The following is a 216,625-nucleotide window of genomic DNA, read 5'->3' on the forward strand; positions in this document are numbered from 1 at the left end:
TGAGATTTAGGACAGGATAGCAGTAGCTAGCCAAAGGTGTGTAGCAGCTTCAGTGGCTCCCGCCTTCACTTACAATACTTGGATGAGTCCAAAAATATGTCTATTGTAGATAATTAAATGCACTCTTAACAACTCAAGTACTTCTCAAGGTCAGTCCTGAGATGTGGAAGATCAGTGGCTTTGCTTGAAAAACCTATTGCTCTGTTGCTAAGAAAAACAGCTCGTTACATCACTGTGACTTGTTCTTAACTGCTTTGTTCCCAATTGTAGCCTTTCAGTTTGCCAGCAATCTCTTCTGGAAGAGGAGAGAGCATTTTGTCTGTGAGAAGCTCACCCTGGTACTTCTGTCCTTTGCTTAAAATCTGTAAAGAGCACGTTGCTACTCTACAGAGCTGGGCAGGAGGAGGAGAGAAGGAGCCTTCAAAGACTCGGATGAGCGTGCTTTCAATTTATCAGTGAGGAGTGAAAGCACTTTCCCTCACTTCTTGGGTTTGCTTTGCTCTTTTGCTGTATGTTTTTTTTGGTCAGTCTGCAGTTTCCTTTACAGAAAGGCAGGGGTAGGTAATGTGGACCAGCTCTTTTGGGTTTTCCCCACTCATCCTCTGTAACTGCAGCTGTTCGTAGAGCTCACTTCTCTGAGATACTTTTTGTTTGCTCCTATTTGGACTAAGCCAAGCTGGTGTTGATGCATTAGGGAAGTTGGTGTGGGGTGATGCTGGCTGCATCACCTTCCCCTCCCAAAGGAACCAAGAGATTTGGGCGGTGTCTGATCCCATCTAAGTGTGTGCACAGAATTCTGTACTGTTTTATACAGATCCTGCATGTTTACCACATGTGCATTGGTCCATCATTTTGGTTTCACATGAAACAACTGTTTCTTTGACACAGCATTCAGTACAAGTGCATTTTCTAATAAAGCACGTGCATCCAATCCCTCTGTGATGTCTGCCTTCTTGCTTCGTACAGACACGGTGAGAATATGTGCGTGTGCTTGCCTGCTTAGCTTTGAATATCACAGTATTGTCCACAGTATTTCATTTACTTACAGGTAATAAAACAGAGCTGTGAGCCCTTCCTCTGGAGGTGAAGCTGATTTTCTTCCCGTACTCACAGGCCTGCACGCAGTCCCTGGGCTCCCACAAGTGCTGCAAGCAGTGCTGTATCGATCGGTGCTGTTGGGTAACACTAGAAGCCTCTGTTCCCAAAATCGCAGTTCCTGTCAAGAAAACCCAATTTTCTGTTGCCAGGAATTCTTACACTTCTCATTCTAAACAGATCTTTTTGCTGAAATAGCTATCAGGTGGTGGGTGAGGACTGATTCATGTGCTTATGATGGTTCATGATCCAGACTTTCCATCAAAACCACAAAACAAAGTCTATCCCAAGGCTCAGCATCACAGTGAGGTGCGGATTCAGCCTTAGCAGGGGCAGGCTGGATGCTCCAGCTGGCTTTTCCCAAGGGAAACCAGGGGTGCTAGTGCCTGGTTCACACTGACTTTTACAGGATGTTAGAGGCTAAACTTTGGTGTTGTGATGCAAAAAGTGCTCTGAGCTAGCTCAGATGGGATTGCTTCATGTCAACTCTTGTCCCATAGACACCTTTGTTATGATTTAAACCCTATATCACAACCGCACCAACACAAAGGCACTCTCTTCTACAACTTGTCTGGTCAGCCAGCTTGGCACAGCACATGTAGAAAAACAAATACATTGCTGTGTGTTTGTGGAGTTGGTAAAATGCCAGTCAGCTCTGGTTGGGTTTCTTCACGGAAGTTGTGGCCCAGGATGCTTCAGAGGTAAGGTAAGGCTGAAGGAAAACATGGGAAAATGAAAAATGATGCACAAGAGTTACATCTTCAGTAAGCATTAAAATAGGATCTGGAGTTAATGAAGTGGGGTTGAACTTAAATACCATATTCTTTAGCTGTAGTTACTTAAACTACTAAAAGTGTTTATCTGATAAACTTTGTCTAAGCATTTTGGTTGGTTTGTGGGGATGTTTCTTTTTCCAGCAGGCAGAATTGCTCCTCTTCATGAGCTGGGAAGGCTTTCCGCTTGGCCTAGTGGTAAAGGTGAGCTGGAGTCTGCTGATGAGGTTGTGTACTGCGCCGTAAAGTAGTGTTATGACAACTTTAATTCTGGATCAGACTTTTATGCTTTAATTTAACCTTTTCTCTTGCATACTCTATCTTCTTCCCCTTTAAATGCTGTTAGTTAGTTACTTATTTTAAAGTATTGGTATTGCGATTTTGGAAGCTGGTTTTAAATGTCTTAGTATTTCAAACCTACATCACAGATTCACATTAGTGCTTAACTTCTGTTCCATTATTAGTATCTTTCAGAGAGGTGTTTATTTTAAATACCAGTCTCTCTGCATGATTATGAACGTGCAGTCCAATCAAGAAAGTAATCAAAACAGCCTGAATCATCACTACTGTGCCTTTGCACCTCAGTTGGTCTCTCTTGGAAACCTGAACCCCTGAAATACCACGGTTTTATTCCCATCCAGCTCTGTTGGCCCCCAGAGGACAAGGCAGTCACTGAGGACCTGTGTAGTTTTGTGTTTTTTCCCAGGATTTGTCAAAGGATGGAAAGGGAAGGGAGAGAGATGGGTGAGCTCAGTTTGGGTGAGTTGCAGGAAGAACTGGCCGGGGCAGGGGGGGGTGCGGGGCTGTTTGCTGCTCTTGGAGGGACTCAAATGCACTCATACTTTGGGTTTTAGTTTCCCCTCTCATTTCTCAGTCTGGTTTCCATACTGACTGTAAGCCTGGAAAAATCTTGGCAAGTTGAATTTTGAAGTGTTACTGGTTCTGACAAACCTCAGTGAAGTTAGCAGCATCATTAGGGAAATGTGTCGGGCTGATTTTCAGGGCTGCTGAGACCTCCAGCTCTATCGGGAGCTCAACAGTTCTTCAAACCAGGTCAGGCCTGAGCTCAGACTCTCCTCACTGGGTCTGTTGGGGTCTCAGCACTCTGGGGAATGTACTTGGCTCTCATATTTAGCAAGGGTTCTCCAAGACGTTCGATTACTTTCTGCTGTTTGATTTCTGCAGTCGGAGCTTGCTTCCGAGAACCCACTGTAAAAGATGAATAATTAAACTGCAGACAGGAAGCACAGTATTTTAACACTCCGTAACTTCAGAGCTGTCTTGGCTTTCTTTTTTATGGTGTCTAAGTCAGCAGTGGCCTGACCTAATGAGAGATCTTGGCATTTGCTAGCGGTTTATAAGTTCGGAGATGCATTCAGAGGTGCTGAATGTGAGGTTCAGGCCAGCTCAGCTCGTTATAATGACCACATCTGGCTACTTACATACAGTAGGGAACAAACTGCCTGTGTGTGGATCCTTGGGATTCAATAAAACCTACTATGCTCTGTTAGCTTCGGATATTTATGTCTGTCTTGAGGGAGTCTGCTTGCAACTGGTGGTACCCACACAGGACGTTTTTGTTTTTTCTCATCATGGTTTATAGTAATAAACATGTAAAAAATATAGTAATAAACGAAATTACCAAGCAAAGTGTTGTAGCAAAGCCCCACCTGGTGTGTTGGATTAGCCAGTTAATAAAAGCTGCCCAGAATTTCCTTCTGAAATGGGTGTTTTGAGTGTTCTGGGAGGCATTGTGAGGCCTTACAAAATTTGAGTAGATTATGTTTAATCTGTGGATTTTGTTGTGCTTACAGAGGTAAAGTGGAGTGGCTGGTATCTGCTTTTCACATGCTTAATTCATAAGTTAATGTGCTTCTGTGCTCTCTTCCTTGCAGGGAACACAAATTCATGTGGGAAATAAGGCCCTTCATAGGAAATGCATAGTTGGTTCCATTGCCACACCTGAAATTAGGTACTGAAGTCCACGTCTGAGCATCTGAAGCAAACAGCTTCATTTCAGAGTGACATTTCAGGCATTTCAGTGTTCTGTCAGTGGTCTCTGCTGCTGAAAATGGAGCCAAATGTAAGCTTTTAAATATGACTTTGCCTGTGATGTATATTTTTAGCATTATAGTTTCTCTAGGTATCCAGTTTTCCCTTCCTCCTTGATGTGTAAGGTGAATAGCAATGCTTTTTTTCCACATCTTGCAATCTCTGCAATCATTACCATAACTGATCTATCTCTATAAAATAATCTGCATGCTTTTCATTTCCCTAACAAGCTGTACCAGAGCGTTCAGAGCTGAGCTGGATCCACATCTAGCAGTTCGCTTCAGAAGGAGGTCAGTAGAGGGTCTTTCCTACTCATTCTATTGAGCACCTAGGATTTTAGGATTTTCTGGGGGGGAAAAAAAACACGCATTTTTTAGTAAATAGTCTTCAGTCAAAGACTTTTTGCCTGCTGTAGCAGTAAGAGATCAATAAACTGCAGTGGGTACAGCTCTGCCCTCCAGTGTTTTTGCAGTACGTTATGCTGTCATTTGGGGTCTGCAAACTTCCAGTTCAACTGCAGAAACAAATGGAAACTTTTAAAAACAGATGAAACAGGCCGCATAGCAAATACTGACAAATAAAAGCAGATGTATCTTTCATTAATAGATGTTAGATTTATATTAATTGGACAGAGAAATGAGCTATTCCACAGACTAAGGCAGTGGAGTTAACAGTTTGCCCTAGTTCTGTTTCTGCCAGCCACCGGGATGTGTGCTGGCACAGGAGGATGTTGAACTGCTACTTTGATCTGGGATAAAATGTACTTGTTAATGCTGTGTTGTGGGTAGGTTGCAGATCTGAAGATGTTACAGAGGAAGGAGCCAAACCTTAATGCATCTCCAAACGTAAAAGGAAGATCTTAATAAAGGCTGCTGAACCTGACCGGCTGCTTTGTAAGAAATCGTTAGGTAAGCTGTGTTTGTTTTTCTGTTGTTACCATTAAATTAAGTCCAGCATAAGGAAAGACTTACCAAGTTATCCAGAACAATGAATAATGCATCTTCAAGATGCTGTCTTCATGAAAAATACATGTGGTGTTAGTCTTGTGTGTATGCAGATGCATTCAACAGACTCACTCTGACAACTGGAGGCATACCTGCATGCTATCTTTTAATTATGGTATAAATAACTTCCCAAACTGTAAACTAATCTCAGGTAATACGTTTCTGTACAAACTCATAAATACACACATATCACACACTTTAGCAGATGGGCACAGCTTTCTCCCACCACTGAGCTCTGGCTTATTCCCACACCTTGCAGAGCTCCTTGTGAAGCTTGCATGAGAATTTTGGATTTCAGGCTGTCATCCTGAAAATATCCCAAATCAGCTGATGGTTCTTTGATTTCTACATGGCCAGCCTTTCCATGGAAATACGTTAAGGCTTAAACTCTGAAGATTATGATAACATGTAAGGCTCTTTTCAATAGTCTGTTGATAGATATTACCAGTATATTTTCCTTCACGTTGTGTGCATAGTTAATACAAGACCTAAGTCCAGCCTGCAGCTGGATGGGAGGAAGGATACACCCAGGTCTGAAGTGCAGCTGTGCTGCAGGCTCTGTTTAAGCAGCTTCCTGGAGGTTCATGACTCTGTGATTGCCTTTGAAGCTGTGTGGATGTGTCCTCCTGAAGGGGGATGGCATCTGGGATACTCTGATGAATAAGATGTTTTGTTGAGGGGGGAAAAATTGCAAAAGGATTAGCAAATACAGTATCAAAAGCGAATCCAGGCTCTTTGCCTCAAGTATACCATAGCTTTTTAACCCTGATTTGGAAGGATTTGCTTCCCCTTTGATATCCAAGAAAAGGATGTTCTGTTATGGTAACCTGCTGCTGGAAAAACAAAATGCTCTGAAGTGCTCTGAAGTATTGACAGTTCTTTGAAAAACGAAGCAGTCCAGTGTTCTTGTTGAATGTTTAAAATATTTATGAAGTTACAGACTAACTGAAACACGGAAAGTCATCTACCAACAGAAAAATTGCTGTGCTGCTGCTTTTTTTGCAATAAGTTTAGAAAGGCTTTTATTCTGAAGCCCTTTTGTCTGAAGACTGCTTTCTTCCTTCACATGACACCCGTGGCAATGTTGAAAGTCTTGGCTGCTCTTTGCAGCTGACTGTGTGCCAGGAAGAGCACTGAGGTCTGAAGGAACCAGCCCAGTCCATTGACAAGTTTTCCTTTGGTCTGAAGGAGCTCTCAAAAGTGATGCAAGCAGCAGCTCTGTGCTTTCACTCTCACAAGCAAAAGGCCAAAAGGATCTCTCCAGATAGCTTTCTGAAGATCTGGATTACGTGGTAAGAGAGGTTGGATGCTGTTGGACAGCTCTGAGTCTTCACTGAGCACCAGTCAGCGTAATGTGGAGTCTGAACTCGCTGAAGTGCCATAAACTGCTCTCCTGCGTCCTGACAGCATGTCAGTGGGGCATGTCTTTGAACTCTTGTGTTGCTACAATTAATGAAAAATCAAGATGTGAAAAGGGATCAACTGAAAGTTCTTCTTTTCCTTTTTTAAAGGCCCTTCAATGGTCTTAACTGGGAAGGGGTACCTACTCATATGGCTTCTGCTCAGCCAGCTGTGTCAGCCCTAGCCCCCAAGCTTGTTTTCTTGTAGTTCTGCAACATATGGGACTCCAATTCAGTAGCTGTTCTTTTCTTCTCCTCTGAGGCTCACAGAAAGCAAACCAGGCAGTGATTTCATTTGAGCACCCACTGAGGACACCTGATTTCCTTTGCTCTAGTTAACTGTGTAGTTTGCTTGTTTCTCATTGAGTCTGAGTAATTCCAGCCATAATCAAAGGAACAAGCTGACAGCGATCCCTGTGCTTCTTGGCCTCGTCTCTTCTTTCTCCTTCCATTTTGCACATGTCTAACAACGCTGAAACATCTCCCCAGACTGCATTTTGCAATGTGTCTGTACACATTGGCCTGCTAAGCACTAGTGTTACTCTAATAAATAATAATAAATTAAAGATACTGTTAGGATTATTTGGGCACATTACTGGAGTAGGACCTACGTGGTATGTGTGTGCAAATGTGGAATTTTGGCACATTTCTGCAATAGTTTTTGTTGTTTGCTCATTGTAAATAGACCGTGCTAAAGCCCTCTACTTCTAAAGTCTGTTCATTTGGTTGCAAAAATTCCAGGTTCCCTTTCTCAGCTGTTTTTCCTTGTGTTTTTGTTGCAGTCTGCCTGCATTATCTGAGGGGTGATGCCTGTGTTGCTGTTTGAGCTTTCCTCTTCCATTGGAAAGGCTTCTTCACTTGCTTCTTCTGAGTACAGGAAAGCCTCGGGCTGTGCAGCAGGTTCCACATCAGCCAGATCTCAGCAACTTTCAGACTGTGAACTACCATGAGATCTTTGTAAAAACAGGGCTCAAACGTCTGTAGGTGCGGGGCAGCAGAAGGCTTGACAATCCCAAAGGTCTTGAAACCTTCATGCAGAATGGGTTTGAGGTTAATTCTCTGTAAGCACATGCCCAAGAAGACATCATCGATGGGGAAGAGTTCCACCTCTCTGCAAGCCCTGGATAGCTTCCTCATGGTACAGCTGGAGAGCAGAAAACCTCCTCCTCCTGCGTAGGCTGGGTAGATGCTGAGCCCGTACATGGTCTCTGGGATATAATATTTACTCTTCTGAACGCGGATGGGCCGGGCGTTGTAGATGATGTCCCCAACAAAGAGGTCCTCAGCAGGGTTGTGTCTCTCGAGGAAGTCAACAATGTTCTCGATGTTAACAAAAACGTCAGCATCGCCTTTAAAAATAAATTTCACGTTGTGGCAGAATTCAGCAGCCCAGTTCAAGAAGTGGATCTCCTTCAGGGTCAGGTTGAAGAAAGTGTCCATGAAGTCCCAAAGTAAAATGTCGCGGTATGTCTGACTTTCCTGGTGCATCAGGGTCTCCCATGTGGCCAGTGCTGTCCTATTCCTTGGTGTTCCCAGGAGGAACACTCGCTGAATCTGCTCCCCGTTCACCAAACCCTCCCTGCCCCAAGTTTTCCGGACGATCTCCCGTCTGTCAAAGTCTTCAACTACCGATTTGATAGCGATGAGCAGAAAGGGACCTCCGGGTGTTCTCCTGCATTTCTTGGGCTGGTTGATGAGGAGGTTGAAGTTCCTGTTGTCCTTGTTTAGGAGATAGCGCTTGAAGTTGAACGCAGAATCGGCTGCTGGGGCTGGGGTTGTAGTTTGGACCCTGGTGTTAGCTGCTTCTGTTCGTCTAACAGTGGGAATTAACTGGGGTCTGAGTGCTGTTGCCTCTGCTGGTGTGGGTCTCCCAGGTGCTCTGGGGTTGGAGAGTATTTGCTGTGTTACTGAAGGCTGCTTCTGGGTCGGCTCCTTGTGCCCTTTTGGGACGAAATGCTCCAGCTGGGTGTAGAGTAAAGAGCAAAGTGCGACCACCAGGAGAAGGGTACAGATCGCATCCCCTTTGAGACGAACTCTCATTGTCCCCGCGGTCTTCCTGGGACTGCTAAAAGCTGTGTCTGAGCTGCCTGGCACCAATGTCCATCTGTAAATAAAGGCGTGGCATGTCACCAAGGAGGATTTAGAAAACTAGCCAGCAAATACGTTTTACTCATGGAAACACCAAGACATGTTAAGGAACTCACCAAGAGATGCGCAGGTCCTAAACCTAACTCAGATCCCAGTGCTCTGTCTGTGACTTGCTTAGGTGTAAGTCACCAAGAAGTCATCCAACATCCTGAAAACCACTCCCAAAATACACCACAAATCTCTCTTTCCTCCCATGTCCCTCCCTCTGGAATGCATTTACCATTTCAGAGGCTTTTTGACCTTGCTCTTCCCAAAGCAGGGAATGATGGACAGTGCCATACTTCCATAAATCATTGGGTTTTAGTTCCTTCTGACTTGGTAACTGGCTGCTGACGGGCAGGTTTTCAGTAGCTGGGCAATCACTGGAGTTTTGCCAAAACGCAAAGTGAACTCTCAAACCAACTATGATTTATGCCTTCAAAATGAATACATTAGGCACACTCTTGAATGCACATAGGGCCCTTTTGCTATCGGTAATCTTTATAAAATATTAAATTGTTATAAGTAACTTCTCTTCCATTAACAAGGTTAGAAAGGGTACAGGCGCATTGCCTCTGCCAACTTGCTCCTAACCACTAAGCAAGAGATGCACAAATAAATCCCAAAACACAGAAGCAAGGCAGAGACTAGCATTAGGAGTGTTTTATTCACATATGAGAGGTGAAGCTGCCTTTTGAAATACAGGATTTGATTCTCCACTTACACTTTTCCCAAAGATGATCTGTCTCATTCCATCAGTTCTTCAGCTGCAAACAAAAAAAAAAAAAGGAGAGTTACAAGAAGACAGAAAGCAGGATGTAAATCTAGTTCAGGGAGAGAGCTGGCTGTAGCCACACCAGCAATCTTTTACACTCCTATGTGATTTACAAATCTGTCTTGCCTGTTCTGTATTGGTAGAAGATATGTTTGAAGATATTACAGTTTGCTGTCATTGTCTTTGAACGAGCTGAGAAGATGTTATCCAAAAACTTCTTGAGCCAAAGCTGTCTGCTTGCACTGCAGTCTGTCTTCGCTTAAAGGACTGAAGCATTGAGGCAGGACAGAAGAGGGTGGAGGAGCCAGGACTTGTGGTTTTCTACACAATTTTTCCTGTACTTAACTGTTTTCAGCATTGTTAAACTTGAGAGCACGCGGGTGGATTCTCAGCCTCCAGTCGAGCCCCGTTGCCATCAGGCTGACTCACGGCTCCCAGGCAGCTACGGACTTGTCAGAATCGTGTATTCTGACCTAAACCAAGATTCTCTTTAGCTCAGTGGCACCCATTTTCAGCAAATCTTTCTTCATTGTCATGGATTGTGTCCCCTGCTAATTGTTTTTTAACCACAATTTCTGTATCAGTCATAAGATAAGCTTTTTGTAGCTCAAAATGAGATTGATGAGCCTGTAATCATGAAGCATTAAACAGTGGCACAGCCTTAGCCCCAGGATGGACACAGCATTTCAAGATTTATGAAAAATTAAAACTAATAAAAAAGTTGATTTCTTGGCCAGCACATTTAAAATTGTTAGATGCACATTTCTTGGATCTTCGTATTTGAAAATATTTTGGTTTTTTTCATCGCTATTTAACCCCCTCTCCAAGTTGCTGTTGAAATGGAGAGCAGTGTGCCATCGCATGGTACCAGCTCTCTCTTTTCCAAGCATAACTTTGCTGTGCCTTCTGCTTCCCTCCTAGGCCAGGCAGATGTTTTAACCAGTCCAGCTTTCAAGTTATAATTATCTTCAGCCTGGTGAAAGAGTCCCTTCGAATGCCTACAGGCTGTTTGCATTTTACATCTGTCTTGTGCATGTTACCCTTGGCAAGTCCTGATTGTGGTCTCTGCAGCAACCTGCTGTGTGTCTCGTGTGCTAAATCGTCCTTTATCTGTCACGACACAGTTCCCAGCAGGCTTTCCTTCAAATTACCTTCAATAATTTTCCAGAAGCTGCAGGAAATAAAAGGCAAGTCCCACTACGCCCAGATCATGCCACTGAATTGGACCCACTAAGGAGACAAAAAGCCATGCTGTCCCTCTTATGTGGGCACACATCAGAAGCAACAAGTTTTGCTGGGTGATATTCAGATACCTGAAAGAGGGACCCTTTCTCAAAAAAACTCCTGGCAACTAAAATTGAGGAATTTTTCCTACTTCTGCTGTAACGGGATAGGCAACCACAGCACTCTATAGCGAGCAGGAGATGCACAGCCCCTGGCAGGATGGATCCTGGCAGTGTTGGGATGTCTGGGTGTCTCTGCTCAAGCTCTTTGTAAAGTCTTGTTTCTTTCCCCATTTTAACAGCAATTTTTCTTCCCTTTTCTATGCAAAAGTTTGATCTTATTTCAGCTGCCAGGCTCCAGATGGTAATTAAGGAGCTGGATAAAAGTCCTGGCTCTTTGCTGTGTTTAATTTTATCAGCTAGGGTTTGGAATAAAACGTGTGTGTCATGAAACTCATGATTTCCATGACTTACAGCTTTATCCTGCCAGCATCTCAGGATCTGGCAATAAGGGCCCTCAAAAAAGCCAAGAAAAGCCCTAAATTGTTACAAGCCTGGGCTGATAGCCCAGATTTTCTTCTGTGTTTTCATTTATTGAAAGAAAAGAATCTGAAATAGCAACTTTCATGCTGAAATGAAGCAGTTCAGCGCTGAATATAGACATCGAGTTTTCAAAAGGAGTTGCCAGCCTTTGATGTGAATCCTTGATTAAATTATATGGGTTTTCCCATCAAGGTTATGTATTTCCTTCTTCTGGAGGAAATGTCCTTAATTCTTATGCAGGTGTCAGCTCTAACCATGGATGTCAGTGTGGGAAAAGCTGTACTGTCCCTCGCTCGAGAGCAATTGATGACTCTGGCATGTCCTTGAGCCAAAAAGATTATTCATCCTCCTTGACACTGGGGAGAAAAAAAAACAAATTTATGGGGCTTTCAGCAAATATTTGACGCCAGATAAAAGAGCACAGCAGAGTGTTTCTCAGCACAGCATCTTGCCACCCATCTACATCCAATGTGGATGCCCCTGTGCTGGGATGTTCTGGGGGTCTCTGTCCAGCTTGTGAAGCATTGCTGAGGTTATAAAGCTGCTGCATCAAACGGTGCCTCAGGGAGGCTGGTGTGACGGTGGGAAGAGGTGGAGGAGCCCTAGGTGACCCAGAGCACTTTGTTCCACAGGTAGTGCAAAGCAGAGGTGAGCAGCCTTGAGTCCAAAGCCATCCCTCCTCGTCTGGTCAAGCCAAGAGCAATCTGCTAGGGCCACCAGCCTCCTGGCTTTCATTTATTTAAGAGAAGGATTCTGAACGATGGCCAAGCAGTGCTGCTATAAAAGCAGTTAAATGATGATTTAAAAAAAAATGAATAAAAAACTGCTAATACTTCATTCTCAGTTGAATGACATGAAGCTTTGGGCTCATCCTGGAAATTTCCTTCTCTTGCAGCAGCTGTCATGTCTCCGTTACTTGGCGTTTCTGCTCACACGTGGGGAAAAGCCTCTGGATCCTGTTCCTGGATTTCGGTCAAGACGTCTTGGTGATTCTGGCACGTTGCTTTGTGCCTGGGAGCGTGGTGACTCAACCTGCTCAGCCTCGGGAAAAGCAGCTGTGGTATCAAAGCAAACTGAAAATGTCAAGGAAGAGGGTCCAAAACAGCAAAACGAGGCTGTGTTGGCCCCAGAGCAGTTTGCTGCCCTGCCAAGTGTTCCCACCCAGGTCCTCTTCTCCTTCCTGAAGCTAGAGTGGCTGCTGGTAGGTTTGGGTTGTGCACCAAAGGGGCCGTGGTTGCTGACGGAGGTGTTTTACCCATTTCTCTGGTAGATGAGCTAAAGAAAGCGTTGGGGATCCACCACCACTGGCTTCTATGAGTTTCTGCAGTCCTCAGGGGAACCTGGAAAATTGGGGGTGTCGGGGGTGCTTTGAGACAGCACTTGAGGTTTTGGCTACTTCTGCTTTGTGTTTGTTGAACCTGTTTCATGTGAACAAGGCTCAAAACCCAACACTGGGGCCCTGCAGGCGGCAAGAGGGCTGTGTGCATGTCCCAATCCCAGCTTGTTTCCAGCAGTTTTTCCATCCCGGCTGTGCCTGCTAGCTGCCAGCAGAAGCTAGAACGGGCCTCCAGCAGAAGAGGAGAGTTGTGATGCTCTCTCTGCATCCCTGTTCCGTCTCCTCCATCAGCTCTGCTCTCAGCAGAAGCGGAATCATTTCTATGCAGCATCTCCCCATGTTAAATCCATGTGCCGCCGCTCACCTCCCTGCACAAGGTGTTACTGCTTCACTCAGCCCTGCTGCTCCTGTCCTGCTGTGTGAGCTCCCAGGGCAGGTCCTGGAGGACCTCACAGCAAAACCGGTGGCAAGTGCTCAGCTGTTTTGCAGCCCTGCCTTCTCTGCCAAAGTGACACCAACAGGCTTTTGTGCTGGGAAACCACATGTCCTCATGACCACGTCACCAACTGCCATGTGCATCAGGTCCTGTGAGCGCTGGGGACCTCCTGGTCCCCCATAAGAAATCTGCTCCTTGCTGCAAACAGGTTTCTGCAATTTCCAGGCTGTCTGACAGCTACTGGGACTTCAGCAGCAGGTTATTAGATTTCCTTTTTTCTTTAAGCCTCGCCCTCCGTGCTGTCCCTCCCCTTGGCGCAGCTGCTGCCCACCTCTGGGACCAGGCTCCCCCTCTGCAGGCTCCGTGCTGGGCAGAGAAACAGAGCTGCCATTCACCAGCGCTGCTCCCAGGTGACGCTGGGTTTCCTCCAGACCTTCCCCTCCTGCTGGCAACTACTCTGGCCTCCGACAGCCCCTCAGGGTGCCAGGAGCATCCCAGGCTCCTTCAGACTCCTGTTGCTCCAGCTTATGCTCCTATTAGAAATCCACACCAGCGGATTAAATTAGATACATTGCTGAACAGGCAAATGCAACGAGCGTGTGTTTTTGCACAACAGTTAGTTGTTTTGTTCCCTTTGAGTTGTGCCAGGCTGCCGTCCTCCTCTTGTAAAGTAATCAGAAGTGAAGTGCTAATGCAAAGGTTTCAAAATCTCAGCTGAGTTATCTCGGTGCAGGGCTTGCCTGCATTTTTCATCCCATGGGTGCCAGGGCTTTTTAGGGTGCCTGCAAGAAAATGTCAGCATCCAGTCCATGAAAACATGCATGAAACAACTCAGGTTTAACAGTTTGAGCTGGTTTCGTAGCCTTCAAAGTGAAAAAAAAATACGGCTCTGTGTTAGTTTGCAGTCTACAGTTCAGTTTCTATGTCTGGGTGTCACGTAACGAGCTTTTGTCTTGCATGGGTTCTTTTTTGATCTTGTTTGTTTTCCACAGGCAAAAGAAAACAACAACAAAATCCTCAATGTTGGTGTTTTATGTGGGTTTGATGCTGGACACATCCCTTGCCTGTGCGTTGCTGGGTATTTGTGAAGAGGCCTCAGCTGGAGCCCTAGACTCACAGAAGGGATGCTGAATGATTCGGTCATGCCTAGAAGACGGGGCAGGCTGAAAGGCAAGAGCTGCCCTTTGGCATGTCGATTAGTGCAAAGCCCCAGAAAAATGAAGTAAGAAAAACAATCGCTAAGCTGCCTAACCAGAAAAAAGAGCCTGTCTCATTCAATTTTAAAGGCTATAAACAAACCAAGACCAGGCTGGAGGATTTAATTAGCTGAATGTCTTAGCGGAGCTTTCCCAGGGCTCAGGAGCGAGAGCCAGAGCCGGGCGAAGGCAGTGCAGGGCCGCCCATTGCTCTGCAGCCCCCGGAGCAGGCACCAGCCCCCCTGGAGCCCGGCACTGGGTCTCCGGGTGTCCGGCCACATGCTGGAGCTGCTCAGAGGTTTTTGGCCAGTGCCACAGCTGCTCCTGCCCCGTGCAGTGTCACCACTGCCATCGCAGCACCTGGAGGCAGAAGCTGCGCTGGTCGCAGAAGCGCAGGTCTCACTCCAAAGGCCTCTTCCAACTTTCTTGGCAGAGCTGCAAATGAACAGATGGGCTCCCTGCTGTTGCAAGACAGGAGCCCTTATTTATCTCCCTGCTTTGCCCCAGTCCTGAAACATGTGGTTTCATCAGCTTCCCAGCTGGCCGGCGCCGTTTTATCGCAGCCCCTCCTGCCAGCCTCGCTTTGCAACACCCGTCACGCGTTGGCCTTGCAGACAGCTGCTCAGTTCCCTTCTCTTAGCTTCCACCTGCGTGGGGGAAGCTTTTTGTCAGGTATTTAAACTGAAACAGCGGAGAAACATCAGAGCTCCTGCTCGGTGCTTGAAGGCTGGCATTGGAAGCTGAGGGTTCCCAGCGAGGGACCTGCAGCATCCCCGTGGGGGACGGCACGATCCCATGGCCTTAAATCACTCAGGTCCACGTGGCATGGTTTGAGAACAGCACCTCTGCTCATTTAAGCAGCGCAGGAGGAGAATAACACCTTGCAGGCTCATGGTGGGGTAAGGAAGAGCCACATCAAAGCAACCGCCCTCCTCTCCCCGCCCTTTGCCTCTGACAGATCCTTTCCCTGATGTGGCACCACGAAACAACGATGACAACACCTTGGCATGGCCCTACTGTTACACCTGGGCACAGCTGTGAGAGGGACTTCACGCTGACCTGCTCCACGAATTTAAAACCGATTCCCAAGGCTTGAGCTTATCACAATCTGCCAAAAGCTGTTACAAGTCCTGATCGGTGACTTCCTGCCTCACTGGGACTGAACTTTGTTTTTCTGTCTCTTTTTACTTAAACATTCCCATGTTTCGCTCTGAGCACACAACAGCATAACCCCAGGGAAAGCTTCGTGTCCCCTTGCTGGAAGGAGATGATTTGCAAACGTAACGTGCTGCTCGGGGCTGGGAGAAAGCCCTGCCTCGCAGCACTGCAGCCATTCTCTAAAGAAGCCCCAAACTTTCTCCTGTAAAAGCAACTGAAAACATGCAAAGAAAGTTCTTAAAGTAAAGCTCAACCCTTGCAGTATGGGGGAGTGCATGTTCGGAGCTGCAGCAGCTCTGCTGCGTGTTAGCGATTTTAATTGGGGTTTCTGCACTTAAAAACATCTCCAGACCCGCGATGCAAAAGGAAAAGCTGGAGGCAGAGGGCAGCGTGGCAAGGAGGAGATAGGAGAATCCCCCCCGCTCGCAGCCCAGCTCCCCCCAGCCCCTAACAGATACTTACATTCCCCGCGATCGCGCCGATCCTGCGTCCCCCCAGTAGTGTCCCAGCAGTGGGCTGCCAAGCAGGCACATCTGGATGCCGTTAGCGGGAGACATTCCTCAGACTTCAAGCGAAACCGAGGAAATCCTCGCCGAGCAAAGCGGGGCTGGGGCTCTGTTTTCACCCGAAAAGCCCCTACGGCTCCCCACGCGTGTGTGGGGCCAGCGGGGGCTCAGCCCACGGGGCTCCCTCCCCACTGGCACCGGCTGAGCGTCGCGGGGCGATGGAGCGAGAGCGCCGGGGAAGGAGCTGGGGCTGGTTCCAGCGCCGACACGTGACGTGGCCTGGGGAGCATGGATGTCCTCCAGCCCCACGGCACGGACGGAGAGGGATCGGACGTGGTGCCGGGCTGGGGGCTCCCAGTAATTCCTCTCTTTTACTCCTTAAAACAACCAGAAAAATGGGTAGGTTTTTTATTCTAATAATAGTTTTGTTGTCATTTTTTTTCTTTTGTAATTTGGCGTTTTAAAATTTTTAATCCCATTGTGATTATTTACTTGGTAAAGGCTCAAAATTAGAAATTGAGGTTTGGTTCAGGTCAGAAGGAAAATCCACGTTGGGGTTGTTTCTTCCTTCTAGTAGGAAAGCAACGGGAGGTGTGGAGGCTGAAGAGAGATGTGAGGGTTGCTCCCAAAACACTGAACGAAAAACCCCACTTTCTTTTTTTTTTTTTTTTTTCAATTAATTTGAATTACTTCAATACAAAATTTTATTTGGAGCCAAATGTAAATGGCCGTCGCTACCAATCTGACTACATTTGCACTATTCCCTATCTCTTGGTTTCTCTGCAATGGAAGCACCAGCCCTTCTTCCTCTTCCAGATAACAGCCCCTTTAGTATGCTAAGTTTTTCATTTACACCAAACTTGTCATAAAAACGGGTTTTGATCTACTTGGTTGTTTTCACAGTTACCTGACGGTTTTTCAAACTTAATGTAATAATGTTTTTTTTATAAGTGTCTGAATTTTTTTTAATTCCAGCTCACATGTTTTGCTTTATTGAACACGATGTCACTGGGAAAAGCCACGATGTGAACAAGTTTCCGGAGAGCAAACCTCAGACCCTGCATGTGGGTGCTCCAGGCTGGGAAAGCTATTTCCTCCTGATCTGCAGCTGTTTGACACGTAGCTGCTCCTTGCTGAGTAACGCAGCTGATGAGAAACCTCGGCCATAAATGTTACACACGTTTGCACTTTCCCTGCGCCAGCTCAAGGTAGATTTCTCAGTCTCCTCTGTAGCAGCAGCCCTGGGCTGTTTTCCATCCCTCCCCTTTGTGACAGTCACAGAGGTAAGGGCTGTCCTCCTTTGCTCAGAGCTGTGGAGCCAGGGGAACCGTTCCTTCAAACCATCGGGCTCTCACAGCCTGTTTCCACCGCGTTCCCCCCCCCAGGTTTTGGGACTTCCTGCCCTTTTCACGTGGTGTTGTGTTCATTAAGTGCACCACGTACCAGATGTCTTCCCACCCCCTATAGTGTCATATTCCCGGAGGTGCCAAGCCATGCAGTTGGGGTACAGCGTTGTAATTAAAGAAGGGCTGATCTCATGATTAAAATACTGCCTTAAGTGTTTTAGGGTGAAATAGTGCTCTGTTCGAGTTTGTAGCAGAAGGAATTTCCCTGAGTTCAGCTGTCGGGTCAGCCAGCAGCTTCCTGTGCAAACCCACTGGAGAACACGTGAAGTCCAAGTTCGTTGCCTCCCCACCCACAGGGCTGGCAACTTGTGAGAAAGCTCACTAAGAGCGAGGATTACAGTGGGATTACAGTGATGGTGTGGGCTTGGAGGAGCCCCAGGGACATAATGGCACTGAAAGAAACACGGGGACTTCCGCCGCACGTCAGGTTTGGGACAGAACTCCCCTCCTGGCTGTATTTGCTGAAAAGCTTCATCTAAGCACTAGCTGGAAACTGAAAAAACACGGTGGATTAGCTTGGTTTTGACTTGAAATCGGAGCCATGAACTTGTAGGTGGGCCACCAGCCTTGGGGTGTCCCTAGAAACGTGTGACTTTAGGCAGGACCCTATTGTGCACCCAGCAGCTTCAGCTGGATGCTCCTCAGACAGCTGATGATACCTGACGTGGTCAGAACTTTAGCGACCCCCTTTCTTTTTATGACTCCATTAAGTGTTAGAAAAGAAAGTTTCCAAGGCTCTTTTCATCAAAACTATATGTTTATTTATAAAAGAGAATGGAAAAAAATAGACCAAAGTGCTTTCTTCTATAAAAGACAATACCGTGGAGGTCGAATGCTTTAGACCTGAGTATACATGGCATCACAGCCCAGAGCTGGAGATGGCTGATCCAGATCTGATGCTGAATATCACGGAAATTTGGAATTAGAAGGTCAGCAAAGGATTTTTCCGCTGATGACTAAGGGACTTAACCACGCATCTCCTACTGATTTCAGAGATGTATGGCCAAATCCCTTCACTGGCTTTAAAAGTTCAAGCCCAGTTAAATCCAGAGAAGAAAAATATATAATTTTTTGACTCCAGGCCTTAAATTGCCTCACCAATTGGGCCCATCTCTGTGCAAAAGACAAACGGCCAGACCCTCAGCCAGCAAAAAGCAGCGTACTTCACCAGTTCCATTTATCCACTCCAATGTGGGTCAGACTGAAGAAATCCATTCTAGTATTCCCTTGGTTTTGGGTGTACAATAGCAGAAGTTCACAGCTATACCAAAATTTTGAGTTTAAGTAATTGAATTTGGAGCTCCATGATGCTGCATGAGCTACTTTAGGTTCTGAGTCGGTGGGGAGCTGCTGTGGTGCAACTCAGGGGTGGCACTAAGGTACCTGTGGAAATGGCAGAGGTGAGACAACACGGTCACCCAGGCAGCAGGATGTCTTCTCAGTGCTGAAGAGGATTTTGAAGTGAATGGCAAAATTAACCAGTAAGGAAAAAAGCACAATTTCCTCACACTGGGAAAAAAATCTTTGCCTGGAGCATCTTCAACACCAAGCACCTATGACTTCTCTGAACAAGTATTATTTTCCCTCAGCCTACACACTCTTTGGCCTTAATGGTTTCTATATCTTGACAGTGGTGCAAAGTTTTCTGCCTCAGTTTCCCCCAAATCTTGAAACAGAGACAGTTCTGAGACTTCCTAGCTATGAAACTCCAGCAAATTCTGTTTTACTTGAAGAGTCACATTTTTTCATAAAGCTCAGTAACCTGCAGTGCTCTGACATCAGCATCCCATTCTGCATTAAAAATAATCCATGTATCTCTCTTCGACTGTAGGGCTGAAACTGAAAACAGAAACCTGGAAAGCATTGCTACAAGCTGTCACTTGACATTCATTTTTAATTTGACTTGCTGCGAAAATCTGGAAGTAAATTTTATGATTTCTTTAAGTTCTGGCTCATGATTTTTAAGTGCTTCCGATCAATAATGCTGAAACCCTTTCCTTGTTTTCGAGTCAACTCGTCCGCTGCAAGCAGTTGTGGCATATGAGAACTGAAACTGCTAGGAGTGAGCACCTTCTCTACCCCTCTTGATTAATCTGCTGTGATTGTGCATCGTCATCCTCAGCAGGTAAATGAAAATCCATGGTGTTTTTAACAGGCATCTAAGAGGGCTAATGTTTTACTGACTCTGCCCTCCAGTGCACTCTGATGTTGTTTTTTTTTTTTGTGACAATTTTGGATCAAGGTGTTCTCTGAGTTTTCTTTATCAGAAACCTCATATCAAAGTCTATGCGGTGAGCACTTTGACTTTCACTCTCCTTCCTGTCCAGTTGAACGCTAGCTCAGCTATGCCAAAACAAGTCATTCAAATTCTCCTTTGGATGCATCTTTTATTCCTTCTGGCAGACTGAAAGGAGCCTCCTTCAAATGTGAAACACTGCTAAAGCTACAAAAACAATCTCTACCACAAAAAAGCCCTCTTGGATTCCTTCCTGTGAGCGTGTTTTGGCCTGGTTTCTGCTGTTTGTTTTACATTTTGTCTATTTCATTTTTTTTATGTAGAACCGATTAATATCTTTATTTGCTTTTAATGTTGTGTGCTGGTTTGATGCATGTTCAATTCTGCTTCCTCCCCACCACCTAATATTTTTTTCAGGCACATCTCAATACATAGAGAAGAGCTGTTATGGGATGAGGTCAAATTCAGCTGCAGCACTGCTCATAGCTTATCTCACACAGTAGACAAGAAGGAAAATAATCGAGATGGGAAATGTGGTCTGCACGAGTGCGCTCCTCTTTCAACAGCCTGGCAGCCAGGTAGCCACCTGGGATGCTTATTAGAGCCCTTGGGTCCAGCATTAAGCACTGAGTTTCCTGGTGTAGTAGCCAGTAATCCTCAGCATTTAACTCTTTCTCCAGTTCTGCACATTGCTTTGCTATCAGAGGTAAAGAAGACGTGCTTCTAATTTCTTCGACAAATCTCTGCTAATCTTTTTTTGTTTGTGAGTGCTTCTTCCTATCCTGCGTGGTGTAAGATCCTTTGTGCAGGCACTGTGGTGTAAAGCAGTCCAGTCTTCTGGATTAAACAGACGTTAAGTTCAGAGTCAAGCCATAACAAAATGTCAAATCAATGCAAACAACACTAGGTATTTGCGATCAAATTTATCCATTTCATCAGAAGGCACTTGTGAAAATTGTATTTATCTATGCTTGTGCCGAATAATACTGAATAAAAACCATCTCTTTTAGCAGGAAGGACTCTGCCTGAGACCAGAATCAAGCTTACGTAGCATCTAACGTATGGCTGATAATGATGACTGCTCACTGAAAAGAAAGTATGAAACAGCCCCTGCTAAGGGTCCTAAACCATGCCACGTGCTCAGCACAATTCCACTATGGAATATCAGTGGAAAACTCTTTTCCTTTGCATCTCTGCAATGAAGGTACCTGTGAATGCTGTTAGAGATGATGATATTCCAGAAAGGTTGCCAGGAGCTCCAGCACTTAATGGCACTTTTGGGAGGGAATCTGTGAGTAAGAGGAAACGCATATGCCAAGTGCTTGCAGAGTAATAAAATGCACAAGGTTTGCATTAAGAAGAAAAAAAGAGCATTCATGCTTAGTCCTCTGTAATACAGCAATAGCAGCAAAGCAAGTTTTTGGACTTTAAATAGATGCTGAAGAATAACTCTCATTTTGAGCATTAACAGATGATATAAAAGCCAGCAGCTCACACCAGTGGGTCGCTGCCTTACAACTGTATATAAATGTGCATATGAATAGCTGTAGACTGCAAGCTTAGAAAGAGTCGTTAAAAGTGAGACAGCAGGCTGTGCATACGATCTTGTTCTCTAAAAACATTTTTTGCAAAATCAAGAGCAAATCCACTTGCCCTTTAAAGTGTTTTTCAAGTTTCTGATGTGTCTTTGTGTTAAAGTTGTTGGTTTTATTGTTGTTGTTTGGTTTGGTTTGGTTTCGGGGGGAGGAGTTCTTTTTTTGTTCATACCATTGGCTGGCTGGGTTGCTGCCAAACAGAGTTTCCCAGCCAGGGCAAGCTACCTGCTTTGAGGTAGGGTTCCATAGCAGCCTAAACTAATGAAGGTTCAGCATCACTGTGCTGGTCCCTAACTGAAACCTGGCAGCGGCACTTGCTTCCTTTTGGGGGGAGCACTGGTACTGCTGGAAGGGAGAGGACAGGACACAGCGGGAATGGGGAAGATGAGGCTGCAGCAACACTAACTTACAATGACTTAATAAAATGCCACGGGGTTACAGTCTTTGTAGAAATGGTGTCTGCATGAAGTCCTGCTTTCTTTGAAGCTAAGGGCAAGATGGAAACGGATTGACACCCTGAAAACCTTCTCCCCTTCTCTGACCCCTTCCATTTCCTTTCTACACAGTGTATGTAACCTTGGGGATCCAAAACCTGCAGACAAATGCCAGGTTCCTCAGGTTATGCTCAGGTTGTTTGAAGCATGCGGACCCAGACTGGATAGAAGCTGGTCATCTAAATCCTGCTGATGTGAGTCTTCAGTGGGCTGATGCTCTCAGCATGCATTTCGGAGAAGGTAAGGGAGCAACACCAGCCCCATGAGCTCAGATCTGAGCCCACACCTGAATCCAAGTTTGCTTTTCTCTTTACTAAATCACAGCTTTGACTCCAGCGAATGATTAAGAGGTGAGTTAGACAAGGCAGGTCTTGTCTATCTGAAAGCTGGTGCTGTCTTGACTGCCAGTGGCCTGATACTTGTGTGTATGCACAGGCTTTGCATGTGCTGGCAGAGCCACTTTCTACACCTGACATAACTTCCACTGGTTGTTCCCATGGCTGGGAAGACCAAAGAGGGAGAGAATTAACAGAAACGTATAAAAAAAAAAAAAAAAAACATATCAGGAAAGCATAAGGAATATGTCAAAGGTAGTCAGGCTGTTTGCTGTGCTTCATGGGAACCATGTCACACTAGAAACTTTTTGCTCTGTGCTTTCTTATAGGCAAAGGTAAAACTCTGCTCTGTTGCAGTCTGCATCAACACACCAGGAGAGAGCAGGCTTATCTCGCTGGAACTGAAGGCATAAGTCGGCCCTGGGTTTTGGGTGCCTTCTCTGGTAAGCAATATTTTCCCCTCAAAAGCAGGGCAGGTAAATCCAGGCCCAGGAGCTGATGCCCAATTGTCACACAGTGACAACGCGTCAGGGAAACACTCGGTGCAAATCCTGACCCTTGGGACACATGAGGAGCAAGCAATCCCCTCTGGTGAACTCAGCAGGCTGAGGGCAGGTTTTTAAGAAGTGAGTGAAGGCACTGGCAGCCAGCTGGTCAGAGGGGCTTGCTCAGCTCTGTGGGCTGGGCTCAGGGTGGTATTTGATGCTGCAACACACTGTAGAAGAGCAGTTCCAATCTGCAGCCCATAGGGAACTTGCTGACTGAAGGACTGTGTATTTTTCTTCCAACGCTGTGTTTTCCTTTTCACAGATGCAGGCTTCTTCAGATTGGTGGGAAGAGCTGAATGCGATCTAGTCAATATATTATTGTTCACCACAGTCCAGAAGGAACTGGGAATCGTTTTCTGAATTTAAGCTTATCCATATTGCTTGTTCAGTGCCAGAAATGTGTTCTACAGCAGTGATATTGTGTCCTGTGGAAGATTACAACTGTCCCAGGTAAAGGCGAATCTTCAGGTGGCGAGATGTGGGAAGGAGCTGTGCTGGGGACAGATGCACGTGCCACCGATGTTCCTTGTTTGAAGAGCAAAGAAGGAAAATGATTAAAAAAAAAGACTTTTCCTTTGTCTTTACTCAGTGTCATGCCTGAGGGCATAAATGTCTTCAATATAAAAATATATATATATTGCAGCCCTCCAGGTGATGGCCCTGGGCCACATCTGAAAAACACCAATGGTGTCTGCTTCCCATAGGAATTCTCTGAGATGCCTTCCTTGCTTTTCTCCTTTTCCTCCCCTCGGGCCCTTTAACTTGTCTGGCTGCTTCACTGTGAAGGAAGGAAGTCAGGCTGAAAGCCTCTCTCACCAGTTCATAGGAAGGTAGTTGACTTCTGGAAACAGAGTGAAATAAGGAACGTCAGAGCTTTGTGCTGGCCTCTGTGAGCACAGAACCTCTCCTCCATGGCACTGCCACCGACACAGAAACCTGTGGTGATTTTCAGGGCTTTACATTCCCAGACACTGGCAGCAGTCTCAGACACTAGCTAAAGCAAGGAAGCCCTCAACAATGCCACTGCCCTTTGGGCTCTAGGAGTCCTCATGGGAATGGAGGCCCAAGAGCTCCTCGGCCAAGCTGGTGAGACCATTTTCTTCCAGGGCTGCGATCAGTCGCGCTATTGTGGCCTTCTTCCCCTCTGACTGGATAAATCTGAGCAGCAGCTGATAGGCTTGTTCATAAAGTCCCTCTCGGTCGTACTCAAGGGCCAGGTTATCGATGACAGGATCTCGCAGGGCCCGGCAGTTCCTCTGCAAAGAGCGACCCACTTGCTTCCATTTCTTGGACACAAGCTTGGCAAATTTCTGGTGGTCGTCTGGGGTGAGTGTTCTGTTGGCTGAAAGGAACAGACGGCAGATAAAATATAAGGTTTCATGGCTGATGTGATGTAGCCAGGGCCTGCCCAAGGTTTACTCGTTTTTTGGTGGAGCAGGGAGTGTGTTAAGGATGCAGCATGTTATTAAACAGCTGTGGAGCTGCTCTGCTTGTCCACTGGTGTTTTAACACCAGGAGAGCACTGAGTTGGGAGCAGAAGTGACAGCAGGGAGGCTAAAGGGACCAGCTCACCATGGGCAGGGGCTTGTGCACTCAGACAGCAATCCTCCTCTGCTGGAAAGGGAGAATAAACCTGAGTCAGTCTCCCCACGTAGTCTCCCTGCTCAGCATGTATGAGCTGGACGTGTCCCCTCAAGGTCCCCTGGGACGCCCTGCAGTACTTGTGCAGAGAGCAGGCGGGAAGCAAGACGCTGTTCACACCGATCTCCACTTTTAGTCTGTGATCCCTAGGGACAGTGGTGTGGCGTGGGTGGCAACTTACCTGCTCCCAGCCATCTGCCCTGGCACCCCTGGGCTCCCTGCCTGGCTCAGGTCTTTCTCCTTCTGAAGTCTTTCCATGATATCAGGGCATGCGGGCTTGTCCCCACCCCACAAACTTGTCACGGTCTATTTTCTCTTTTTCTCCCCTGGAATGAAAATGCCTTGTAGTTTGCCAGAGGTCGCTCTTCTGTAATGGAAATCCTCTTTATTTGTTCATCCTCTTTATTTGTTTCAGCCTTTCAAAAACGACTCAGCCAGGCATTTCTGACCAAGGCCCCCTTCCCTACCTAAGCATCCTTAAAATACTGAAACAGAGACCAGGAGCTCAGCTGTTTAACACTGGAAGCTGTATACACAGTTGTCCTGGTTTCAGTTAGGACAGAGTTAATTTTCCTCCTAGTAGCTGGCAGGGTGCTATGTTTTGGATTAGAATGAGAAGAGCGCTGATAACATGCTGATGTTTTAATTGTTGTAGAGTGGTGCTTACACCAAGCCAAGGACTTTTCAGCCTCTCTCTGTCCTGCTAGCGAGCAGGCTAGGGGTGCAGCAGGAGCTGGGAGGGGACAGACCCAGGACAGCTGACCCAAACTGGCCAAAGGGGTATTCCATACCATCTGACGTCATGCTGAACAATATATAGGGGTAGCTAGCCGGGGTGGAGGGGGGGCCGGCTGCTCGGGGATAGGCTGGGCATCGGTCAACGGGTGCTGAGCAATTGCATTGTGCATCACTTATTTCGTACACATTATTACTATTAATACTATTATTATTATTATTGTTGTTGTTATTCTTTTCCCTGTCTTAATAAACTGTCTTTATCTCAACTCACAGACTTCACTTTCCCGTTTCTCTCCCCCATCCCGGAGAGGGAGGGGGGAGGGTGAGCGAACGGCTGTGTGGTGTTTGACTGCCAGCCGGGCTAAACCACAACAACAGTTTAAACATACTCAGAAAAAAAATAGGTGATCTCAAGCTAAAATTTCTGTGTGAGACTATCTCAAAGCTGTCTACAGTGGACAGACACCAGAGGCAGACAGACAGACGGTGTGCCTCACAGAGCCTGAGCTAAGCAGTCCCAGCTGAAAGCGGGGCTGGTGACTTCTGTAGCAGCCTTCCCAGTCTGATCCAACTCTGTGCTGTTGACTCACCTCGACCGAGTGATGTGGAGGGAAAGAAAACTACTCTGTAATTCGTGTTTCAGTATTAAGGAGCTTTAAAATGTGAGGGAGCTGGAAAGGGACACAGACTCTGAAGCATCTGGCTCTGAGTCACCCCAGGAAGAAAAGTGCTGAGGTGTATGGCAATATCTTAGTACTATTCCACCTCCTTCCTTACAGGGTGCTGCAGATCCTTGATTTACCTGAGGTAGACCCCTATATGAACATTCATCCTCCCTTTTCGCCTTGTGGCAGGGAAGACTGAGGGCTCTCTGGCTCAGTCCCAGCCACTCACCAAACTGTTGTCCCTGAAAGAGGAAGGTGACTTGTGGGGAAGGAGAGCTGCCTTGGGAAGGTAGAGACGGGGAGTTCAGAGATGCGCAGTCCTTTGCAGGCAGGTTGTTGTTGATGTTCTGGTGAAGGATCAGGCTCTTCAGATACTCCTCGAGCTCAGTGATCTCCTCATCCCGCAGGCGGTCAGGCTGTAACGCAAACAGCGTCAGTGGTTGGGGCCAGGATCGCCACCGTGCAAAGCCATCGGGGTTTGGCTGGAAGGCACCTCGTCAGCGCGGCTTAAGGTGATGGTGTTAAGAGAGGAGCAGTGAGATGGCTACAGCTTGGGTTGTAAACTGGGAATCGAGTGAGATAATCTAATGGAGTTCTGGCCATAAATGTGTGAATTTGAATCTGTAATGGGATATGAAATAGGCAATCTCCCCTGCGTTTCTCACTGCTCACAGGTTGCACTGAACTGCTCCTAGGTTGGGTTTATTTTCAGCAGCCCCCTGCAAGAAACAGAGTGTACCACAGGTGGTGGGGCTTCTCTGATTTACTTCACATGAGGGTCAGACCCTCAGAATAGGGTGGCCTGATCTAACAGCTCATGGCCACCAAAGCAGGCAGCTCCTGCTACTCCCTTTCTCTCTGCCTGCCCCTCCATTACATAAGTTTTGTTGTTCCTAGCACTTTCTACATCCTCTGCAAGCCAATTTTTCTTGCTAACCAAGACCTCCAAAATAATCTGACCTCCAAAGAGGTCAAGACAGGAGAAAGAGGACAAAGAAATAAGTCAAAGCACATGGGAAGAGTCAAAGTGGGTGAGTGCTGTGACTCGGTTCAGTGTTTAGCTCACGTACAAGAGGTTGGTTCCCAGCACTGCACCCAGCCAGTGACTGATCTTTCTCACTGCTCTGCTGTTAGGCAGTGGTCAGACAGTCAGTTGTGGGGAACAAAATAAGCCCATCTCTTTTTCCAGTCAGCTAATTCAGCAGAGGAAGGGAGCAGCAAGTAGAACTTAACAGGGTTTGTGATATGTGTTTGGTCCTGGGCTGAATGGTTTGCATTTCATCTCCGTGCCTGCAGAAAAGCACCCTGTCAAAACACCCTTTTGTGCCTAATCGTCCCAAGGAGTCGGTGACCACCTATTTCTGGGGATCATCGAGAGGGAACCAGAGCTGTCAGGTATTGCTAGTTTCAGGTGGGAAATAAAAAAGGAGAGGAGAAAGGCAAGGAGTTTAATCACATCAAGTGCCTTGGTTTTGTGGTGAAATGACAAGATCCCATTGTTCTTGCTAGCAGGATTAGCGTGCCAGTGCCAAAGCATGAGATGAGCAAGATGTTAGACGTCATCGCTGAGAGAGAGACATCGCCCTCAGAAGGGCAGCCTTCCTGCTGGCAGCAGATGCTGCCTGTCCCCGCTCTGTCACAAGCCCTTGGTGCAACGTGCAGAGCGTCTGCAATCGTGCTCATTTCTAGGAGCAGTTGCCACTGCTGCTCAGAGGAGGAGGTGTGCAAGGTGGGGGAGGAAGGTGCTGGGCAGCGATTGCTCCACACAGGACTGCTCTCCTCTCTGCCAGCCTCACAGGTGTGTCGAGACACGTTGTGCCTTCTCCAATTCCTCATCTGAGTGGTGATAACAGCCGCACTAGCTGAGCCACACAGAGACCGCAGTGGTTTAGCAGAATCACTGTTGGCCAATTTAGGTAATGCTATGGCCCTTCCAGGTAAGTGCACAGATCATTTCTGGGGAAGGGCAGAGCTGTTTCTGCATAGTACAGCTGAGAGCTGAAGGGTGGAGAATTCAACAGCCCAGCATGCTGCAGCAGAGCAGGATTTGCAACCCCCTTCTTGCATCCTGTGCTACTCATTGCTGCTTTGCTTCCCTCCCTCTCCCATTCACCTTTTCTCTGTAGATGCACTCCAGGCAGCGATCCTCATCCTTCAGCATGTTGTCGAGGTGCTCGTTGCCAGCCTTCAGCTCCATCTCTAGAGGCACCGTGGTCATGGCCAGGGAGAGCTGGAGGTGGTTCTGCAGGGACTCCTGGAGCACTCCTTCCCGGTAGCTCTGCAGGAAGCGGCGGCAGTTCTCCTGCTTGCAGAACTTGAGCTGCACTATCAGGTGCGGGTGGCTGCAGTGCACTTTGAGCATGTCCACACCATTCACGCTGCCGGTGGAGTCTGGCAGGGAGAAGCGAGCAGAGTCACTATCCAGGCATGAGACAGACAACCCAGACCCACTCCCATCCACCACCAAGCCTGCAATGGAGTAGCTTTCGAATCGTCTTCTCTCCGTGATAAAGTCCTTGGGGATGGAAAACCTGTATGCAAAACCAAGAGGAAAGGATTAAGTTTTTGCTGCTCTGCTACCACAAATCCCCTGAACTATGGTGTTCAGCTGGTGCTACAGTCCAGGTAATTATCCCAAAACAGTCTATTGGGGGAGTTTTTAAGTTCAAGTTTCCATTGCTAGGACAGAAATGGCTACACTAAACAGGTAGCACAACAGAGGTGTGCATCTTACAGATGAAAATGAACAGTTCAGCTCAGTGCTGAGCCAGATTCCAGTCCCTGTGACTGGAGTTGTGTGCAATGATGAAGGTTCTGGAAAGAGACCTAGTGTATCTTCCCCACTCCTGTAACATGAGGTAGCTTCTGTCTGGCTCGGAGCCTTCAATGCATCTCGCAAATAGCAAATGACAGACCCAGCTACACATGACAGACCCAGCCACAAGAATTTTGGCTGCTTGAGAGTGGACCTTGACTAGCTTAGCCTCTTCGCACAGAGAATTAATTCATGGTAAAATGTCAGCAAGGAAAAGGCAGGGTTGCACCCTCTAACATTAGTGCAGGGGGAGCATGAGAGACATGGATGAGAGAGAGAGGTCAGGGCTTTGTCCTTCCTTCTCCCAGCAAAGTTTAACTTTGATTAGCCTTGTACACTGACCTTGTCTCCACAGGGATTTTATATGCTGATGATGAAAGTTTAAAGTATGTGTTTTTCTCTTTTTTTTTTAGCAGAGTCCCGTGGGAGGCTGGCTGTGGCTGTACCACTTCCAGACCTGAATTAACCTCCTGTCCTGTCATTGCACAGGGCAGTATGGCTGTATCAGCGCAGACTGGCAATATGTCAGGTATTTCTAAACCACACATTAAGGCATTATTTAGATGTGCCCAGGGGAGACTTAAGGCAAAGCAGACCTGCGTGCTCTGCGTCGGCTGGGACAAGTGACCTGGCATTTAAAAGTCTGTGCTAATGGTGGCTTTACGGGGTTTACACAGGGCTGGTTGCATCAGAAGTTTTAGTTTGGGCTAGATGTGTGACTGGGACTCTGCACCTAGGAGAGAGATTTTAATTCCGATTGTAATTGCTGATCAGAAATGTCCTTTTGTTTTTATTGGTTCCTTCATGCTTTTTTTTTTTTTTGTAAGTGCTGATCAAACAAAAGCTTATGTACAGGGCAAGAGGGCTGGGGAGGGAAAAGCTGTACAGACATGGAAACCTTTATGAATGGTGTACAAGACAGCTATTTCAAAAGAGAGAGGATTTTGCACTCATTTCTTCACGAAACTTCTAACAGCTTCAGATTTCATGTCTTTTTTAGGTCTGAATGAGCATGGTAGCATTTAACATTTTTGTGGGCTTTCCTTAAAATGTATGAGCAGATTCACATTCCAGTGAAACGAAGCAGGCATAAATCGAGCCTAACTGGACAACTGTGTCGAGCTCCCTGCTGTTTGATATCTTGGGATCAAGCTGCAAGACGAGCTGGGCTGTACTGGATAAACTAGCCAACTTTGCTAGACTGATGACTGCCAGAAGAAATTACAGGATAGCTGCACAAACCCAACTAATCAATATAGGCTCAACCGTATGACAGGTAAAGAGCACTGTGAGAGCTGTTCTAGGTAAATATGATAAACTCTTCAAATTAGTCTGCAGTCAGATTGGTGCAAGGGTAGATACAGAAACATATTTTCATTGCCATCTGCATCTCAAGGCCTTTTTTGATGTAAATACTGTTAAGTACAGTTGAAGTTAATGTAATTGTGGTTGTTTATATCAGAAAAGAACTTCTGCTGGCTATCACTCATTTAAAAAGTAGGCTTCTCAAAGAAAAAATCGTGTTTCTCTAGCAGAAATTAAAGATTTTTTCATACCAATTGCGATCTTCTCCTCTCCCACATAAATGTGTTTAAATAAACATTCAGAAAGCAGGATAATTCACAGGACAGTTCAAGCTGGAAGGAAGCCCAGCAAGTCTCTAGCCCAACCTCCTTTGCGAAGCAGGGTCAGCCCTGAGGTCAGACCAAGCTGCTCAGGGCTTTATCCATTCCAGTTTTGAAACCCCCCAAGGACGGAGAATGCACAGTTGCTCAGGGGGACTTCTTAACTGTCCTTGAGGGGAAAATGTTGGTCCTTATATCGAGGGTCTGCCTTCCTTCTTTCAGTTTATGCCTGTTGTCTCTCATCTCCCATGCACCACCACAGAGAGTGTGGCACTCCCTCCCTGTAGATATGAGAAGGCTGGTGGTAGGTCCCCCTGAATCCTTCTCTTCTCCAGGCTGAACAAGTCCAGCTCCCTCAGCATCTCCTCACCTGGCAAGCACTGCAACCACCAAGCATCTTGGTGGCCTTCTGGGGAACTTGCTCCATTTTCCCAGTGTCCTTCTTGTCCTGCAGGGCCCAAAACAGTGCGGTATTCTAGATGTGGTCTAATGAGTGCTAAGTAGGGGAGATAATCACCTCCCTTATTACTGTTGGCCTTCTTTGTTGGCAGGGTTCACGTTCAGCTTGCTATCTACAGAGACCCCCAGGCCCTTTTCAGCAGAGCTGCTCTCCAGCCAGTCCGTCCCCAGCCTGTTCTGCTGCTGGGGTTCTTCCTTCTCAGGGACCAGAGTCCTTCTCAGGACCAGAGTCCTTATGAATTTCATGAGGTCCCTGGTGCCCCATTACCCCAGCCTGTCCAGGTCTCCCTGAATGGCAGCCATGTCCTTGAGCATATCATCTCGTGCCCTCAGTTTGGGGTCACCTGCAAACCAGAGTCCTGCTGTGAAGGGAGATGCCAGCCCCTCTGCGTAACTGTGTTTTCCTTCCTGACTTGGCTGCCCCCGCATGCGGCGTGGGCACCTGAGCACAGCGCTGGCAGATGTTTCTGAGCATCAAGATAGATGCTAAGCCCCGCAGTGCTGCTGATAACGAATCTCTTTCCTCTTTTTGTCAGTTCATCTCCTGCTCGCTCTCTGGCTCACCAGCAAACAGACTGTGTGAGACTGCTCTGCATGAAAGCAGAAATCTCTGAAACATAGACTGTAAATCCTCGGAGAGTCTCCTTTGTAGCCTCCTAAAGAATAAACAAGGACAGTCCATGGCTGATGCAGAATCCTGAGATAAGCTGAGGTGAGACCTACAGAATTACACCGTAGCCAAAAGAAGAAACCTTCTCCTGACTACAGCCCATCTAGACAGATTAATAACTCCAGGAAATGGGCACAGAGCTGAACACGCCCAAGTGCTACAGCAGCAATGGGTTCACCAGCTGGAGGGCAATAGCTGGCCATGCTGGTAGCCCATCTCATTTGCAAGGAAGATACGTTAGCATGAATGACAGCAAAAGTTTTATATCCCGTTGTGTGTCCAAATTCAAATCCCAGCCCAAACCTCAGTGCTCCCCTCAATCTGGCAACAGATTTCCTTACCCGTGTGTGTGAGATTAAAGAAAGGCATGGCATTGCTACGTGAAGAGACGAGATGGTCAGTCTGCCAAGGTATCAGAGAGGACGGGTACCTGCTAATGCCAGCTTCAGTGCCTTGAATACGCTGGGTTTCTTCTGGGAGCTTTCATAGAGAGATGGCAGAGCGATAGTCTTGCACGTTGACTGCAGGAAGAGGTAAGCGCTGCCAATCCAGGGAGCCGAGCTGCCTGCCATCTTCAGCACCCTACAAAATCACACAGCTGAGCTGAGAGACCATAGGGACAATGGCCTGACACCAGGTGCATACAGCAAGCAGTAAGCACAAGCATGAGGGGATTACAGGGATCTACCCTGACTTCTAGAGGAGGCAGCAATGTTGTTAAAGCAAGTGTAACCTTTAAGGAGTTTATTGCTGTTCTGTAAAGCACAGCACACTGTGACATGGTGTCATTGAGACTTGGCAACTCACAAAGCTCTGAGTTCATTCTCCACTGGATCCCATTCATTTCTAGCCCAAAGAGACTCCAAAGCAAAGAGTTTCAGTCCGCAGCTAAGGAAGGATGGTTGGGGTGCTCCAGAGGCACCCAGCAGTCCTGGTTCTGGCACGTTCACCATCAACTGAATCCCTGCTGCACTCAGAGGTTCTGGTCCCCTGGCTGTCCTCGCTGAGGGATACACTACAGTGCCCACAGCTCCCTTGCTGCCACATGCTTGTGGCTCCTCTGGAGGGAAAACTGCGTACCTGAGGGATCAGCGCACAGCCTTATTTCTCCCCAGCACAGAGCCAGGTTACAACCAAGCTGTACTCTGGGACCAAAGACTGCAGAAGGCAAACTGAAAGTTGATTTCCCTGAGAGTTTAGATCAAAAAGGTGTCTCAGATCTCTCTGCACTGGTGAGCTTTGACTCGTGGACACTCAGGCATATCCTTTCATTTTACATCCTAGCTCATTTATGATTCTTCTCCCATTATTTGCCTCTTGCAGCAACACTCCTGGACAACAGCGCATCCAGCCCTCCATCTTCATCGTGCCTGTCCCTTGCTGGCCAGCTAACGCAACGCTGCATCTGCTGCAGCTGCACCCAGCTCTGCTTCCCAAGGCAAAGATGAACCAAAACACCTCCCAAACTGCAGCTGCTCAGCGGTGCTGACACCCGGCAGTGCCAGGTTGAGGCTGTGGCTGCCAGAGAGCATGCAGGGGATGGCCACAGCACCGCTGGAGATGGGCACAGCACCACTCCTTCCTGGTGCATCCACACTGCCTGAGCATGTCCACGAGCTGGTTGCTGCAAGCCCCCAGGAGCTGCTCCCACGCAGAGTGGAGCTTGCAGCCAGCCCTTCCCGCATGTCACGGTGACAAGTAATTTGGGGACTTTCGGCTCAGCCCTGTTCCTAAGTCCTGCCCACTCTTTCTGACTAGTTGCTTACACCTCTGTCACACCATCAGCTGCTTCCCCACGGGCATCCCTTCCCTCCTGCCTTCTGCCTTCATCCCTTCCTGCCTTCTGCTGTGTTGTGGTGACCTGGCAGTGTCCCCCTCACCTGCTGTCCTTCAGATTGTGGGTGTGAAGTTGGCCCCATCTTTGGTCACTGGGACTGACCACCAGATTGACCTGCAAACCATTGCCATCCTTTGCAGCATGTCAAGTGCACCAGGATGTAAACGGGGACCCACCCCATTTCCTTACTATAACCTTGAACTGAGCCCAGCATGGAGCCTTTTACTGGTTCAGAAACTCCAGGAAATAACCAGTGAATCATGAAGTTCATACTGAAACGTCAGGAGTTCAAGAAATGCCTGTGGGATGGGGAGCGAGTATTTCTGGGTCATGGTCTCCCAGGACACACAGCCCTTTTAGAAAAGCATCTCACAGATGTGAGATGGTCTAGTCTGAACCTCGAAACAGAGGGAAGTGTGGGACTGGGGCACCCATCTCCTTCCATCTCACAGAAAGAAGGTAACAGAAAGCTAAGTAGCACCTTACAAAACTGCAGATGGGGAATATTTAAACAATTTAACCCCCAGAACAATTCATCATCTCTTCCAGTGCAGCCACCCAGGTGCCCCCTGCCAGCCCCGAGGGGCACACGAGTACAGGACCCGGCTTGGTCCCACTCCCACCACTGCAGCACGGATCCCATTTCCCTGCCCAGGGCAGGCTCTCGTCCCTCTGCAAGGACCCAGGCAGTGCCAGGAGGTCTGCAAATTATGCCCAGCATCGGGAAGGGGCCCCTGGCTGTCGTGCCCAAAGCCTGGGGGGGCAGCGGGTGGCTTGCCAAGCGCTCACCCCATAGCAGGATGCTTTGCCAAGCCCAGCCCTAAGCCCCAAGCACCATGCCTGCCCATTCCTAGCTCCCTTTTTGCCCACTTCTGGTGCATGGCCGGCTAGCCAACGGCTAGCTGCGAGGGGGCCACCTTCGTGTCAAGGCAAAAAATACCGCCACGATTTCCCCCGGTGCCCGGGCATCCCTGGGAGCTGGGACACAGGGGTCCCTGCCATGCTCGGCCCCAACCCCAGCCCCCTCTGCCCGCCTGCAGGGCAGCCCCCATCCCCTCCAGCGGCTCCGGGCGGCTTCTTTACCTCCTGCAGCCGCTGCCGCCCAGCCTCAGCGCCGCTGCTTCCGCCTCTGCGCTGCTGCAGGGCCACGGCACCGCCCGCTGCTGCAGCGCTGCCGGGATGGCGGGCGGGGGCCTGGGGCTAAGCCCTGAGGGCAGCCGGGGACCTTGGGTTAAGCCCTGAGGGCAGCCGAGGTTCCACCAGCGCTTTCCCCTTTCCTACGGCCCCTCCGCGGCCCAAGCGAGCGTTGGTGCCGCGCCAAGGCCAGCAGCAGCCTCCACCAGCAGCCGAAGGGGAAGAAGAGAGGCTCTGGGCCTCCCTCGCATTCACGCTGCTGGGCTGGATGCCACAGGGCGGCCGGGGGTTCCGGTGGCAGGAGGGTGCCCACCCTGCGGCCGCTCGTGTGCGCGAGGACGTGTAAGGCACAAACGGCTCCCTTCAGGTAGCTCGGAAAGCTGCCCGTGTCTGCGACTGGGATCCTGGTCCTGCAGGCAGTGACACGGTTGCTCGAGCCCCCAGCGTGGCTTGAGGCTCGCGGGTCCCGGCTGGCACTCCTCAGCTTTCCCCCCTGATGCTGCTGAGGAGAGGGAGTGGTAAACGGGAAAAGGAAGGTTGGCCGGGTTAGTAATTAGCGAGTGGCAGAGGAAGTTCAGCTCTCACCCCCTCCCTTCCCTAGAGCTCATTTTAATGAGATGTCCTGGGATCATTTTGCTGGGAAGGCAGCAACCCCACAGCCTGTTAGAGCTGCCCCAACAACCGCTGTTTGCTCAGGATTAACTGTGTGGGGTTTCCGCTGCAAGCAGATCCAGCGGGCTCCGTGGGTCGCTGCTGTCTGGGAGCACGGTGGGAGAAGGAGGAGAGCTGCCGAAAGAAATGAGGAGGAGCCCAGCACTGTTTGTGAGAGGAGACCTCTGGGACCCCACTTAGTAGGGGCGGAGCAGTGTGGTGCTGAGCTCGGTGAGGAGGCAGGGACACCAGCCTGGTCCTCACGTCTCCTGTGGGATGGGTCGGACAGCGGGGTCCATAGAAGTGCTGAGTTCAGCTGACGCTCTGGTTTGCTCCTTCCTGCAGGGATCTGGCTGTGGGAACTCCGCAAAGAGCAAAGCAGCTTTTGTGCAAATCCCCTGGTTCTGTGGCACGCAAAGCAAGGAGCTGGATTTGGATCCTCAGCCTCAGGTAAGAGCCTCCTAACCAGGTCTGGTGTAGGTGTCCTCCTCTGAGCGAGGGGAAAGTGTTATCATATATAAAATATGTGTATACACGTATAAAATACATACCTCTTTCATGCCATTTTACAACAACATTTCAATGCTAGGAGCTCATTTCTTAGCTAAAGGAAAAATCTACATGAAATAAATCCTAGAAGGGGTTAATCCAGGCTGACTTTCCTGGATACTCAGGTCCCCAAGGGAAGGCAGCACCCAGAGTCCCTCAGCCAGGTGTTTTCCTGCTGCCAGCTTGAGTCCAGGTACCCAAGGGTTTGCGGGGTTAAATGGCAGCGGGAGCTGATCCCAAGCTTCCCCTACAAAAGACCGTCCTGAAGGAGTTGCCTCCCAGGGCCAGGTGGGGACAACCAGGTGGCCTGCTGTGGGGGGCTGTCACCCATTTCTGTCCCCTAAACATTTCCTCTTTGAAGTTAACCTATGTGCAGCGTACCGAAGGAGTGAAAGAGGAAAGGGTCGCTGATAGTGAGTTTCTCTTCCGCCAGCCCTTGCCGAGTGGTGCTGAGTGAGCATCCCGTGTGGTGAAATCAAAGTGCTCGATAAGCACTCCGAGTCTCACCCCGCGGTTCCCTGTCTGGGGAGTGAAGCTGTCGCTGAGGGGAGAGGCTGAGGCTCGGCCAGCACAAGATTTGAGGGTTGGGATTCGGTGGGGAAGGCCAGGCTGGGGGAGGATGTCGGCTCCCACCAAGCCTGGCAGGCCCAGCAGTGCGTATTAAACCCCAGGAGGAGAGCTGGTGCTGAAATAGGAGCCAGGGAGGCCTTTTAAAGCGCGCATTCCCATAAAGCATGTCGCAGCATCCCGGCTCCCACCCTGTGGGCAGGGAAGCCGCCTCTTGGCTGTTATTTTTGGCATCTCCTCCTCTGCTCCTCCCTCTGGGGCGCAGGCTGGGGAGCTGCAGAGCATGGAGGAGGCCGGGCTCTGCTTGGAGAGGTAACACTGCTTCCCGCTCAGGCTCGCTGTGGGGCCTCCAAGGAGGCTGCCGGGGGCTTCCCCACGCTCTCCTGCTCCTGTTGGGGCCGGGGCCGCCTTGGTTGGGCCCTGCCCGCTGAGGGCTGATGAAGCTCGACGCAGCAGTGGGTAGAGCCTCTCCCTCACGCGGCCAATACCTCTGATACCCCAGTGGCTCACGTGAGCAGGCCCAAACCCAGCTGTCCTCACCAGGGCAGCTGCCCAAGGTGGACCTGGGTCAAGCCACTGTGTCCGCAGGCCGTGAACCACGCTGAAAGCCATGCAATTACTTAAAATAATGCTAATTATTTTTTGCTTTCTGTCTGCCTTCCTGCTCTCTCAGGCCGTGTTTTGAAGCTTTCCCAAACGATTGCCGTGACCAGAAATGTTTTTTCTACTTTCTCAGAGGTTCACAGTCTTTTCACATGACTCCAAGGGCTCTAGGTAAAAATACATCATGAAAATAAAAGGAGCTGGACACGTGAGATTTCAGGAGTGGTTTAGCATTCTGGAAAATGTCTATTAGAGGGATTAAAAGCAGCTAAAAGCAGGGTCCAAGCTGTCAGGCGACTGTCAGAGAAAATGACAGAAGATAGCAAGTTCCCAGGAAGGAAGCAGGACTGTATTATTTGGCCGCTGTAGCTCTCAGTGGTGGGTGGAAAGGGGGTTGTCACTGATACGATGGTAGATAAGATAAAATAGCTGCTATGCTGCTGCTGTCACACAAAATAATGAGTCACACTTCAAAGCAGTGAATTCTAGAAAAATACTTAGTTCTTTTTCTCTCTGCATTGTTTTTTGCATCGCTGCCCTGTGCTTGTTTTATGTTTTTCAACTCGTTCCCTGCCTAAAGTATCTCTACAAGTGTAGGCTTTCAGTTCAATGAAAACTGTGGTGCTGAGATAATGCTGTGACTCCTGGACCTGGGCCTTCAAAAGCAAGAGGGCATGCCCAAAATTCGTAGTGAGGTCGTGGGACCTTGCCCAATCTTCAGTGCTAGCCCAGGAAGGGGAATGTTTGCAGGCTGTAAAGCTCTGTCATTTAAAAATCCCTTGCTTCCTTATGAGAGGAGAGAAAAACTCTCATATTGGTGGTTTTATTTGAGCAGAAATGTAGAAGATGGATGAAAGAATTCTGTATTGCCATCAACCTCAGCCTTCGTCCCAGGTGTTTATTCTTTTGCCTTGTAGCTCACATGAAGGGTTAATCAAAATGTGCATTTGCGTTTCTTTGTCAGACTTGTGTAAATGCAATTTATAAGAAGTGGATTAACAGTAATAAAACATTTCTGTCAAACTGCCATGTCTTATTTCCAGCAAGGGCCACTGTAATTAAGCTACCGGGTTCTGCTATAAGCCTTTTGTTTTGCAATCAGTAAAAAATGGATGTGTGGGGCTGTTTTCTGTGCAGAACTTCTGCTTGTAAAGAGTTTTTTGTTGTTGTTGTTGTTTTTTTCTCCTACAGTTTGAGAAATCTGTCTCAGCTTTTTGAATACCAGGGCAACAGTGCTAGAAAATTCCCTTGCATTTTTATTACTTAGAGTAGCAAAACCTTGCTGCAGGAAAAATAAGCTTTTTTTTTCCAAAGGTTTGATCTTACATCTTTAATTCTTGAAAAGTATCAAGAGCTTCCTAGGCTTGGTTGAAAAAAATGTGTAAAACAATTGGCCAGTGAATTTTCCCTGGTTTTATGTTGAGTTTCAAAATATGATGAAGTTTCAAGTTTGAAAAAGTATTTACCTTCTCTGCAATCTAGTCACGTTGGTTTGATAAATCCTAACATGTCTTTCTGTTTTTGAACAGGGACATTTGAAAATTAATTGCCGTTTTGGAAGTTTCTCCAGTTTTTAAACTTGACTGACTCAGCAAAATGCTTGCTCCAGTCCCAGAACTGTGGAACTACATCCCAGAGGAAATCCTCATCCAAATTTTCTATTACCTTTCTCTTCAAGACAGATACGCAGTCTTCCAGGTGTGCAAACAGTGGGCTAGAGCTGTTTCTTCTAGCTCTGTTTGGCATTTCACAGAGATCAGGTAAGATGACCGGTTTTCTGAAGTCTGAGCATCTCTGCAGGAATAACAAGCTCATTATGTATCAGTGCATGTTGAATATTTACACCCCATATACTATGACATACACCCCTAGACTGTGACATTATTGACATTAATTTTGACTTGTGTGTGATATTATAGTTCATAACTAGCACATATTTTTATAATGGAGGAAATTGTGTTATGCTGTTGTGTTATTTTGTTTTTTTTTTTAAATGCTGCTGATGGTTTAGGTGTTGGGAGAAGTATTACATTCTCAGGTAAGTTCCTTTAAGTTGTTATTTAAAAATGGCAAGAAACAAAGTTATTTAATAATCATCCTCATCATGACAGCTACTTCTCTGATGGGTCTTTTTGGAGACTGGCTCCTCTCACCTCCTCCCTCCTTCTTCAGTGTTTGGCCTCACAGTGACTTGCTAGGCATCAAGTGAGAAGAAAGTTCTGAGGCATCCGTTGATACCTGCCAAAACACTAGTAAAGGAGAGAATCTGCTCTGTGTTTGCTCAGTTCAACTTCCACAGTGACTAACAGTTTGTTTTACCTTTTCAGATGTGATTCAGAGGATGAGGAAAGCATGCTGCAGAGCCTGGTCCAGTTCCTCAGCCAAATCAAACACCTGAAGATTGTGTTTGACCAGTCCAAAGAGGTCAACCGGCAGAATGTGAGGCACATCTTAGATCTGTTGGCAAAACAGAGTCACAAACTGCAGCAGCTGTGCATCGTGTGCCACGGGGAGAACCCCTATTTCTACTCTGGCCAGGACATCCTACAGAGCATACGGAATATATGTGATGCTAGAAACCAGATAGATCTGCAGCATATTGATTTCCGAAAAATGCCCTTTACTCTTGATGACGAGCTTGTTGAACTCATAGCTACCACCAACCCAAACTTGCACAGTTTGTTCATCAACAACCACACCCTGGTATGCAACGTGGCGCCGGACACTATTAGGAAAGTTCTCAGAGCATGTCCCAGACTCTCAGCCTTGGGGGTTTACTACGCCAGTTTGTCTGATGATGTATTTCTGGAACTGCTCAAGCCAGAAAGAGCAGCTTTCACGCATTTAGACATTTTCTGTGAGCGCCTGGACAAATATATACCTGTCATCTCAGAAGAGCTCTGGGCTGCTGTAAGTCAAAAGCATCCTCAGCTCTGCGTAGACCTGGAATTTGATCATACAGTCCCTGCCTGCAAAATACCGCGGATCCTAAAGCTGAACATACCTGTGAGCACGCTGCAACTTAACACCTATACTTACATGGTAAATCAGATTAGGTTTGTCACCCAGAGCTACAGCAGTACTTTAAAGAAGCTGACACTACAGACCACGTCCTCGGAGGAGTTAAATTCCTCGCTAATAGATCTGGCTAGGCACTGTCAGAAGCTGTTGGAGATCCACTGCTACTGTGTGGTCAGCCAGGAGGTGGTGGAAGCGTTCCTCACACACTGCCCCGGCCTGAAACAATACACTCTCAAGATCACCAAGGAGCGACACCCCTGGAAACCAGTGACAGTTCAGTGACCTCCTGCCTTCCTGGGGAAATTGTGGGGAGCTGCAGGAGTACAGTGAGAGAAGCTTTAGGGCTATGAGGAAAACACTGTAAAATGCTCCTTGTGCTTGCTGCGACCATGCTATTTCACTATCACTGACTGTTCAATATGATGCACACCCATTCAGCAGACTGAGCATTTGTACTCAAATGTGATAGAGAAAGGGTTATACAGAGAAATAGAGTTGCCTATTTTAAACTTTTCTTTATTGGAATATGGAGGACGTCTTTTTTCTTCTCTGCTTCTTTATTTAGCAATAGCAGGAATGCCAAACATCCGTCATGGAGTTTTACAGAGGAGTTTTACATGGAGTTTTACAGTGAAATTTAGTTTTGATTTTAAGTTTTAAAAGAACCTCAGTCAAGTATATTGTGTCAGGTGTCCAGCAACTACTTAGATGGACAGTTAAAGAAGTAACAGCTTCAGTACAGCCATTTTGTGCTCACTGGGGTACTTAGCCATGTGGATTCTGTGGGCTATAGCAACAAACTGTGGTCATCTGATGGAAAATCCACCCTAAATTTGATAATTCCTCTTCTGGCATTTTTGTGATCGTGAGCTCACCCAATATCCAGACGTCAGGTAACTCCAGTTTGGAAGGATTTAAATAGGATGTGAATTATGTTAGAAGATGCAAGCAGGAAAAAAAGCACTTAAGGAAAAACACTGGCAAGGTAGTAATAAAAGGCAAGTAGTAGTCTGCAAATATTCTTTTCCATCCTTTCTTTCTGTTTCTCAGGAATGCAGATTTCCAGGTTATAATTTGAATGCCTTTTGCAAAGACTTTTGCTTTCATTAAATTGTTAATGTGTCTTAGGAGAAGCAAGAGCATTTACAGATTTTTTGTACCACCTTGCACTCAACAACTAATGGCAAAGGTATCTTGAACCTGAATTCGGATGTGTGTGTGTTTGCCTGTTGTGCCAAAGATTTTGGTGAATTGTTATTTGAAGAGCAGTTTCTCCATTGAAATAATCCTGGCATAAAGTTACATCGCAAGCACCTATTTAGACCTAGCTAAAATATATAATAATAATAATAATAATAATAATAATAATAATAATAATAATAAACTATATTGCCTGGTGGATTATATGTGTAGCTGTTTTCATCAGCCTCTCATCTCACTGAAGAGCCAAATCGTTTCTCCTGGCAAATAACATGAGATCTGTAGCCAAGCCAACGTACGGTTAGACTTTTCAAAACCTTGCCAGCGATGTGCAGCCCTGAGGTCTGGCCAGGCCTTGTTCATCTGTGCTGGCCGGCTTTTGGGGCAAGAATATTCCAAAACAACACGTCAAGTGCTTTGACAAACCTGACGCTGCTGTGCCGGGCATCCCACAGGCTCTCAGCAGGTGGATTCACACTGGTGACTTGCAAACCTCCCAGCGCAAGGTGTGTGGCACGTGTTCCCTCTGCATGATGCTGCGTATTTATTCACAGCTCTGTGAGATCGGCTGCAGTGCATTTTCATTCTGTGTATTGTTCTCTGGGGCTGGTGATGCCATCGCATTGTGCTGAGTTTTTAAGAGTGCGAGCAGCACTGCTGATGTGACTCCCTGGGAGCCTACTTTCCACTAGCCCGGGATAAAATTCAGTGGTTTGTTCTCTGTCGGACGCACACGTGTGCAGGGAGACAGGCACGCTGACAGCGATGGGGTTAGTATAGCTGGGACACTGCAAAGCTATGCAGGATTCACCCAGCTCTCTGGTGATGGATGGGTACTCCAGCAATGTGCCAGCCTTCCTCACCAAGCTCTGGACGCTGGTGGAAGATCCCGAAACAAACCATCTCATCTGCTGGAGTACGGTAAGTGCAGCGAGTGCCGGTTGCCACTTGAAGTGCCTTAAAAGGTGTCTAGAACTGAACCCTATAAAAATCCAGGCTCCTTAAGAGTGAAAAGTTTTCCACCTTGCTTCAATCTGTGGTCCCCAAAGTTTTCTAGGAAAGATGCAGAGCCCTTAAAGAATTTAGCTGATGTTTGTGTTACTTCACCAGGGTTTCTTAGCAGCCTCTCACAAGTGCCTTGGAAGTAGGCAGCAAATTGCCACAGCCAGCCTTCAGACCGCAATCTGAAGCCTATGGCTTAACCAGATCTCAGATTGGCCCCTTAAATTATTTAGCATTTTGCAAGGGCTTTACTCAACTTTTCATCTAGCCTGTGTGATGGTTGTGGTGTGTTTTGTCTGTATGGCTCCTTAGTGATAGATTGCTTTGTTTTGGCTTCTTATTTGTCACAGAGGTTTTAATATACTGAGTGAAATCAGAGAATAAAAATGATTTATCTGTCCCCCTGGTACAGCATTTTGAAACCACACTGTATTTTTGACCTGAGTAAGACTTGCTGCAAATAATGTCATGATTTGTCTTCAGCAGGGACTTAGAGAAGTTGTGTGCATAAACTTGTTCTCCAAAAATAAGAATCTATAACAAGAGGAGATTTAAAGGGAGAAAAAAAGTCTAAAGCAGTCTTTTTGCCATGTGTTTTTGTCCAATACAGTTTTCAAACAAAACTTGGGATGGAATTTAAGCTACATTTTTATCCAAGGGAATGGTTGCTTTCTAAAGCTGGTATTGCATGTCCATACCTCCCAGAACCCCTAAGTTTTCGTACCGTGTGTTTAGAACAAGGACTTTCAAACTAGCAAAGATTATCTAACATGTATAAATAGCTCCTCTGTTACATGCACATTATTCCACATGTTGTAGTTAGGTTGAGAGTTATTTCTCACCTCCCACACTATGCTCTGCTTTCCTGCAGCCTTACAGCTACCTGCTTGGGCAAAGCTTTTAGATTCTAAGGCTCCCATGTTGCATCCTCCTCTTCTACCCATCAGTGGTGTTGGAGCTGAGGAGTTGTGTGTGTCTGAGATTTCTGGACGTAATCAGAGCTCTTGGTAAATAGGATGTGTAAAGAGCAACTGAGTAAACTGTGGGTCTTATAGCCTGAAGGAGCAGAGATGGAGAGGAAACATGGTAATGCTTTATATGTACAGTAAAGGCTGGTTTAAGGTTAAAAAGAAAAGTCTGCCTTCTGTCCGTGCCGGATGGGACAAGAAGTAATGACGTTAATTTTTGAAGTGGAAGATTCAGTTAGGAAAAACTTCTAGGAAATCCCTGGGGTAGTTTGCCTGGGCAGGGCAGAGGGTCTGTGGCCCATGGCTCTGCCAAGACCAGGTAAGATGAGCATCTGCCAAGGCTGACAGGCTGTAGAGACAGTTTTGCCTTGGGCAGAGAAGACTGTTGAAGTGTCTCCCAGCTTGTGCTCTTACGATGTAAGGCCACCAGGGCACGGCTGCTGTATGGGAACATGCTGGCACATGCACAGTGTGTCAGTGAACACGCAGCATCTCCAAAGTCTCTTTGCCTGTAGGGCCTTTCCACTCTCCTCCTCTCTCCAAAACCAGTCCGATGTGAAACAACCCCCGAGCTGACACATCACTTGGCTGCAGGTAATGACACCGGACACAGCAGGAGGGTGACGGTGGCTATGCTGGGCTCTGCCAACACCACACACACCCTGGCATCTTTAGCTAGCCGTCCCTTAAAACTCAGCTGCAGCTGAGTTGGTAAATCCAGCTCAAATATCTGTTGCTGCCTTTTCCCTGGCAGAGGTCTCTGCATCTTGCCCGTCCTTCCCTGAAGCAGTGATGGGCTTAGGCTGCACAGGCTCCCCAGGCAGCTCTTAGCAGCTCTTGCTCTCTACACAAGCAAAGCCAATGTAAGCCCCTAGAAGATATGGTTCTCTGCAAGTTTACAAAATGTTATGTGCACCCCAAACTCCACGTTTGATATCATGGTTCTTCCAAACTCCCCTGGCTGCCCCCATCCATCCAGAGCAGAGATGAGATTTAAGGAAGTCCCCCTGTCCCCATATACTGGAGACACTGATGCTGTTAAGGTCAGGGATTCAGAAAAGGCTGTTTCTAAGTGTCAATTGCAGATGAAAATTAATTGCCAATTCTTCTGTCCCTTGAAAAGGTCATGTGGATTTTTGTTTGCAAAACGTTTTGGGACAGCTTCAGTGCACTGTTTCTCACAGGCCAGCAAGGAAAGCACATGAGCTGCAGCGTGCCTGCCCCTGTCAGTGATCCCAGTCTGGTTTGTGTTGTTTTGCAATCACAACTCCTGGTGATGCAACCTAAAAGATGATCTTTTATCCAGTTAAAATGCATGTTGCTAGCTTGAGCTGTAAAGCATGACTGTTACAACTTGTATGCTACGTTCAGCCAAGTTTGGGGTTGCATTTGTGGCTGTATGTTTCAAAAATAACCAGGAGAAGGTCTGTAGAGCTTCTGCATCAGTGCAGTATCTCCAGGGATGATTTGCTGTCTTGCCTTGCTGTGTTTCTTGTGCCATGTCTCTGGGCAGTGCTCCCTCAAGGACTGTTGTGCTCTGAAGCAGATGGGTCAGACCTGTGCAAGCAGATTGAGGGATTGTGATGGTAATTTCCACTTTCCATGACCTTCTTCGGACACCAGTCTTTCTATGAGGCCCACACAAGAAGAGGCAGCAATCATGAGCTACGAGCATTTTGGATGTAAATGTCTGTAGTTTCTTTCTCTCATCTGAGGCCTTGAATCAAGCAGTGGCAAAGCTAATTCAAAAAGGATCAGAAACACAGTCATAGAGGACTGACTGTACAAGGACTGAAAGGAGCACATCATTCACTAAAAGTTGTTGTCAATCTTCACACCTTCAAGGTGACAATTCAGAGCATGACTAGTCCTGCTGTAGGACTCAAGGGAATCACCTCCTCCTGGTCTCCCCTTGTGGTCAGGGCATTCTTCTGACTTCCCCGATCCTTCTCGCCTTTGCAGAATGGCACCAGCTTCCATGTGTTTGACCAAGGACGGTTTGCCAAAGAGGTGCTGCCCAAGTATTTCAAACACAACAACATGGCCAGTTTCGTCCGGCAGCTGAACATGTGTAAGTTCAAACTCCACTTCCTAGGTGACGTGGGTCCCACAAGACACGGGGAGAGTGGTAGAAAGCTGGGGTAGTACAGGAAGCATGGAAGAGAACTGTAGACAGAAATGCTGAGAGTTCACATATACACGTATATGTTATAGATTTTGCCAAAGAGGACCTTTCACTTAGATCCCAGGAGAGCAATGTCCTTGTATATGAAATTTCTGCTAGATTCAATCATAAACTGTGGCTAAGAAATTTCAGCTACTGGGTTTTCTGCTTCCCTTCCATCAATTTGATCACCCATTATTATTTCTTTACTATTTCATGCTGTATGGGACTTTATCTAGCAGCCTGATACTGTGAAATCTCCTTCAGAAACTGCTTTTCTTGAGTGTAGTATGCCCAGAGCTTATCCGTTCTCCCGGCCCTATTGCTGAACTAAGAACAGGCAGTATTTCTCCCTGCAAACCTCGCTAATGAGGCATTTTCATCCCTTAATGGAGATTTAGGTGTAGCTGTCAGCCACATCTAGACCATATTTGTATTAAACTTGGTTCTTTTCTGATAGTTTTCAGAAGTACAGTTTTCTATTGATGACTAATTCACTAAGTTCCTTGGTAAAGTTTTCTCTTTGCTATTTAAGCATACAATAGCAGTGTTGTAAATATGAGGCCAGTTCTAAGGCAGTTTAGTGGCGTAGAAAGCCTTTTAGGACTTCAGAGAAGTATCCAAAGTAGATTTCCATCACCTTTGACGGGGCAGGAGGCAGGGAGGAGGGCCTTGGTCTATTGGCCCTTCACCCACATGCTCTCTACGCAGATGGCTTCAGGAAGGTGGTGAACATCGAGCAAGGGGGGCTCGTCAAGCCCGAGCGGGACGACACTGAGTTCCAGCACCTCTGCTTCCTGCAGGGCCACGAGCACCTCCTGGAGCACATCAAGAGGAAGGTGAGGGGATGCCGGGTGGAGGGACACGCAGGGTGGGGCCCCCTTGAGAGCCCCTCAACTGGTGCCTTAAGGGCTGAGGCGGGAAGGCTCAAGGCGGGAAAGCTGAGGCAGCAGCAGTGACCCTACCCTTCCAGAAGGTTCCAGAAAGGCTGTGTGGTAGTTTTTGAAACACCCGAACATTGGGGACATCAAAACATCCAGTGAGCCTCTCAAATGGTGCTTTAAAGGCTGTGGCAGGAAGGCTCAAGGCGGGAAGGCTGAGACAGCAGCAGTGCCCCCCAACCCCTTCCAGAAGGTTCCAGAAGAGCCATGTGGTGGTTTCTGAAACACCCAGACATTTGGGATGTCAAAACATCTCTTAACAGTATGCCCCAAAACTTAATTAACACTCTGTGTAGAGATGTAACTCCCTTGGTTCATTTTTAAATCTGTTGTCTCTTTTAATTTGGTTTTCCCTTGGCTTTCTGCTAGGAGAGAAGTAGTGAATACTTGCGTCCTGTACCTCAGATGTCTCGAGCAGAAAATGCCATGCTTCTTCCCAAGCAAGAGCCTTTTTGTGCCTGTCACTGTGGCTCTCCACCCTGCACCTAACGCTCCTACATCTGTTTTTTTGGGGAGATTGACCAGAACAGCCCTATAATTAAGACGTGGTCATTACATGGATTTCTATCACCACAACTGCTTTGTTCTCTTCATGATACCTAAAATACTTGTTTGCTCTTGGACCACGGGCTGGCATGCTGTAGACTGCTCAGCATAACTGCAAGATCACCTTGTGATCTGGTTTCTAACCTGGGATTGATTTTCATCAGTTTTTCTTTTGGTTGGTTATGGTTTTGGTTTTGGTTTGTTTGTTGGATTTTTCTCTGCATTGCTTAGTGTCATGAGATCTTTGTATAGTGCTGCACAGCCAGGCTTGCTTTGCACCACTCTCTGGTTTTGAATCATTATCCCCTTTTCTAGATAAGTACAACATATCTCCTGGGTCTCCCAACACTCATCTCTTGTTGTTTTAGAAGTGGTAACCTACTCCTGCCGTCTGCTTGCTACCTTTTAACAGGTTATTAACCTTCCCCTAAAGAATTGTTCTCTTACTGAATTAGCACATTGACTTCGGAAAGGAAATTCAGCAAAAGCATTCTGGAAATCCAAGCGTAATATATCAATTTGAAACAGTTCCTCAGGTTTATTTCTGTAAAGCACAAGACTGAATTCAGGATCTCTATAGATTAAAAGGAAATAATTAATCAAATGACCTAGTTCAATTCTTCCCTGTTCCTCACAATGCCATTTTTTCCGAGTTGACTTGAAATACATCCCTAGTGGAGAATATCCTGCTTCCAACCCTCTGTATGAAAGCATTTTTCCTGCTCTTTTCTGTATTTTATTCCGTTGGCCCATGCAGTAATACCTAGACACTTGTGAATGTATTGCCTGTCCCAGTATTTCAGCACATCAGAGCCTGGCTGGTAGAAGTCCTGCACTCAAGCCACAGCAATGACTGTGTCTGTCCACAGCCCTTCCTGTGTTGGTAAAATCCACTTTGGACTTTTTCTTCCTCAGGTGTCAGTAGTGAAAAGTGAGGAGACCAAGATGCGCCAGGAGGACCTCAGCAGGTTGCTATATGAAGTACAGATACTGAGAAGTCAGCAGGAGAACATGGAGTGTCAAGTTCAGGACATGAAGCAGTGAGTTGAATCCTACTCAGGCTGCTTCTTTTCGGGCATTTGCTTCTCGAGAGATGTTGGTCTTGGGGAATGCTTGAAAGGAGGAGCCTTACACACCTCCCTCCCAGGGAGCATATACTGAGTCAGAGCAATCTTTGACTAAGAATCTCCTCTTTGCTTAAATATTTTCGTCCTAACTTTGAAAACATGAGTTTTTGTTATTTATATATCCTCTTAGCAGTAAGCATGAACAGAGCAAATGCTGACGCAGGCATATATCTTAAGACTGTTGTGCTAGCGCCTGATGTATCTAAACAGCTGACCTTCGTTTTAGTCATAGGGACTAGATCTGTTGACACGACAACATGTAGGATTTCTGTGCAGAGTTCCCGATGAGGTACAAAATGCAAATTAATCCTCAGCCTCTCTGTCTTCTGTGGAAGGTAGACATCCATATTTTCCCTTTATAGATGAGGTGAGCACAGAGAAGGCCACACAGGAAGTATATGTATATTCTGGGGACTTAGATAACTGTGTTTCCTCCAGATAGAAATGATGGTAAAAAGAGGTATGTAACTCTTTCTCACCCCTAGGAGAGAAAGCAGTGGCAGATTTGCAGTGGTACTCTATTCAACTGTTTAAAAGTCAGAAATATATCTGTCATCCTCAACATCCAAAATATAGGCCTGACCTAAAGAATATAAGAATACTAGAGTGGCTGTAGTTTAGATCATTGGACCCCTCTCTCTCTGAAGACTGTCTTCTGACAAGGCCAAAATTGTTGTGTAAGAGCAAGACAGGCATATGCAGTACTACTTGCATGCAGTCACCTGACCCTCCAGCTGTCTGAGACTGGGATTTTCTGAGTCAGACATGGTCACTAGGAATTTAGTAAATGGATAGCATTTTATAAATCATACATCTGGAGAGGTTTTTATTTGCATCCAGAATTTTAATTCTTATAAAACACTTAGATTTTTTTTTCATTTCTTCTTTAAACAACAGGACTCAGAAGCTTTTTTTATAATGAAAGCTGAGATTCATGTATCGTTAGATGAACCTGACATCCTAGACCTTGAGAGAACATCAGATACTGAAAAACTTCATTGCAGTCCAGCACCTTAAGTGCAATAGCTAAATATTTTAATCCTTCCTCAGTTTTTAATGCTGTTGTGGTTTAACCTGGCCGGCAGCTAAGCACCACACAGCCATTTGCTCACCCTCTCCCCTCCCTCTCCGGGATGGGGGAGAGAAACGGGAAAGTGAAGCCTGTGGGTTGAGATAAAGACAGTTTATTAAGACAGGAAAATAATAATAATAATAATAATAATAATAATAATAATAATGTGTACAAAACAAGTGATGCACAATGCCATTGCTCATCACCTGCTGACCGATGCCCAGCCTATCCCTGAGCAGCTGGCCGCCCCCACCCTGGCTAGCCACCCCTATATATTGTTTAGCATGATGTCATATGGTATGGAATACCCCTTTGGCCAGTTTGGGTCAGCTGTCCTGGGTCTGTCCCCTCCCAGCTCCTGCTGCACTCCCAGCCTGCCTGTTGGCAGGACAGAGAGAGAAGCTGGAAAGTCCTTGGCTTGGTGTAAGCACTGCTCTGCAACAATTAAAACATCAGCATGTTATCAACAGTCTTCTCATCCTAATCCAAAACATAGCACCCTACCAGCTACTAGGAGGAAAATTAACTCTATCCTAGCTGAAACCAGGACAAATGCCTTCCACGCTTAGCATATGTGTGAAATCACATTGTGAAATCCAGGTACAGTGGCAATAAAGAGTATTACCACCTAAAGGATATGTAGCAAAAGGCTTTATAAATTGCACATATGTGGGAGGTTTTGCTGGCCTGTCAGTTTTGGTACATCCATACACTCTTGAGATAAATTCACTGGCAAAACCTTTTGCAGCACAGACTTGGCTGGATTCCAGATCTGGAGGCAGCACAGCAAATAAACGCTGCATCTCCCTCATCCCACCTCCTGGGGCTGAATGTTCAAGGCAGCCCATAACTCCCCTGGGTGCTGCATTTGCAGACAGAAACCTAGGCCTATATATGCTCTGTGCAATTGCAAGCTGGACGTAAAATGTGCTGGATGAAATCAGTGACTCCCACTGATAAAGTCACTACATGCATCCTAGTTCAAGGCTCTCGGATGTGAAAGCATCCCTTTAGCTACTCTGGTGACTCCCAAACATGCCTTTGTACCTCCACATGCATGAGGTCCGAGCAGGCAGAATACACAGAATACACACTCTCTATACTTAGGATCTCTTGGTCTTTGGGAGCAGTAGTAGAGAGGCTGGGCTTTCTTTGCCCCAGCAGGAAGAACAGTCTTGATGATCCAAATCTTTCAAAATCACAAATTTGACCCTGTTGAAATTCTGAGTTTGGCCTAAACGTTCCACCCAAACCAAACGTGTGTCCTCCCATTACCCTCCCCTATATATGCTGGCTTCTCTTTATTTGTTTCTCCTCCAAGCTTTGCTCTGTAGTTCTGAAATGGAGGAAAAACAAGGAAAGCAATCCTGTGACCCTGGGTGGGATATCTGGAAAGTGCCAAGTGCTGCAACGGTCCCAAAGAGAGACAAACTTTACCGGGTTGGGCCTACTGTGTATCATAGCAGCACCATGGGCTGTTGGAATATTTCTGTGCTAAAAGAAAGTTTCTGTTTCACTTTCAGGCAAAATGAAGTTCTTTGGCGGGAAGTTGTTTCTCTCCGGCAGAACCACTCACAGCAGCAGAAGGTGATCAACAAGGTAGTGATTGTATAAACTCGAAACTCACTTGTACTGCACAATGTATGTCCTCCTCTGATTTGTCTTGTCCCATAATCTTCTCCACACTGTGATACTACAGTATATGTATTTTCCCTTTCTTTCTAATTGCATGATGCTCCTGCTTGTCCTATGGGCAATGGTCATTAACAAAGCATAGATCATACCCTAGAGCAAAAGATTTTAATTTACCTGTCAGTCCATGCTGTGATGTTAGTAATCACTTTTCTGTCCAAGCCCTGAGCAAGAGAGCACAGCTTTCACTGAATGCCCTGTATGAGACCATCCTTGTTGTGGTGGTACCAATGCCTTAGGGCTTCCCTAACCTTTCCTTTTCTTCCGTACAACAGAGGAGCCTCCCCATGCTGCCAGCACGGAGGCCGCAGAACTGGCTAGCCATTTCCCCAGGGGGAACCTCCAGCAACTGTGGCATTTTAAGGGAGCCACCTCCCTTAATCTCTACCATGACCTGAACAGAAGAGGCCTCTCCAGTGATTCCCAGATGGTGCTGATGTGACTGAGCACATCACATTTCCCGGTCCCTCTGAGAGCCATGTTCTGACCATCACGTGGCATCACAGTCATAGGACTGGATAGAAGTGCATGAGGCTGTCAAAGCTTCCTCCAGCTCTGAGGCTGGACCAGCCACACCACTCATTGTAGGGGCATTTATGCAACCCCATTTTGTTACATTTAGCAATGAGTAAGAGGCAGCTGTGGTATATAATAATAATGCTCTCTTTGTTAGGAGGTCAAAGCAGAGCTCAAGCTGACCTGGGAATATGTTGCTAAATGATTCCTCTTCAAAGCCATACTGCATCGTGTTTATTGTCTGGTTTTATCAACACTGACCTTCACAGGGCTGAAAAACTCAACCAAAAGAGCTGAGACCCCCATCCAGGGTCTCCCCTAGAAAGTTTCCGTTTTAACTTGCAAAGTCTTTATTAGATTTTCTAAAGCCTCTTATAAAGGGCTCTGAAAACTTTTACGAAGGCCAAGTCTAAATCCAGGTTTGGTTGGGTACTTCACAGTCGTGTTCCCAGGTTGGATAGGGCTCGTTGGAGTTCTGCATGCACAGGAGTGGAGAGAGCAAGCACTGAGAGTGTGCATCTAGCCACCTTCACTCAATGGGCTGTACTCATTCGAGAGTCCTGTTTCAGGCTCCGGTACCTCCTGCAGTTTGGTTCCCATATTTCATGGCTGCTCCCAGCTTCGGGGTGGTGTCAGGAGGGAGGAATGTGTGAGGTGAGAGCGAGGAGTGCTGAATCACTCTGCTGATTAACACCGGATTGTGATCTCTCCTGACAGCTGATTCAGTTTCTGTTTGGCCAGCTCCAATCAAACCCCAGTGGCGCTGGGATAAAGAGGAAGCTGTAAGTACCCTTGTGTGGTGCACACACGCTCACTGACGGGTGCATAATGCTGCCCCCTCGCTAAAAGCACAAGCTCAGCTCGGCCAGGCAGGCGGTCACCGGACCAGGGCACCATGGTAATGGGGAATGAATGGGCTGAACTGCCGAGTCAGACCTGCTGACATGCCCCATTCAGTGGTCTTTAGAGAAGCACCGTGTCAGCTCGTGACCTTTATTTGGGGAATACAGTGCGGGATGGGAGATGGGAACACTCAGTGGGAGGAGAAAGGGCAGGACCCCAGTGCTGGTCCCATAGGCACCAGTTTTGCCACTTGTCATCAGCAGGAGCAGGGCTGGGGCCAGCCAGACCACAGGCACCTTTTATTTGACCCACAGTCACTGAACGAGGTGTGTATCTGACACAGGCTTGGTGACCTTCAGGAACCTGCCTCCAGTTCCACCTTTATTACTTTGTGGCCTTAGGCAAGTCAGAAACTTCTCCGTGCCTCAAAGGAGACATCCCAAGAATGGCTGCTCTAGGGGGTTGATTTTCTTTAATCAGTGTCCTCATTCTTTGCTGAAACTTCATGTCAGGATTGTAAAGGAAACAGGATTTGATGAAGGAACCTGTAGTCTGTCTGTACAAGTAAGCTGGATATGCTCACCTCTGCCTATCCCCTCTACCAAGCCTTCTGGAAGGGATATACACTGCTCAGAGAATGGTAGCAAAGAAGGAGGTTCAAGGGGAGAACATCAACTGCTCTGGCTCATTGAGGTACATGAGCGAAGAGATTTTCTTCCTGTAGAGTGGGGAAGCAGAGAAATGAGATGCTAGATTTGATCTCTGATTTCCATGGTCAGTGCCATGCCCTCCCTGCAAGGGCTTTGCAGCCCAAGAAATGTCATAGACCACTGCTGTGGGGAAAAAAAGCAAATCATTAGTGAGAGACTGGGCTGAAAGGAGCAGAAGAGCACAGAACTACTTGCACAGCAAATATATTGGCCTCCTTATAGAGAGGGATCCTGCTGATACAACCCCGCTGCAATTTGCACAGTGTTGTACCTGTTAATTGAGTTTCTGCTTCCTTGGAAGCGTGAAGGGCTGTCCTCAAGGCACCTTAGTTCTTATGTCTATATCTGCACCTTTAGTGCTTTATCTTTCACAGTCTTGCTTTCCTGCTTCCCTTTTAAATTCCACCAGAAAGTTGTATCATGCAGCCCAGAGCAGCTGGGCACAGACCAGAGGACTGCCAGCTGGTAGATTTGGACAGGATGGCTTGATCAGTAGGTCCTGCAGGCACGCCTGACCTGGGAGGCTGTTAGATGGGTTAGGCACCAAAGTATTTTGGTAACAAATGTTGGATAGGGAGATTCATTTGTTGCTCATGGAGCAGGGAGCTGGACACTTGCGAAGTAATTGTCACAGGGCCGGCTATGATACCTTGGTTTGTGCTAAAGAGTAGCTTATGCCATAACAAGGTCAGTGTCGGGATGATTCAAATATTCTTTCTCATTCTTTATCTTTTGTTAATGTCATGGGATAGAAGAAGACTGTTAATCAGCATGAGTCCTGCTGTATAATGTATAATCCCTTTGCTGTGGGATCTAATTGCAGTCTGAGCAAACCCATAATTTCTCCCAACGTACCTATTTCCAGCGTCTGTAGGATGAAGGGAGCTAGGATGTTTTTCCATCACACCTGTTAGATATGACTATAGAAAAAACCTGTTGACTTTCCCTGATGCCCTCAGCCAAAGTGCTGTCTTCTAAATGGACACTGAGGATGCTTTTCCTGACTGTGGGTCAGTGGGAGGAGGAGAGGGATGTGCTAGGCTGCTTTACAGAATCAGCACAGCAGTAACAACAGTGGGTGTGAAGCAGAATGCACCAGTTCCCAGTTTCTCTGGGACTGTATTGCAGTGTTGGTAACATCTCCATCACAAAAACAAGCATGAGGAAGGGCAGTGCCATTTTGAGGCTTCTGCTGGTTTCAGGTTTTTACTAAAACTTTTTTTTTTTGATTGTGAGTCCAGGTATTGTCACCTTATCTGGGAAACAAGTAGTGCTCGATGTATGTTATTTGACTTGCCTCTTTCAAGTAAGATCTAGAAAACCCAGATCCTCTCTTCTCTGCATGGCTGTTAAAGACCCTTTTTAATGGTGACCTCCTCCAAGACTGCTGCTTCCCTTCCTTCTGTGTAACACTGAACAAGAGCATACCTTACACCTGAGGAAAAACACAGTAACCAGGGGAAACAACCCTTGGCCGAAAGATGTTTCTTTTCTGAGCAGTCATTGACCAGTCAGTCAGTACACGCTGGGAAAACAAACCTCTTGTTTCTCTTCACAGGCCTCTGATGCTCGACAATGGGTTGGCACAAGTGTCCAAGTTCAGCCGACATTTGCCTACGGACCCCCTCCACGACCCCTATTTCATACAGTCGGTAGGTTTACTCCAGCCTCTGGGCTTTGGGGAATTTCTTTGGCCAAGGGTGGGAGGAAAATGTTTGAGGCAATAATAAGGACTTCAGAGTAAAGAGTTTGGCAAGAGTCTGGCAGTGAAGAAGAGAAGAGAAGAGGTCTGCAAAGCGGAGTGACATTTATTATTCCTTTAGCTCCTCATTTCCAGGGAGAGACGGTGCTTGCACACGCTCGTGCTGCCATAGTCTGTGGCTGGCACAGTATAAGAGCTGAGCAGTCTAGGCAAAATGTCAGGCACGGTAAAACCTCTCAGTAGGTGACACTTCAGTCACAATGCTTGTTTTACACCTGCACCTCTGTGTGGTTAGAGGAGAGACCAGAGGAACTTATAAGGTTGTACAGTAGCTAAGAGCTTTCTACTTTCCTGTACAGGGAGGACTCAAGGGCACAGTGGGTAAACTCCCTGAGATAGGGCCCTGTACTTTGCCTGTTGCCACAGAAATCAGTGATAATTTGGGCTGCTTTTTTCCAGTGAGCTGCGGCCCTGTAGCAAGTAAGGGGATAGGATGGCAGTACTTTCAGACAGGGTTCCAGGAGAGACTGCACGCTACCATCCAGAACTGTTGGGCAGGACTTTTGGAGGATGGGGCTGGGTGAAAAGTTTTCTCTTACAAATCAGTAAGCTGCCTCTCCCCCTTCTTGGGCAAGTGGAGAACCAGCTGACTTATTAGTGCTCTTTACCACCGCAGAAGGATAAATCTGTATTATTTTTGCTTTCCTCTTAGCCATCGACAGAACCTGCCTCTTGCTTAAACAGCCCTGCAATTGTTGGAGGACCCATCATATCTGATGTTACTGAAACATCACCATCTAACATAATAAATATGCAGTCCCCTTCTGATAACGACAGGTAAACATCTTTGGGTTTGAAAACGGGCAGAATTGGGCGTGGACAAGAGTAACTTCACAAGAGTGTTTCCTCGCTGTAATTCTACAAGTTTGTGTCTGAGGTGCAAAATTCTATAGACGTGATGGAATGGAATACTTTTCACAGAATCACAGAATCATCTAGGTTGGAAGAGACCTCCAAGATCACCTAGTCCAACCTGTGACCTAACACTAACAAGTCCTCCACTAAACCACTAAACCATATCACTAAGCTCTACATCTAAACGTCTTTAAAAGACCTCCAGTTTGGAATGTGAGTCAGATTTTCAGAACTAGGTAGGGTTAATAACAGCATGACTTTTAAAACAAAGTCATGGGTTTCATGCTGAGAACTTCCACTCCCTTCCTTGGGAAGTATTCCATGTTTCTTTATATTTTTGTTCTCAAGACAGTGACTGTCTGGACTTTCTCAAAGAATGAGATACCAAATTTGTTGGGTTTGTTGAGAGAAAGAGAGGAAGTTTTCTCTTTTCTTTGACAAAGAAAAAACAGAATCAAACTGTACATCTTTCTGCTAATGAGAACAGAAAGGTTGCATCACAACTTCCGATGTTTGACAACTTTTCTGTGAAAAGGTCCCAGTAACTTAAGAATTGAATGCAGAGGTATTTTAGTGCTTATCTCTTCCTGCCACGCACATTCAGTGTACTTAGGGCTAGCAGCAGAATAGCTACAACTATGTCAGTGGAAAGTAAGTAGACAGATGAATCATGGAAACAGTTTCTCAGGCGTAGAGGCAAGGCAGCTATACCCTAGAAATTGTCTGTAAATCTACCTAATAATTGAAACCACAGTCATAAAATTAGCTCGAAGCATATAAAGAGCTCCAGTTAAAAAAAAAAAGCATGCTGAAAGCCATTTCTAAAGCAGAAATTTTTTTAATATTATCTTCAATTTGCTTAATTCAGCTAATTACTGAGTGCCACCTGGTGGCCTCTGATCTGTGCTGTCTGCATGGCTCGTGAAGAGAATCTGAGCCATAATGAGTTCAGGAGTGTGGTACTTGCTAAATCAACACGAGCTTCTGGTAGGAGTTTAGGATTCATAAGATGAAAAGATGATCTAAAAAAAAACGCCCCGGAGGGCTTTGTAGTGTCGCATACCTCCCACATGTGGGACATGTCCACGTGTTGTCTTGCAGCAAAGCTAGTCCATAAGTGCTGTAAAATATTTTCTCAACGTGGCTTCCTGCGCACAGTGCCTCTTTATCTGCATGCCATTGTCATTTTGGCTCCAGTTGTGCAGATTCTCAGGGAACTGTAAAGTTTCCTATAGGTGTCACAGGGTAGATTTTTATACACAAAATTGGAATGTTCAAACCTTTGATATAACATGTCCTTCTAGGAGTAACATGGAGTGCTTCTCCCACTGAAAAAAGGCAAACCTCTGCTTCCAAAAAAGTAAAAGATCTGGCTGGGCCTGTCAAATCTTAATAGCCTCTGTCCCAAATGCTGCCAGGCCACAAGATCCTCTCCTGTGTCACTGGGATCTTTAGGGAGCTTTCTGGTCCAGTACTAACCCCAGCATGGGGAGGTCTTTCTGATCCCCTTCCTGTCTTTAGGGTGGAGGCTTCTACTTTTCTTGGGTCCCTCTCTAGCCCAGTGACCATTTACCTGTATCAAGTCTAACTTTTCTGATGAATGATGAACACAGGAAAGTGTATTTTCCATATTTGCAAGACAATCTAATGGAGTAAATTGATTATAGCCATGACGGATGAAGTGAGTGAAAGTATTCCAGCTGAGCATGTTTCTGATATGCCTCTTTACAGCTCTGCTGTAAAAGGGACCCCAGGATGGGCCCCTTCTAGCACTTCTGTGGGTGGATGCCCAGCCTTGATCTGGTAGTTTCAGTCTTCCAAGCTTGTGTTTGTCTACTGCTTCTGGCTGTGCCCCAAAAACCTGCTTCACTACAACAGAGCCCTGTGCATGCACATGCTGGAAGCTTGGTAAAATATAGCTGCTGATCCCATGCTCCTTGGAGATTTTCCACCAGCATTGACCTGCCTTGGAGATTGCAAAAGGGAAAACAGGGTTGCTGGGAGAGTTTATTTGCCTGTCTGGGGAATGGAAAGACTTCACGGGGCAGTTTGAGAAGGGGAGACAAGCCCTCATGCTATTGCCCTTCCCAGTAGATCGAGGCCTTTGTGGAGCAGACATGTGTAGTGCTAAGTCTTGTCTCTGATACAGGGAGAAGTGCCTCATGCTGATCAAGGAAGAGCCAGTGAGCCCTGGAATGAAAGCCACCACCGAGCCCGACGTGCCAGGCTGCCGGGCCTGCCCTGAGCCCCCCGTGCTCCCAGTCTCCATGGTTCAGTCTGTGCTGGAAGGCAAAGGCAGCTGTGGTGCAGTCCCACCAGGGACCTCACAGCCGCCAGAGAGAAGAGGCAGAAGAGCACTGCTGGACAGGTGAGGGGAGAAAGGGAGAGCTGTGGCCCTGGGTGTTTCATGGCCCTCTCTTTCCATTACCAGGGAGTTGGGTAATTCAACAAAAGTCGAAGGAGGTTGATTTTGTCACCTCATGCAACCTTGTGAGCTCCTTCCTGTCCCTGTGGCACCTGCTTAGGGGGCCCTTGAAGCCCAGGGGACAGTTCACAGGGTTAGGGGGCCTGTGAATGACTTGCTTGAAGGCCGCAGTAGAGCGAGAGCTGTCAGAGCATGCACATCAGCCATAGGAACAGGAAGAGGCTTTCTGTAGTGAGGGGCATTTGCCCCAGGGCCGTGTGAAAGCTGGAGCCCAGACTAGCATCAGTGTCTGCTGACTTGTAGGCCACTGGGCCCGATGACATCCCCAATAGCTCACGATGCCTCTCGTTTGCCTTGCTGAGTCTTCAGTTACAGAAACTCTCACAGAAATATTTGTGTCTGGCGTACCGATACACAGACAGCGATGTTAGAGGACAGTTCACCATCATCTGCACTATCGTAAGGCATATAAGCGATAAGGCAGCAAAGAATTTGCCCTAGATTTGGGCTTAAGAAGGAAATCCTTTGCTCCCTTGCTCCCTTTCTTTTCCTATTCTATGCTGGGCAATCAGATAGGGTCTCTTCTTTTTAGTCTGCTCTCCCTTTGCATCTCCTGTCACCTTTCCAAGGTGCCTCTCCTTAGTCAGTGCTAGATCTGCCTTCAGGGGGCAACCAGTCCCTTTGGCACCATCCCATGGGCCATGTGGTTCTGGGGAGGTACTGGGAGGCTGACACTGCAAGAAATTGCAGCTTCCCCATCTCTGACTGAGAGTAAAAACCTGTGAAACTTAGCTGGGTTTGCTGGGCTCGTCTCCTTTAAGTGGAGAGGCTCAGTAAAATGCTAGGCACTCCAAAGCATGGCTTTATGAAGGAAAAAAATAAAAATTCATAAAAATCATGGCTTGAAATCAGGAAATAGCAAGTGAGGTCACGCACAGGGATGGAGAGCTGGGAGCTTGTGTTCACTGAGTGCAGAAGTCTGTTACAAAGGAACGGAAGTTTTGTTGTTTTGAAGCCAGGTCATGTAAATATCTTGCATATGAAGGGCAGAGAGAATGATTCCCTCTTGCAAGGGGGATTAGCACAGGGTTATTAAGCATGGTGGATGAAATGGCAGTTAACTACAGAATATGTTCTTGATGGCATCTGCATATGGTGTAAGGAGGATTGGGAGGAAAAAGCAAAGCAAAACAAAACAAAAGTTATCAGAAAGGTGTGTAGTTTCCTTTGGGACCTACAGAGAACCAAATTCCTCTTTCTGAATCCTATTGGCTGCTTAAAAACATTTTGTTAGAAGAAAAATCACTTCTTTTTTATTTTAAAGAGTCTGGATTTGAAGAGAAATTTTTATACTTTTGGGGGATTAAACACAGCAGGGTCTCATGGTTGCTCCTTTAGCTGAACGTCTCAGGTACATGCCTGCTGGTAGAAGTCACTCCCTTAAGAGCCATTAGTTAACAGTAATTTAGCCATCTTGGACTCAGGATGATGGGCTTGTAGCTGGTTCTGGATCCCAACTTCCTCTCTAGAAGGATTTCCTTTAAGGAAAGCTTTAATTTTCCTAATCTTAAGGAGATTTGTGCAGACTGTCCGTCCCCAGACCACATACATCACCCAGGAGAGGAGTAGTCTCATTCATTGACCATCAGCCCAGTCTCCTGTGTGCTCTTTTGGGTTATATTTCTGAGATTAATCCAAGTGAAGTGGCATAAACCCGGGCTGACAGTGGACTCTTGTTTTTCTAATTGTGTTTTAAACATACACATTCACATAGGAAGGCTTCTCAGTCCTGCTTTCTCTATGGATCTATGCAAGACTCATGCGTGGCAATGTTTTCCCTTGTCTTTTCTCAGAACAGATATTTCAGACCCCTTGGAGGGCACCGACTGGAGTTTGGAAGGGGTGCAGCTGCTGCTGCGGAGCCAGCAGTACGGCCTGGAGCCTGCCAGCCTCCTGGACGTGAGTGCCAGCCCCTCTGCCCGGGCAGCAATGAGAAGAGTTGAGAGGGAGCCAGCGGTACCTTTGGGCTGTAAAACAGATGGACCATGAGGCTTAGTCTTATGCAGCCTTGTGTGGCACTTTAACTGTCCCAGGCTGCCAAAGAAACAGAGCTCTTCTTTGAGCTGCTCATAGGAAATGGCAGGATTTCAGGCTTTAAATGATACTTTGAAAATTTCTTGTGGAAATGCACATATTTAAACTTTTAGGAGCACAAAACGGTGCATTTGGTAAAGGTAACATCATGAGACCTAACACATCCACACACGATAGGTTTATTATGAGTCTCTAGCTGGCTTGGTAATTGTTTTGGCCGGGTTAGTTTATTTTTTGCATTTTCTGCATCTTAGATACTCTGAGATTGTGCTCATCTCTACTACCTTCCCCTTTTCCTCACATTCTGGGAAATGCAGCCAGTGCCAAATTCTCTCTGCTAAGATCTCTTTTTGTCTGCAGTTCTCAGGTCAATTTTGTCTAGAAATGGATGGTAGCTTTTTTTCTTAAGTATGTATGCAGATACATAAAGATTGAATTCTCTTTCACTCTCTCTCTTGTGCATACAGTTAGTATATGAAAGGTTTTTGCCAGTAATCAAATAACTTTGTATGTAGTGAAAGAATCTGTCAAAGATATGCTCCTTTGAGAAGACACTTCAGATGCAGGCACACGGTAAACTTGCATGGATAAACAGGGATGAAAAATCCTAAAAAATTGATCTTATTCACTTAAAGCCAGTTCCAAAGCACGTGTGATTGATTTTGACCTTACAGAAAGCTTTTCTAATGGCCTGCTCTGTCACTGGCTCCGCTGGTTTCTGTTTCTTATTTCTTATTAGGAGGTGTTTTCCTGTTACTGGCACACTTTTCTCTCTCTGTGCAACTGAACGCCACAAGAGCGAGAATGAATCATAAAACTGTACCCCAGCTCAAGAGCTGCTTTTCCCAGATTGCTCAGGCTTCTCACAAAATTGGTGCGCCTTTCAGTGCCCTAATTGTATTTTTCTCCCAACAGGTCTGTAATCCCAATTTATCTATGAGTGAGTGGAATTTGGCTGAAATGGAAGCCAGTCTGTCCCCGGTAAGAGACATGTATTTCTGAGAAAATAGTAATGTAAATATGAAGCAGCGTTTCCTGTAGGCAGAGCTTGAGCTTAACTGAAGAAAGCTCAGTTTCTTTATAGCCAGAGGGCAGAGTGTGGTAAAGCAGTGTGAGTAAAGCATCCCCTGGGGTTAGGCTGAGGGTGCTGCCTTGTACTTCTCACCTGTCTTTCCCACTCAGCCAGAGAGCTGGTTTAAGAGACGGGTTTTGATGATGTCCTGGAGTCCTTGATTGAAGCTGGCTGCTCCAGGCCCTCTCAGTCTGGGTGTTACTTCCTAATAATACCATAGATTCATAAAGTGCCTTTTGCTGAAGTTCTTTACAAACTGTGCCTTTACAAAACAAAGCCATCCCTGTACGTTTCAGGAGCAGCAAAACCACACGTCATTAGAACAGCAGCTTGTACGCACCCACACAGAAGAAACTAGGAGGAATTCAGTTTGGTGGGTTTTGTTTGGAACTGACATTGAAACAGGCATTTCTAAGGAGCATATAATGATTAGATAAAAGTGATTTCTTTCTTTTTTTTTTTCCCAGTTTGACTGGGGGTGATTTTTCAAAGCCCTCACTGCCAGCTGTGTGGGATAAAGACTTGGATGTTTCTGCCACTTTTACAGAAGTGCAAGCCAAGTGCACTCTATTCTAATGAAGTGCCAGATTTCTATAAACATTCCTCATGATAACACTATCCTTTTTAGGTTTTGATTTAATAATTTTGAATTTACTAGGCTGTTGCATTTCCTGAGGGTTAGGAAGGAGATTCTCTAAAGGGTCAGATAATATTTGCAAGTCTTGGAAGCAAGGATTGGAAGCAAGGTCTCTTTTAAAATGGATTGCATGAAAAAAAAAGGCTGAGAGGCTGCTGCAGCGTTGAATAGTTCAGTCTTTGAGTCCACTGAATTTCACAGCACGTGGTGCAGTCTGCCCCTAGGATTACATCTCCATTAGCTCTCTCCCTGTCAGATGTATCTGCCCTTGAGCACATGCTGCTGACTGTTTTTACAACGTGCAGATGAGTTTGGGAGGATAGCTGGCATTGCTGGTGGATGTAATGCAGCATTGATGAAGTGCTGATTTTCAGAAGTGGCCTAGTTCTAACAAGCTCCCCTGTCTTTGTATAATTGTACATTGTAGTTTATATTTTTGCATCAAGATGCAGCGACTCACGGTGGATCTGGAGAAGAATGCAACTGAGCTGTCATCAAAAGTGTTCAACCCTTCATTTAACAACGCCTGCCCAGGTAGGAGCACTGGCAGCTCTTGCAGAGGTGGGAATAGGGATGTAATTAGGGTGTTAAACACGTCAGCAGCTGTATGGGTCCTGTATTTCCTCTGGCTTCTGATGCAGAGATGATCTCATAGCTGCCAGCAGCCAGAGGAATGCTTATTTCTCAGTTTCACCAGACCTGAAGGGAAATGTTCAGCTGATCTTTCTCCCCCTTAGTGACTGATGAAGTGTATCAGTGACCTTAAGTATGAATCTAGAAGTGTTTGCCTGGTCTTGGAATAGTGATATATTATTATTTTCACGTGTATTTATCTGGGCTGGACCTGGAAGAGAAGCTTTTGAGAGCCTTATTCTTGTGCATAGCCACCTGATCCCACCCCAGTGTTTTAAAGTACAGTTCAAGGACTTCCAGTCTCTGCCTTGAGCTCAGCATCTTGCATGAGCAACAAAGGCTTTAAAGCCCAGCAATACTGGAGAGAATTATTCAGCAGGTTGGGGCTGAAATGCACAAGGGGAGCATCCCCTCTTTGCAAAGCCTTTCTTTTCCATGCAGTGGTACAATGCTGGAATAATGGGGCAATCAGCAGGTGTCTCCTCCTGCAAAGGTAAGGAAAAACAGACAGTTCTCGAGTGAAGGTGAAGAGAAGCTGCTCTTGCCCACTTCTCCATGCCTCCAGCTATTTGGTCATACCTCTTTCACCTCTTGTGAGGCATCTCACTATTCAGGCAGAACCCAGCTAGGCAACCCACAGAGACTCCCACTGATTTTCATGGGCTTTGGAGTGAGTCTGTGTTTGATTCAAATGTTTCCAAGCACTTTTTGCCTTGAATGAGGTCCTTCACCTCCTGTTGCAGCTGTGGTTTGCCACTTTTCAGTTCTCCTTCCATAAAGGCTGGTAATATGCCTTCCAGAAACTGAGCTTTTTGTTATCTGTTTGCATTCCTAGGGAAAGATGTCGTTCTTGAAAGCACCCAGCAGTTCCTCGCTGATCGTCAGTCCGTCTTTGGAAGTGACATCATCAGCTTGCCTGAAAATTCATCTCTTTATGTTCCCCCTGAAAATATGGCTTCCTACCTGTCCTCTGTGGGCGTCCAAGGGGATATCCCCTTAAACCTGAGCTCTTCCACTGACAACAACCAGTGATGTAGCTTCCAAGACATCACCTCCCTCCCACCCATCCAAGCATCCACAGGTTTGAATGTAAAGAAACAAAAGTGACTCAGAAACCCACAAAAGAGTTGTTGTGACCTTTCTTTTTGATTAGATGGAAATGGTCAGTAGTTGTTGCATTACCTGCTCTGCCCCTGGATTTCAGTGTTTGTCCAGGATAATGATTTTAAAACAAAATGCTGCTCCTGGTGCTTGTTCCTATTTGGGGCAAGAACTCGGTAGCTGTTTTTCTTGAAAATGCTTTTACAAATTTCAAACCTTCTAAGAAAATTTGGGTGACAAGTAGCTTAAAAGTCCATCAAGGACATCCTAAAATAAAGTAATCCCAATCAGTGTCTGCAATGGCAAACTGTTGGATTTTACTGGGGCAGCACAGATCAGCTAAGAGATTCATGACCCTTCTGAATGCGTTTTTTTTTTTTATAAGTAGGAAATTAATTCTGTGTGCCAGACCAATGCTCTAAAATTATTCTCTTATTATCCTTTTTCTGTTTTTTATGGGATGTGCTTGTGCCTCTCCCTTATCTTCCCGGGATGAGTTAGGAAAATGAAGATCCCTCAGATTGTGCAGAAGATAGTTTTCTGAGTGACCTCTCCAAGAATGTGTCTCTGGCCCCAGGGGAGCTACAGACCATTGCAGACCCCACAAACATCCCATCCTGAGTTGAGAGGGTTGTTGTTTTTTCCCCCGATTTATTTTCTCTAACGTAAAGGCAGGGCACTCCATTCTTTAGAACAGAATAAGGGATAGACTCTTCTGTACACGCAGTTTTCCATTTTCAAACAGGACTGAGAGGGCGCTGTCCTGGTTTTAATGCTGGCTGAGTATTTCATGTCCAGTCCGATTATATTTTTCCTTGGCCTTGACCTGTTCTATTTCCCCTGAAGATGTGCCTGTTGGTTTATTAATGTTTGAAATCTGATGAACCGGTTTAATTGATCGGAGCCCCTTTTTAGAAGGACTCTCAGCTGCAGGTACCTGCTCAGTGTAGGACAGAGGCAGAGGGGTTAGTCCGCCGCGTCCCACTAACTTTTCTTCTGTCCTTTGTGCATCTGAGACCAGCCTCCAAAGGTTGAATTAATCTTCCTCTTCCATGTGGTTTCTGACAACTGAGTTTCTCAACAAAGCAGAGCTTTGTTTTTTTATGCTGTAGTTCTAATGAGAACATATTATTTATCTCAGTATCCTCTAATTGAGTTGCTTTTCCTTAAGAAAGCTACCCAAATGCAGTTAGACCCAGGAAATTCACCTAACTCAGGCCTTCTAAGGGCTTGGACAGGGAAGTATAAACCATGCCAATGTTATTTGAAGAAATGCTCTGCTAACTTTCATTGCTATGATGATTCTATGTACTAAATCATATTTCTGAGCATCTAGAATGGTCAAGCAACATCCACACAAAAATGTAGGATGAATGCAAGCTCAAATTCTCATTAATAATAGATGCATTTTTAAATGGACTTCCCTGTCACAGCCCATTTCTCCATCCATTTTTCAGTGTGTGAACAGATGTGAACAGTTCAGAAACACTCACTTCTGAGCCCATTTTTTCCCAGCTAGCTACCACGTGCTGGGAGCTCTGTCACCACTATAGTGGTACAGACTTTGCAGAAGTGATGTTGTGAGAGCTTCTGAATTAATTCCATCCACTGTTTTTTGTGTTCAGGACTAAGGGAAAATTCTGGCAACCCCCACTGGCCTAGTATTTAGATGATGGTCTTGAGTGTAGCATGGACAGGGTTTCATTTTTGACAGATTTGTGCTTAGGAAGCTCATCTAGATCAGCCGATTTGCCACTGTATTTTGTCATTTCCAGCAATGGAAACCATGTTGAGTTGCAGTCTGTTTGCTTCTTTTCTCAAAGGAAATTGAAAACTCTCTGGTGTCTCTTATCACCTGATGGAGTATGTTATCCCTGTTCAGGTTTTACATCCTTCTTTGAACCTTCAGATGCTAGATTGCCTTAATGTTAACACTGAATGTATTGATTCAATAAGGTATTTTAAGCAGATGTGTAACTTCAAGCTTTTGAGCAGTTTTCCTTATTTTTATCAAGTCTATCATATGCCTGAAGTTGGATGTGTGCTTGAGTGTCTTACTGGATTGTCTAGTTGTGGTTGAAAAATGAACCATCTTAGGAGAGCTACTTGTAAGCAGACAAAGGTGAAGCTCAGTCATCGAGGGGGCCTGGCACCATCTTAGACTGCAGCATTTTTATAGGGTTAAGTGGCAGGCTGCACTCGCTGTGAGCAGCCACTCCTGAATGGTTCCTGGGTTTTTCTTTAGGCTTTTTGCTCTGCTATAAACATGAGATCGGAGATTGATGGAGTGTGGGTAACCTCCAGGAGCAGCATTTAAGAACCACTCCTGTGAAGAAGCAGGCTTATGTTCCTTGGCTTTTTACATCGTTAATTTTACTTGAAGGTGATGTGCTGAGACTGTGTTTTTGCACTATGCTGTACATTTGTAAAGTTTTACAGAAAACACTAATTAAATATGTTTCCTTTTTCTCATTTAGTCCTGTTCTGGCATTTCTTTCACTACTTTCTCTCTACCCCTTACTCCTCTCCTCCTTCCCAAGTCCTCCCTGGTAAGTGAAAGTATCTTCCAGAAATTGAAGAGATTCATTTGTGAGATAAAGTAGGGCCCACTGATGGACTGAGATCATCTATGTTAAAAAACAGGAGCTGGAGAGACCTAGCATGTCAAGCTAGCAAGCAGCTGAATTTTTTAGTCAAAAGTGCTGGTCAGTGTGGGTATATTTGACATAAGGTCAGGCTCAGAGTAAAGAAATCTATAGTTCCTGAAATCTGACCAGCAATTTTGAATCATTTTTTTCTTGCTTTCAGTGATAATAAAAGCTCAAACTTCATTCTTGGAATTACTTTTTGTAAATCCTTTGTTTATAAATGGTTTCTCTTTTTTGTTCATTTGTTTGGTTCAGTGAGATTTGATAATAGGCTCCTTCCTGCTTATTTCATCTTAGTAAAATAGGCAATGTCAGGACAGTAAAAGATGCAAACTTGATGTGATAGCTCAACAAGAAGGTGGGTTTCCTCATCTTACTGTGAGTCTGCAGTTCACTGCTCTGCTCTCTTGAGCTCAGCAATGTGGTACTGTTGGACCAGTATCTAAAAACGGGTCACCGTGCTCTTCTCCCATCCTGACCTGGCGATGAGGCTGGCTGTGACAGGTCCCCTGTGCGATGCCCAGCACAATTTTAGCCTGTGCTGACAGAGGTGTCAAAGGCATGAGCCCTGGAGCTGAGGCCCCGTGTTTGAGGGGGCTCAGCACCAGCACAGGCAGTCAGGAGCCCCGCACCAGGCTACTGCACGTGCAGGCAATGCAAAAGGTGATCATGCTTAGTGAAATTGCATCCTGCACGTGCTGACCTTGCTGTTCACGCTGTGATGTAAAATCCTCTATGCATGCACAATGTACAAATACATTTTGATAGCACTGTGGAAACAGCACAAAAATACGTGAGGCAACGGCCTCAAAGTAGAGCTTATCCATCCTTCTGTCAGAGAAGGGAAGCAGATCACAAATTTTGTTGGAATAATTTACAGCTTTATAAAGAGAAGATTCTTGTGAAGACACTTTAGCACAAACCTGTTTTCTACTACAGAAGGGGCAGAAGGAAAGAAAAAAAAGGTGGGGTGGGGGAGCAAGGAGAAGGAAGGAGAGAGAAGCCAGTTCAGGAGTCACTGCTGTCGTCTTCCATTTCAGTTTGGCACAAAACTGCCACGGGAAAATAAAAGAGAAGCTAATGAAAGAGAATTCCTTTGGTCTGCTTATTAATAGCAAAACTGTCTACTACTGACTGGCTGGCTATTTTTATATTTGAAATCCAGATCCTGAGACATGTATCACACGGAAAAATAAGGAAAATGGCAGACATAAGTAGATGTTTCACCACAGATTGCCCTAGAAGGTAAAAACATGTTTTCCATGCATGGATGCTATTTCCACATCTATTTTTGCATAAGCAATTATAATGTCTATGAATATTAGATTCTTAAAATATCATTAGAAGCAATCTTGATCTGTCATTGAGGTCTATGTGGTATGACATACTTGTGAGGTGATACAAGTTAAAAATATATCGGGTTACAAGTAGAATCTTTATTTAGTTTTAATGACAGAAACGTACTACATTATGAATTGAAACTATGTAGGTAATGAAACCATAAGATACAAACATTTCTAGAAAGATGCAAGGAAAAAGAAAGGATGCGAGAGAGTGGAATTTAACCTTAAAACACTATTGACCTCATTTTCAGTGGTAGTAAATGCTCCCAGCTGCCCTGAAGAGGTGAGGGATTTCTAGCACTTTTGTCAGTGGGAACACAAGGCACTTGTTACCTGCAGGTTACAGAGGGTTATGTGCTGCTTTCATGCTGGCATCACCGTATGTTCTGCCCTGAAGGTCATATGTTGGAGGCTGCATTGCCTCTGAGTGAAACACTGAAGTCCTCATGGTGAAGGCAGTGTTTTTTTATACCACGAAGTGTTACAGTTTTAACTGATGGTCCCAATGCTGAACTTTGCATTTGGAGAACAACTTTAAGCCGTCAGGCAGGCACAATGTTCCAGATTTGGTTTGTTTTATTCAAAGTGATTAATCTAATCCCCTGTTACTGTCCTTGTCATCTTGTGGTTCATGAGAACACTCTTTGCATTCAGCCAATTCAGCCAGGGTTTGTACTTCTCCATCCCTGCCATTCCCTGTTAAAAGGCAAGTGAAAGGCAAGTGAAACTCACTGGTAGTCTTTAATACTGGAAAAAGAAATGTAAAGCCCAATTTAAATGATACAAAGCAAGGAATTCTGTGTAAAAAAAAAAAAGAGAAACATTTTAATTCTTAATTTATTAGGCTTCCCACATAAACAAAAGGAGGAAGTGGTTGTTAACTAACACGGTGCATTTAAAGCTTTTTTGACAAGAGCTCAACAAATCCTTTATGTTAGTGTATGTACGCCACCTGCCTTTTACTCTGTGATTAATTGTATTGCTGTAATCTTACCAGGGCAAGCAACTGTAATCTTGCTGTCCCCTTCCCACAGGCTTGGGTCATCTGGTTGATTGCAGACTGATGACAAGAGTAGCTTATCAGTAGGTTCAGAGATAACCTCTTGTATCAAGGCTTTATGGGGGTTAGCTTGTTTGTCTTTGGTCTCCAAGTATCTTCCTGAATTAGAGGGCTCCATAAAGAAACATTCAACAAAGGGTCTTAGGCGCTCATTTTCTTGCGCTTTATGTGTCTTGGACATGTTCGAAAAAATTGTTGTTGGAACTTCTCCTACTGAATGCTCAAATGTGGTTTTATTGTTTTCCTCTAAGGCAGAATCGCTGTCATTTGTCATTTCAGAAATTATTTCAATATTTGGGTGACATTGCTGTAAAGGCAGAAAATGTAATTGAAAATATATCCTTCTAGATATAACAAATGAAAGATAGGTAACTATCTCCTGAATCCGTACAACAATTGTCATCCCTGATGTGCTTTTCTCCCAAAATGTATGGAAGATCTGCTTCACATCCACAGCTCTTCTCCTTTGCAGATTGATCCTGGGTTAACTGCATGGCAGACATTAGCCATGAGCTGACCATGAACTACTGACAGTTCAAAAAAGAAAAAAAGGGAATATTTCAGCAATTCAGCAATGTGTAGCCGCTAATACTTTTTTTGATCATTTTATCAAAATGAGTACAAGCATATTTAAAAAAAAGACAGCCATCATAATTGTGTAGACTAGATCAGAGTAGTCTGGCCCTTTGATTTACAACTTACTGGTTAGTTTCGATCCAACCTGAAAGCAAATTTATTTTTATGTCAGACAAAATAAAAACAAAGCCCCAGTTTCCCAAAACCACATGCTTCAAGAGCAAGCCACTGACAAGGGCAAGAGGATTCATGGGCTCAGATGTATTACTTTACCTTTGTCACAGCAGGAATTTAACCTTGGCTCTTCCACTGCTCAGGAAATGCCCTTAACTAGGAGGCTACAGGAATTCAGGGCTGGATTTCTGCTAAAGAACCAATGGTATTTCACATAAAGTGGAAGGTTTGGGCGGTGATGCAACACGACCAAGGCTGAGAGGTCGACATTTCACCACTGTGACTGACACTTATGTTCTCATCTTCCAGGATCTCTCACAATATACTGACTTACTACTGCTGTTTTTAAAATATTACTTACCAGACTCTACCCAGTGTCTAATCTAATGTCTAATCTGACTTCATTTAAGAACCAAACACTCTTAGGAATGTGAGAGTTGCTAACACACATTCCTTTATTAATCCTCTTTGTTCCCTGCCCTATTCCTTCTCTTATCTTCTGCGTGGAGGCTTTGTTGGCCAAGACATTTTGCAACATTTTTGTGAGGATGTGACCAGATGAGCAAATAAAACCCATGCCTTACACAAATGGACTGTAGGAAAACTTTACAAGTTCCTCCAAGCTGTTGCAAAAATGTGTACTGTATCAGCCTGTCTCCAGCAGGGCAAGAATGAGCCATCAGCAACATTAGAATCAAAGCTGTCCTTTTAATCTTTTTTTTTTTTCCTCTTTAGTTTCTGTTTATGGTCTTGTCTAGCAGCTTAGTCTGAGCATAGCATGATGCTATTGGGGGCATGAACCAGTGGGGCTGGAATGCATTGTATATCAGTAGTATTAAGTGAAGCAGAGGAGTTTTGGTCTCTGTATTTTCAGTTGAAAAGTCTGGTTTTATTCAGTAGTAGGCTATTGTACAATCTACTCAGCCCTTTGCAGCATATTAGTACTAGTAAAGTATATTTTATCAGTAATCTTCATTGAAAAGCTATATACCACTAAGAAGTTAATTTTATTTAACTGTTACATTATTTGACCTTAGTTTTTCATTCTCCTATTTTTACAATGCAAAAATATAAAAAAAAATCAAATTGAAAGAAGATTTACAAGTGAATATACAAGATGTGATGAAACATCCATTTTAGTTTATAAGTGCACAACTGATTGTGTCTTCCAAGACCGCATTTCGCAACTCAGATTGCCCTTATTTCGCAAAACGTTCATAAGGGAAGCTTCATCACTGGAATTAATAAGAATCTTACCTTTTGAACAAAGATTTCCTCTTCTGGGGGAAATTCATTTACATCTATATCTTCTAAATCAGGCAGTTCCTGAAGACAATCACAAAACCAGTGGGAAAACTTAGCTCTAATCAATAAAATATGTCATCCCTATCTCATTGGGGATCTTTTTCAACACTATGCTTTTCCAGATAAGAGGCCACAACTAGAAATACTGGACTGTCATCTTCTCCAGGATGACAGCTTTCTCCATTAAGCATATGTGGGAAAAGTACAATTCATCTGTCTCCAGAAATAGCAGATGGGAAGGCAATAACCTTAATGTCATTGGAATGGTCTTTTCTACTCTGCTGTGACTAGGAGGTTAAAAACAACAACAACAACAAATAAATAAAAAAAAAGGAAGGAAGGAAAATGGATAAACAAAAAGACACTACAAAGATTTTAAAAGGAGATGTGGTTTATGTCTCTTAGCTGTTTCTTACTCATTCAGTAGACTTCTCAACTGTAATCCATCTTTACGGGTAACAGCCAAAGTAAGATCTGCCATCTATTTGAAACAATTTATCAGTAAATTCTGATAATCTAAACACAACTAATAAAATAGTGTTTTACTGTGGAAGCCTTGTAATTAAGGAAGTGGAACAGTAAATTTGCTGAGAATTATTTTTCCTCAGGCAAGCCCAATAATTTCATGTCTACATTAAAAATATTATTTAAGACAAGTTACTGACATGAAAGCAAAACTAGGGGGCGGAAATACAAAATTACACGTAGAATGTAATACCTCTTTGCCAAATTTTTAATGCAGGCTAATACTGGTAAAAGCATCTCCTTAAGTAAAGTGTTTTTAGAGCTCACTGGTTTTGTGTAGCAAGTTGCTTGGCATAGCAGCATCGGGAACATCTAATCTGTATGTTTGGTGTGTGAAGACTATTACAGAATTAAAATCAACAAATAAAATGTGTTTCCTGATGTGGTTGTGGCTAGTGCAGCATGTCCTGAATTCAAATAGTTTTAGAAGAATATGATGAAAAGTGTACGAATTAAGATTTGCAGACTAACATTAATGAGTAGAATTTGATGTAAACAGGGATGCGAAATAGCTGTTAATCTTGTTGGTGAAAGTTATCCTGGTTTAGGTACATGGTGTGTAGCTCAACCACTGCCAAGGATTATGCACAAAGACCAGTTCTTGCACGTTTGGCTTGTTTCTGCTTGACAGAGGGATGTCATAACCACTGCATTACAAATCCTCCTCCACTATTCTCCCTTATATTACTACTGAGACCATCTACAGACTCCAGGATACGAACACTGACTACAGTGCTGCTTCCGAGCTTCTCACTCACAGCATCTTCTTGGTCATTCCCCACCATGTCAGTGCTAGCTGTCTCCGGAAAATCTGCAGTAGCGTAAGTATTGGAGGCTGTTGCCAGCAGCTCTTGCCATTACTAAACATCAGTTGGAGAACAGAGTAGCACAGAACACTGAAATGTGTATTAGTATGTGATTTGTTTAATTTTATCCTTAATTTTATCCTTAGAATATTCACAGAATATTCACAAGTGTTGAAAGAAACCCCATCTACATATGCTGAAGAGTTCTTTTTATACTATGTTACACAGTGGTGCCATACAGCACGAAGAAAAAAAAAATCCACTGAATCTTTGAGATCTTCACCTTGTGGGGACCTACAGTATTGCTATGTATTTAAAGCTTTTGTTTCAGCCCTGCAAGATCTTCTTTGAAAAATAATATTGTATGTACTTAGAGTTGCTGCCAGTTCTCTCCACTGTCCTTGTTAAACTGATTATTAAAAATAGCTGAACAGGAAGATGCAGCAATGCAATAAGCCCTCTACTAAAGCAGTGAGTTGGGTCCTTCAATAATAGGATGGATTTTTTTCCTGGGAAATTAAGGACATAGAAAAGATATAACTGACCTTTCTAAAGCATGCCAGAAAGAATTTAGTTAACAGTCTCTGTATAAGGGGTTAAACAGTATATTAAATGCTCTGGAAAATCATAAGCTCAAAAGTTTACTGTTGCTAATTGTGTCATAATCTGACACTGTCCGTTTAGCAGTAGGGTTGTAATTAGAACATACCAAATAGTATTCCTTTGCACTCATATTGTATTTTTCAGTGGTATTACGCATGCCTTCATGGTTAAATGTTTAAATCATCAGATAGAAATCTCAGAAAATAGATGAATATATTAAAAATGTTAATCACTTAATATATACATGGAAAATGCAAATTCAGCATTTCTTGAAAATATACCTGAAAGTTTTATCTTGAGAACTAATTATATTATCTAATATTGCTAGCAAGCACTTACAATAACTGGCTGGCTATTTCTTCATTATGGTTTTTCCACAATCATTTGCCTTTTCCAATGAATATTTCACTTGAGTTTTGCCTAACGGGACACATTTATTCACTGGATTATTTTTATTGTGATTTCTATTTTTCAAATAAAAGCCCCCATTAACTCTCTCCACAGAGAAATCACAGAGCTAAAAGGTCAGCTTCAGGTGATCTACGGCCAAAGGACAAACCAGAATTTGGTAGCAGTGGTAAATCCTTTCCACATGCTGGAAAGAATTAATACCCTACAACTTTATTGTTATTTCTCCTTTGATTCCTTCTACTTTTCCTAGTCATGGACCTTTATTATAAGTCTAGCCGTATGCTTTATTCAGCCAGGATGTTACAGGAATTAATTTGGGAGTAGACAATACCCAAATCTTAATTTCTTAAAATCTTAATCTAATACATACATCAAGACGAAGTTTCTCTGGTGTCTCTAGTTTGATCTGTTCAATTTCAGCATATTCACCCAGTTCAGGAACCATGGCCCTTCCAGTCTCTCTTGGTAAATCTGAAGAATAAAAAAATAGCTAGTTGCAGAAAACTAACTGCATAAAAGGCTTTGTATGTTGCAACACTGTAGAACCAGACTGCTGGGGATCTGACTACTGTTGCAGAATTCACTGCTGAATCCAGTGCTTTGTCTATCCATCATATTTGTCTCCCTTAAAATTTATAAATTAATATTTGTACTTTAAAATAATATATTCCATATATCTACAAAAGAAAAACATTCTTCCATGTGCGAAGGCACAGAACTGCTTCTTGAGTTACATCCAGCTTTTGCTGGCAGACAGAACACACAGTTTGTGGGAGCATGGGAAGCCTGTAAGCTCTACTGTGCTGTCACTAAACCTAGCATGTTTGAGAAGTGGAATTCCAACTTTACATATCAGAAGCTGCAAGCTGGGCACTCAGATTTTGTGTTTGTTGTATTAAAATAATATTCTACCCAGAATTACTTGCTTTTCAACTCACCGCTATGGAAATCTAATGGGACATTTTTAGCTATGAATCAGCGGTTTTGAATCACAGCAAAGGGGAGTTACACTGAGACAGAGTTTGGCTTATCGCCTGTACGTCCCCAGTTTGGTTTCATTCTTTGCTGTGTACGTTACCATCTAGCTCCTTGTTGAAGTTTAAGTGTGTGTAAGAACTTGACATATGTGAATCCTCTTGAATTCTTGGAGGAATACTTTCAGGTGGGAAGTCTGTGTTATCTCCCCTGTCTCGTACAAGTGTTATCACTTCATCATGAGCATCAAAACTTTCCTTTCTAAATTTCTCAGTCTTCTCTTGAGTTTCTTGCTCTTCTGATAGATTTGATGTCTCTGATGTATTATAATTTCCATCATTGCTATCTGAATTTGCAGATCCTCCTACAGAAGAAATGAATTCATTGAAACTGCTGAGTTAACCTGCCATCACTTATTCTAGATATCCAAACTGTACACGGTCTTAGTAGCTTAGCCCAAAATATGCATCAAAAGCTCCTACTTTGTTTGAGCAGCTATTCACGGTTCGGCAGTCCTCCTAGCACTGCAGCAATGTTTTCCCATCTCAACTCTCCAGCATCTACAGTTCCCCAGCAAAATCTCATCTAGAGAACACACTGTAGTAAATAATTGTCTGGTATCTATAGTTAACCTTGAGAGGACTCACATGTGACTACATTCAAATATATGCTTGAGTATTTTGACGGATCAACTGCCAAAGTTATCCTCTACTTTATGCAATCTACTAGGTTGCTGAAAAAGTTTTACTTGCTAGTCAACTGTTTGACTTCAGAGCCTGTGAAAGCCAAAATGCACCACACAAATACTCTTCTGCACTGTAGTACTTCTTTGTTATTGTCTTCTGTCTTGTTTATCCTGAAATATGCATACTGTTCTAGAAAAGGCTAGGCTGGGGATTACTATTGGTCATGACTTTATGCCATCTTGAATAATGTGACAGGAGAATTTCTGGCATAAAAAAGGGCAGTAAGTCAGGGCATGAATACGTGCTGGAACCACTACTGCCCTGACTAGCACCTGGTTGCTCTGGTGTAGAGAACAACAGCTTGAAAAGCTGAGACAGAAAGTGGTTTGCTATTGTTTTGTTTATTTTATCAGCAGTGAGAAAGGTGATGATTGCTTATAAGCTTGCTGGTTAATCTAAAATGTGGTAAGATTAACAAAGTAGTTAGTATGGGAAAAGAAGATTCATAAGTACATTTCAAAAATTGCTTGTTTCTGAATAGTTGGGAACTATTAATTTATTGTAAACATTCAAATAAAAGCAGACACAAACTCTTCCAAAATATTAACCACAAACCTTCTAGGGTGGCTGTTGCATCTTCGTTTCCACATTTTGCACCTGCATCTCTTTCTTCCATATACTTTTGTCTTTTCTTTTCCTCTGCTTTTTGCCTGATTGCTGCTAAAGCATCAATGCTATCTTGGATTTTTTTTCTCTCTCTGGTTTCCCATTTTTCCCTTTCTGCTTTCTCAGCTTCAAGCCCTCCAACAGCCCAGGCTTCTGCGCAGGCTCTAATGAAAACAAAAGAGCTCACTGCAATATAGTCGTAAAAGATTCTCTAACAGAAGAGAAATTTGAAATAGTTTGTAGCAGCATAAAGTATCATCAACAGAAACAAACAAAAAAACCCACAACAAACCATCAGATAGCAATACCAATCCCTTATGCAACAGGGCTGCACATCTATCTTATCTTGCATGTGGAACTGCAACAAAAGAAGCAAAGATATCCAAATGCCAGTGATTACAACACCAAAGATCCATCAGGACTGCTGATCGTGGCTCTGCTTTCCCTGACACCTGTTCAGTTTCTGTTGAAATCAGGATTTGCTTCTGTGGCCTACAGATTTTGCGTAAAACAATTCTGTTCAATAATTAGTTATCTTGTGGGAAAAAAAAAGAGCTTAGTTTCTTTTAGGTATGTAGATTTTGGTAGTATAATTCTATTGTAATGAAAGTCACCCACCCTCAATAAATTTTACCAGTCAGTCTTCCTTTCCTTGCATGACAGTATTGCTAAAAACTGGATGTAAGATCATTAGCATTTGAGCCTTACTGCTGTGTAAAGATGTCTCTGTTTCTTACCTATCCTTTGGGAAAACTGGTCTGTCATCCAGATATGTTAGCTGTTTTAGGCGAACGGTAAGTGTTTTTCTATAATTAGTGATTTTCTTGATCACTTGATTTCCCATTAAATTCAGCACACGCTAGAGAAACAAAGGAAACAAATTTCAAAGTTCAGATTCAAAAAAATAACAAAAATACACACAACTTGGATATGTACTTTCCCTATCATTTCAAAAGCAAGTGGTAAATAGAACATCTTGGTTATTACAGGTAATCTACTAAAAAACTAAACATGTTTAATAACATTTTAGACCAGGACCCATTATGCACTGGACTACCTGACAAAGCTTTTAAAAAGTATTCAACCATATACATGATACAAACCCTCAGCTGCATTCAGCTTACCAAATTAGGCATTGCCTCCAGAATAGTTATAATATTTGGATCACTTAAGTTGTTGTGGGAAAGATCAAGAACAGAAATACTTGGGCATTCTTGCAAATGCTGTATGTCTTCCACTGTTTCTAACTTGTTGTGAGCAATCTGCAGAGTGTTCAGGATTTTCAGACAAGCTGTCAGACAAGAACAGTGCAATGAAAGGAAAGGTAAGAGTCACTGCTTCACAGTGATTTTCTGGAGCAAGTAGAATACTGCACTTTCAACATAATTGTTTATATTGACTTCTGGGGAGCTTTTTTCTGTATTTGTTGTTCTGCTTATATGTACTTTTTGTCTATGCCTCCACAGATCCTTTCTTCACCTCAAGAAATAGTTGTTTGTTTTAAGGATGGTTGATTGTTTTCAATTCACCTTTTGAACTAGTCAGTTACACAAAAGCAAGAGCTTCTGTTTCAAATTACCCTTAATGTAAACAAATGATAATATAGAGCATTTTTTTCTTTAATTTTCTGCTGAAGATGGAATAAATCCTTTCAACAGACATAAAAGATCTGGTAATCATGTCTGCAACTGCCAAAGCACATCCTAACTGTAAAGTAAATGGTGAAAACTGGATCATCAGCCTCTCTGCAAAACAGCTCAGTACTGAGATGGTGTTATGAAGCGAGGAAATACTATATTGTTCTGGGTATCTGCATTTAAGTAGTTATTGTATGTTTACTCATCTATTTAAACTGCATAATACATAGGTTTGACTTCAATGGAAACCTTGTGGACTTTGGTATTGGATAGTGTGCAACATTTTAACATGATTTTAAAAAAAATCTTAAATCTACTGCCACTAACTGTCAAAGCTTAGCTCCTTATAATTTAAATATTAGCTCCTTATAAGTTAAAATATCTTGCACCAACAGTTCTTACAGAGATTCTCAATGGTCTTGACATAGTTGTTACTGATGTTGAGGGAATCCAGCTTTTCTAAGGATTCGAGATTTTCAATTCTGTTAATTAAATTGAGTTGCAAATAGAGGCAGCGCAACTCTGTCAGAGCCTCCAAATTCTCTATTTTTCTTAAGCCATTGCATTCCAGCCATAAACACCTCAATCCAGTATACTCTTCAAGGTTCTCCAGTCGGTCAAATCCTGCAGAGAAAGATATTTCAAAATGAAATTGTATTGGCTAAAAATAAGTCTTTGGAAAAATACATTTATTTAATGTATTTAAACCATTGCTGCTGAAACAGCCTCTGAGCTGTTACATTCAAATTGATGGCAATATATCTGCTGATTCAATTGGTCCATAAAGGGAGAAAATGTACCTATAAGGTACCTAGTTTGGTCTGTACCATGCGCAACCCTCTAGATTCTCAATAAATAATGAGAAAATAGCAAACACAAGGCCAAATGTAGAAGGTAGGTCTAGCATGCTGTATTTATTTAAAACATTTCTTATGCTATCATGAATAATCAGGATTTGGACTTGATGATCCTTATGGGTCCCTTCCCACTCGGGATATTCTATGATCTAGCAGTATAAAGCAAAAAACCTGCTCAAAGATCAGAACTGGATGATCCATGTTCATTCTCGCAATTGCTCTTTCTTTCAGTAGTATTTGAGAACATGCAGTGTGTTTACTGTTTGTTTTCATGTCTCAAAAGCTAATTAAAAACTTCTTTATACAAGCACCTTTAAAAAGAAAAAAATGCATATATTTTCTTCTGAATGCAACCTAGACTGGCATGTTAACATATCATTTTTTCAGAGGTAACTGTTTTGAAAAAATAGTCTTTCTTGATTCCTATTAATCCTTTGAATGAGTCCCCAAAATGAATTAGGTCTATAATCAGTTCACTTATCTACCTTCATATTGACTTATTTTGTTTCTAAATTACAATTTTTTGTCAAATTAAATTATGTTTCTAATTTAAAAGAATGTTTTATACTTTACCTCAGTTAGCCATAAACTAGATTCCCTGCTAGAATACTATTTAAGAATGATAAATCTATACACTCTTTCCACACCTTACCTTTATAATGCAAGTAAAGTATATCATTTAAGGATGGGGTCAAGTACAATTTCTGCTGCTTACAAATGTCTTGCAGAATCTTTTTTGTCATTCTAAAATAAAAATAGGAAGCAGAAACAAACAAAATGTATTTCAGTGCACATTCTGAAATCTTTGTTTTTTAAACACATTTTAATGCAACATAATTAATAGCTCTTTTACGCAAGAGAAATAGCTACAGCTTTCAAGACTATACTCAGAGCAAAAAAGCTGTTGATTTTTTTTTAGTGTCTTTCCATTTCTGCCTGTCTGAAGTGTGTTACCAGGTTCTTTCTAATATAAAAAAAGGAAAGTAGGTCGGGAATCTTCCTGAAAAAAGTAGTATGATTTTGTTAGATTCCAGTTCCTTCCTCTCCGTTTCCTTCCTCTCCTATTCTTTTCTCCACTCTTTGCTGTTATATGACCCCAAATTATTTTCCATTTCTCAATCTCATATTAATGAATTTAACCTTGCATTTGCGGCCATAAGTATTTGTCGGACTAAATCTTGCAACAGTAAGATTTTCTTGGCAAGAAGATATTTTCAAAATGGAAAAAAAAAGCATTGAAGGCATACCTTTCATAATTATTTTTTATTTAATTCTTTATTTTTTAAATATAGTTACTTACCACACTGAAAACCTCAATACCGCTAAGGAACCAAAACTCTAATACAGTCATCTAACTAGTCAATTGAGTTCCTGGGGCAATATAAAATATGATTGTCAGCCAGTTACTGCTCCATAAATCTTGGAAGAAATGAAGGATTTATAAACTTTAAGCCAAATCTCTAAATATGTACTCTTTTCTTGCATTGTGTGCCCAGGTACATTATTGAATGCTATATGGCTGCAGTGTATTACACTGACTTTCATTGTGCTATTTACAGTAGCACTTAATCAAATTATCATCATCCTCAGGCAATTATAGGATCATAAAATGTATTCCTTAAGAACACTAATTATCTTTCTTATGCAATTGTTGCTCTCTGACATCATTCTTCATAAGAATTTCATTTTGAAGTGTGCCAACCTGATTAGCCTGTAATGATGAAGTTTTCTATGTCTGCAGAGTCCGATCTACTTCCTGATAACTCAGAGAGAGTCTTTAACTTGGCCTTAAAGGACTATAACTGTCTCCTATAGAACAGGCATGTTAGAGCCAGCAGCAACATAAACTTTCTTGGGGAAGTTTCCCTAACATATAAGCAGGTACAGGAATGGACAGTTACTTTTCATTGCTCCTTATGTATCATTGCATATCTAGACCATGTCACCAGACTTTCAGCATTGTCATGAAATAGTACGAAACATGGTTTTTGATTTTATTGCAAGCAAATGTGCTTACTTGGAGAAAACAAGAGAATAATCCCATTTCACATTAATGAACAGCCATCACAGCCCATACTGGTTTAGTCTGCGTCAAAATTAGAGTGAGAGCTTACAAAGGAGTTGTACCTTACTGTTATCTGTCTGAGGTACCTCTGAATTCCCTCTGCTAAAAATTATCTTGACAAATGTAATATTTACATTGAGATGAACTTATACAATGTATTGTCTGAATTCATACTGAGAAATGATCAAATCCGACAAAAGACCCCCACAAGAGTTTGAACAATTTTGTTCAGATCCATTAAATAGACTACATCATGTATTTAAAAGGCAGTTTGCTACTGTGGCCATAAAAGAACAGTGTAAATACTAGAAATACCAACAATTCCTGATTTATTGATTAGTCTCAAGTTCATCTTCAAAATCATTCTCCTGAGGTAAGATTAATATGTAGAATCGTGAAACTCTATTGACTTCAGTGATGCCAAGATTTAAATAGAAAACATCACTAACTGATATATTACCTTACACAGCCCCCCTTTTCTTCTGTCCTTTGACTGAATGAGCTGGTTACTGACTTGTGATCACCATCTGATTTTTGTTCATTCTGTTGATCTGTTCTGGACATACAGTTGAAGGCTTTCTCTTGAGTTTTAACATCTTTATTGTAAGAAAAAAACAAATTGCAGTTCAACAATATAAGTTGGGGAAAAAGCGTCATGTTTCCAATTAATTCAGAGAAATATCAAAGAACATTTGAATATGAATTTCAAGAAAAGATATATTCCAACCAAGGCATTTGCTGATCTTTTTAATGAAAGGAAGCTTAACTTTCTTTAGAAGGAAAGTAATAAAATAGCTAGTAGCAAAATAAACTGTTGAAGTATTGCATTTGTTTAGATCCGGAAGTCAGGTAGCACCCACTAGTTTTAAGAAGGATTATTGCAATGTACAATGATAATAAAGTACTGGCACCGGTGCTCTTATGGTCTTAGACATCTACAGTACATTACATTTAATTAAAAATAATTTGAGTTTAAGAAGACTGCTAGATTTGCATGTAAGATTTGCATGAGACCGTGATAATGGGCGTAACTGAGTTGTGGCAAACACTGTTTTTTTGTCTAGCTATCAGAAAATTACCTTTTTGCACTCTTTCAAGGGTGTCTCCAGTGCTATACTCATTCAAATTGTCTTTAGACTGTGTTTGAGTAATTGCATTTTCAATAGTCTTCTCTTCAGATTCTTGCTCTGCACCTTCTAGTTGTGCTTGTAGTCCTGACACTTAAAAAGAGACAGCAAAAACAAAACGATTGTACCAGATCATTTACATATGGCTGTAATTAAAACTTCTAGAGGTCAGGCTAGATGTATGACTGCAATACAAAAGGTATACCCCGAGAAAAAGAAAAATAAAGAAACTGAAAAAAAAGAAAAAAGCACAAGAATATAGGTAACGGAGGTAAGTCTCAGTTCCAGCAAGATTTTCAGTGACTTTAGTGGGAGAAAGAATAAACTCACCTTGTATCCAGATGAGTGACAACAGACTTGATACCATTTAGGTTGACTCAGTTCTCTAAACGTTCCCTAAATTCACCCTAGCAAGCCAAGTGGAAGAGCTTACCTGTGTTGACAGAATTTCCTTCATTTTCTGTGTGGGTCGCATCGTTCCCTGTGCTGTTCGGAGGCTCTCCCGCCACCCCTTGGGCAACGACCTCCGCTCTAAGGCCTGCGTCCGAGTCTCCATTTTGCGCTTGCATTTTATGAGATGTGATTTAGACAAAATCAACTCAAGTCGGTGTTTGACTTAAAATCCAACTGCCAGACAAGCTTTCTAAAGGCTTTAGCAGGAGAACCTGTTACAGATAAAAGACAGTACAAGATTATCCAGCCTGCCCAGCAAAAACCTCTCACTGTGGAGGCCCCGAAAGGCACATGCCTCAGAGCAGTGAAGAACACAGTGAAGACCCCAAAACACAGTGAAGACCCCAAAAGCAGAGCAAGTCGCTTTTTTCCTCTCAGGGCTGGCAAGCCGAGGGGGCAGGGATGCTGCTCCTCCACCACACTGCCTTGCGCTGCCTGCCAGAGAGCTGTCACCTGGCGAGGACTGCGGGTCCTGTTACACTTCACCCCCAATGTCCCTGAGGTTAGAGAAGACCTCAAATTAAACCCCCACTTCCCTTTACCTGACCCCAAAACCCGACTTGGGGTTCCGGGCCGGGGATTCGAACCTGTGACCCTGGGGGTCCGCTGAGGAACGGGCGGCAGTGCGCTCCCCGCCCCAACCGCCGCTGTCGCCATGGCGACGCCGCGCAGGCCCACAATGCCCCGCGGCCTGGCTCCGGTAATGGTGGCGGCGTGGGCTGAGGGAGAGGCCGGGCTAGAGGCGGCCCCGGCGGGAGGCCGCCCCGGTGGGAGGTGGCCCCGGCGGGCAGGCCGCTGTCTGGGGGTTGATTTCCCTCTGGTGCAGCCCTTTAGGGTCGGGGGGGAGCGTGGGGGCCCGGGGTGCTGCGGGGGGGAGCGCGGTGCGTGTGGGGATACAGCGGTGGCAGTCTGGGGGTGCGTGTTTTAAAGTGTATTTAACCGCTAAAAGCGCTGTGAGGTGCGTGAAAGGCCGGGGAAAGACTCCTGAGGCGTTTGGGAGGCTGGAGGAGGAGGGAAGGGCCCTCAGCCTCGCTGGCTGTACTGGAGGAAGCTTGTTGCCGTGTGTTGAGCTCTTCCCCGCTGCTTATCCCCACTTTCGTAGGTGATTTTAGTCGTCCAAAGGCAGTTTTTGCACGTTGAGCTTCCCTTATCTGCCTGGGCTTGGATTGTGTCATTCACAGGATCGTAGATCCATGTCTTTACAGCCCAACGGATAAGTAAGCCCTTGAGCATAGGCTAAACAGCTCCTGTTAATGTCCTTCATGGAAACTTTGTTATATTCTCATACCTACAGGATTTTGTGTTATTTTGTTTTTAATTACGAAGATTTTTGTTTGCTTTTCTGGAATGTACTGCAGATTGATTCCTAAAGATGCACTGCTTCTATTATTTCTAGTGTTGCATCACTTTTGGTGGGAATATGTTGAAAGACATTTTTCAGTTGCCACTCCCTGATGTAGCACATAACTGAAACTGCCAAATCTCAAAGGTTTGAACAGTTTATGTGGCTGAAGAGATTATAATTGCCTGCTTTTTCTTGTTTTCCTTAGGCTTTTGATCGCCATGGCTGCAGTGGATTGTTTCTACCTCCTGTACAGAGAGATCAGTCGTTCTTGCAGCTCTTATGTAGAGGCCCTGGCTTTAATTGGAGCTTGGTACACAGTCAGGAAGTGCATGACTCTTGCCTTCAACACCTACAGCATCCTCAGGCTTCACGTTGTTCCAAAGCTGGTTGGTGAGATTGATCTTGTCAAGCGGTATGGAAGATGGGCAGTGGTCACTGGTAAGAGACTGAAGCAGCATATTTGCTTATGCTTATATAATGTGTTGTATCAGTCCTGTAAAAACTTGCTGGCGTACATCGCTGGGTGAGCCTTATGGCACAAGCTGGGGCCTGTATTGACTTGGGTTGGTGAATACAAGTTAATTTGCTTGAGCAGTGATACTGTAGTCAGTCAGGGACAGTAATACAGTGCCTTAGTAAATTCAGGTCCTCGGTGTGTTGACTGACTGCTGAAAAAGAATCCCAGAACAACTTTTCCCAGAAATTGTAAGCTCTACCCCAAGCATGTGTAAGGGAGCATGAGACTCCATAAGCAACCTCAGAGAGAGATGCAGCCAACGTATTATTTTTGCTATGGGATTTTCACGTGCTCAAGTTCTTCAGTAAGGTTTAAGTCATGCACCTCTGACATCCTCTCATAAAGGTTCTACTTGAAGCGCTCTGCTGTTGTCATAGAAATAAGAAACTTGTATGAGGTGCCATTGCAGAAGGTTGCTGCTGACATTGTTATCTTTAGTGTTATTCAGCATATTCAGTGCCACATCATCTTCAGAGAAGGGAATAAAGCTGCAATTAAAAGAACTGTCGAAGCAGAAGACTGCAGCTGTTCTGATTTTCACACTGCTGTTCTATTTTCTGTTAATAACAGGTAGCACCGATGGTATCGGGAAGGCGTATGCTGAAGAACTGGCAAAGCGTGGTGTCAACATCATCTTAATCAGCCGAAACAAGGAGAAGCTGCAGGCTGTATCTAGAAGCATATCTGAAACATACAAAGTGGAAACAGATTTCATAGTAGCTGACTTCAGTAAGGGGCGTGAGGCTTACCAAGCCATTAAGGAGGGCCTGAAAGACAGAGAAATTGGGATCTTGGTGAATAACGTAGGACTCTTCTATACCTACCCGGACTATTTCACTAACCTGTCTGAGGACATGCTGTGGGACATGATCAACATAAATATTGCTTCTGCTAACATGATGGTGCACATTGTGCTGCCAGGCATGGTGGAAAAGAAGAGAGGTGCAATTGTGAACGTCTCGTCTGCATCCTGCTGTCAGCCCACACCAATGTTAACAATCTATGGAGCTTCAAAAGTAAGTTAGGATGTGATATTTGATGATATGCACTGAAAAGTAAAAGCATTATAGGTGGTTTTTTAACGTGTTCAGCAAAGATATCAAAACACTTGAAAGTCTTCTAGGGATTTGTTCATGTTTCACATATTATGCTGCACTTTTTTTCCTCCCCATTAATGGGCTTTGAGACAAGGTCTGCTATGTGGATTATGTGTGAACTGCAGCATAAGGGTACTTCCAGGAGAAGTGTCATCTTCCTCAGAGGAATGATGTTCAAACCAATAGTGGCAATTCTATGACCCGTTGAAAGGCTGAGGAATTTCTTCTCTCTTCTGTAGCTGAAAAGTGTGCAGGGATATCTCAAGGTACTTGCAGGCTGGTTATTTGATAGCAAGAGGTATTACAGTCGCGCACAAGCTGTCACTGCAACAAGAGCTGTGGCAAAAAACAAACAAACAAACAAAAAAACCCAACACGCTGCTTCAGCAAACACCAAGGGGCTAAGTGGAGCAGAAGGCTTCTTATACCTCTGTCCTGTACCATACTTAGAAGCAAAAAGAACTTCCCCATAATTTTTCTTCCTCAGGAGATCCTGACATTGCTGAATAGGATGGGATAACTAGATGATGCTGAAGTTACCCCTGAAGTGTGCACGGATGCAGACTCGTGCTGGATAACTTGCTGCTTAATCCCCCTGAGAAGCAACTGAGAAAGTAGAAAAGATCTCTTCCAGATCCAGTTGTCTAAACCCAAAGTGATGGTTGCTTCTGGCTGTTGGTTGTTGTCCTCTGCTGGAGCCTAACCTCCACACAGCCTTGTTCCAGGATAGCTCTTGCAAGTAGTTCCTTCTGCCTGGAGCAAAACTAGCTATATTACCCCAAAGTATAACTCCGTGTGGATTGTCTTCAGTGTGGAAACTGGCTCAAGATTCCTGTTGCAGAGCACCTGTCTCTTGGTTATGCTAAGTGTATGTAGAACTGCACTCTGAACTATATCAATGAAATGGCCTGAATGAAAAAGAACAGAATGAAACCAAAGGTCTACTAAAACTTCTTGCTTTAACCAACATCGTTAATCCAGATCCTAGATCAGCAATCTGCTTTAAAGCATGGTCTCTGGTTTGGCACGAAAGTGGGAACAAGGTGCTCTGGCATCTTAAGCTTCCTTGTGCACTAACAGTGTGGGGTGTTCAGAGTGGTTGGTTTGCATGTTTTTTTTTTTTTTTTTTTTTCCTGAAAGCAGGTGTAAGAACGTCAGTAGAAGATGCTCATCCAACAGTTGGTTGGAAACCATGCTTTTGAAAGGCCGTTGAGGATTAAAAAAAAAAAAAATCATTCACAAGCAGAGTCTAAGATGTTCTTTCAGATTTAACTGGTCAGGCAGCACAACCGCAGCTTCAGTATGGCATCGGGGGTGCTCCCCTGATAAGATTAAGCCATGATCATTTTTCATTCTGATTCCTGTACCCTTAGTTTTCAGGCTTGTGCTTTCTCCTGTGATTTGGTAAAAGTAAAATGAGATAAAGGAGAGGATGCAGATGCACACGAACAAATGCATGCTTAATTTTGTGCAAGGGAGTCCCAGCAAGTAATTTACCGGGGGAAGATTGGTTGAGTGTGTAGTTCACCTGTAAATGTTTTAAAGAATGGGACTTTTTTTTTTTTTGTCCTTTTGACAGTAATTAACTTAAGAATGTCTTCTTCAATGCCCTCAGACTGAACAATATAAAAGTTATATAAAAGTTTCTGTATTGGTTTTAGGCAGAAATTCATGGGTGGTTTGTTAATTTCACATCAGAAAGCTAAGCTGTCACTTTCTCCTGCAAGGCACTGTATTGTTTTAGGTCCCAGCAAACAAACAGCAGCAAATAGAAATGTTGGTCAAGCTTTAGAAATGTATATTTTATGGTCTCATCTTTTAAAGCTAATGTTTCAAGTATGCTACAACTTTTCTGTGGTTTTACTAAAACCCTGCAGTGAGACTTGATTGTAAAAACAAACAAAATTGAATGTCTTCTGCTTTTGTCTTCCTAGACCTACTTGGACTATTTCAGTAGAGCACTATATTACGAATATGCCTCAAAAGGAATTTTTGTTCAGAGTTTAACCCCATTTGTCATCGCTACAAAAATGGTATCGTGCAGTAGTGTTACATCAAAGAGATCTTTCTTTTTTCCTTCTGCTGAAGAATATGCAAGTCATGCTATTTCTACCCTTGGGTTATCCAAAAGGACTCCTGGTTACTGGAAGCATTCAATAAAGGTAAGAAAATTCATCCAACTATTTAGTGCTTGTCAGTAGGAAAAAAAGTAAGCTGTTTACTTCCTCAAGAGTCCAAACAAAAAACATGGCAGTATTCTGAAAGAGTACAGCATATACCGTAAGACCTAAAGGCATTGTGCCATGTTATCTCACTAATTCTGCTTTAAAAAAAATAAAATGCTCAGCCATGCTTGTTTTTAGAATGAGACAGTGAATCCAATTCCTAGTTGAAATATGCAACAGAAATGGGCAAGAGACAACATTTTATTCAAAAGCAGGGTACCTCATCGCACTTGCTGCTTGGGTGTCATGTGTCAAACCTATTGGCTCTATAGCATCAAGTAGAGAAGAAGGAACTGAAGAAATGTGGATTACTCCAAAGTGAAGACCAGAAACAGGAGGGATTCTGGCGAGATGTGGGAATTAAAGGAAGTAGACAGCATTGCTGTTGAACAAACAAACCACTTCAATATTTATTTGAAGAACTTAACTATCGTGCTGTATTCACTCCTTCCAAAAGGGCTGAATAAACTTCGGGGGGGGGGCAGAATTTAAGGTTTAGTTGCTCATGTTTGAACAGGTACTGCTGTTCTTTGAGAAACACAACATTAAGAATTTGAGAAACTGTTTAATAGAATACCTTAACCAGCTCCTTCCTTTTTTTTTTTCTTGTTTCCCTGTGTCTCTTCACAGTTTGCAGTGGGTGAGCGTCTACCGGAATGGATCTGGGCGTGGTTTGCACAGTACTTCTTAAGAATTATACGCAAGGAAGCTTTAACGTGCAAACTGAAATAGGAATATCTAGATGTCCAGCATAGATGAGTACTATATTCTGATCAGAGTGCTGCAAAAATCTTAAGTGAACCATGGATTTACTGTAATTTATCAATACCTTGCTAAACAAATCGTGTGTAACCTAGCCATCAGAAGTCTGGATCCTTCCTGCACCTTGGTGTTAAATAGCTCCTCCTCTGCATTCCTCCAGGACAAAGGGCTGATCTTGTGGTGGTTAATCTCAGATCACTTTGTCTTTAAGGTAATTGTACAGGAGTGGGTACAACTGTCATTCTGACAGTAAATAACTGCTTTTTGCATAGTGCTACATAACATCAACTTGTAATGGTGATAGGATTTGAGAATTCTCCAGCTGTGGAGAAATGGGCCCAAAACAAATGATGCTGTCTAAAAAGACAATTCTAGTCAACTGAATTAAGTCTCATTAATTCACAGTTTTGTGGAACTTTTTGGGTCTTTTAATTGGAAGATATTTGTGTGTTTTAAGTGTAAATGTTGTTGGTTTTGAATTATGTTATTTGAGGTACTTCTCAAAATTGAAATGTATGGAAAGGTCATAATGAGTTGTTTAAATGACTGAGAAGGTCATACAGAGCTGTAAATGAATTGGAAAATAAGCTCAGTTTTCTTTCTTATTCTAAGCGTGAATGATCTGGATCATGCATCAACTGTTCCTTCAGCAAGCTGAAGTGTGGCTGGAGAATAAAGAACGTAAAACCATATTAGCTAAAGAAAAATAATGAAGAAATAAATGCTTTGATTTAAAAATAGTGGTTGGCTTCCTATGATAATAAAAAACACGTTTTGATGCTGTATGACTTCTTATTTATATTGAAAAAAGGTGTATATATATATTTACTACAAGTCATCTGGTGTTATACTGCTTGTATTTCTTGCAGACTAAATCTTGAGAGCTGTCCTATCTAAAAGAAGGGTATGATTTAATACAGAATAATCTAATACTTTTTCCCATCCAGTGAGATACTCTCAGTTGAGGTGACTCAGTTTCTAAATAACTAATGACTGTTTCTAAATAACTAATTCGAAGTTGTGCCATATGAAATCTTGACTAAAACTCGTAAAAACCGTGATTCTTAATACAGTGAAACTAGCCCCCCCTTTCATGACTGTGAATGCTCTGTTGAGGTACCCAGTATAACTGCTGCATTGCAAACGAAGAAAAATGATTGTTGGTTTACTGTACAACTGCAATTTTTTGTATCAAAGGAGCTCTCTCCCTTGACATTTGTTCCTGTTGTGCTCCTGCAACCCAGAGTACTCCTTTTTTTGGGGAAGAAGGGGAAGGAGCAGGAGCAGGCAGGGAGGGATCAGGGCAGGAACTCGTGAGCGTGTTTGGTCTGCGTGATCTCTGGTCAGCAGACCACACTCAGCTGGCCCTGACAGCTGTTTGTTTCAAAAGTATGTATTAGGTGTGCCTAATGATGACTTACATGTGTTCAGAAAGGGGATTTAAAAGAGGCTGGGTGAAAAACGCATTTATTTTTAGCAAAGGCTTAAATACTGTTGTGAAACTGTAAAACACTTCTATTGCTGTCTTTTGTGTTTGGCTTTGTCACTCCCTATTAACAGTATCATATCTTCACATTTCCTTACAGGAGTTAAAGTCCATTCAGTCATGTCTGAATAATCTGATTTTCAAACAACTGTTCTCCAGAGTAATGCTGAGCAGCAACTCCTTTCATTTTTTAACGTGCAAGAGAACACAGCTTGTGTATTTACAATTGCTCTTCCTCAAAGCAATCATGTTATACAGCTAAGAGCATTTAGTAAGCTACAGCGATATTAAATGTGTGCACTGTTAAATCATAGCCCAGCAGCTATTTGTAATTTAACCATTTGAAGCTCTGACCCACCAAAAAAGGGGGCAGAAGAACGGAAACGTTCTTCAGCTGGTCGAACTTCTTCGAGCTGGTCCCTCTTAAAGCGTGCTCCTGGTATTCCACGAGCAGGTGGGCGGTGGGACCCCTCTTTCCCTTACCCCCCGGCAATTTTTAACCAAAACCGACCGAAATCTCCCCAGCCCTGAAGGCGGAGCGGGATCGTCTCAGCGGCCCCGCGCCGCGCATGCGCCGGACTCTCGCGAGAGGTGGGGGTAAACAGGGCACAAAATGGCGGCGGTGGGGCCCGGGGCGGCGGTGGAGGCACGGTGAGGGCGGCGGGCGGGTGGCGGCTGGTCCCTGCGGGGCTGCCGCGTTCTCTGCGCCTCCTTTATGTGTGTGGGGAGCGCCGGGCCCTCATAGCGAGCGGTAACCGGGCCGGGGGTAGCTGTTGTTTGCGCTCCCTGATGCCTGCACCCCCCGGTGTTTGCACCCCCGCTTCGCTGCGGAGCCCGCAGCCGCGCTCCGGGGGCTGCTGCCCGGGGCTCTCCCGGGGTCTTCCCGTGCGTCATGCCGGCCTCCGCCCCCCAACAGGGGCTGGGGGCTCCCTGCTGCTCCCTGCGAGGCCTCGGGCAGGGGGTAACGGGCGGTAAATAGCGGAGAGAGCCGCGGGCAGAGCAGCCCCGGGCCCGGCCGGCCCCTACAGTCTCCGCTGGGGGTCCCAAATTTTTTTGGGGGGTTACGTGCCTGGGGGCTGCTTTTTGGGCTCCGGGGGTTGCTTTTTGGGGCACGGACAAATCCCCAGCTCTCTGTGTGTTACGAGGGAGTCACACACTCCGGGTTGTCAGCGCAGTGCTCCTTCGCTCGGGTCTCCCTCAGATGCCATAGTTTTGTTTATTTTATTTTATTCATCTCTGGAGTTGATTTTTGGTTTTATTGCCGCGTGGGTTGTTAGCCCGCAATGTGATAAGGTGTGCAGAGTGCAGCAGAGATCAGCAGTTAGAGTCCTGTGACCGCCTTCAGCTTAGGGATGAAGAGAAAACTTTGTAATTGCAGCCTGGTCTGGTGTTATCCCTCAGGTGGAAAGAGATGGAAATGCTGTTGCTGTGACAAAGAAATACTTGAGGGTCTTAAATAAGAGGGAAGCAGCAGATGTCACGTGAAAACTTGATGCATTTTGTTCAAGGATTTGCTCTGGGATTGGTCCGCTATTCTGCTAAATGGTGTGAGGTCCTTAATAAGGTTCCTGCTTTTCAGTCCTGGTTGCTGCGGGAATGTGTTGTTCTCTGTGGCTTTTCCACGTGGTCTGGCAGACTAGACAAAAATGTTTCTCTTCTTTCATATTTTAATGGCTTTTTAATTATCAGTTACTGGTTAAACATTAGGAAATCTTTTTTTTTTTTTTTTTTTTTTTCATTTTCTTGAACATTTCTTCTGCTTTGGAACACAAAGGGAGGAAGCTTCCCTTCCATGTGGAAAACACTTCCAGTGTTTAACTTCACATTACTACATTTCTGATCTCTGCCCTGATGTTCTCAGGTTGTGGTAATGCGCCTCAAGAAAACTTGAAAGGCTTCTTTCATGCTGATAATCACTTTTCAAGTATAGGGACTGCAGATTTGCTTCCTGTAACAGCATTTCTTGTCCTCACCAGCTCCTAAAATAGAATTTAAACCTGATTCTCCTTGTGTCAAATTATGTACCGTAGCAGTACTTTCATCTGTCGTGTTCCTGATGTGAAGGGAAAAAAAAGCCATGCTTTTTTGAGTGTCTGGATGCTTTTTATCGTGCTAGTACTTTATTTTGCTTTTTATTTTTTCCTTTTAATGGGCCTTGCGTGTCATTTTGTTCTTCTTACTCCACCTACGCAAAGGGTGGTAGAGTTTGGTTGTCATTGCTGTCTATTCTGTTGCCAGGTTAATACCTGTGTATTTCACAGATGCTCTGTTGCGAGCCAGGAAGAGACTCGAGCATTTTTGAAAAATTGCTAAATGAAACACACAAACAACTTTTTCCTTGCTATTTCTAATGCTGACTGCCAAATGATCTTTTGAGGTTTCCATGCTATATGTTTACACAAACTTGAAGCTATTTTCTGTTGCCTAACTATTTTGCCTTGCCTTGCAGGTTGGCTTGCAAACAACCTTGCCAGTTGTTCTAGGGAGTTAACTTTGCCATCAGCAATGGAGTACAGGACTCAGCTACCATATCCCGAGTGACCACATCTTTTAGTACAAAATGGAGAAGAAGCGTAGAAAGAAATGAGCCTGTTTATTAGGCTTTACCTCAAAAGACCATGAAATCGATACTTACTTTGGACACAGCTTTAAGAATATCCAGTTGAGCAACACAGTGAAAGCAGTGTTTACTGAAACAAAAATGAACTAGTTTATAACGAAGAAAAGTGTGATTTGATTATATGGAATTTTTGGAATGAAAGCATTTTCTTCTATGACCATGAAGTTTGCAAACATCTGGTTTGTTCTGGTTGTTGTTTTACTCTGTGGCAAACAACACTTCAGTACCAGACTAGGGAATTCCTCCCATGAGGCTCACATATGTCCTGGATGTTCTCGCCTTACTCTAAAAGTGGAATTCACTTCAACAGTCGTGGAACATGGTAATAGAGTTAAGCATTAAAAAAAATCCATGTGAAGTTCAAGTGAATGTTACTGGACTGTGTTGTTTGTGCAATTGTAATATTCAGAGACTCTGTACAAGTAGATCTGCTAAATTATCTGCATTTAAATTGAGATTTTTTTTTCAAAGGATCTTGGTTTAACCTGGCACAAAATTTGAAGAACATGAAAAGGGAGAGGGGGGAAGTAAAGAGTAGGTTAAAAGTGAAAATAGAGTGGGAAGGCTCAGGTGGGCAGTTCTGGTCTGGTCAGGTCACTTTGGTGTGCTTAGTAGCTGTTCACTTTGACCCGCTTGGTGGTGTGATTAAGGCTCTCATGTCCATAAGTGGGCTGCAAAGGAATGAGAAAGACGAGAAATGTGTGGGTTTGTCAAGAAAAAGTTCTGCAGTGATAGTACATTTGTGGAAAAATAGCAAAGATAGGTGCAAAGGGAGCCAGTGAAAGGCAAACTAAGGCTGATACCACTCCTGAAAGGGCAAAGGGAAGCAGCAGAGCAAAGGTGGGTGCTGAATCGGGGAAGGTCTGCGAGGCTGGACAAAGCTAGCCAGTGAAGAGGCAGGAGGAACAAACAATAACAGGGTGTAGAATGCAGTCTGTTGGCATGGGCAGCTCTGTGCCTGCAGAACTGCAGGATGAATTTAATGAACGTGTGGTGTATGAATGGCAGCAGGTTGTGGAGGAAGGATGTGCAATAAGCTCATATCGTTTGTAGTGCTTGCAGGGTGCACAGCTGCCATTTAGGACAACATCTCTGCTGTGTCTGAAACTGTGGGGTCACGTAACGTGCTGACTCACTTGACTCAGTATCAGAAGTCAGTATCTGAGTTGTCCTTAATTTATCCCTCGAACCTGTGTCTGGTTATTCCCTTGGGTACCCATAATGTGCCCGCAGCGAAGCTATGTACCTACACATGCACAAGATATCAGCAGTGACATCTTGTGCGTTAGTTAGCTAGGGGCTTACTGAGGTAAATGTAGCCATATGTGCTGGGGCTATGGTGCACCCACGAGTTCCTAATGCAGGTCGAGGACTGGGCTGTTGGGGACAGCTTTGTTTTTTGTGTGAGTCATAGGTGGTGCCAGTAATTTTCCCTAAAACTCAATACTGTGTGGAGGCTGGATGACTTTAATTCATGCATGTGAGGAAGCATATTGAATTGGCATATCAAATCGACGTATATATGAATAGATATGCTGATATAAATGGCATCTTGTACTGCTGGATGTGACAGTCCTTCTCCCCTGCTCACCCCACTTGTTTCACCCTTCCATGCTATTTCCAATTCTGCCTTCCTTTCAAAGGTCTTTATCATATTTTACAGATTACATCATGCAAAAGTTTTACGTAGTGCACGAATAAATTGCGGACCTGTAAAAGCAAAAAAAAAAAAAAAAAAAAGTGCCTCAAATTGTGATTATTAATTCTGGATAAAGAAATATTGAGATCTTTATGAAGTGCATGTGCAAGTAAGCTGCTTTAAACATCAGTTCTGATGATCTGTGTTCTTGTTCCAGAGTATATTGTGGCTTTTAATGGATACTTCACAGCTAAAGCTAGAAGTAAGTTTATTTCAAGCGCGCTAAAAAGCAGTGATATCGAGAACTGGAGGATTGTACCCCGCAACAACCCAGCCAGTGACTATCCCAGCGATTTTGAAGTGATCCAGATCAATGAGAAACAGAAGGATGGAGTTCTGACACTGGAAGATCATCCAAACATCAAGCGAGTAACACCTCAGCGGAAGGTCTTCCGATCGCTCAAATATTCAGACTGTAAGTAATTTTATGTGTGGTTGCATGAGATCTGCTTTGGAGAAATTTAGGACTGCTAGTTTACCGTTGCATAAATGAAAAGTGCCCTACAGTTTTTCTTTAACTTAGAGTAAGCTGTTCCTTTGCCTATGAATTATTGGGGTCTTGCCATAACTTTCCTAAAGCATGGCAGCGAATCCATCTCCAATGTAGAAAAGTTTCTTTTGCAGCAGTCAGTTAACAGACATTATGGACCAGTATATCCCTAGTGGATAAAATGGAAGCTTTCACTTTGACACCATTAATATATCTAGGAAAAAAAAAACAGTAACAATGTGATGTGGATATTTGCATAAACAGCAAATCCTGTGTTTTTCCTCATACTTTTCTGGTTTTTTTTCCTTGTCTGAATTCTATATAGCTGATCCTGTGTTGCACTGCAATGAAACCAGATGGACTCAAAAATGGCAGTCGTCTCGTCCCTTGAGAAGAGCAAGTCTTTCTTTAGGTTCTGGCTTCTGGCACGCCACAGGTCGCCATTCGAGCAGGCGTTTGTTGAGAGCTATCCCGCGCCAAGTTGCTCAGACTCTGCAGGCGGATGTCCTCTGGCAAATGGGTTATACGGGTATGCCGTCGTTTGTTGGTTTAGAATAACTTCCTTTGAGAAGCAAGTGAAGCGCAAGGAAATGCTAATTGGCTGATAAGTATTAATATCGTTGGATGCCAGTTCCGGAAAGGTTGAGCAATGCTTTGTTTTGAGGTGCCCTGTATGCTTATAGAGCGCTCGTGTGTGTGTGTGTATGTACTGTTCTTACGAGGAAGTAGTCGTGTTTTATGATCTGTGGCTCAATTTCTGCAATGGAGTAAGAGTTTTGTTTTAAATCCACAACTTAGTGAACGTGCAGATTAAACATGAAAGTATTCATTCACTTGGCAGAACACATTTGTTAGGAAGCTGAATAAAAAAAACCAATCCTTTTCTTTTATTAGGTGCTGGCGTAAGAGTAGCTGTATTTGACACTGGGCTGAGTGAGAAACATCCCCATTTCAAAAATGTAAAGGAGAGAACAAACTGGACGAATGAGAGAACGTTGGATGACGGTGAGTGACTGTGCACAGCTGGGAGACCCTTCCTGAAGGTGATGTGTGCTATTTTGTGTTGCAAAGCTGCTGTTGCTGCTGTGGTGGCAACACATCTGTTAACATCTGTTGAAACTATATATCTTGAGATTTTAAGCTTAATTTTTCAGTGTCCTGAGTGCTTTGTACTCTTGCCAAATTCAACAAATAGCATTAAGATTCCAGGAGGGTGTTGCGTGTGCCTCCTTTAATCATATGTGGTGTTTCATCATAGCTTTTGGAAAATGTCAGGGGAAGAAAACATTGTATTCTGCTGTTTCACAGTGCATATGTATTTCCATACTTAGGAGGGGGAGTATTTTCCTTCTTTACTGTGCAGTCTGAAACTAATTCAAGATTTGCGATCTGTATTTTTTTCTAGTCTATATAGTTTTCATTGACAAATGCTGTGCTGCCTCATAGCTTTTGACATTCCAAAGAACTTTTTATTTTCTGCAGTATATTTGTGTTCCTTTTTCATGTGTTGGCCCTAACTTGCTCTGACCGTGTGCTTTCACAGTTTATTCATTTCGTACGGTCTGTGTCAGTGAGTCAGCTGGCAATTTAATGCAATCAGAATTCAATGTGTGTATGTATCTTGCTCAGTGTTCTGTGCACCTCCATGGTTTTATTAAGCACAGTATTTCTTTGCATTGTGGCACCTGTTTTTGGTCACACTTCCTCATAGCGCTGTGGCCAGATGGTTGCTGTACAGGCAGCTTTTGAGCAAGTAAATATAGAGCAGGCATTCCCCTAAAGAAAAAACATGTTTATTTTTTCAGGAGAGGAAAAAATGTGTTCTTGTCACATTTTTCACCCTTAACCAAATATGATTATTACAGAGGCAGGATAAATACCTTTTAAGAAGTTTACATAAGCATATGCTAGCCTCATGACTAGCATTTGCCAAAATAATCTGTCATGATTCCCTTGTGTGGCTCTTGATGTTGTTGATAGCAATTAGGACTAGGAATAGACTGTGGAGTGTGCATTGCTCCAGGTTTCATCAGCTGGAAATCTTGGCCCCTCTGAACTCGATAGCAAAATGCAATTTAAGAAGATGAGGATTGAACCCAGTGTTAACAGTTTGTTGTGAAGTGTTGGATCAATGTGATTTATAGTATAGGTGGTGTTTAACAATGACAATCCATAAAAAGGAAATGTTTTATCTTCTAACATCTTATTTTGTTCCCTTCTGTCTGTGATAGGTTTAGGCCACGGGACTTTTGTAGCAGGTGTGATAGCCAGCATGAGAGAATGCCAGGGATTTGCTCCAAATGCAGAACTGCACATCTTTAGAGTGTTCACCAATAACCAGGTAGCTACTTTACAGGTGTTTTAATTTCTACCTTTAAAGGTAATTGCTGTTTTAATCCTTTCTTTTGGGAATACTGCAAGTACTTGTAAATATTGATAAATTTTCTTTGTTAAGTGGGAAGGATATATCTTTTTTTAAAGAAGCTTACTACAAGATGTCTTAGAGTTTCCAAGTCTGGTACGTTTTTCAGAAATAATGTGTTAAAGTCTCATCTTTATAGTGTTGAAAATATAAATATATTGAGCACTAGAAATACTAGGAAACCACTGTTAGTTTTGTGCTTTCTTTGTGTTTTTTCACTTTATCTTTCTGAAGTCTGTATCCTTATGGAATCACTGGATTTTCCAATGACAGCTTTTGTTTTCTTCTTTCTTATGCAGGTCTCATATACATCTTGGTTTCTGGATGCCTTTAATTATGCAATTTTAAAGAAGATAGATGTACTGAATCTAAGTATTGGTGGGCCAGACTTCATGGATCACCCATTTGTTGACAAGGTTAGCATGAGGAAATAAAGTCTTTTCAGTTTGTTCAAAAAGTCTTTTTGGCGGCAGAGCCTTGTAAATGCTGTTTGTTTGTAGGTATGGGAACTGACTGCCAACAACGTGATCATGGTCTCTGCTATTGGCAACGACGGCCCTCTGTATGGGTAAGTTTTAGTGATCACTTGGGTTCTGGTGGGTGAGAATCTGTTAGAGCTGGTCCAGAGGAGGGCAATGAAAATGATCAGAGGGCTGGAGCACCTGTGAAGAAAGGCAGAGAGAGATGAGGTTGTTTAGCTCAGAGAAGAGAAGGCTCTGGAGAGACCTCACTGCAGCCTTTCAGTACTTAAGGGGGCTTATAAAAAAGATGGAGAGCAACTTCTGATGTGGGTAGGACAAGGCGGAATGGTTTTAAACTAAAAGAGGGGAGAGGAATTAGGTGTTTGGAGGAAATTCTTAACCTAGAGGGTGGTGAGGCACTGAAACAGGCTGCGCAGAGGGGTTGTGGGTGCCCCATCCCTGGGAGTGTTCAAAGCCAGGTTGGGTGGGACTCTGGGCAACTTGAGTTAGTGGGTGGCATCCCTGCCCATGGCAAGAGGAAAAAAAGGCAAATATGTTCTTAAATGGTTCTGGAGGTAGTTGTGCTTGTTCTGGAGGGTTTTCTCTCCTCCTTTTTGCTGTAATCTGTTCATAGAAAGTGACCGAAGTTAGACTTCTACTTCTCTCTCTGTTATTTGCATTAGTAATACGTTTGTGAATTACTTAGGTGAATATTTTTCATTCAGACAGTGAGAAGTTAGTAAAAGAACAGCAGGGCTTCCAAGGCTTCCAACTGATACTGCTGCAGCAGTAGAAGCAGACATCTTTGAGAACAGATCTCAGGCTTAAAGAACACAGAAGGATCAAGCACGAATTATTTGTAGTGTATTTCTAAAATAGATGCCTAAAAACAGATTTTTATTTTTTTTTGTCTGGAGATATATGGTTTGGTGTAAGTTACATGTAAGTTCTTAAGTGCTTGAGAAGTTGCTTTTAGTGATAGAGCATAACTGTCTTAGGCAGGACCAAAATTTGTTTCTGTGCAGTTTAGATAGAAAGAAGGCCTGACAAAAATCTGATGGCAACGTGCCCTCTATCTGTATAAATTTATGGCTATGGTAGTGTGGTTTTTTTCTTATTATTGTCTTGCTAACTCCCAACTTGTTCTAGGACTCTGAATAACCCAGCTGACCAGATGGATGTGATTGGAGTAGGCGGCATTGACTTTGAAGACAATATAGCTCGCTTTTCATCTCGGGGAATGACTACTTGGGTAAGATACTTTGACTGTGGCCAGCCACATATGCAACCAAAATAAGCGCTTTCAAAAGGGAGCCTTTTTCAGAGGGGTAATCTCATGCAGCTGGTGTGTGTGGAGTGAACAGTGATAAAAGATTTCATGGAAGCTAGGACTTGTAAGAGAATGATGTAAGACCTGAAGCAAGAAGCTTAATACTCTGTCTGGGAGTACTCGTCATTAATGTTGGCTGCTTTTGACATTTCTGATGTATTTCTAAAATGCCCAGCGCCTTCTGAGTCACTGTGAGTACAAATCACTGCAGAAGTGAAGGCCAGCCAGCTCTTTTTCTTAAATCCTAGGCTTCCCTGGTGCTACGTGTAACATTGTGCTTATTTCATATCTTTTCCACTTGCAGTTGACAGTTGAACTGGGGTGACTGGTACCACACACATGATTTCAGATGAGGTTGCTTTGTGATCTTGATTAAGGACACTATTACGTACTATTTTCTGTTTGTACTGCTTCTCATTAGCCAGGTAGCAACGTGGTTATCGTTTAGTTGGTAGTTTCGTGCTCAGCTAAGATACTGGAGGATCTGGCAGTAATGTTGACGTCCCTTTCCTGGGTTGAGGATTTGCCGTACACAGTTTGAGCCCTTCTTTAAGTGTTAGATGACATTCTCTTATGTTGAACCATAGCTGATTTAGTAAATCATTTTACTGCTGAATTACCTCCATTAGTTAGTTTAAATGCCCAAATGAAGCAAGCAGTGTTCCTAATGTATTAGGGCACCAATCCATCTGTACTCTTTTCACAGGAGCTGCCTGGAGGTTATGGTAGAGTGAAGCCTGATATTGTTACCTATGGCTCTGGTGTGAGAGGTTCTGGTATGAAGGGCGGATGCCGCTCTCTCTCTGGGACAAGCGTAGCGTCTCCTGTAGTAGCAGGAGCTGTTACCTTGTTAGTAAGGTAAGGCTTAAGTAAGAGTCCCTTAAAAGATTCCAATACAGGAGGGTCATTTAAAAAAACAAAAAACTTAAAGAAACCCACCAAAGGAAACTAAATTGTGTTTACATTTAGAAAAAAAAAAAAAATCTCAAGGGGTAGAATTGGTGGTCTTCTCCCTGAGGCATTACCTTCTCTGAGTGGCTCTAACCTTCCTGGGCCTGTTTTGAATAATAATTACATATTTGAAAATATAATTAGGGAGAGCAGTTTTACAAAGTAAATTTGTTACGTGTTTGATCATTTTGAATTGCTTTTGTCACTTGTGTAGAAGAACAGCTACTCAAAAGAGGCACCTACAGCAGGTAGCTATCTAAATACTTGTAAATTTTATTGTACGGGCTTTTATGGTTATTTGCACATGGAAGAATAAGAGGAAGATAGGAGTTGCAAGTCTCTACTTTGTACTTGTCACTGTTACTACCTAAAGATGAGAGAAGAGTTTTTTAAATAAAGAACTCTTATGTCCAAAATTCGAAGTAATCATTGTATTTCCTCTGTAAAATGATGCATTTTTCTTTAGACGACAAAGCTATTTCTGCCTACCTCCCACCCCCGAAAGAGCTATGCGGAGGAAGATCCCAGCAAGTTGCCAGTTACAGAGACTTGGATTTTCAGAATATTGTGTTTAGCATATAAAAATACTACCCTGGTTATGAATGCTGGTTATGGAGCACATTGTAAGGAGAAAAATTGATGTAATACTGGTTTTCAAGAGAAATCTGTCAGAAAATTGTCACTTCTATTTTCATCTTCAGCAATGCCAGTGGGAAATCAATTAATAATGGACAAGTAGAAACTGTAGATGTTCACAACAACCTAATTTTTGTTTGCATTTGCTTTAAATGAAATTACAGCTTAAGGCGGAACAGTAAGCAAGACAAGCAAGAAATTAGAATAATAAAGGCCACCTAATGTGATCTGTTGTTTCCGATTTCAGCACAGTTCAGAAGCGTGAAATGGTGAATCCAGCAAGTATGAAGCAGGCACTTATTGCATCGGCACGGAGACTTCCCGGAGTCAACATGTTTGAACAAGGACATGGCAAGTTGGATCTCCTGAGAGCTTATCAGATCCTCAACAGCTATAAACCACAGGCCAGGTTAATTTTAATCCTTAATTAATCAACAATATACTATGATCTGCTATATTTCTGTTAAGAGAGCAGGTGATATGCCTGTAATTCAGTTAAGCAATCTGTGCTTATGCAACAGAGAACTTGCATAGATCTTACGTAATCCTGAAGCATGGATTTTGACAGGAGAGGGGATGAAAACAGTGACTTTTTTACTCAAGTTAGAGCAGTGTAGGGGCTTGAAGTGTCTTTGAAAGCTAAATGTACTTTCTCTTCTAGGCTCAATTTAAGCTCTCAGATGTTATGAATAATGCCATCTAGAACAAAATGGAACAGTAGTCAAATTTTAGTTTTCCAGAATGAGAACGTTCTCACTGTGCTGAACAGTTTCTTTTGCTTTGTGGAGAAAAAAACACCACCAAACTTAATAAATAAATAAATAAATAAAAATAGAGGGGAAAGGAAGATTCTGGGACGTATTTGGGAAGTGAGATGAGTGCTTGAAACAGTAACTATGACTGGCATGTTTTATCTGTAATTTTCTCATACATCAGTTTTGTATAGCAGCCTGTACCTCTTACTGTTTCTTTTAATTTTGCCTCCTCTCTCTTTGCTTTTAGTTTGAGTCCAAGCTATATCGACTTGACAGAATGTCCCTACATGTGGCCCTATTGTTCTCAGCCCATATATTACGGAGGGATGCCAACCATTGTTAATGTTACTATCCTTAATGGCATGGGAGTCACTGGGAGAATTGTGGACAAGGTAAGAGTCAACGTTGTTCCAAGTCCTGACTATTAACGTTACTAAAAGTTTCCCAGAAAGGATTATTTTAGCTATACATTTGATAGAACAAGTAACCGTTCTTACTGGTGAGAGCAAGAGATGCAGAGTGTTTGGTTTTAAAGGACGCACCCAGATTAGTAAGACTTGTCACAATGAACTATCTGCAGGTTTTCCAGCAGCGCGCTGGTTTCAGGGGTGTGTAGTGCTTTGTCTTCGTAAAACCAGTTTGGATTGATCCACTTAGAGATTTCTTTGTGTTCTGATAGCATTTAAGATCTTCTGGATATTCTTTCCTCATCTCTTTGGTCTGGAGCATAAGAAATCTCAGTAAAGGATTCTGATGTTATTAATTGTGCCTCTTATGTGGTCAAAACGACCTGAATGTGTTGGGTTATCAAGGCCTGCTGCAAGATCTGTTATTTTATACCACTATTGCTGAACATGTTGGTTGAAAAGAGAGGATTAAACTTTTTTTTGATTAAGCTTTAAGTAAGGTTAAATATAGAACAGATATGTAACTTGTCCCAAGTTACATAAGGCCCGTATCTCAAAACTCTAGCTAATATAAATGAGCTTAATTTCAACATATTAGTGTGAATCCTGAGGTCTGTTTTAGATTCGAGCTTTACACTGAAGGGTATAGAAGCTCTTATCCAACATCGTTAGCTAATTGTAATGCTCAGGCACACGCAGTGTGATCTGCTTGAATCTCTTACTCATAACCCGTTTTGTTACAGAAAGGAAAGTTCATGTCTTTGCCAATACCTTTTTGCACAGGACCTCAAAACATTAAATTGGGTGCACTTAGCATGCTGTCCATAGAGCTGCTTAGGGTCATGCCTCTGGAAGGTGTACACTCTGGATCATTAAGGCTGTCACGACTAGGTTAATTTGTTGGCACAACATGTATCTTTTTGGCTTTGTGGACTTCTTGTAGTTTGGCATTATCTTCAGAAAAGCTAAGATGGGTTATTCCTGTGGGCAGAGGAGGAGGGCTGTGTGTACAGAAATTAGTGACTTCAAATACTGTTTTACCAATGTCCTGTCTTCATTTCACAGCCAGACTGGCAGCCCTACCTCCCACAAAATGGGGATAATATTGAAGTGGCTTTCTCCTATTCCCCTGTGTTGTGGCCTTGGTCTGGATACTTAGCAATTTCTATCTCGGTAGCGAAGAAAGCAGCATCTTGGGAAGGCATCGCTCAAGGTCATGTTATGATCACAGTATCATCTCCTGCAGAAAATAAAGTGAGTTCTATGTTTTTTTGGGTGGGGGGGTGAAGTGGTGTTAATTATTAAAGCTGCTTCACAATATACAGATACCTTATTTTTATGGGATTACTCTGGTCCTGTAATTTGACGCATAAGTTAGATTGGGGTCAAGGAATTGACGAGTACAAATAATGGTGGTCTTAATGTCATTTTTTTTATTATGAATTCTTAGTAACATGTTTTGAAAAAGAGATGGCTTAAGTGTCTTTCTCACAGAATCATCCCTAAGTTCCTGAGAACTTCCTGAGAAGATTTTAAGGTTTTGAAGGTTTAAATCAAATGACAGTTGTAAGGTATTTCAAGTACTTTACATTCTGAGCAGAAATATAAGCAGTTGAGTGCAGAAAACACACAACGGTAATGCAAGGCAAACGTCAGCTCTTGGTTTCCAAAGCTGGTACTGGTTACTAAAAATAGACTTGATACTTCTGTTTTTTCAGTCTTATACACTCCACAGTTAACTGGTGAATGTTTAAGTGGGGGAAATGAATTTCACTGTGGTTTGTTCTGTCCTTCAGTCTAAGAACGGTGCAGAGCAGACTTCAACGGTGAAGCTTCCAATAAAAGTGAAGATTATTCCTACTCCGCCTCGTAGCAAGCGAGTCCTTTGGGATCAATATCATAATCTCCGTTATCCACCAGGATACTTCCCCAGGGATAATTTGAGGATGAAGAATGATCCGTTGGATTGGTATTTATCTCAGCTTCTATTAAATCAGTATTTCTTGATTGTGTATTAATGATAGAGAATAACTTCACTGAATGCCAGAGGCCCCTGGCCTTTTTCAGTGTGCCATGAAAATATCTTATATTCTGCATGCTTTTTTGTGCAGGTTTTTGTTTTTATTCTCTCTGGTTTTTGTTTCATATGAAATGAAAACCTTTTTAAATACCCATTTAAAACACTGTTTTGTTTTGTTTTCCTGTTTCTTTTTTGGTTTGTTTTCAAGGCGTAGTTCCTTCCTGTCCTGAATCCTTCAAGGCCAGGATGGATGGGGCCTTGGGCAACCTGATCTAGTGGGTGGCATCCCTGATCATGACAGGGGGTTGAAACTGGATGATCTTCAAGGTCCCTTCCAAACCGAGTCGTTCTATGATGATTCTGTGATTTCTCCCATGGAACTGAGGGAGACACTTTATTAGCTGCTTTTTTTTTTTTTCACTTATCAAAAAAAAAAAAAGAGAAATTAGAAAGACTGAGGCAAGGAATGGCTGACCTGTTGTCTAGGAACTTCTTTGCTGAGGTTCAGCAATTATTTACAGGTTGTCTTGTGTGCTTCTTCCAGTTAGTGGTTACAACTGCTCTTATTGGCTCTTCATCGAGGAGAAAGTCCTGTGAAGTGGATCTGGTTTTAATGCAGCAGTGTTCCTCTGTGACGTGCTGCAAATATACAGAACTGTGCTTTGTAAGGGATGTTCTCAGTCTCTGGCTTTGACTGTATTACCTGTCTTCATAGCACTCAGAACCAGTGTCACTTGTGGAAAAAGTTTGCAAAGAAGGGATGGTACCTGGAAAACCACTGGTTATCCTTTGAAAAAAATGGACCTTTCAGAAAGGAAACTGGGAAATAATCTGTAATTACAGGATGTAAATCAGATTCCTCTATGCCAAATTAAAATGTCTTCAACAGTCTTTTCTCTTGTCCTAAGGAATGGAGACCATATCCACACAAACTTCAGGGACATGTACCAGCACCTAAGAAGCATGGGTTACTTTGTTGAAGTTCTTGGTTCCCCATTTACATGTTTTGATGCAAGTCAGTATGGTAAGTGTGTGCTAATTGCCTTGTTCTCAGCACTGTTAACTTCTTCCTAAAATGGCCTGTGTTTTAGAAGACCAAAAATGTTGTGGGGACCTGAGATAGAATGCTAGATAGAAAAATATTACAACAGTGGGTGTATCTGTTATTTATATGCTAATACTAAATTGTGTAAAGTGTCGCTGCAGAAGCTTGCTTGGGAGTATAGTAGAATTAGTGCAGTTCTGTATCCTTATCTTGAAAAAAACGAGAAGGAAAACCCACCTCTGAGTAGGTTAAAAGCCCCTCTGTATTCAGTCCCACAGAGGTAGAACTGAATTTGCCAGAAGATCTTTGCACAGTCAGAATGAAGCACGGGTGAATGCAGACTCAAATTGAAAGTGTCCATTCTGTTTTCTCAGCAGTGGCATTTTGAAACTTTGGTCTTTGTGGATAGATAAAACAGGGGGAAGAGTATTCTCTACAACCCTGTGTACTAGCAGATCAGTGTGGTTCATTTCTTCTGTGTTTGATTTGGAGGTTTGATAGATTTGCTAGTCAGGAGACAAACTGAGCTGTCCACGGTCTTTTCTGCTTCAGCATGCCCTTCTAGTTAACCCTGACAGGCTCCGATAAGGCCCTCTTCTTTTTTTGGTCTGGGGTGTTTCTCCAGTGGATTGTAAAGTGAGGGTGCGTTTTCCTGGCAGTTTTTTAGTTCTGGAAATGTGGTCTAGTGATCTTCTGTTTTTCTTGATTCTTCAACAAATACTGTACTGTTGTTTTTTGAACTCAGCAGATGTGCAATTGGAGACAGAAGTGGTAGCCCTCAAAAGCATAATAAAATAGTTTGCTCTTAGACCTCTAAATTTATTGCTGACAGGGCACCACAAGGGCAGGTCTGCTTTGCATGCACAGATTTGTCAGCTACAGCTCATGTTTCTCCTTAGGAGATTGGAGAAGCTAGGAGACATTGGCTTTTAGATTGCCAAAATAGACTAAGGTGGGAGGTGAGTGCTTTCTGTGCCTGAAAAATGCAAGTAGGTAGAGGTGAAGGCGAAAGCACTTAAGGAGAGGAAATGGAACAGAAATATGCAAGTGGAATAAATTTGGTAAATGAAATGAGGAAATGGCTGAAATAGAAGCCTTCTAATGACAACTCTGGTGAAGCTCTGCAGTAGAAGCAGTGGGGGGTAAATAATGTGGTTCAGAAACAGTCTAAATCTGTTTATAAATAGTTACATGACAGGTGCGCTTGCAGGGGAATAGACTTGATGAAGCAGAGACATCTCTTCCAATCTTGCAACCCATATTGAATGATGCTGCTTTGGAATTGGAAGAGACAGCAGGACTTTGTGTGATCTTGGCATTTGTTGGCACCTCTGAACATGAATGTTGTTGTTAGTGTGCAATGGCAGGATAGCTGAGGTTGCAAGGGTTCAGTAGAGATATCTAGTCCAATCCCTTACTCAAAGCAGGTTTCTGAGGACCATGTCCGGCCAGGTTTTGAGCATCTCTGAGGATGGAGACCTCATGACTTCTCTGGGCAACCCATTCCAGTTTTGTCTTATGTTTAAATGGGGCTTCCTGTATTTCAGTTTGCACCCATTGCCACTTGCCTTTCACTGGCCACCACTGAGAATAGCCTGGCTTTATCTTCTTTGCTCCCTCCCATCAGACATTTATTTATACACGTCAGTAAGATTCTTCAGGAGCCTTCTCTTCTCAAGCCTAAACAATCCCAGCTCTGTCTTTGCATGTCCATGCCTGTCATACTGGATGCAGCACCCCAGAACTGTCTGACCACTGCTGGGCAGAGGGAGGAACCACCCTCAGCCTGCTGGTGGTGTTCTTCCTAATACAGCTTACAATGCTGTTGGTCTTTGCCACAAAGGTGCATCAGTGGCTCACTCTCCATTTGTTACCCAGCAGGTCTCCCAGGTCCTTCTCTGCACAGCAGCATCCCAGAGGGTCAGCCCATACAGGTACCGGTGTATGGGATCATTCCTTCCAAGGTGCAGGACTTTGCATTTCCCTACATTGAGCTGTGTGAGGTTCCTGCCATCCCACTTCTCCAGCCTGTCAAGGTCCCTCTGTGGAGCAGCTTAACACTGTGGCCCATCTATCACTTCTCTTTAATTTCTATTGTGTGCAAACTTGCTGAGGGTGCACACTGGCCTGTCGTTCCAGATCCTTAACCTGGTTTCTGCAGGACCTTTATCAGAAGGCTTTCTAAACACAGACTGCCTGGATTTACAGAATTGGGTGGGTTGCAAGGACCACGGGACTTAATCAGATCGCTCAGGGTATCGTCCTGCTGAGGTTTGTGTTGTCTCTGAGGATGGAGATTCTACCACCTCTCTGAGCAATCAGAAAGTGAAGAAGCAAAATGGGTTAATATTTAGGAGTAATGTAAAAGCACAACTATATTTTCAGGGAGTAAAGTATTTTTCCTGTTTGTGCTTTTCAGTCATGCAGAGACAGTTGTGCAAAATATCCACTTGTATTAATTTTTGCATGGGTTGTGTTAATACTGATAACGTGACAATGAACAGGCTGGTGAACTCTGCTTTTTCTTTTACACGCAGGGACTTTACTGATGGTGGACAGCGAGGAAGAGTATTTTCCTGAAGAGATCACCAAGCTGAGGAGGGATGTTGATAACGGCCTTTCGCTTATAGTGTTCAGTGACTGGTACAACACATCTGTGATGAGAAAAGTCAAGTTTTATGATGAAAACACAAGGTAGCTCTTTCTTTAATTTCTGTAGGAAATACAATGTCATAGAACTGGTGTTTTATGGACATAACTGTCCTAAAAACCCCAAATGGGATACAGTGTGCCTTAGTACCTGCAGCACTTCTTGAGCTGCCTCTAAGAAGGGACTACCTCAAGAGCAAAACTGACATTAAGCTGCAGAGCTTGAGGAGAATATATTCCTATTTTACCAGGATCCTGAAACCACCCTTGGTAACGTAATCTTATTTTAAAGCCCAGGAAAACATGTACAATAGAAAGAAGTAAAAAATTGGAGAGTGGCAAAGAAAAATTGAGACGTTTTCACTTTGGAGAGCAGAATAAAAAAGAAATGTAGCTTGCGGACTGTATCACTGGGATGTGCAGCCAATGTTGAAATTATTCCAGTGTACTTTATAAAGGGAAAATAAATTAATATCAACGGTGGTGGTAATGACCTTTCTAATTAGCGTAGTTTCAGCCTGTTTTATGTTAAGATAGAAAGATCTTTCTGCAGCTTGGGAGCAAGTAACATTGCTTCATTAGAAAAAGCTAGAAGCAAATGACATGACTGACTTCTGCCTCATCACAGCCAAACAGCAAACCTAAGACTGAATTTCTTTGTAGCAAAACAGAGTTTTCTATGGAACTGGAATGTAGTGAGAGCTTTACAACATTAATGTTACTTTACTTCTGCTCAGAATCATAGGTGTCAGAGAAACAGCTGCTCACGTGCCCCGGAGTTAAATGAGGCTTTGAGAGTTTTGAGCTCGTTATTTTAGTGACTTGAAAACGTCTGCGTGTGGAGAGACCTGATTTTTCGTAATACAGACTCTAGGAGTACCTTCTTTATACTAATTCACTGTGTTACACTTATTTTTGTAGACAGTGGTGGATGCCTGATACTGGAGGTGCTAACATACCAGCTCTCAATGACCTGCTGTCTGTCTGGAACATGGCCTTCAGCGATGGACTGTACGAAGGCGACTTTACCCTGGCAAACCATGAAAGTGAGTACTGGAGTCCCTTGCCTAAAACAGGCTGTCAACAGTACGTTGGTTGTTTGGAAAATAGTTTCTGTGAGGATCAGCTTGAGTGAGAGTCGAGGGAACTGCTCTGAAATTGAGTGAACAGAGTCTGATAAGCGTGCTTACGTGATCATTTCCTGCATCTAATGAATTTTCAGACAAGATAACAAATGTCCTGAGTTTATGGTTGAATTCCAGGTGAAGGGTATTCTTGGGGCGTCTGTATTTGTCTGTACTATAAATACTGCTTGCCAAGATGAAGCCTTTGGTTTAGTCATAGTTTGTTTTGCAGTTAAGTGGAAATCTTAGATTTTGGAGGAAGAAAATCGATTGGGAGTCTTTCCTTGGGATACTCCAATTTAGATGTGCGTCAAAGCATCCTGAGAAGCTTTGTAAATTCCTGTTCTCATGATCTTTTGAATCGATTTCCCTGAAGTAGCCCGAAATGAGTGTGTTTTACTAGTTCCAAGTTCAGACTTCGTGGTTAGGGCACAGGTCCATGACCTGATTGCTTTCAGACTTCCTAGGTCTAGCCAGTCTTTATTGTATTTTTTTTTCTGACCAAGTCACTTGATGTTTTCGTCCTTTGTTTCTAAATCTCTGCCTTCTGACCGGTTCATTTGGAATGTGTATGTGAAAAGAGAAGGCACGGGGCTCTGTACACTCCCCAGCACTGACTGAAGGAGACAGGTTCTCTCTATAAATAATGACTCTTAGTGCAAGCTACTGCGTTTGATGAAGCTTTTCAGTTTAAAAAAGGGCAGTGTCAGTCTCATAAATGGAAAAGCTTGAAAGCAGTATGTAGAGGTGAATGAACCTGGAAAACGTGCACTTAGAAGTAAATGCCTTATCTATATGTATTGGTCAAAATACACAAATTCGGATAAATGTTAAATGTTCCTGGGAATATTTTCTTCTGTGCTTGTTTAGCCAGGTCACTGAATTAGGTGGGAAGGGGGAAGCGTCACTTTTAGTCTGTAAATGCAATTTTGTGATGTCTTTCAGTGAATTATGCATCAGGATGCAGTATTGCAAAGTTTCCAGAAGATGGCATCGTAATTGCACAGACTTTTAAGGATCAAGGTATGCTTTTCCTTGTCTTTTCTCTGCATTTTAAGTAGAACTTGTTAGTCAGTGCAGAGCAAAGTTACAAAGCCTAAAGGTGTAAAAACTGTGGAGTGAAAAATGCATTGAAAGGCTGGGTATTTTTTCATTTTGTGTAAAATGTGCAGTTGGATATCTAAAGGAAGCTGCAACGTGACTGTGTATACACAGTTTTTATATAGTACAGCAGTATTCAAGTGTATATGTGCAGTCTTTTTGCTGTATGTAAACAAATCTGCACGTGTGTGTGGCTTTAGGGGAGGAGATTGTGTTCCTTGTCCATGTTTTTCACAACTTGCAAGTGATACCGAAATATATTTGTACGCAGAATTAATCTAACCATTGCCAAAATTGGTTTAAGTGTTACGGTAGCTGTGATGACCTAAGGGTATAGGTGAGGAGGATTTTGTTAGACGAAGTTTTGCCTACTAGACTCTCACAAGGGAAACATTTTAGGCACACAGAAAGCCTGTGCTTTCAGACCAGAGTGATCTGTTCCCTGTGCACATCCATTCTCTTAAGTTTTGTCGTAATACCTTTGAATTTATGAGGTACTAATTCAGAGCTGTAACAGCAGCAGGCAACAAAGACCTGTTTTTAAGAGCCTTTAGGAAATGCTGTGTAGGACTAGCTGACCAGGACTCTTAATGATATCATGGGTCAGGTTTGTGTCTACGTACGTAGAGGATTTGAGTGTGGGAGCAGAAGTGTGTGCATAGCTTCTGCTACAAGTCAGCAGCTGTCAGAGGAGATGAGGAAGTGCACTGTAGTTTTGGGTGACTTAGTGTGCAGTAGGCACATGTGATTACTTACTAGATAAATTTTCTGGAGCAGTAAGGAGCTCATCCATGTTAGCCTTTGGGAGAGCAGGTGGTACCCCTGAAATGCTCTGTGCTGATGGCTTAGGTATTTCTGTATGAGAGGGGGAGGGAGACGGCATTTGACAGGTAGCCTGCTGCACCTGCTTTCTCTGAATCCTTTTCATTTCAATTCATGAAACAAAAGAGCTCTATGTTTTGCTTCTGTTCTCTGAAGGCAGCATCTAAAGTAAAGGAGACTAAATAGTTGACTCAAGTACTTTGAGGTTGGTCGTCTTTCTTTGTTTTTTGAAATGAGTGTTAGAGGTGGGAAGCATTTCAACCTAAAAATCAGTTTTCTACAGACTTTATTTTAGTATCTTCATGAATTGGGGCACTTTCTTTCTTGCTGTTTATGGCAGCCTTCAAGTTCACTGGAGATAAAAACAATTGGATAGATTTGTAAGATGCAAAGGGCAGATTTACAGCCACGTGTCCTCTGGGTTTTGCTTCATGTACCCATTCATGCCATGATACCTTCCTTTGGTTGCTTTTTTCCGTGTTTTTCATTCACTGATTAAAATTGTAAATATTTCGCAAACGTGTTTGAAGTTGCCAGTTTATTCAGTCATGCGCAGTGCTTTTGGATGTAGGCTTTTAAATGATACTTCCAAATTGCTCTTTGTAATATTGGTGCAAGTGTTTCAGAAAAGGCTTATCTCTGAACTCTGGCGGGGCTGGATGTAACAAAACCTGGCTCTACCTGCCAATTCAAAGAGCAGCTGGGGTGAGGAGGGAGTGAAGTTTGCCAAAGGTTGCAGTAGAGGCAAGGTTGGGAAAATTCATGTTACTTTTTTTTTCTTTTGGCATATGTATCCTCACTAAACAATACTTTTATTTGTTCCTGAATTGAAAGCTGAGCAGGTGAAGTATGAGGGAAGTGGGTACTGCAGAGTTGCAGAGAGATGCAAGCCCAGCAGTCTTTAAGATGGGCTTCTCCTGAACTGCTGATTTAAATGAGTTCAGTCAAAGCCCTCGTCTTGCAGCTGCTGCTTGCAGAGACAGATGTCGCGTTTCATGGAACTTCCCTATTCTCTTTTTTTTGTTCCGTAGTAGGCTTTCTTGTAGGAGAAAGTAGGCATGACAGCAGTATGTTGGCAAAGAGCAGTATGCATTGTGACAGCTGCTTTTTAAGTTACCATGTTCTGTAGACTTCTGCAGGACTAGAACAACATAACGTGATTTTTAAGGTAGATCAGTTTGATTTAAAACTTGTTGCTGAAAATATTAGGATTTTTGATTTGAGAATGCTGAAGTTCTTCCAGGATCTGATGTCTTTTTTTTTGCTTCTGCACCAAAGAAGGAAAACATTGATATCAGTAGAAAACTTCACAATCAGGGTCTTGCAGCAGTTTGATTTTTATCTTAACACCATGTATGTTTTTTTAAAAACATTTTGCATAAATCTGTGACACGAAGACTGGCATAGCTGCATTTGTAAGTTTGCAGTGTAGACTGTGTTGATCTGTAGATAACTTGACGTTGTTTTGCAGGCTCTGAAATTTCTTTGTGCTTTGTTTTAGGTCTTGAAGTTTTAAAACAGGAGACTGCTGTAATTGAAAATGTCCCTATTTTGGGACTTTACCAAGTTCCTTCTGAAGGTGGTGGCAGAATTGTTCTGTATGGCGACTCTAATTGCTTGGATGACAGCCATCGACAGAAAGGTGTGTACATTTGACACGCAGAAAGAATTATTCTCTTAAGCTAGCAAGTGTCCTGTGGGTTTCTTACAGCTTCCCCTAGAAACAGCTGCTTTCTAGGGAATCTCTAAACATTCCTGTGTGAGATTTAACTTCATTTCTGTGGAACTCTACTGCAGTTGTAACTAGAGTGCCCCGTGTATGTATGTATGTATATATATATATATTTATTTTTAGGTCTTTGTCACTAATACTTTAAAATATTGGGCTTCCATCCCTTGCCTAATTTATTTGAGTTTAAAGTAACTTACTGCCAAAGTGAGCTTTCCATCTTTAGCTCATTCTTCTCTTTTCCAAACATTTTCTTTAAAGTTTTTCTGGTTTCTCCTTGTCTGTCTTTGGATGGCTTCCAGTGACTTGCCATAACACCAACACATCGGCGCCTCTTGTGCAGCTTTAAATTAAGTAATAGAGTAATGCTCTGTGACCACCTAATGCTGTTAAATTCAGTGTGACCTGCGAAGCAAGGAAAAAGTGGAAGGCTCTAAAGAGGCTCTAAAAAAATCCTTTAAAGTTAGCTTTTGAGTTGTGAACCAGGAGCTGTGTCTCCCGCAGAGACATCAGTAGCTTTAACTGAGGTAAATTCCAAGCATTTGTGAATATAAATCCTTAAAATCTGATTGACCTCTTTAACAATCAAAGGTGAAGGTTTAAGGGACACCAGGATTATGAAGATTAATTCCCATTCCCAGCCAACTTTTCCCTGGGTTGAGAAGTTCTGAGAAAAGTAGTTTTGCTGTATGGTGGAAATGGCTGGAAAGACATTGTCCTGCTCCTGAAAATGGAAATTTCAGGGGACCGTGGTGTTAACCAGGTGGAGTACACGTGCATTAGAGGTAGCTCTGGCTGAAGACAGCAGTAATTCAGGAGAGAATCAACACAAGGTTTCATATGTTTTTGAAGTGCAAAGGAAAACCATGATGAAGTATGCTGTGGTGTGGTCCACAACAGGCTGGGAACCAACAGCTTTTGTCAGTACTGCTTTTCCTTCAGCTGGAATGTAGCCAGAACTTCTCCCCTTCCTTTGTTTTTTTTTTTTAAGCTTGGGAAAGCAAATGAGTCAGAACTTTCCACTGGGGAGAAAAAAAAAAGCCTTTTTTTTAATTTTCTTTGCAAGGTATTTATTATGTCATCTTAAAAAAAAAAAAAAAAAATTGCTTTTCTTTCCCTTATAGAAGTAATATCAGAAGCCTAGAGCTCCCTGTGTTTCTACTGAAAAAAACTCGTAATTTTTTGTAGTGGCTTGGGTAGCTCTGTCCAAACTGGAATTCCCATATTTAAGACCTGTCATTTTACGACTTTCTCCCCAAAAGAGCCTGATTTGGTACACAAGACAAGAAGATATTTTCAGACTGAACATATTAATTTTGTGTTTGTGTAGTGGTGGAGGAGGAGGGCTTGAAAGTTGCATCTTTCCAAAATCAGGCTTAGAACTTCAAAAGGAGAATAACAAGAATGAGAAATTCCTTGTGCTTCTGAATGCCACCATATCCTGTTTAACAGAAAAGATAAGCCATTTGAAGTGTAGCGTAATGCCTATTTTGTGCTGGGGCTTGGGGCTGTGAAATCCACAGATTGCTTTTGGCTCCTGGATTCCCTCCTGCAGTACACCTCCTACGGGGTGACGCCGCCAAGTCTCAGCCATTCTGAAAACCGCCAGCGACCGCCATCAGGAGTGGGCGCCTCTCTCCCGGAGCGGATGGAAGGTGAGAGCCTTATTTACCAAGCAGAGCCAGCACCTGATGGGGTGTCAGGGTGGAATTTGAGGCAGACCAAGGCAGACCCTTGAATTTACATACCAGTAAGGCCAGCTCGGCGTGAGCTCTGTAATTCTGACTGTGAGAGTTAGCTGTGAGTCATTACCATAAAGAGTTCCTGGCTTTACAGCAGGTCTGGTTAGGCAGAGGGAAATGTTGGGAACTCTCTTATTCTCCCAGTCTCTTGGTAACCCAGTCTGTCTCTACTGTGAATTGCAGGTAACCATCTGCATCGATACTCAAAGGTGCTCGAGGCTCACTTGGGAGACCCTAAGCCCCGTTCCCTTCCTGCTTGTCCTCACCTCTCCTGGGCCAAACCACAGCCTTTGAATGAAACTGCTCCCAGGTTTGTCTTGCATTTCTGTACAAAGTCTTGCTTCCAAGTTCAGCAGAAAAGTCATTTGTTCCGTCTGCTTTTGCAATGGACAGCTGGAATTCCTTTCCTAGAGAAACACCAGATTGTAGAGAGGAAATGATGATGAATGCCTCCTCAGTGAGTAATTCTGACTCACCTGATGGTTACACTATATTGTATGAAACTGACGGATTTTAAAAATAGCTTCACAGGTCAGCACATTGTTATGATTGAGTGATCCCAACTTGAAGGGCTTGCATAAATACATCATCACCACGTGCTTTTGAAATAGTTTTCTGATGCACTTTCTTGGACAGCTAGCCGAACTCTGCCCTGTGGTGTATTTTTTGTCAGTCACTCAAAAGCAAATGTGTCAGCGTGCTTGTCTGCTGAGCTCCTAATGGTAGCTTTTGGTAGTCTGTGTGCAAGAAAGAATTGCTGGTAAGTAGTTGTTGATCTAAGCGTGTCCCTGTGATATCTGCAGTGAACTTTGGAGGCCTGCAAGCTGCAAAACCTAAAGAATGGACAGGATTATGGTTTGGGTCTGAATTAGTGAGTAACATGCAGGTTTCAGCAAGGTTTCTATACATATTTCTATAAAGTGCCTTGTGCTACTGAAGTAAGTGTGCAGACATCTGTCTTTGAATTTCTTTTAGCAACCTTTGGAAACATCAGAAGTTGCTATCAATTGACCTTGATAAAGTGGCCCTGCCCAGTTTTCGACAGAACCGACCCCAAGTGAGACCTTTGTCCCCTGGCGAAAGCGGAGCATGGGACATTCCTGGAGGTAAGGGTTGAAAAGCTGGAACGATGTTGTTTTGCTTGCTTTTTATACAGGCTTTAAAACAAACACCGAGCAGACCGAGGGAGGACACATGTTCCCCTTCAGTTGTGAAAATCATGCAAATACAAATATGGTTGTGTTGTAAGAGACTGACTGATGGAGCCAGAGAGAAATATTTTTACATACGAATAGTTTATTCGAAAGGAGTCATATGGCATACAGGGAGGAAGATTTTGCTGGGTGCTTTTTGGCCAGTCCAGGCTTATTTTGGCACTGTTCAGACCTGTGGTAGGCAGCAGCAGCTCCATCCTTGGGCGCTGTGGCCCGGTAATGCAAAACCTCCTAATTAAAATTCCTTCTGTGAGTGCACAGATGCAAAAGCAGAGTCCAGAAGGGTTTTTCCTGAACGGTGCTTTGGGGAAGGTGTTAGGCTAACAAATGATGTAGAGCACTTGAAACAGCTTTCAGTGTAATGGTGCTCTCGTTATCAGCTCAGCACCGTGAGCCCAGCTGGAAGCTGTCTGAAAGCCTCACGCATGCTCTTTTCCCAGCCTGAGCTGCATGACCAAATGGTTCTTTTAAAAAGGAAGGGCTGTATAGCTCGTCCTCGCTGCATGCACATGCTGTCTCTGGAGCAAAACAAAATCCCTTTTCTCATGGCTTGAGGCATGATGGCATTTATAGAAATAATTTAGAAAATTTATAGGCTTGATGGCATTTATAGAAAACATTTAGTGGTAAAGATCCAAGTGCTTGCATCTCTTCTCTCTTCTAATGCAGAACAGACGGTGGTTGTTGCAGGGGAAGTCTGGGTTATGCTTTGATGTTCCCAAGTAGGTCAAGGTGGAAATGTTGGTGCTTTTCTGTTAAGTTAGTTAGCATCCTGTCTTATTTTCACTAATTGGTCTGCAGTTGTTAATCTTCCTGTTTGAAATGTAATCTGATTATGGCTGTTTTGTCTTGGAGTAAGAACTGCCATCGGATCACTTTTCTAGATAGCGTTAACGCTGCTAAGAAGTTGCAGCTCCTGTGGTTGCATGTCACTTCCCAACCTCTCTGCCTTTCTAGGTATAATGCCCGGACGGTACAACCAGGACGTAGGACAGACCATTCCAGTCTTTGCTTTCCTTGGTGCCATGGTGGTTCTGGCGTTCTTTGTGGTGCAGATCAACAAAGCGAAGAGTAGGCCAAAGAGACGGAAACCGCGAGTGAAGCGACCGCAGCTTATGCAACAGGTTCATCCACCAAAGACGCCTTCTGTGTGAAAGCTCTCGCTTGCCAAAGATGACCTCCTTCTACCAGTTGCTTTCCTGTATGGTCGATTACTCCCAGCGAAGGTGCAGCGAATGCGGTGACCATGCTGGCGCTACGCATCTGACATCATCTCATAGTCTTTGGTTTCTGGAGAGAAAATAACAGGACCTCAGTTGATCATCTGTACATAAAACTGCAGCTTTAAGCAGCCGAACCCGCCAAAGACTTGAATACTGTTTAAAAGGCTGCTTAGTCACTACATAACCCACGAGGGGGAAAATGGACCTTTTTTTTGTAAGCTGACCAAACTAAAATTTATTTGTTTAGAGGCTATTTTCTATATTTATTGTTGGGGAGGGTGGGGGGAAGAGTCACTTTAAGAACCTCTGCTAAGGGAACGCAAGTGCATTTTTTGGAGGGGATGCAATTTTCTAGAATGCTCTAATGCTGAAGAGTGCAACTTACATTGGTAAAGGAGGGAGGGGGCAGGAGAGACTAGTACAAATTGGTGAGACATAGTCCTGCAGTTTATTTTTATAAAGCCAACTACCGTGATGTTTTGTAATTTTTGGTCATGATTTCACCATTGTTGGTGAAACAGATTTTCAATAAATATGTTATCTATATGAAGCTGAGACAACGTGTAATGTGGCTTTTCTTTCCACTGTCAGTCAGAGGGAGCAGGCGGGTTAGTAAAGAAAACTTTCATGTGTCCACTTCTCCCCCCGTATCTTTATCCTTAAAAGAAATGTTCACCAGGGGAAATGGGGACTTGGGCAATCCACAGTAAGGACCGTCTATTTGTACCTTCGACTGTCTTCAAACAAAGGTAGCTGCAGAAAATATATCAGCAGCCCTTGTCCCATCAAAAAAGGGGGAGGGGATGAGCTATAGGGCTCAGCAGTGGGTAAAGCAGCTAGCCCACAGGGACTTGCAGCCTGGGGGCTGAACACCTCAGTAAATGGGAGAAAGGTAGAAAAATGCCGGCAAGGAACACCCAAAGCCCACAGGGAAGCACCGTAACATGGCCTTTGATTTGCAGCTCTCCTCTTGGAGGGAGCCTAGAAAGCTTTGGTGCCTCTGCTCTGGCCAGTGCTAATGAGGAGTCTCACTCCTCTCGTCAGCACTAATGAGAGATTACAGCCCCAGTGCAGCCTTGAAACCAGAGTCAACTTGTATCAAAGCACCATTCCGAATTAAGAGCCTTTCCCAGTGGCTGGTATTTTACAGCCCAGTGGCCAATTTCTAAATCATAGAGGCCAATTATTCCCGAAGCCTTTGGTGTGCAGCTAATGAAGGCCTGGGAGGGCCCTTTTAAATGGTTATAAGCCCCGCAGGCAGCAGAGATGTAATGGAGGTGGCAGGCACAATTAGCCATCCCTAATTCCTCCGAGCAGCTGATTAAAGTCTCTTTATCTGCCTTACCGAGATCAGAAGGGCACATATTTGGGAAATCAAAAATGCATTAGGGGCTGTCAGCTGGGGCCGGGGGCCCCGCGCGTTGAGCCCACGGATGCTGACATGAGCCGGTCCCAGGGGATCATTTGTGTGGAGCCACGGCGTGTTCCCCCCTCCCCACAGGGGATGGGCCTCTTGCCCCCAGGTCCCCAGCTTCGGGGTGATGCCCATTCAGCCCTTGGGTGGGCTCAGGGGGCTCCCATGGTACCTCCCATGGGGGTGGGGACCACCAGAGGGGGACGTGCTCCCTCACCACAGCCCCAGCCCAGTCTCCTGCCAGGCCACCGGGAGATGGAGGGGGGTGAGGGGCGGCCACTGCTGGGACCACCAAGTGCAGGCAGTGCCGGACTCTCCTCTGCCGGCGCTGTCTTCATCATGCTCAAGTCGGCACTGGGCGCCGGGCTGCTCAGCTTCCCCTGGGCGTTCAGCAAGGCTGGGGGGGCTGTGCCTGCCATCCTGGTGGAGCTGGTAAGGGGGGAACAGGGTGCCCAAGGGGCAGGGATGGGGATGGGGAGGTTGAAGTGGTGGCAGAGCACCCCCAGGCATCCCCTGGCTCTGCTCCGGTTTTGGCAGCAGTTTCCCAAAAGGGAGCTGAGGCTGTGGTTGAATTGGGGGCGGGGGGTGCAGGGGCTTTACCTTTCGTGCAGCATTTGGCACCGGGGCTCCAGGACCCTTCCCAGTGCAAGACATGCAGAGCCCGTGTCCTGACCGATGCTAAAACCAGCCAGGACAAAGGCTGCAAAAATTGCCTTTAACATCCTTTAGACTTTAAGCTGACTTTTAGCTCAACCTAAAGACTGGTTTTGGCTGCTGCTCTCCTGCATGTCCCCCAAACCCAAATCTAAACCCAAAGGCTTGCATAGAAGTGTTTCTCCCCCTTCCTTTTCCCTGGGGCCACCACAAAGAGGACCTGGTGGGCTGAGCCAGTGTCCCCCAGTGGAGGGGACAGGGTGCACCTGGCCTGCTCCTGTCCCCGCAGGGTTCGCTGGTGTTCCTGGTGAGCGGGCTGGCAGTGCTGGGCTACGCGGCGGCGCTCAGTGCCCAGCCCACCTACCAGGGGGTCGTGCGGGCGGTGTGCGGGCCAGTGGCGGGAAAGCTCTGCGAGCTCTGCTTCCTCCTCAACCTCTTCATGATCTCCGTGGCCCTCCTCAGGGTGGTGGGCGACCAGCTGGAGAAACGTGAGTGTCCCCAGTGTGGAGGGTGAGGGGACGTGGGTCCCCCCAGGGAGATGATGCTCCTGGCCGGTGGGGTGCTTTTTTTTTTTTTTTTTTTTTTTGGGGGGGGGGGGGTACCTCTGACTGTCTGTCACCCAACATGCAGTGTGTGACTCCCTGTACCCTGATGGCACGCTGAGCGGGGGCCCCCCCTGGTACGCGGACCAGCGCTTCACTCTCCCAGCTCTCTGTGTCCTGGTCATCTTCCCACTCTCTGTCCCCAGGGAGATCGGCTTCCAGAAGTACTCCAGGTACCCCCATGGTCACTCTGTGTCAGCCCCAAGCCGTGGTGGGAGCCAGGCTTGTCCTGGCCACCGGTGTCCCCTTGGGGTCTATGAGACCCCACCACCCCCATCCCCTGTCTGCCCGCTCACGGCCCCCACCCCATGTCCCGGCAGCATCCTGGGCACGCTGTCCGCCTGCTACCTCACCCTGGTCATCGTCCTCAAGTACCACCTGCAGGAAGGGAGCCTCAGCTCGCCCCAGCCTCCCCGTCCCCCCAGGTAAGGCCAGCGCTGTGTCCCCTGCAGTGGCACAGGGGCAAGGTGCAGGGGGTGAGGTGGGGACAGCCCAGGATGAGGGGGTGGCAGCCTCCAGCCCAAAAAAATCATGTGGCGGGAGATCCCTGCAGTGGCATCTGTGCTTCACAGGTCCCCTTGGCCACCGGGGGCCTCGTGGCCTTTGCTCTTCCTCTCCCCCCTTCCCTTTCTAATGTCGCAGGGCCTCCTCCTGGACCTCCATGTTCAGCGTCATCCCCACCATCTGCTTCGGCTTCCAGGTATGTCCCCCATGCCGTGGCTGGCCCCACCTGGAGGCGCTGAGGGGAAGGGGCCCCGAGGTGGCTGCGGGCAGGAGACGAGGCCCTGGGGCCACAGTCGTGGGCCCTGGGCTGGAGGAGGAGGGCAGGTGGCCAGCATTGTCCCCCCTTGCAGTGCCACGAGGCCTGCGTGGCCATCTACAGCAGCATGCGCAACCAGAGCTTCTCCCACTGGGTCGCTGTCTCCGTGTTCTCCATGCTCATCTGCCTACTCATCTACTCCCTCACAGGTAATGCTGGAACCTCCTGTCCCCTCCTTTCCCTGTGGAATTTTGGGGGGGGGGGGGGGGGGGGGGGGGGGGGGGGGGGGGGTGCTCCTCCCCATCACTATCCACTGTTCCCTCCCTGGGGACAACCCATTTTCACCTCCCCACCTGCAGGGCTGTATGGCTACCTCACCTTCGGCGAGGCCGTGGCAGCTGATGTCCTGATGTCCTACCCGGGGAATGACCCCGTCGTCATCGTCGCCCGCCTGCTCTTCGGTGTCTCCATCGTCACCATCTACCCCATCGTGGTGCTGCTGGGCAGGTGAGGGGGCACCACAGCAGCGTCCTTGTCCTGTTCCTTCCCCCCAAAATCCAGGTTCCCCTCCCGTCCCTGAGCTGTCCCCGCCAGCAGGTCGGTGGTGCGGGACCTGTGGGCACACCCCAAGCGCAGGGTAGCCCCGCTGGCTGACGGCCCCGAGCGGCGGAGCCGGGTGGCACTGACCATCTCGTGGATGGCCGCCACGCTCGCCATCGCCTTGTTTGTCCCCGACATCGGCAAGGTCATTGAGCTCATCGGCGGCATCAGTGCATTCTTCATCTTCATCTTCCCAGGCAGGAGAATGAGGCGGGGGGGGGTGGGGGGGGGGTGGGGGGGGGGGGGGGGGGTGTTAATTTTGGACCTGTTCCTTGGGGTTTGGGGCCCATGGTGGTGCTGAGTATCCGTGCTGGTGGCAGGGCTGTGCCTGGTGTGCATGACAGGGAGCCAACGCATCGGGCCACGCAAAAAGTGAGTTTGTGAGGGCACCAGGTCCCCAGGGGGATGCGTAGGGAGCCCTGTGAGGTGGAGGGGGATTTTGGGGCATGGTGGGGGCTGCAAAGAATGGGATGCTGTGGCATGAGGGGGTGGATGTGGATGGGGGAGTGAGGAGTGATGCAAACAGGTATCGGGGCTCTGCTCAGGTACTATGTCCCAGGGATGTGCTCGGTATCAGGGATGTCCCAGGGATGTGTCCAGGTCCCCTATCTCAGGGATGTGCCCAGGTCCCAGTTCCCACGGATGTGCCCAGGTCCCATATCCCAGGGATGTGCCCAGGTCCCATGTCCCAGGGTTGTGCCCAGGCTCCGGGGAGGTGCCCGAGTACCAGGACCCTTCCCAGGTGGGGTGGCTGTGAGGGAAGGAAGGAGGGGACCATGGGGCTGTGACCCTAGAGCCTTGGGGTTTGGAGGTGGGGGGACTGGGTGCCATTGGGTGCTTGGTGTCCATCACTGGGGCGGTGTGTCCCCATCATTGTGCCTGGCCGGTGTCTGGGACGGTTTGGGGAGATGCTGGTGACCCCGCAATGGAGGAGCAGCGTGGTTTGGGGGTGAGTGCCACATCTGGGAGGCTCGAGGGGGTATTGGGGGGGGGGGACAGGGATGGGATAGAGTAATGGGGAATTGGGGGGGACAGTCCCATAGGTAGGAGGGATGGGGGTGGCAGAAGGGGAAGGGGTGTCGGGGGGGGGGGGGGGGGGGGGGGGGGCACCGATTCTGGGGTAAGCAGGAACAGCCATGGGGCTGTGCCCCAGTGGCAGGGCAGGGGGAATGATGGCAGTGGGGGGGGGGGGTACAACATGCCATGAGGGGTGGGGGGGTGGCTGCCAGGCTTTTTACTGGGCACCTTGTGTCATTGCCACAGGAGCTGGAAGGGGTCCCCCAGACCATGCCCAGGAGCAGCACGGAGGAGGCTGGAACCCCACAGAGGAACCCCCCCCCCTCCCCCGGCCCCCCCTTCCCCCCCCACGGCGAGGGCTGTGTCCCACCGGGCCCCCCCCCCCAAACTCGTGTCCTCGCAGAGCCGCTCTCGTTGCCTGGGGCATCCTCTCGGTGCTGGGGGGCACCTTCGTGTGCGGGCAGAGCGCTGCCCTGGCCGTGATGGGGCTGCTGCATTGAGGGGCCGTGTCCCTCCCCCAGAACACCGACCCCGGACATGGCCACACAACCGCTGGCTCCCATCACGGTTTTATTCGGTATCGTTGTCTCCATTGCTCTACTGTTAATAAACACTTGGGTGAGGAAGGGACCTGGTGAGCCCAACCTCCACCCCGCCCCGGCCCAGCCCTCCAACCCCCCCCCCCCCCTCCCCCCCCCCCCGGGCAGGCCATGGGATCGGGCAGGGTGTGCACAGAGAGACAGACAGGCACACATGGACGTACAGACCCCAGGGTTTGGGGAAGGGGAGGCATGACACAGCCACCTCCCAAGCCTGCAAGGCACCCTCTGCCACCCCGAAGGGTGAAGGAACGCCCCCCCCCCCCCCCGATTTCCATCCCTGCCACCCCACAGCCCTGCTCCCTCCCCTGTAGAACCCATCAGGGTCCTACAGGGACCCCAACATCCATTTTTTTTTTGGGGGGGGGGGTCAGCACCCGCATACCCACCCCATCCTCATCATGCCCCCACCCCCTTGGAGGTGCCCCCAGGGATGCGGTACGCAGGGTGAGATGCTGGGGGGTTTTGGGGAGGTTTTTTTTTGTTGTTTTTTTTTTTTTTTTGGGGGGGGGGGGCGGGTCACAGCGGGTTCCTTCAGCACAGGCAGGTGACACTCACACCTCCCACCCTCCCGGGGCTGTCAGGAGCGGGGGGGCACGGCCAGGCCCTCGGCGCTGTCACTCTCGGCTCAGGGTGCACCAGGCAGCTGCAGGGGAATGTCACTCGATGTCATCCCCACCACACCCCCACCCCCCCCCCGCTGTCCCCGCCCCACCCTGACGGACAACCCAGCCCCGTGACGGTGCTGGCTGTCCCAAGGGGGCACCCCCGGGGGGGGGGGGTGCCCATGTCGTACCTGGCACGGCCACACTGGAGACGGCCTCAGGCTGGCTCAGGGTGTCCACCTTGACGTGCTGGAAGCCCTTGCAGGTGGCACTCTGCAGGTGCCTGCAGCCGGGTGGGGGGTGGCAGCCTCAAATCACCCTCCTGACCCTGGCCCCCTCCCTGCCAGCCATCCCGCACACCCTCAGCCAGATTTCCCACCCATCCCCAAAAACATCACCTCCCCACCCCATCCTACCTCTTCCAGTCCTCCTCAGTCTCCCAGAATTCATAGACGATGAAGGTGACCCCGTCGGGCAGCTTGACCGCAGTGACACTGGTGGTGGTGGTGGGGAGAGGGGGGTGAGCCCCTTGGGGGGCTGCACTGGGGGCACCCCATAGACCCCGATAGGGCACCCCCAGCCCTTGTCCTCTGTGGGGTGGCCCCAGCAGCCCAGCTCCTGGCACCCAAGCCTCCTGGTGACGCCCCCTCCCGCAGCCCTGCCCCCAAATATCCCCCATGGGGCACCCACTGGAAGCAGTCCCTCTCCCCAGCCACGCTCTTCAGATACTGCTTCAGGGAGCTGCAGAACTCGCCCAGGTGCTTGTGCGACACCGTCATCTCATCCCGCACCAGGAGGAGGTACTGGAGAGGGGGCAGAGGGCATGTGAGACCCGACACACGGTGACACCCCCCCCCCCCCCCCCCCCCCCCCCCCCCCCCCCCCCCCCCCCCCCCCCCCCCTTCCCATGCAGGGCCACCCTGGGGATGATGGTGAGGGCCAGCACGGCCACACGCTCACCGTGCATGCCGTGCTCTCACTGTCTGACAGCCGCTGGTGCAGGTCGAACCAGAGGGTCTGGAAAAAAAGGAAGGGAGATAGGAAAGGGAGGCTGGGGAGCCATGTCCCTCCGAATCTGGGGACCGAGCCACCACCTGCCCTGAGGGCATCAGAAGCTTGGGGCAGCCCCAGCCTGGTGCTGGTGGCATCGGAGACACCCGGAGTGAAAGCCGGCATCCAGGGAGATGCGGAACGCTGGCGATCTTGGTGAGGCTTTGGTGCCAGGCTCCATGGTCTTGGTAGCCCCATGTTGGCCCCAAATTGCCCACGCTGTGTTTCCTCCCTGGTACATCACCACCCTGCTCCCCTCCTGCCCTGCAAACACTTTGCAAACCACAAGGATTTTGGAAACATCTCCAGCACCTAGATGTCTCTCTGTCAGTCCCTAGACGGAGTAAGGCTGCCTCTGCAAGAGGCTTTGCATTCTTCATAGGTTTATTTCTTGCTTAAGTAAGGCTCAGGGCATCCCTCACTGCCACCACTGCACTGGTGTAGGTGTGCAGAACCCCTCACCTTGTCCTCCAGCCTGCCAATGAGTGCGGCCAGCCTGCTGATCTGCCCCTCCAACCCATCCTCCTTGGGGTCAGAGGGACCTGTGGGGACATAGAGGAAAAAAAAACAACGAGAGGCACTCGTGGGAGCCTGGCCGGGAGCTGGGAACGTGCCAGGGTGGCTCTGGGCTGCTGGAGAGGATGGGACAGGCCCCCCTGCTTACCAGTCTGGCTGCCTTTCCCGCAGTCCCTGGGCACCACACGGGCAGGGGGCACGTAGCTGGGCACGGGGCTGTCGTACCAGGGCTCCACCAGCGCATGGCCAGCCTGGCCGTGGTAGTGCCTGCAGAGAGCAGAGTGTCTCAGTGCTAAGGGCTGCTTCTCCCCACCCTTTTCTTGCCCTTGGTGGGCAGGAGCCACCCCTCACGGTGAAGGTGCTGTGGGCCCTGCAGTGACCCGGTGGGCAGCGAGCAGCCCCCGTCGGCAGGTGGGAATTGGGCAGGGGCAGGCGGTCGCTGCCTTTTAATCCCAATTTAATGAGGAATCAGCTCTGACGCTGTGTTTTACAGCCCTCTATTTCTCTGCTTTTCAGGCCACCTCTTTGTATTCATGCTGATGCATGAAATAATATTTTTGTAGGGTTCTTTTTTCTATTATCACCATGAGAAAACAGCCACAATACTCTTCATTGTGAGCTGGGCCCACACACCAGCACGTAACAGAGAGGGAAGCCTTTCATGAGCTCTGCCTGAAGCTGGGCTTGTTTCCTCCTTGGCATTCCCAGCGAGCTCCTGCCTTCCCCATTCTCCCCATGCACTCGCAGACCGGTGGGAGCCTTCCAAAATGGGGTGAAGGAGCTGATGATGTGAGTGGGGGGCACCCGGTGGGATGTCACCCAGGCACCTGGGGCTTTGTGGTTTTAGATACGGTCAGAGGCAGATTCGCTTTGCGAGCATCTGATAGTGTCCCGAAATGGTTTCCATGGCAACCTGTCCTTGTTCCAGCACGCTGGGGACACGGGTGACACTGACACTGTCGCAGCTGTGCTGAGGCTTGGGCATTGCTGCAGAGACCCCCTGTGCTGTAGCCCTGACTGCACTTCAGAAAATAAACCTCAAAGCCATCTATGTTGAAGCCAACTCCTCCACCTTCCCCAGGCTCCCTGCAGTGCTGGGATGCAGGGATGGGGACGGGGACAGGGATGGGGACATGACATCCACACAAGCCATGCAATAGCATCCCCCTTCCCCTCCACCCCTCACAGTGGGGTCAGCCTTGAAGCAGACGGTAAGGAAGAAGGCTCTGAGGACCTGGCGGGGTTGGTCTGCTCATCGATGGCATCCACGGCGCTCTCCACCGAGCTGAGCAGTGACTGGGTCTGGTTGGCTGTCTCCTTCAGCAGGAAGCGGGTGACGAACTGGTCCACATTGCTGCCGCTCTCATAGACCTGCGGGTGGGGACAGCGTGGTGAGAGCCAGTGCCAGGCCCTGGGTCCCATGGTAATTGCTGATAAATTAACCCAAGCGAGGTAAGCGAGGTTAGCTTTACTCCATCCCTACTCCAAACGGAGTTTGACCTCACCTTGATCAGCCTCAAAGAAGTTTTCAAAGAGGTTTGTCCCCATCGTGTTGAATGAGCAGGTTACTTTACTGTATTTTTGTGCGTAGAAGCTCCTGAGGTAATACAAACCACTCTTGAGAGAGGAAATAATTAAAAATAATGCTTTACCAGCAGAACTGATCTGCTTAAAGCACTCGGGCCCTCTTCCCCAGGACAACCTTGCTGCTCCTTTGCCCATGGCATGTCTGGCTCCTTCCACCTCCCATGAGCCACCAGCACAACTAGACCAGCACTGGCACAACCAGACCCACACCAGTCCAACCAGACCAACACCAACACAACCAGATCAACTCCAATCCAATCAGTCCAACACCAGACCAACCAGACCAACACCAGTCCAACACCAGTCCAATCAGACCAATACCAGCACAAACAGAGCAACACCAACACAACCAGACTGACACCACTCCAACCAGAGCAAAACCAGTCCAACCAGTCCAACACCACCCTAACCAGTCCCACACCAGTCCAACTGGGCTTACCCCAGCCCAGCTGGTAACACCAGTTCAACACCACCTTGTCCAACAGTCCAACACCAACTTGGTCTGGTATGGGACCAGCAAGGATGTGGTGTGAGCACATTCACTGAACATTTTGGGTGAGGGAACACGTCTGCATTCCCAAATATGCCTGACTATCTGGACGATCTCCCGCTGGTTGCACTCTTGCTAAGGAGCGGGTATTACACCGATAAATCTCCTTGGCAAAGGCGTATAATTGCATTTGGGATCTGAACCCATTTCTTCAGCGCTTCCCCCTCGCTGCTTGCCTCCCCAGGGCCCCGTGCACCGGAGCCTGCACAAAACTGAGGCATAAATACGTTAATCAGGTGCTGGAACAGGCTCAGCTGTAATTACAGACAGGTTTTGATTAAGCCCTGGCTCCCACCCCTGCTCTGATTGCTGGTGCCAGGGCATCAGGGGAGCAGCGATGAGCCCCACTGCAGCGTTATCCAGCATGTTAGATGAGGTTGGGAGGGAATCGATGAAATGAACGGGGTCACGTGCTACTGTTTGCCCCCCATTTGCTGCTGCTCTCCAGGACTCCATCACCTGCCTCCTACCAACGTCTACACACAATTTCTGACCAGCCCAGGCACACGAGCCTGCTCCTTTTGGAAAATGAAGTGTATTTATGAAGAGGCAGGCTATGCATGCATTTTTGTTCTCTGCCCTGGGACATCAGGTGAACTTTATTGTTCAGTGTAGAAGTACAAAAGTAACGCTCAGTTCTTATTGGGACATAAATCGTCTTGCTGCATAGGTTTCGCTTGTGGCAGTGTTCATCCCAAAAAGCCTCTCGCTCCTCTCCTATAATTCTATGTGATGCTATGTGATGCTGCTGCTCCCCATGGCACAGGCACAAGCAAGAACCAAAGGGGCTTTTGTGAGGCTGGCCGTGAGAGCTAGCAGGCTCCAGCTCAGGGTCCCAACTTATTTTTATATTATTTTTTTATTTTGACCACTTTCAGGCAGCCCCTGGATACAGGCAAGCCATCAGGTTAAAACCACAGAGCTTGAAAAAGGTGATGCTTGATGCTGATGTAAACGGCTGATTGCAGAGCTATTAAAATTCCCGTGCACTGAAAGTCACTTCAAGATTACTTTCTCCAACTGTGTTTTTGAAAACCTGATATATAATTATAAAGCTCCAGTTACTGCCTGTAAAAAAAACAGCCTAAATAACTGAACATCAGCCCTCCTTCAGCTGGTGCAGTATTGCCTGCTTCCAGCCTGCCTTGATACAAGGAGTAAAGGGCTCAGAAAGCAGACCTGGAAGGTCCTAATGAGAGCTCGCACATGGTCATGTGCACAAATCTGCACAAATTCCCTCACCACCATCCTCGTTTCCTCCCCAAAAATCAATCCATCCCTTCAGATAACAGCTCAGTGCTTTTCTTTCTTCTTTTTTTTTTTTTCTTTTTTTTTTAAGGTCACCACACCTGCAAGCAGGAGCATCAGACGGGTCCGAGCCCAATAGCCCTGCAATGAAAATAAATTATTTTTTTTCTCCCCATTTAACTAAGTGTGGCTGTTTGCCAGCCAACCCGTGACATTTGCACTCAGGAGCAGCATCAGAAACGTGTGTGCTCAGATGCTTTTCAGCAATCCCCCAGGCCCTGCTGTAGCAAATGTCTCCTTTGGCGTTGCAAAAACAAGTCATTAAGAGGACCAGCTCCAGAGGAATCCTTCCCATGCTCTTATTAAAACATTTGTCAGCCTGTCCTAGGGAGATTTAATGAGGTTTGGTCTTATTAATTCCACCCCAAAGAGATATTTCCTCCTTGTTTTGCTTGAGAAGTTAAAATATTTATGGGGATAATATAATAATTGCTGCTCATTGAAGTCGCTCTGTGACAGCAGACCTTGGAGGGGTGTATCTCGAAAGGCTTCCCTTTTTCATCCAGCTAGTTCATTAGTTCAACGCTAGAAAGACTTTGAAACCGCAGCTGCTACCCTGCCACAGAGCATTTCACTAGCAAGCCTGGTTTGATCACACTAATTAACCAAAAAAAAAATCTATGTTTGTATTAGAGGAGTGAATTTAAGAGGCAAAAGACTTCCAGGAGCTCTGCTTCATGTGTTGATGGGTGTGCCACAGGTTTCGGTGTCTCCTGAGACTCACCATTAAAGCACATTTCCTCAGGAGCTTAATATTCAGGTTAAAGAAAACACTTTGCCATGCTTTGCCTGTGGAAACCGAGGCTGTGACAGGTGCTGGCGCCTAAAAGCAGGCTCTCGTCACTGCGCTCCTGTGAGTACCAAATGACTGAAAAAGGAGATTTTTCAATGCTGATCAGCATCTCGGAGCTTCTCTGCTGGCATTTTTAAAGGTCACTATTCAGCTCATTAGGACTACAGGACGTGGGATATAAATGAGGACGGGCCACCCGCAGCCCCGGCAGTGCCCACTTCCACCCCCTCAACACTTTATGGCTCAGGCATGTGTTGCCTTGGAGGGGCTGATTCAAATCCCTTGCTCATAACTGCCTGTTTTCTTCCGAGAGATATTTCCTTATAATTAGAATAGCACCCAGACCTTCCCCTTGCTCCTTCCCCGCTCCACACTCTTAAATCCCTCCAGAAGCGGAGGCCAACGACTGATTGCCTGGCACGCAATCAGCAGCCGAAACCTGAGGAGAACAGGCACTTAAATATTTGATAAATGAGAGCATTACCATATGAAAGACCCTCAGCCTTCCTGAAATGGCTCGAAAAAAAAAAAACACAAATGAGGCACCTGTTCGGATAAAAAGAAGAACTAAGGCACCACATGGATTTTAAAAATCTTTCATTATACATTCCTCCTCTATAAATCCCATCAAATGTTGCTTGGGACTGCTTTCAAACTGCACAAGTTTCTCTCCTCAGCTGCATTTCGGGGCCACCACAGTAGTCTGGGAGGGCAGGGGACACCCAGATGGAGGCAGGACCCCCATGAGGACAGCTCGGGGTCGGCCCTTCCTGACCCACATTTGCTTTATCTGGTTCCCAAGTCCTGCAGTGCCCTTCCCAGGCAAATTATTGCAGGACTTCTTTCTCATGCTGGAAAATCTTCCTGCATGCAGCATGTCCCCCTCAGTCCATGGGGTATGGAAAACTGGCATTTTTTTATGCCCTGTCCACTTGGTAGGGAAGGAACAGACTCAGAAAGCAAAATGTGGCCTCCCACTCCTGAACACCTTGACTACAATTAGTGTTTGTCTTCACACAAGTCCCTAGTTAGCATTATTTGCTACCCACAAGACAGTCAATTAATATAGGCTTTATTTCATATTTTTTTTCCTGAGTGTCCTCGTTTCAGTTAGGACAGAGTTAATTTTCCTCCTAGTAGCTGGCAGGGTGCTACGTTTTGGATTAGGATGAGAAGAGCGCTGATAACATGCTGATGTTTTAATTGTTGTAGAGCAGTGCTTACACCAAGCCAAGGACTTTTCAGCTTCTCGCTCTGTCCTGCTAGCGAGCAGGCTAGGGATGCAGCAGGAGCTGGGAGGGGACAGACCCAGGACAGCTGACCCAAACTGGCCAAAGGGGTATTCCATACCATCTGACGTCATGCTGAACAATATATAGGGGTGGCTAGCCGGGGTGGAGGGGGGGCTGGCTGCTCGGGGATAGGCTGGGCATCGGTCAATGGGTGGTGAGCAATTGCATTGTGCATCACTTATTTCGTACACATTATTACTATTAATACTATTATTATTATTATTATTATTGTTATTATTTTTCCTGTCTTAATAAACTGTCTTTATCTCAACTCACAGGCTTCACTTTCCCGTTTCTCTCCCCCATCCCGGAGAGGGAGGGGGAGGGTGAGCGAACGGCTGTGTGGTGTTTGGCTGCCAGCCGGGCTAAACCACAACACTGAGGAAAGTGCAGCTTCTGTTTTCCAAGCAGGACGTACTTGCACGGCCCCGCAGATGGAGGGATGAGGGGTGGACAGGCTCCAGCTGCTGAAGACTCAGCCCGACTGTGCCAACCCGTTCCTGCCATCTTGCCTTTCCCTTCCAAGCTGCTCTCAGCTCCATAATCCCTTCCATTTAATGCCAGGAGCAACAGCCTTGAGCTGGGAGGGGAGGAAAGGAGAAGACCCAACCCTACAGGAGGTCTGCAGGAGCTGGAGAAGAGCACCACAAGCAGGATCTCCAGGGAAGCTGCTCTTCCCTCTCACTGCAAGAGGGGGGGGGACATGAATTTTGCAGCGACAGACTGGCAGAAGAGCAGTGAATAAAAATCTCTGTCTAAAAATAAGCTCCAAGAGAGACCTTCTCAGGCTGTGCCTCCCTGCTGTGCTCCCGGCTGCCTGGCTGGATGTCATGCTCAGCCCCACGGGGCTGGCGATGAAACTTTTTAGGTTATTCCTGAAAAAATACAGTCGTGTGACTTTTACAGAAATCCACATCAGTTATTGGCCTTGCTATAAAAATTGATATTGAAATCTTTCAGTATTTCTGACTAAAAATGTTTTACGTGGACAGATGACTGGGCTTTTTTCAGCCCAAACCATTCACCAGATGTCATTGCCGGGCTGTGTTTTACACAGAACCTAAACCCAGGATTTGGCTAACATACAGCAACAGGGAAACCATCTTGTTCACCCCCTGAGAAACTACATAGGGTGAAACCTCTTCAGAAATGAGGGTGGGAGGGAAAGGATCGTTTTAAGGAGTGTCATCACTGAAAAAAAAAGAGCATGTGACAGCCCCACTCAGCGGTGTTACCCAGCGGGCAGCTGCTTGGCTTTTCCACCTCCTTTCCACCCATTTATCTCATTACCCTCACCTTTACCACCTGCTACAGAAAGCGATAGGGGTGAGCCAGGACAGCTGCTGAGCACTGTTTCTTTTCTAGGTATTGAACTCAATTTGTGAGGCAGAAGGAGGCATTAATTAGGGCTATGAGCCTGCTGGCTTTGGAGATGGGTCTTAGAGGAGGAGGTGAGAAAAACTTCTCCGTCCTAGGTGGAAGACTGCTGGAGAGCCTCTGTCTGCCAACAGACTGGTGGAAGTCAGGCAAATGTTACTACTTCTTTAACAAGGAAAATGAAGAAAAATGAAGAGTGGAAAGTCTCATTTCTTGCAGAATTACAATAAATACCACGCCGATAAATCGCAGCAATTGGGGCTGGACGCAAAATGTATTGCATTTGAATACATTAATATAATTTAATCTAAGTCCTGTTGGCCAGTCTGTCAACATTGCAATCTGCTGTTGATGAATGTTATCTGCTAGATAAAGCAGAGGTGAGAAATTGCTGTGGGAGGGACACCAGGGCAGCAAATACCACGCAGAGGTAGAGAGAAGCGAGCCTGGAAGGCATCGTTCCTCTGGACCACCTAGGTTGATGAGCACATCTCTTTGAGCACTGCTCCTGAACTTATTGACTGCATCCAACACACAGCATAAAGACCTGTCCAAGGAAAAGCTGCCCAAAAGAAGTGGGGAAACACCACCGTGACCTTCGAAGGTGGAAATATCCAGCAGAAAGGCAGCAGGGTTTGGCACGGGATGGGTGCTGTGCTGACACGTCCTAAGGCAGAGGCAAGAAGGGTGCAATAATTTAACTCATAAATAATGTATGGAAACCTCTTCACCCTCACATACATATATACCTGAGGTCCCTATAGCTGCTGGAGCATCGTCAGCTGGTACTGCAGCCAGCATGCTCAGAGCAGCTTCAGTTTTCCCTTCATGATTCACAAATTCTCCCATCTAAATAGGGATTCTTGTGGGAAAAGGTGTTTGCAGCTCATTTGGGTACAACGCCTGTCCACAAAACACGTGCCACCCTGAGAAGAGAAGTGTGTGACATATCAATGCTTGGCCATATTTCCAGCCCCTGTGCACCTCAGCTCCAGTCCTGTGCCTCATCCCACACCAAACCACCTCCTCCCCGGTCGCACTGGTTTTCCTATTTACCGACTGCACGATGAAACGTTCACCGGGGGTTATATGAGAACATATCCTGCCACCGGCTTTTTTTAGACACAGAAAGTTCATTTCCCTTCTTTCCAATTTAACTGCATTTCGCACAGTCATTTGAAGGCAGCACGGGCAGTGCTGTATTGGAAAATAATTACAATGACAGATTTTGTTTTGCCATACGAGACCTTCCACCACCGAATCTAATTACTGCTGATACTTTATGAGCTCCTCCAGCATGAGATAATTGCTGCTTTTTCTTTTTATGAACAAGAAATAATCAGTTGTCTTTTAAGGTGAGAAATACAAACAGCAATTAAATGCCACGGTTATCCGGCCCCTCCGGGGAGCACAAGGCACCTCTTGTCAGAAAGGCAACACAAAAGGCAGCCAGGTTTCATTTATCATTTGCAAAGTACTTTTTTTTTTTAAACAGGGAGAGAGAGGGAGGGAATAAGGACCATTCCCAAAAGACCAGTCATTTTCTTCAGCTGAAGAAATGTTTATTTTCATTTGGAGGAGCAGGAGCATGTTGTACCAGCTCCATCCCTCTACAGCGCCAACCTGGAGACTGCCTGACAGCATGGCGGGGATTTACAGCTGGAATTTGCTGGTCCTCAGGCTCTAAGAGCCGAGAAACCACGTATCTACAGGAACAAGCCTGCACGCTGAGCTGCATGCAGTCACCACCCGCACACAAGCACCTCTTGGGCACAGCTCCAGCAGGTGACTGCTGCTTGCAGGGGTCGGGCTGCACGCTTGTGAAAGAGTTACCCTGAGAAGTTTGCAACTAAAGGGCTTTAGAGGGAGGTGGGGGCTGTTAAAAAGTCCCTACAGTCTTGAATGTTTCTATAAATAAGCCTCCAGAATTAAGGTGATGTATGTAATTAAAGTTGTCAGGATGCAGTGATGCTGCCTGGAAGTCTATCTGATCTGAATACTGAAGGTGAGTTTCACTACCACCTAAAAGAGCTTGTTTTCCTTTTATTTTCCTTTTATTTTTATTTTTCTTCAGTTCTTTCTTCGAACAAAGCACCTGTTTTCTAAATAATTCATCGATAAACTTTGTACCACTTTGTTCACAAAAGCACAGCAGGGGCTGATCCTTTCAGTGAAATCCGTATTTGCCAGCTCCTTTTTCTGAAGGGTTCTCGCTCCATTTGCTTCCTTGCCAAAAGCCTGCTGGGCGGTGAGGAACAGCAGAACTCATGGCTTGATTAACTAAAGGTGATGAGGAGGTGAGGGGGCAGCACTCCTCTCCCCTGGCTTTAGACATTGAGAAGTGAGATGACTGCATCTGAGAGTAGCATCCTTCAGAGCCACAGGAGGAAAACACCTCCAAGGAGGCTTCACGCTAGCCTCAGGTGAGTCAGAGACCTCCCCATTTCTCTCTCCCAATCTACAAGACCATGACGGGGATGACCAGCTCAGGTTTAGACAGATAACCTCCAAACACCACGAATTAAGGCAGATGAATCCTGCCACAAGTTACTGAGTCAGGGAGGGAGAAGGATGAATCTTATGAAGGCAGTGGACTGGGATTATGAATAAGGTTCTGCTACAGATCTCTTAAGCAAATTGATACACTTATGCTCAGATCCTAATTTATAAAGAGGGAATGAGACATCCTCCTGTTGGAAAAGGCTGGGAAGAATTAGTCATATATATTAAACTCATTCAAAAGCAATGGTGGAAAGCATCATGAATTACTGAGATTTCTATTAGCATGTTAACATGTATTCAAAATAGTGTATCAGATCCGACTGCCAGAAAATTTGCTAATAATGAATATAAATGATGCGTGAGCAGAGTTAGCAACTTAATTAGGAAAAAAAAAGGGGGGAGGGGGAAACTGTTAAAGCTGTACTCTCTTTTTTTTTTAATTTTCTCATGATGTCTGATAAAAAATCACAAATATTTCGGACAGATCAGTGCTTGGTCAAAAACTTTTGCCTTCAGTTTATTATAGGAAGACATTAACAAATGAAATACGGATCTTCCTTTCCTATTCTGCCCCCCCCACAAATATTCAAATGGATGGATTTCAATAAAGCAAGGAAATCAGATTCTTTACTCCGAATGAGAAACAGCAAATTTTTCTCCCCTCTGGTTATTGACTCCTAAAACTTCTTATCATTACCACATCTTTAAAGTGGAGCAATCTGAGTTTTTCCCTGATCTTCAAAGATAAATGGAAGGGAGATTTCAATCTGGATTGCTTGGAGGAAGCCTGGAATTGAATCTGGAAGCACTGAATGGTGCTTGGAAAAAGAAAATCCTCGTCACTTGGCTCAATTCTCAGTGCGCTGAATTACCACTCATCAGTGAAGAGGAAGGCTGCTTGTCTCTGGTGGTGGCACTAATGAATGATGCAAATATGCTTGGGAGTGGAAAGAGGGGAAGAACTAATGATTCTGAGGCAGCAAAATATCACAGATACATCCCAGTTATGTTATTAAATGATAGAGAAAGCACAGGAAAATTGTTTCAAAGGAATGGGGGCTCCATAAATACGTTTCTCCTCAGGGTAAGACACCAAATGAATGGTTCACTTCTCGGTGGGGATGTTTATTTGGCACAGCAGCTCAGATAAACAAACTTCAATATGCTTCTTGGTGTGTGCTGTTTTCTAGTAGTCCATTATTTACAGTACCATTAAGGTATTTGGTGGCTTTTTTTATGAAGCCATGGTGATCAGAGTGTACACGTCATTTTGTCTCTGGTTTTGTGCTTGCATATACAAGCAGCCCTTTTTCTTTAACCCCTGGTCCTTCAAACATACAGCCTTCTAGTTTCTAATCTAAGTTATTCACATATGAATATACATGAACATTACATGCATTTGTATATGAGTATCTGAACAACCTTATTTCTGGAACTCAGGATGCCTCCTAACCCAGAAGCTCTACTTAATGGCAGCTTTATAATCCCTGACACAGCCAAGACCATTTTCCAGGCTTAGGAAGGGTGTTGAGATCCTCCAGAGCTCTGCCACAACAGCTCTCTGCCACCATCTGCTGCACATGCACTTTGCACCTTGCTTTCACAATCTGGCCAAGACTCTTAGGACTTTTCCCACAGTTAATGCAAAATTTCTACCGTCATCATGTTTCTGCAATGATCTACTTACCATGGAAATGCAACAGCACAAGGAGACTGCTGAACAGGCTGAAGACATCTGGATTTATATGCTCTGTTAGCGTAATATTTGCACTGACTGCTCTGAGCCCATGGGGCACGAGGCAGAGTTAGGACTCACCCGTTTGGTGTAGTCCATCGCCTTCAGGATGGAGAGGTTCAGGGTCTCCAGTGAGGCCAAGACATCTTCATAGTCTCCCATATGATCAGCAAAATAGTCTGGGGAAATGGAGAGGGACATGATGAGAATGGCTGATGTAACAACACTTCAGGGCTGTGTGGCATGGCAGTCTTTATTGATGGAAGGGGAAATCAAAGACTGATTTCAGGCTAAATATCAGCCAGATTCACCACAGCTCAGCCTCTAGCCTTACGTCTTCCCCTACATCCCCACCTGTGTGTATCTTAGCGCACAACCACAGGCTGCACGGTGTGTCCCCATGCAGGCAGTGGCTCCACCACGCATTTTAGCCCTGGCGTGGTTTTGTGGGCAAGCTAGGGTGCCAAAACCCAACATCTGTGATAGAAATAGTGAGCAGTGAAGCACAGTAGCGGGGTGTGCAATAAGCTGGCAGCGTGGCTGCTGAGTTAACCACTTCTGGTGTGATTGACACAAGTACTGCTAAAAGCTGTTCCTTAGAAGCCACCAGAGCTGCTCCTTGGCACCCAGACTGAAGACTCAGACTGAGGTGACATCTCTCCTGAAGGCAACAAGAAATAAACTGCAGAAAATGATCCCACTAATTAGGTTCTCTTGGCTTAGTTAGCAGTGCCTATAGCTATTTACAGCCCTAGAACATATCCAAGGGGAAGGAGATTTTGGCAGAGACAGGAATGTCACAACTTGACTGACAGCAGCTGTTTGCTGTTCCTCTACAAGCCAAACAGCTAATTCTCACTGCAGTGTGTTTATTTTTGTTGTTCCTCTTATTAGTAGTTTACTTGGGGAAAAAAAATAAATAGATCTTAGAGGCAGAGGAAAACCCTTTCCAAAAGTCCCGAAATAAAAAGCTGGGCCCATACATTTTGGGAGAAATGAGGTTCTGCTGGCAGGGCGCGGCTCTTGAGACCACCACCACTGTGGGAGGAGAAGGGTGTCGACTTTTTCAACCTTCCAATATGCAATTATACAGCTTTAGCTTTATTTATTGGCACAAACATCTGAGGTCAGATCTCTCCTTCTTCCACCTTGTTGCTCATGGCTCCTACCCATCCATGGGCAGCGAGGGGACCCCAGTTCCTCAGCCCACCTCTCCCCAGCAAAGCCCACCAGGAGCCAAGGTGTTTCTCCCCTTCCCAAATCCCAGTTCAGGTTTCTGGTCAACTTGTTGCACCCAATATCAGTGTATTTTATTTAAATTGGAGGGTGTCATGTACAATTTGGTAACTCCACTTGTGTTTTCTAGGCACGTTCAGTTCTGCAAGCTGCCCTGTGACCAAGGAGCTCTGTTGGGGTAAGGAGCTACACAACTCACAAACAAACCCAGGAGAGAGCCCACAGCTTCCGTTGTCGCCAAAAGTAGGTTTTATACTTAAAATAATTCTTAGAAGAATAGCAAGTGAATCAGAAATGGCAGGCAATGGCCCCTGAGCAATCCCTGTGGGAAACGACCCCCTTCCAATGGAGGTGTGGGACAAAATGTTATTACAGGTTTTCTTTTCAGTCTTTAATTTGCGAGCCATGGGAGGTGCACCAGAGATGCTCTATGCATTTGGCAGCCTGCTGTGAAACACAGAGGTTTGCCTAAAGATAAACACCTTATTGCTGCTACGAAGGGACTCTGGTTTATTGAAGTTTAGAGTGGAGCTGGAAGCCGTGACATTGCCAGAAATGAAACCTATCTTGTTATTGAGTGCGATCCAGGTGCTGTGCTCAGCTCTGACCCCATTCGCGCTGCAAGAAAGCGAAGGGAAGCATTCCCAACTTTCCTGCTGAATAAGGGAGGTGGCAGAAGCAGTGCTGAGTCCCAATTTCTCCATTATTTGCAACTCTCACACAAAAACATATTTATTTTTTAAACTTCTGGTCCAGACTAAGAAGCTGTTTATCCCACTGAGACAGGAGTTAATGCTGCTTTTTAAGAGTTTTCAAGCATCCTTCCAAAACACCGTGCCCACGTGAAGGGCTGTACTCACCACACAGCTCCTTGGTGTCCACGTTGCTGGAAAAGGGGAGGATGAGGCAGGGAAGGAAGCAGGAAAAAAGAGAGAGAGAAGAATTTAAGGTACAGGACAGATGAGGGATGCACTCAGGATTTCTTTCGGGTTGAGCATAGAAATGGATCAACGTAGCCTGGCCCCAGTCTGCTAAACTAAAGCCACCGGTAGCAGACTGGTCCCGCAGTCCCATGTGCTTGGAAAGAAAAATTGCCAGTTTTACTTTTCTAAATCATCAATTCTCCTGATCCTGCCCCTACAGAGCAGCGGCGGGGCCGTGCCCAGCTCCCATCCAGGGCAGTTAGTTAATATCGGAGCATTTAGCTCACCTAATGACATCTCAACAGACAGCCTCCTTGGGAAATAAAGATTAGCTGCAACCTATTTGCGCCTCCGATTCCCACACAATTATTTATGCCACTCAGGCTGCAGAGGTGCCTGGAACGATCTCGTAATAGAATTATATTTTATCAATCCATTTACATCCTGGGAAGCTAGCTCTAACTCATCCCTGCTCTGACCTGTCAACATAAGTGGATTATGGAAAGAGATGCTCTAAATCCTGCTCTCGTTAGCCACAGCCTCCCGAAATCCTCCTGGAGTGATGTGTCTGGGCTCTTCCCACCCTCCGTGGGCTCAGACTCTCCCCCAGCAAACCACATGTCCCAAACTGGAGCATGTTACTGTGAAAAAAATATCTATTATTCCATCCCCCGCTGTTTTGCATTGCAATAATTATCTCCTGCTTCCAAAAATGGCCTTTTACTTCCTTGCCTCCCGCCATTATATTATTTAACTTAATTGTGCTTGAATGTTAAGTTGGCCAAGAATCTGCTTTTAATTTTAAGCAATCTTGCATTAAGAATAAGCCTAATTAAAGAAATTACTGCAGATTTTAAAAATATGGTAATGCTTCGACGAAGGAGAAATCAATGGGTGCTTGAGCATGGCCCATGGCATTTCCCAGGGCGTTTCCATCCCCTAGGAGCGCACACACCAGGACCATCACAGCCCCATCCTGGTTGCTGTTTCGGGGGATTTATCACCAACATGAGCCCTGCACAGCTCTGCAGATTTACAAGGTGCTCCTGTAGTTTAATGCTTCAGTAACTAAAAGCCCCCCAGCTACGCCGCAAGGATGTTTTAGGATGCAAATACTCAGGATCTGGGTTTGAAGCCTGGTGAAACCCCAACAAGCTAAAAAGATAAAAAACACAACAAGTTGTTCTCTCTCTTTACAGAAGAAAAAAAAATAATCTTTCTCAGCTACCAGAACACTTGGCTGGGAATCTGTTTTGAATTTTAAGCCTTCTGACATCGATAGTATGACTAATTAAAGAACTTATTGAAGCCATAACCCAACTGACTAAGCCAAATATAATAACATTCGAGTAGAGCTTCAAATGAAATCATTAAAAACTTCTGTGTCACACAGCTTTTCCCCCACACTGTAGGCCACCTCTATCTGGTTCCTTTCCAAAACAAAAGTCTTTCTTTCATTGAAACAGAAAATCAGGAAAACCTAAGTCTGGTTTCAGGCTTTTTCCTCCATTTTCCAACCAGAGAAACTGCAGCAAGGAGCGGAACAGCCTTGCACCCCGAAGCTCAGGGGGATGTCCACCCTTTGAGGTCTGTTTCCAAAGCAGACCTGTACCTGGGAGAAGCTCCGTGTCCATGGGACCTAATTTCTCCAATAGAAATAGGAGGCAAACCTGAGAGCTCAGCTGTCAGCCTCAAGCATCTCCTGAAAAAAATCCAAGCCATAAATTAATTTGGCCACAAAAGGGAGTGTTTATTGCTCCCCACACACCTCCACTTAAATGTGCTGTGATAATTTGACCAGATGAATGTACTGGCAGTAAGGAGACAGTTTTCCCTGCTGCTATTTCAAAGAAAATGAAAAGTCCCTAAACTGTGATACTCTTCCCTTCCTCAGTTTCAGCTCAGCCAGCAGAAAGATGTGCCAGTCTCCCCGAATGGGCAGCACAATCAGAAGCAGAATGGGAATTCATAAGTTGCAAATACATCAAAGTCTCATCTTCCCAGCACATTTCTCATGCAAATAGCCACAGGGATAGGCTGCTCAGACTCCTCTCAACACCTGAGCATCTTCTGCTGAAGATAAAAACCCTTTTACTTGGGCAGATGAAAGGGTTGCATCAGCAGCCACATGGCTTAGCTGCTTCACCGGTACTGAAAATGGAGATTTTATGAAATCACGGCCTGCTTTTATTTCCATCTTCAATTCACAGCTTTGGGTGTGCTGCAAGGCTTCAAATGAGTGTGGAAACAAATTATCCTCTAGTGTTCACCACCTGCAAATCTGATTCTCATTTAGGAGAGACCAAAGAACAACATGTGCAGCAGGAAAGTATTGCTATATCCGATGATACACCTCCTAGTCCCAGCATCACTGAGTTGTCTCAACACCTCAAAATTGGAAAAGGTACATCCAGATGTGTCCTAGGAGGTCGCAGATGGCCACCCTTGGCCACGAGTTTCTGAATGCAAAGAAACGTTTTTACACAAATCCCGAAGAAATAGAAATTATTCCAGGCGGAGCAACAGAAATACCAAATCCTGGGTGCCAGCCAGGAGCTAAATAACTTCAATTCCAAGCAACTTTCCAAGCCCATCATCTGACACTTCTGGAGAACTCTGCTAAATCCTTCCCGAGACCTGTTAAAGCACCCCCTTCACCTGTCCACTCACCTTAAACAACCTAAGTCATGCTGAAAACCTCCCCTGCCGAGCAAAGATGGCTCTTGCTGCCAAAATCCGGCTGAAAACATTGCATGTACCCTGTTTCAGTACCAACAAAGATGCTCCTGGAGGGGACCTTCTGGCACGACAGAGAAGATCAGCCCACCAGCACTTCTCCTCCTGCCCACGGGTGTTGCTGTTGGGGACAGACACACAGCAAAGTGCCACCTGGCCTAGGGCCACTGGGCAGCCCAGGGGAGAGGCTGTACAAGCAGAGCTGCTCACCAGCATCTGGTGGTGAGTTCAGTTTGGGGCAGTGTTAATGCCTCAGAGCATTAAAATTTGTGTGTTATGAAGACTATTCCAGCTTTGATGGGAAAGAAGAGAGAGGAAGAAAAAGAGGGGGAAAAAATAGGGGGATGGTTAGCATTGAATACAAACCAGTAATGGACTCTTGGTGATGCTGAATCCACAGTTAGGCAGCACTCTTTGGAGAGCAACAGGTCTAAAAAGCCTGGACCTGGCCCAGAAAGCCCACTAGAGCCATGTGCAGGTGTCCCACCTCGCAGCACAGCTCCTGGAGACAGTTGCCATAGCACTCGCCACCAGCAGTAATTGCGGATGTGATGGGAAGATGTCTTCTGCAGACAATGACCTGCCATGCAATTACATTTCGCTTGTAGCAGTAATAAACCTTGTAAAAATGAAGCGAAGAGGCTATTAAACTTGTTAAAGAGGCTCTCTGAAGTTCAAAACCATCACGGTTGGGCGTGTTGTGGGTTTTTCTGGGTTCTGGAAAGGGAAAAGTCTTCTGCAACGATTGCTGGTGCCTTCCTGGGGTCCATGCAGACCACGGGCCCCATTCCCTGTCCATGGCCATGTCATTTTAAGGACTCCCACCTGCTGGTGCATTTCCAGGCTGGTTCAGCTGTGACTTATCTGACAGAACGAAACACCCAGCTCCAATCATCAAGGGCACCAAGAAAAGAGACCGAAGCATGGATGCAAATGAAACAAATGTTATGGATGCTGTCGGAAAGCATGCTTTCGAGCTCTCACTGGTTGAAAGAGAAATAAATGTCACTTTTAAAAAAAGGCAGGGGCAACAAGCTGGCACCTGCGGAGCAACAGACATTTGTTTGTTCATTCATCAGCAAGTGCAATATGGCACGTCAGGCTGCCAGCCGTACTTGGATGCACAGCTCCAGAGACAGGGGCTGGGTGCTGCTGACGAGCTGGGCTCTAAGGCTTTGCTCTTCACTCCCTGTTGCTTCTATAAATGAACATCAAGATTTTAGCCAAAAGGTGGGATGTTCTGGAAAGTGCCAATCATGAATCTGAACCCCCCAAAGTCTGTGAAGCCCAAGCAGAGACCATCCTGTACGAAACCACAGAGTGCTGCTCATCTCGGGGCTTTAATAGTTCCTTCGCAAGGTCTTTTCATGATCTCTTTAAAATAACTGGCAACTTCTGCCTCCGCTTTGCCACAGGTGGCCAGAACCTCTAACCACCCACTTGCAAAAGCAAATCTCTCAAAGAGCTCATAAAACCTCTGCGCAAGAGGAAGGCAACACAATAAAATGCCTGCTTACCGTGCAATTGATAGCCTGAAAAAACAGATCAATACCGCACGCTGATTTACTGAGCCTGATCCAACAGTTGGTTCCTGAGCACAGTCATCACCTTAAATAAAACAGACATTTAGTACAGTACTAAACCTTTCCAAGTCTCAGTGTGTGCCAAATCCCTAATAAATTGCATCTAAACCCTCAACTTTTTTTTTTTTTTGGGTGGATGACTTGATCTTGAAAATATCACTCTGCCCACCAGTAGATCAAAGCTAGGAGGAGGCAGGTTTAATCACAGCCTACAAGTACCTTCTAGTGGGGATGGCACTTCCAATTGATTAAGTCACTGATTATTCTCCATTTTTTTTGGCAGAGCGCTGGGCACAGGAGCCTGGACAGGGCAGATGTGAAGCAGGGACCCATGAGCTTCTGGGGTATTCCCTCCAGCTCTGCTTCTGGACCACAGTGTGAATTTTGTGACAGTTCCCAAATGTCTCATTGAGACATTGGATTCCTTCGTTTTGGCACCCCAGTGCCACGGAGAGCTTCAGTCTGTGTCCTGCATCTCAGCCTGCTTGTAAACGGAGCCCTTCACCTCTCAAAAAGCACCAGGAAGGAAAGGAAAGGAAAGGTCTCACCATCCCCATCACCGCCCCACCACGCACCGCTGCAGGGAACCCGAGGGCACCCACAAAGCCAGCGCTGCCCTTCAGTGCCCACCGTGACAGCGGGTTACTTATTTATGCTTTATCTTCTCATTTTTTCTTTTAGCTCAATTTTCCAACCAAGCCATTAAAAGAAAAGCAACGAAATACTCTTCACTTTTGGGGGAAAGAGGGTTTCTCTCTTTCTTCTTCTTTTTTTTTTTTTTTTTTTCATAAACCGCCAGTGGTATTAATCACTCAGAAATGGCTTATTTTGGATGAAGGAACTTATAACACTTTGCCTGTTTCTGATTGATACGTAAGCCTAGGCTCACCTGATTTGTTTTATTTGGGTGAGTAACATATAAGTCTCGTTAAGTAATTAACTTAGTGCCAGCCACCTGAGCAATCCATCACCAACACCCTACCTTCTCCTTGGCTGGGCTGTCTCCAGCCTTGTGCTCATAATAAAACACAATTGTCCTGAATCTTTCAACTCTTTCTCTCTTGCACCCAGCTCACTGTCCACGCTGGAGGAAGGTTCTGCTTTACAGCAGCTCAGGATGGATTTGGCTGCCCTGTAATCCTGGGCTGCACCAGAGACCAGAAAAACTAATTGCTGTGAGCAAAGCCGAGTGATGTGCTAATTGCCAAAAGCAGATGCTAAGGCACTGAGAGCATGAGGTACAATGAAATCATCTTCCCTCTCCTGGTAGGCTTCGTGCACATCTTGGTCCCCACCAAAAAGGAGGGGAAGGACTCAAAGCTTCAGGGTGCAGGGTCAGTGATACACTGCTGGCAGGGAGCTAGCAGAGGAACAGCAAAACAAAAATCCCTCCTCTCTTCTGCCTGCTTTTTACCCGTAGCTTTATTTCTTGTATGTTCTCCTACTGCTTATCAGTGATCTGAAACCCCTCTCCCCTAACCCAGCCTCAGGACAGACAGCTTGCGCTGCCCACCCAGCAGCAGCTGGCGCCTTCACTGCTTGATCACGGTGCCCTGGGCACATTTACTCATTCAGAAAAAGCACACGGATATGTTTGTGAGGCTGGAACTTACACCAAAAAGCTACAATCTCTTTGAATGCTTCCGTGACTCAGACACAAGCAGCTGGTTGGAATTAGGTATCTCCGTCATTTGTGTTTTTAATGCAAGATCCAGGCGGTGTTCTGTTCCCTAGGAAAGAAAACGCCCGATGCAGAGCAGCCCTGCACAATATAAAAAATAAGAAGCCAAGACCCAGCTCCAGCTGGGAACCCATGGGCTATGACAATCCTCATGGTGCTGGCTCAGAGAAACCCTCCCCAGCCCTCACCCTTTGCAGCCACATTGCTCCCACTGCGCCCAGCTCCCCCCTGCCTCGGGGATCCCGCACAAAGGCTGACAGGGAAGTACCAGGGGACAGCACCTGGGAACACCTCCTCAGATGTTTGCTTACATGAGCTTCTGTAGTTTTTTTTCCAGCTTTGCCCTTCCTCCTGATGACCTTCCCAGGGAGGTTTTTTTTTTCTAAGAGTACTTTTTCTTTGCTGGAGCTTGGAGCCAATCTGAGATGTGTGCTCATGGAGCAATAAATGAAAAGATAACACCAGAGAGCCACGGCGACAGACCGAGATGCTTTGTAGCTCCACCAGCACTGCTGCTGAGCACCAGCTTTGGCACCAAATGTTTCTTTGCTTCAAGGAAAAGTGCAGCATCACTTAGCCTAAGCAAGATGCAGTCACAGAGAAGAACGACCTGGGGCTCAGAAAACATTTTCCACAACCCTCACGAAGTGTCCGTGCTCCTGAGAGCCAGAAATTAGAGCCAGACATATAATTTTCATGTAATCATTCAGTCCCTTTCAGAAGGGACTAGAACTGTCTCTTGAATAGGTTAATCAAAATCTCAGCTGATTACATGATCCATAGTTTGTTTCCCAGAGAGCTAATTGAGAACATTCAAAATTCAGAAATTACATTGATTCCAATGGGCACATCCATCTCCGTAATGTGGGCTTCGGCTCCCAGATGAAGCCACTGCCACACTGAATCAGGTTTGCAATGCAAACAGTCAAGATTAGGGAGGGAAGAAGAAAGAAAAAAACAGGAAAAAACACTCAATCATAATCATCATTGTTCCTTGACCAAGAAGTACTTTCTGTTCAGATTTGAGAGGACTGGAGAAAACCAGCAGCAGCAGAGCACTGCTGCTAACCCCTCCCCGCCCACAACAGACTCTATTGAGTGGACACCAGACCTGATGTAGGTTTTGGGAAGGCAAAGCATCTCAGGGAGCAAGGGAGGGGACTGTGGCATCCATAACAAAGTGGTAACAACAGACCCTTTCCACCAGAGGAAAATAATTCCTGGAGCAGAAGCAATGCCGGCTGCAGGATTATCAACTGGGGTTTGTCCAGGTCTGGGCCAGGGGTGTGTGCTGGAAGGATGCGTCAGGAACCTCACATTCTCATGAGGATTGCCCCTGTCGTGATGCCAAGCTCCCTTTCTGCCCTGGTTGTCCATCAGCTGAAGCACAAGCACAGCTTTACCTTGTGCACTCCAAGCTCCCTTGCAAGCTGTTCCCTGCTTAACACTCAGGAACACATTTTGGGCTCCTTTGCCTTCATCTCTGTCCCCACCAGGACACCATATTTCTCATACACATCCCAAAGCGGAAGTTTTCAGAGCTCAGGGAGCTGCCCAGCCAGCGCCTGGCACCCCTGCTCCTCAATGTCTTGCAGCAGAGGGCTGCGGTGACCTGCTACATGCACAAAGCTGTAACCAGAAAGTCACAGGTGCATGAGGCAGCCTACTCCTGCTCATTAGCACTAACACAACGTTATCAGCTCCTGCACAATTACCTGTGAGTGAGATACAGACTTGTCCCTCCTCGTTTGCTCTGCTTCACTCAGCCTGAAATGAGCTGTGGAGCAGCTGTCCCAGCTGGGGCTGACCAGATTTCAGGTAGCTTCAGCTCTCCAGGTTCCTCCTGGTACCCTGTGGTGGGTTTTGTGGGGGTCCTGCAGGTGTGGGGTCAGTTTATGGGGCAGAGGGTGCTGCAGGAGGAAGGCGCCTCCCCATTCCCCCAAATCATGCTGCTCTATATGCAATTGCATTTTCCCATCTGTTCCACACCTGGAATTTGGTACGTGTTGGAAAACCCAACCGGTTTGGGTTCTGCATCTGTCCCAACCCTCCAGGAAAACTGACAGTCTGGGGAAGCTGCTAAGGGCTTGTGAGAAGAGACACCGCATCTGTTAATTACACTGCATGCACGCTCCCATCTTCTCTAGTGCCTGCCACTGGAGAGAAGAGCTCATTTGGGGGATGTGGGGAATAAAGCAATTAAAAGAATAGCTATAAGCCTAGCGAGGAGATAATAAATGACAGTGCAGCAGAATGCTAATGCCATGTTCTGGCTCCTTGTGAATGGATGTGTACAGCTCATCAGAGAAGTCCTGCTCCAGAGAGCAGATCTCTTCCCAAAGGATTGCCCTCTGCAGTGATGAAAAATATATGAGATACAAAAGGAATTTTTAAAACCCCCTGCCAGGACGACTAAATGAGTTTGGTCAACAACCACGTCTGACCTCCCCCTCCTTTTGCAAGGGCTGGCGGGCAGCTCCGACGGGATGCGCAGCACTTCTCCTGCTGAGGGCATCTTGCTCAGGGCCAGGTCAATGAGAGGCGTGCGACGCAGCACGGACTCACTGTTGTCCTGGAGGCTGGGCCCTACAACCACCCTGCAGCTCAGGGAGCACCAAAAGGCCTAAATAACTGCAAATCTAACAGAGTTTCCCAGGTGAGAACTAATCCAATGTTTTCTAAAGCCCTATTCTGCCACTAAATCATATATATATACACATATGTATATATATTTAAATAAGTGTGCACAAGTTTACATATTATACACATAATTTGTGCAATTCTGGTAGCATTGATATCAGCAGTACCATGTCATTACCACCCCATTAATCTTCAGGCAGCTCCCCATAAAGCACTGCTGAAACCTGGAACAGCAGCCAACACCAGCGATGAAAAAGCACTGAGCAGCATCTTGCTTTTGTTAGCCATGGAGAGGAAAATGTCACTTGATCACCACTTCTCAGCAGCAGCAGGTTTTTGAATATAATGTTGCCAAAAGAAATTGAAATACGCAACACATTTTGCTGCTGGCAGAAATAACCGGCGAGGATGGGGACAGCAGGAGGGGACGAGCATCCACCAGCTTCCCCGCACAGAAAGGGGATGTCCTGGCTTTGGGGCAGGTGTGGGACTTTTCACCCTCTGCAAACACTGAGCACCAAGGGTGCAACAGCAATATGTCAGTACTCTGAGACAAGAAATCCCACTGGAGACACCAGTAAGGTGGCTTGGAGCTTGCAGACTTCCCATAACCCCATCTGCACAAAACCACAATCCTACTCCGTGCCCATCGTGCCACACCACAGACCTCCTGGAGAGGTTTCCTAGGTAGTCAAGAAGAAAGAAACCTCATTAAAGCCCCCCCCCCTTTTTTTTTTTGGGTGTCCCATCTCAGTTCAGCCTCCTCCTAACCACACCTTGCTGCCAACCATGTCTTTTGCCGGTGGGCTGTGGTTCCCCAAACAGGAGCCCACACTCCTCCACCTTGTGGCACGATGCCACCAGCTCCCTGCAGCAGAATGGGTGCTCCAGCATCATCGACCAACCTCATCCCTCCACCCAGCTGCCCAACTTCTCTCCTTTCCATCACCTTCCCAGCTAAAGCAAGTCAAGAAACCAATACAGACATTCATTTTGTCTATGCATATGTGAGGTGGTTCCCCTGCTCCTAAAAATACTCCAGAAAATCGAATCAACATTTTCTAATTTAGCTGGTAACAGCAATTACTAATAATCAGCAGGAACATAACTTTCTTCATTTTCTACTCTAGCTGTAATGTAATTTCAATAGCAAACTTTGCTTTGCACGCTAAGCAAATTCAATGGGCGATATAAGATAAACACGGATAAAATGGAAAATTAAAAAAAAGCTTTAAAAATACATTACACTGTCCTGTCAAATAGCTAATAATTTTAATTTAAATTGCCTTTGGGAAAGATAAATTTCATATTGTCCCTACATTTCAGTGCAAAATGGAAAAATATTAAAGAAAACCCATCTGGTATTTCAGGACAATGCTCCAAAGTATTTCAGAAGAGGGGCAGGTGAGCTCCTGGCTCCCAGGGTCTACGGAGAGACCATCCATACCCCACCTGCAGCTTGATAAATATCCCCACAAAGCACGAGGCAGCACATCTCATCTGCCTTTCAGCAGCTCCTGACTCCCCTGCTATTTTTTTTATTATCAATTTTAACCCCAAGGCACCCGGCCCCTCTCGCAGCAGCTTCCCACTGAAGGGGAAGCGTGGGAGGGGATGGAGCATTCCCAGTAGATCTTGGTAACGAAGCCACTTCAGTTCCTTTGATTAATTATTGGATGAATAGTAGGTACCAAGCTAGTATCTGACATTTCTGATCTCGGGATATATGGTGGCCACTACACATATTGGAAAGGTGGGATTTTACAGCTCCGAAGGCTTTATAATTAACCAGACTATTATTATTTTTTAAGCATTTGCTGCTCAACTCCTCATTTTAAATTGGATTCTCTTTTCATCTGCTTTTTTGGCTGGATTTTTTTCTCTCTGGAGGAATAGGAGTTACACTGAAATGTGACTCAATGCTGCCTTTCATTTCGATTTCCAACAACCTCAACCAGGCAGGCTTTTGAAAACTGAAGGAGAAAAAGCCCGGTGGGGCACATCCTTTGTGCCCCAGTGAGAGCATTCGGGTGCCACATTTAGCTTCACCTTTGTTGCACCAGGAAACTGAAGCATGCCTTGATGCCTCCTCTCCCATCGTTTTCCCCTGCTGCTGTTCCAGCAGGATGCAGACATTACGGTGCTGCTTCTGGCTCCGTCCCCTTGTACAGACAGAAGTACAGCCACATCGGTCTGCTGGGGCCAGAGCAGAGGCAAAACACCCACAGTAAGGACTGCAGGGCTTAGGCTTGCCTCCAGCAGCCACGTTTCCCCTTGGAGAGAAGGGGGCTCCTTTCTAGCAAGCTCTGGAGCAATGAGTGCTTGCCAGGAGACGTTTGGGGAGGGAGGCAAAGCAAGCATCACGAAGCACAAATCCTCCCCAGGTTGCTGTGTGTGAAATAGCTGGATAGGACAACACTCACAGATTCACACAGTTACCATTTATAGCACAGTGAAGCTTTTAGGTAGAGTGGAAAAGCTAAAGAGCTATTTAAATGCCCTCATAGGTAAAACTAAGCACCGCTTCAGACATCGTAAAGATCAGGTTGCACGAAAGAAAACAGCCTGAATAAAAACCGGAGAGAGAAAAAGACTCACAGCAGCCACCACAAGAAGACATAAACCCAGCAGAGGTGGGTTGGGTTTTTTTGCAAAGTTTGGCAAAAGGAGCTGCACGGCCATGTCTTAGGGGTCTCAGATCCCCAAGCAGTACTGCCACCACACCCGAGCACTGCGGCTCCCGGCTCTGCCAAATCGGAGGAACTTACTTGGTGTTGTCCGAGTCGATGGTGTGGAAGAGCTTCTCAAGTTCTTCCTCGTTGAGTGTCCCATCTGAAAAAAAGGCCTGGAACTCCTCCAGGGACAGCTTCCCATCATCTGCAAAGAGCAACACGGCTGGTGTTAGGGCAAAGCGGGGGCAGAGCAACCAGAAAACTAGGACTCAGGTTCCCAAGGTTCGGACCAAAACCCCAAGTGCTGCTGCAGGACCAGCCCTGCAAATGACGCGGGCTACACCGGTGGGATCTGGTGGCTTGCCCGGCCAAGCATCATTGCTCCTGGGTGCAGACACACTGGCCATTAGCAACTAATTGGGTTAATTATCCCAAAGCAAGCCTGAAGCCTGAAGAGGAAAAGCCTGCAAGCTTCATCACAAAAACTAATTACTTTGAAGAAATTAAGGAGCATTTTGTCTACCGTATGCTCAAGTGATGCAGGATGCTCGTTAAGGGACGTTGAACACACAAAATGTCTCAGGGCTGGAGCTAATGGCAGACCCCGCAGTATCTTTTGCCATCTCCATCTTCTCCACCACACGTCTCCCAGTGCTGGACAGAAATGCAAGGAAGCAGCCACGAAGCAACACGCGGCACATTTTGCTTCAGCTGCCAAGCTTTTAAATGCACAAGGACTGTGTCACCTCAATGTTGTGCATCTGCTTCGAAAGGGACATGAGGAGGCACAGAGCCCATCTGCCCAGCCATACGGGACACAGCTTGCAGGGTGCCTCTTGGCAAGTCTAGCAGCACGTGGAGGGATCACAAGGCAGAGGTTTAACCACATTCTCTTTGGCACAAAGAGACAAGCTCACAGCAATTCCACCAAAAACTAACTCCATTTAATTGTTAAATTGGGAGCCTCTCATTGTGTGCTGTGGACAGGCACATAAAGCCTTCAAAGCCACAGCTGGAGGAAGCTCCTGTGAAGAATTTCAGCCATAAAGCAACAGGCGAGAGGCAAAAGAAACTTGAAAGAAATTGTAATTTACATGAAGTTTCTTGTTCAAGGCACTGCCATTGTGCTGTGGCGGACAGCAGTGCCTTGGGTGGAAATATCTGCCCCAGCCCATTGCTGCTGAGAGCCTCGCCATCCACAGCCACACAAGTTTGCAGACTGGAAACACTGCCAACTTTGCAGCAGGAGAACATATTATTTATTATTTAATCAAATCAATTATAAACCCTGGTTGCTTCTCTTTCAGGAAATGATGCTAGAGGACAAAATTAGCCAACGTACCACATGCACATCAATATTTCTTCCCTGGACTAAATCAGTCTGCTGCTCCTAAAACATATCTGCATTGCCAAATGCTAACCCAGTTTCCCCTGCCTGACAGAGATGAAGTTAGAGCAGTGATGAATGGAGTCTCAGATATCTATTTAATTGGCAATTACAAAAGGAACACAGCAGGAGAACAAAATTGCAGACAACAATGGGTGAAAAGGTTATAATTTTCAGAGCAGCACAGTGGCTGTAGAGAGCGCCCAGCTGCCCATATTGTTTTCCTGTGTTACTTCCCCCAAACAGGAGCTCTTCTCTGCAGAAAGGCTGAGGAATAACAAAGCACCGTCCTCTAACACATCCTGTGGGATCAGGGCTCACGGCTGCAGCGAAGTCGTGCCCCACAGCATTGGGTGCTCAGGCACTGCAGGCTTCACTCCAACCCTGGGATGTTCATTGTCAAGAAAAGACTCAAAATTGCGAGTGCCAGGAGAAAAGTACTTTGTTTAATGATAGCAGGTGTATGAATGCAGAAAATTAAAGCATCTGGCAGGGGAAGATCGGTAAGCAAGTACCCATTGCTTGAACCATCCCAGATGGAGCAGGCAGTGGTACTTGCATGGTAACCCAATGGTGATGCTCTTTTTGCTCTTATTTAGGCAGTGTCCTGGCCAGGATCAAGGGGGGATTTTTTCTGACCCTGGCTGGCAAAGAATACATCTGCAAGCAGGCAGTTCAAAAGGATGACAGCATTTGTCGCATTAGGTCTGAACACTTCTGTATCTCTGATGCACTTTTCCTGCAAACCTGAAGTCAGTGCTTGCTCACCTCAAGGTTGTCCTTCCACATGGAGGAATTAATTTCCTAGGGAAGTCAGTTAAATCAACTTACTGGGAAAGAGAAACTGGAAAAACAAGTGAATATTTTCAGTAAAGTACTTTAAGCTGAGTTTACAGCTCACTCTCCTCTGAAAGACACAGCAAAAGGTGTTTAGAGGATTAAGGGAAAAGCTTTTTCCTTTACCTAGTTTTCACCTTATAGCTTGCCTCTGTCACTTTACTCTTGCTTAATTTCTTTACTTATTCTGTTATTCTGTGATTCTATGCTTCATCTGGCTGCAAAAACAGATCTATGAGGAGGAAACACACAACAGCACAGACCTCCACTAGCACCAAATGGCAATATTCTGGTGACACATTATAAGAAACTCGGCACAAATTCATGTGCAGAAGGCTTGCAGGTGCACCTGGTGTAGGAATAGTCCTGTAGCATTTAAGAGCACAGAGTAATAAAGTATGAGTGAAGGATCTAGCTGAAGGAGGAGATGACAATTAATTTTATTTATTTGAGACTTCACAGAACTAGTTGGTTCCTGGCTGCAATTTGAATAGTGAGAGGTGCAATTTTTACTGGCTAGCAGTGCTCAGGACTTTTGTTCCCCACTAGATAACACCATAAAGCAGCAGTCAGCTTAAAGCTGATCACTGTTTAATACAAGCCTGACTACTTGCCTGCAAACTCATGAAGTAAAAGCGTGGCAGAGTAACGAGATAATCCTGGGGCTTCGTATCTATGATTGTACAACAGCCTGAAAGCGGCATGCTGCTGGAGCCCCGCAGGCAGGGCAGGCTTCAGGGAACTCGAGCGATAAGAGGAAGCAGACCAGGCCGGGATGTGGAAGTTAAAATTAAAATGATAGAAAAATCCTGGGTGGCGAAGAGGAGAGGATTGTCCACAGCATTACAGACACACAAGTTCTGTGGCCAGTGTGTGTCCTGATAAGAGCAGATGGAGATGCTGTGCGCCAGGAACAGCCTTATCAGCAAAGTCATAGAAAAGCAAGATTTTCCTGAAGTGTCTGCACCCACCAAGGGATGGATAAAACTTCCAGAAGCCTGCTTTTTGCTGACAGCTGCTGGGTGTGAGAGACACAAACTCTCCCAATGAAGTGCCTTATCGAGCAGCATCGCTGATCCCAGCTTAGCCTCACCCACAGCCCACCCTCCAAGGAGCTCCCTTGGAGACATTTCAGTCTTGAGTACCTGCTCCTGCTTTGGATAAGAAGGATAATAGGAAAAAAAAATGAGATTCTGTACAAAATCTCATTAAATAAAGCTTCCAGCTGTTTTAAGACCTTAGAGAAGCCACTGAAACTTTTTCATCTGGAGCAGCCTGTTAAAGGCAGGCAACTTATGCTCACCTACTCACCACCCCTTTAAATTCGATGGCTTTAAAGGGTTAAACCCAGTACTTTAAGTGAACACCTAAGCTGGCAGCCAAGACAAATGTCACCGAGTGAAACTGCCTGCACAGTCACCGATGGGCTGAAAAAGGAGATAATCAGGCTGCTGCTATCCCGCAATCATTCCTTCCTGAGAGCATCATCCTCATCTCAGTCCAGCTTTTCAAAATAATTCAATCACAGGCAAAAACCAAAGAGAATTTCCTGCCAAACAGAGCTGTCAAAGTTAAAGCTCACCAAGGAGGGGAGGATGTGATGGAGAACATCGGTCAGCCCCGACTGGGATTTTATTATTGCTCCATTCGCCACTGTAACAATCCGATGAGTCTGGAGGAGGCTTTGATGCCTCCTAACTCCTGCAATCAGGCTCTTCCCACCTGCTAATGCAGGGGGGGGACATCAAGACAGGGCCCTAAATCACCCAAAGTATAGGAAATCTGATATATCTGAAGGCTGAGTATTTGGAAATTTACTCAGAGATACAAACAGCTTAAAGCATCTACAAAATAAAGTCATTGTCCTGAGTCTGTTTGCTAAGCCCATTTTGAATTACCTCGGGTTGGGGCTGCTCATATATTACCTGGGTACATTAGGGGTATATTTTGTTACTTACTGTCATTACTGTCTGAGCTCTGAAATACTTTTAGCCCTGCCTAGTGTCCAAGCACCGACAGAGATATGGGTGAGCAAATCGGATTATTGTGGCCTATGAATAAAAATAACTGGATTTTTATTTGACTCTGGAGTGTGTGTGCAGATACAGGGGCCAGGGAGAACATGGTCTGGCTTCAGCTGCGGACTCTTGGTCCGTGTGAGGTCAGCAGGAGCGGCTTTACTCATGTAGATGAAGCTGGGTATGGACCTGAGCTTACAGACTGGGCTGTTATGAAAAACGACCTCCAAATCTGCCATGGATGAGAAAGATGTAGATAGGACACTAAATGTGGGACCCCAAATGATGCCTTTCCACAGAGTTTTTGCACTAGAAAACCTGCCTCAAGAGCCAGACGCCCTCCAGGTTCAGGCAGTTGGGCCTGATTTGAGATGTCCCCATTGGGGACATCCCAGCAAGCCCACAGGCCACATCCCCAGCATCACCCAACAGTACTGAATGACTCCAAAATCGCCTTTTTTTCATGGAAGTTAACTAACACCCAGCCCAGATGTCTTGGCAAGGGGTGGTGTGGTGCCAAGCGATCCGCCCCAAGGACCTGCAGACAAAAAGCATTTCCATCACGGCTGAGTCTGTCTGAAGCACTCATTGCATTTCCTAATGCCAGCTGTGGTTGCTGTTGGACTGACAGGTTAATGCCATACAAAATCTCTCAAATTTGGGATTTTTATCTTCCTACATCACATCTTCCCTTCCTACACTCATATCAGGCAATATAGAGATGTAAGTTGCACATAGCACATGAAAGGACATCCCCTAAATAGTCAGCCCGTACCCTCCCAGGTCATTTATCCCAACAGCAAAGATCAGCTCTTCTTCAGTAATTCAAGGTATTTCTCTCCGTATCAAAACACAGAGTTCATAAAAAAAAAAATCAAAACCCACATTCAAAATATATATATATATATATATATATATAATCATAACCCACATTCAATCAGTTTTACTTTTTCTTTCTGCCCTGCAGCCGACGATGCAGTTTTGTGCTGAGACTGGAAGAGGTGCATATACAAATTTTGTGCAAGATTTAACCCTTTCATTTTCCATTAAAAACGGAGAAAAGAGTGACCGTCACTTCAAATTGACTGCAGCAATCAGCAGAAAAGATTGAGCCACGACTTAAAGCCCAATTCTTATCCAGGATGACGAGTAATGCTGCACACACCCAACAGCCCATGTCTGGCCATTGTCCCTTTGGGACTTGGCCTGGGGAAAAAAGAGGATTGCTGCTGTAGTCAGAAACCTGCACCTTGTCCTCACCAGAAATAGTCCGGCATCCAGCAATGTCCATTAGCATGCCAGAATTGCACCAAGCTGCTCAGCTTTTGTCTTCAAATCAAGCCTTTTGTCATCCTAGAATTAGAAGTAATTCTGAAATTATTTTTAATAGCGGCTATACATAGATATCAAATGTAGGCTGGTAGGCAGGGAGACTTTTAGGAGGGATTCAGCACATTTTCTCCCACTGCCTTTTATGAAGGTTTTACTTCTTTCAGTTTTCCAGATAATCCTCGTCCTGCTGTAATGAGCTGATTTAAATGTTTTTGTTGTTGTTGTTGTTGTTGTTGTTTTGTTTGTTTTGTTTTTCTGCTCTCCCCCAGTACATTGGCTTTGGGTCTCACATCAAGGCTCTTTCTGAACGTCTTCCCCAGAAATTCCCACTCCTTCATAAATTCAATGTTGGGATCAGACTTTGCCAGGGTACAAATAGCCTGGCCAGGCTCGATGCAACTGCTGCTTACCTGAGCCCATGAGAAATGCTACCCAAGCATTTAGAAGAGGATGCAGACAAAGATGCCAGTAGTCTACAAAGCTGCCTTACTCTACCATTTTCCTATAGAGAAACAAGAGGTAACCTATTTCAGTTTCCTTCACAGTTATTCGAATGCTTTTCTTTCAATTTGAAAAAAGGAAATTAATGTCAATATTTGCCCCACACGTTGGGTGGCACGAGAAAAAGACGGCGGCAGCCCCTCCATGTGCTGCTGCTCTGTAATAATTTGGGAAAACCGTGGGTGAGCTGGCCCCCAGGGCAGCTACTGCAGACACAGCTTAGCTCCAGACACACCACTGCCTCTTTCTCTGAGTTATTTTTCATCTTATTTGTCCTCAGCCTGTCTCCTTTATATTGGGTGCTATTAGAAGGCTGAGTGACTTTGGACAAGCACAGCTTTTCATCACCTCTGATTTTATTAGTTGTCCATTCAAGCCGTTTCCCCCATGAGATACACAAGCACGAGCCACCGTGGCAAAGCAGCAGGTTTCTGTGCAGGGCTTTCAGCATTCCATCCCTCTCCCAAAGGCTTAGATTCTCCACATATTCCAAAATCTGCCTCATTTTTTCCACCCCTACCCAGCCCCAAATTTCTCTGTTGCCCCACACTCTGTTGCTCCTGCTGCACCTCAAACAGGACTGCTCTGCAAACCGTGCAAAATATACTAAAAATAAACAGTGGGAGAACAACTAATATTTGGATAAGTATATTAAAATGTTAAGTAACTAGTTTTTTACCTATTCAACAAATGGTTCATTTTTATGCCTTAGCAAATCAGGGTGTTGTAAGGAATTCTCTGCGAGGCTAAGTATTGCTTTGTATTTGTGAAGGAGGTGGTCTGGGAATCACAGGGACACTTTTAAAACTGGTCCTGAGCTCAAGGCAGAGGAGTGGGTTTATCTGGTGGGCTTTTTGGCCATTCCCCCCAGTACGTATCAAAACCTGCAGGTGCTTTCAGGCTGTCGCAGGTCCCTGGTGTAGGATGGCTGGAGGAAGGTACCCGTGATGGTGCCAGAGACCTCCAGCAGACGTGGTGTGCTGCCAACTTATTTCTGCTCAGGTCCTCAAAAAACTCTCTGCCTTCACCTCGTGGGCACATGTTGGACGTGATGGTTTGGGGAACAGGGAAGGATGAGGAGCCCTCCAGCTCTACATGTGGAGTCCAGCTGAACATCTATCTGCTCCTTGCTCTCCTGAAAGAGCAGCATAACAGGCTGGAGAGGGAGCACAGGGCACCACACTCACCATTTACCAACACCATTTCCCTGCAGTTTTCTCAGCTGCACGAGGGAGAAGAACCACCCCAGACGTGTCACCCAGCCCAGAGCAGAGGCCAACACCTCTGATCCCAGCACCTCTATATCCTTTTAAATCCAGATTTCTCGGAAAGCTCAGCACGGACACCATGCGGGCCCCCAGTGCCTCACCCTGCTCCTCATTAACTGGCTGCTCTCACGCGCTTTGTCTTCTCAAACATGTAGATGAAATGCTGGAGCTGTTGGCTGTTGACAAATTAGCAGCAAATTACTGAGGATTAGAGAGCTACAAACTCATCACTTCCCGTGGCCCCATGAAACAATATCCAGATTGCATTGGCAGCATCACCAGTTCTCTATCCAGCTAACAAGCGGTGCAGAGATGAAGACAGTGAATTAAACTAAGCCAAAAAGCAGGTATCTCGTTTGCATTCTCAGAAGGCAGAAGTTACCCTCCTGCGTTACAATTTGCGGCAAATAGGACATCCAGCTCCTTGTGCCAGTGCTGGCAAGAAGGAATTGCTCGAATAGCAAATTGCAACTTGCATAATTAATAACTTGCTTCCACCTCTTAACCCCTCAAGCACAAAGTCCAGCTGCAAGCCTCCAAATGAACACTTCATCTCTTGAAAGTCAATGGTCCCAAAATTCCCATTAAAATGGTTCCAGGCTCTAACCCAAACTACTGCTCCTGTTTGATGGTCCCTCTCCCAGAGACTCCTGTCTCAATGGTTGGGTCTTCTCCAGAAGCATCTTTGGGGGAGTTTTCTTTGCTCTAGGACTCAGCAGAGCTCCCTCCCATGGTCCCATAAGTTTCCAGGGAACTCGCTCTTAATTTTATGCTCCTGCTTAATAAAGCTTCTGCCCCTCGTTTATTTTCACAGGAAAATGTCAGCCCTATGCTCAGTGTCTCCTGCAATTCATCCAGGGCAGGGTGGGTGTCTCAGCCCTGACAGAGGTATTTAATGTCTCTGAACCAAGCAGTGCAGATCTTTGCCATTCTCTTTCATCTGTTTGCTTTGCAAAACAGCTGAGCACCACAGAAGTAGAGCATCCCTGCAGGGAAGGTGCATCTGCTGTGGAAAGATTGCAAAGAAAAAAAAATAGAAAGAAAACAAATATGTATTTCTGCTCCAGCAAATTAAACAAGCACATCTTTAATCACACACTTTTGTAACAAGCTTTTAACAAAACTGCAGCATTTGTATCTTTTCTCTTTATTTTTACTAGCTGTCCATTTCAAAGTAGGTAAAGAAAAAAAACAGGACTATTGTCAGGCTTTTCAGTTTTAAGGACATGGAAAGATGTTTTGGTGTGTTTTCCACAATTACACATAAAATGGCATGCCACACCAATGAGCAAGAGTCAACACAGCATCAAACTGTGCTAGGAAACCCCAAACCAGTGCTGGGGTAACAAGTAGGTCATGGCGCAGCTCTGCCATTGTGCTCTACTGAGGTTTAAATGCAAAAGCAACCCAAAGCCCTCAGTGCCAGCACAAAAGGCACAGGGGAGCAGCAGACCAGCTCACTGCTCTTGGTTTGAAACACACCCAGCACATGCCAGCTCACCTCCCAAGTCCCCAGCATCCAGCTTTTTAATTTGGGTAAATCTAAAATGAAGGGGAAAAAAGCATTCAAAGGACAAAGCCATTGGAAAAGTGCCCATGAGCTTTCCTTCCAGCAGCAAACGGGGTCACCTTGCTACCTTCCTTAATTAAGCAAGGCTTTGGAAAGGAATTTCTGAAAATTGCAAACCCAAAGCATTTCAGTTTTGCTCCATTTTAATCCTATCATATTCCCCTGAAGACTCACAACAGCCTCTCCACTTTTATTTTATTTTTCCACAGCAAACCCCAATAAATTTCCTGCCAGCTCCAAAGAAAATGCAAAAAAAAACAAAGTAATGTGCTTTTTCCCCAAACCTCCAGCACAACTGCTGCGCTAGCACAGGTCCCTCCCCACCCTGCTTTTTGAGCACTCGGTTATCTGCTGCTGCTTGTTAAAATGCTTCTCCTGGAGAACACGTTTCAGCGAAGCCTTTGTGAATTTTTAATGCCCCGTGCTACTTCACTTTTGCTGAATCCACATTTCCTCTGTGCCATCTCCCCGGCACCGGCAGCGTCTCCCCCATCCCCTGCGGCCACGCGCCCCGCAGCCTGTCCTGGTGTGACCGGTCACCCAAGGCCAGCTGGTCTTGCAGGAGCACACCTGGGCAGGGCAGGAGATGTACTCTATTGTACTGAATTAGGAGAAAAGGGGGAGCGTGGAACATGAAAGTCGAGGCTGGTGACTTAATTGACTGAAGGGTGAAGCATGAACCACCTCTGCTTTCAGCAGAACTGAATTATCACAGGAGTGTGGTGGCACCGAGGGCCTCCAGCACTGTGATACTGCGGAGTTTACAAGATAAAAACACTTGTTTGAGCTTTCTTCTCCTTCCTCCAGCTCTGGTAAGAAAATCATTAGGCTCTTTGTAGTTAAACAAAAGCAAACAAACAGCAAAGAAAAAGCCAGCAGCAACTCACAAAAATGTTATCCCAGGGGTTTTCAGCAGAGACCAGGAATGGCTCCACCTAAAAGCAAATAATAGCGAAGACAGGGTCTTCAGTTGCTCTTGTGTGTGTCTTATTCACATAAAAAGTAAGGAGAGTAGAATAATCCAGGCTAGAGCAAACAGAACGCTGCTTTCTCAAAAACACTGCCGTTGTGGAGGGTCACGGTGCTGCACAGACCTGCTGTAAAACTCACTCACGGGCTTCATGATATCGGGACACAAAAATCTTTGGTGATCCATGCCCTGGAGCACCACGGCTGGACTAGCTGAGATGCTGTTCACCTGGCAGTGTTATACGGGTTACCCAAGTTTCTGGGAACGCTGTATTTCTTCAAAATACTCAACACTACTAGCTAATGAAATGGGAAAAGCTAGGTTCAGCCCCTGATGACATCTGTGATGTTAGATCAAATGCTCCTCCCGTGGAGGAGGTGATTTATTAGCAAAGGTTGGACCTGCTTGAAGAAATCAGCTCCTTGGTGCAGGAGAAGGCTCAGCTACGCTTCATCAAAGGAGCAATTTGCACAGATGTTTTCTGTCCCGAGTAAAGCAGCACTAACAGCTCACATGTTGCCACGAAACCCACCATGGAAAAGCTTTTCAAAAACAAGACAGACCTCATCACAGCCTCCAGGGAGCACAGCTCTCTCCTCTGCCTGCAGGAAACCCTTTAAACTTAGACATATTTCCAAACTATTAGCAAAAATTGCATTTCTAGATTGGTTCAATGCATGGAGCTATGGGTGAAGTTAGCAGGATTTGGGAGCCAGCCCTTGTCCTTAGTTCAGGCACCCAGCTGCACACACCTGAGCTTGAAATATTTGTGTCTAATTTATACATGAAGAAAAGGATGTAAGAATACATAATCTAGGGTATAGCAAACACAACAGTTTTTACAAAATGTTGATGTTGGAGAGGGCCATGATGCTGTACAGACCCACAGCAAGACCTTAAGTATGTGGAGATACCACTGGCCAAGTAGACCACTGATGCTCCACTGCCTGCTTTGTCCCAGAAAACCCCCACCAAGGGTGTCTGAGGATGTTTTTTGATGCCTTTCCCTTTGGAGTAACCTCAACAAACCTCCCAAGGAAGAGGTGAGGTGAGCTGAGGTCTGGTGACTGCAGGGTTTGGTACCACTCCTCCAAAGGAAAACTCTGATGAGGGGCTCAGACGACATTCTGCCACAGGACACAACATATTTCCACCCTAATTAAAGAGAAGCCAATTCCAAAAGTCATCCGCCTCTCTCACGGAGCACACTGGCATTTTTCTGTAGAAAGGCACCTGCCAATGCTCAGCCCGCTGGTTTCCTGCTTGTGCTGCAGAACAGCCCCACTCCTATGTCAGGTCAGCCTGCACAAACCTGAGCTGAGCAGAGCTGCGAGAAGCACTTAATCCCCATTCTTGTCTAAAAGGATCAAAATGCTCAGCGGGTTGGTAATTCAAAGGTTTAGCCTCCAACCTCCACATATCAGAGAAAAAAAAAATACACGCTGCAGGCTTAAAACTTGAATATTAAAATTGTAGAAGGCAGGAGGTAAAAAACAAAAAAAAAAACCTGCTCATGCTATTCTACAAGGGAACAGTCCTTTTCTGTAGTGATTTACGGTATAAGAAAGCTGCTTGCTTTTATGTTGCCTTGGTTATCCAGTCACTCGCTGTATGAATAAATTTGCTTGGTTCGGTGCAGGGCTCTCAGAGAAAGCACACGGAAAGGAAGAGACCGGCTCCAGCTACCCATAATTTATGGTTTGGTGTCTTTAAACAAGTACAGATCTCTTTGCTCAGCTAATTTTTGTAGCCAGCCCCTATCTGAAGATCCCTAGCCTCCAGACAAGGGAGGACGTGGCTGCAGAGGGCTGGGACAGGACAGGGACATGTGGAGAAGCCACTGTGGGAGAAGCCACCGTGGGAGACACGGCTGCCAGCAAGGCAGGGTCAGGCCCCCAGAGCTACTGGCTGCACCCGTTTTATCTACCCAAACCCATTCTCCAGCTCCCATAGGGTCTCTCTTTGCCGGCTTCCCCCTTATCGACTCATCTAGGGGGAGAAGAAAAGGGAAAATGTCAGGTATCCAAATTCAATGGATTGTAAATCTGTCCTTTTAGGAAAAAAATACCTGCAGAAATGGTCTTCCCAAGCCAATTAGGCAGCAAGGTGCCCTGGCGTTAAGGATGCTCCAGCCTGACCAGCACAGCCTCTGAAGGTGTTTGTTTCACAGGGGACACCCTTCTCCCTGGCTGCTGACCTGTAAAATGTCAGGCTCCTCATTTAGGAAGCAACAACTGGTTCTGAAGAGCTTCAAGTGTCCGTGTCTTGCCTGAGTTATATTTGAAGGTGGTATATTGCACGAATATCCCCCCCAATCAGTTTTCCTTTCCCCTCGTTTCCCCAGGAGTCTCAGAATTCATCAACTCATCTGCTCACGGTCCTCATTATACACAATTTTAATATTCCCTGCCATGTACAGCCCTTTTATAACTTCTTTCTCTTAACTATTCTTCCGGTTAAATGCTACAAAAGCATTTCCCCCTCTGGTTTCCAACTTGGAAATTCCTCCTGCAAGATCTGCATGCTGCAGTTTTCCAAAAACTAAATGAGAAGATGCAGTGGAGAGAAAATAAGTCTGGCTCCTTTCTCTGAAAACCATAAATATTTCAGCTTGTTTTTACTGTCTTGTGCAAGTACTTCCAATTATAGTACACGCTCCTCCCCCCCCCCCCATTTAACACGTACCAAGCATATTAATTAATATCACTATCACTCCCGCTACAAAAGCACTAGAAAGACCCATTGGGCATGTGGCTGAGCTTCAACAGAGCCAAGAGCTGGACTCCACAAAGCCCAGGCACAAGGACCTGACTCATGGTCTCTGTTAAGAACAGAAAACCACAGCAAACAGGTGTTTTTTCCTAATATAAAAAGCAAAATGTGTATTATATTGAGGAGCCTTTTGGGGTAAGTACACTGATTTTGGTTAATCTGGGTCTGTTTGCTCTTATAAATTCAGCCTATAAAGGTAAGGAAGGAAAATCAGTCTTGTTTAATGAAGGGTAGCGTGTTTGAAAGCCAGCAAAGCAGTCAGCTGGAAAAGTAACATCTCCGTGATGAGCAGAAAGCCCTCTGGAAAGGAAAAAAGTCTCAGCGTACATCTGTTAGCAGGCTAGGTGCAAAGCTGCATCTGTGTGCTGAGACAACCGAGCATCACTTAACTGAGCAACCACGTGCCGAAACAACATGCAGGCGCTGTGGCCTTCTGCAGCCAATTATTTTGGCTCAAGGAAAAGAAATCCCATGTTTACAGGCCCAGCACCAGAAGTGCCCAAAAGCCACCCACTCAAATCATTACAGAGAGCAGTGCCCTAAAATCTGGCTCCTTTCACAGATGGAGGCAATGAATAACAGCAGGGCTGAAAGCATCTGCGTCTGCACTGTATCAGGCTGGGTGCCTGTGTATCAGCATCTAATTAAGGCAAAATCTTGGCAGCAGGAACCGAGCTCGGGTCCAACCCCAGAGCGCAGCCTGCACCAGCCCTCCCATGCAGCTGGGCTGCAGCCAGAGCATCTTCCCTCGCCGCTGAGCTCCAGCCCGCACCCAAAAATGCTTCCTGAGGCTGCAGCGGGGTCACAGAAGAGAAATTTCCACTCTAAAACAAATGCCCACCTGTGAAAGTCCCTGAAAGCACTGCAGGCTTTCTCCAGAGCGAAATGCTACCATCCGTATTGCCGTCACCAACCACAAAGCCAGAGGCACTTGTGCTCCTGCATTTCCACAAAAATCAGTTTTAACACTTTGTTACCACAGCCTTCCAGGGAGAAATCCAGCAATTCCTGATCCCCGTGTCTCCCTGACTGGAAATTACAGATCTAGACATATCATTGTTTTACCTTCAAAGATTCCTCTCTCCACTGCGAGCAGTAAGATAGTTATTCCCCTCTCTCTGATCTTTATTATCTAGTAACCCTAGTAATCTTAAAAGAGTCAGAAAGATAATAGGAAGAAACAGATCCCCATGATTTATAGTTGTTCCTGGCCAACTGCCTGAACGTAGGCTGCCAGAACATATTTTCTCACAATTGTCTGGCAAAAATGGCTTGGAAATTACAAGGATTGTTTGCAGCAGTGTATTTGTTCTGGATTCCATTTTTGCCTTATTTAATTCTAACAGCTATGATTGACTCGTTCGATAAACATGGTGGATCTGCAACAGAAGCTAATGAAAAGAGAAAGCAGAGCCCCCCAAAACTGGGATGAAACGGGGAGACAGGTGGAGGAAAGCCCAGCTACCAAGAGAAAGAAGAAGTGTTGGAAGCTGTAAGTGGGATTTGGGTAGGATGGCAAGAGGAACAACACAGGCTGGGGGATAATGAGGTGCCTACTGAGGTGGTGAAGGCATTTTAAGGGGTTCCTATGTGCCAGTCACCTCTACTGGGGTGTATCTTGCCATTGCCACCCTGAAGCCTGTCACTCACTCGTAATACACCAGGAGCACTCACAAACCACATCACTGAGCCTGTTAAAGGCATGTGTCCAAAGTGGTTTTGAAGCACCAGAAATCAGCAAGCTCTTTGGTTCTCCTGCGTGATGGATAAGCACATTGTTTGGCAAAGAAGACATGAGCTACATGGCAGCTAGAGCCCCCCACTTTGCAGGGTTTGACTCCAGATATTAAAAATGAGAACACACACCCTGGGAGCTTGTTCCTGCACCGAGGCCAGCCCCACTCCTGCACCTGGGCAGTACCTGCTGGGACAGACGTGTCTCAGGGCCATGCACCAGCCAGGTCCCCGAAGCCTGCACCCCCTCCATCTGCCAGACCATTATCAGCCATCCAAGTAGAAAAAGTCCTTTCTAGGCATTTTAAAATTTCATCCCTGCCAAAAAGTAATAATTAAAAAAAAATCACCACAACATGAAAATTTTAGCGGTAGAAATATTGATTTGCTGGATCTACCTTGAAAAGCTTCCTGGATACAGTGACATGAGATATTACTGAGACAGATCAAAAAGTGCCCGAGGTGTTAAGCTATTGATGTCCATCAATGCCCCCACTTTCTGCTGTAGCTGGAGCCTTTGCCCTACCTTGTGCTGCTGTTTCCAAGACAAAAAGACCTTCGTGTAGATACCCTCCCTCCTGCAGCAGGTCTGGGACTCGTGTCATAAACTCTGTAGGGGGAGATGTCAGGGCAGTTTTGCACAAAGACCGACCCATCTGAACACAGGAATATTGTGTTTCAGCTGAAATGACCAGCGAGACAGCTACAGCATCCAGGGATGTCCACAGTCCACAAAAGTCAGCACAAAACCCACCGCTTTTAAAACATTGACAATATAACTTGTGGGTTTTGGCTAGAGAGATGGCAAGGAGGTAATAGCTCTGTAAATGTTTCATAGTGCACTTTGCTGGCTGTCATCAGGCCATGTAGATATATTTGCTATGCAGTGCCCAATTAAATTTCTCAACTTTGGCTCCAGAAAAAAACATTCTTTTAAAAGTCCTCCGGACTAATTGAGCAGCTTTTCAAAGCCTGCTTCAGAAACCACAATATCTTATTCCCACCTTTCACAACCTGTAACAAGGCCATTAAATCTGTCACCATAATATATCCCATTCACTTCTTTTCAGCCTGAAGTCTCTAATGAGGGTTACAGAAGAAAACCCACAACTCCCAGCCCATGGAGAGAAGAAGAAAATAAAGCCCGTCTTCTCCGGGTTGCACGGCGTGTCAAATCTTAATTGGTGTGCTTCAAAGGAGGCCAGGAGTGCTGGAAAACACTGGCCTCCAGATGAAATATTCTGCCTCGAATTGGCAGGCTGAAATGGTAACCCCTGCTCGATGTCTTCTGTCTGCATCTGTCACGGACACCCAAACGCCACTGTTTGTATATTAAAGGAATTGAAACACCAACCAGACCAGCAGAGACTGAAACTCAGTGACGTTCAAGGCTCCTTGCCTCTCTCTGCAAGATCTTACATACTTAGTTCCTGTTCAACCCCCAAAAGACCAAAGAAATACCAGCAGGAGCCAGGAAAGGACAAAGAGGAGCCAGTCAAGGGATATGGTACCACATAACAAGTACATTGTGCACAGAAACACATCACACACACACACAAAGACCTTACAGGCTGAATACAGCTGCCTTGCCCCCCTCCCCAAAGCAATACGATTGCACAAACTGGTTGGAGCCCAAGCACGGATGCTTCTTCACAGCGTGGGGAGCAACTGAGCAGGGAGGTTTTAGACCACCCCAAACCTCTACCAGCGATAAATACCAGCAGCAAGAAGGCTCAATCGATGGGGCAGGCCAAAAATTTGCACACTGTGCAGACTGGTGAGAGGTTTCCAAGGCAGAAGCTTTTCTCCGGCCTGCTCCTCCATCCCTGGTCTGTCAGGGGCAGCTCGGCCAGGAGCAGAGAGCAGAGATGGCCCAAGGGCTGGTGCTTCTGCTCAGGCAGCGCTCTCAGGAAGATGGCTTTTTGGGTCAGCATCACCACCTGAGCCTTCAATGGACAGAGACTTAGCCTAGTAACAAAGCGTGAGGCCATGAGGTGAGATATCTGACCGTCTCTGAGGTTCTAACCCATTTGCTGTCAATACGGAAATGTCAGGAAGCCTTGAAGGTTACAACAGTTACTGGTTTTACCACAGGTTTTGCAAAACAGATGGATTTTAGAGAGGGTGGAGAGAAATGTTTGGCAGTCATGAGGAGGGAAGGTGCTTGGGCAGCCAGCACGGAGGGACATAGAGACGGCTTTCAGGCCACAGGGCAGCCTGTACTGTGGGCTGGCAGGCCTCACAGAACAGCTGAGTATGGCAGGGACCTCTGGAGGTCACATCATCCAAACCCCCTGCCCGAGCATGTCCACCCAGAGCATCAGGTGATGATGATTTTTTTTTCTTTGCATCTGGTTTGATGTTCTAGCTGCAGGCTTTACAACAAAAGGGTGATGACACAGGTGATTGCTACCAACTCCGCTATGATGCCAAACTTATCTGCCCCCTTGTTTCATGGATGTGCAGGGCAGTGGGCACCAGAAAGACACACGGACTCATTTGTGTGGCTCATTCATTTAAAAAAAAAAAAAAAAAGGTCCACCTGGCAATTAACAGAAAACATCCACGACCTCTCAGCTGATTTGTACCTTGAGTAATGAGAAAGGGCACTCTGCATGACACCAATTAGGCACCTGAGCTGTCAGATATTAACTGGAGTGCCAGCAACCCAGTTGCCTGAAAGGCCAAGTGCACTTCCTAAATAGAACAACTTTCGCTTCACAGGCTTTCATGGTACCTTCTATTTTGGTGGCCCGCTCTCTCAGCAGGGAGCAGCTTTAGGAACAGGACAGGAGGAAGAATTTAAGAGAGCGATGGGCTGTAAAATGTTGCTCTGCAGAAATAGGCAGGATACAAATGCTTCTGTTGCACAAATTAAATTTCATGTGCTGGCCACACCATTGGCTTCAGTTCATGGGGGAGTTTCTGGGCTGGATCCAAGCCTTGTCCGGCACAAACCTTTCACTAGATAAACAACACATAGGCCCAGGTTAAAGCTGGACTGCTACATAACTGGCAGCTAATAGTATAGGAGGATATAGCAGTTAATGTTCTAATCCTATGCACCCAATTCAAGGCCTGCTTTGCGAAATGAAGGTGGTCGAGCTAAAAAAGTATTAAAAACAAAACACAACATGATTCTAACATGCATTTGCTAAGGAGAGGTGATGAGAGAAGAGAAACAAGCCCCACAGATACCTACACCAACCTAATCAATAACAAAAGTCAAACCTTGATTCAGTACACTAATTTCAAGGGTATAAAGGGTAGACAGAAGAGCTAGACATATCTAATGACAGCTTGTAGGGAAGGCCAGCAACCATCTTTCACAAGTTCTGCATCATCCCAAAATTCATCTGTTGATAGGTTTGTTTATTATTTTGGGAACAGCATGTTCCAATTTAAACAGATGTCATCTCTTCAAAGCCCCGTGCTGTGAACTCAACAAGGTCTTGGAAGGATAACTGAGTATACAAGAGAGAGAACAAGGAAAAAATTATAATATACAGGAATCTGAATAACTGAAAACAGATCAAAACTTTACCCTTGGAAATAAAGGCCATCACACAGTTTTACAAGGTGCTTTTTCACTCTCACATGAAATCTAGACCATCTAAATGCAAAGTGTTGTTTTTTTTATTATTTATTTTAAACAAGATAAATAAATTTAGGCTGTTTGCTTGGTCATGGAAGAACCTACCAGATTTATCCATACTTTTAAAACCTGATTCATCATTGCATTTTTCCACTTAGATGTGGGTGGCTGCTAACACTGTTTTTGTTATGCAAGAATTATAAATATTCTCACTTCAACCTAATGATTTACTTTGGACACACCAGAGAGATATGAATAGCTGAGGTTTTCCCTGTGTGTGAGGAGCAGTAGCCAAACAGAAGGTAATTACCCTGGTCTGGAAGATAAGTGGCTTTTGATGAGTAACTCATTAGGAACATGGACCACGAGGCTCCTGGGAGCTCACAGTAAGAGCAAATTTCAAAAATAGGCATACAGTTGTGGCTGTGGAAGGAAGAGCTGGGTGTGCAACAGGAGGCTTATTAGGTGCTGGTGGTTATTTGTTCTGATATGTAACATGGAGGTATTGCAACCCTAGCCTGGCATCTTTTTAAGATCTGATAAAAGCACCCAAAGCCAAAGCCACGATGTCTTCATTTTCCTTCCTTGATGTCTCAGGTGCCATGCTACTGAAGTTCCAGCTGTTTACCACCCTGTGCAAATGCATTTTCCAAAAGGGCCTGAAGTTGATGGGGAAGGGTGGGGAGATAAGTACTCCGAGTCCTGTAACAACTCTGTGGATGATTACCATGCTAAATTCCCATCGAGTAATTTTCTAAAAGCATTTCAATAAATTAACAAGGTAATAAGTAATAGATGCCTGCTATTTTTAAACTCAGAACAGTGCCAGAAAGAAATGTTATCTAACTGCCCAGCAGTTAGATGCCATAAAAAGAGATGGGTCCAGGCAGGGCAAGCAAGCTGAAAGGTGACAGTTCCTTGGATTTCTGAAATAAAGAAAGGACTAAGGTACAACCACCACCGCAGGCAGGACATCAAGCTAGCGATACGGGACATTTGGCATGCTTCAGGGAAAATGCAGTGTTGTGCTGGGATCTCCATCCCATTTTCCTGGCCAAGAAATCCCTTCTCTAACCTGCATTTATGACATGCCTCAGTTCTTTAATATATCAGACTGTGGCTGAGAGATGAAGTTGGTGCTTTTCTTTTACCTGCTTCTCTTTCTCTGCCTTTTTCCAGCCTTTAAAGCTTGGTATCTCCATAGACCAAGGGGACACTGGTGACAAGGGGCATTACTGGCACCATCACAAAGCCATCAGGCAGAGCAACACAGCTGTTCTGCAGGTGAGAAGAGGAGCTCACTGCACCCACAAGGGCACAATTCTGCTGCCAGATAACTGGGCTCCTCAGTCAGTCCGATGTCCAAAGCAATTTACGTTCCCTGCTTGTGAGCTGTATACATGCCACCATCATTTACAGTGCAAATTTGTAACACTGGGATATTCTTTGTAAGCAAAGGTCTGTCTAACAGCATAAATCTGCTTTTATGAGCTCCAAAGTGACTCTAACAGATATCTGTGTGCAACTATTTAAAGGATGAGCCCTCCTGGGACAGGAATGGGCACAACTCCATTGCCCTCAGTGGCTCTTAACCAAGAAGCCCTTTCCAGCCACCACTCCTGGTGCAATCGTGCTTCTGCTCTTCTTTTATTAGTTTGCTACGTCCCCTTGAGGCCCCAAGCTGATCATCCAGATCAGCTCAACTCTGAACCCTTCCCCCAGCGCTTGCACGCCAGATGTCTATGTTCAACTGATAAATGAAATTATTTTAATTCACATTCAGACTTTTTTGTATTTAATTACCAACAAGAGCAGAAGCTATCCAAGAGAGCACACATTGAATGGCTTCGTTCCTATCCACACCTTCAAACACACAACCGTGCACACTCCAGCTTCACATCGTTCCTTGTTGGCCTTATCCTATTTACAGCCAAGAGCAGCTGGGTGGAGGAAGCAATCTTACCTGTCATTACAAGGAATTAATGGAGTGTTGTGGTTGTGTCCCTAGAATGTCGTCAACATCTTGAGCAACACTCGTAGTGCCATGTCCCTTATCAGGATCAATATCTGAGCCACTTTCCAAGACTGTGGTTACAGATAATTACATTGACAATGCATCCAATACAGGTGACAATGCCCCTTGGAAAATGGCTTGATGATTCACAACCGTAGCTTTGCCAAATTACATGCTGAATATGCTGTGAACATAACAGATTGCACGTTCTGAGGAAAAGGTGCTTTCCAGTAGAGCTACCGGGGACAGGATTTATTTGCTAAGGGTGACATAGCCTTGGCCTTATTTGCAGCAAAACGCCCAGTCAGCTCACTGATCGGCGGTTCTGATTACCATGGCTAATGGCAGCTTCTTGCCTTCTCAACATCTTCTCAGCCGGCTGCTACGTAGCCAGCATTTAAAACCTTGTATGGGATGCACATCACGTTTAGTTACCCCGGCCACGGGAGCTAGGTAGCTGCAGGGACTGGAGATTTCCAGATAACAAAACTCCTGTTTCCGTGGAGGAACATTTTTATAACTGATCATTAGCAATTAGGCTGGTCTGTCAAAATAAAACCATCTTAATCTTTCAAAGTGAATGCTGGGCTATTTAACTTATAATTGATTAACAGCTTTCGGAAGAGAGGATTAAAGTACACAGTAGATACCTCAGATGACGGACAGCTCAGCTTCATGAGCCTAAAAAAAGTTGCCTCCTTTTTCCCACCACATGCCAATTAAATGATTAAGTATTGTTTACTGGGACTAGAAGGATTACAAGACAGTAGGTGGATTTATTAGCAGGGAAAGGAAAAACAGTCCTACATGGAAGAAAAAAGATTATTTCGAGTGACTGACAGCCGTGCCCCTGCAAAGCACGACTGGAGATAGCTAAATTATTCACTGTCAGAAGGTTACGTCCCAGCCCTTTTCCCTTTTGTCAGGCCATTTGCCAGTTTATCCAGACATCTCCAATGTGTTCATTGTTTCAAGGTGTGCTACCCAGACTGTTTGCTCAGTTTATCACACAGATAAGCTGCAAATCCAGCTGCTTGGTATTGTTGATGGGGAAAAGGTCGGGGACAACTCGTATTCACCACAGTCTCAGTTCTCCTCTGGGGCAGGAGAACAAGATGTCCTTCAGTGAGCAAGAGCTGCTTCCTTAGAGGTATCCCAGTACATGTAGGCACTGAGTGAAATCACCTTTGTACAAGTACCTAAACACAGCAGGAACAATAATATGTTTTAGCATCTTGCACCAAGAACATCCTATTTTACACGAATTAAGAATTTATGCCAAGGAACTTTGGAAGGAAGAAGAGGGGGGAGAAGCTCTGGGTTCACATGGCCAGGCTCCATAATTCCCATGCCTGAACTATCCACGTTGCATTAACACCACACACACACCGCTTTTACCAGGCTGAAAACCATCAAGACACTGAAAAGACTTCCAAATGCAAGACCTCCTGACTATAGGAGGCTGCACATTAAATAAAACAACTCCTTAAGCCTATAACGCAAAGGAGTAGCATGGGAACTTCTATATTGCAATTTCAACCGGAGAGGCAGTTATGGAGCAAATCTTTTATGTTCTGCAGATGGGAACAAACTCAGCAGCATAGCTGGGCACCCAAAACTCATCTCACACTGCTGTCAGGACCAGCAGGCATGCACCAACAGGGCCATAGCTCTGCAAAGACTCTCACCTGAGGACACCACAGCAGCTTTGCACTCGAGCCAACCCTTTACGCACCTAATCTCTGGATGGTGAGAGTTAAATAAGCTGCAGCAGTTAAAGCAGAAGGCAAAAGCTGAGCTCTTCCCTACTATTTCTATAGGTCTTGTCTTCAAGAGCAGCTTTAGCACAACTGAGGAAAGCAAAAGCTGCTGCTTTAGGATGAAGCTGCCAGCACTGCCTACCCTGGGAGCTCCCTCCCTGGGGTGCTGCTGTCACATGGTGCTTGCTAATGATTTGTCACAGATGGTTAATTAAAGGGAGCAAAGTCCTCGCTAGACAAGAGCCTCCACAGGTGTGGAGGCAGCTGAAGCCCAGTAACAGGGTATGATATTTTGAGAACCTGGGAGCTTTTGTTTTTTGCAGCCTGTCTAGAGCTCAGAGCCCCTTCCTGGGATTCAGAGAAAAACCTAAAAGTGCAAGACTTTCATTTTTCAGCAGAAGTCTGCGTATGTCACATGGGCAGCCCGTGGTGGGACATGAAAGCAGCCAGCTGACGCTCCCATTGATCCTCAGAGCTGTAAATGGTAAAGCAATGAAGAGGCCGAGTTTCAACGAATCAATAAATTAAAGGCCAGAATGTCAGAGGAAGTCATGAAAAGGCTATCCCTAGGGATATGAAACACAAAGATATTACTGCTGCCTCTGGAAACCTCTGAGCCAGGGTTTGCAGGGAGGGAAATATCCCTGCATGTCTCGTGCAGCAGCTGCTATGAGCTGCGGGGTGCTGGAGGGGTGTCTGCAGGGAGCCGTGACACCCAAAGGCTGCTGAGGAACATGCTGGGCTAATTACGGAGTGCAGCAAGCCCCATTGCCAAGAGGTAGGCAAATGAGAGCAGCCGCCAAAGCCTGGCACCAGGAGTGGCAGGTGCTGGCCCCTCACCTCAAGGAGTCAGTGCGGGGATAGGGCTGCCACCTGAATTCAGACTACGTGGTGACAGCAGGTCATGGAAAGGAAAAGGTATATCCCGATGGCCTCTCTCCACGGGGAGGACCATGCTCTGTTGGCCAGCAGTGAAGCTGGAGGCCGACTGCACCGAAGGGAATGGGAATAGAAGCCAAGATACAGAAAACTCCTTCCTCAGAGATCACCTGGCTTTGTGAACAGAACAGGAATGTATCACGTTTAGCATCTCTCTCCTTGAAGCACCCTTGTAAGGTGGGGACATGTCACACACTAATATTACATGTTTAAATTATTCATTTTAACACCAATTTCTTCTTTCCTACTAGCTGTTTGCATGCTTTTGTCTACTAGACACTGACTCTGTGCATCCAGCTGAGATGCTGGAGTTGATGGAAAACGAGGTGGGCTCCCCAGAACCTGAGCTACCTCCCCAAACCATAATGCAATGTCTAATGCACCTCTGAGTCCATTTTTAAATATACTAAGGTGGGAGATGCCTCTGGCATCAGACAGCCCCATGGAGGCTTACACTGGTAGGAAGAGAAGGCTACAGACCACAGCAATGTGACTGTGGGTGCTGGGACATCATCCCACCCCTGTTACACACACAGCACTAACAGTGAACGGGCAGCAGATACGTCACTGGAGATCCATGTTTGTTTCAATATTTTGTGACCTAGACAAGGAACGCTCCATTTCTGAGCCACACAAGCATCCCTGTCCGATGCTCAGGCAAACAGCACCCAGGGGAGCACCCGTGGTGGGGTGAAGAGGTGCTCAGCACCCCCAAAAACACATCTACCTGCTGAGCCAGAAGCTCTCCACTACATGGTGTGCCCCATATTTCTGCAGCAGATGTTACAGCTGACAAGCAATAAGCTGGAAATCAAGGGAAGTATTAACAGTTTTTTTTTCTCCTGTTGTGTGAAACACTTATTACCAAAGCTGTCTTGCCACGTGTGCAGGCTCCATTGCTCCACACGTGGGTTTACATGGTGAAAACCTGCCGAAAAGTGGCAGTGGGTACATCTGCTGGGCAGGACAGCCCATGCATGTCACCACGGAGAGGCATTTTGGTGCTGAGGGTAGCTGATGGACTCCCCAGGTTCAGGTCTGGGGTGCTAATCTCTGCCTCTTTGCCCAAATCCAGACTCCCTCCAGTCGGATGAGCAGGACAAGAAAATGCTCTTAAGCACCAGGCTGCATCTGAGCAGCTCACTGTCTGCCTTCCCCAAACAGCCCGAGTGATCCCACCTGTTATCTGCAGTTCACTTGCTCGAACCTTACAAAGGGAGAAGCATCCAGGTACCTCGTCCTTCTTTGCCTTGGTAAAAGAGCTAAGACAAAACATTGCACTCTGAGTTCTGGTTCTCCAGTCCTATCACAGCTGTTATAAATTGAACTGTGTCTAAAATAAAAGCACAGCATCGTTTGGCTGAGTTTGAAAACTCAGTTTGAAAAAGCTCCTTTTGAGCTGTGTTCAGCAGAGTAACATTTTTATTATTTTTTATTCCAGTAATAAATCACTGCAACAGTTAAATGCTCAGGAGGCTGTGAAGTATGGCAGTGTGGGTGGCAAGAGCAGTTCATTTTTCCCTGCAAGCATCACTTAAGGTGCTCCCCCCATGCTAGCCCCCTCAGCATCTCCTTGTACTGCGTTATTGCTCAGCTTAGTCAAGTAATACATTTCAGGATCTTATTGTGGTGTCGGGGCATTGACTGCTTACAGGCCAGTGGCAGTGATAGTCCTCACCAGCTCTTTCTGAAATCAAGTGTCTCCCGTTTAAATCTGGTAGGGGAAAAACCCTGCCTCCCTCCGTGCTCCTTGCACAGCCTCCCACAAGTCCCTCTGCAAACACACACGGTCTCGATATATATTTGATTTTCTCATTGTGTAAAAGGGAAAGAATAGAGACAGGCCCTTGGGATTTAGCTAGGAGCCACGCAGGGCGGAATGGGACCCACTGCCTGTTTTTCCTGTAACCGTGTTATCTCACAGCAGACCCACTCCCTCCTTTCTCGATCCCAAACCATTTAATGAAGACATCTCTGTGCTATTCCCCATCCTAGGGCAAGACCAGGCTTCAGCTAAGTTGTTCAGGTTTCAACAGGCATAAACCAAAAATAAACATAAATGCATACTGCCCCTTGATGCGTGCGCCCAGTCCAACAGGAACCAAACTACAAATATTCACAGGTTAGGTCCATTTTACAAAGCTACTCCAAGATCACAAAGAGAAGGATCCTCACTTATCACTTAGCTGTGATTTATTTTTTAAATGTTCTTTTCAGGCTTGTAAAGCTGCCCCAAATTTGGCAGATATTGCCATGCAGACTTGCACACTAGTATCACGTCTGCTCTAAGAATACCTCAGCCAAAGAAATGCTCTTCCAAAGCTTAAACGGCATCAGTGTCAGACCCAGGAAACTGAACGGCATTTAAACAGTTGGATGTTACCATCTAGGGAAAAAAAAGTAATAATGACAGAAGTTAAGTGGAAAAAAAAAGCGAAACGTGAACGTTCAGACTTACCATTTTTGTCAGCTCTTCTGAAAATCTAGAATTGAAAGAGAGAGAGAGGGGTGTTTACTATGTGGGTCAGCTGGAAGGGTTTGGGGTTGCAGTTAAGCCCCCCCCCAAGCCATCTCAGATGCTTTTTGGAGCCCACCCCTCTCAAGACCCAGCTCCTGGCCCCATACAATAGTCAACCACCACCTGGGGACAGTATCGGCATGGTCAGCTTTGGAAATGATCAGTGAGTGCTCCAGCAGTTCATTTATTTCCCATCCCCTTTGCAGAAGAAAGCCAAAAGCACGGGTCCAACACACACACACACACACAGTGACACCAGCAGCGCAGCCAATTTCTCTAGCATCAATAATATCTCTTAAACCAAGTGTCACAGTTCTGCACTTCTCAAATTATTTACCTAGCTCTTATTTATTTTTTTTTAAGCAAGTTTCCTGCATGAGAAGGAGATTATACCTAGGCTTAAAACTACTGTGTGGAGGAACAGCCCAGAGAGAGGAACCAGATAGACTTTTCAGAAGGAAAAACTGCAAGAAGGTGTAGTACAGTGGAATTTGCCAGGGAAGAAGACAGCAAAAAAACTGCTGTGTTTCTGACTAGTCTAATCTTAGGACAAGTCCCCTGACACAATGTGATTAACAACAAAAGCCTTGTGCAAGGGCTGAGATCTTACAGGCTGCTGCTAAAAATGGCTGCTGGTGCAAGCTTGGCCGTAAATTACCGAAAAATTAAGATGCTCATAAACTGGACAGAAAAGGGAAAACTTTATCATCATCTCTTCAGACCTGACCCTATTAATTTGAGCCAGAGCAGAGATTTTTGGCTGCACAAAGAAAATTCCCTGCAGAGGGAATAAAAGCACCAGTAGGACAGATCAGAGGCAGCCGTAAAATGCAATCTCTTCTTTTCTGGGTCATAGAATCAATCCAAAAAAAAAGCCAGAGAAGAAACTGCTGTGCACAAGAAACCCAAGAGACAAATTGCATTGCAGAATGTGCTAGTTAAATGAGTATGGTTTAATTAAGCAACATTAATCATTCTTTTGCCAGAAGTCCTAGGCTGGACAGGGCAAAGTCAAAGCTGTAGTTTCTGGCACACTTGGGCAGGAGCAAATGCCTTCTGCTTGAGGCACGTGGTGGAAGCAGCTGGGTGCCAGCCTTCAGGAGAACCCTAAGAGCCCTACAAGGATTAGGGCTTGCCACCACAGCTCTTGGGCTGCCCATTTCTGAGAACAGCTAGAAGTCCAGAGGGAAAATCCTATCTGTCTCCATGCTTATGGGCCTCATTGAGATTAGATATGGGATTTGAAGGACCAGTCATGGCTTGTCTATGGGATGGAAGAATAAAGAATCCTTCCTTAGGGCTGGACAAGCAGGACCTCAAGCATTCCCAGGGTTTTGGCACACATCACTTGGCCATGAGCACTATGCCCTGCCTGGACTATGAAACATTCCTTTTCTCCAGGCGTGGACACCCTATTTCCTCACTCCCAGTGAACACCTCCAGACAAGGTACTTTGCTTTCTGGATGCTGATTATTTCAGGGTTTTCTATTTCATCGCTGCATCCTTTTGTCACTGTTCCCACTGCTTGGAGACAAAGGCATTACATAAATTCTAACACAGAAGCAGCAATGTCTATTTTAAGGTGCTGTGGGAGATCACCACCCCGCCAAGCACAACAGTCAGAGGGAGAAAAGGAAAGCAAGAACAAAAGTGAACCACAGCTTAAAGTGGGAGAACAGCTCAACCCATGGTGCTGTGTCCTGTGGAGCCACCAACCTCGCAATGAACTCTTGGAGAAAGAGGGGAAAAAAATATAGATAGATATAAATATATATAAATTGTCTACTAATAGGGAATCAGCCTGGCTGTAAGTTGATGTGCTGAACTACATCTAAGGCAAAAGCACCAAGATTTCATGGCCAAACCTGTTAAGGGAGGACCACATCAGCTACCAAGCTTTATCTACAGGACCAAGCTGTTCAGCTTTTACTGTTAATGAACAAGATTTATTCTTCCAGCTTAATTGGACTATGAAAACTTTACACACACAAAAATTAAAACAGGACACAAGGAGAGAAAGCAATTTAAGACAAAGCCATCTGTCAACACAGGCAGGCAGCATCAAGGTATGAATGAGCATTGGGAGGCCGATAGAGACATAACGCGCTCTGTGATAGCTTGCTGGTGCTGCCAAAAATGCTGCTTCTGGGAAGACACGGGATTTACACTAAGTGGCAAAGCTAAAGCAAGCAGCAGCACCCGATGACCCCATCAGTGCTGCTTTTTGACCAGCAATGAAGTTGCTCAGACTCAGTGGAGGAGCAGCAGCACCGCCGATCCTGGCCCGGGATGCTCTTTCTGCTCCATCGCCCCCGGTTCTCCCATTGCCGGGGTAATGCACTGCTTGCAGGTGGTCAACGAGAAATGATCCAGTCCCAAATCTACTACACCGGGCATCTACCCATCAGCCCTGCTTTAGACCTATTAAGCAAGGCTTCTGGAGCACAAGCCAAATGGCATGGCGATGAATCCCACAACGTGGACCGGATTAACCTGTGTTATAGGATTTACTCCTGCAATGCATGCAGTTTTGTCTGCAGCACGCTTGGTCCATTTACGAGCTGTTTAGATGGATAGAAACCCTATGTTACTCTGAGGCAGCAGCGTCTTTCAAAACTTCCTATGGCTGTCTTTATTTCTGCTGTGTTCTCAAATGGCTACCGCAGATATCTGGCAGAAGTAAGCAATTCAAACTGCTGGCGGTAATAATAAACTTGCAGTAAAATTGATGGTTTCAAATTTAAACATTCAGCTCTGCCTTCTCCGAGCTCTTGGATTAGAAAAAGCTACACTGGAGGCTACTTGAGGGAGGTTTTCTTGGCAATTTTATTAAATTCACACACAGGCACTCCCCTAACAAGCCCAGGAATTATTACAGGGTTTGTAGAGTTTATTATTCCTTCAGCAGGTTAATATGCTGTTGATTTAAAATAAAGAGTGCAGCTGAGCTAGAATTATGTTTTCCCTGATAATCTCAATGCAGAACCGAGGACAAACAGGATCCAAACCTCCCGGGTGAGGAAAGCCTACGGATGAGAGAGCATCCAGATACCAAGAGAGAAGTAAAAGCCTGATTAATTTTTTCGCCATGTTCCCACACCCCTGTTCTTCCTTTCTGTTCCCTTCCCTACAGGTCTTGATGCCTCATTCAGAGCTGAGGCAAGGTTTTATATCCTCGTGGAAGGAAATTCCTCTCCAACAGCCTCTGTGTTGCTCACAGGCTTTTTTACATCCATAAGAAGAGCAGCTAAAACCATTTCACTTCTCCCTCTTACCTCCTCCTTTGTGTTTACCACCTAGCTGCATAAATCAAGGGTGCAAGAGAGGGGCAGGAGCTGCAGCTGATGTCATCAGATATCCAGCACTGGATGTTACTTCTGCAAAAACCCAGCCCCAGGTGTGGCTCCATCTCATGCTAGGATGGCAAAGGTGAGCTTCTGTGCACGATTACAGCCCCTGCAGTGAGCTACCCCCAGGTGCAAAGCCCAGCCAGCCCTGCTCCAGGGGAGGATTTCAGAGCAAGGACCTCACGTAGGGAGGATGGAGAGGAGAAGAGGAAACAGAGCTTGTACAGCCTGCCTGCTTCACTTGTGGAAGTGAGAAGGTAAATGAGGACAGGAGAGTGAGTCAACCTTAAAAAGCCAAAACAGGAGGGGTTTAAGAAAGGATTCACATGGCTATGGTGGCTTTACTGGTTGAGGTTGCACTGCAAATGGCACCATTGACAAAACAGTTGGAAAACGGTGCCAATTTGGGGGGTCTACATCTGGAAACACACACCTGGCACAAGCTAAATTCTTGGTATGTACTATCCAAATACCTCGAATGGTGCTGAAGTGCAAATCAGCTCTGGCTATGTAAGTGAGGGCACAAGAGGAGAGCTGGGTTTGAAGTGGTCTTTATGACCTTGCTGGAGAAGGAAGGGGACAGATGAGGGTCAGAATTAGTCCTCAGTGAACCTCTCTTAGAAATAGCTTCACCTGACCTGAAAGCAATGGCATTGCTTTCCTCAGGGGCTTTTAAATTAAAACCTAAAAGTGCTGGCCACAAGACATTCAGTCACTTTTGACAAAGCCAGGGGGTACGTGAGCTCTTTCCAGCAGAAATCTGAAGGGGCAGCTCGGTGCTGCTGCCCAGCCCTGACACCCACCGTAGGTCACACTGTTACCAGCGCTGGTTTCCACATGAAAGGCAGGAAGAGATGAGTAAGAGCAGTCTGTAAATAAGAACTGAAGTACTCGCAGACAGAGCAATACCTGTCTAGACATTTCCCACACCTTGGGAGCTGAAAACCTCAGACCTATATTACATGTATACTCATTCACATACAGCAAATAAGATCTGATATAGGTTTTTCCAACCTCCAACCCATGTTTCCCATTTTATCAGTCTTAGGATATTTGCGGATTTGTTCTGGACTAGAAAAACCCACGTGTGGTCACGGTGGCACGAGTAGCGCCATGGCAATGTCAGATTCCTTTCAAAAGAGGTTTTGTCCTCATGAAGCAGGACAGAAGTTCAGAGCCCATGGAGGACATCTTCAAGCAGCCCAGAAAGCCGGTGCAGACCACAGCATTACTGTGGTCTTGTCTCAGAAGCTGGGGACAGACCCCAGTAATCCACAGCAAACTGCACGCTGCAAATCCAGAGCATTTGGTTCTTGTGGATGCGGCAGCCACATGCGATCCCGATGTGGGATGCAAACACCCAGGGACAATCACCCGTGGATGAGATTGGGATGGGGACGGACCCAGGGACACTGTACGAGCTCCCCACTAAACACAACCTCGGCTTCACCCACCACCCCCCTTGAAGAGCATCTGCGACTCCTGGTTTTCCTTGCTGCCTGCTTTAGGAAGTGCTGAGCACTTAAATTATCTTCTCCATTAGTTTGTTACCAGGCTTTTGTTAGTCTGCAGTTTTAGCTATTTTTTACACTTGGAAATCTATGACTTTGAGCTGAACTATTAAACTTTAAAAAAAAAAAAATTCACCTGAAAAGACACAAGCAAAAGAAAAATGCTGAAGTAACCCTAAGCTAGGATTCATCCTCCAAGCTGACAGCAGAAGACATCAGACCCTCTCCTTCTATCTCCTTCTTCCTCAGCCCTTGCTTTCACCCCACAACATCCCAGTTCTGCTTCTTTAGTGCAGAGGGAGCAGGAAACTTCTCACTGAGCATCAGTCTCCCCCATGGTCCAGAGGAATCAGAACAAATTCTTTGGGGATGCTCGGGCCAAAAGAAAGCTGGAACAGATGAAGAAGAAGTGACGAGTGTACCACTAGCATCAGAGCCATCTTACCCACTTCATAACCAAAACCAAGCTTAATCCACCTTCCTGATGAACCACCTGCAGAGCACCCCCAGCTGATGTGGATGCTGATTAAACACAAAATCTCCCAGGTCTTTACTCCAGCCCTTGAGGAGTGGCACAGCCCTGGAGCTGGGACCCACTGCCTCCCGAGCACATTCACACAGCACAGGAGCAGGAATGGGTTAACTGGAAAAATCTGCTCTCATCCCTGATGGTTCGGGCATGATCTTTGTTACTTTCCTGCTAATGTGTGAAAATTAACCTAAATGCACATTCCCCAGGTTGTTAACTCTATGTATTAAACCAAGCTCTCACCACAAGTTTGAAGAGCCTGTTACAATAAAGCCACAGCTTAAATTGCAGTTTCTATTGTAACAGAAGAAAAGGGAGAAACGGGATCTAAGGGAGGAGAAGGAAAAAGAAAGAAACCTCAAACCTTACACTTCCAGCAGCCATTTCTACTTTCAGCAGGTGTAAAGGGGCTGAGTCCCGCTGTGAACAGGAAAAAGGCTCAGGAGCTTATTGAACTAATATTGCCAACGGTTAAACCATCCTGAAAGTTCATGGCTCATTCTCCCAGCTCAAACCTCAAAGTGTAAAACAAGCAAAACAAACAAACAAAAATCTATTTAAAGAAAGTAAAGTTGAACAGCTAAAATACCATTTTGCTGGAAATATGTTCTAACTCGGGAGTCTCTAGGTATAAAGCTAATGTTGCTTCCCCATTGCATTCATGCTCTGAAGCCCAGACTGGTGTAAGATTTCAGCAATCTCAGGACAGGAGGGAAAAAAAAAAAGCTCCCATAGAAGACCCAAGGGTATTAGTTACATATCTCCTTTTGGCTTCTCCTTGCAGTAGCATTTCCCTCCAGCCCACAGCCACCCAGCCCCGTTTCACCGGCACGGCCATCCACCAGGCTCTGCTCTCCGAGCTGCTTTTGGCAGCTCAAGAAACACTCAAATTGGTTCATTCAGGGAACCGAAATGCCTGTCACACATGTAACGAGGTTCAGACTCGCCAGCCCATGCCAAGGATGCAGAAAAGGACTCAGCTAATTGTTGAGAAAGCGCCAAGGGCTCACCTGGCAGAGCTACACCTGCCTAAGGCTGAGGGAGAGCACGAGTTGTCCTTCACTATAGCCCATGCCTCGGCGGCTTATTTTTGCATTCACTACATTTTATTTTTAAAGCTAGGGACAGTAAAGCCAAGGGTGCCTGTGTTTAATTACTAGATGCTGCAGTCGGAAAGGCTGTGTAATTACTCCATTGCGCTCCAGTTGATTCCACCCCAGTCTCCTAATTCATTTGCTTGCAAATAACCTCCTTAGCCCCCAAATCAGAAAGCCCATAAATATCAGAGCAGAGGCACCAGGCACCCCCCTGTGTACCCCCCAGACCTGGGTAGGGGAGCCCTGGGTCTGAGTCCCTCACAGGCAGCCAGGACCATGCTGCAGCCCCACTGGGCACTGGGGTGCAGAAGCTGGGGGGCACCCCCTGCCCAGGGAGCCTGGGGGGTCCCTGCTGCAAGACCAGGGCCATTTGTAGGACCTGGAGTCCTGCATCCCCATCAGGTTGAGCTGACACCAGGATTAAGGACCCAGGGTGCATCCCCAGGTGGCCTGGGGGCTGTAGGACCGGGGAATGAGGGTGCAAGACCCAGGGTGCACCCCCATGCTCAGAGAGAACGGAGGGTGCAGGACCCAGCATGCACCCCCATACCATGTTAATGTGCGGGATGCACAGCAAGGGGTTACAGGATTCGGGCTTCACCCCCAACCTCAGCCAGCCCATGGGGTGTAGGACCCAGGGAATAATCCTGATCCCCGATCCCAAGCTGTCCACAGAGTGCAGGATCCACGGAAATGGATGCAGGACCCCACAGCCAGCCAGATCGGGGGTTCATGACCCAGGCAATGGGGTGCAGGACCCTTCGGCCAGCCGGTCCAGGAGATGCAGGACCGAGGCTCTCCCTATCCCTAATCATCCCGAGGTGTACAGGGCAAGGGGATGCGGGCTGCACTCCACATCTCCAACCAGCCGGGGATGTGGGAGCTGGGGAACGACCCTGATGCTAAATCGGTCTTTGGGGTGCAGAATCCGGCCGGGGGGGGGGGGGAATGCAGGAATCGCTGTGCACTCCCATGCCCAAGCTGAGCTTGGGGTTGCAGGATCCATGCAAAGGGGACTCCGGAGCCGGGGAGGGATGCAGCGTGACTTGGGGTAAGGGACAGTGGCGGCGATGTGGGATGCAGGTGGCTGGGCAAATACCCCCTCCCCCGAGCCGAGGGGCTGCAGGAGCACTCACATCGAGGATGACGGAGGTGCCCTTCCTCTGCGAAGCGGCTCCGGGGGTGAGCAGCTCCCTGTCGGCGACGCCCTTGTCGCTCATCCTGGCCACCACCCAGCGCAGGAGCCCGTCCAGCCCGCGCAGCGCCGGCGGAGGTTTGCGCAGCAGCCTGTGCACGCCGGCCCGGCACGACCGCGCTGCCTGCTCGCACATCGCTCAGCCCGGCCTCATGCTGGAGCCGGGACTCCCTCCTCCTCCTCCTCCTCCTCCTCCTCCTCTTCCTCCTCCTCCGCACCGCGGGCGGGGGCGGGCTCCCCGCTCTTCTCCCTGCCCTGCCCGAAGAGGGGGGGAATTTGGGGGTGGGGGAGGTCACCCCTTCCCCAACGCAAAGCATCCTTTTAGGTGGTTTATTATTATTATTATTAGGCTAAAAGGAGTGTTCTTACAGCATGGCTGTAGCCACCTAAATTTTAGCAGCTCTTTGTAAGGACAGCAGACCAAAAAAGTCTTGCTGGTAAATAAAAATGTGACCCCGACCCCATACCCCCAAAAGCCCCTATAGGATGAATCAGCTTGGCTACTGCAGCATTTATGGCTACAGAGCTACCCACGGCACTCAGCTAGACAAAGATGTTAACCCCACAACTCCATACTAGGAGGATATTCAGTGCGATAGTGATACACGTGCGTTCACCTGCACAAGTCAAGATCCCCTCTTTCAGCCAATAAACCCCCTTGCCCAAATGCCACTTGATCACTTCATCTCCCCCTCCAAACCCAGGTTCCCCCCAGTTTGAGCTGGGACCCAGCAGCAGACTGCTCTTTGCCATGAAGATTCATAACTCAGCTTGGAAGTCCAGGGCTGTTTCTCTGCTTTCACCCAAATCATTTCTCGTTAATGTCAAACCCAGCTCTACCTCATTTAAATTCTCATTTTTCTTTTTAAGTGGATCTAGACAGGAGAATTTTCAGCCACTCAGAGCAGGGGGAAGTCAGCCACACGCCTGGGCACCCAAGTGCTAGAGCTGGAGGGGCTGGCAGGGGGCAGAAGAACGGGTGGAGAGAAGCGAGGGCAGAAAGCACCAATAAATCCTGGCAGAGGGTGCTGGCAAAGCTCCAGACTAGAGGCCACCTGGCACAGGCAGGGACTCCTCTAAAAGAAGGTCCAAGGCAGACCAGAGGCCATGCCAGACCCCTGTGTGCAGGCAGCTTTCATCCCCCCTTTGAATTCTGCCTTTCGCCCTGCCCCTCTCTGCACCGCAGGGAGTTTTAGTTAATTAAAACCTTCCAGCTGGCAGGTCCCACAGCCTTGCTCGGTGCAAAATGTCGGGACTTACTAACTGGCCCTAATGACTGCTGGAGTGGGTTCGATCCAGCTGCTCAATGGAGAGAGGGGGAAGGAGTGACCCTGCTGCTCGGGGGGTGGGGAGCTCAGCAGAGCAGCACTGCCCACCCTGCAAAGGTCCAAGCATGAAGCTGGAGCCCGAGGTGCTCTTTTAGCCCCTGAACTGATTTATGGTGAGTGCAGAGCATCGAGATAAGACTACAGTGCAATGGAAAAGTGACACGGTTATGCTCATGACCAAAGAAACTAAACAACCCAATGAACTCTTCCAAAACACTGTTCTCACTCAGATACCACCTCCTGCAACAGGACCAGTGCAGCAGTTGAGATGGGAAGCAGCTGGATTTACCCCAAGAGGTGGGATAACCCCAAAGAAGGTTTTTTGAGAATTTGCTCAGCCCTCCCAAGGCACCAGGTTGCTGCAGGTGGAGCCCAAACACAGCGCAGGAGCTCAGGTTGTGCCAGTGTTATTCCTAAAGGCAACCCACAGACCTCTGGGAAGCTTCTTAAATTATATAAAATACATAGATTAGCTGGACTAACCTCATGGTTGAATAAAATTCCTGCAGCACCAGGAGATCCTACTTCTCAGATCCCAGACTCCCTCAGAGCTCTGGGGTGTTTCTCCAGAGCAGTACAAATAATTACCACCATAAGAAAAAAAAAAGTAAAAACCAATATTTTCATTTAAATTTCAAATATATTTGTATATTATATTTCAAAATACATTACTTTTTTTGTTGTTGTTGTTATTTCAAGGTGAAGGGATGCAGGCAAACAAAGAGGATTTCTAGCAGGAAGGCAAAAAGCCCGCAGCTGAGCAGTAGGGAAAACTCTCCTACTGGGGGCTGTGAAATAAATTAGTCTTTTTTTTTTTTTTTTTTTTCCCACTGCTTTGAGTATTAAGGGAGCATTACACAGCTTTGTTACTCTGGTAATTGAGAAAATTAGCATTTAACAGCAAAACTAATTGCCCTTGCTTAAAGTTGCAGGCCACTGACTTGCTAGAGCTTGTAATTGTTTCGTTGTAGGCAATAAATATTTCAGCATTATTCCTACAAGTTTATTACTTATAATAACATTCACATAAAGCAGAGCAAAATATTTTCCCATCAACGTGTAATTTATGCCAGAACTATCAAAAACCCTTGGAAAAAATGAATCCATTCTTGATGATCTTTCAAAGTTACCCCCTACTTCTCATGCCTGTTACACCTGATATGGGATCGTATATAACAGCAGAAAAAGCAGAGAAACAAGGATTGTGCACTTTAAAATTGATAGCTTTACATAAGCCTGTGTGTGATTACAAACACCAATTAAACAACCAGTTGGAGTTATTACATCCAAATAAATTATTACCTCTTTGTAACTGACCTTCTGTGTTTTCTAGCCTGTCCCAAGTGCAACATAAACCCGTTAATTTACACCATTTTAACATAATCCACGTAATTTAATGGGTTTCACCACAAGACATCAACAGGCCTGTGTGGCAGCTATGAATTTCCCACCCCAAAGGGCTGCTCTTGAAATATTTAGCAGCATCTCCACTAAGTGACCCCCAATCCGTCGATCAGGATCCCCTCTGTCACATCCTTGCATGGCACCACAAGGACATCTAGTGCTGAGCGCTGATGCTGCACAGACACACTGGGTTGGGGTGAGGCACTTTTTCTTGGATTTTTATGTCCATGCAGCAACAAAAAGTCTCCATGGGGGCAGTTTTAGGATCTTTCCCCAGCCTAAATCGCACATGGGGCAATGCATCAGGACTGCTGGCGATGAGAGATCCGTGTCCTCACTTGCTTGCAGTGCACACCTTCCTTTTCCCGGAGCTGTTTTGGGATCATCCCAAAGCTCAGCACAAATCCAGCAGCAGCTGAAAGTGACTTCTGATGGTGGAGGTGGCCAAAGAGCAGAAGAAACTCATCTCATTGCACTTCCATCCAAATTATTTGTACCCAAACTCGCATATTAAGCTGCTTGGGCAATACAGGTGGGGCTATTCCTGAGAAATAAGATATTTCTGAGGTTAATCTGAGACGCCCACAACTGGGGCAGGTGGACAATGAAAGATCTCAAAACCATCTTGCAGCGATACAAAGTCAGAGCATCGCTGGCTGACATATGGGTGTACCAGTCAACCCAGCTCACTGAAGATTTAGTATAATATTCATCGCAGTGCTGGTGTGCTTTGCAGTCATGAGAGGGAGCTGTCCTCCTGCAGAGGCCATGTGTCCATCCCTGCGGTGCTGGGCTGGTCAGGACGGACACAGACAGGAACGCACCAAGCTGGGCAGCAATGAAACTTTCCTCTGTGGCTCTCCGTGTTTCAGGAGCCCGCTTTGGCTGCATGGGATTTGGGCAAAGAACCCACTTTTTGGCTTGGGGACGGGAGAGGAGGGCAGAAATCAGTATCATCAACAACAAAAAATTGGATGGGCTTAAAACCAAGATAAAAATGTGGGTAGGTGTGGGTTGGGGTGACCCAGTGCTGCCAGCTCTTCTGGGCTGGCCCCAGGCACTTCGTGCAACCCGCAGCCAAAACCTTCACTTCTCTTTGCAGATTGTTTATGCTTTCAGAGCTTGTGTTGTTTTTATTTGAGGGCAGGTCCAACTTTTCAAAAGGAAAAGTAAAATACTTTTTTTTATTAAAAAAAAAAAAGAAGGAAAAATATGCTCATGTTTCAAAAACCAAATGAGTTTTTAATTAAATAAAACAATATTTTTAATGTCATCTTCCCTTCTCTTTTTGGAAATTTATTAAAAACATAGGTATTGACAAAATTGGTACAAGTTTACAAATAACTTCAGGCCCCTGAAAAATGACATTTTCTGCTGTCACCTGCCCACACTCCCTTCCCACTGCTGCCACCCTCTGTTGGCCAAAACATGGGATCCCAGCTCTGACCCCACTGCCAGCTCCACCCTGTCTCATGCACACAGGTTTTTATGCTTTTAATTAGGGTTTGAGTCACACCTTCAGAAGCCCCAAACTATTTCCTGGCAAAAACCTGCCCTGACAGCTTTCCCACCCTGTGCAAGTCTAGATCAGTGCTTTGGTTTTTGCAAGACATCTGGTAATCTCCTTGAAGACGTGTCTGCACAGCCCGTGCCCAGGTAATTACATAACATGATGCCCAAAAATCCTCGCGGTGAACATCTCCGCATCACCTCCCTGCAAACACTGGGTGCATCTCGGCAAAGCCCAGCTGGCTGCTCCTGCTGCTGAATCAATGTGTGCAGCCATCAGCTCTGCAAAGCTTCTGAAAGATCATGGAAAAAAGACACAAAACAAACCACAAAAATAAATAAATAAATAAATAAATAAATATTTTTATAACTCCAAAGGGATAAAGGGATTCCCTTCATCTCTGGGGAATTTTAGAGGGAATTCCCCAATGCACAGAAGATGTAATATTTCACCTTTGTCTCTAGGTTTATAGCAAGCTACTCCAGAAGCTCATCATAACCTTAAAACCCATTTGACCTCCAGCACACAGATTCTCAGTGCAATGCTCCCCATCTCACCATGTATCCTTCATGCCTGTGAAGCATTTCTAGCTATTTGTCTCAAACTTGTAAGAACAAAATGAGACAGACTTGATGCTTTCATGGGAGATGACTGCCTTTTGTACCAGCAACTTGGTCATTTCTTTTGAGCCTTTTTTTTTTTTTTTTTTTTGGATAACCATAGGGGTGGTGCTGTCCTACTAAACCATTCCCTTATTCCCTTTTCCAGCCCTCGTTTATGGCTCTTATTCATGTTCTTTGGTGCTGGCAACCTCCACGCTGGCAATCACAACAACCCTGATAGCAAAACTGTCTCCTACAACCCCTGCTGGAGACACCAGTGCTCTAGCAGGCTGCAGAAAGTACTGAATCATCCATTTTTAAAACAAAATACAAAAACCTGGGTTAACAGAATAGCCTGGTGCTTTTCTGGGTCCACCTGCCAAGAGGAGGTTCTCTGGATGACTTTTAGGGTTACAACAGCATAAAGTCATCATGTGTCCATCCTCCTTCTGAAAGACTGGCTACCTGTGCTTGGTCTCCTGTGGAGGCTCACACAGCAATGTCCTGAACCCAGCTCCCCATACAACATGTTTCAGTCAGAGTCTGGCTCAGGACCAGCAGCAACCTTTCTAGAAGCATGGGCAGTGCCCTCCGCCACTGACAGGCAGATTAGATACAGCCAGAAGGTTGTAATTGGGGCTGTTCCTTCAATAAATAAACAAGGATTTCTTTTAATCTTTGCTGAAATAAAAGTATGAGCTCACTTCAGGAAGTTTTCCAGTTTCCAGTTGTGCCACTGAGGTAAGCTGGCAGGCCTGGGGTGCACAGTCCCAGCCTGTGTAAACAGGCAGCAATAGAAACACGGAATTACGGCATCAGAGAGGTTGCAAAAGACCTAGATCATCGGGCCAACCTGGCCTACCAAGACCCAGCACTAAACCATGTCCCTCAGTGCCACATCCACATGTCTCTTAAATACCTCCAGGGATGGGGACTCCTCCAATGCCCTGGGCAGGGGATCAATAAACACATTGCCTGAATTAGCTCAAGGCTCTTCACCTATGCCCCGTGCTGAATAACCATTCTGGAAGTTGTAGTGGGTTTACATGGCTAGGTTTTGGTAGCACAGGGCCATAGGGGTGGCTTCTCTGAGAAGAATCTAGAAGCTGCCCCATGTTAGGTAAGGGCCCCGCTGCTGAACAGAGCCGAGCCAGTAAGCGATGTTGTTTGCGCCTCTGTGAGAGCAGAGTTAAGAAAGAGAAAAAAAAAAAAAAAAAAACACTGCTACACAGCAGCTGGGAGAGTGAGAGGAGTGAGAAACAGCCTTGCAGGTGCCAAGGTCAGTGAAGAAGGAGGGGGAGAGGTGCTCCAGGCACCAGAGCAGAAGTCCCCTGCAGCCTGTGGTGAGGACTATGGTGAAGCAGGCTGTCCCCCTGCAGCCCATGGAGGAGACCACGGTGGAGCAGGCGGACCTGCACTGACAGAGGCTGCAGCCTGTGGAGGACCCCCGCTGGAGCAGGCCCCGGGCCAGAGCTGCAGCCTGTGGAGAGGAGCCCACGTGGGAGCAGGGGGTCTGAGGGGAGCTGCTGTCTGTGGGGGACCCAGGTTGGAGCAGTTTTCTCCTGATGGATGGACCCTGTGGTACGGACCCATATCTGGAGCAGTTCTTGAAGAGCTGCTGCCTGTGGGAAGCCCACACCAAATCAGTTTGGCAGGGACAGCATCCCATGGGAAGGACCCCATGGCACAGGGGATGAGAGTGACCAAGAAGGAGCGGTGGAGATGAAGTGCTATAGACTGACCATAACCCTCATTCCCCCGTTCCCCTGTGCCACTCGGGGGGAAGAGCTGGAAGAGGATGGACGGGGGGAAGGCGTTTTGGGTTTCTTTCCTTTGTTTCTCACTTCTCTAGCTTGTTAGTAATAGGCAATAAATCTTACTATCTCCCTACTCTGAGTCTGTTTTGCCTGTCACGATAATTGTTGAGCAATCTCCCCATCCTTATCTCAAGCCTTGAGCCCTTTGCATCATATTTTTCTCCCCAATTCCTCTTTGAGGAGGGGGAGTGAGAGAGCGGCTGAGGTGGAGCTCAGCCGCCCACCCGAGTAAAAGCACCACAGAAGTAAAGTTCACAGCAGCGGAAATGGAAAGAAGAGCTGGAAAGAAAAAAATGTGTGTGAAAAAAAAAAAAAAAAAGGTGTGTGAAAAAAAAAAAGTCTGTGAAAAAAGGCTGAAAATGTGGCAGGGACCAGCCCGAGCCCTTCCCCTGGAGCTGGAGAGGGGAGGTTGGGCAGCCACAGGAAAATGCATTTTTAAGAAAAAGCGAGGTCATTTCCCAGCTCACTGTAATAATCTCACTCATGAATGTGCTGAATTCCCTATATAAAGGAGGTCAAGAAATAGCTGTAGATGGAAACAGCCTTCAGAGAGTGTTCAACTGCTATAGGTCCATGTGGGACACACCAGTACCCCTAAAATCCCCCAGCCCACCTATGATGAACCTCCAAGGACATTTGCTCAAACAGCTCATTTGATCCAGGCTCATCCTCTTTTGGCCTTTTACACTTTTGAAGGCTTTCCTTCACCTCCCTGCACTGAACCTCCTGTTTGCTGAGCTGCTCTACCTCTACAATACATCAGCGCCTTATCAGGCAGGGTGGCTCCTACCTGCTGCCTCTGTAAGGATTTCAAAGCCAAACTTGTCCGGCAGTCAGATTTCCTAGGGTGGACTGTTGATTGAAAATGTAATTCCCATTTATTATTTTAAGAGCAATCAGAAAAGAAAAATAAATAAATAAACCATGTTTGGATGGTGGTTTTGGGGCATGATCAAATGCCTCACGAGAAAGATATTTGGGGACAGCAAGGGGAATGACTTGATACAGATTCAAAGTAGTTGCAAACCGCAGCTGACAAGAGCCCTGTGAGAGCTTGGGAGGAGCAAGAAGATTTGAGCTGAGAAATGGCATTGAGAAAGTGAGCCTGTTGAGTCTCCACCGTTATGTGTTCAGGCAGCCTGGTTTGAATTTATTAAATTAAAGGCTGTCAGCATGAGGTAACCATCGCCAGCAAACCACGTCTCCGCGCATGAATAGCTATGCTCTGATCTCAAATCCGAGTGATGCCGCATTTCCGTTAGCAAGAACCTGCCGTTACCCATCTTGAAATGGAAGAAGCCAGTCAGATGATTTGCAGGATCCATCCCATGATAGGATCACAGAATGGTTTGGGTTGGAAGGGACCTTAAGGATCATCTAATTCCAACCCCCTGCCATGGGCAGAGACACCTCCCACCACACCAGGCTGCCCACAGCCCCATCCAGCCTGGTCCTGAACACCTCCAGGGATGGGGCATTCACAGCTCCTCTGGGCAACCTGTGCCAGTGCCTCACCACCCTCAGAGTAAAGAATTTCTTCCTTATATCTAATCTAAATCTACCCTTTTAGTTTAAAGCCATATCTCCTTGTCCTATCACTTTTATCCCTGATAAAATGTCCCCATCATCTGCTGCCTTGGACCAGCCCTGGTTTGTGGGGACCAAGATGACCTCAGTGCTGGTGTCTGGAAGCAGCAGTGTGTTTTGGGGGAAGAGCAAGGAGCTCTAGAACTACAAGTAACACATTACTGGTTAAAAAAAAGAAATATCCCATCTCAGAGACATTCCCATTCACCTCTTCCATGTGTTTTCTTGAACACACATCTTTAGCCACCACCACTCTTGCTGGGCTTTTTCCATCTAATATAAACCTCAAAGTAAACGATTTATGAAATATTATCCCAATAAATCTGAGTGTTAGGGGATCAGAGGAAAATGGAAATTATATTTCTGTATGGAAAGTGCTTAATGTTAGTTCCTTCAGCAGGCAGGAGCCATCAGTCCTTCCTAGCCCTGGGAAGAGGGAGGATCTGGTGCCTAGACGCTCAGCTCCTAGCAGAATGAGCACTTTTTTCCTGTGCTTTTCCGTTTCCTTTATCAGTGCCCTATCCGAAGACCATTGGGACTACTCACATGATTTCGGGGGGAAGACAGTTCATCCGTGATGACATTCGACAGGAGCAGCAACATGTTGTTCCAGCTGGGGGGTTGTTTTCAAAGCCCCATCATTTTTTTGTGCACGCTGGGCTTACAGGCAGGAATCTGCTCCTGCAGAGCCACAGCACTTCCTCTCCAGTGAGCCATTTCCCGAATTTCGGATGGAGGGGAATCCATTACATTGTTTAAAGGCAAGGGAAGAAAAAAAAAAAAAGTTTTGTTGGAAATGGATGTAACAGAGAGCGAGGAAGGTCACAAGGGCCAGGCAGCCTGGGAATGAGCTGGTTCGAAGCCCTTGGATTTGCTTGCCTTTGTTTCGGGGTGAGAACATTTCATTTTGCCAGCTCTCGTCCAGCTCTTCAGTGATGTCACATCCAGATTACTCAGTAGATGAGACCTTTGGATTACTACAGCAGGCAAACAGTGTTTGTTTATATAGCTTTATCTTTTTCTCAGACACTTGCTTCTGCATCTTCCTGAAAACAGTTTATTTATGTATATTTATATTTTCAGGAACAGGAACTTACTTATGTCAGCCTCCAGATTACAGCCACACGAAGTACACAATGGCACGTCCATCTGTCCAGAGCTCCTCAGAGTGGCCTTGGGCTGCCTTTTGCCAAGCCAAGAGGATCACGCACGGGGAGTGCTGGAGACCCACATTGCTCTCTTGCTCCTTTCTTTAAAAGAATAAAGGTTTGTGTTAAAAGGATAGAAACCAAGGGGTGATGAAAAGGCTGGCTCGTAGCAGCTCACCTCTGGTGCACCTAAAATACACCACCTCTATGGAGTGCCCTGGGAAATCAGGAGCAGAAGTCAGCCACCTGCTCCACAGTATCCATTTGAAGCATAGAAATTTGGGATTTCCGTTTTCCCTTGGGGGGCAATGCCAGCGAAATTTGGGGAAGTTTGCTGAAAATTTTATTGAAAAAGGGGAAATGCTTTCTGCAAATTCGCTCACCAGGGCTGTTGTTGGAGAGAGGCAGAAGATCAGATGGAGGCTTTGCTGTTCCCATGGGGATGCCTGCTGCCCAGCATGCCCCTGGGGAACCACGGCCATGAGCGGACTCAGCACCACTCACTGGGGACTTTCTTTGCTTCTTAAAAACACAGTTTCATCAAAACCAGGATTATGCAGGCAAGAAACCAGATCTGGCAAAACACAAAGCTGGAAGGGGAAACGTTAGCCAAAAAAAGGGAACCAAAAGTCTGCTCCAAAATCCCAGAGGTCACAGCATTTCCCACGGTGTCAGAACACTGAGACTGAGGCTCTGGCATAAATCCCTGACCAAACACTGGTTTTCTATTTCTATTGGAAATTTCCTCCATTTCTGTTGGAAAGTTTCTGAAATTTCTTACTTCCATCTCTGTGTATGACAGAGGGAGTACTTTAAAGCTGTATTTTCCAGCTGGGAAAGCACTGAGTTGTATACTTCTTACTATAATACATTTGATCAGGTCACTGTATTGCCTGGTGCCTGATTTAACATGTTGCCTTAATTCAGCTTCTTAAGCCAGCTCAGTCGTATTCCAGCCAGCAAAACCACTGCCAAGTTGTTCACACTCGTGAGAAATCCCCTTTTGCACAAACTTTGCAAAAGTGAGGTATGGGGGATGCAGTGTTTTTGCAGTCAGGTCACTTGGGGTGGTGTGAATCACGTGTAATCCATTCATACCAAACAATTCCCTCTCCCAGCTCCTGTGCCTCATTGCTTATTAGTCACCTTAATTCCCTGGGCAGCTGCCAGAGATGCTGTGATGAGGGCAGCCTTTACAGGAAAGCCGATAGAGCAGCCCCTGTGAAGAGGAGTTTGGCAAACAGGTGCTGGAAAGGGCTCAAGGAAAACTTTGATTGCTACATTTGGGCTTACAATCAGGGGAAGCTTGTGGACATAAGCTATTTTCAAGCGACTTCTGGCTAGAGGCTGTACAGAAATGGCACACTCCATGGTGGCTGTGCAAGGTTCAGCCCCAAAGGGGCGATCAGACACAGAGGAGCACGCGAGCAGTGCCCGGGGCGTGCATCGCCCTGCCAAGTTGTGCAGAAAGCATCAGCCACAAAAGCCCCTTAGCCTCGACCTACAGCACATCAGCATCTGCTGCAGACACCTCGTTTCCCAGGCTGTGGTTTGATAGAGCAGCAAATCCAGCCCTGGCATCCCAATCAGCAGATTAAAATAAATAATTACCAAAAAGAAAATAAAATGCAGCTGCACAACACAAGGGATTCATATGGTATAAACTTGCCAACAGTTCACATTTGCCTAGAAACAACGCCGATAAGTTAGCTTTGTGCAGCTTGGCTCGCTGTCCCTTCTTTTTGCAGCCCTGCAAGGGCGGCAGCATCCCACCTGCAGCCCTGAGCACCTTGCACTAGGGGCAATGCCCCTGCCTGGCCGAGTGAGGCAAAACGTCTCTTGCTGCCTTTGAGATGCAACATCAAGGGTTTTTCAGCCCAAAGGAGCATGAAAGATGCCCTGCACCTGCAAGGCCAAAAGGCAAATCCTCCCCCTGCAAGCCACCAGTCTCGAGGCAGGAGGGCAGCTGCCGCCTTTGCTTTTTGCCTCTATTTCCAAAGACCTCCAGCTGCCAGGCAGGGTGAGCGGAGCATTACCACCTGGCCCAGCCAAATTTCACAGCAAATGGGAAGACAAACCTCTCCCCCCACCTCCTCCACCCCTCTTTGGCCCGTCATGATGCCCCTCGTGCACCTTTTCTTGCCATTTTCTCCTTGCTGGATGAGGGAGCATAGCCCCTGTGTCCTCTTTGGTCCCCAGGCAGGATGGTCCTGCAAGGGATGGGCTGAATTTGGTGTTTTTCTGGGGTAATAAATGGTAATAAATGTTTCAATTTAAACATTAGGATCTAATAAAAGCAAGGGGATGCTGAAGGTGGATGCCCCAGAGGCTGCAAGGGATGGGCTGAGTCTGGTACTCCCAGCACGTTTAAATTGTAAAGTCCAGTTATTACCCCAGAAGAACAGCCAGGATTTTTTTATTTTTTTTTTCCTGACTTACAAGTTCCTGGCTTTTTCAGCTGAAAGATATATGGGTCAGTTCATGAGCCTTGAAAGTTATCCGTCCCTCTGAGACCTCTGCTGACTTCGAGTTACGGTAATACTGGATACTGGGGTATTAATGCCAAGTTGCAAATGAGGTTTGCTCTGCTGGGCCAGCTCTCCAGAAGAAATGTATGTTTTAGGCCTGAAACTGTGCCTGTGGTCTCATAAAAAAGCGTGGCTCTCCTGGTTCACCAGTTTTCTATTTCGTTGCCATTAAAGGAGTGATTTCGTCCTGCCCTTTGGTCGTCCTCTGCTCTGTGTTTGCCTCCCTGGCAAAGCGCTCAGTGGGCTATAAAAGTGCAGCTCCAGCTTGGAGCCTTACCCAATATTAATACCCCCAAATCCACAGCTTGCCGCCAGCAGTAACTTTACACCCTTGCAACCCCTTTCCAGACCTATTGCAGCATCTCACCACCCCTAGCTCGCCTTTAACCACTATTTCACCCTGCAAATACCCCTGACCTGGCCCTGCTCTGACACCGCAGCCTGTATTTACCTGCCGCAGGTCGCTGGGCTGCAACCAAGCGGCCCGGATGCGTCCCACTTCCCAAAGGTGGCTCCTGCGGTTATTTCGCCAGCCCCTTTCCAGTGAGCCCAAGATGTGGAAATTCACCTGCGGGGGAAATATCTTAAATAAATAGTGCTTTCACCTCACAGGCAGGGTTTCCTGGCTGGTGGCGGTGCTGGTTACTGAGCAGGGTCACACTCCCCGTGCGTTTTGCCTGACTCGGGGTTCCCCACCCTTTCCCTCTGCTCCAGCGTGGCCGTAAAATCAGACAGAGCCAACAGCAGCGCTTCCAAGTCGTGACTGCAAAAATCAGCTGGAAAACGAAATCCACGCTGCTTCTTTTGCAGAAAGGCAGGGAAGCTGTCTGTGCAGCCCCTCTCCTCTGTGCTAGTGGGGCTCTGGGCAAGGTGCTGGATGGGTGTCCGTATGGAGCAGGAGGGCACATTCATATGGCAAAATGCCCCAAGGTGTTTTGCTTCTCACTTGGAGAAGAATTCCTCTGCCTCTGAGCTCTGCAAGGATCCAGGTTTGGTCCTCAGGGCTTGTTCCCAGAGCAAGGCAACTCCTCCTGCACAGCAGATCTGTGCAGATTTCGTGGCTCTGGCAGGAGGCAGGACTTGCTCAACGACAGCAAAATAATAATAACAAAATTTGCTTTCCCCTCTCTCATTCCTCACTCGGCCACTCTGTAGCCAAGAGCTTGCTTTTACCCTCATGGCTTGCTTCAGAGCCCTGCAAGGCAGAGGCAGGCTTGGCTCCAGCTTGCAGCCTCTCATGCTAGCAGAGCCCCCCATGCTCTGTCCCCACATCCCCCCTGTTGCATGCAGCTTGGCACAACCCCAGCAGCTGTCAGCTAAGCCGCAGTGATCAGCAGTGCTCTGGCTGGTGGCCTGCCCAGCTGGGAAATAAAGCGGCTTCTTCCAAGCCACCATGATCTGCAAAAGTCTGACAGCTCTCTAAGGCTCTCAGTAAGCCTGAGACTTACGCAGTTGTCGGACTTGCCATCTGCCCTAATGCTCTACAGACCTTTTAAACAAAGTGGTCTGGCCAGGACGTGGCTGGATTTAGTCCTGTACTCAACGAACGACAGAAACGTGGCCAAAAAGTGAAGGCCGAACAACCAAATTTGTCCCCAAGACTACTCTACTGAAATAATTTCAATCCATGTATATATATAAGGTGGCTCTTTTTAAAGAAATGAGCCCTTCTAAAAAGCAAAAACTCACAATGAACATGCTCCAACATCTCCTAAGTCCTTCACCAAAGCAAAAAGTCAAAGCAGTAAGTTTGTTAGTACAAAGAAAATTGCACAATGAGGTACCTGGGTTCAGACTTGTACAGTCATTTCTGCCACACCCGCAAGTGTGTTTGTTTAAATCACACCAGCCTTGACTACAAGGGCTCACCAGTACAATTATTAAAAACAAAACAAAACAAAAAAAAATAAACAAAAACCCAACAGTTCTCTTTTTTATCTTGTTGATAAAGTCTTCAAATCCTTGTTTCTGTTCTGGCAACAGAAGTTTCCACTGCTCCTGGTACCAGTGGGTCTCCAGAGCTTGCTCTGCAGATACAAAAGCTGGGGATGGAGCAGGTTGGGGAGGGAACCAAAGGAGGCTGAGCAGCCCCAAAGGACAGAAAATGTGTGCCTGACATTGAGGGCTTTCTGATGCCCTGGGTTTTCTTGAGATCCCCTCTTGGTGGCAACCAGAGGTGTGAATAAAGCCCCAGAAACCTGCTCTATCTGAGCTGAGCAATGAGAGAGCTTCTTGAGGTTTCCCAGCCTGACCTGCTCCAGCCACTGCGGCTGCAGAAGGCTCCTGCTGGGCAGCACAGAGAGGACGCTGAAGGACAAGCAGAGCAGTCTCCAACTTCAAATAACTCACCGAGGTAACCTCCAGGCTGGACTGTGCATGCAGCAATGGAAACAGCACTGAAAGCATTTAGCACCTCGCAAAGCTGTGCCACTGCCGCAGGAGGAGCGCCATGTGCAGGAGGCCCAGGAGGAGACTTTTTTATTTTCTGGTCCTGTCACATGCTGCAGGTCAAGGTTATAATGCACGGATGAAGCCCACACGTAACAAAGCAGCTACCTATTGACTCTCACAGCCAGTGTTTTGGAACAATAATTCATATTTGTCTCCCTGGCTACAGGGAGCTGAATGGCAGCCTGGATTAGCACTGTGCACTCCTGCCCTGACAACTTTTTATGGTTGATGAGTGAACCACTGCTTCACTCACGAGTTCTGCTGCTCTGACAGCCCTCCAGGGCAGAACATAGGATATTTTCTAAGCACCAGTTATGAAAAATCGCTTCCCTTACCAGTCCTACACAGAGCAGGAAAGCCAGCTATTTAAGATGCAGTAACCGAAGTCCCCTGACGTAGGCACTGGCTGCTGCCCTAGATAGGATCTCCCCTGTACAGGGGAAATTAGATCGCAGTAACACAACGCCGGGTACAGGAACAATCAGCATGAGCACTGACTTTGACTCCAGCGATGGGAAGAGCAGCAACTCACTTGAAACCAGCCTGAACTCCCTTATCCCCAGTATGTTCTGATGCCCCTCAATGTTTTTAAGCCGCCCTTTGGCTTTTGTTCTCTGGTTCATTCACTTCTGATGGAGGAATTTGAGACCTGACCACAAATGTTATTTTTAGAAAGGTGAACATTGATTGTTTATTGATTTTTCTTTTTTTCCTAGCAAAGGTGAGCTGCTGGGAAGGAACAGCATAATCCTGGAAGCCCACAGTGCCCTAGCATCGTGAAGGAATGAGTTACAAGGTGAGGAAGATGGGCAGCTTCCCTCATGGCTCAGGAGGACCATGAAGGCACCTCTCCTTTAACTGCAGTAGCATGAGGCAATTAGATTAGCACCATTAAAATAAGTGGTGCTAACATATTTAAATAAAAAATTCTCAAAAAAAAAAAGGTCAAACATTGAATGGGGGGCCCAAAGAAATGGTGGAGTCTCCATCCTGGGAGTCATGGAAAGCTTTCCCTGACGAGGCACTGAGTAACTGTGTCTAACTCCAAACCTCAGCCTGTGTTAGTGGGGTTGAAAGTGAGCCCTTTAAATGTCCCTTCCAATCTAAACAATCATAACTTACTTGACTAGGCCTTGATTTGGGATCTCTCCCAAGAGAAGACACTAGGTAACAGGAAAGATCTGAAATCTCCTCCAAGAACAAATTGCTTGGCAAATAGCTTGCTTTTGTAGCATTGTTTAGCCTCACAAAAAGGGAGAGGATGCTTTAGGGTAGTGTCTACAAAGGTACTCCAACCTGCTGGGCAAAGATACACAGAAAACAAATCCCGTATTGAGCTCTTAGGGAGGGGAATGAGGCAAGGTTCAACGGGCACAAACCACATCCTGATGTCTGCCAGGAAGCTGATGGAGAATAGTTCATTAGATTTTTGTCTTGGTCAGAGATTTAAAGTCAGACTTAAAAACAAACAAGCTGAAAATAAGTCTGAAATCACTTTATTGAAAAACATTTCATACAAGTCAGTGGTAACGACATTCAGGAGTGATACAGCAACACTGCAGACAAGCTCCTTACACATCTCCCTGCACAATTTGAAGAGGATTCTTTTAAGAACAGCCACATACACAGCTTTCCAGAGATACGTGCAGCATCCTGTCACATCAGCAAGTTTCAGTACGACACAAGGAGCAGAGTGTCTTTACATTGAATAAGATTAGCTGTAACTCCTAGGAGAGGTACACAAGGCCTTGTAGGTCTGTTGAGAATGCTGTTGGCAACATAAGGCATCATTTCCACCCATCCCAGCTCATTCAAAACACTGACTGAAAGCCTGTAGGAAGATGCTTTGCTAGAAATTTTTTTTAGAAAGATCAGTATAAAAATCATACTATTTACCATAAACCATCAGAAAGTGACTGTGCCATTTCCCCTTAATACACAACGTTATTAGAAGATGACATTACATTAGAAATTCACACGACAGTACACAACTTATTGCTTCTCTCTGAAATCCTCTGTGCAGCAGAAGCCCCACACAGGACCTCGGCAGAACTTCAGGACAGAGCAGTAGCTCCCCTTCAGTCCTGCTGTCTCTACAGCAGCTGCCAGGAATTTGGCCATCGCATTTTAGGAGTTCGTAAAAAGCTGCAAGATGGCAAACCAGATTTTTGTGAGTCAGTACCATCACTTCCCCAAAGGGAAAAAAAAAATCACAGAAATTTTTTGAATAAAAAGATATTAGATATTACATGTTGCTGGTGTTGTCAGTGAGATAATACAGTTTTGACGCTGTTTCTGTGCCAGTTTATCTGCAGAATACCACTTCTTTCAGTGAATTCTGGTCTAATAAGAACATATAGCTGAGCCACAGGAGCAACCAGAAACAGATTGGCTTGCTTTGTTTCATCACAAACACTGTAAGACTGACAGACTCAGGGCTGTCAGCAGGCTGGCTGGAAATAATTGACTTTGATTGTTTCCCAATTCAATTTTCAGCAACCTGGAAGGTGTCAACATAGAAGAGCAATCACTAACTTGCCCCCCGCCTCTCCAGGCACAAGATTCAATGCCCCTGCTGCCTCCACGCACAGCTGTGCAGGAAAGGAGCTGAATCCCCATGGACTAAAGGTACTGCCATGAGTGAAACCCACTCCAGTTGGTGACTTAATCTTCCCGAATAACTCAGTAACTCTCCACAGAACCTTGGAGAATACCAGGAGTGGGCTTCACATTTGAGGATGTACATATCAGATTCTCTAAGAAAACAGTAGTAACCCATTCAGACACTGTTAGCACAGGGGGGCTTTTTTGTTAGGGGGGATTTTTGTTTGCTTTCTTTAAGAGAGAGCTGGCAGCAGCCAGAGCCCCTCCCTGCACAAAGCGTACAAAGTTATCTCCAGCTAGAGGTCCCAGGGCATAAAGCCCTTTCTCCTGAGTGCATTCATAGGTGAATGGGTCAACATCTATGGGATTCCTCTTGGGATTGACTGGTTGGTCGCTGTCCATTGCCAAATAAATGCCATTATTTGGCAGAAATGAGAGGTTGGGATTTGAACCAGTTAGAACAAGAGCCATGGAAATTTTATAAGCTTTCTGGTAGCCATTCTTGTCTTGAAAGATGCATTTCTTGTCCTTGCCAAAAGATAGTACATGATGTTCAGGTAGGCTAACGTAACACTCATATGGCCCAGCACAAGCAGCTGACTGTTCTTTCATCATCTGATGGACTTTGTGGTATTCAGGATACATCATTTTGGGTAGCTGGTTAAAAATAAGACCTGGATCACTGACTCGCCTCCGGAAAACATGAATTACTGGAATATTGCAGTGGTGAGCAAAGAGAATTGCATCAGCGGCTGTCAAACCAGCACCTACAATCAAGACTGGGTCTGACGTGATACCAATACTGTTGTTCTTCACTGCTTCCTCTAGGGCAGAGAGCTGGTGATGGACATAGGAAAGGTTCTCTCCCTTGACCCCCAGCCAAGTGGGACTATCGTATGTTCCAGTAGCCAAGACTACATTTTCTGCATAGATAGAGAAGGGCTCCTTATCACCTTGGACAGTTTTGACAAATCCATCCACCTGAAAGACCTCCATACCCTCCTCAGTGAAGTTCCAGAGGGAGTCGCTCTTCTGCAGATCTTCCTGCATGTGGTTGGAGATGCCCTCTGCACTCACTTTCCTCACAGAGGTTACAACAGTCCCACATCTAAAGTTCTTCTGCAGCCCTTTCTTCATCACATAATGTTGGTAGTATTGAGCAATGTCTTCTGCTGTGGCTCTGTTGTTTCTAAGGCCTCTGTAATATATTACAAACAAAGGTCAAGCAACAGTTAACTAAGAGCCTGGAATTTCTCCCCTCTTCCACTGAATGTATCCTAGAGCCATCTATCCTGGCACTATCAGAGGAGACTTATCTAGTTTCCCTAACTTCAGCAAAGTTTTTTTCTGGTACATAGAGCTAGCAGTCAAGTCTGCAAGCTGTTGGACAAAGGCAAGTTACTAACATGAATCCCATCCCTAAAAAGTCCCCACCCCTAAAAACACAGTCACTCATTTGTGCCTTCCTCTCATGTGTTTCACTTCTATTCCATTATCAACTCCTTTAAGGTTTCAACTGTTAAACATTGAGAGCAAAAGCACTTGAGAGACTGTGAAGCAGCTCAGATGATTATGCTTGTCATCAGGGACAGCAGTAGTAGACACAGAAGTCAGACACCCATGCCTTTTGCAAATATTTTCAGATGACCTCATGGTCATACTGTGATCATCGTGCCAGTGTGTGTTGAGAAGGACACATGGCAACCAGCACTCCGACTTTATCTGGAGTCACTTAATGCAGAATGGACTTTTGATGGGGAAAGTGACCTTTCTGTCAGCAAAATCATCCATGACAAATGGGCAGTTGCATTCAAGGAGTCCACTCCAGGTTCCCAAATAACCTCTGGACTTTTGAGAAAAAAATTATCAGACCATAGATATCTCACCTTTTCTTTTGCCTTAGCCAGTCTTTGAACTGGAGATCCGGGAGTCCCATCCATTCCCCTCTGCTCAGAGTAACCATAGAGCCCTCAATAGACTGGAACGAGAGAGTTAAACAGCTTTCAGTTATTTAATGTACAAAGTGAAATGTAACTCAAGATTCAATAATGTCTCAGAACATGAGAAGTCAGTGATTTCATCTGATCCACTAGCATGGAAGAAACTATCCATGTTCTCCAAAGAGAACAAACTCTCTTGTTCCCCCTTACCCCTTTTAAACTCATTTCTTCATACACGTAAAATCAAACGTGGATGACCAGCACATTGGAGCACCTTTTGACTCCCCAGTCAACACCTCCGGCTATCCTACAGCATGCAGACCTAAGCAGTTAGGCTTTGATTCACTTACATGCCAGGCACCTCCAGGAGGGTTTCTGCCAAGGACCAGGTGAGGAATGGCTCTGTCAGTCTCGTGCCACCAAGTGAGGACAGATTCTGCTGTTCCACCAAAGTCTGTGTCTGGACGCAGAAGAGTATCAAACAGAAGAGACACAGGGCTGTGGGATCGTCCCTCCAAACCTTCAGACAGATACTCCAAATCCTGAAGAGACACAAATCACATGCTCAAAACGTGTGTCCTGGCAGGCAGCAGATTGCCTGTAACTGCAGCACTTCCAGTTAGTGCTTTTGGTGTTCTGTGAAGTTCATTTACTTGCGTGCAGCCTGCTACTGCCTGAGGACTATCTCGAGGATCTTAGCAATGCAGGCACTTCATACAAGGGAGATTCGGATAAATAGAAGTACTTTGCTTAAGGCTTATTCTGTCTGCATACTTTGAAATTTCTGCCTATGTACTTCGAAACCTCAGATGAGTTCACCACTTGTAATTTACCCCTAGGGTGTTTCACTATAACGATACACTGAAAGCTTCTGCTAAAAAAGTATTTTCTTTAAACAAACCTGGTCCAAAATGGAGACATCTGGAGCCTCTTCTAGTTTCTTCTGAAGAATAGGATGAGGATGAAGAGACTCTCTTTTGAAGTAAGGGGTGTAGCCTGACAGCAAATATGAGAGACAGATTCCTGAAGGTCCATTCCCTAAAAATGGAAAATGGAGGAGATTTTTTAGGCCTGCAGACAGAGCAGCCCTTTAAAAAGTGTTTTTAATATCCAGATCAAATCAAAGTCACTGCTATGCATACAGGAGATTTTCTATTGTCAGAATAGCAGTGACTGACCTATTGGATGCAGTTGGGGAAATCATTTTACCCTTGTGTCCCCTTTTACTCCTGAATTACATACATTTGCATTGCAAGGTTATGAATTTGCTTACACAAGCCACAGGCTAACCTCACCTGAAGGTTGAGGTCTCTGTCCTACTGACAAACTGTGTTACTGCTCATCAACTTCTTTAAAGGTCTGGAAACTGGTCACATGGTCACAGCTGGGCCTCAGCTGTCTTAGATATACATTTCCCATCTGTGTAGAGTGGTTCACTGTGCACAGGATATACAGGATGTCCAGAAAACAGTGACCAAAACAGCTCTGTTCTGTACAGTATGAAAAGCTGTATAATAAGGGATAGCTGGCAATAGTGGTTTGACTGACCACGTGAGGACACTTTCAGATTGGAACCAGCTCTACCATGGTACTGCAGGCAGTGTGTTAAGGAAGAAAAGTCTCTCTGCCATGCCAAGACAGCCCCTCAGAATACAGCACTTTGAACAGACTGCTGGAGAGCTGAAATCCTCTTGCCAGCCACTCGACAGACAGTGGAAAGACTTGATCTGTGCAACTGAAGCCCAGCAAGAGTAGCCTGTGGAAAGATTTCACATGGCCATTCTCCAGTATGTTTAGTATTTTACAGTGTCTGCATAACTAGCCGTCAGCCTCTCTGGCTCAGCTTTGCTGCTTGCTGTGTGACTAACCACCATTACATAATGCAGTGACGATGTTGGGGAGGAGAGCTGAAGTGACAGAGCAGCCTGCAGCAGGTTGTGTTGACACAGTGCCCGTGCTGCGTGCGTGAATCACTGGAGCAAAGGCCACTTGGGGCATTTGAGATAGAGGGAGGCTCGGGCTGGAAAGCTAACAACGAGCTGAGCTATGTGAAGGGCAGCATGTGCCACAACTGGGGACAAAGTCTGCTGTACTGAGTGAGGACCAGCAGCTGTGGGTCAGTGTTTGGAATATTCCACTCACAGGAAGGTTTTCCAAAACCCACGGAAATTAAACAAAAACTAAGCTGCAGCTGCAGTAGAACATAACGCTTTTGAACTTACTCCCTTGCTTTGGGATGTACGAGGAGGTTCCTGAACTGAGCTTAAGCACCCAAGTGCACAACACTGAGCAATTGATGCAGAGAATTTACTTTCTGAACCACAGTTAAGTTTGACATGGATGGTCACAAGCAGAGCTGCCTATTCCAGAAAGCACCTGCTTCCGTGAGGCTGCCAGTGCAGCAGCAGGAGCCTATGGGCTTCCCAGAGAGGGCTCTGGGGAAGCAACTGGAACCTGTATGTAATGTCCAGCTGCAGTGAAACAGCTGTGCTGCTTCAGTCCGACAGCCTGCCCATCCTGCACATCTTCACACCAGTGCTTCAGAGGCTTTAGGGACATCTCCACACTGGGTCCATGTTTAGACATTCTAGAGACCTCCCCTCTCACAAGGGACATAGTAAAGTTACTACATAACCTGCTTTCTAAACTGGTGAAAAGACACTGCTTTCTACCATTCTATTCAATTCTGCATAAAGTCAACGTACCTGACTTATACATGCCAAGAGATTTCTCATGCATTTAAAAAAAAAAAAAATTCTATGAAAAGTTTCCAGAAACATTAACAGCATCTGGAGCACTTCCTAAGTAAATCAGGCAGAACACAAAAGATCACACTCATCCCTCAAATCAAGCACTACAGAACATTAATCAACTTTCTGTGAAATTATTATCTCAGCGGAATGGTTGCTAACCCTTCTAAACACCCAACAGAAAAACCAGACCCACTGAACTCATGTCCAAAAGGCTACTTTTTCCTTTTCTTTTTGTTTTTAAAAAAGGGTGTGTTTCAGGTTATTGAATAGCTGGTTCCCTACTTCCTACCATTCATTTTTGGTACTACAGGAAGTTTGACTGTCAGGCAAAGGAGGCAGAAATATTAGCCAGGGATTTCTGGTTTGAGTATCCAACACACGGAACAAAAGCTGAAGACAGCAAGTCCAAAGCAACAACAGCATCAGAGAACGTAGACAGGAGAAAACTTACCTATGATCACCACGGGAAGCAGCTTGAACCCACTCTTTTTCTGATGCCTGTTCAATATTGAATACATCTTCCTGTCTGAAAGCATTTAGGCCCAGGAATCAAACCTGTTAAAACAGAAGTTCTGAAACACTTGCTTGACAAAATTACATTATTGTCTATAGCCCACAGAAGGGGGCTGATCCAAATTATCTCCTTGCACTGTACACCGTCACATTATAGTTCCACCCTCAGGACAGGCCTACTCTTCTTTTCACCCTTTTCCCTCCCTAGAAGCTGAAGGATGATTCCCTGATTATATCACAGGAAAAGGAGAGGGCCCTTATCTTTCCCTACCACACATGAGTTTCGGTCCCTTCAGAACAGCTGGCAACATCAGTAACCCTTCGACTACAGTAACTGACATGTTGCAGCTTGCCAAAAAAAAAAAAAATTATCATGAACCCATTTGTATGTGCTTTTTATTCTGTAAAGTAGCTTGTGCATTTATTATGAGGGTAAGCAAATCTCACTCAAGACTTCTGCCCAAAGGCTGGAAATCTCTTGGCTGCATTTTCAAACACGTGCTGCTCAACGCCTAGAGGGCTTTTTGGGAAGTGCTAATGCGGTTCCTGAACCTGAGGATGCCCTCTTTACTCATCTTCCAGAACACAGAGTTCTAAGTTTGAATAAGTAAATAGCAACAATTCTTTAAACAAAATATGTAACATTATCTTGGAGGCTAAGTTGTCATTAGAGTGGAACCTACAAAACACCTGATTTTGTCATGCAAATATTCAATGAGGAGTGAATCAAAGGTTTGTTGTGATTTTGTTCTTGGTGGTTTTCTTTTTTTGTTGTTTTTTCCATTCCTGCAGGGATCCCACCATGTTAAATAACTACTTCAGTTTTCCAGGGAATTAAACTACACTGTCACCAGTCCATGGAAGTCAAAAGTTACTTCTACCACAGTAAAATGGAGATTTTCAAAACCTACCAGAAGCTTTTATGTTATTCTACAGAGAATACTGCCTTGAGAAATATTATTCTCAGTTGGGAAAGTTAAGTCAGAATCCACTGAATGGTACGACTTTGTTCAGCAGGGCATGCTCTCCACACCCTTTCCAAGCACAGCAAGATATTTGGCAAGCGCACTGCACACTCCCATAAGGTCTGGCACATCACTGCCTCTGACACAAGTAGCGCAGCAGATGCCATCCTACGAGCGCAATGCTCCCCCTTTAAGCCTGACATTTATATCCCCAGCAGCTACGTTAATGCCGTAAGACCCCGGTGACTGAATGAGCAGGCAGGACCACAGTTAAATTTAGGATTTGAAGAATCCCAGGCTTCAGTAGGAGACTTGTGAGTGCATTTGCCTGCAAGGATGTGACAACTCCTTTGTGCACCAAGACAAAGGTGACTGAGAACTGCTTCAAGAGCACTGGGTTCATTTAAGTAGAGAGGCACTTAATAAGGCCTACATGTGGAATTTAAAACTAGCAGCTTTGTCGAAAGTGTGTATCACAGTTTAGTAACACCTACTAGTTGCCTACTACCACTTCACTAAGTCTTTCTCATGTGTTTTGCCTGAACCACATAAAAGACATAATAGCCATGTCTTTAATTCAAGTCATTTCAGGCATCTAACTTTAAAGGGAGTTGGAAACTTCATTTCCCAGCTTAGCTGTGACCCAAAGGTAGATGCATATGGAAGAGTTCGTCTTCTGAGTATATGTTGCATCCATGTGAAGGCAGGCATCCACCCCTTAAGGCATACTTACCCCAACCCCAGTAGTGGCAGGAGCCCAGCCTAACTGGCCAAGTATTTCCCCAGCCTTCTGGGGTAAGTTCTGCCATATGAGCCAAAACCTGCACTACCATCAGCAGATTGCGGTGTAAATCTGCCTGCAAATAGTTCCCCACCACAAAGCTCCAGAATTCAGCACGAGCACCCTTGATGTCCTGAGACACCAAAGGGACAGGATACCAGTGTGACCAGTAAGGTACCCACTCAAACCAGCATAAATCACAGTACTTATCTTACCTTTCCATGGTAACAAATAATTCCCTCTCCACAGCTGCACTACATAAGACAAGTTTTTTTTAATTTTTCCCAACATCTTTTATCTCTGTGAAACTACTGGGAACCTGAAAGGAAGAAGGAAGATCTCTGGAAGGGCTCTTCCAGGTTTCTGCTCCATAGCAGTCTGCAGCAGCACGCACGGGAAGTCTGCACACACGCTGCAGGCAGCGGTAACCCAGCAACATCCGTGGGATTTTTGCTGGAAGCAAGGGCTGCTGAGCCAACCCAATCCTGCACAAGGCAACAGGTCCAGGAGAGCAAAGCCAATACAAGAGAGAACAAGCCCGCAAGCCTGTTCGTAAGACCTGGGCACAAGGTCGTGCTGTTGCATGCCAGTGCTTTCCTGGGGGATCCCAAAGGGGACAAAAAAGGCACAAGGTGGTAGAAGTCAGTCTGGAAGCCTTGTTTGCAGTGCAGGAAGGTTGCCTTGGCTCCCGGCCACTGCTCCATGCCACCCTACCCCACCCAGATAGAGTACAAAGCCAGCAGCCTCAGGCTCAGCGATAACTCCCCTCATTTCACCCTCCTCCTCCGTTCTGTACCTTTTGATGCATGAAAAGGGAGCATTCACTGCAATTAAACCAAACTGTAATGGCTAGAGGAACACAATTGTTGTTCTGAGAAAATTCTTAGTCCTGTGCACATACATGACACTTTTTAGCCATGGTTTTACTCAAGATCTGGGTTCACAAAACCCCATTCTGACCATTTCAATGCTACATGCTTTGTTTCCCCAAGTTTTGACACCAGACAATTCTATCAACACAAGACTACCTGTCAGATGCTTCTGTTTATCCTAGCACGTCTCTATAAATGAAAAGCCCCATCCACATCCCAAAGCTGGCATTTCTATAATTTGTAATTAATTAATCTACTGCTTAGGAGAAAATGAACCAGATGCTGAACCTGTTAACAGCTATTCCCATCCTGTAGGCTAGCTGTTTGACTTCCGGTGGCAAAACTGTGCTCAAAGTGTCACAGGCTTTTCAGTTTCAGGCCAAGTGTTCACTTTCCCTGACATTATAAGTAAAAGGGGATTATTTTTTCAGTTTCAGAATCAAGAGATTACATACACCTCAATCACCATACAGTTAATTCAGTGCAGCAGGTGAAAGCCTGTTCTTGCAGAGACTACTGGAAAGCGTACAGAACGCTGAAGTTCATTTCACATTCAGAGAGAGGCGGTTAACTAAATGCAACAAGAGAAAGCCTGAACTAGGATGGAACCGAAGACTCATCTCCTCATGCTTCTTTCACGTACGGTAGGCTGCTGGGCACTCACGTTTAGTCAGTTTAGTGACATTGATCACTGTTTTGGCTCCTGCTTCAGGTTTCCTACTTTAAATGGTTGTATCTTTCCTCCTCTTAATTTGAGAGCACGCTGCAAGCTCCACAATTCATCTCCTTGCTGCTTCCAAGCATTTCAGCATTGATGTGATGTTACATAATCGTTCTGGCTTGGAAAAACACCCAGCTCATCCTGGACCAGACTCTGCATACCTTCCCGACACAGCCTTAAGCCTGGAGGGACTATAACTCACAAAGCTGGTCAGTATGGCCCCTAGTGGCTCCAGGCTGCACAATTGAAATAGGTTTTAAGCAAGCAGAAAAAAAAGCAAAGATGAATTAACAAGGCAATGAAACTAAATCATCTTTAGTAGAAGTAAAAGGCCAAGTTACATCAGCCATTTGCAAGCAGCTCTCCCTAGAACATCAGTGGGACTTTTGCTCAAGTAAGGACCACTAAGCAGGGCCTCTATAGCACATGGGGAGAGTTCAAAAGAGCAGTGCAGTTAGCACATAAATAATGGAAGAGACTGAAAGTGCTACTGTGACACTTCGGTTTAAACAAGAACAATGCTAATGTAGAAATGCAACAGTTTCCTTCAGCTTGATTTCTTCATCAACCCATCCACTTCATCAGCAGCTATTTAAACTTAATTCATTAGTGCTTTTAAGAAACAGAAATCCTAATAGTTTTTGAAGTTTACACTTTCCCAATAGCTTTTAAATTGTTCACTTTCCCACAGGTTTCAGGAGTTTTTTTCCCACCACTTGTGCTATCACTCTCATATGCAAAGCCAGAGTACCCCATAAAAACAATGTCTGTGGAAAAATTCAACTTTATGGTACATAAAAATAGTACCTCTTTCTACAAACACCCCTGTGATATTCTGAAAGCAATGTTACAATATGCAGGACAAACAGAACTCTCTATATTCACTTACAGCCTTCTTACCTTTAGCAGCAGGTCTGATGAGAAGTGAGATCTTTCTGAAAATGCCTGTACAGCCAGGAAAGCCAGACAGACTCCAAGCCTTGAATACTGCCTCTGCTCTAAGACAGCTGCTTAAATATAGTAGGCTACCAGCACTAAATGAGAGGTGGAGCCGAAATGAATGGAGGCGGAGCAAGGAAAATACTTATAAGCATGAGTCAGCAGGAATAGTTCCCTTCCCAGCTTGTGAATGAATGATGCAGAGTAACTTTCCTTAGTGATGTTAAGCTGACTCTATGACCACAGGAAAGGCAGGTTTATAGGAGCCATGTATGGTGGAAACACTACAATGAACAAATGCACTCATTTTTAATCTTCAGGGCAAATTAAAACCTGACATTTCATAAAATGCGACACTTCCTATGGCAGAACTGGGTTTTTCCTTTATAGCAAAAAAAGAAAGTTGATACAGTGGTAGCTCATGGAGGGAACAGGAGTGATAGGATACCACTGAGTGCTTGCTTTAGAACTAGAAAGAAATGGAAAGAACTTCTGCGATTACTTTCTTCCCACTTTGGACAATGTTTGAGGTTTTAGTTTCACCTTATCAACACAAAGCAGTTAACACACCTGGGGACATGTATGAGACCCCTGAGAGCACTGGCAGAGCAGGGTGTCTCTGTAGTGGTCCTGTCACCTGGATGGCTGTGCTCAGAAGTGTAAGGTCACTCAGAGCCACCAGGCACTACTGTATTCAGTCACACCAACCAAAGTCAAGGAGATTAAATGGCACAGTAAATTCCTTACTCAATTCCTTCTACTTTTCCCATTTTTCTCTAGTATTTAATGTCATAATGCATTTCCTGTATCAGACAGTTTCTAAATAGCAGTTATCCTCCCTCCAAGGTTTTTAGTGGAAATAAAATTACAACCAAGTTAACTTCATCAGCATCTCTGGGGAACCTGATCCTACGTACTGCCAATCATCAACTTCCCACAGGGTTGTTCATCTTTCTTTCTTTTGTGCTAACGTCCATGGGAAGAAAAAAAGCCAGCTGCTGACAGGACCAGGACAAGAAGAACTTGAACTGGACACACAAGAGACCTTGCTGTAAATTGTGGTGTGGTAAAAATCCAGCTGCAAATTACCATCTTGAAAGCAAAATAGAATTGCTTAAGTTCTTCTAGTTCAAAGAAAACAAGTTTAGAGACTAGATCTTATTCTAAGGATCCCTATCTGTCAGTGGCTCTTAAAATCAGGAGTCACTGCTTAGCTCTACACAGTATTAAAACTGTATCACCTTATAGAATTCAAAATTCATTTCACACTCAACACATACTGAGCTTAAGTATAAAGTGCTAAATAAGGACAGACATGCAAGAGTTGTTTATTCAACAGAAGAGTATCTCCTGTTCTTGGTCCTCCAACCATGACCTCTTCTATACAGAAATCCCTAATCATAACTTTTATTTTTCATGTAATCATGGGAATTAAATTGCCTTACTTCTAAGAAGTTTCTCCTATACCTTGTAGATATATTGGGCCTGAAAATATAGAGCTCAGGTGTGTATATTTTTTCCTTCAGTGAAATATTCTTATAAACCTGCTGCATAATAGCAGTAAAATGACTAAGACAGCCTCCTGAGTAAAACTACGACAAAGGCTACAAAGCCACAACATACTAGGATTTTCATCCAAGGCATCTTACTCAGTTCAGTGGAATAATCAAGCTCGCTAAATTTGAAGTACAAATTAAACACGTTTGTGCTGAAGTAGGTAGCTCACTTCAAGTAGTAAGTACTGTGTATCTTCATCTCTGAGACCATCTATTTTGAAGCTATGATCTCCAGGGAGCCAGAAGGACTACTGGTACTCAGCTAAGAGGTACTTTCAACAATGTGATACAAGAGATGAAAACAGCTCTTGAGAAAATTCTACGCTCTCAAGACCCACATCAAAGTAGGACAGAGTGCAATCTATTTTCATTACACCAGAATCACATTTTTAATAAATACAAAACCATTGTTTCATTTAAATTTTAACCAAATGATCCCTCTAGAAATTCAAATCACTAAATCCATATGTCAAAATGAAGGGGGTTTTTATTGTTTTTAAGGTCTCTTTCAAGTTGTCTGGGCCTTTATCCAAGGTAATATTTTCACAGTGCACTTATGTAACTCATACTGATTTTTTGACATGAGCAAAGGCTTTCAGATGTATTACCTAGATATATATTCATTGGCTGGTAACAAATGTGATCAGTATCAGTCAAGAAAAATTAAACTTCCAGAGAAACTAAGGCATTTGCTTGGTTAGGTGACTTAAAACTGTCCTGTTAGTAGGTTTTTCAAAAGCTATCTTTAATATAATGCAGTATCGCACGTCAAACATTTTAGAAGAAAGATGTTCCAGTCAACACTTGCCCATGGCATAGACACAATAGGAAACCATACGATGGCTTGGCAGGCTTTATCAACAGTAAAAACAGGAATACTTCTTACGTGTACACATCTGCAGAAATAAAAATTGACCTCTGTGTACAAGATGAGGTCCTCTTTTAATTTCCCACTAGGTTTAGGAAAATTAGAATCTCTTTAATATTACCACTGTGCAAGAAAGGCCAGGATGTCTTTTCAAAGCCACCAGTTCTACCTCATTGTTGCACACAGTAGAGTTCTTCACAGGAATGTGTTCAAATATGACATTTCACTGTCCTTTATTTGCTTGCACAATAAGACCATTAAATCTAGCAAGTTGGAGACTTTTTTTTATATAACTATCCTAACAAACATCATATAGCCTATGTATCAATGTTTCTGTTTCTCCTTGTGTACTTTGTTCGGAAACAAATAATTCGACCTCATGCACTGTCTGCTCAAACTTTCCAGAAGAGGAAGTAATTGTGTAATCTGTATCTCACCTGGCAGCCAGCCTCTGACCGACAAAGGTATGCGATTCAGTTGTCTTTTCTTCCTGATTCACTGCAAGCAGTATCATCCAGATTAATAAGTGCCCAAGAATTAAGTTTACATAAGGGTCTCCAGCATGGCTTTGCATTAGCTCTATTCATAAGCTGTCTATGAGTACGTACTCACCAGTGGTACTAACTCCTTTGCACAAACTGACAAACATTTGGTGCACAGACTTAGAGGTCTTTAGAGGGCTTCAGATTTTTCCAGGGAAAAACCTCTTCCAAGCTGCTAGTCTGTAGTCTCTTTCACTGAGGTGCATTGCACTCTAACCAGCTGAGATATGAGGATTTCATATCTCTGTATCACAAGGTACAAGTAGATTTGTCAGAAAAGTAGAAACTCAAAGCTAATTTTGCACGGGCTTCTCTTTTTCCGTTTCAAAAAATAAAATAGTAAAGCTTAGCTTCTAGCAAACAATCCAGGAAACACTAATCCAGATTAAAACGTGAAGTGATCTAGCAAGAGCAATATAATGCTTATGCCACACTTTGTGGAAAGCTTCTAAAAGTCATTTTTTGGAAAAGAGGACTCATGACATTACAAATTGCCTTCAGATAATGTAAAGGATCAATTCCACCTTCCCTTGTACTGGCAGAAACACAGGACACAGCAGTAGAGAGCTACATTTGCTTTCATATCAACAAGCCTTGAGCATACTTTAACAGCAGCAAGGCAAACCATTCCCTATCGATGTGCAGAGGGGAATTCAGAACACACCACCTCATGTATCAATCCCAACCGGAGAAGGTTTGGGGCTGCAGAAAAGAGTGACAGACTTCACTGGTAGCCACTCACTTCACCTTCAAGTCATACCCTATAGTTCACAGTATTGGCAATCCTGGGTGCATTTGTTGCCAAGGTCTATTTGTTTTCCTTTTGGTCAGCCACGATACAGTTCCCAGAAGTTAAACAAGTCAATATCATGTTTTACCAAGGTAAAATCTGAAGAATATGCCGAAAAGCATGGACAGACTGTAGCACTGTTCAGGACGAACATTTTGCACCTGAACCATTCCCCATTGCAAGAAATTTCCTTCTGTCAAGAGACTCAACACCTCATGTCACTGAGAAGTTATACCCACCCATATCCTACCTGTGAAACCTGTCAGATAGCCCTGTTTCTGCTGTCTTCTCATCCAGGGGAAGCATAAAGAACAATGCCTCCCCAGTGTCAGAATTCATTGCTCTTACCCGTGATCCTGACAGCTCACTTGTGACACTTGTCGCTGTTCTTCTCACACCCATCCTCTCCACCAGCCAGATGTTAAGGTACACCATTATGCCGTGCCAATTTATCACAGCACACTGCATTGTTTCATACATTACAACTTCACATTCTGCTGGGTGTTAATAATCAGAGGAACACTCCCAGTATGATCCTGTGGGCCACACTAGTACTTTGACACAGTTATTTCTTTCAATTACAACAAAAATAAATAAATTCTGCATGTTTTCTGTTTAGGGGAACTTTCTAAGTGCTTCAGTACCTCCCACCAGTTCCTCTAGTGCAGATGATTTAATCTAAGGCAAAGTCTCACATAAGCACTAAAACATTTGACCAAGTATTTCAGTTCTATATGATCTCTGTTCAGAATCCGAAATCCAGCTTTGCTGCTGCCAAAATGATCTCCACCTTTTTACACAGGCAAGTTTCCACTTACATAACCGTATGTTAACTTATCCACCAAAATTAGAACCTATATATTTAATGAAAATAAATGGTTCAAAATCAACACTGAAATATTTTACTTGCCTATTTTTTTAAGCTCCAGTCAAACAAAACCCACATTTGGCACCAACACCACAACATGGACCCCAGTTTGGAACTTTAAAAAATCATGTCAGCAAGATGTTCCCTAAAGATGTCCTGGTGCTCTCCAAATCAGAAGGGGCAGGCTGTGGCCACACCACTTCTGACAGCAACTGGATCCCTGAAGTGCACTGCTTTGCTAAATGACTAGAGTAAGGAAGCCTTGAGGAAGCCAAAGGATTGCTGGGCTTGAGAGAAAAAAAAAAAAAAAAAAAAAAAAAAAAAAACAGCTTAGGAAACTTTGCAAGTGAGAGACTGAGTTCTGCTCATGACTTCCCACATGTTTGTGCATTCACATGGCTTCCTCTAAAGAAAAATTTGGCCCAGAGCTTGTGTCCTGCTTTCCTGTGTCCCTGCCAAGGCCACATGTGTCCCGTGTTCATACTTTTTTTTCGGCATTTAGGCAGCTGCATCCAAGAGGAGAGAAGTAAAGGTTCACCCCATTCACTTGTTATTCAAAAGGACATTGACCTCCCAGTCTGATAAATGATTGAAATGTGGTTTTTTTAGTGCCCTTGAACACTGAGGAAAATATAGAACAAAACCTTATATTTTGCTGGAACTATTCTAAAAAAATAATGACTTTTGTTTTCTCCCACCCTCAGCTCATTACCTTGAAGTCATTCTCTCCCTGTCTGTTCTCAGAGGGTGGTCTTCCTAAAACCATGAGGTCAAAGCAAAGATTTTCACCAATCTTCACTGACCAGAGGCATCCACCACTTCCACCAATGCCTCTTAAAAATCTGTTAAGAAATAAACTTGGGGAAGTGAGAACCAATCATACCACCCAGGAGGACTATGGAGCTCCACTGCATTCACGCAGCTGTATCGTCAGCTAATCTGCAGTAAAACCTTGTATGGGCACTCCAGTGCTGACTGAGAATGCCTTATTGGGAGATCTTGTACATCTTCTCTATCCAAGCTAACTAAGGGAGCAATAATGGAGAGTGTTAGCAGAGACCTAGCTAGTCCATATAAACTCCCTGAAAAATACATTCCTATTACATATAAAGTAGCCTACTATACTGTGAAATAGCAGCAGGTATCTCACAAAAATACAGTCACTGAGTTCACATACAAAGTGTCCATGCAGAGAAGGAGATGGCTGCACATGCATTTTTCCTGGCCCACCTTATAAAAGGGGCCAGGGTCACTGTCCCCTCCTCAGATCAGTGTATGGGGATAATGGCCAAATCCAGCGCGCTTTGTACTTGCCAGCACATAAGCTTCCTTTCAAAAACTAGTATGATGCAAAGAGGTGCAGTCCTTTGGCCTTTGGCTCAAGGGGCTATGGCCATGCATGTTTCCCAGGACCAGGCCTTTGCATGTTCCTTGTTCTCCAGGTACAGGACGCAGAGGAAAGCTCAGCACACATTCACTGCACTCAGGCCTCCACAATGATCTCAACATTGATGTGGTTTTGGGGAAAAAGTAAAGTTGTGCACTTTCACTTCTAACAAACAGCAGCTATGACCTAGTCAAAGATTAAACTGCAAAGGAACCTGGTAGGGAATTTTCCTCTTCTTATCTTAATGTCAATATAATCATAAATATTTACAAGAGTTCAGGATAAGAGAATGATCTGAAGACATAGCCTCTAACTTCTACAGTCCTATAGTCAGTGTTCAGCTATGTTTTATCTATCTATACTGGCACTTGGCAACTAATAGCTTAATAAAATAACTGCTGCATTATATTATGATGTGCCAGACTGAGCAACTTGGAAAGCAAATGCCCCAAAGCACAAAATATCCCACAGAAGCTAACATTCATGATTTCCTTACTGGAATAACCAACAGAGAAGAACCCTCAAAGTACAGGGGATACAGATGCAGCCCGTGAGCACTGGGCATCTTTGCTGTACATTTTCTCTTAAGGCAAAAACAATGATTATCAAATACAAGTGGGCAATTCAGAACTGGAAAAGGAGCGTGTATTAAAATGCATTTAACTCCATTACACAGTTCATAAACAGGGCTGCAGAAAGCCTTCAAAGATTCTTGGATTTGTTTCTTTGCCACTGCTTAAGCCATTCTGTAGTTCTTTAGCCTGGCTTAATAAAATTCTTACCAACATCAAGAGTCTTTATCAACATCAAGAATTACTTAAGACAAAGAATTTAGTAGCTTTCCTGAAGGGCTTAGAAATGTGCACAGCTAAGGTTATCCAGAGCTAATATAGCCAACATCATAGGTTTCCATAAACTAAAATAAGCATTTCTGCAGCAGAACACACCAGTCTTTAGCTGTGGGGGATTAGAAGAGGACTGTGCTAGAGTTATCCCACAACTGCCTAGCCTCAGGGTTTATTTTCCTCATCCTCTAAAGCAGCTGATACTGGCGCATAGGTTGAAGCTGGTCAGATCCAGTTCACTAATTCTGATGTTCCTGACTTGCAGCATTTTCCTTCCCCTGTAACTTTCTAAAAGTCTGAGGGAAATTCAAAGAGCTTTTAGCATGCAAGCCCCTTCCTTTAAACAGGGCTTTGAGGCAAACTGAAAGATCAGCTGAAGTGATGCACTCAAATTAAGTTTTAGACCCCAATTTCCCTCTTTCAATAGCACCACTTGCTGCAACACTGACTGCCAGGAGTGAAATTTAAAGTCCATTGGAACTGCTCTGCATAAAACTGGATGAACCAGTATCTTTTCCAAAGAGAATCTTATCACTTAGTCACAGTATAACAGTAATGCATTAAAGTGTAACAAAAATATTTCATAGGTCAAGGCTTCTCACTGTAATTGACAGCTCTCTCTAGACCAGTTTAAGGAAGCTGGAACGTGAAAGGAGCTACCATTTGCTGTAAAATAGCATGTGCTGTTTTGAAATACCTGCATGTATTTTGGAATCATTTCTGTGCTTTAGAAACATGAAATATCCACTATGAACTCTGAAAAGATTTGGCATAGTGAATTTGCAGGAAAAAAGGCAGGATTACTGCACAAGAATAAAGTTATTCAGTAACTAATTCCCCAATGCATGTGTGTTAGAAATACTTAGTGATCTGTGTAATTCCACATTTATCTGATAGTCATCCATTTCCACATATGTCAAAGCTCAACACTGAGCATAAGTCAATGAAAAAAACAAGCTGCTGTAGCAAGAATTATCTATGTATATATTTAGCACCTAGCAGAATGTGAACCACAATCCCCTAAATATCTCATTGAAGTTGTTTTCCTAGGAGATCTCAATAAAGGTATTCTTGTTTCTCCTCCAAAGCTATTTTACTTTTTCTTTTTTACTTTTACTTACTAGAGATGAGACACTCTAGATTAGTCCTACACCCTTGCAAATAATGATTCTATACGGAAAATAACTTATTTATGATCCACTCATATTTTTGTCAGCTGCCTGACTGGCTGCAGCATGCCCCAATTTTTCTTTTTGTCTACAGAGAAATTGCCCCAAGCAGGCATGAAATGGAGGTATTTCTGATTCCCCAGTCAATATTTATCTTGATTGTGAAAACGCTAAGTTTGAATCATTGAGTAAAACCTCTACCAAAAAAACTGAACCCTGTAATTAGGTGACCCCTTACCTCGAGGCTGAAGCCATGCAGCATTGAAGCACCTGACTTGCACTGTTCAACAAAGCAGACTGATAACGTGCTCAGTAGGGCAGAGGGATGTGGCATGGGGGCAGAATGGCGTGGCACCAAGATGACCAGTAGCACAGGCTATCAGTTTGATATCAGTTCCCTGGGAGCACTGACCAGTGTTTTATCTAAAGCTTTCTTTTGCACTCCTGACACTCTGAAGGTTAACCTTCAAGGTTATCATTAGTAACCACAGATCAAGTAACGGGCAGCTTATGTCCCATCACTGCCACCTTAGCTAGCTGTGCCTGAATACATGTGAGTTATCAAGAGGTAACAAAGCCAGACTGACCCGAGGGCCCAACCAGCCTAGTATCCCAGCCTCAGCATCAGGCATTACCTGACACCTACTGAAGATAAAGAATGAGACAAGCATGTGATGCTTGTCTTTTATCTTCCCTTGCCTTCAACTATTTGCAGCTGAGACAACCAGCTGAAACCTGATGAACTTTGTTCACTTCCTAGCCCCTTTCTTCAGGTTATTTTCATCTGGCTCCTAGTAATTTCACATGGCCTATACTCCTTGTATCAGAAGGGAGATTACACAACTGATCCCTCTCTATGCCACTCAGCTCTACAGACTTTATTATATTCCTCTCAGTTTTCTGACTTATTCCCAACACAGAAGCTGTTCTATACCTTATATCAACCTGATTGCTTCCTGGAGACTTTTTCTAGATCTGTCATATCCTGACATGAAAGAAAGAGCACATCACATAGTGGTACTCTAGGCATAGATGAGCCCTAGGGTTACGCAGCCGCCTTCTGGTTTGGCCTCCATCCTTTCCTAGCACTTGATTTGCTTTGCTACCAGCAAGCACTGAGCTGGTGTTTCCATAGGACTATCTACCATGACCTCAGATTCAAGTTCAAGCTAGCTCTGACTGAGCTTACTTACCTGGATTTGTGCCATAGTGTGAGACATCACATAGGAATTGTGCAAAAGTATGAAGTAATATGATAATATAAAAGAAGCGTACAGCTTGTTCTTCAAACCAATGCAGTCACCCATATGCCTGATAAAAAACAGAGTGGAAAGCCTTGGAGACTTTCTGGATCCTTCTTGTTCACAAAGAAACCTCAACAAAATTGAAAGGCTAGTGTGTGGGAGGAAGCATGTTCTCACCTTAAACCTCAAGAGGGAGGTGGCCTTAGGTAAACACAGCAGAAAAGCCCAGAGAGCTCATACTGCACTCCATCCCCTGGTCTGATCTTAATCTGCTCTCCTTCTCTCACCTGGAATAAAGCAGACAGTAAGAAGAGCTTATGCAAGGTCACTCCTAGGTTTGCATCAGTGGCTGTTGTTTATGCACATTTGAAAGAGATGAAGCACATAAACATCCAGTGAATGTACTGAACCCTGAGCTTATCCAGAATAGACACAATAGATATTAAGCAGCACCAAGGTAACACACAGGACCTCTGAAATACTCCCTACCCTTGCTGCAACTGGTAAAATGCAGCCAAAGCTGTCGAGCCTGAGAGTGCCAAATCTTCCACATCTGCTGCCAACACTACAGCTGACATGCTGCAGTTAATGTTAAATGTTAATCCCATTTTGTATGCAGGCTCCCTAGAAAAGTAGTCTTTTCTGATGACCTTCCTTTGAGTTTTGCTTCTCCATTTCAAGCCAACAATGACAACATATGGCTAAGTCACTGGGGTTCTGCATCAGTCTCCACCTATTGCCTTTTATCATGTCTTCCATTGTGGACTACATTATATTTTCCTTCTTCGCTCCTTACAGTCTTTCCCTACCTTCTTCTCGCCTCTATGAAGCCCACTGAGCTACATTAAAGGCTTTTCTGCTTGTGACCATGGAAAAAGGGCCAGCCAGACACATATATAAATGTCTCAGCAGCAAAAATAAGCCCTGTGGCAGTTGTCAACTTGTTTGTGTTTGATATCCCTGATATGGAACACTATAACAGAAGCCTTAATTCCCAGATTTTTGGTGCCCAGCATAAAATTGCATTACAAAGTCAGTGCCTGTGAAAATCAAGTTGCACACCCTGCCATCAGCATGTCCAGTGGTGGTTAGGAGTTCAGCTTCTGGCCCAGAATCACTCCAGAGTGTTGACTGGCTCTGCAAAAATGCATCTCTAAACCACAGTTGAGACTTAAAGTTTCACCAGAGGCTTTTTATTTGTAGT

General features: G+C 45.4%; 10 protein-coding genes and 3 long non-coding RNA genes across 40 annotated transcripts; 7 read left to right on the top strand and 6 right to left on the bottom strand.

Moving 5' to 3' along the window:
* Window positions 1-5,013: 5,013 nt before the first annotated feature.
* On the bottom strand, window positions 5,014-15,719 carry B3GNT9 (UDP-GlcNAc:betaGal beta-1,3-N-acetylglucosaminyltransferase 9). The gene is made up of 3 exons (XM_040570762.1): window positions 15,581-15,719; window positions 9,176-9,218; window positions 5,014-8,428 (listed from the first exon to the last, which is right to left on the bottom strand). The coding sequence occupies exon 3, from the start codon at window positions 8,362-8,364 to the stop codon at window positions 7,117-7,119; it is 1,248 nt and encodes a 415-aa protein (XP_040426696.1). The 5' UTR covers window positions 8,365-8,428; window positions 9,176-9,218; window positions 15,581-15,719; the 3' UTR covers window positions 5,014-7,116.
* A 170-nt stretch (window positions 15,720-15,889) lies between these two features.
* On the top strand, window positions 15,890-22,811 carry LOC121076461. Its single transcript, XR_005823518.1, has 3 exons — window positions 15,890-16,023; window positions 16,600-19,844; window positions 20,277-22,811. It is a non-coding gene; the product is annotated as an uncharacterized LOC121076461 (long non-coding RNA).
* Window positions 17,775-33,909, bottom strand: TRADD (TNFRSF1A associated via death domain). Of its 4 annotated transcripts, none has more exons than XM_040570775.1 (5): window positions 33,772-33,909; window positions 31,193-31,433; window positions 27,396-27,673; window positions 25,512-25,698; window positions 17,775-23,580 (listed from the first exon to the last, which is right to left on the bottom strand). In XM_040570775.1, the coding sequence occupies exons 2-5, from the start codon at window positions 31,218-31,220 to the stop codon at window positions 23,276-23,278; spliced, it is 798 nt and encodes a 265-aa protein (XP_040426709.1). In that variant the 5' UTR covers window positions 31,221-31,433; window positions 33,772-33,909; the 3' UTR covers window positions 17,775-23,275. The 4 variants fall into 4 exon arrangements, with proteins under 4 accessions (XP_040426709.1, XP_040426708.1, XP_040426711.1 ...); XM_040570774.1 differs by having other exon boundaries at window positions 31,282-31,433; window positions 33,772-33,903; XM_040570777.1 differs by lacking the exon at window positions 33,772-33,909 and having other exon boundaries at window positions 27,396-27,813; window positions 31,282-31,419.
* Window positions 27,797-29,660, top strand: LOC121076462. The gene is made up of 2 exons (XR_005823519.1): window positions 27,797-27,907; window positions 28,511-29,660. It is a non-coding gene; the product is annotated as an uncharacterized LOC121076462 (long non-coding RNA).
* Window positions 33,841-40,612, top strand: FBXL8 (F-box and leucine rich repeat protein 8). 10 transcript variants are annotated; one of them, XM_040570764.1, is made up of 6 exons: window positions 34,271-34,367; window positions 34,548-34,704; window positions 34,819-34,923; window positions 36,263-36,363; window positions 37,722-37,952; window positions 38,520-40,612. In XM_040570764.1, exons 5-6 carry the CDS (start codon window positions 37,789-37,791, stop codon window positions 39,493-39,495), a joined length of 1,140 nt encoding a protein of 379 aa, XP_040426698.1. In that variant the 5' UTR covers window positions 34,271-34,367; window positions 34,548-34,704; window positions 34,819-34,923; window positions 36,263-36,363; window positions 37,722-37,788; the 3' UTR covers window positions 39,496-40,612. The 10 variants fall into 10 exon arrangements, with proteins under 10 accessions (XP_040426699.1, XP_040426704.1, XP_040426705.1 ...); XM_040570765.1 differs by lacking the exons at window positions 34,271-34,367; window positions 34,548-34,704 and adding an exon at window positions 33,841-34,189; XM_040570770.1 differs by lacking the exons at window positions 34,271-34,367; window positions 34,548-34,704 and adding an exon at window positions 34,028-34,164.
* Window positions 40,613-40,727: 115 nt separating this feature from the next.
* On the top strand, window positions 40,728-66,515 carry HSF4 (heat shock transcription factor 4). 2 transcript variants are annotated; one of them, XM_040570749.1, is made up of 13 exons: window positions 40,728-41,334; window positions 44,346-44,454; window positions 45,259-45,386; window positions 46,950-47,074; window positions 49,757-49,832; window positions 51,159-51,223; window positions 53,553-53,646; window positions 54,409-54,533; window positions 56,761-56,979; window positions 58,890-58,995; window positions 60,046-60,111; window positions 61,286-61,373; window positions 62,308-66,515. In XM_040570749.1, the coding sequence occupies exons 1-13, from the start codon at window positions 41,212-41,214 to the stop codon at window positions 62,502-62,504; spliced, it is 1,521 nt and encodes a 506-aa protein (XP_040426683.1). In that variant the 5' UTR covers window positions 40,728-41,211; the 3' UTR covers window positions 62,505-66,515. The 2 variants fall into 2 exon arrangements, with proteins under 2 accessions (XP_040426683.1, XP_040426684.1); XM_040570750.1 differs by having other exon boundaries at window positions 61,267-61,373; window positions 62,308-62,437.
* A 124-nt stretch (window positions 66,516-66,639) lies between these two features.
* Window positions 66,640-81,165, bottom strand: DNAAF1 (dynein axonemal assembly factor 1). 3 transcript variants are annotated; one of them, XM_040570747.1, is made up of 14 exons: window positions 81,078-81,165; window positions 80,471-80,702; window positions 79,990-80,130; window positions 79,371-79,506; window positions 77,498-77,589; window positions 76,391-76,612; window positions 75,476-75,642; window positions 75,089-75,210; window positions 74,301-74,515; window positions 73,103-73,363; window positions 72,395-72,495; window positions 69,632-69,700; window positions 67,559-67,931; window positions 66,640-67,260 (listed from the first exon to the last, which is right to left on the bottom strand). In XM_040570747.1, exons 2-14 carry the CDS (start codon window positions 80,604-80,606, stop codon window positions 67,154-67,156), a joined length of 2,142 nt encoding a protein of 713 aa, XP_040426681.1. In that variant the 5' UTR covers window positions 80,607-80,702; window positions 81,078-81,165; the 3' UTR covers window positions 66,640-67,153. The 3 variants fall into 3 exon arrangements, with proteins under 3 accessions (XP_040426681.1, XP_040426680.1, XP_040426682.1); XM_040570746.1 differs by having other exon boundaries at window positions 81,033-81,160; XM_040570748.1 differs by lacking the exon at window positions 81,078-81,165 and adding an exon at window positions 80,786-81,021.
* Window positions 70,764-87,219, top strand: HSDL1 (hydroxysteroid dehydrogenase like 1). 8 transcript variants are annotated; one of them, XM_040570751.1, is made up of 5 exons: window positions 70,764-71,025; window positions 82,041-82,273; window positions 82,923-83,368; window positions 85,384-85,611; window positions 86,305-87,219. In XM_040570751.1, exons 1-5 carry the CDS (start codon window positions 70,988-70,990, stop codon window positions 86,404-86,406), a joined length of 1,047 nt encoding a protein of 348 aa, XP_040426685.1. In that variant the 5' UTR covers window positions 70,764-70,987; the 3' UTR covers window positions 86,407-87,219. The 8 variants fall into 8 exon arrangements, with proteins under 8 accessions (XP_040426685.1, XP_040426686.1, XP_040426688.1 ...); XM_040570752.1 differs by lacking the exon at window positions 70,764-71,025 and adding an exon at window positions 81,169-81,190; XM_040570754.1 differs by lacking the exon at window positions 70,764-71,025 and adding an exon at window positions 81,196-81,310.
* Window positions 87,220-88,501: 1,282 nt separating this feature from the next.
* Window positions 88,502-114,914, top strand: MBTPS1 (membrane bound transcription factor peptidase, site 1). Of its 2 annotated transcripts, none has more exons than XM_040570743.1 (23): window positions 88,502-88,573; window positions 90,372-90,864; window positions 92,399-92,656; window positions 93,057-93,260; window positions 93,626-93,736; window positions 94,963-95,072; window positions 95,453-95,569; window positions 95,654-95,721; window positions 96,764-96,866; window positions 97,651-97,802; window positions 98,779-98,940; window positions 99,534-99,678; window positions 100,759-100,947; window positions 101,490-101,662; window positions 102,622-102,737; window positions 105,296-105,452; window positions 106,329-106,453; window positions 107,477-107,554; window positions 109,956-110,096; window positions 111,707-111,838; window positions 112,109-112,235; window positions 112,901-113,031; window positions 114,097-114,914. In XM_040570743.1, the coding sequence occupies exons 2-23, from the start codon at window positions 90,678-90,680 to the stop codon at window positions 114,291-114,293; spliced, it is 3,183 nt and encodes a 1,060-aa protein (XP_040426677.1). In that variant the 5' UTR covers window positions 88,502-88,573; window positions 90,372-90,677; the 3' UTR covers window positions 114,294-114,914. The 2 variants fall into 2 exon arrangements, with proteins under 2 accessions (XP_040426677.1, XP_040426679.1); XM_040570745.1 differs by lacking the exon at window positions 88,502-88,573 and adding an exon at window positions 88,605-88,673.
* A 1,201-nt stretch (window positions 114,915-116,115) lies between these two features.
* Window positions 116,116-120,057, top strand: SLC38A8 (solute carrier family 38 member 8). The gene is made up of 10 exons (XM_040571556.1): window positions 116,116-116,208; window positions 116,678-116,918; window positions 117,061-117,205; window positions 117,353-117,457; window positions 117,675-117,732; window positions 117,887-118,001; window positions 118,152-118,299; window positions 118,390-118,589; window positions 118,713-118,764; window positions 119,813-120,057. Exons 1-10 carry the CDS (start codon window positions 116,116-116,118, stop codon window positions 119,907-119,909), a joined length of 1,254 nt encoding a protein of 417 aa, XP_040427490.1. The 3' UTR covers window positions 119,910-120,057.
* A 425-nt stretch (window positions 120,058-120,482) lies between these two features.
* NECAB2 (N-terminal EF-hand calcium binding protein 2) lies at window positions 120,483-188,858 on the bottom strand. 3 transcript variants are annotated; one of them, XM_040570780.1, is made up of 13 exons: window positions 188,484-188,858; window positions 171,950-171,974; window positions 146,891-146,999; window positions 135,420-135,445; window positions 133,405-133,502; window positions 123,414-123,550; window positions 122,328-122,446; window positions 122,126-122,205; window positions 121,574-121,630; window positions 121,304-121,416; window positions 121,030-121,107; window positions 120,805-120,896; window positions 120,483-120,654 (listed from the first exon to the last, which is right to left on the bottom strand). In XM_040570780.1, the coding sequence occupies exons 1-13, from the start codon at window positions 188,538-188,540 to the stop codon at window positions 120,626-120,628; spliced, it is 1,020 nt and encodes a 339-aa protein (XP_040426714.1). In that variant the 5' UTR covers window positions 188,541-188,858; the 3' UTR covers window positions 120,483-120,625. The 3 variants fall into 3 exon arrangements, with proteins under 3 accessions (XP_040426714.1, XP_040426715.1, XP_040426713.1); XM_040570779.1 differs by lacking the exon at window positions 188,484-188,858 and adding an exon at window positions 179,631-179,889 and having other exon boundaries at window positions 120,486-120,654; XM_040570781.1 differs by lacking the exons at window positions 135,420-135,445; window positions 188,484-188,858 and adding an exon at window positions 179,631-179,824 and having other exon boundaries at window positions 120,485-120,654.
* Window positions 188,859-188,928: 70 nt separating this feature from the next.
* Window positions 188,929-192,562, bottom strand: LOC121076464. Its single transcript, XR_005823520.1, has 3 exons — window positions 192,065-192,562; window positions 189,469-189,675; window positions 188,929-189,187 (listed from the first exon to the last, which is right to left on the bottom strand). It is a non-coding gene; the product is annotated as an uncharacterized LOC121076464 (long non-coding RNA).
* Window positions 192,563-195,544: 2,982 nt separating this feature from the next.
* On the bottom strand, window positions 195,545-215,685 carry OSGIN1 (oxidative stress induced growth inhibitor 1). 3 transcript variants are annotated; one of them, XM_040570784.1, is made up of 6 exons: window positions 215,599-215,685; window positions 201,813-201,916; window positions 199,510-199,646; window positions 198,959-199,150; window positions 198,555-198,646; window positions 195,545-197,866 (listed from the first exon to the last, which is right to left on the bottom strand). In XM_040570784.1, exons 2-6 carry the CDS (start codon window positions 201,895-201,897, stop codon window positions 196,876-196,878), a joined length of 1,497 nt encoding a protein of 498 aa, XP_040426718.1. In that variant the 5' UTR covers window positions 201,898-201,916; window positions 215,599-215,685; the 3' UTR covers window positions 195,545-196,875. The 3 variants fall into 3 exon arrangements, with proteins under 3 accessions (XP_040426718.1, XP_040426717.1, XP_040426716.1); XM_040570783.1 differs by lacking the exon at window positions 215,599-215,685 and adding an exon at window positions 214,416-214,524; XM_040570782.1 differs by lacking the exon at window positions 215,599-215,685 and adding an exon at window positions 206,114-206,245.
* Window positions 215,686-216,625: the final 940 nt, after the last annotated feature.

Source organism: Cygnus olor, chromosome 12 (assembly GCF_009769625.2).
Source record: "Cygnus olor isolate bCygOlo1 chromosome 12, bCygOlo1.pri.v2, whole genome shotgun sequence".
Lineage (NCBI taxonomy): Eukaryota > Metazoa > Chordata > Aves > Anseriformes > Anatidae > Cygnus > Cygnus olor.

Coding starts and splice junctions, on each gene's coding strand:
- B3GNT9 (XM_040570762.1), bottom strand. CDS start 8,364: ATGAGAGTTCGTCTCAAAGGGGATGCGATCTGTACCCTTCTCCTGGTG.
- TRADD (XM_040570774.1), bottom strand. CDS start 31,423: ATGGCAGGCAGCTCGGCTCCCTGGATTGGCAGCGCTTACCTCTTCCTG. Junction 27,674..31,281: donor ACTGAAGCTGGCATTAGCAG/GTACCCGTCCTC, acceptor TCTCCCTGCCAG/ACTCCACCGGCAGCGTGAAT. Junction 25,699..27,395: donor AGTGCATCTACAGAGAAAAG/GTGAATGGGAGA, acceptor TTTGCGTTACAG/CCTGACCGCCTGCGGGATGA.
- FBXL8 (XM_040570765.1), top strand. CDS start 37,789: ATGCTTGCTCCAGTCCCAGAACTGTGGAACTACATCCCAGAGGAAATC. Junction 37,953..38,519: donor TGGCATTTCACAGAGATCAG/GTAAGATGACCG, acceptor TTACCTTTTCAG/ATGTGATTCAGAGGATGAGG.
- HSF4 (XM_040570749.1), top strand. CDS start 41,212: ATGCAGGATTCACCCAGCTCTCTGGTGATGGATGGGTACTCCAGCAAT. Junction 47,075..49,756: donor CAAGTTCAGGACATGAAGCA/GTGAGTTGAATC, acceptor TTTCACTTTCAG/GCAAAATGAAGTTCTTTGGC. Junction 60,112..61,285: donor TGGAAGCCAGTCTGTCCCCG/GTAAGAGACATG, acceptor TTTTGCATCAAG/ATGCAGCGACTCACGGTGGA.
- HSDL1 (XM_040570751.1), top strand. CDS start 70,988: ATGTCAGTGCTAGCTGTCTCCGGAAAATCTGCAGTAGC. Junction 71,026..82,040: donor TCCGGAAAATCTGCAGTAGC/GTAAGTATTGGA, acceptor TGTTTTCCTTAG/GCTTTTGATCGCCATGGCTG. Junction 85,612..86,304: donor ACTGGAAGCATTCAATAAAG/GTAAGAAAATTC, acceptor GTCTCTTCACAG/TTTGCAGTGGGTGAGCGTCT.
- DNAAF1 (XM_040570747.1), bottom strand. CDS start 80,606: ATGCAAGCGCAAAATGGAGACTCGGACGCAGGCCTTAGAGCGGAGGTC. Junction 77,590..79,370: donor GAAAAGGGGGGCTGTGTAAG/GTAATATATCAG, acceptor TTTTTATTTTAG/AATGACAAAAAAGATTCTGC. Junction 75,643..76,390: donor CAAGACCATTGAGAATCTCT/GTAAGAACTGTT, acceptor CTTGTCTGACAG/CTTGTCTGAAAATCCTGAAC.
- MBTPS1 (XM_040570743.1), top strand. CDS start 90,678: ATGAAAGCATTTTCTTCTATGACCATGAAGTTTGCAAACATCTGGTTT. Junction 90,865..92,398: donor TTCAACAGTCGTGGAACATG/GTAATAGAGTTA, acceptor TTCTTGTTCCAG/AGTATATTGTGGCTTTTAAT. Junction 106,454..107,476: donor TACCCTGGCAAACCATGAAA/GTGAGTACTGGA, acceptor GATGTCTTTCAG/TGAATTATGCATCAGGATGC.
- SLC38A8 (XM_040571556.1), top strand. CDS start 116,116: ATGCTCAAGTCGGCACTGGGCGCCGGGCTGCTCAGCTTCCCCTGGGCG. Junction 117,733..117,886: donor CCATCTGCTTCGGCTTCCAG/GTATGTCCCCCA, acceptor CCCCCCTTGCAG/TGCCACGAGGCCTGCGTGGC. Junction 118,002..118,151: donor ACTCATCTACTCCCTCACAG/GTAATGCTGGAA, acceptor CCCCACCTGCAG/GGCTGTATGGCTACCTCACC.
- NECAB2 (XM_040570779.1), bottom strand. CDS start 179,825: ATGTGCGAGCAGGCAGCGCGGTCGTGCCGGGCCGGCGTGCACAGGCTG. Junction 121,417..121,573: donor GTGAGAGCACGGCATGCACG/GTGAGCGTGTGG, acceptor CCCCCTCTCCAG/TACCTCCTCCTGGTGCGGGA. Junction 120,897..121,029: donor ACTGAGGAGGACTGGAAGAG/GTAGGATGGGGT, acceptor ACCCGGCTGCAG/GCACCTGCAGAGTGCCACCT.
- OSGIN1 (XM_040570784.1), bottom strand. CDS start 201,897: ATGCTTTCAGACAGGAAGATGTATTCAATATTGAACAGGCATCAGAAA. Junction 199,647..201,812: donor GCTTCCCGTGGTGATCATAG/GTAAGTTTTCTC, acceptor TTCCATTTTTAG/GGAATGGACCTTCAGGAATC. Junction 198,647..198,958: donor CTCCTGGAGGTGCCTGGCAT/GTAAGTGAATCA, acceptor CTCTCGTTCCAG/TCTATTGAGGGCTCTATGGT.